This window comes from Oppia nitens, unplaced genomic scaffold (assembly GCF_028296485.1).
Source record: "Oppia nitens isolate AA-2021 unplaced genomic scaffold, nextdenovo-longstitch-racon4-pilon3 scaffold1_pilon_pilon_pilon, whole genome shotgun sequence".
Classification (NCBI taxonomy): Eukaryota; Metazoa; Arthropoda; class Arachnida; order Sarcoptiformes; family Oppiidae; genus Oppia; species Oppia nitens.
The window spans coordinates 6929273-7217630 of record NW_026533199.1 but is presented as its reverse complement, the minus strand read 5'-3'; the positions used below and the strand labels follow the sequence as shown (position 1 = coordinate 7217630).

At 24.5% G+C, this 288358-nt stretch overlaps 35 protein-coding genes and 1 non-coding gene across 39 annotated transcripts; 20 read left to right on the top strand and 16 right to left on the bottom strand.

Moving 5' to 3' along the window:
- The first annotated feature begins 46688 nt into the window (after nucleotides 1-46688).
- LOC128952657 (nephrin-like) lies at nucleotides 46689-136160 on the top strand. 2 transcript variants are annotated; one of them, XM_054298085.1, is made up of 17 exons: nucleotides 46689-46838; nucleotides 120887-121033; nucleotides 124370-124400; nucleotides 124929-125019; nucleotides 126123-126183; nucleotides 127746-128105; nucleotides 128169-129050; nucleotides 129120-129422; nucleotides 129490-129795; nucleotides 129859-130209; nucleotides 131094-131771; nucleotides 131834-131955; nucleotides 132083-132134; nucleotides 133601-133779; nucleotides 134514-134628; nucleotides 134918-135168; nucleotides 135882-136160. In XM_054298085.1, exons 1-17 carry the CDS (start codon nucleotides 46760-46762, stop codon nucleotides 136074-136076), a joined length of 4203 nt encoding a protein of 1400 aa, XP_054154060.1. In that variant the 5' UTR covers nucleotides 46689-46759; the 3' UTR covers nucleotides 136077-136160. The 2 variants fall into 2 exon arrangements, with proteins under 2 accessions (XP_054154060.1, XP_054154061.1); XM_054298086.1 differs by lacking the exon at nucleotides 46689-46838 and adding an exon at nucleotides 120752-120792.
- A 4924-nt stretch (nucleotides 136161-141084) lies between these two features.
- Nucleotides 141085-152065, bottom strand: LOC128951835 (neurensin-1-like). Its single transcript, XM_054297117.1, has 5 exons — nucleotides 152025-152065; nucleotides 143370-143459; nucleotides 143100-143302; nucleotides 142382-142446; nucleotides 141085-141509 (listed from the first exon to the last, which is right to left on the bottom strand). Exons 2-5 carry the CDS (start codon nucleotides 143385-143387, stop codon nucleotides 141085-141087), a joined length of 711 nt encoding a protein of 236 aa, XP_054153092.1. The 5' UTR covers nucleotides 143388-143459; nucleotides 152025-152065.
- A 2572-nt stretch (nucleotides 152066-154637) lies between these two features.
- Nucleotides 154638-155798, top strand: LOC128951830 (DDRGK domain-containing protein 1-like). Its single transcript, XM_054297111.1, has 2 exons — nucleotides 154638-155217; nucleotides 155309-155798. The coding sequence occupies exons 1-2, from the start codon at nucleotides 154768-154770 to the stop codon at nucleotides 155744-155746; spliced, it is 888 nt and encodes a 295-aa protein (XP_054153086.1). The 5' UTR covers nucleotides 154638-154767; the 3' UTR covers nucleotides 155747-155798.
- Nucleotides 155799-156512: 714 nt separating this feature from the next.
- On the top strand, nucleotides 156513-157989 carry LOC128966462 (APOBEC1 complementation factor-like). Its single transcript, XM_054313312.1, has 3 exons — nucleotides 156513-157307; nucleotides 157364-157535; nucleotides 157610-157989. The coding sequence occupies exons 1-3, from the start codon at nucleotides 156636-156638 to the stop codon at nucleotides 157987-157989; spliced, it is 1224 nt and encodes a 407-aa protein (XP_054169287.1). The 5' UTR covers nucleotides 156513-156635.
- Nucleotides 157990-158208: 219 nt separating this feature from the next.
- LOC128951839 (methionine-R-sulfoxide reductase B1-A-like) lies at nucleotides 158209-159209 on the bottom strand. The gene is made up of 4 exons (XM_054297120.1): nucleotides 158980-159209; nucleotides 158740-158900; nucleotides 158562-158676; nucleotides 158209-158490 (listed from the first exon to the last, which is right to left on the bottom strand). Exons 1-4 carry the CDS (start codon nucleotides 159032-159034, stop codon nucleotides 158375-158377), a joined length of 447 nt encoding a protein of 148 aa, XP_054153095.1. The 5' UTR covers nucleotides 159035-159209; the 3' UTR covers nucleotides 158209-158374.
- Nucleotides 159210-159345: 136 nt separating this feature from the next.
- LOC128966461 (coiled-coil domain-containing protein 174-like) lies at nucleotides 159346-161750 on the top strand. The gene is made up of 2 exons (XM_054313311.1): nucleotides 159346-160739; nucleotides 161677-161750. The coding sequence occupies exons 1-2, from the start codon at nucleotides 159455-159457 to the stop codon at nucleotides 161748-161750; spliced, it is 1359 nt and encodes a 452-aa protein (XP_054169286.1). The 5' UTR covers nucleotides 159346-159454.
- Nucleotides 161751-164636: 2886 nt separating this feature from the next.
- LOC128966460 (uncharacterized) lies at nucleotides 164637-174561 on the top strand. Its single transcript, XM_054313310.1, has 10 exons — nucleotides 164637-164737; nucleotides 164866-165245; nucleotides 166052-167656; nucleotides 168559-170817; nucleotides 170934-172561; nucleotides 172616-172666; nucleotides 173008-173220; nucleotides 173364-173495; nucleotides 173557-173893; nucleotides 174431-174561. Exons 1-10 carry the CDS (start codon nucleotides 164685-164687, stop codon nucleotides 174559-174561), a joined length of 6789 nt encoding a protein of 2262 aa, XP_054169285.1. The 5' UTR covers nucleotides 164637-164684.
- A 1386-nt stretch (nucleotides 174562-175947) lies between these two features.
- On the top strand, nucleotides 175948-176173 carry LOC128953062 (small nucleolar RNA U3). The gene has a single exon (XR_008484455.1). It is a non-coding gene; the product is annotated as a small nucleolar RNA U3 (small nucleolar RNA).
- Nucleotides 176174-176306: 133 nt separating this feature from the next.
- LOC128951837 (alpha-tubulin N-acetyltransferase-like) lies at nucleotides 176307-177358 on the top strand. Its single transcript, XM_054297118.1, has 4 exons — nucleotides 176307-176604; nucleotides 176669-176717; nucleotides 176788-176998; nucleotides 177065-177358. Exons 1-4 carry the CDS (start codon nucleotides 176492-176494, stop codon nucleotides 177262-177264), a joined length of 573 nt encoding a protein of 190 aa, XP_054153093.1. The 5' UTR covers nucleotides 176307-176491; the 3' UTR covers nucleotides 177265-177358.
- Nucleotides 177359-177698: 340 nt separating this feature from the next.
- Nucleotides 177699-179711, bottom strand: LOC128966458 (F-box only protein 47-like). The gene is made up of 5 exons (XM_054313309.1): nucleotides 179084-179711; nucleotides 178800-179021; nucleotides 178329-178736; nucleotides 178132-178257; nucleotides 177699-178072 (listed from the first exon to the last, which is right to left on the bottom strand). The coding sequence occupies exons 1-5, from the start codon at nucleotides 179565-179567 to the stop codon at nucleotides 177699-177701; spliced, it is 1614 nt and encodes a 537-aa protein (XP_054169284.1). The 5' UTR covers nucleotides 179568-179711.
- A 4-nt stretch (nucleotides 179712-179715) lies between these two features.
- Nucleotides 179716-181020, top strand: LOC128966457 (elongator complex protein 4-like). Its single transcript, XM_054313308.1, has 3 exons — nucleotides 179716-180056; nucleotides 180118-180245; nucleotides 180310-181020. The coding sequence occupies exons 1-3, from the start codon at nucleotides 179900-179902 to the stop codon at nucleotides 181018-181020; spliced, it is 996 nt and encodes a 331-aa protein (XP_054169283.1). The 5' UTR covers nucleotides 179716-179899.
- Nucleotides 181021-181416: 396 nt separating this feature from the next.
- LOC128951829 (nuclear transcription factor Y subunit alpha-like) lies at nucleotides 181417-183211 on the top strand. Of its 2 annotated transcripts, none has more exons than XM_054297108.1 (2): nucleotides 181417-181774; nucleotides 182199-183211. In XM_054297108.1, exon 2 carries the CDS (start codon nucleotides 182202-182204, stop codon nucleotides 183120-183122), a length of 921 nt encoding a protein of 306 aa, XP_054153083.1. In that variant the 5' UTR covers nucleotides 181417-181774; nucleotides 182199-182201; the 3' UTR covers nucleotides 183123-183211. The 2 variants fall into 2 exon arrangements, with proteins under 2 accessions (XP_054153083.1, XP_054153084.1); XM_054297109.1 differs by lacking the exon at nucleotides 181417-181774 and adding an exon at nucleotides 181798-182055.
- Nucleotides 183212-183661: 450 nt separating this feature from the next.
- Nucleotides 183662-184524, top strand: LOC128951834 (enolase-phosphatase E1-like). The gene has a single exon (XM_054297116.1). It carries the CDS (start codon nucleotides 183789-183791, stop codon nucleotides 184515-184517), a length of 729 nt encoding a protein of 242 aa, XP_054153091.1. The 5' UTR covers nucleotides 183662-183788; the 3' UTR covers nucleotides 184518-184524.
- Nucleotides 184525-185973: 1449 nt separating this feature from the next.
- Nucleotides 185974-190535, bottom strand: LOC128951825 (SH2B adapter protein 3-like). Its single transcript, XM_054297104.1, has 6 exons — nucleotides 189492-190535; nucleotides 187424-187848; nucleotides 187233-187351; nucleotides 186952-187160; nucleotides 186585-186840; nucleotides 185974-186521 (listed from the first exon to the last, which is right to left on the bottom strand). Exons 1-6 carry the CDS (start codon nucleotides 190285-190287, stop codon nucleotides 186251-186253), a joined length of 2076 nt encoding a protein of 691 aa, XP_054153079.1. The 5' UTR covers nucleotides 190288-190535; the 3' UTR covers nucleotides 185974-186250.
- Nucleotides 190536-195519: 4984 nt separating this feature from the next.
- On the bottom strand, nucleotides 195520-196801 carry LOC128951828 (bromodomain-containing protein DDB_G0280777-like). The gene is made up of 2 exons (XM_054297107.1): nucleotides 196103-196801; nucleotides 195520-196030 (listed from the first exon to the last, which is right to left on the bottom strand). Exons 1-2 carry the CDS (start codon nucleotides 196608-196610, stop codon nucleotides 195603-195605), a joined length of 936 nt encoding a protein of 311 aa, XP_054153082.1. The 5' UTR covers nucleotides 196611-196801; the 3' UTR covers nucleotides 195520-195602.
- Nucleotides 196802-202580: 5779 nt separating this feature from the next.
- On the top strand, nucleotides 202581-203171 carry LOC128966456 (uncharacterized). Its single transcript, XM_054313307.1, has one exon. It carries the CDS (start codon nucleotides 202581-202583, stop codon nucleotides 203169-203171), a length of 591 nt encoding a protein of 196 aa, XP_054169282.1.
- Nucleotides 203172-204325: 1154 nt separating this feature from the next.
- On the top strand, nucleotides 204326-205621 carry LOC128966455 (proclotting enzyme-like). The gene has a single exon (XM_054313306.1). It carries the CDS (start codon nucleotides 204326-204328, stop codon nucleotides 205619-205621), a length of 1296 nt encoding a protein of 431 aa, XP_054169281.1.
- Nucleotides 205622-205929: 308 nt separating this feature from the next.
- Nucleotides 205930-208055, bottom strand: LOC128966454 (ubiquitin carboxyl-terminal hydrolase BAP1-like). The gene is made up of 3 exons (XM_054313305.1): nucleotides 207475-208055; nucleotides 205990-207397; nucleotides 205930-205937 (listed from the first exon to the last, which is right to left on the bottom strand). The coding sequence occupies exons 1-3, from the start codon at nucleotides 207868-207870 to the stop codon at nucleotides 205930-205932; spliced, it is 1812 nt and encodes a 603-aa protein (XP_054169280.1). The 5' UTR covers nucleotides 207871-208055.
- Nucleotides 208056-209653: 1598 nt separating this feature from the next.
- LOC128966453 (paired box protein Pax-2-like) lies at nucleotides 209654-212300 on the bottom strand. Its single transcript, XM_054313304.1, has 5 exons — nucleotides 212288-212300; nucleotides 211062-211241; nucleotides 210961-210990; nucleotides 210112-210477; nucleotides 209654-210009 (listed from the first exon to the last, which is right to left on the bottom strand). Exons 1-5 carry the CDS (start codon nucleotides 212298-212300, stop codon nucleotides 209654-209656), a joined length of 945 nt encoding a protein of 314 aa, XP_054169279.1.
- Nucleotides 212301-216677: 4377 nt separating this feature from the next.
- Nucleotides 216678-217654, bottom strand: LOC128966452 (NAD-dependent protein deacylase Sirt4-like). The gene is made up of 2 exons (XM_054313302.1): nucleotides 217369-217654; nucleotides 216678-217303 (listed from the first exon to the last, which is right to left on the bottom strand). Exons 1-2 carry the CDS (start codon nucleotides 217652-217654, stop codon nucleotides 216678-216680), a joined length of 912 nt encoding a protein of 303 aa, XP_054169277.1.
- Nucleotides 217655-217841: 187 nt separating this feature from the next.
- On the top strand, nucleotides 217842-219022 carry LOC128951832 (corrinoid adenosyltransferase MMAB-like). The gene is made up of 2 exons (XM_054297113.1): nucleotides 217842-218616; nucleotides 218700-219022. Exons 1-2 carry the CDS (start codon nucleotides 218053-218055, stop codon nucleotides 218931-218933), a joined length of 798 nt encoding a protein of 265 aa, XP_054153088.1. The 5' UTR covers nucleotides 217842-218052; the 3' UTR covers nucleotides 218934-219022.
- Nucleotides 218992-220622, bottom strand: LOC128966451 (A disintegrin and metalloproteinase with thrombospondin motifs adt-2-like). The gene is made up of 4 exons (XM_054313301.1): nucleotides 220617-220622; nucleotides 219581-220281; nucleotides 219123-219529; nucleotides 218992-219002 (listed from the first exon to the last, which is right to left on the bottom strand). Exons 1-4 carry the CDS (start codon nucleotides 220620-220622, stop codon nucleotides 218992-218994), a joined length of 1125 nt encoding a protein of 374 aa, XP_054169276.1.
- Nucleotides 220623-221369: 747 nt separating this feature from the next.
- Nucleotides 221370-230306, top strand: LOC128966450 (tRNA N(3)-methylcytidine methyltransferase METTL6-like). Its single transcript, XM_054313300.1, has 3 exons — nucleotides 221370-222082; nucleotides 229939-230080; nucleotides 230161-230306. Exons 1-3 carry the CDS (start codon nucleotides 221516-221518, stop codon nucleotides 230304-230306), a joined length of 855 nt encoding a protein of 284 aa, XP_054169275.1. The 5' UTR covers nucleotides 221370-221515.
- Nucleotides 230307-233461: 3155 nt separating this feature from the next.
- On the top strand, nucleotides 233462-238380 carry LOC128966448 (galactose-3-O-sulfotransferase 4-like). Its single transcript, XM_054313299.1, has 5 exons — nucleotides 233462-233569; nucleotides 236230-236504; nucleotides 237137-237947; nucleotides 238014-238295; nucleotides 238369-238380. The coding sequence occupies exons 2-5, from the start codon at nucleotides 236380-236382 to the stop codon at nucleotides 238378-238380; spliced, it is 1230 nt and encodes a 409-aa protein (XP_054169274.1). The 5' UTR covers nucleotides 233462-233569; nucleotides 236230-236379.
- Nucleotides 238381-240874: 2494 nt separating this feature from the next.
- LOC128951831 (tetraspanin-9-like) lies at nucleotides 240875-242117 on the bottom strand. The gene is made up of 2 exons (XM_054297112.1): nucleotides 241812-242117; nucleotides 240875-241756 (listed from the first exon to the last, which is right to left on the bottom strand). The coding sequence occupies exons 1-2, from the start codon at nucleotides 241884-241886 to the stop codon at nucleotides 240986-240988; spliced, it is 846 nt and encodes a 281-aa protein (XP_054153087.1). The 5' UTR covers nucleotides 241887-242117; the 3' UTR covers nucleotides 240875-240985.
- A 2048-nt stretch (nucleotides 242118-244165) lies between these two features.
- LOC128951838 (uncharacterized) lies at nucleotides 244166-245024 on the bottom strand. Its single transcript, XM_054297119.1, has 4 exons — nucleotides 244795-245024; nucleotides 244656-244730; nucleotides 244485-244602; nucleotides 244166-244420 (listed from the first exon to the last, which is right to left on the bottom strand). The coding sequence occupies exons 1-4, from the start codon at nucleotides 244891-244893 to the stop codon at nucleotides 244254-244256; spliced, it is 459 nt and encodes a 152-aa protein (XP_054153094.1). The 5' UTR covers nucleotides 244894-245024; the 3' UTR covers nucleotides 244166-244253.
- LOC128966447 (protein Vhl-like) lies at nucleotides 245005-245787 on the bottom strand. The gene is made up of 2 exons (XM_054313298.1): nucleotides 245345-245787; nucleotides 245005-245020 (listed from the first exon to the last, which is right to left on the bottom strand). The coding sequence occupies exons 1-2, from the start codon at nucleotides 245785-245787 to the stop codon at nucleotides 245005-245007; spliced, it is 459 nt and encodes a 152-aa protein (XP_054169273.1).
- A 706-nt stretch (nucleotides 245788-246493) lies between these two features.
- Nucleotides 246494-250316, top strand: LOC128951826 (DNA-binding protein D-ETS-4-like). Its single transcript, XM_054297106.1, has 5 exons — nucleotides 246494-246878; nucleotides 247117-247228; nucleotides 247733-247930; nucleotides 248283-248597; nucleotides 249325-250316. Exons 1-5 carry the CDS (start codon nucleotides 246633-246635, stop codon nucleotides 249699-249701), a joined length of 1248 nt encoding a protein of 415 aa, XP_054153081.1. The 5' UTR covers nucleotides 246494-246632; the 3' UTR covers nucleotides 249702-250316.
- Nucleotides 250317-255146: 4830 nt separating this feature from the next.
- LOC128951833 (dehydrogenase/reductase SDR family member 11-like) lies at nucleotides 255147-257046 on the top strand. 2 transcript variants are annotated; one of them, XM_054297114.1, is made up of 4 exons: nucleotides 255147-255219; nucleotides 255933-256109; nucleotides 256234-256387; nucleotides 256452-257046. In XM_054297114.1, the coding sequence occupies exons 2-4, from the start codon at nucleotides 255984-255986 to the stop codon at nucleotides 256934-256936; spliced, it is 765 nt and encodes a 254-aa protein (XP_054153089.1). In that variant the 5' UTR covers nucleotides 255147-255219; nucleotides 255933-255983; the 3' UTR covers nucleotides 256937-257046. The 2 variants fall into 2 exon arrangements, with proteins under 2 accessions (XP_054153089.1, XP_054153090.1); XM_054297115.1 differs by lacking the exon at nucleotides 255147-255219 and adding an exon at nucleotides 255797-255849.
- Nucleotides 257047-257164: 118 nt separating this feature from the next.
- On the bottom strand, nucleotides 257165-259407 carry LOC128966446 (probable serine/threonine-protein kinase cdc7). The gene is made up of 2 exons (XM_054313297.1): nucleotides 258011-259407; nucleotides 257165-257911 (listed from the first exon to the last, which is right to left on the bottom strand). The coding sequence occupies exons 1-2, from the start codon at nucleotides 258965-258967 to the stop codon at nucleotides 257165-257167; spliced, it is 1704 nt and encodes a 567-aa protein (XP_054169272.1). The 5' UTR covers nucleotides 258968-259407.
- A 4381-nt stretch (nucleotides 259408-263788) lies between these two features.
- LOC128966445 (F-box/LRR-repeat protein 7-like) lies at nucleotides 263789-265279 on the top strand. The gene has a single exon (XM_054313296.1). It carries the CDS (start codon nucleotides 263804-263806, stop codon nucleotides 265277-265279), a length of 1476 nt encoding a protein of 491 aa, XP_054169271.1. The 5' UTR covers nucleotides 263789-263803.
- A 757-nt stretch (nucleotides 265280-266036) lies between these two features.
- Nucleotides 266037-266944, top strand: LOC128952588 (histone H3.3C-like). The gene has a single exon (XM_054298005.1). The coding sequence runs from the start codon at nucleotides 266250-266252 to the stop codon at nucleotides 266850-266852; it is 603 nt and encodes a 200-aa protein (XP_054153980.1). The 5' UTR covers nucleotides 266037-266249; the 3' UTR covers nucleotides 266853-266944.
- A 1100-nt stretch (nucleotides 266945-268044) lies between these two features.
- Nucleotides 268045-275581, bottom strand: LOC128952767 (tyrosine-protein kinase Src42A-like). Its single transcript, XM_054298207.1, has 4 exons — nucleotides 274783-275581; nucleotides 269540-269994; nucleotides 268916-269473; nucleotides 268045-268698 (listed from the first exon to the last, which is right to left on the bottom strand). Exons 1-4 carry the CDS (start codon nucleotides 275274-275276, stop codon nucleotides 268550-268552), a joined length of 1656 nt encoding a protein of 551 aa, XP_054154182.1. The 5' UTR covers nucleotides 275277-275581; the 3' UTR covers nucleotides 268045-268549.
- Nucleotides 275582-275899: 318 nt separating this feature from the next.
- LOC128951958 (THO complex subunit 1-like) lies at nucleotides 275900-278012 on the top strand. Its single transcript, XM_054297268.1, has 3 exons — nucleotides 275900-276088; nucleotides 276162-276311; nucleotides 276373-278012. Exons 1-3 carry the CDS (start codon nucleotides 276044-276046, stop codon nucleotides 277909-277911), a joined length of 1734 nt encoding a protein of 577 aa, XP_054153243.1. The 5' UTR covers nucleotides 275900-276043; the 3' UTR covers nucleotides 277912-278012.
- Nucleotides 278013-278038: 26 nt separating this feature from the next.
- Nucleotides 278039-279068, bottom strand: LOC128951966 (1-Cys peroxiredoxin-like). The gene is made up of 3 exons (XM_054297278.1): nucleotides 278950-279068; nucleotides 278487-278862; nucleotides 278039-278382 (listed from the first exon to the last, which is right to left on the bottom strand). Exons 2-3 carry the CDS (start codon nucleotides 278820-278822, stop codon nucleotides 278101-278103), a joined length of 618 nt encoding a protein of 205 aa, XP_054153253.1. The 5' UTR covers nucleotides 278823-278862; nucleotides 278950-279068; the 3' UTR covers nucleotides 278039-278100.
- Nucleotides 279069-279795: 727 nt separating this feature from the next.
- Nucleotides 279796-283436, bottom strand: LOC128951963 (lysosomal-associated transmembrane protein 4A-like). Its single transcript, XM_054297274.1, has 3 exons — nucleotides 283099-283436; nucleotides 282522-283034; nucleotides 279796-280271 (listed from the first exon to the last, which is right to left on the bottom strand). Exons 1-3 carry the CDS (start codon nucleotides 283189-283191, stop codon nucleotides 280014-280016), a joined length of 864 nt encoding a protein of 287 aa, XP_054153249.1. The 5' UTR covers nucleotides 283192-283436; the 3' UTR covers nucleotides 279796-280013.
- Nucleotides 283437-288358: the final 4922 nt, after the last annotated feature.

The following is a 288358-nucleotide window of genomic DNA, read 5'->3' as shown; positions in this document are numbered from 1 at the left end:
AATTTTTATAAAATAATTTATTTAACTATAATTATGCTATAATATTTCATTAAATTTTTATTTAAACAATTTCAATGTAAAAGCATTAAAGTTAAAACATTTAGTTAATTTTATATTTTAAATAATATAGCAGTGTTTAAATGAATCGATTGAAATTTAAAAATAAATAATAGTTATAATTTACGGTAAACAATATATTATGCTAATGAAGTTTAATTTGATCAATTACTAAAATATATTACAATTGAAAATATTGTAATATAATTTAGTTGTAGTTTATTACTATTATATTATTTAAAGTAATCACTTATTCTCTAAACTAAATTATATTAAAAGCATTTTTTAATCACAAATAAACCAATCCTTACAAAAAAATTGTTTAAATTGTTGTAAATACTTTTGCAATATAATATTTAATTTTGAATATATTACTTTATTTGACAAATTAGATATAATTATTACTTAAATGTTTGTAATAAAATATTAACATAAACAGTATTATAATACAGTACATTATACTAAATATACCTAACTTTTATATTATATGGATATACTGTAGTCACGTGTATGAAATTAGATTCATTGATTACGTTTTATGATTTATTTAATAATTATTAAAGCCATCAAATTTGATTGATTTGATAAAATATCTCATTTCTCTCTCATTATGTATGATATAAATAAATATAGGAAGTCATAATTTATGTGTTTTATTCATTAGTTATTAATTATATTTAAATATCATATGGATTAGCATAAAAACCACTTTAAGACATCAAAATTTATTAGAAGCTGAAAGTTATTGATAAAGAGCACCGGTAGACAAGCCTATGGATGAAGTGAATGTATTGGTATATCGTAAAAAAATGCGGTATATATTTATCTACAATATATATATATATATATATAACATCGATATTAGCAATAAATTTGATTTCACCAAAATGTCTGCACAAGGCTTAGGGATAAGACATGAAAAATAACCCAAAACTTGAATTATTTACTAAATTAACATTAGTTTAATATATTCAGTAAACTGCATTTGGGTGTTATAATAATATATTAAATGGCATATATAAATTATATAAATATATATGAGATTTTTTTTAATAAAATAAATATATAGTCAATATAATAATTTGTAATCAATATTATGCATAACTATTCTAATTAATTCAATTAGAAAACAAAATATTATATAAATATTTGTCACTATAAACCTAATTTATCTAAATATATATTTCTTAAAAATCTAATATTTAGATATTATTTTTAACGAGAAATATTTATTTCTATAAAAATAAAAACTTAAAGTCCTTTTATAGTTTTAGAGTTCACTTAAGACATAACAAAAAATAGACATTACATTGATCTCTCTCTCTCTCTCTCTCTAACTTTCGCTTAAATTTTTAGCTAATACTGTATACATCGAAAACAAATCCCAACTCTCAAGAGATCTCATAAAAGAAAAAATAGGAATTAATAAAATACTATAATATATATATAGTATTTACAACTCAAAGTCATACAAATAGTTTTTGTTTTGTTGTTAAGTATAATCTGAAAAATAGGAAATAAAATTAAAAAGTATTTTTTATGTCTAGAGAATAGAGATTAACAAAAACATCTAATAATAGACCGATTCTTAATATTTAATAATATATATATTGTCTGTATATATACTGTACAGTATATCAATAAACTTGTAGTACGTTATATACAATCTTTTATAATTGACATACTGTAGAAAATAACATTAAATTATTGCAATTGTTATAAAAAATATATATCAGTAATAATCTTCAATAATTTTATTATTTATATTTTTATTTTTAATAGTAATACTAATAGTTATAGTAGTACTAAAATTTTGTGACAAATGTGATTTTTCGTGACTATTAAACAATTGTTTGGCCAATTTATCTAATTATAACATGCATTGAGATACACATTGACACCGGTATAGCCCGAAGTTTATCACTTTTTTACAAATATATAACTCAGTCTTCTAACAAATCAATACAAGTATAGACAAAAAAAATAGACAAAAATAGCTGTAAGTAATAAAGTATTGAGCATTTTGTTTATAAATTGTTAGTTTAAACACTGAAAATAAGTGGGGCTTTAGAGTCAAACATTTCTAACTAACGAACTCAGAGACATCCCAGTGGTTAGCAAAGGGATTGTCAGTCATCAACAAATTTATATAGTATTTGCCACATAATAATAAAAAACTATGTCTTAAAATATTTTTTATTATATATTTTTATAGTCTAATAATAAATTAAAATTATCATAAAGTTTGCGAATTGTATAATTAAAACAAATTAATTATTAATATTTATATTTTAATTTAAACAACTAATATTAATTAGACTTTTGTTTTAGCAATTATTATGCTCTAATAATAATTAATTAACTTTTGATATTTCAAAAATAAAGATTATTTAATTTAATTATAATAATTATAAATAATTTTTAGTGTATTTAAATGAGAAATAGTGATAGAAAATATAAAAATAACACCTAAATAACTAATTTTTGTTATTTGTATTCAACGATATACAGTAAATATAAGATATCTGTATGTATGGTAAAGCACATGGAGTCCACTCCCAGTCTCTCTCTATGAATGCCTAACACTTGTATTGTAATTCATAGTCTCTTCAGATTCACATCACATCTGATCTCATCTTTGACTACAATATCAGTACTCGTGTCTCGTTTACACTTAACTACACCATAAACTTTCTCCCTTTTCCTTCTCCCGGTGCTCTATAGTATAATAGAGACTATACAATCAATGCAATATTATTGTGTGCCACTACTACTCGCATTGTATACTTAATATATTAGTAATTATCGGAAGCATAGCAACAATAAAAATAAAAATTGTCTGAAAAAAGGTTTATTTAGTTCATTATATAAAATATACTTTCAGTATATTAATGACTAGTAAACAGTACTACAGTTAAACAACTCATAGAGAATTTTATAATAATGTTTTATAAATTTCTATTAGTAAACATTTTTTGACAATTTTTTAACTTTTAAATTATAGTTATCATATGATATCTTTTAATTTACTTTTATAAATAATAATTTGTTTAAATAAATCAACTTTCTACATTTAATTGTAAATAATTTAGTTTATAATAACAATGTATCAATAATTTTATATAATTTTGCATAAAATAATAATTATCAACCAATTTAACAATTAATGTTGGTGTAATTACCATATTGATATATATAAATATAAAATAATATTTAATATAATGCAACATTATTGTGATATTAATAAATAATATAATTAGTACATTAAAATTATATTTTTGTTCATTTAAAACATATAAAATTAGTGGYTCTTATTCAATGATCGTTTAGTTCATTAGATTTTATTTGCGGTTTCATTAAACACAATCTCTCTCTYTCTCTCTCTCTCTCTCTCTCTCTCTCTCTCTCTCTCTCTCTCTCTCTCTCTCTCTCTCTGAATCATTGTCTTGAAAAAGCAAACAAATTGTTGTGTAAACGATTTAGTGCTAACTAAACGTTAAAAATAAAGTTTTTATTTTGACTAATGTATTGTTTGTTTTTATTTATTGTCAAAAGAAGTGCAAACGTAGTTACAGTATACAGTATTTACTATAATTTATATAATATTGATATTACTAAATATAGTATTTATTTTTCTGAATTAGACAATATATTTTCTGTAATGTCAAAACATATTTCTAATACTAAAGTTGTTATCTAAAATCAATATCTTATGTTAATAGTAACTTATTAACATTAAAAATACTTTTATTTGTTTTAGTAAAAAATACTAATAACAATAATAATATGTATAATTAGCAATAATATCTGCTTTTAACAGTAATTCTCTATACAATTGAATATTTAGTATACTCTATGAAAATCAAACAAACAATGTTATAATATTTACATAAAAAATATATTATACTAAAGACATATAATATATGAGTTTTCTAATAATATTATTTTGCAAAAAAATAAAAAATATTTTTTTTATAATTTATTGTAATATTAACTATAAATGTAGATTTATATGACAATTTTAATGTTTTATTTTTACCGAAACAGTCGATATACTAATAAATCTTATTCAGCGTCACTATCGTTATAATATACCTGTGCTATGGATATGGTCTGTATTATTGTGTATCACTAGAAGGGACTGATTGACTGACTACAGCACATACACATTATTCCGGTTCTACACCTTATAGTTGTATTCATTATATAACTTGAAATATATGTTCATATATATACTATTATATATATATATATATATATATTGTATGTATACTATGTATATATCATATAATGGACGAGTATATCAGTTTATACACACACATACACACATAATGTTAGACAATCTATCATTTAACGCATGGAAGCGCACCGGCATATCAAATAAAATTAGTATTCCGGGCATTGAGTAAAACATTAGTGGTGAGCACTGGGAGGACTTGACTTTACACACAGTTTACACATACAGTATACATACATATCTGACTGTTTCTGTATATATAATATATTATTAAAATACAATATATTTGATAGCTTTGCATGCGATTAGAATTATTAATATTCTCTATATTTATTATATTAATATTAATATTAAAACTAATAATAATAATAATTTTTAATGATCGCTATAGTTAAGTGAGAGTTGAGTATATTTTGTCAAAATGAGAGCCCTTTTTATGATTAATTATTATTTTGTTAACTACAATATTATAAATATTGAATTGCAATTTATAAGCATAAAGTTCAATAATTTATATATGATAAAAATAAAACATTTTTATATATAATCATGTTAATTGTTATTAAATAATAAAATAATTTTAATAATCATATAATACAGTATAACAATTGAAAATTTTACATTAAGTTAAATATTATTTTATAAATTTTAATTTACTTTTGTATAATAATTATCATAATTTGCATCAAAATTATAAGTATATCTTGAATATTGTTATTATTAATAATATTAATATTTAAATAACTAAATTTTAGTTTATTAGACTACATTTGTCTTTATATAAATCTCAAATATTATATTGACTATAATGAATGCATAAACACAATATATTATAAAATATATATAATATATAAAGTCAGCGGAGAATTATTACAGAATATTCTTTATTTACCGGCAATTCTTTTGTTAAAACATATGAATCATTGATCTCCTATGGGATATAAAACACTAAAAATGTTATCATTATAATATACAATATACATAAATATTATTTTTCATTGCCTGTATAAAATATATACATTTTTCAGTTATAATAGCCATTGCATAATAAAATGTTGCTTTTATGACAACTATAATACAGCATTTGTTTTGATACTCATATTGATATTCCAATAGCTCTCGACATGTATTTCTTTTAATATTTATAAGTAAAATATATGTTAAATATAATATATATAAAGTATTGTATATTCAATAGAAAACTTAATAGCATTTATAGAATATGCTATTTGAGAGATGTCCACTATATATAAAAACATTATTTCAGAGATGACCAAGGTTGTCTTACATTATATATCAAAATAAACTAAAATGTACTGTATTGATCAAATCATATTATACTCTTATTTTTATCAAATATAAAGTATTTTGCACTATACTATATTAAATTGAAAACATGGTTATCAAGGTATACATATAATATCAATATCATTATACAATATTGTATATCATAGTACAGTATTGTATATACTGTACATATGTATATGTTATAGAATGTGACCATCTCTTCCATCTCTCTCTCTCTCTCTCTCTCTCTCTCTCTCTCTCTCTCTCTCTCTCTCTCTCTCTCTCTCTCTCTCTCTCTCTCTCTACACACACACACTACACACACACACACACACACACTACATAAACACACAACACACACACATACATACAACACACACACACACACACACACACACACACACACACACACACACACACACACACAMACTACATACACAAATAGTGTTTCACCGGAATAGTTACCGAAATGTATGTATTAAATATTATATATATATAATACCAAAAAGTGATAGGCGTTACCCTAAGTCAAGCAAAACATAACGTTATATTCAATCATTTATTATATATTTGTACGACAAATGATAGTTTAATGTGAAAACTAAAAGCATAGGACTTTATGTGTGGTGTGTTATTATTAAATATTATTATTACTATTATTGTGATACAGTATGTAATGTATAATATAATTCTGTTATTAAAAATGACTGAACACAATACGCTTTTAATACTCTAAAAGTGGGCAATAAAAGTGATTTAAACGTTTATATAATATTATAATTATAAAAGTTATTGTTTTCTCAATTTTTATCGTAAATTATATACAGTATAGTGTTAAATGTCTCTTAACAAAAATGCAAAACAATTATTGATATTTTATTTATATAATCCTATTTAAATATATTAAAATTATCAAATAATAAATAAATATTAAATAGTTGCTACTTATAAAAATAAAAATTATAAAATTTATTAAAGCAATAGAAAATATTCTAATGTTAACTAAAGATTAACAACAATATTGATTTATTTTAGTCTGTGTTAGAGTTTTTATTTTTTACTTTATTATGAACTCAAAAATATTAAATAATTGACTAAAATTTTTTATATATTTCAATTGCATTAAGTTATTTTTACTTATTACTTTAATTATATTTAATAAAGTATTTTAAAATTTATAACTCATTTAAATATTTGTTTCCTATTTCTGGTATCAAAATATATGATTGATTTCAGTGGTTATATTCAATTGGATTTTAAGCAAAACAAACAAATTTAACAAAATCGTGATTTACAGTAACTTAATGGCAAATAATGTATGACACAAAAGATTTTACTGATTTATTGTAAATGAATTTTCTAAAGTGTATTCAGTTATGATTTTTTTTAGAGAGAGAGAGAGAGAGAGAGATTTATTAACTTTTGATTACTTTGTATACACCATTAATCTTATAGTCAAATAAAAATATTACAATTATATAACGTTTATATATCTATAGTAAATGTAAAGAATAAAGTTAATTTTCATAACAGAGACTATAATTTATTATAAACTTTAACAAGATTTTCAACTTATAAATTATTGTTTAATAGTAAATGCATAAATGTTTTTTTTCATTCAAAATATTTCAAATATTTTACAATATATTATAAAATATAAACTGTATTTTGAAGTGACATCAATTCAAATTAAATTTATAAACTTTTTTAATGTCTAATATAACTCAGCATAATATTGATCTATAATAGAGAGACATTTATAATTAAGCTAAACATTGAATGATCAATAAAAATCATTTGAAATTAAATATATATTTATAGTAAACCATTCTTTCAGTTTGAAAGATAAATATTTGCTCTTTAAATGAGTGACAAAATTCATGTAGTTTTTTGCTGTCTATTATATAATACTACTTTATATAAAATATATTTTTATACAATAGATATAACAGTCATTTGGTAAACTGTCGTCTCGTTTAACACATCTTTCAAATACAAACATTACTTTTATACAAAAAATCGTGTATTTTCTGTCAACAAATTTAATAAATAAACAAATAGTTAAAACATTTGTAAAAACAAATAAAATAAAATATTATTTATTTTTTTAATACATTTTAAGTGACTTTATAACGAATAAATATATTATTTAAAATTATTATAATAATATATGAATTAATATTTTAATACAGAAGCTATAATAAGAAGTTGTGATAATACATATAATAATTAATAATACCTAAGGGATACCCCTAATGGGTTATATAAGTTGATTACATACTATATTTGATTTATAATAGTAAATAAAATACAGTCCCTCTTAATATTGATGATATTAACAATAGCTTATTTAATGTTATGTGTTTCGAGTCATTTACTTTTTAAATGTATGTTTTTTAGTGATATATCATTATTTAACTTTCAGTAATATATAGTATAACTTATTTTTATATCTCATATGTGGCCACCTATTATGTGTTCATAAATATTTCATAATTATAAAATTTTAAAGTATTTTTATATACTCAAATATTACTAAAGTAGCTATTTTGGTAAAAAATAATTATATTAAAGTAAAAATATTTTTCGGTTTTAAATTTTATTAGTAGTATACAAAAAATTGCCTAAAATACTATTATTAAATTTTAGGACTGGGATTGCGATAACTGGATAGTTATGTAGATAGGGATCAACAACAAGAGGTACCGACACATATCTGTCAAACCAAACACATATACGTCAGACTATTCCCCTAATCAGTCATTTTATATACAATAACTCATAACAAGTGCAACAAATGAAATATTTCAATAATTTAAATAACTTTTATAAAAAAATATTTTGATAATAGATTAGTGTTTAATAAATATTACACAATGAATGTCATGTCATCAAAATAAATCTATGGATTGGACTCAATCGTCAATAAAATATTAGAAATGCTTGAAATTTGATGATAAACTTAAATTTATAAGATTATAAAACAGATTTTAAACACAAAGTTTTTAATATTTATTTATTTAGTAATATTCAGAATAACATAAAATATTATTATTATATTTTTGCTGATTTTTTTAGTTAAGTTAAAATTGAAATAATCTTTTATTGATTTATTAAGTTATTAAGTTGTCATATATTAAATACAATTTATATTTATTTATAAAACAAATATCAAAATTGAATATTAATATAAATTAGTTATAACTTAATAATCTTTTTCACAATACATAACATTTAATAGTCTAAGTGCTGCCATCTATATTGGGTCTAATAATCAATATATATATATTTGTTAAGCTGTATAATGAAATAAAACAATTATTTTTTAAAAATATTAATTAATAATCTACTATATACATACACACACAAAAAATTGTTGTATATTATGGTTAAAATCAAATGATAAAAATTAACAAATCTATTCATATTTATGTTAAAGTTATTGTTAACATACAATTTAATTAAATTTTCTGTCAAATATATCGTACATTATATTTGTGTTAAACTTTGTATTGTCAAATACAGTATTTTGTAATTTAATTTATCTAAACCTAAATATGTGAAAAAAATATATTCAAAAAATATTTGTTATGCCTATTATTGGTTTACAATATGCCAATACATTAGGGTGTGAAACATAGTAGTATTAGACATAGATATCGATTGCATGACATCTCTCCCTATTCAGTGGCAAATAATATGAAATATATTTCATTTTTCTATGAAATATTATTTTGAAACACATATACATATTTTCCCACTTATAAGTCAAATGTCTACTCATATAATCATTTATCAAATATATTTGTAATGAATAGACATAACTAAAAATAATGCTATTTCTTATAAAAAAATGTTTAGTATGAAAATTACGATAAAATAATGATTAAAAATCAAATGTATAATTAATTATATTTTATTTGAGATAAGTTTAAAATCATAACCTTTAATTTAAAAAAACATTTTGTTTAAAATTAACAACAAATTATATAAAATATTTATCATTTTTAGATTCATTGAATTCAATTACAAACAAACTATCTATTTGTATCACATTAAATAAATATTATCATTTCAAATAAAACAATGTTTAATTTTTCATATAATTTTATATTTAATGATTAGTTTATTATAAAAAATAATATATTCTACTTTTTTGAACAAAATGAAAACAAAATAGTTTTTTGAAAAACTATTTGATAATTGTAATTATTGTTGTGTTTAGATATCGATTACAATTTTTTTTTAAAATTTTTGTTGTCTGAAACAAGTTTTTGGGCGAAATATATTGCATATAAATAACTGACAGAAATATTGTTTTTAATAAATATAAAATCCACAAAAAGTCATTTTTTCAAAAGCCATTAATGTTTATATAGTATATATATATATTAAGTATTATAAACAAAATATACAATACATTAAGAAATATAAATTATATTTTTTATTTTTATAATTTCAATTTTTTTAGTTTTATTACTTTAAAGTTTCACACACTAGGGGTTCGCCCATTCAATAGGTCAAAGCAAAAGGCGCTGGGATTTCAATTCCTATGCTTTTAAATGCATTTATCAGATGAGTTAAATAAAAAGGGGATCTGACTATAGTCACAGTCAAATGTTTTAAGCCATATGTCGGTGCTCTGACTGAGCCCGTGACTGACTGAGTGACTGGTGTTAGCCATAGGGGTGTATCGGCTCTCATATAGTTGTATAATATGAATACGTTAATCATAACAATAATAAACTATATTCTCTTTTATAAATAAATATAAAATAATGCTATGTTTTGTTAGAATTGAATTAAAGAGAATTTAATTTTCTTTATATTCAAACTTATATTTTATATTATATTCTAGTTTTTGATTATATTGTAGTCGTCTTTAAAGTGAATTTTATAGACAAGACTTATAATCAATTCATGGCTTTTCTCTATCAATAGTTTTATTTCTTTTAGATATGTCTTCTTCAACAACAAAAAATTGACAGCAAATGGTAGGCACTGATAGATAGTTTTGTTGTTTTACATTGAATACGCTATTAAACAATATATATCTATACTTATGGTATATAACATACATTTCTATACAGTATATAAGCTATAGATATATAAATGTTGTGTAGATTATTGGGTGAGCAGGTGTTCAGTTGGCTTGTGCTCACTGTCTGCTATTATAATGCAAACCTCAATCATCCCAATCCCAGTGTACATACCAGTGCTCTCTGACTGACAGAATATAGACTTTTACAAGACATAAGTATATGATAACTATTTTTTTAATCAATATTTTTATGTTGCCGTTGCCTAACTCACTCTTACTTTCCCTAAATAACTACTTAACTCAAACAAAATTGTTTTTAAACAAAACAAAACATTTTTTTTCTTAGAAAAAATTTGTTAAAAATATTTGTAACAATAAAATTGCTTATTATAAAAATTTTTAGTATATTTATGCGTAACATTTCTATATTTACAAAATACATTTAACTCAAGTAAATATATTACAAATAAGAAATAATTTTTTATAGACAATAATAAAAAAACCAGTAAAATAAAATTAACATAGTAATAAATTTTTTGAATTGAATCAATAAATAATAATGATAATAACAAATTTAGTGTTATCATTTGTAATTCAAATTTATAATTTTTATTAATAATGTCAAAATATTTTAAATACTTGGCTTACATGATAATTATTTTAAGTTTCATAAAATAATTTTTAACGCTATATTGTGTTTATATTTTGACTCTAATAAAACAACGTTTTTTTCTGGATATTTTTAGTACAGATATACTAAGGTATGTTTAGTTTTAAGTTACCCGAAAAAAAATATTTTTATGTACAAAAAAGTTTTTACGACTAAAAAACATTTACACTGAAATGTATTGTGTATTTGTTTTAACAATATTTAACTTTAATAAATAATGTACACTTAAACATGTAAAGTGTATGACAAACATTAATACAATGTGTTAACAAACATAGTCTCTATAGTTATGTTGTGTCTAATGTTTATCTATTTATATGTACATTTAAATTACCACTTTTTTCTTCAATATAAACATATTTACTTATCACTTATCTCTAATTTGGTAATTGATTTAATATTTAATATATCTTATAAAATAATTTTTATAAAAAATATATATTCTGAATGTTAAATATAAAGCGTGAAATAAGATTTTAAATCAGACATATGTTAAAAATTCATACAAACAATTCACAGAAATATTTAGTTTTTTAGTTTGCATAATATTTCAAAAAAACTGCCGATATTTACAATGTTTGGGAACATATAGACCGGAACTGGTAGTAGTGTTTAGTACTGTAGGTGCGATACTATTACAAAACCAATACCATTACCTGAAACTACTAAATACGTGTGTAGAGTATATATATGCTGTCAAATATTGTTATTTATGAGAAACGATTGGATTGAATGAAAAATATATTTGAATAAACTTTTGCTTTACTTTGAGTCCAACAATTGACTACCAAAAGACTACACGACCTTAAAGACTGTTTGGCCTCCTATTTAAGCCTACTATCCATAACAGTCAATACTTGCATATCAAGCCTTAACCGAAAAAAAGGACTCAACGAAAGGCCAACAATGACTACAATTGAAAGCAGAAATAGGAGACGACGTGTTATGAACAGTGATTATACTGTAAATGCAGTGAATAGACATCAAAGAATTGTTTGAGAAATTGTTGGCAATGGATAGCAATGGATAGCAATGGATAGCAATGGATATGCAAAATATAAGTGAACTTAAAAAGACCAGAGTTTCGCTCTCATTCATTCATTTGTGGCACTGATTTTGCTCTCTTTTACTGTAAATAAAAGATAATGCAGTTGTGAGAGAATAAGAGAGAGAGAGAGAGAGAACGGGAGCTATGAATGATAAAGAAAGAAGTTTTACTTTAGGACGAATTGAGACACACTTATTGTGTGATAATTTGCATTGAATTTCAGTGAGCGATGAAAAACTACTTTTTTGATACCAAAAATTCAAACAGAGTTACCATTTGGGAGACATTAAGTGAGAACTGAGAAAAATTGAGAAATGAGAGACCAAAAGAAAAAGGAGAAAAAAGTAAAAGAGAAGAGAAGTCGACACCGAGTTTTCAAATGGACTTCTCTTTTCATCATTCACTTCATTCATCTCTATCTCCCATTCCCTCCAACACTACGGTGTTATGCATTAATGCACCGCTTCTTTAGTTCTGCCAGTTCATAGACAGACAGATAGATAGACAAAGAGAGAGAGAGAGAGAGAGAGAGAGAGAGAGATGCCATAACCCATTAACCCGATGCAAACATATACACATATGTATGTTCATTAATGGTCAGGGATGATGATTATACTAAACTATATATCCTTTTTTGTTTATAGAAAATCGGCTCATTTAACACAATCAATCTATTGATCATCTCATTAATGTCATTTTAATTATATCCACAAAAAAATCATTATAATATTGTTTGTTAGTTTTTTTAAACAAAAATCTTAGTCTGTCTTTAATTACATACCGTATGTAATATTATTTAACTTAAGTGACGATGCAATTGGCAAAACATATTTTAAAAGTATTTTTAAGCGTCAAACATAAGCTTATTATGAAATGTGAGAATAGATTTAACAATAATAGTTAAACATTATATCGGGCTTTTAATTCAATTCTTTTAAGTGCTATTAAAGATAAAAAAAATGTTTTATAAAAAATATATAATATTTTTAAAAATTGGTTTCACTTAGCGATAATGAAATTGAAGTATGTATTGACGAGAAAAATTGAAAAATTGAGCTAATATAGCAATGATATGATACTTGACTATATTGGTAACCTTGGGTATTGGTACCCGTGCTTTATATTTGCCTAAACATTACACTAAAATGTTGCCTCTTTTAATGGCCCATCTATTTCAATACCACCTGCCAGTGCCTGTTTTCTTAGGACCAGTATTTATGAGTCCATCAGTTCATATATTCACATATATTCAAATTCATGCTTTACTCCTACTTTAACTCAATCACATAAAATTGAAAAAATCCAAAAAGTTATAACAAAATATATTTGTAACAATTTAGGAAAATTAGACATAAGTTATATTAATAGATTAAAATATTTGAATTTAATTACATTAGAAAAAAGAAGAAAATTAAAAGCGTTGAAACTTATTTTCAAAATAAAAACATGTAATAATACTGTACCTAATAATTGGTTTTATTTGTTTGAATTTTATAAAACATCTAGAAATGGTTTATTTATTAAAAAAACATTTAAAAGGATTGATTTATTTGATAAAAATTATATTAATTATTGTATAAACCTATTTAATTCATTACCATTGTATATAAGAAATGAAGAAAAATACAATATTAAATATATTAATGACTTTTTGTAATATTGTATACAACTTGTTACATCATTGCTAAATAAAATTATTATTATTATTATTATTATTATCATTGGCAAACTTCAATGGTGTGTGAATAGCGTGTATTTTATGACATATCCCACTCTTGTATGGCTTTTCTCTAACATACTATATCTACATTTTTCTGAGAGATAATCACGCCTTGAGTTGCTGTACCTAAACCTCCCGGTGCCCCGATATGAATGGCATACATAGTGTATATTTTAAAACCAGTGGTTTATCGATTTAATATTATTCCCTACAAAGCAATAGTCTCTTACAATATAATATTATTTCTTGCGTTCAAAAATCTGTTGAGATTTTCTTCTCTTTTATTTCCTTTTAAAATAAGTTTTATAACATTTTTTTTGTCAACGGATTAAAAATTATGTTTTTTGTGGGTTTTTGTTAGACATGTCTTCAAATGTGATTGTGTGGTCAAGAAGTGCTTATATCACTCTATTTAAGAAACCTTACGATTGAGTAGAAAAGAGAGAGAGAGAGAGAGAGAGAGAGAGAGAGAGAGAGAGAGAGAGAGAGAGAGAGAGAGAGAGAGAGAGACTTTAGACTTTTTTGTCTAAAGTTGGAAATAAATTAAATACCAATAGTTTTTTCCTCAAAAAATTTTAAACATGTTGTAGACTTTGTAGTCTTTAAACTTTGTTGCAATACATCAGAAATATTTTTAATAGTGAAAGCTGAGAGCACACACACACACAAACATACTCACGTATAGTTCATATAGACGATAGACATGTGTTTATGTGTCGGTGCAGACATCGGGGAGAATAAAACCAACTGCTCTTTTCATGCGTTGGCTCAACAATATGTGGGCAACAAATATATAGTTTATAAAAAAGAGAGCATAAACTGTAAGAAGTGGTCTGAAATTGGATCCAAACTTTTTGCTATATATTAACAGTAATATTGCTGTCCATGTGCTGTAAAACCTGTACTCTCTATAATACTAGTGAACACACAGTTTACAAAATATTTTGCCAAAAGAGTGCACTAAAGGCTCTGTTAGTAAGTACTCCATATGCCCTCACAGACTCTTGAGTTAGGGAATGGGTCTTCAAAATTGATGATATAGCTAATGTCAGTCCATCGACTCTACTTTCAAAATTAACTTTTATATTTTCTGTATTTACATTTTTTTCTTATCATTAGATATACTCACAAAAAAGTCATAAAATATTGCCTTTTTTAATGTTCATAACGTTTGCTGTTTTTTTTCGAGAAGCGTATCACTAGTTATACCAGTCTAGTCCCAGAGTAGAGCTCAAGGCAACAATTATTGACTGTCCACTCATGGCTTAAAAGGCAGAGTCAGATCTCATCATTGATTACAACATTTGAAAAGCGATTCTCATCTTAAATAACTTTTCGTCACTAACTGTGAATAATTTGAATATATGTTTAAAATCATTGCCAGTAATCGTAGTAATAGTAGTATTAGTAGTCCAATGGTCTCAACAAATGAGACCGACTTTTAACGACAACAAGACTTTGCTTTAAAAGTTTTTTTTTTAACTTTCTTTAAACATTTCTTTAAAAATATGTTTAACCGCTTTTTATAGATCAATATATACACTCTTTTGTATTTAAAAGTAGTTTATTTCGATAAAAATAATGAGTTTTTTCAAAAAATTGTAATTTAGATCTAAAATATGATTATTTAGATCTCTCTTTCTCTCTCTCTCTCTCTCTCTCTCTCTCTCTCTCTCTCTCTCTCAAAGGAATTTTCATTTCGGAAAATTCTTTGCATTGATTAATATATTTAATATATTTCTTTGGAAAAAAGATAAGGTATGAAAATTTTGGACTTTTGGAAAAATAAAGGTATTTATTTATAACACAGCATATAATAATTGTTAATTAATATTGATAACGATAAGTGTTTTGATGAAAATTATGTTTAATTTTTTTAGATATAGTATAGATATACTTAGTTTACTTAGAAATCATTAATTAGTAATTTTCAAAACAATTACTAAAATGTATTATATTAGTCAAAGAATTAATGGAAAAAAACTAATATTTTCCAAATTAAACAAATTTTGAAATAACAAAATATAAAAGTAAATAATATTATTTAAAGTTTAACAAAACAAATAGTAATGTTGTATTGTTAGTCTTTTTTGTTGTTGAATTCAAACTAAGTCACCAAAATTTTCATCTTACATAAAAATAAGTGCACTTACAGTACATTTTACATGCACTTCAAAACATTGAAAAAATACTAATATAATCATAAAAATAATTGGCAAATATTGAGAGTAAGTGAATGAAATAGTGAGTGAATCGAGAGCTTATCCATACAATGAAGTCGGTATCTAATCCCGAAAACCCATTTATTACAAGAGAGAGAGAGAGAGAGAGAGAGAGAGAGAGAGGCACTGGCTTTTCAAATGATTGTCATAGAAATTGTTCTCAACGTTGGGATTATAGCCCTCGACTTAAATCCCGATCTCCCTTAAGATTTACTCCTAACAGAAGCTCTATATTTATATACTATATGTATATGATTATGATGTGTATATCAGTTGTTGTTATCTCAAGCAAACCACTGGCTTATCTGTTGAATAATCTATTGACAAACCATTTAAATGTATGCCTCAATACCTGATCAATGCATTTAACAATCGGTGGAATACCTGTGCTCTGAGGCTTTGACTCTTCATCGGGTCTGTTATGAAGGCATTTCTCAATCAATTGACGAGAACTTAATATTTGGTTAGTATTTTTAAATGAATAGTTTAGATCTTGTTTTCAATAACATAACAATAGTTAGTATGTATTGTTAGGCAATGTATATAATGTAAAGAAATAATAGTTAAAATAAAAATAAATTTGATTTTCAAGTACTGATGCCCTCTAACTCATAGTTACACTGTTTATACATCATGTTGTCTGATGTCACGTCAAAATCAATTTGATAGCAATGTATTTAAAAAATATTTGGCTTTCAAAATACACTTTCATCTAACGTATCCTAAATTGTTAATTAAAATTGTTTATAACATTATATAGAAATACCAATTTTAATATACATAATGTAAAAATTTCTTAGAAGAAATTTTTCTTTATTTTATTATTATAATATTTATAATGTTATAAAAAGGCTAAAATATTAATAAATAATTTAGATATAATTAAATTACTTAATCTTTATATAATTTTAATATTAATGTAGGATTGGCATTTAAAAATAACATTTATTTAATTAATTTTTGTTAAATTAATTAAATTTCGTAGAAAAAATTGTTATTAAGTTAGAAATATAACTTTTTGTCTCTTTATAACAATTTTTATTGAGTTTATTAACTCATTGTTTTGAATCACTTCGAAGAAATATAGTTATTAAAATATATTACTAAAATAAAATATAAATTTTAAATTAAAATCCAGCATAACTACAGTAGACACTAAAAATAGGTTTTATTATAAACCATTAAATTATATTTATTATTATTCAAATATTTAATATAAAATACACATTTTAGTTTGAATTGTTCATATGTATCAATAAATATAATAATAAATTACATATTTAACAACAAATGCTGTATATATTATTATACAATTTAATACACAAAAAACTAAAACAAATGCAAATCATTTATATTAAATGTTTGGTATGTTTTGTCTTTTATTGTATATTAATAGCAATGATTGCACGCCAACAATAAATTTGAAATAAATTGAATGGGAATATCAATCAAATTCTCTACTATTTTATGTTATTTTAATTTTTAAATATATATTGAATTTTTGATGACAATTATTATAAAAACGATTATAGACAATATAAATATAATTGAATTAGTTATAATAGAAATCTATTTTGAGTATTTTTCTTGTTATAATAATTATATATTTTCAAAGCATTCAATTTAATCATTTTATCTATATATTATATAATATATATAAGTAATTATTAAAATTTATATAGACTTATTAATAACTAATATTGCTATAAATTAAAAAAGATATTTACATTAGACAACTGTGCCCTTATGTATAATCATTGACTGTTTCTCAAAAACAACTAAAGTATAATAATATTATATTCAAGAGATCATAACAACTATCGGCACAGAGTTATAAAATACAATGTCTATTGGGTTTAAACGGATTTCCATAATAAACACTAATTGTATAATTGAATTAATTTCTAATAAATTTTCAATTCATTTGTCGGTTATATATACAGTTTCATACAATGAAATACATTATTTGTTTTGATATTCCCATCGAAACGATAGCCGAAAACAGGGCTTTCAGATTATGACACATTTGTTGTGTATGTAAAGCAATAATGATTATGAATATAAGCTTAAGGATAGCACTTACGATACACGTATATCCCGATCACATACAGCTAATAATCTGTATATTTTATCGGAAAAAAAGGAAAATTTTATTTCAAATGATTTGCAATATTTTCACTTTTTTCTGATTTAGCATCCGTTTCACTGACAATATCTTCCAATGAATGAATAAATTTATACATTTATTATATAAAATACTTATATGAAAATAATCCCTCAGTATAACTACTACTACTACTACTACTACTACTACTACTACTACCACTACTGATATGTTATGTTATACCCGATTGGAAGTCCTCCCCATTATTTACTGTCAATACTTTTGTGTCAAAAATAAGGTACCAATTTTCCTCCCTATTTGATAATCCTAACAACTGGTCCCTAATTTAATGCACAGATATATTACAATACTAACGGCACCACCAGTTGTTATGCCTGACTAGTGGTGTAAGTATGTGTGTGGTGTGGGGTATGATATGTCTGTGCGCTATCAATGCTATCAAATGAATTAATTTTCAAACAAAAATCATTTGCAATGTATTTGTTGACCAAATCTAGTCGTTAATCATCTTTATATTTCTGTCTGTAACTTACACTACAAAAATCCACTGACATATAGAAAATATGGTGATATAAACCAATACCAAACCCACCAGTGCTCTGACAACTGGTTCAAATTAAAACGATAGTTCAAATGTGCGACAACTGTACTTATTTGACTAAAATGTATATAAAATGTATTACTCAAAGACCTTATGGACAGGAAATTAAAATCTGGTCATCACTCATATCATATACATAAATATATACATTATACCAGTATATCCCACAATATATTTTTTGGACTAAATTAGTTTAATCCCTAATTTAAATGTTAATCCACACACCATTTGCTAAATTCTCATATTATTTAAATTATATATATATATTGTATTATCAAATGATCAATTATGATATTATTTCAAAGTATTACAACATTATATTTAATATTAAAAACTAATAACATTGTTAACAAATTCAATATTTGTTTAAAATATTAAATATTAATATGAAAAATATCCAATCAATTGTGTTAAACTAATAAAACCAAAAATAAAGTGTAATTTATTTTTAATGTAAAGTAAATAAAAAGTTAATTAACGAAACAAATTTCCATGAATTTTATCTATTTAAAAATAAAATGCTACTCATTATATCAACTCCCAAATTTTTAATTACAAAAATAGCCATAAATTATATTTATATCTAAACTCTTAATGAAACACTGACACCGACTACTGCCTGTCCCCACCCACTCACACATACCTGTGCACTATAGGACACTATCAAAGACAATGGAATGTAATGAAAACTTATTATTCATAAAACAGCAAAAAACCATTTATATGATTAACTACTATACTATTGAAAATACTATATAATTATTATTATATAATGTAAATCATAAAGCGGTCGGTCATCGATAGTTTGTCAGCTATTTGTATATTTAGCATAACGTCACTCATAAAAAATAGCAATCATATTATTAATGCATATCCAGTCATATATTATATGTGAGAGACATCTAATTACTTACTAATATTGCAATCCATTAATAAAACATTAAGACATGTTATTTTTGGTCATAATATTCATTAAAATAATGAATATTTTTTTTGGCTATTAAATTGTATTTTCTCCCATTTAATGCAATCATCTTGTTTTTGGTTTGTTTGACTCATAGTTTTTTTCATAGCACCGGCAGCTTTTGATATGTGAACCACGTGTATGTAAAATGTATCATCAAATTATAATAAAAAAAATGTTTTAGCTATAATGTTGATAGACTAGGTTATACATTAACGTTTATAAAATGAAATTCATAAAATATTTATTAAATAAATTTTTAGTTGATGTGTTTTTTTGTGGTAATAATAAATACAATATTTTTTGTTATATATGCATATTTACAATACATTGTTTTTGATATGAAATTTATTAAATAATATTATTTTAGTAAAGATTAATTGTGTCAAGCTTAAATAAATTATTTCATACAATTGCGTGACAATTATCATGATTATTTTTATTTTAATTATTGTATTTATAATAAAATTAATATTATAATAAAAAATTATCATAATATTGATTATGTTAATCTATAAATTTATGCTGGTATTATATAAAATAAATACTGTATATATCATACATTATCTAAAACTATGGTATATAATTTATTAAAACACTATACATAACAATAATTTAATGAAATTCATTACTAGATTGACAGATATAATATACTGTATTTTATTTTATCAATATATTTTACTATATATGTGAAAAATTAATTATTTGCTATTTCATAAATGTTAATTTTGTCTTTTATTTTTCAAAAACAATTTTTAATTGTTTTAATTATCATTGCTTTGCAGAGTTATTATATATATACATAATTTTCAATAGTATATAATAAATAAAGAATGTTTTGAATTTATATTTTCGTAAAAATACCAATAATTATATCAAATATAACGTAAATCATAATTGAATTTATAAATAAAAATATGAGACTTACAATCATTGTTTATATTGTTTATAAATAGAGAATGTGTAGTACATTATGTATAATATACTTTATATCATTTAATATGTAAATTTTGTTTATATTGTTTGTCATAAAAATGTTCAAATGATAAATGTTATAAAAATTTAGACAATCCATTGGGACTATCTATCCATAGTTGTCTTATATAATTTAATCCAATAGTTTGACTGCAATTTTTTTTAAAAACATTAGTTAGCGGTGTTCAGTTGTAAATGAGAGCACCGGTATTGTCTAATATTGGGTAAGTGTAGCATTTAGGGGTGCATACAATTAATATATATATATACTATGTTTGACTATTGTTATGCCATATGAAGGACTGAGTGAAACACAAACCGTAAATATTAGTACAGAATTCCCATTTGTATTGCGGACTCCACTCGCGATTCCGTAACAAATGTTTGCTTAAGTTTTAAAAGTAAAGTAAACGAGAACTGGTAGCCCATTGAGTGGTTGGGTCGGTATAACAATGTATGCAATTGGGGAATCACTTGCGCTTTATTATCAAATATATGACTCAATAACATGTAAATGAAAATTGTTTGAAGTGTGGTGAATGTCTTAACAAATATGTTTTAAAAATATAGTTAAGTATAGCATAATATAAAAATTATTTATATTATATTTTAATAATTACTTAAAAATATAAAATATATATAATTTACAGCACTCATCGCAATATGAATATGAAATATGTTTGATATAATAAAGTGTTTAATTTACATTAACTACTTTATCATTGCATTTTTGCATTAAATACAGTATTAGGTTTTATAATCCTTTTATATTTTTAGGTAAACTCATTTAATAATATATATATATATCTCAGTATTATCTTTAGTGTAAACTAAAACTTTTTTTTTTTGAATAATAAAATCTTGTTTAAGACATAATAAATTTTTACAAAAAAAAATCTCTCTGTTTTTCTTAATCCGATCCCAGGGAACGACAGGTGAAAACCATAACTAAAGACCACTGTATTTATCACACGAAAAGTAAATGAGTTCACAATTCATATAAATGTTTTGATGTGTAAAATGATATATAAATATTATAATAAAAGTCATGAGAAAAACAAATAAATTTATTTTCACGAAAAACGCGATAAAAATCTTAATAAAAATGTTTTTTAACTCACAAAAGTTTTTTATAAACTATAACTATAAATTTTGTGTTATTTATATGATATCATAACATGAGTTGAACATAAAGTTTTTATTAGATTATAAGAGTTAAACTTTTTTATTTATTTATCACTTTTATATAAGAATATAATGTTTCAAATGAATCACTGATTAATGTTTAGTAATTTATCAGAAAAAATTATTTTTTAATTATTTTTATGGGATTTATATATTTATATTTTTAAACAAATTATTGATAACATAAATAAACCACACACATAGTGTTTATTTATTTATTTTAAAAAGAGTTATATTTGAATTATTATTTTTTAATTTTTAGAAATAATTTGTTGAGTATAAAATAAATTAAATTTTTAAACTAATTAAAAAGATAAATTATTTTATGAAAATCTACTGTATTTTTGAAATAATTTTCTTTTTATAAATTAATTAATAAAAATTACTTTATTGTATACTTAATGCAATTAATAGGTTATAATACTGTAAAAAGTATAAAATTATTGTAATACTAATCTATCAAAAGTTCATAAAAATTAAAAACAAACTTTAATGTGTAAAATATATTTATTCAATATTATTGTTATTTGATATGTATTTAATGTTTTACAAAATACCATATTATATTACACTATAAAATATATAGTTATAAATAAATGTTTATTAATTGTATATTTATGCAGCAATTGTTCTCCCATTTGACACTTAACTATCAATATATGCCATTCCATACCATCCCATGCCATACACCTGTCCACATATTTATCATGTAATTTGCGCCAAACACTACCCAGCGATTTGATCGGTAAAACTAAAAAAAGTTCATTACCTTAACGTATCTCATTTAGTCAATCCTAATGTCGTCCCTAAATGTTATTAAATTTATGGCTTTATGTATATTATATAGCATTTGTCATAAAAGTCACATAAAAACAATTTAAGCAAAAATATTATATTTAGTATACAGTTATAGCCATTAGATAACATTAACGAAACAAAAGTTTGAATTAATTTTTTTATTATTACCGATTAACGAGTCATTCGACTATTAAATACAATAAGTGACAGGACATCAAAAATACAGATTATATATATATATATATGTTTTATTTAATAATATTTTACATACATTTATATTAAATTTGTTTAAATTGATTAATGGTAATATTTTAATATTTTTACTGCTTAAGTTTATAATTTTAAAATGACTAATCTTTTTTAAAAAGTTAATAAACACTAATATCTATAAATACACTATTAAGTAAATTTAATATTTGCATAAATATATTAATAATTTAATACAGTATTTGTGTGATGCGATTTAAATATTAATTATTATATGCTTTGCACACAAAAACTATTATTTATTTTTTTGGTTAAAACTCTCGACTATTATTTAGTTTCATTTGATATTCACATAAAACACGAGTTCACTAATTAATACTAACCATAGAAATAATTATTACTTTTCATTTGTAATTTATTTGTGTCTCATATTATTATTATTATWATAATGGACAACAAAACTCATAAAATATTCTAAACATTATAAATATAGTGCAAATGACAATAACAAAAAAATCATTATTTATTATTGTCATAAACTAGAAAATATGATTAGTTTTTTTTAATTAATGTTATCTTTTTGACAATAACTAATAGTATTTGGTGTCAAATGGGATTACCAAGTAAATATTAATACATGTCAGATAAAATTTTTATTTTACTAGATATGCATTGTATCTAATGATAATTTAGATAATAGTTATTGTAAATTAATTTATTTTTGTTTCATAAATATTTACATAAATATTATATAACAGAATATTATAGGCTTCTATAATATTCTGTTATATAATATTTATGTAAATATTTATGAAACAAAAATAAATTAATTTACAATTCTTCTAAAAAACAAATAAATCATTGTTTAATAGACAAATATATATATATATTTTTTTAAATAAACGTTTCTATAAAATCGATTGTATTACAAAAATATATGTTATTTATAAAATAAGATGATTTTTACACTACTTGTAGATAATTTCAAAAAACAAACCGAAAACGAAATAAAAGATCTCAAATCAAACTAAAACCAAAACTAAAAATACAAGTTTTACTTCAAACCCATACTAGTAATCATCGAAATACCAGTGCTTTTCTATGTGGACACTAATAACTGTAACTCAAGTAAATGAATGATAATCACTATAATATCTACATTTAAACGTAACAAAAAACATGAGTATAGCATATATTTTATGTTAGTTTTAAACATGCGATATAACAAAATACATGTTTTGTGGTATTTTTTTAAATCCCATTAACGGTTAAAAATCGTTTTGTTTGGCAAATCTTCAAAATATTATGATTTGTATTTTGTCTTAAAAAATAAATTTATCAAAATTATAATATTTAGAGTGAGTCTGAAATCATTTTTTTTTTTAATTTCATAAATCCATTTATAAAGATAATTAACAATTTTCTCCATAAAAAATATAACAATAATTAATGAGTTTTCTATAAATTAAGACAAAAATATATCTTATTGAAGGCAAAGTAAAATAAAATCGTGACTCAAATCAAATTGTTTTTAATTAAGTTTTTTTGTTAAAAATAAATTCAGAAGAGAGAGGACGTCAAGTGAACGCATAATTCATATCTCCAGTCATTTATGTAATGCTTATAATCATAACAACAATAATAATTAAGTGTAAGAAAGTGTAACTAATTTTGTAAAACACATTCAATAATAGTTTTACAACTTTGTTTTTGCGGCACAAAAAAAAACTATATTACGGTATACTTTTGTCGTATACCTAATACAACACAATAAAAATAAGTAGTTAACAATTTAAATAATTATATGTTATTAAAACAACATTTATTACCATGCTCATCTAACGAGACAATTTAACGATTCAGAGAGAAAGTAAATTAACATAAAAATCTTACATTTTTTCAAACTATACTAAAGTAGATAAATATTAGTTATCATATATTATCTAATATATTGATAAAATATTATGCAAAGAATAGATTTTTTTTTGAAAGTAAATATTATTTTTATTTTATTTGTTTTAGTGGTTGAAGTGTGTGTTATAATGAGTTTTTAAAAACCAGTCATCTGATAAATAATGTATTATATAATAAAATGTTATTTTTATGTTTGATTCAAATTTTCCAAAACAATACCTAATTATTATAATGTGTATAAACTATAAGAATATATTTATACTAAATCCGGGTTACGACTAAAAAACTATCGGTGCTAACGGACTGGCTATCAGTTCATACAATCATTGACTCATTTCACTACTGGACTACATCTATAATAATCTCTGTCTCATTCACTTCAAAATAAACTGAATATTATATATGAAAATAATAAGTAATTTTTTTGAGCGATAACTTCAAGCTATCAACTACTGGTTCGGTAGTAACTGATAGCCAAAAATTGTATAGTTTTTCGCTATTATTCAAAAAACTTATTTTTTATGTTGAACTCAAAGCCCAGGGCTATAATCGAGAGTAAGTGAGTAGCGAATAGTCCTGTAAATTAGATATCTATCAGTTCCATAGCCCGAGCTCCTGGACCCGCACAGACACGCCTATGTCTATGTTCAGGCAATAATAGCACACATTAAGCAACTGTATTACGAAAGCTAAACAAAAATAATTTTGTTTTCATCTAAAACTTATCATTTAAAAATTGGAGCCAAACTTTTATGGATTCATGTATTACCATATTTATTATAGATATTAATATGTTAAATATATTATTATGTTTATAATATATATTTATTTAAATTTATTATATATATGTAAAATTTAAATTTTGTATAAAGTAATGCTTTAGTTTCTGCGTCAAACAAAAAATAAAATACATTTTAAAATTACATATAAAAATTTTGACTAATTTATTTATATCAACAAAATAATAATTATAATTTTCAAACTTTTTTCTCAAATAAAATTTTTAGTATACTTGTTGTATGTAATTGTTATAATATCATTATTATAATAACTAAAAAATTTTAACAACAAAAAGAAAATAAAGTAAAATATCGTAAATCATAAATTAGTTTGTCATATAAATTATTAAAAATCATAAACAAAATTAAATAAACAAAATTTAACTCATACTTGTATATAAATTGAATATAAATATCATAATAATCAAGTTAACACCAAATATATTATAAWTTATTATTTTCAAAAATAGCATTAAATAAAGATTTAATATTTATTAAATATATGAAACGATTCGCTATTTTTAGTGACTTAACGCTGTGTTAATAGGATTTAACAGCAAATAAAAACTAGTTTACAAAGTCTTTAGTAAAGCATAGACTGCCCTCTAAAGGATTTTCAATGCGATTTTTAAGCAAAACTAAAAAAATATGCAAAAAATAAATGCTTTTCAACACTATTAGTTACGGACAGTAGTAATAGTAATCTTGAAGGGCATACCAATAGGCAAAATGCATATATATTTTAGTAGGTATTGTGTTAAAGAACCAAATTTTTTCTGACCTAAAGTAATAGGACTCATACGACTCATACGACTCATGCCTACTATTGAAAACATCTGCTTCTGTAGTACTGAATGGTAGGCAAAATGTGCCAAAAAACATGATCAACACTATTGCCAATACCTTTCCCTTGACTCTCCCTTACTCTCTATGGTATCATAGACTCCTACCTGTGCTATACAAAGCAAAAAAGCATTTATATTTGAAAAACAAGTGAATTGAAAGGCAAACTTTAATACATTTTCTCGTCTCTCACTTTTTTCATCATAATATAAATGCCAAATTGGATATGCATTACTAACTAACTGTGCGCTCGACATGAGGGTCCGGAATATATTTTATGTATATGTTCTCAACTATTGAATCAAAGGGTCTGTTATTCCGCGTACTATTATTACACAAAATCTGCATAAAAAAGACTTTATAATCAATTTTCTTTACATACATAATGTATTTTAAATGCATATCTATGTGTTATATTAAGAAACTTTAGAAAAATTGTCCGGAGGTTTGCTGTAAAATATTTTTATACAAATAATGCGATTTTTATTATCCATTTAATAAAAATACGATAATCAAGCATAAAGTGACTTAAATTATATAATATATGGATATTTGAATTGAGATTTTAAAAAAACTTTTTACTGGTGTTGGGTTTACAGTAGATTACAAGTTGAAAATTTGTTATCATCTTTATAATACATTTAGCATATCTATAACCCACCTTAAGATAGATAATTAAATCATATACTTTACTTGAAAAAATATTTCAAATTTATTTAAATGAACACTAATATAGAAATTGAATAGTTTGTGCTTAAAAAACAACTAATCTCAGACAACATGCCTATACTTAAGGCACTCAATGCTTTATCGTTGAAGATCTCAAATGTCGGCACCTAATGCCTAACTGTCCATTATTATTATTACCATACAAAATACAGAGCCCATCCTTGTGTACAACTATTTTGCATATACATAGGCACTCGCTCCTCGATATTCAGGTAACACATTGACAGCTATTTATTACATATTCACACAAACACTGTATATCTGCATATATTATATATATATATATTGTTTGTCTCATACCTTTCAATAAGATTGAAGTTCCTATACTATCGAGAGGTCATCTCTTTCAGTCTAAACAACTACTGTTCCCTTTGGCGTCGGCATAAAAGGGGCTATAGTTTTATTGTGACTGTTATAACAAAAATATATGGCTTTTATACAGTATATTGTGCTATGTTTTTGCTTTTTATTATATGATTTTATTTATTGTATGACATGAATAGTGCTGTCGATGATTATTATTATTATTTTATTTGGTGTTGAAATTCTCTGATAACTGCGATGACGGGTTGTTTGGGCTCACACATGTAGTTTATTAGCACTGGTATATAACAAGCAATTGAACATTAAATACTTTCATTACTACTACAATAAAATAACAAGAAAACACAAATTTTAACAGCATTTGAAATAAATTATATATAATATAAATGTTAGTATCAGGAATTTTTACAAAAAGGTACTTGTTAAATTTTGTTTTTCTTAACAATAAATAAAAAATATTAAAAAATCATTACCAATTTTTTTCATTTGAATAAAATTACTTATTTTAATGGAAAATATATCAGAAAATAAATTATATGTATATTTTTCAGTCAATCAATAAGATATTGAAGCATACAATGGCTAAACCAAAGACAGGGAGTGGGAGGACAGGCATACTATTGTATAAAATAAAGAGAAAATGTTTTGTTTATATCAACACTAATTTCCTTATTATTAAGAATTATTATAAAATCAAAATATATACTAAAATTTTATTGCTATTTGAAAATTGACTCAAATATTTAATATGAAAATAAATAAGAAAATAATAGAGAAAATGTAATTTTTGTCGTCTTTTAATGATTGACTTATCCAGTAATCTAAAAAATAATGACTTTTCATTTCATGTAAATAATGGCATTTTATAAAATTCAGTTTTATTGCATTTTAATATTAAATTATAAATTTGTTAAATTACTAAATATTATTTTATCATAAAATTAGAATATCATAAGACTTTCAAATATAAAATAATAATTTTGCAATTATAGTAAAATATTTAGGTTATATTATTGGATATTATTCAATTTACATATTATAATTAATATTAATAACAGTTTTTATAATTTAGTAATTTATAGCCAACAATTTAGCTATAATTTTTTGGTATTTTTGTTTATTACTTAAAACTATCACATTAGATAAGAGCGCATAATATTTATAAGTGATTTTCAATTATAGTATTTATGAGTTCACTTGAAAAGGCGTCAAAAATTGTTATGTTATATATATATAAAGAAATATGTATTAAAAAACAAAATCTAATTTTCTTTTCATTGAAAAACTATTTATGATTACATACACAATGTATGAGCCACTGACGGCACCGTCATATATATCGGCAGTGACTGAACACAAGATACATGAGCGCCATTTGATTGTTTCATCTTTTGTATTAAACAACAAAAACTAGGTTTAAAAATGTTATGACAATACAAGATAATGGATGACAACGACTCACTCCTAACTGACTATCGGTTTTTTGAGGAACTATACTTTAATTATGCAAACAATGAAGTTATTATTATTTAGATAAATCTTTAAGCTTTAATTATTTCTAATAAAAGTTTATTTAACGAAAGTATTACAACAACAACAATAATAAAAGATTTGAACCGTAAAATCGGATTTAATTATAAATAAATAATTGCAAACAATTTTTAAAAATAGTTATGCATTTCAATTGATTACAAACAATATCATTAACACAATCAACAATTGTATGCTTAAGCCTTCATGAATTAAGACTTTTTTAATCATCCCTGTGCTCAACACATAATCTAAATGAACATTAATAATGTATATTACATTGTATGTGATTTTTGTTGTTACATTAATAAAAAGTTATATATATATATATATATATATATAAATTAGATATTATAAAATGTCCTCCCATTTGAATTTCCAATAATTTTGATCAATCTATCTATTGCTAAATCTCTATCAATTAAGTCTCTGTCGACTACACATTCAAACTATTAAATAGCTTTCAAAAGCCAAACTTCATGTCTCATATCATTTTTAATTCATTTTGTGTTCAATGAAAGATGAAAATACTTTTAGTTTTTTGTTTTGTAATGTTTGAGTGATATGTGTTTTGTCTATTTTTACTTGTCTTATAATGCCTTTTCAAATACTTTATATATAAAACATGTTTTCTTGTTTTATAGTATTGTATTGTATGTGAAAAATGCGGTACTCTTTATAAAAAATAAAAATTGGTATCTAATAAACACTTAACACTAGAATACCAATTATTAAATGAATAATAAAAATGATATAAATATACAATAATATAAATGAACTTTATTATTTATTTATTTAATTTGTGATGTAATGTAAATCTACATACAGTCAATTTTATTTTATAATATTTTTAATTATTTTTATTTTTCTGGAATTTAATTTATCACATTTAATAATTAAGATTATATATGCAATTTGTAATCTTGCATGCATTAAATTTTTTAAAAATATATAATAAATATTAAAATTCATATTTAAACTTTTATTATAACTACTTAGATACTGTATTTGAAATGCATATAAGTATAAACATCTAGTTTTTTAAAATCAGTTTTAAAATATGTATATTTTTTGTTATACCTTTATATTTATCAAAAATATGGTCAATGTTAAGGTTACGTCAATCAAAATGAAACAAAAATATAGTTTATATTCACCGATAAACTTATTTATTATACATTCAATATATTTCTCAGATATAAAACATTAATTATTTATAGTTTATTATTTTATATATATTATATATATATAATATCTATTAAATATACAAAAAATATTATAGCTTTTCTTTTTTTTAAAATCATAAAAATCTTATGAATTTGAAATGTTATTAACATAATATAAAATTTTATTGTTTTGTTAAAATTTATTCAATAATGTTTTATTATTTTTATAATTATATTCATAAAAATAAAATATTTTGCAAAAAATACAAATATTTTTAAACTGAACGTCAAAATAGTTTGAAAATGTTTTAATATTAAAAAACATTTTTTTTAACAAATTATATTGATTATTATAAATGGTTTTTTGGTATATTTTTTTAAACATAAAATCAAAATTATTTAATTTTTCAAAACTATTTTTGCTTGTAATTGTCTATTATAGGTCTCTAATAAATAATAAATTTAGTCTACGTTTTGACATTATAGACCATTTAACTGTGCAAACCTTACGCTGCAATAATATATTGTGAAAAGCAATTTATAGTTAATGTAATATTTGAAAGTCACTGTCATGTAGTAGTGGTGGTGGTAGTAGTGGCCAGGGATGTAATAGTCGACAGTAACACCAAAAATTGATTATTTTTAGCCCCAGTTTTAAAGATATTGTGAACACACTATAGACATAAATATTTAATGGAATAGTCTTTTTAGGAGTTGATTATTATTATGAGGGCTCATATGTGTGTATGTCTTATATATATACCGGTGCTCTTTAATAGAGGCAAATACATAGCCTCAAGCAATACATTGCATGCTGTTAGCCGGTGTCCAGACATGCAATAAATGGCAGTTAAAAAAATATTGACTAAAATTGTTTCGTTTCCTCTCTACTGAAAAACTAATGGTCTGAATAAACAGTGTATGTTTTTATAGAGGAAATTAATATATGTCTTATAATTATATATCTAATTTAATTATACTCTTACAAAATTATGTGTCTCCATATTTTTATTTAATAATATTTTCTAAAATACTACTATTTGATCTATTAATTAGATTTTATCAATTAAAATAAATTGCTAAATAAAAATTATCGCAAATGAAAATATAAATATAAATAGGAAATAAATAAAAATATTTATATTACAAGTATTTTCAAAGAAATATATATATATAATTTTAACTCATGAAAATACATTTGCAAAAAAAAGACAAATCAATATTATAATAAAACAATATAAGAGGAACTAACTGTATGTATGAAAAAATATATGACTGAATAGCTTTTCATGTCTACTATATTATGTATAGTGAATGTCATTAATTTAACTTATATTTCAAAAGTAGTATATCTTGAGAAACCCATAATTCTTATAATAGATAGCGCTATAAGAACTGTGAAATAAGATTTTTTGACGTAAACGAGAAAATTATTTTTAAAAATTATTATTATTATTATCAAACTATAAGTACTACTATATAATATGTTTTTTGTGGTTTGTTTTGGCTAATAATGGTTATACATATTTATATATCAGATACACAAAACATTAATAGAAATTATTTGTTATGGTATAAAAGTTTTTTCATTTTATTGCATTTTTCCATACATGGCATACAATATATAGTAATATACAGCTAATCTCATAAATAGAAACTTTCAGATTATTGTATATAAAATAGTTTTTCTGTCAAATTTAGGTGTATCTCCTGTTCCCCACAAAACATACATACATACCAAAGCTTTTTGTCTGTTCACTAATTTTCACTCTCAAAAAACTCTAGTTATGTAAGTGTTTCCGAAATCATTCATATATATCAAAATAGAGTAGCTTTTGTTGTGCTGAATGTGTGGGTAGGGATGCTTATGATGGCACTGGTGGTAGTAGTAGTAGTGGTGATAGTAGTGGGGTATTGACTATATAGAATATACCGTATAGTACATGGATTATTCAAGTGTATGGGGGAATGGATAGCCATTAGAGGTAATATTTGGCAAATAACACTAATATATGAGTAGTTTTATTTTTATGGATGTGTGTGTGTGTTCACAATATTGAGATCTACAGTCTATACATATATCTCAATATTATGTATTTATATAATATGTATGTTTGAAATGGCTTTATGTTAAAATAAAATTTGAAAAATTGTTTGTTATTATGTGTTAACACAAATATTATCTCAGATAATGTGTTCCAACTCTGTGAACATGATTTCTAAATTTATATAATACATTGTTTTGACATATTTTGTATACATAAAGCATTAATTTTCAACATAACATATATTATCAAAAAGATATCATCTATAAAATAATAAATTTTATATTAGTTGTAAATCAAATAAATATTTGACACTAAAAAATAATTAATAGTATTTTAACTGAGTAGTAATGGTCACATTTAGTTTTTAAATATTAGTTATTAATAAGAAATTTTTAATAATAATAATACATTTAACAATTTAAACTTCACAAAAAACAAATCAATTATTAATATTGTAATAATTATTTTTCATGAATTCGTGATACACTTTATAAATTGTTTTTATAAATGTCTATCTAATGAATTAAAACATTTTTTATTTAAATAACATATTTACACGATTAGCACATAAAGTACAATATGTTACAAATAAGACAATAACTTGTATGCACTATATTTTAATATTTCTGTATCTGCTGTCATATATTTTAGGGCAATCCCTGAACACTGACACTGAACTACTTTCTCATTGCAATCAATAGCTAAATGCAATTGTAATCTATTTAATGGTTACTAAAAGCCTATGGTTTTTGTTTTGTGAAATATCAGTGAAAATAGCTGAAGAAAAAATCAATTCAATTCAATTCAATGTATTGTATTGTATTGTCGGACATAACATACAAAAATAGCGTTCCGAGAGATGGGATCCCAGAAATTCAATTACATATGTGTTAACATATAATATTGTATAGGAAAGCGCCGTTAGATATGCATCAATAGGCCAGACATCAATGACAATAACAGACATATTTTTGGATTAAACTTTTATTACATAATTTTTTTTGTGTACAAAATTTCAACTTTGTGTGTGTCGTAACTTATTTGACTTTAACAATGATGTGTATTGCAAATACATAGTAGTAGTGTTAGGATGAGTGAGGGATTGGTTAATAAAAGGAAGGACAGGGAGTTATAATAAAAATACATATATTATATGATTCATACAACAACATCATCATCATCAACAACAACACAACAATTACACAAATTTAGAAATAGAGAGATAACATGTTAATTATTTTTATGGCCATTCCATCAATTGATAGACCATTAGAGCTGTTAGGGGTCTGGTATGCGTGTCGTCTCTCTAAACAACATTTCATTTAACCGGATGTTTCATAGTTTTTTGTGATTATTTTGGTAGTCAATTGACTTTTTTAATGATACAAATAATGGTAGTTTTATAAGCATCATATAACTTAAAACTAATAATGAATCCATTAATTCAAATCAAATTTATATTTAAAATATGAAAATAATTAGCAATTTTTATACTTAAATACTAATAAAAACAAATAAAATAATAAGAATTAGCGACAAAAGGCAACTGTTTATAATTTTAATGATGACTTCAATATGTGTGCACTCAAGTAGTGCACTAATAGTGACCAACCCTTGCAAACCCATTGAAGTGGCTCTTTGTCTCACTTAATATACATTTCCAGACCACTTGTCTCTTATATATCACATGAAAGATGTCCGTCAAGATAGCAGTGGTATGTTTTGTGAGCAGATGTCTTACAAAGTGTGCACTTTTGCTAATTAAGTACAAACTTGTATTACTTTTTTGAGCTTATTATCATTTTTAAGATAAAATTTTATTATTTATAAATTGTAATGATTTAAATATTTGTTTCTCACAAATATTTTGTTTARTACTTTATATGTCAAAATTTTTAAAATATTTTTGTTTATATAATCAAAATTCAGTTAAATTGAATTCAATAATCAATAAACTCACGAATCGGATGTCTAGGAATTTGTTGTAAAATATTTGATTTAAATCTATTATTTCTAACAATTCATTGAATTTTATAGTCAACGGACAGCAATCATAGAGAAAACGAGTTTTTTTTGTTTAGACAACAAATTTATATTTGTTTTTAAACAAATAACATAAGATCACTAAAACTAAAAGTTTGTTATACTAAACAATTTCTCATAAACTAAATTTGTAACATGATACATTTTAATTTTACAAACATGCAAAATAGCCCATTGCACTTTAATTTATAAATTTATTAGTAAATAATCATAAACAACAAGGTCATACTGTCTATCATATATATATATATATATATATTTAAGTAATACTTGTATATAATTTAGTAACAAAATACTCGATACTCTAGATATACATATTCACTAACAAATGGAGTAAAAACTTAAGAAACACTGCAAACTATGGTTCAGATGAGTTGAATATATCAATAGTGAGTGAAGTTTGTTATATAAACACGTGGTATCCATATGTCGGGTCACGACTTGTTGTGGACTGAGAGGTGGTTTGAGTCACGAAATCATTTGCTGTTTGACTCATCTCTGCCTATAATTAGTGTTTATACACATAACTAGCATTTTTCCATTGCCTCTCTCTCTCTCTCTCTCTCTCTCTCTCTTTCTCATTGGTTTATATGAAATATGTGTATTGCAGTTGTAATATTGTAGTACTACAATATATACAGTATATTTTAATATATGCTGTACATTAGTGGCAAAAATAAATGGGAAACAAGATTGTCACACAAGTGATGGGTAAATACATGTATATAAACTTAAAATGAATTCATGTAATATCTTTACAAATACAACATACAATGTATCATAATATATAATTTACAATAGTTATTACTAAATACAAACAAACTCTGAAAAACTAGAAATACATAAATTTATATCATATAAACTATATATAATATTATATAAATACTGTACACATTATTATAATCTGTTTTTTGTATTTGTTTTATTTGATTTATCAATATTTCAGTTGTGAAAATCGTGTTTTAGTGTTTACTGTGTTAACCATTAGTTCAATAAAATAAATACAATGTATCAAATAATAATATAATTTAGTAAATAATTTATAGTATTAATATAATTTTATAAAAGAAAAATGTACTGTAATTGCAAAATAATAATTGTTTACCAAAAACAATAAATAATTTCTTATTATTTATTTTTTAACAAAAGACAACAAACTATATATAACTATCATAGCTTTGAATTCACACCTATATGTTAAAAATATTTGCTTAAAATATTAAAAATAAGATAACACACAAAAAATTTCATATGACTTGCATACTACTGATAAACTAATGCACAAACTAAATGCAAATATCATATGACTAATAGTAATAGTAATAGTAATAGTAATAGTAATAGTAATAGTAATAGTAATAGTAATAGTAATAGTAATAGTAATAGTAATAGTAATAGTAATAGTAATAGTAATAGTAATAGTAATAGTAATAGTAATAGTAATAGTAATAGTAATAGTAATAGTAATAATAGTTATAATAATAATAATAGTTATAATAATAATAATAGTTATAATAATAATAGTTATAATAATAATAGTTATAATAATAATAATTATAATAATAATAATTGTAATAATAATAATAGTTATAATAATGTGAGAGCCTAACTGTAATACCTACAGTAATATTGTTCATTGATATATCATTTTTTGATTTTTATTTATAAAACTACTACATTGAAATCCTATTGAAATAATTTTATTTTTTGTGTGTAGTTTATTATAAAAAAAAATTATATATAAATTTCAAAAATTCAAAGCTCAGATAACTATAATAAAGATGTTTTAAGCGTATAAACTGAAAGAATGACTTCAAAAACAAAGCATTCATTAGTGAATTGTAAGGGATTGTCAATAATCTAATCGTAAAAATGCTTTTATTTGTCTCCTTTTTCCATCACTATTACTACTACTACTACTACTACTACTCATACTTCTATCACTACTAAACCCGACTCCCAATCCCTATTCCCTCAAACAACATATCCAACAGTATTAGCCATAAGACTGACAGTCAGTTTACTTCTCTATAACTAATATTGTGATTCATTATATAGTTTTGAAGTGAAGTTACACTATAATATTCTGGAGCTTTACTCTCTCTCTCTCTCTCTCTCTCTCTCTCTCTCTCTCTCTCTCTCTCTCAACTTAATACATGCCTCCCGTGCCCTGTCGTCCCCTTCCAATCAGTGCAATACCATTGATGATGTGTACTCAATGTTTAAGACAAATACGGAGCTACTATTTATTAGACAAATAAATAATTTTTATGGTAAATAATAATTGCAAGAAATAATAATAATAATAATAATTCAATGTACAATATTTGTCTTTTCATATCTAACTTTTTTTGAGGCCACACATAAACTTTACAATTAATATATATAATAAATTTTACGTCATTAAGATAGACATTTTGATAACTTTAAATTTATTAAAATGTACAAATTAAGATATAACATATAAATTGTGATAATTTGAGCGATTGTGTGAATAGACAGTGAAACAATTTACATATGTATTTTAAATCATTATAATTTGTCATATTAATAATATAGTTAATATATAATTTATCAAAAAAAAATCTATTTTTAATTTTGAAATTATTAAAAATAAGTCAAATTTGTTTATAAATTATAATTATAAGATAATAAGATTAAAACTATTTGTTAAATTATATAATTAAATAATGACAAATGAATATGTATAAATTATACAGTATAATCTATCATTTTTATTGTATTATACAATATCAATGTAATTTTTTTATAATCAGATAAATTATTTATAATATACAACAAATAACATTGAATTAATTAATGTTTTTATTTTAATATATATATATATATTTAAAAAACCATCATTAGTTGTTTATTTATCTTTATTATTATTCTCTTAGTTAAATAGACATACATATTATAGACTTATTTTATGGGTACCCGTTTATCACTAAAACTAATGGCAAAAATTTTTGAGGATTATTGCTATTAATATAATAACTCTTGTGTTTAAAACTTATTACTTTAGATTTGAGGCATAGATTACAAGGCATTTTCCTTCTCATTCATTCACTGATTGATAACTATTTGGATTAATGAGTTGTTTCCCATTACTAATGCCGACTCAATTTTATATGAGACACACATTTATATATAGACAGCCAGTCCTAAGCCTCCCGTTTCGCTGATCATACTATTCCTCAAAATAGAAATTCAATAAATAAAAGCCTTTTACCCTAATTTTTCATTAGTAGAATATTATAGATTATTTATCCCACGTTTAATATAATAATTTAACATGCATTATAAAACTATAATAAAAAATAGACATAACACAAACCATAACATTATATTCTTTAATTTTTATTATATTTTTAGTGTCTTATATATCAATACTAAACTACAGTAGTATTTGACACATTATATATTGATTTTTTTATAAAATGTGTTATGAAAACAATGATACGTTTGAGACCATTGGAAACATTAGGTTCAGACATAGAGAACAGACATTATTAGCATCAATAGTATTGGCACTTATATTATGGTTTAGTTTAAGAATAATTTGGTGTCTGTTATGTTATGTACTGAGAATTGTTTGATTTACGGTAGCACTGAGTTAGCCGTCAGACCCTATCATTTGTGTGCAATAATATATCAGTCGATAGAGTAGATGGAGTGTAGCTGAGGGTTAGCGATGAAGATGAGGGATGAGACACATAGTTAGACATTGGATGTATTGGTTGTGAGTTTTAGTGATAAATACTATTTTTCTCGTCACTCATCGTCTGAAAAATAGTTTGCAATGAACTGTGAAATCAAAACGGCGTTTATTTGTCTGTTTGTCTATCTATATGTGTCCACTAACTGCTTGATTGTTGAATAAGAGACAAACTTCCAGCCCTTTCAAGCATTTAATACGGACTACAATATAATTAGGTGTAGCCAAGGGTCATATTATAGACAATATTGACAGTACGTTAAATGATGATATTTTTATTAAAAGTTGTAATTAAAAAATGCTAATTAATAATTTTTTAAACATAATTAATTTTTAATAATAATGAAAATTTTGAATGAACCAAAAAAGTTTTATACTTTTCATATATATATATAATTAATTAATTTGATGCAATGTTTATTAATAAGCAACTTGGTAATTGTCAATTTATGTGCATCTGATGATAGCATCAAATCAATAGATTAGTATACAATATATTCTAGAAGTCTATATTTGTTGGTCAGTCGACTGGCGAGTGGAACGGGAGGTCGTATTTATGAGCAAATTGTTTAGTTCGTGACTAATCAGCATTTAATGATCGCATTGAGAGCTTTACTTGTTTTTCATCCGTTTGTAAGGTTGAGAGCACCGAAAGGGACATCAAATGGTTGAATCAAATAATAGACAAACTATTTGTTGGCATTAAGTTTGTAAGCGAAACAAACAACTTTAGTGATCATATCATAACAATGATATTATGTATTACTCTTAAATTACTTTAAAATTGTTATTAAATGTAATAAAAAAGACAAAAACCTTAAGAAAATTAATTTTGACAAAATTATTCTCAAAGCTAACCAAAACATAATTATCATATAATAAATTGAAGTTATATAATGAATATAAATCAAACGAGAGATATATTATTAGCACAATTATTGTTATACACACGATTTGTCTTAAAAAATATAAATAATTTTATAGTCCTATTAATGTCATTGAGAATAAGTCATTAATGTCATGAACTTAAATTATTAATAATAATATCATATTACTATTTGTTTAATGAGAAATAAACAAATTAAATAAATTTTAGTTTTCAAAATCTAATTATTATAAATTGAATTTCAATGTCATTGCAATTAAGTTGTAATTAATTTTGATTATAAAGAGTGGGTTTAAGGAGTTGTCTCCATTTTTCCATAATATATATATAGTTTTTATGTAATAGCATTTTAATTGTAAAATTAAATATAAAAATTTATTAAATGACATTTATTAAAAAATATTATATAAAAATTGTACTGGTATTTGCAACATTAGATTGAATGAAAAAAGTATAATATATTATAATTATTTAATGTACTATACAATTATACAATACAGTATAAAATAGTATTGTAAAAACTTTATAAATTTTTACATTAATGATAACAAAATCAAATAGAGTACTAAAACGATTAAATAAATATGTGATTGAAATTGTAATTTTGTTGTGTAATTTCCCCCACAAAATGTGTGTAAGGGTTTTACATTATCTATTAAAATATATAATAATTTCATAAAAAATAACTTTTATCAATTCTGTGACTATCTATGACTGTCTCAATGGACTAAGTGTCTGATATACGTCTAAACATGTGATCAGTATGTTTCTCTAAGAGACAGTTCCCCCGCACCGACCGTTTTTTAATGTATGTGTCGTGTGTTGTCTCTGGAGATAACAATTCCGGAGGTTTTTCTGTTATTTTTATATATGATTTGATTCACAGCTTTTCTCTAAATACATAGCATTTGCGGAGTTTTTGTGTTTTTCATAGATTTTTGCATCAAAATTGAAATCATCTGTCAATTGATTTGACAGATATTTAATTATACAGAAAAACTAACGAAATAAGGTTTTTATGACTCAAACAACATTAAAATAATTGATTTTTAGTATATTTTTAAAATACCTATAGATTTGATATTATTTCAATTATTTGTGTTAAACTAAATTGAAATTTAATAAAACTGTAAGGTTATTAAATTAATTTGTTTTTAAACTTAATATTAGTGTACTTTATTGATTACACCTATTATTTGGCAAAATATCCTTGTGCAATATTTTTGATATTAAATATTCGTATTTAAAAAATATAATATCAAAAATTTTCAGAAGGTTTTTAAAAATAATTTAATAAAGTTTTATATAAAGCATAATATTTTAGTTTATGCTTTTGTGTATTTGACCCATTAAAGTAACTTAAATTAAATTTTGAAAATAAACTGTTTTTTTAATGTTTAATATAAGATAAATAATTATAATATCTATCTTTTGAATGAAAATAAAATTCAAAATATTTATTGAATCGTAAATATGATGATATGAAGCAATTTATATATAATATACATTATTGATGAAAAATATTATTGAAATAGTATTTTCAAATTATGTCTTAATATTAGAAAAATCAGTGGTAAATGTGGATACAAGTCGATGACAACTCACTTATCGGATATGCTATACATTTGGATAGTGTTTTACAATAAAAAATCAAGAAATTCCTTATTATATGTAATCACTTTGTAGTATAGATTGAAGTATGTGTTGTTATAGGTATTTGATCACTATTTCAAAGATGAGTGAATAAGAGTGAGATAGTGTGTGAGTGGGAGAGAGATTAGAAAGAGAGAGAGAGAGAGAGAGAGAGTTTAGATATGTCTGTGCTATACTGTAAAGTAGTTTTGCCTTTCGGGGAGAGAGATATTCAGAAAGAGTGGAATAATTGAAGGCATGGGAGGACTGATGTGTGCACATCATTGCTATAATGATTGCATTTGAGGGGTGACTGTGCATGAGATTCACTGACATTGAGAGAGAGAAAGAAAGAGAGAGAGAGAGAGAGAGAGAGAGCACAGGCAGATGAAATGGAAAGTAATTTTTTGCTTTACTTTTATACCCAATGTCTGTCTATAGTGTAGTATATGTGTAAATGGTATGCAACGCAACATTTTCTCATTTCAATTCAATCTATAATATACATGAATGGAAACTGTATGGTAACTGTATGGCACCGATAGTACTAAAGGGACAGTAGTGTACACAAGCAATGCGATGAAAATTATATTTTACTCCCCGTATAGACTACACTAACAATGTGTGGTGTGATTCCTAAATAAATATATCGTGAGTCAGATATATACTATATATATATTAGACACAGGGATTGCCACAAAAAATTTAGCCGACAATAGTACACAAACACGTAATACCACTAAATTCAAGCACTGTTAGATTTTTTAAATATTGGTTCAACCATTACTTATTTATTTATTGATTGTTATCCCAGAATATTCGCTACTTTGTCACAAAATGTATGCCAATATATTTCAAATAAAATTCAATTTTCAATATAATAATTCGTTTCCCTTTAAAAAAAAATTATCTCATGTAATATTTATGACAGATATTTGTTTTTAATGGATTGAAGGCATTACATGTATTATTACTATTACTATTATTATAAGTTAAGATATGTCAAGTGTAGCGTTATATATTTTACAAGATATTGCTATTTGTTCAGCTAATGTAACTTTATATAATTTATTTTTTATATATAAAAAATTAAGTTTTGACAAATAAATTACTATTGCCAATAACATTTTTTTTAAAAAAAAGTGTCAATAAATACAAACAAATATTAAATACCATATAAATAGAGAGATAGTTGTCTTGTTTTGACATTTGTTGTGAATTATTGATATATTCTTTATAAAATAATAAGTCGATCATTAAGTATAAATCAAATAAGTACACAAACAAAAAACAATTTAAAACATATGTATTTTTCATATAACAAATATTTTCAATGATATTTATCATTTTTATATATTTAAACAATTTGTATAATAAAAATGATATATAATAGAAATTATAATAACATAATATAAAATATTAAGTTAATATTTATATTTATTGCAAAATCTAAGATTAATATTAAATGCTGACATAAAATGTATGACATTTACTATAAATAAATGGCAGTCAAAGGTCACTATGAAGTAGATAACAGTTCCCCCATTTGGACGACCGTTTGGGTCATTCATTATGTTTCCCACTGAGAGAGGAATAGACAATAATTTTTCTTACAGTTTATTGCATATATGTGTTGGTGTTATAAGCAGTGATTTTTGTCACATATTTTCTTGATATTAATATAAATATAAATTTATAGACAGTATATAGTACTGTATATACAGTACTATTAATATATAATGTACTATATCTTTAGATTCACATTTCATATTTATAACAACTAATATAAATTGATACCATATATTATAGTGAAATGACAGCATTTATTAACAAGTAATTTATAATAAGGTGATTACAATTAGTAAAAATTTTCTATTTATAGAAAATAATATAGAATTTTAATGTATATTAATGACTACTATATGATAGATATTGACAAATGTGGCCCAATGTTGATGGCATTAATTTCAAGGTTACTAAAAAACAAATGTTTAGTTATCTTTTAGTTATTAGTGAACTACAGTACATATAAATTATGCAAACTTTATCTTAATTTATAAGTTACAATAAAAGCATTAGTTATGCAAAATTAATGATAAATTTATTTAAAATACTGTATTATAAATTTAAATAAATATATAGTGTTTATAAAAATACTAAACTGGTATCAAATAAACAGTTTGTGCGCTTATAGTATACTTACGCCTACTATTGGAAAAAATTGTATTTAACAGCAATTGTAGTAAAAATTTTATTCTCAAAATTAAATCGTTATAATTATATATTTATAAATTTTTTAATTAAGAAAAATTTATAAAAAAATTATTATTGCATTTTAAAGTTAGTTTAAGTTTATTTAATAGAAATGATTGCATTGAAATATGTTTGTCATTGTATTTATATAATTGAACTAACATTTACTGTACATTGCATAACAAATATTAATAACATTATATATCCATTAAATATTAATTACAAATTGTAATATAATTTTTAAAAATCGATAGAAATCTATATTGTAAATAAAGGTATAATAGTATTATATATTACATAATTACAAACATTATGTTGTAATTTCAATTTGTAAAGAAGTCATTGAAAAATCAATAGAAAATAAGTTTAAGAATTAAATAAAAAACAATTTTTTCTCATTTATTTATAATAACAAATAGCAAAATTACAATTTAAAAAATCAATGCTATTTATTTAGTACATGTAAAGTATAAATGCTTTATACTTAAGTTATTTTAAATTTCGATATATTTCATATAAACAAATATATATATATTTATAATATTTATTAAAATTAGTGTACATTTTTATGAATTCACACATTCACACAGACACACATAAATAGTTTTGCAAAAAAAAAAATTTAAAAAACACTGAAAGAAAAAAATTTAAAGTAATTTTGTTTTATTTATAAACACATTAAAACAATTTTGTCCGTAAAAAACAGATAACTAGCCATTAGTCCGAAAATAGTTTGCGATCGCACAGTGAGATCATATGTGTAAAGACTGAAAGAGAAAGGTATTAGAAACAGGTATTCCACTAATAGAACTACCAGTGCTTCCTGTCTTTGTATACATTAAGTGTGAGAACCAGAAATTTTCTTTATTATTATTATTATTGTATTACAATAAAAATAATTTTATGTATAATTTGCTTAACATTTATATACAGATTGTTATATCGCATCTATAAATGCTTTCAATATAATAAACTGTAAAATCATTTTATAAAAAGTGTGGTTTATATATAATGATAACAAAACAGTAGTTATAAAATACTGCATAATCTATGTTCAGGTATTATCTGTTATATTGCAATCTCTATAAACCTGTGCCTAACACTCATTATGCTTCACACATACGAAAGGCACAAAAATGTTTTATATAAAAATTATATAAAAATTGTTTTTTTAATTGAAAGCTATATTTGTTTTAGGAGTACATCTGCCTTAATTAGTTGCTTAACTTTTTGAAAAACTCATTTTTAAAATGAAATAAAATTTATGATCAAAATCTCTCTCTCTCTCTCTCTCTCTCTCTCTCTCTCTCTCTCTCTCTCTCTGCCTATATATATATATCTTCTTTTTCTTTCCCTCTGATCTTTCTTTAAGCAATTTTCCCATCATTTTGTTGTCTTCACTCTTAACCTCTGACCAACAAATAGTCTCCAAAAAACAGGTTTTCCGCTATTACTAGATATATAGCGTGAGACCTGTATTTTTATTATAAATATATAGCTCACTCACTACTCAATCATCTATACCTGAGATAAACATTTGCAATCATTATATAATGGTTTACATTAATATTTTCAAATGATTGAAAAAAAATTAAAATTTAAAAATCATATAAAATTTAAATTATATCAAATTCTCATACTATAATAGTTAAGTTAAAACATAAATTAATAAACAAACAAAAAAATAGATAATCCAGACTCTAATTAGTAAAACGGGTAATCTTTAAATCAATTAATTTTTAAGATAAATTTCTAATAAGTTTAATGAGTTCTTAAAAATTATTATATACAGTATAAGATATATACTATAATAATACTGTAAATTTAATTTGTAAAAAAATAATATAACTGATAAAAATTTATTATAACATTTGACTCATATTTGAAAATTTATAAGTTTGTCTTAGAAAAAAAATTTGAACAAATTTATTGTTTCACTTAATTATATTATGAGAGATGTGCTGATAGATAGGCACCCGCTTTACACTCTGCAAGCACTGGCATAACCAAAGAGCAGGTGAGCGTATGCTTTAAAAACAAGACACAAATATCTTACAGCTTCTCGTATTTTTTTGGGGAACAGCCCTTTCATATATACTTTTCATGCCTAGTCTTCCATTATCTGTCGGCGCTCACGTTCAGGTGCTCTCTATTAGGATAGACATACAATATTTATAAGAAACAGATTGTTTATTACCAACGGCTCACTAGCACAGGGATGTGCAATGGGTGTCAATATAACTTGTGTTTGGTTAGCATTAAGTTTACACATTGATATTAACGCTCTATTTTGCTAATCAATATCATCCAGAGCTCACTTATTACAAAGTTTCATAGTTTCATATCGTATTATTTGACAAAAGTTATTATAACAATAACAATAGAAATTATCATTTTTAATAAATAGGACTAATAATTTTATTTAAACAACCTTGCTCATTGTTATATTTATCAATATGATAAATATTCATATGATAAGCACTATGTGTGTTAACGGCACGCGTCGTCCAAATAGTTATAATATCTAAAGTTTTATTTTGATGGCAATTATTATTATTAGACAGATATATAGCAATGTTTGGTTGGATCGAGCAATCAGTGCTGACAATCAGCGGTCAATTGCAATGCATGTCATATCACCTGCTTTTTGGATGGGCTCCGGGAGGAAAATAAATACAAACAGGCATTTAAGCTATAATCATAATTATATACATTTGACTAAATGAATTTATTGATTTTATGCGACTTTACAATAAAATATTTTTTAGAAAGTTATCATTTTCTATATTTATTCTTAAGCTCTTTCATAAAAAATACTTTAAATAATTAATGTTTAATCAAATAACAGTTTAATCAATAAAAACCAATCTTAAGGATAATTAAATTTGAAATTAAATTGATTGAAGATATTATTAATGCTATTTATTTGTATATACGAAAAATCATTATGTTTTTTAAATATGTGTATATATAAAAATTATTTATTTGATGTAATATTGGAAACTTTTAATATTAAAATTTTATGTAAACACAAATTATTTTAATATATTAGTATATTTATGCTATATTTGTAAATTAAAAACAAATTTATCTTGTTAATTTGTAAGATTTTTTTTATAGGTAACAATAGTACCAAAAACTGCCACCAAATGGCACTGTGGGTTCAGTCTATATGAAGTTATAGGTGAGTGCAATGAAAGCGCAGGCGTTATGACTGTAGTGACTGAACGGCAAATTGTGTTCAAACTACTGATCCCTCAGACTCTGTGAGTGCACTGAGAGAAGCACTGAATGTCGACACTTGTCTTAAAGATATACTACAGTATGTGTTGTTAACGTTTGGAGAATTAGTGATTTTGAGAGGAATTGGATGTTGTTATGAATGGCACGACGTCTATCTACATAAGCTTACACTTTATTTTTCGCGTGCATTTTTCTATACAAAAAATTGCCCAAAAATTTTGATTGATTTTAATAGTTTTAATACATAATCGCCGAAAAATTGTGGACTAATAAAACAATACATTTTTGTGACTTTTTATGTGTTATATAACACACAAAATGAAAACTGTGTTTAAAATGTATGGATTATTATTGACTCAAATTGTATGATATTCAGAAACTTTGAAACAAAAAACTTTTTTTTGATTTCAAGTTTTAATTTGTGTTTTTATTATAATAATTTATGATTTAATTTGATGTATTAAAAACTTTGGACAACTTTGTCAGTAAATAATAATAACTGCTAAGCAAAATGCAAATAACAAATACAATGAAATGGAGATTAACGACATTCAAGCAAATTGTCATCATTTGCTTACATCTCATATTAGGTAAGTTTTCACTACTATTATTATAGGATAAACATTGCTTTACATTATTAAAATATAGATATATCCCTTTCCCACTGATTAATTGCCGGCAATATGATGTTTAATGCATATTACGGTGTGTTGTATGTATGCTATAAAAATTCAGACACTATTAAATGATTGCCTAAAATATTTTATATTTTAAAATTCAATAAACATTTTTTTGCTATCAATTCATATAATTTATTACTTTATTTTCAAAACACACACATCTTTATATTGAGTCTCTCTCTCTCTCTCTCTCTCTCTCTCTCTCTCTCTCTCTCTCTCTCTCTCTCTCTTATATATATAGGATTTATAAGAAAAATATAATATAAAAATATAAAATAATAAAAACTATAAATCATGTTTTGCATAGAAAACAAAATATAAATCATTATTATTATTATTAATATTATATAAGCAAACATAGTGATGGCCAACACTGGTTATGATGTGTCATATAATGAGGTTTACAGTCGATGTGGACTTTTGTTATCCCAAATACTAATCACTTCATACAACTGTACAAAAACCCACTAAATTTTTTACAGTAATTTCTCTCTTTCTTTCTATTTCTCTCTTTCTCTTCGATGGTATTCCTCTTTAGTGACCCAAAGCTAACCGTTTTTTCAGTCATTGAATCGTCTTATGACATGTTTGTATGTATGAAGAGTATAAGTCATAGTCCCAGTCCTCCCATAGCTACCAATGCAATGTCTATAGTTGTTATATGTCTATCTCACGCGTATACCATTACCACCAGTGCTGCGAATGACTGGTGAAGAATAAGAATGGAGACTATCATTGAGGAAGAGATGATGAGAGCATTGGGAAGGGAGGAGAGGTACTGGTATTCACTATCTAACACATACTACTACTTGTGCTGTATTTGTGAGTCTATGTCTATATAGTATATAAGAAACTGACTCTCCCTTCAGTGACATATATGAAGAAAATGAGAAGTGATGTCAGACACCAACTGATCTGAGAGAAAGAGAAATATAATTGTCAAGTGTTTGACACAATATATTAGACACTATATTATATCATAGTTTTCAACAAAAAATATATATTTCAAAATAGCATTTTTCAAACTCAATATTTTGTTGTCTTAAATATAATGCATTTTATTGTATAGATTGGTATTATATGTTATGATATGGTTTGGTATAAGTTTGATAGAAATGGTTTGCAGTGTGTGGTGTCATTAGAGGGCGACCACATATATAACGGTAATAACACACCACATATGCATTGACACCAATGTTATCGATATGAATGACACGAAATATGGATTATTGTTTAACAAAAAAACCATTTGATTTCTATCAAAATATTTTTCATTATATAAATCACACAACTTTTGAATAAATAAAATTTTTAGACTAAAGTCTAATCTCGCACTCAAACCTCTCCCTCACTCTCTCCTAAATTGGCTATACTTTACACGAGAGGCATGGAGTGGGCATTTAAGCACTCAATTTGATCGTACAGTGCGTTCAATGTGTTTGTATGATTGTGTGCGTGAGATATAAGCACTGAACGCATCGCACCGGGCGTTCAAACGGGTGATGAATATGTGGCTTACAATATGTTCGCCACATTTTTTGTGATAATCTGATCTGACTTTACTTACAATATATATAGTGATATAACTTTCTCTCTTTTTTTAAACCTCCCTCTCATCTCTTTAATATGCATTCATACCAGTGCTCTACAGCTGAGAGAGAGAGAGGGAGAGAGAGAGAGAGAGAGAGAGAGAGCACTCCTGGTGTGGCAAATGAACAGAGAAAAGTTGCGACAAAATTATTTAATATAAACTCATTTCAATGAATACAATATGGTTTTGATTTTAGTCATTTCAATGCATACGTACTGCCGTTTGCATGCATGCCTTAATTAATGGCATTCAAAGCATCATAGCATCCCATCATTGAATCTCCCCCTACACCCCCTATACCCCAGATAATCAGTTACGGGTGCTCTAACTTAGGTTGACTTTACTGTGAGACGGTATTTAATTTCTAAAATGCTATTTGTTTTTTCTATGTTAGCAAAAAATAGCTCGAGTTTTAAATTACATAATAAACAACAGATCTTTTTTATCAAACAATTGTTTATATAAATATTCAGGACTTAAAACTTTAAGTAATTATTTCACAAGTTCTCACTTTTGGACAATTATGTCAACACTTATCAATGTATTTCAAATATAAAGTTAAATGCAAATTATATAATGATTTTTGTTAATCTATTGTATAAATTTCACGAAAAAATTCGATTTAATGAAAAAATCGATTTATGGTTACCTTTAATTTGGGTCATTCATGGGTTAACTGTTAGTTGAAAATAATAAAAAATAATAAATTGTTATAAATACAGTACCAATCATACAGTATTATTATACAGTATATAAGTTGCATATTATCATTGGTTGATATGTAATATATATTTATTTTAGATTATAATGATAAAAGTTTGAGAACTATTACTTTAAGGAAATTGGATACTCTTTTCATTTAGTATTTTATATCAATTTCTTGTATTACAAACTATTGAACTACACTTTTATAACAGCAAAATAACTTATTGCAAATATAATATATATTTATTTTATTTATATTAAACCACTTTGAGCATGATCATTTTTCACACCAACAAACCAATAATTGCATCTTTCACTCTCAGATGCTTTACTTTCTCAAATATCTCTTTTTATATCACACATACACATACACATACACATACACATACACATACACATACACATACACATACACATACACATACACATACACATACACATACACATACACATACACATACACATACACATACACATACACATACACTAAATATGTAATTTCAATCTAAATATTTTATGCAATTTTTATTATGCATATAAATGATATTTTGATATCACTTCAAATATTGGTTGATTTTTTGAAAGATATTATTTCTTACAATTATAATTATCACCAGACAGTATCATTTTATGCTTAATAATTTAAATGAAAAATAAAATTTGTATTATTTTAAGTTATTGAGATTAAATTAAAATTTTGTATTTATAAATATGTACTGTATATATTGTAAAGTATACTATATTTTTATATGTAAGATTTATTATTTTAAAAATTGTTTGATACGTTTGATATTTTGAGGTAATCTAGCAATTATTATAAAAACTTCGATATCACTTCAATATGCAGTTTTAAAGATTGATTTTTTGTTGATAAAAATATATACAAAAAACTAGCGTAAAGTCAAACGACAATAATAGAAGTGAACGGAAAAAATGATAAGAAAATTGTCGTCACTTTTATTTCATAAATAATATTACATAAAAAATAATATACAGAGAAAAAAAATCAGTAAATATATTATATATGAGTAATAAATCAATTTTGATGGCAAACTTGGAGTCACCATAAAAAGGATTGTATATTAAAGACTAAAAAATAGACTTACAGTTAGGAAACATTTATAAGACATACACACCAAACAAAAAACCATTTAATAAGATTCCCATAGAGTTTAAAATTTTCACACAATTCTAAACTTTTTTAAATAGATTTCAAACATTATTTTAATTGGCAAAAATGCATTTGATTTTTACAGTTAATATTAAATAATTTTTTGTTGTATATATGAAATACAAAATTCGGAAATCAAAACTGTAGTTATTTTTGATGAGTATTTCTGTTGTTATTTTTATCAATTGATTTGATTGTCTACTCAATTGAATTTTTTTTGGAGACATAAAAATAAAAAATGATAATTGTTGTGCTATTTTTGGTCACAAATATCTCACAATATTATTGTTATGAATGTGAAAGAGTAGTTTGTATTTGTTATTTTTATATTACTATTTTATCTAATTTAAAATTATATTTTTAGTCAATTTTGTTGTCTATTTAAAAGGAAGTATTGCTTAAATACGGATTTTATTCATCCAAAAAATTTGATTAATTTAAAAAAACTTTTTGTGTCTCTCAGCTAATTATTTAATGACTTAATGAGAGACATTCTCTCTCTCTCTCTCTCTCTCTCTCTCTCTCTCCGATTTGTAGGTCTTTCAAAAAAACTTTAAATATTTGTCTTATCTTCAAAAAGTAGATTAAAATCTTTTAGGAAAAAATGTTTTCTCATTTTAATTGACTTAAAAAACGCTAATTTCTTGGAAATAATTTATATCCAAAAATAATTTGAAAATAATTTAAGATTTAAAGCAAATGCCTGAATAAAAATATTATAAACAATAATAAAATATTTGATAATCAACTTTACATGACTTACATAGTTATACAATCAATTACAGTATATACCGATATATTTTATTAATTATTATTATTTCTATTATTTCTATTTAAATTTTAACAATAATATAATATTTTAATACTTATACACATATACATCAATACATCATTAATCGTATATTTGATACTACAGTATAAATACTACATTTTATATGTGTGTTAGTGTTAATACATTTGTGAATAAGTATTAAGAATGAAAATATTGTATTAATAAACTAATATTTATTAAAATAAAAATAATGTTTTGAGCTGTCAGTCACAAAAAATAACATTTGCTATTATAATAATAGTAATGGCAATAATAATGGTATTATATCGTTAATCTGAAACAAAAATTAATGTTTTTTGTTTATATAGATTTTGATATATACGGTATATAAACACTATTTATCACTATTTTATGTCATGAGTATATATAATTCAATAATAATATTTATGAATTAATATAAGTATGTGTTTGTGATTTGATATTTTAGAAAATAATTTGTTATATTTTTTGAAAAAAAATATTTATTAGTAAATAAAAAAGATAAAATAGTAGTATATTTGTATGTATCCCCGGATACGTCTTATCATTTATATTTAAATTATAAAAGCATTTTTGAAGACAAGTTTTGATTTACTTTAATTAGTTATTTGATATTTATTTACAACTTAGTGAACATATAATTATATCATTTATACTAATAAGATATTTTTATAAAAATTAATAAAATTTTAATTTGCTACTACTCTACATCTTATTTATTTTATATTATTATATAAATATTTAAAACGAGCAATTTCTTAAATTTTAGTGTATTTAATGATAAATTTTAATTTGAAATTTATATTTATAATAACTTATTAATATTCATATAAACGATTTTTTTGGTTCAATGAATACATATATTAATATTTTTATGGCATAAACTCATTGGAATATTCTGATGTATTTTTTATGGCAATCATATTAAGCTTAATATCAATATCAGATGTGTGTTTGTGTTTGTATTATATATTAATTGCTATATAATGTTACATTCAATAACTGTATCTTAAAAAACTCATCCTTACTATAAATACATTAAAAGTATCAAATGTTTTGTTTTTAATTTAATTTTTATGTAAATCTTAATTGACAGCAAAAAAAATATTAAAACAGTTTTGTCTGAAAGACCCCATTATCAGTCAATCAGGAAGAGACAGCACTGGGAGGTTTAGATGGGTTTATGTGTAATGTATATAAGTGTGAGTGAGTGTCAGTGTTTTATAATGTAAGATAGATAGAGAGAGAGAGAGAGAGAGAGAGAGAGAGAGAGAGAGAGCTGAGAGGCGTATATGAATCCAAATTGTGAATAATAATTATAATAACCAACACTTTATATAATAAAATTGTATATAAAATTCATAATTTTTATTATGGATTTATTTTTAAATTTAAAGGCAACAAACACTTCAATTTTATGCTATTCATCATCGATTAAAATGATAAAATATATTTTTAAAGGATAACTTCAATAATAATAAGATAAATGATATATTAGTTTTAATTTGTACAGCAAAATTGTATTTAAAAGATGACTAAAATATATAATAATATAAAAATCGTAATACAACAAAATAAGTTTCACTACAAGTTTATTATAATTATCTTTTAAATTACATCATTATTTTGTTATTTAGCAAAAATATAAAAACAAACTATAATAATAAACAAAACAACAAAAACAGATATTTTTTTTTAGTTTAACGTTAACTGAAAAGGCATTAGGATTTGTGATGAATACTAAACATAAATGAATGAATAAAAACAAATCACATTATATTATTCAAGTAGTAGTCATCTCTTATTTATTTTATCTCATTTACTAAACTAATAACTCTTATATTTATGGTAAGGCATCTCATATGAGTGCTATCCCTTCTGACCTCACATATATTGTATGTATTATAATCTCATTCCCAGATGAGTGACTCTCATAGATATACCTGTGCTCCTCAGTAATCATTTATATATTCATACAATATATGAAAACATTTAATTTTAATTAAAGGGAAATGGGAGGTATTGTATGTATGTATAGAAAACTAGTAATTTATTAACAATGCAAATTGTACGTGCTCACTTATTATTATATTATCATTATTTTTGTTTAGATTTATTTTAAAATATAAACATATTTAATTAACAATTTGTTGCACATATCATTTAAATTTTACATCAATTTTATCCATTTGATTATTAATACTAGTATTTTGTTATTATTATTATTATTTATTACTCTATGAGACTCGCCATCACTGGTACTGTACTCTTACAAACACTACGAAGTGATGTCTGGCAGAGAGAGAGAGAGAGAGAGAGAGAGAGAGAGAGAGAGAGAGAAAATATATTGAGATTTTATTATTTAATGAACTCAAATAACACACAAATCTTATGCCTCATTCAGCTATCAAATCAATGCATTTTACGGTAACGTTAGGGAAAGTAAAGCACAAAAAGCAAAGTAAAGTTTTTTTTGGGAATCAATTTTGTTAAGAGCCGTATATAAACATATACTCTCTATTTTGGTGTACATTTCAAAGGTTATACATCCCTATCCTCTCATTCACTTTCTAAGAGCCCACGTATTGATTGATATGTTTTTGTGTGTGTTATATGTGTATGTATGCACTAAACGTACACTTAAACCATAATCACATCCGTATCTAACGTTTGGACCCGTTTTTTATCCCTTAAAAATAAATAACTTCGCTTTCATCTTATAATTTACGTGGAGTAGGGGTCACATTAAATATACCACTTTATGTAATATCTATATTGCACTTGAATTTAATGCAATATACTTGCAATTGCTGATTATACTTTTTAGGAAAATGTTTATTTAGTTTTGACAAAATGCATGTATTTTAGTACAAATATAAAATATTGATATCTATTGACCAATTGATTCGAATATATAAATGTACTTACATTACAATAATTAAAATGGTATATATAAATACATATTTGAATTGATTTTTTTACATAATATATCTTTAAATGACTAGAATAAACATTTTTAACATTTATATAAATATTAATATACACTACAATATACTATAGTGTATGTTATATGCTGTAACTAATGTATACTTTTACTGTAAGTACAGTACATTTATTAATGTGTTGACTGAAAGATAAAAAAAAATAAAACATATATTTCTTAACATCACTATTTGGTTATGTTTTTATTGTATATTTTCCTGTGTATTTAACCCAAAGTAAATAACTATATATTTTTAATATACTGTATATTATACTGTATTTATATTTATTTATATATCTGATTTTTTAATATAATTCATAAAGTAACTTTTGCATTGTTTATATTACTGTTTATGATTTTTTAAAAAATTATATTATATCCCATTATAAAGATACACTGAAATAGCACAATACAGTTATATTTTGCATACTTAATAATTATAGTTATTTATTTTTAAAATACTGCTTTATAATATTATAATATTATAAATATACTACTTTTATTTGATCAATCACATTGTACAAAAAAAATCTTGAAAATTATATTTGAATATTAAATTTAATGTTATTTAAATAATAAGTAATAAAATGAAAAATTAAGTCTACAGTTTCCTGATTTTAATGTATCTAATAGTATAATTAGTTAATTTACATGTAAAATATATATTGAACGGGAAATATATTTATATTATAAAATATTATTAGTGTTTTAACTTTCATCAGTGCACTCAATCATATATTAACGTATGACCAATCATATAATTATTGCCATTAATTAGTTGAATATAATTAATAACTCATTTGATAGTTGAATAAATTATTTATTAAAATAATAGTTGTAAGTTATAACTGTTTAAATACACTATATATTAATGGCTTTAAACTGTAAGGCATTTTTGAGAACAGTTTAGAAATATTGAAACACATTTTGCATATAAATGATACAGTAGTCTCTCTCTCTTTCTCTCTCTCTTTCTCTCTCTCTTTCTCTCTCTCTCTCTCTCTCTCCTTTTTCATCCCCTAATACTAACAAATATGCAGTATATCATCAAATATGTATAACAAATGTTGTTACAGTGTTAAACTACTGTATTTAGGATATTATTAAAGGATGCCTTTAAATATAATACATATTGTTTTTAATGAGTGTTTGCTTTAATTAACGCCAAGTCGTGGCGATTGGCATAACATATGACTACTACTTACAACAACTACTACTACTACTACTGCAACTCGTTTTGTTTACCAAAAACTACTAATAGTTTTCGGATATTTTATTGTTTTAAATATAATTGTATTAAAACATTAAATTTAATGATAACTTCCGTATATAAAGACTGAAATGTTTTCGTTACTCAATTTGCTTCAAATGAAGAGAGAAATATTTGCGATAAAAAACACCACAATTTAGACTCCAATTTGTAATCTCTATTTCATTATAAATCTTTAGTCGTATTATGAAATCACTATATTATACCCTATAGTAATACATATATAAACTGCAAAACTGAAAGAAATGAAATAAATAATTATTTGCAAAAAATAAATTAACTTAATAAGAGTTAGATTCAAAAATTGTTTATATTTTTCATCCTTATTAAGGCATAATAAACTTTTATATCAAACATATACCTGTCCTTAGCTGTGATAACGGATCACTTACTGGACTGTCGTTTACAACACATTTTGAATTTCAAAATTTATTTCATTTAATATAATTAAAGTTAAATTTCAAAATAAACATTAAAGTTAGACTATATTTTTGGCAATAAAAATAGATAAGAAAAATAGCTTTAGTATTATTATTATCATTATTATGTTTTGAATTACCGGAAAAAATTGTTTATATATATATATATTATATATTTTATATATTAGTAAATTTTTTAGTTAACTTAAATCATTTTAATTAAAGTTTTATTTATAAAAAATTGTTATTACGATTATTATTTTTTTATAAATTAAGTTTAATTAAGAGGAAAAATGACTTTATTTGTCATTTATTTTTTGATGAGCTAGAAGTTGAAACTATTATATTATATTTTAAAAATTAATTTAATTATCTTTTAATTATAATTTATTATTGTTTTATTAAAATTGTAAATTTTTATAATCTTTGAAAAAAATATTATTACTGTGTTTTGTCTGTTGATTTTAAGTTTAAGTATTTTTTTAAAAATTCAAATCATAGCAAAATATTTTTTATTTATTCAATCAAATCTTTGAACACTATTTTGTTTATGATTTATGCAATATATTACGATATAATTGTGTTAAATGTGAAAATCAAAATAAAGATGAAATAAATCATGAAAAAATAATTTTTAGTTTTACAATGATTTTTGTTAGTTATATAAGCATTGGATATATTCATAAAAGTATTTATTTTATGTTATATAATGACAAAAAAAGATATATGATATGATATATACAGTTTTCATATGACTCATGCAATATTTTTTGATGAAAAATGATCATTATTTTCAATAAATGTAATTTTAACTATTTAAATAATAAAAATAAGATATAATTTTTATATAAAAACTGCAAAAATCCTTTTAAGTATTTTTATTATTTTATTATTCAATTTTAAATGTTTTCATTGCGATTAATTGCAAAATAAATATAATTTAAATAGTATATTTTGAAACATTTATTTTCATGAAAATATATTTTTATTTAGACTAGACATACCCAAGTAGATTGTGATTCATGAAACTACATTTTTTAGTTTTTACTAATAATTTGTTTATTAAAATAAATGATAATAAACATGATTTTTATTATAAATATCTATGAATAAATGTATAAATATGGGGTAACCCCACATCCAATTATAGTGGACTGAATAATTATAAGGAAGTTATGAATAATAAATGAATTTATTTAGTTTAAAAAAAAACATTTGCAACATTGAATTGTAAAATACAGTAATAATAATTTTTAATATTATTTGTGAATTATTGTTTAATATTTAAAATTTATTTATTTATTTTTATTAAGCTATTAATGTTTTCCTTTTGGTGTTTGTAATAATAAACTATTTTTTTGTAATGAATTACTACTATTTTAGATCGCCTACTGTTTTAACTATTAGTTAATTTATTGTTTATTTGTACCTGAAAACATATATCAATATACCTGTCCCACACACGTCCGGTACCCATAATGTATTGAATTTGACACAATTTATGACATAAATCTTAAATATAAATACAAGTCCTTTAACAACAACAACAGAGATCCAAACTTATATATCAACGATATATCAATGAAATATAGATTTAGATGTTTAACAATGACAGCATTGGGCACTGGGATTGGGAAACATTACTTAATATTTATGAGGGCGTTCCTAATCAAATAAAAAAACTTAAATTTACTGTAAAAAATCATTCTTTAAAATTACATAAAACTTACTTAAAACTTGATACATAAAAATATATTACATATTAATTGATTAAATCTTGATTTTAGTTTTGACTAAAAACTTGATATTATGATAACAAATTTTTTGAGTAATTTTTACAAGAAAAAACTCTCATTTAATTCATAAATTTAAGCTTTTAATTAGAGTATTATAGTAAATAACATTATCTTTGATTTTTTCTAAATATAAAGAAATACTACAAATAAGTTAAGATTAATGGACGTAAATTTTGTTTAAAATATTTAATATTTTTCCTGTTTTTTGTATACATTTAACATATAGTATTTATTATAGTATTTATTTATAAGCATCAAGCTATATGATACCCCGATACTTTATTTATAGTATATCTGTTAGTATTTATGAATTTTTACAATATTTTACTTGTATATCAATGTCATTGTCAATGCAATGATTTGGTCATAAATTTATTCTGCAATTTATTTATTTACAGATTATATGTATATATTTATTTCATAGTATAAATCAAGTTTATTATATAAACAGGTTTGACTTATATTATACAAATTGATAGACAGTCCGTATAAACAAATGTTTGATTAACTATTGAACACATTTGAATAACATTTATTATACTAGTATTGCATCTCATTTGACAAATGATTTGATTTTTATATATGTGTATAAATTTCAATTACAGTTTTTTTTATTTAAAAATAAAAAGTTACATTTGCTTTTTTAAACAACATATAATACATACATACTTGTAATGCAATTGTAAACTAATGATAATTTAAAATAATTAAAACTTAGCAAGATCAAACAATTGAAAAATGTTTAGACATATCATATTAAGCGAACATCAATTAGATATTATGCTCTAATAAATTTTATAAGCAATTAAATGGTTTTTGTATTATAACTTATAATTTATAAGTCATATACTACTCTAAAACGCTTAGTCAGAGAGACATATCAGTGGCTACTAAGTGACACTAAACACATAGACCACTAAGTCATCAATAGATAATTTTTATTAAATATCTAACATTAACTTCAAAAATATTATTGTGTATTATTATTATGAAATTTCTATTTTTGTTTTCAGACCAATATTATTATTATTAATTAATCCAATTTTTGTTGGGTTTGCTTTTATATGGAAAATATGATAAAACTAGTTTTTATGAAAAATGTGAGATTTATTTTTCTGACATTTAAAGTTGGGTTTAAAATTATTTTATTGAAGTTTTTTAATATATTGGACTTACTGTGTTGTATTATACACTACAGTATTTATACATATATGAGAGTATAAGTGATATAATAAATGTTTGATCGATATATGGATAGAAATTTTTTCTTTTTAACAAACGTTTTCAGTCAAATATATATATAATTGATATATAATATTGATATATATGAAATAATATTTAATATTTGTAATAAGTGAGCAGAGAGAGAGAGAGAGAGAGAGAGAGAGAGAGGAGAGAGAGTTTAATATATGTAACACTATATGAAAAATATTTTTACTCTTCATATACTTTGAGTAAAAGAGAGTATATTCTGTACTTTATATATATTTAAGAAAATATGTGAGAATTTTATGATTGAAAACTTGAAAAATATTAGAAAAGTCTTCAAAACAGAGAATATTCTGTTGAAGCGAATATAATGCATACGAAAAATGTAAAAATAATACATTATATGAAAAGCGTAAACAAAATTTACTTTATTTTTGTGTCACTTTATGTGACTTTAATATAACATACATTGACTTTGTATTGTTTATTTTATAATCAATACATTTTTATGTGTTTTACTATTATATATACAGTAATATATATATGTAAAAACATATTCAAAGTCATGCATATATCTAACATTGTTTTTTTTCAATCATCCCTTTATCTATAACCTCCAGTCGTTTATGTTGTTATTATGACGTCCAACAACATACCATCGATGCTTTCGTACAACTAATTACTTTATTGTTTATAATATTGCTTATAAATAATTTATTCAAAAAACAACAATCATTTAGTTATAGTGTATCTCTCTCTCTCTCTCTGATGCTATTTATATGTTATGAGTGCGTCAAAGATGAGACCAATGGATGAGATGAAGGACTGCTGTTTGATGTTTGCATAAACAGCTGTTCGCAAACTTTATCAGTCTTTACGTTTATAACGACCGCCCGTTTCGACCAATTTGTTGCATTGCCTGTCATTATAACTTTCTAACAGACATAAGCCGATTGATAGCAAACATATTGTAATGTTTTTTCATGCCTTAAACACTAAACTAGACTAGACTACTGGTGCAACAAAATGTTTTATTTAAATATTTTATTTAAATTTAAACAATATTACAATGTGTTTGTGTCTGTCTATGTGTGGACTTAAAGCAAATTTAATGTCATTACCAATAAAACAGTGTCTATACGGCTCTTATCTTGAAAATTGTCATAAAAGGTGACAATGTATTTATTCAATGGGTCATACATTTTAATTTAATTCAATATATTATATATATATATATATATGCCACTCTAGTTATCACATTTTAATTTAATTTATTAATAATTTAAAAGTTGAAATATATAAATCTTATTCAATAATATTATAGAAAAACAATAAACAAACAAAGAAAAAATATTGAAAAATCAATTTATATTTAAACCCGATTTTGTGAAAGTAATGTTTCACTCACAACTTTGGCTCTACTTTTTCAGTACTCAGTTATAGATATATTAAAAAATAAAACTTTTTTTTTTGTTCAAAAAATATATATTTATTTTGCACAATAGTCAGCAAAACAAAAAATCTGATAAAAAATGCAACACTTTTTTGCTTTTTTACTTTTTTTAGGTTTCATACATTGTTTTTAATATATATTTTATGTATATAAGTATTATATTTATATTTATATAAAAGATAATATGGAGACTTAAAGTTTAGACACCACACACACATATATACATACATACAGGGAATGGATTTTTGTTTTTATAGACAGAAAAATATAAACATTTTTCACAATAAAAGCATACATACAATGCAATGAAATTTTTAGTGTCTTGATATGCCTATATGCATTGTTATGAACACATGTTGGTAGATAAATGGACTGATTTTTAATAATATTAATGTAAAAAATTTCATGTTTTATAATATTTTAAAAATATTTTTTAATGTTTTATATTTATTTTTTAGGTAAGTCTTGCTATTGAATGCAATGTARATGCATTTGAATTGTCATTTCATGGGAATTAAAGTACATATGTATATATAATGTATGTTAACAAATGTATTTTGATAACAAAATCAATGCAATCGATACACTACTTGTTATTGGAATAATAGTAAGTTATTGATAATGTCTTTTCAACTTTACATTTGAATTGAACTAAAAAATAGTCGTTGAAAATGTTGAAACATTTAAACAAATACAAAAAATTATTTTAATTTTCAAAAACACTTTTCTTAAATATAAAGCATTTGTATAAAAATACTTTACATTTGCTTTATATGAAAAAAAATTATGAGAAAATGTACATAAAATTCAATAATCAATTTGAACATAAAAACTGATAGATAAGAGGCTGAATGAGTGGGTGAGTGATGTTAAGAGACGACACATTTATATTTATATTTTATTTTTAACAATAAGAAAACATATTCTAATCTGTCGTTTACACCATTGGCTGTGTGTGTGATCGATCTGTACTACTGTTCCCTACATTGTCATCCCTGTTCCCTATATATCAGTCATTCAATGGGACAACAAATAAATGATTGCATCAATACATACATTAAAAATATTTTTATTCTTTAAAATTTGACTGTTTTTCCCATACAATTCAATACAATACGGAATAAACTAATGTTATATATATTGTAAATAGTTTTGTCTTTTCAATTCTTAAAGCATATAACAAAACAAACAAAATTATAGCAAATTTTTTGTTGTGATGTCTGCTCTCGTTTTGCTTAAGAATGAAGACGTTTAACGGTTAGACATTAAATATCAAAATATACTATAAGTTTAGGCAAAATAATACTTCAATTCTATTTAATAGCAATTTTTATATTTTTCCACTTATGACTTTAGTATTGCTAAGAAAATACATTAAATATGTTTAAGTAAAAGTAGAGAGAGAGAGAGAGAGAGAGAGAGAGAGAGAGAGAGAGAGAGAGAGAGAGAGAGAGAGTAAAAACTGAATAAACATTTATGTTATATAATGAAATATAAATATTATGAAAGCCTTTTAAAAGCAAATATACTTTTTTGTTTAATACATCAATAGTGAGTACAAATTTATAGTCAAAACAGCTTTCAATTTTAAAGAATATTCTGTGGTTTAAAATATTGTAAATATTAATATCTAAGGTTTTATATGTATTGTTAGTACATTGAGTGCAATATTTTGTCTCTTATTTGACTATACTATGGAATCACATAAATTGCAGAATATTGTACTTAATGTCTGTCACTGTTTTAGTGCTGATATACACTATATTTGAGTTTTTATGAATAGTATTGTCAGCCATAGTATAACACATATGAATAATACGATATACAGTATTCTCTTAAGAGATTAGTTTATATTTTGCGAGCATTTAAACAATAATAGTAATAATAATAATAATAATAATAGAGATGAATATAGAGTAAAGTTTTTTGATTAAATTACAGTTAAGAAAATCTTTGTGTAATTCAAATAATTTTTCAGTAAGAAAGTAAAATAAATAAAAATAATAAATGTGAAAATAATTTTGTATTTTTTCTATTACATTTATTTGATATTCATTTATTCAAATTTGTTATATAAATATTTGGATTACTTTTTAACGTGAATTTATTGAAATAATAACTTTGTAAATAGTAGATATTTTTTTTTGCTTTTATGCTATTATATCTTCAATTTATTTATTATAATTATATTTTCATAGTTGTGAATACTGTATATATCTTTACTAAATATGTATTGAGTGTTTTTTATATTATAGAAATACTATTTTTATTATTTATATCTAAATATAACTATTATTATAAGCATTGTATAATTATACAAAATAATTTGCAATAAATATAATTTGAAAATATAGGTATTATATTTTAATCTAAAACATAATGTTATTAGATATTTGTGTAGACAATTTCCAAGAAATTAATTTTTGATGTCATAATGTTATATAAAAGAAAATAAAATATATTTATAATATTTTAAAATTATAAATACAGTACATGTATCTATAAAATTATTTTTCAAACAATTTAAAACAAAACTTTTTTATTTTATTAATTATATGTTTTTGTTTTTATAATAAATAGTTGAAATGGGAGTAAATATTGATTATTTGTTCGTTTGTTTTGTTATTATTTTTGTAAAAAATACTTTTAATATTTGTATTCTTGATGTTTGTTATAAATATATGACAATACCTTTGGTTATATATAGCCTACAGTTTTCAATGGATTCGAATAGTGAACTAATATGTGTGTTGTGTTTGTTGCACGTGATTGAGTGCCCAATAGATCTCAACAGAGCAAAGGGTTATAACTCTTAAATAAAATATATATTTTATATATCATATATTTTTTGATACATTTTGTTTAGTTTTGTCTTAGAAATGAATGCATTTCAATCTCTTTTCTTAGAGAAATATATTTTTTTCAAAACAGTTATAATAAATAATCACAAGAACTTAATACAAAAAGAAAATTTAAAATATCAAAAGTTCACAGAATTCAAAGTGTTTTAAGCATCATTGATATATATATATACAAAATATTCCGGGTCTGAATATAACAATAGTAAAAAACATGAAAATATATTATCCTTTAGTATTTTTTTATGTGTTATATAACACCAGAGTATCACAAGTGGATCACTACTACTATTATTATTACTATTACTACTGTATAGTATTCATTGATTTTCATTGTAAAAGAAATACTTGATTTAAAGCTTCTTTAAAACGATTATTTTGTCGATTCTTTCGGTTTTTCTATTTATTGTAAAATTTTAAGACCAACTGATCTCTACTTTTTTTTGTGATCGACAAATACTTGTATAAATGTTCATTGAAAGCAATGGTAACCTTAACACAAAAGTGGTATAAACTTACATTTTTGTGTAAATTGCAAACTATCAGCCGATACACTATTGTCTTAAATGATAAATATCTGTACAGAAGTTACTTATAACTGTATATGTGTTATGAATAACGAACTCTAACCCCTGGATAACTGACCCAATAGTTGTCGTTAACGTTAATAGCGTGTGATTTTTTGTTGAGACCGGAAAAACCATTTATACTTTCAAATATTATTATAAAAATATAGATTTTATATAAAAAATAGATTCAACTGAACATCAAAAGGTATACTTATCCTTAAAATTTCCATTTACTTTAAGCCCATTTCTAGACTCTTCACTCACTGATCTGTTTGTGTTTACCCACCACTACTACTGTCAATACAGTGCCAGTGCTTTCAAAATAGTGTAATTCCCGGATATGAGACAAACTATCATTTGGTAAAATGATGTAAAAATATATAAAATGTTTTTTACAGTATTTTATGTTTTTTGTCTTTTTTAGTAAATGTTATATTTTTCTACAATTGTCTGCAATCAATAAATATCACACAAATTCTTTTAACTTACTATGTCTTATCTTAGTGTGTGTGTGTGTGTGTGTGTGTGTGTGTGTGTGTGAGTGAGTGACTGTGCGAGTGAGTGTGTGTGTGTGTGTGTGTGTGAGAGTGAGTGACTGTGCGAGTGAGTGTGTGTGTGTGTGTGTGTGTGTGTGTGTGTGAGTGAGTGAGTGACTGTGCGAGTGAGTGTGTGTGTGTGTGTGTGTGTGTGTGTGTGTGACTGATGACCAAATGGTCACTACTATATTATGATTTATTTGGAGAACCACTGGGAAACTTAGTTTAGATTTTTAATACTGTATCAAATAAATACTACAATAGACTAATAATATTATTTATAACAAAAAAAAAGAAATTTAGCAAAACATATTTATATTTCTATAATATATAAGAATAAAAATTAAAATAACAAATTTTATAATTTTTATTTTGTTAATATATTATACCAGTACTTCTTTAGTATACACCATTTTTTAATAAAATTAAAAATTTATTTAATTTAGCATATTTTAAGATAATTTGATATTTTTATTGTTAATATTATACTTTATAATAATATTGTTTGTATGATAATTAATTGCACAATAATAATTTAATGAATCAAAATTTTGTTACTCAAATATTTATATTTAACATTATGATATAAATTACTTAAATTATGTTTTTCAATGCAATTTTCGCTCTCATTTTCTATAGCTTTGGGATAAATCCAATAAAATTATTAAAGTCTTTCACTAGATTTACGACAGAAAATGCATAATAAATGAATGAAAGTAAAGACATGAGAGTTATTTGCAAGAAATTCCCGACAGAATTTCGGGACAATATTTTATATACAAATTGTTATTTATAAGTCTTATTAAGCCTTTGTATACATTAAACTCACTGTTATTTACACATTAAATGCAATAAAATTTATGTTTAATAGCCATATAATGCATTAGGATTTGTTTGAATATTTTTATATTAAAAAAATACATAAGTTTTTAATTATTTTATATAATTATGTTAAATTATAAAACATAAAATGTTCTGAAAAATTGCTATAAAATAAAAACAAAAATAAATTGATTTTATCGATATATATATATAGTGTATATTGTATGTGATCTATGATATTAAGTACAGCGTGTTGAGCATATACTTCTAAATTATAATGATATGAAATCAAATAAATTACTGTATATCACATTATATCTAAAAATAACAATCTTAAGAATAGTATGTATATAAAAATAAATTTCACACATTTTTTGCACTATATATTGGACACGCCATTGCCATCAGACACTATTGATGCCCATTATAGTTGATATAGTTTAGTATATATTATTGACTATCAAGAAATGTATATTAAATCTCCAGATAGTATATATATATATATATATACATTTCCTCCAGAGTTTAATGCAATCCTTTTTTTGGTCAAAAAAAATATTTTAGTCAATTTTCACACAACTATTTGAGTGTCGATTAGTAGTTAAAGAATATTTCCTGTTATTTCTCCTCTATTTTTAACAATAATACTGTAAAATACTGCAAAAGAATTTATAGTTTATTATTGGAGCTATAAAATAGAGAAATAAAAATCACATCAAACAATATAAAGTATATAGAAATTATTATTATTATTAGTATAATATTTTTATTTGACACACAATAGACTACAGTATCAACTTTATTCACTTTGATAATGGCTTATAATTTATACATTATTTTGATATATAGAGATATTTTTCTAAAATATAATTTGTGTCAGATGTGTATATTATGTTATATAATGAATGTATAAATTATTAATAACTTGAAATTTTTGTTGTCATACTACACGTGAATTATATATAAATATATATATATCTAAGATTTGTATAAATAAAATAATTTTTTTATTTCTTAAATAGATTATTCTGTTTTCATGTTTTTTAAGTTAAAAATATATTATTCAACATCGAATTTATTTATTTTAGTTTTTATAAATACAATACAAATTATTAATAAAAATAGATATTAATATACCATTATTTATAGAATATTTTAAATAACATTATTTTACAGAATTTTATTTGAACTTTTTTGGATATTTTAGATAACTGCTTGTTATTGATTAGCAATTCATATAAACATATAGCCAAGTGTTACGACATTATTTTGTATAAGTACTGTAAAATGTTTTTGTATGTATTTATATATATAATATGTACAGTATGTATGTATGTATGTGAGTGTGTGTGTGTATATATATGTTTGAAAATGCTGTTTTATGTATGTATTTATAATACATATTGAAAATCGGTGCACAGAGAGTAAAGCCAGTGAGCTATTGTCGAAATGTCTATTTAGTACATTTTAAGCTCATATGAAAATTTATTTCTAGCCATTTGTAAATCCAAATCTATGTCCACAATATTTTGCAATCTTATGTATTGAATAATGAAAAGAGATTTATTTATTTTGTCTGTTTTTCTGCAAATATTATTTGAATTTATTTTTATTTTATTTCGGATTTTCTCTACTTTTAATACTATATTCTCTGGTTTATCGGTTATTTTGAAAACAGATTTGATGTATTAAATTGAATTTTTATTTTCTTATTAAATTCTTATGTATTTTTGATTATTCTTGAGTTAAGTCATATCCTGTTTGTTGATTCATAATACAGATTATATGAGTTTTATTTTGATGATTGAGAAATAAACAGAGAGTGTAAACGAAAATTTAAATTTAAAAATTATTATTTACCAAATTTAATTTTTTTATGATATATCAGAAAGTTATTAATTTTTGTTTTTACAAGTTTAGTACTGCAACTAATCGTTTTGCCAATAATATCAGTAATTATTTATTTTATATATAATAAAAGTATTATTTGTATATTTATTATGTTCATAGAAATTATTAGTTATATTAGATTACAAATATTTGTGCCAATTTTGTGTAATAGAAAATGGACACAAATATTAGCCCATAATTTATAAATATGGTATGTTTGACAAATAAAAGCAAACATTTTTTGCTATTGCATTAAAACCTTTTAGATTTTTGTGATCAAATTGCTGATAAAAATATGTATCATATTTTGTACACATTTTAACTATTTATAAGATTAATTTTATTTTGTGTTTTACTATTTTGTTTATGAGATTTTAGTTTTACAAACACTGAACATTATTATATTTATAACGTCTAGTATTTCTTAAAATTTAGGCAAATATATTGCAAAAAAGAGAAAAAACAAAATAGAAATTTTTCAATTTTGTTTTTTTGCAAATATAAACTTTACATATAAATCTGTTTTTAAATAATTCATTTAATATGAAAAAAAGAAAATACTTACTCATAATTGAAAATAAAAAATTTAGACAATATCTATAAGAAAGCAATAATATTGCATTGTATTTAAATTGAAAAGTTTTAAAGCGATTATCTGTGTATTGAATAATATTAATATTGTTTAAAAATATACAATTTATTGATAAAATTATATTTGGATGTAATGTAATAAATAGTTTATTTATTCACATGAATATCAGCTATCATTGTATTAATTTATTACATATATATTTATTAAGAATTTATGATTAATGTTAAGATTATATAGAATTACATCCATTACAGGATATATTAATTTATTAATCAAATATATGTTTTGTCTATATATTTATATTTATATATTTATTTTATTTAGTTATTAGTATTGCTTAATTCGTGTAATACTAACGACAAAAATGTCTATCGATTGAGTGCCACAACACACGAGTCAAACACACAGTTAATATAAAAATCTAATTATTTTATGTCATCAATGCTATACATCACTTAATATTATGGATAGCATTCACTCTTACAATACTATTAAACACTGGATGAGTAATGAATGCATTTCGACGACTGTTTCTCCAAAAACATATATATCTTTATAGATATACTTTATATTGATATCTCTCTTACAATTTTATGGCCGATAATTGAGATTCAAATACAGACACACAATTCAAGTGCTTTTTGCCGATTCATAGAGACATAGATATCGGAAGAGAAAAAAGGGTGAAATTGAAACACAATTTTCAATATAACTAACTTTCAGTATTACTTGAGACACAGATTTTCATTTATTTTTGTACTGAATTTAATCATCAATTTTTCATTACGTTTTCACTTACATTACACTACTTTTTAAAGTGCTTTTCCAGCGATCGTTGAGAGTGTCTCTCATCCAAACTTTCCTATTGTATTCATAATAGATACCATTGACTGTGTTGAGAGAAAGTTGTCAATAAAATCATTTTTATTTTTGTGTATATATTTTCTCTGTGATAATAATTGGATTTATCGATTATATTATACAATATATATATGCAGGTTGTACTTAATAATGCATTGTTAAGCATCTACCATTAATTAATTTATAATTAATTTTAATTTAACCTGGGCACATGTACAATATTGGCACTGGTTAATTTTTAATGATAGGCTACTACTATTGTATTTATATATGCTTGAAAACTTCAGTATATACGCTTAACGCGTTTTTTGCAATCATATAAATTATATGATATTAGATATAATTCAGTAAATGATACTCTGGGACATTAGTCATCATTGATTTGTTTATACTGTATCACAACTCATTAAAAGTGTGATACAAGTATTCAAATATTTATGACAATAAACAATAATAATAATCATTATTATATTAATGATGTAATTTGTGTCAACCAATGAAAAGCTTTTGTAATCGTTAACTGAATTTTTGTTATTAAAAATCTATATTTGAATTGTTAATAATGGAGAACACAATTCATAAATGCTAACGACTCAATTTTTTTTAAATATTAAGTATTTTAAAAATTTTAAATACAGGTTTATTATTATATTAATTTAGATTTGTGTTAAATATTTTTGAAAAATTTAAGAAGCAATATATAAATCTTTTTGTTGACATTTGAAATAATATGAAAGATTGTGAGGAAAACAGAATATTCTTTGCAATGTTTTCTAATAAAAAATTGCAAAGAAATTTGCAAAATAAGTGAATAATCATAAAAATAGCTGAATTTAAGAGCTTTTGTATTCTAAGCCATAAATCTATTTATTTTAGTTGTGTGAAAATAATATCAAAATTAAAAAAATGAAATGAAAAGTTTTACTTTTAAACATCATATTCAATGATAAATAGCTTTTTTGTTTAATAAAAACTTCTGTATGAATATATATATACATTCTGTATAGTGTTTTAAATAAAGAGCTTATAATTACATTTATAGGGAATATAATACTAATAATACTCTTTTCTTTTTTACTTCTTATACTTATATACAGTATATATATATATATTACAAGTACTCTATAGAAGTGTTTGTTTTATGGCTTAAAATATGCGAACAGAATATTCTTGATGTTATATCAAATATGTATAATATATATATGTTTAATAAATATAGTTGAGAGGCTTAAATGTAGATACACATACATATATGTATTTATATTGTAATAGAGAATATATGTCAAAGCAGATATGATATAAAATGTAAACATCATTAAATTTATTTACTATTTATGTTAAAACCTATGTTTTTATTTTATACAATCAAAAATATAAAGAAAATTTTTATACCTAATATCGTTTTTATCAAATCGTTTAAATAAATAAATTTAGTGTTCAAAGATATAAATACACTGTTTTTATAGTAGTCATAAAAGGACCTAACAATTATTATATATAACGTTAAGTTAGTATCAATAAAAATAATATATATAATAAAATAACTTTTTTAAAACTTAGATATTGCCACAAAAGATATCTTTGTTTTAAAATAAAACATTGATTTTGTACTTTAATGTATTAAAAGTACTTTAATAATGAACTATAAATACAAAATATAATAATTTTGTAAAAACACTATATGTTATCTTTTTTTTGTATTATATTATTTGCTATTGTGTATTTCCAAACATTGTATTTTATTCATTGAATTCATTGAATTTATTGTTATATTTTTAATTACAATATATCTATCAAATAGCTATTAAGTAACAAATAAACGAGAAATGCATTGAATTGAGAAAATCTGGTATTAATTGTTGTTGTTGTTTGTAATTACTTATTTCATGTGCCCCTACAGTGTTTTTTTAACTATTTTTCTCTTAATATTGCAAACCCTCTCCAACTTTTACGTGATATTGAATACTATTGAATGAGTTTTTATTTATGATTGTTATAAATAATTTTTGGTCTTCTTTAGCACCATTCAATTGATCACTACAATAGCACTGAGAGAAAAACCGACTCAACAGTCAATTGAAAGCATTTTCAATGAGAGAGAGAGAGAGAGAGAGAGAGAGAGAGAGAGAGAGAGAGTTCATTTGGTTTAAGCAAAACAATAATACAATTTATATAAAAGATTTATATATAATAAAAAAAACACAACCTGTTTGTTGTCTGTCGTGAGTCCCGTAATAGTATTGGTAATACTCTATTGCTTAGGTGTTTGAAACATAAAGCAAATCTCAACACACATACAGACAGACACACACATACTATACACGAGCCATCAATAATGATTGTATTGATAATAATATGGTCGTCACCAGGGCTTCTCATATTTGTTTTTGTGTTATTATTTCATGTTTTTAGTTTAGATTATAATTAATTTTTATTATTATTAATAATGTTTTATTGACACATTTATTTGCCATTATAGTTATTGTCAAAAATTGATTTTCTTATACATATTTGAATTTAATTGATTTTTTAAAATTTATAATAAAATATATTAAATAATTTTTAACTTTTATTATATCTAAACATTTTTTTCATATTATTGTTGACCCTCTTTGCTATTGATGTCCACAACATTTTTGTGTTTGTTTGTTATTTTACGTGTGTTTATGTATTTGATATATAAATAGAAATGAATTGATTATTACTCCTTTTATTGTAATATAAATTTATCATCAAATCCTTCTTTACAACAACAAAGAAATTTATCTCTCTCTCTCTCTCTCTCTCTCTCTCTCTCTCTCTCTCTCTCTCTCTCTCTCTCTCTCTCTCTCTCTCTTACTACACACATACACATAGAATGTATAGATTATATAAAAATATATAATAAAAGATAGCTTAAGTTCTGTGCCAATAGTCATAATAAATAGTATTGACAGTGAATATTAAAGGAATACTGTATATTGTAACTTATTATACTGTATGTTAAAATACTATATAACTATAGACTCATCCATATTATTATCCAATGTTATTGAATGTATAGTTAAAAGCATTTTTTTGGTTATATGTAATGTATTGTATTGTTTGGTCAGTAAAGTGCAGTCAGTACACTGTAAGGGTTTTCAATGATTGAGTAGAAAAATTAATAATAATATGCAAAACTTGTACATCTCTGTGGGTATATTATATAAAACCACATAATAATTATTCACTGAGCACTGGTATGTGATGGAGAAGACACTGGCAGTTCATGACATGTGTAGTCATTTGTATAATTTCTTTTAATGATGTCGTAAATACCGTATCATTCAAGTACTGACATCGCATACTAACAAACATTTATGGTTGTTATGAAATCATTTATTAATAATCTATAATTCATTTATTATATTGTGTTTTGCATTTATTTTGTTTTTTTTTTGTTATAAAACAGAAGTGGTTTTGAAAGGCAATTAATATTTAGTTGTTATATAGATTTTCTGGTATTTTTGTTTGTTTGTTTGCTATATTAATTTAACTTATAAAATATTATATCTGATATATATTAATGAGGATAGATTTTCCTATTGATTTGATATACTGAATATAAAAAATATCCACTAACACACCCTCTCTATCAATTAATAACATAAATATAATGTATATACACATTGGTGTTAAATGAGATTTGATTGAAAACATGTGAATTTATAGTATAGTCATTCAATAACATAGTATATCATTTTATTGCAAGTTTATTGACATTACTATAATGCAACTATAAATAGCTAGAAATGTTACTTGATAAATTATATAAAAGATAGCATATTTGTTTGATAAATAAGTAATGCTTCAAATAGTGCACATAATAATAATCCATATACAGTATACTATATATATATATATAATATTATTATTACATCATTTTAGTGCATATACTAATCTCTTCTCATATATTGTTAATATAATTATACGATCGCTTAAATTGTGCACAAAATAGTCAATTTCTGTGCATCTATTTTCAATACAGTATATGCGATAAATGTCTAACAATATTAAGTCATATTTTTGCATTTTTTTGTTTCACTTTCTTTTTCATATAATCTCATTGTTTCTGCTTTTTCAACAGTAAATGAATGAATATATGAATGATTCAAAAGATTTATATTTATGACTTTATTCATATAAATACAGAATATATCATAATATAGTATATATATATGGTATATATTGTACAAAACATTTATCACTTGATATTATTGTCATTATTTTTTATATTACCAAAAAGACAACATTTTAATATCATATATAAATTATTATTAAAAGCATTATGCACATTTTAGTTATTTTTGCATAACTTTGAATAAATTTTTTATATAATAAAATTTGTATATTAAAAAAACTAAACTCATTGAATACATTATTACTATGATTTTTTCATAAAAACCAATTGTATTTAACTTATTATTAATCACATAGTCGTTGAACTCATTAAGTAATAAAAATAAATTCTTAGTTTTGGTTTCAAAAATAAAATCTACAGAATATTCTGTGAGTTTATGTGATGTGTAATAAAAAATGTGATTAATTTTAATTTTGCTTTTTTATGCTATTTTCTGGCTGCTGTTTAAACAAAAAAAAATTACTGAATAATAATCATTTATATTTAAAACATAAAAACATTATTTTATTATTAATAATAATTTCCTGAAATTTGCATTACTATTGAACTCATTGTGTGTATAAAAACAAACGTTTATTTAACTATTTTCTTAAAAAGGAAATAAGATTTTGTATTTTTCTGAATATAAATTATTTTTGTTATTTTATTAAATGTTTGCAACATATGTCTTATTCAATATTTTCTTTAAAAAATAATAATTTTTGCTCCATATTTTTGAATTACAAATAATTACAATAAATATTTGTATATTTTATAGTCTTTAATTTATAACTTAATAGTAGTATTAAAAATAATAATTTATATTTTAAATATCATGTGGTGATCATTACTGTATATCGTTTAAACTAGACATTGTATTTTTAAAATAAAAAATAATATTTATATATATATGTAATCTTATATAGGCTATGTATTTTATTTAAAGCTAAAAAATTATTTTATTTAAATTATACTTTTAAATCAAAAATCAAATAAATTATGTTTGAATTAAAATTAAATTTTTACTATTTTTTGTTATTGTTCAATGACAAATATATCGTTTTATTAAATAAATATTTTTTTTGTTAAAGTTTAATATACATTAGTTTATAACATTAATAATAATGATATTAATATGATGAGCACTTACCCAATGTGGGCGCATACATACTGTACATACAAACACATACATACCGTTAAAAAAATGCCAGACACCCGACGCCCGCATTATAATTTTTTGTGTCTAATACTAGTAAAAACAGTGTATGGGTTGTGTAAATATGATTTATCAAATGGTAGTTTACTATTTAAATTACTGTTTTATTAGACTTTTTTGACTATATATTTTTTTTAAATAAAATGTACTACTATTTTATTACCAACAAATAAGTTATGCAAAATTTGTCGATAGCGTAAAGTTTGTGGAGTTTTTATTATAAAGTAATTAAATGAATAATTTATTTATATATTAAGTTTGTTGTTATAGTGTTTTAAAAATACGGGTCTTTTCCATAACATTTAATGCCTAACTATAGTAATCGTTAAAAATAAAATACTATTTCATAAAACAAGGAGTGACTTGATTTTTGGACAAAATTAATGATTTTAATAAATATTAATTTACTGCTATTTAAACAATTATTATTTATCAAATAATTTGTTTTATTATTTAAATATCCAAAAAGCTAAACCTACTAATTTTGTAATTGTATATTATTTACATGTTATGTTCAATTGCACAATTTACATGCGATTAAACAAAATTTTACAAAAATTATGATAAATTAGCTCTTATTAATATTTAATTTGCTTGATTTATTAAATATAATTTTAAAATAAATTTTTAGGTAATTAATATTAAACTTAGTGCTAAACATTAATATATTGCGCGAATTTGGTTAAAACAATATACTTTTGAAACAAAAGAGTTGTTTTGAAAAATAATTATTTTACTAAATAACAAAATAAAAAGTTTCAAATGATAAACAATAATAATAATATTTAATGTATTGTTTAATTTATTTTACTATGAAATTCACAAGAAATTACAAAAAGTTAATGAACGATATAAAATTAATTTTTTCATTATTATACTATAAATATAATTATATGAATTTTGATATTATAATAGAGTTAAATAGCGTTTACAAAGAAAAATGGAGAAAAAAAATTAAAATAATTTCTTCTGATTTTTTATTGTTTTAATACTCATTTGCAGTGTATTTTGCAAAATTATATTTTCATTATGGATGGCACCGAAACAATTACCGGAGTGCTTACACATACACATACACATACACATACACATACACATACACATACACATACACATACACATACACATACACATACACATACACATACACATACACATACACATACACATACACATACACATACACATACACATACACATACACATACACATACACATACACATACACATACACATACACATACACATACACATACACATACACATACACATACACATACACATACACATACACATACACATACACATACACATACACATACACATACACATACACATACACATACACATACACATACACATACACATACACATACACAAAGCTGTCGGCTATTATTTAAATTACTTGTTATTCTAGTCATACTCTGAGCCCTATTTCCCCTCTCATTCGTTGTCTGTAATAATACTGTAATATAGGAATTAAATACCAAAAAAAAACTAAATTTTTATAAATACGTGCAAATTGTATTACAACCTACAGTATTGTATGAAATAATGTTTTGTATACTACTGTATGTACAGTACTTTATATATACTGTATATATAGTATGTATAGAAAAAAGGGTTTATATTTATATAAAACAAACTGAATTACTTGTCCATTGAAGAGTCAATTCTCATTTGTAATGAGCATTAAATCCCATATCCCTTATCTTTTCAACATTTATACATTTATTACTGTAAAAACTGTATTTATATTGTATATAAATTTTGTGTAATAAATACAGTATTTGAAAAATATTTTTATCGCTACTTTTATGCGATATTTTGTAAAATATGATAATTGTATGTCAGCTAAACTCAAATATTATATGCAATTAATTTATGAAGAAATGCTATTCTCATTAGCTTTTTATAAATAATATAAATATGAATATACGGTATAAATATAATTGATTTAAATAATAAACTACTATTTTGGTTGTGTTTCATAATATTGTTGTGTCTCCAGTCCTAACAACCTTTTGTCTGAAGCCATCACTCAAAAAGACAAGTGACAGCCAAACCTACCGATTCCTCAGAGCACCAGTCAGTCCATTCACATCCCAGTGATCTCATCAACTGATGATGAGTTGACTCACATATAATCATTAAAAACAAAGACTTGAGAGATGAGTGCGAAAAAATTGTTTTTGTGAACAATCATTAGGAAACAGAGACACAGGACAGGGAGGGATGGGAGGCATTGTTGGCATTGGGATACATAAAAAATATTTATGTATATTACATCCAGTACTTACCACATAACTAATTAAACAATGAATTACAGCTATTTTTAACTTTATAATTTTAACTATAATGTATGCAATTTTAACTTTACTTTTAAAGTATGTTAAAATTAAAATTTTGTTTGAAATCAATTATGTTTGCCATATATGATACTAATTACAAGTTGTGGTCATAACTTATAGTAATCTAATTAAGAACACAACTTATGTTTATTAATATTTATTATTTTTATTATTTAAAAAAATAAATTGATAACCTTGTATAAATGTTATATTATAATATTGCCAAAAAATTATTAACAATTAATTTACAGAGCTATAATCAACAAAAAAACTTAATTTAATTAAAATTTTTGCAGACATTGTCTAAAAATTTATTTTGTAATTTATATTAACTTTAATGGTTTCGCATATCGTTGCATAAATATTAAAAACTGTATACTGTATTAATGTAAGATATTTACTGAGTTTTCAGCAAATTAAATACAGTGGGGAACTGTAGGTTTACCCGCACCCTAACCAACATATCCACACCTTCTTCCTGTTGCAATCATAAAATACACCGATTTTTGTTAATCAGTTTCAATATAACTTAGCATTCAATTCAAACACTTTAAGCATTATTTCAGTTTAATTATTACATAATATGCTGTAAAAAAATGTTAAATGCATTTCTTATGCATTCCTTAACAAATTATCTAATTTGTAATACGATTTTAATTTTAGAATTATATTAAGAAATTAATATATTATAGTTTCTAAATTATAAATACAATATTTTATATTTTATTGAAGTAATTTATTTTAGATAACATTATATCAATTTTAAAATACAAAAATATATAGCTGATTTTTTTAAAAATTATAACTTATTCATAATAGACTATTATCAGTTAAAATCTAACAATTTATAGCTTATAAAATTTAGGCTAATACGTATAATAGATTTTATTTTTACAACATTTAAGCAATAACTAATAATAATGAAAATACTGTAAGTAGTAGTTTGTAAATATTTTTATTGTAAAGTTTTGTGTAAAATATATTTTAAATGATGAGTTGTACAGACAATTCACGATTTTTTTTACAAAAAAAATGATTAGTTTTTTTTTGTTTAAAATTTTAATGCAATTTAATTTGTTATATAACCTAAAAATGGGTCATTTTATTACTATAATGATTGTTAAGAACATTTTGATTTAATTCATCATCAAACTAAATGTTTTTAAAAATATTATATATTTATAAAGTTTTAGTCAATACCATTAGATTATAATTTTAATACACAATATATGATAATTCTATGATTGAAAAGCAATGAATAATCGATTATAATCTTTTGGATATATCAACAAAAATTTACATAATTATCGTGAATTTCTTAATAGTTTTTGGCTGACTATAAGTAATGGAAGATATTTATGATAAATGTTAGTCAAATAATTTTTAAATATATATATATATATATATGAAAAATTTAATATCTTTACTTTTAATAATTAACATTTGACAAATTTTATTGATATTTTATATGCTATGTTTAATATATATATATATAATAAATAAGGTGAACCAGTTTAATTTTGAATTATAAATTTAACAAAAATGTCGAAACAGTTATGTTTTTGTTGGCAATCCTTTAACTTCAAAATATTGAATTAATATATTGTATATTTATTCACAAAACTTGCCTCTTTTTAAAAAACCTGTAAATAAATAAATAATTAATTTTTATTTTAAAAAAATATATTATACATATTATTTCCGCTTAAGTAACCAAAAGAGTTTATCATATGATTGAGAGAGACTACTATGGGATGGGATGTGATGGGAACGGGTAACACATCTCATGAATATAAGTGATAACTATTATATGTAAGGCTTGTGCTGTTTAGTGGAGATCTCATACATAAACAAACCATTTTATTTAATAATAATAAATATTAAATTCAAATAAATCAAAATTTATTTTATTCCAGTCGCACAAAATATTTTGTTTTTATTTGAATTTGCATTCAATACTATGATTAGTTGTGATATTTTATTACAAAACATTGCTACTAATATTTTACATTTAAAGCTTAAATTGATAATAATTACAATAATTATATTAGAATTTAGAAAAAAATGAATCTGAATTACAATTTATTATTAAACATCATTTTTATGAAAACAATATAAATTATATACTTTATATAGACATAAATCTATATAGAGTTTTAACTTTAAATATATCTAATAATTATTATTTTTATATCCACCGTATAAGTAGTTAAAAAAAATTATGTGTTGTTTTTGTTTGCAATAAATAATGTATATTTAAAAAAAATTCAATTTTTATCATTTGGTCTTTTATTGGCAATAATTTCTTGATGTAGTAAATCAAATGTCTTAAAAAATGTTTTATTTTTACTCTAAAATATAATTTGTATAAACAGGAAGTGATACATAACTGGATAAAAATGATAGTATTTATATATATAAGTGTATATATATATACATCATATATTAAATAAGGGGTTGATATTTGTTGGTATAGACAGCAGAAGCTCTAGAAGTTGCACGAGTTTTATCGTATTTTGTTAGACACATAGCTTTATAATATAGTAATATACTGTATATATATATATATATATATATATATATATATATATATATATATATATATATGTATATATATGTATATACTGTTTAACGAATACATATGTATTACATAACTATTAAGGAGGTAAGCAATACATTCAGTGCTAACCGTTGTGGTGACGGTCATTAGGATATAGATTTTCAATTTAGGCATACATTAGTGTTTTATTTGATATATACGAAAACTAGTTGAGATGAAAATTTTTGTATAAATTTTGTAAAATTTTGATAATATATGCAAAATGTTGTTTAGTATTTTTTCTATCTTAATATATATATTGTTTGGTTACTTAAGTAATAAAGGATTTTTATTTTTCTATGACTTTTCAGAACAATTTATATAATAAAAACAATTTGTAAGCGAAACATATATATATATGTATATACATGTAGTGAACAAATTAAACTTTCAAAATAGTCCCCTAAAGAGTGTGTCTGTGTATTAAAAGGACTGATATGTATTTATGTAGTCATATATATACTAAATAGTTGAGTCAATTTCTTTAATGATCAATCCGTAGAGCCTTTGACTCTTAATTTTACTTTATTTTACTCTTTATATAACTATCACACACACAGATACACTCACACACCGTTATATACATACATTTAAAAGCACTATAAAAATATTGGATTTCAACGATAGATAGATAGACAGATGAGAGAGAAAGAGTGCAAATATGTTAGTGAATTGCTATACGAGAAGTAGATTTTTATTTAATTTTATTTCAAAATAAAGAGATTTTTTCAATTATTCATTAGTCAAGAGATTGAGAGCAAATGTAGTTCAATATTACTGTTTTCCTCAATAGGGATGTCTCTGATATTGCTTTTACTCTTCAAACTATTAAATACTTATTTCTTATTAATTTAATGATAGCAATACTAATGGAATATATTATTTTATGGATACATATATAATATAAAGTTTGTAATTTATAAGCTTTTTTACGTTTACTTTAAATATTAAATTTGTTTTTATTATTTTTTATATATTTTTCTATGTATTAAGATAAACACACAATCCCATGACTTTATTTAATTGATTTAAATAGTTTTTAAATAAATTTTATGAAAATTATTGCAAAATATGCTTTTTATATGTAAAACTTATTAAAAAGTTTTCATCATTTCAGTAAAATACTATTCAAACTATATATATATTATTTATATTTATAATATTAACTTATAAACTACTGCATTAAGACTATTTTTATTCATTTTTAAACATAATATTTATATAAGTTTTGCCTTAAAAAGTAAGTTTTATGTCTCAACATAATGTCTCTAAAGGCAAGCCCTGAACCAATTTGCGTGTGCTTTACATTTATTTTATACATTATAACGACATAACTTTACATAAATTATTATTAAAAATGGGTCAATTTCACTCACTCACTAACTTAATTAGTAACGATATAAGCAAGGTATATGCAAGACATACTATATTTGATAATATGCTAATTATTTTTTAATGAAACTAATAAATTATTTAAAATTTTATATATTATCCATAAAATATTATAATTCATAAGATAGCAGCAATATTATACAGTATATATCACTATTTATATTTTGTTTTGTATTGCCAAATTTTAATATTTGCAAATAAAACTAAAATTTTAACTTTTATGTGAATCACTGAAAGGCAAATATTTTATTTTTTAAAGAAATTTTTTAAAATAAAATTATTTTCTCACAAAATATTTTTGTTGGTTATTGAGTAACATATTTATGATATCAAGTAATATAATGAATGGAATCAATAACTCGGTTATCGAACCAATAAATAGAGCTTTTATTTTGTGGGGGTTTTTATGTATAAAGTTTTATCAGAGGAGGGGGTCTATCATAAGGGGGTCTATCATAAGGGAGTCAATCAACTGCTATTGAAAGGGAAATATATTTCTTATTATTTAATAAATGAATCATTAAAAATGTAATTAAGATATCATCAAAAAAATATTKATTTATTTAATTTCTATTAACTTATAATTATCAGAATTATTTGATATTAATGTTTATAAATATTATGAAAAAATTGTATATTTAAAGAAAGGATTTAAAAAATAATTAATTTAGATTGTTATTAATATTTTATTAAATATTTTACATATATATTATGTGAATTTATTTGAAAATATATATTTTATTTAATTAATCTCAAGAGTTTTTGTGAGACATTTAAAAAGGTCATACAAATAGTCAAACGGTTTAAATTGTGTGAACAGAAAAAAAATCTGATTTATGATATATTTCACATCATTTCACATAAAAATTTATATCAATATTAGTTGGTATTGTAATATATCTTTTTATAAAGTTTAAAGAGTGTCCGCCAAAAAAACCGCAATCATATTTTTAAAACATAAAACATATAACTATACTATTATTGACGGCTTATTATAACGCATACAATGTGTTAATGTTTTATTTTTATAAGAGAAAAGAATTTTTTGGCGAAATTCAAAACATTTATTATTATTTTATTTTTTACGAAGAATTTCATTTTGTTCTCAAAAACAAAGATTTTGTGATAATATTTAGTTTTTTGCTACCTTTTTAACAGTCTTTTAGCTACTATTATGAAATGTTTGGCGACTTCAGAATTGCAATACATAAACACATTTAAAAGGCTATCGCAATCTCTCTCTCTCTCTCTCTCTCTCTCTCTCTCTCTCTCTCTCTCTCTCTCTCTCTCTCTCTCTCTCTCTCTATGTATATATATATTCACTAAACTAAACGTTAGCTAAGAAATTAATACATTTATTTTTGACTTTCTAATTCATTCTCATCCTTGGCTACCGTTCCCTTTGGAAAATAAGATTGCCTATCACTTACTTTAGTAGTTCAAGTGATCCCATAATTACATATATGGGTCGAAGTCCTTTTTTACTTTCTAAACTACAGGTGCTCTCTTCTACATCTAAATAGAGCTGATGTATTCAATATATAAAACCAGTAGTCATTATATGTTGAATTCACAAAACGTTTTTGCCTATCGTTTTAAACATAATGTGTTTTGAAGTTTTCGATCTGAAAACGTAATGCAATGAGAAAAATAATTTTTTAAATTTTGTTTTTATTTTTTGTTATTTAAAATTAAATATAATGTATAATTAATTTAAAAATTATATATAGATGTTATGATCAGGTTTTGCTATTTATGATAGCTATAATAACTATAAAAATATAATATTTTGCATTAAATTTAGATTAATAATTTTTATTTATTTATTTATGTATTATGTTTTTCATGTACAGTATACTCAGTATAATATCACATTTTAATGAGTTTATTTTAATGTATTTACATTATTTTTAAATAGCAAATATTTATTTTTAGTTATAATTAATAATATAGTCGTTGATTATTTGTTCTATTGTTAAATTTATTTTAGACGACTTGAATATTAACTGACATTTTGTATGAAAAAATAGTGAGAGAAAGAGAGAGAGAGAGAGAGAGGACAGTGATGAGCCATTTGGTATGTTTAGTGAGTTGGTTAGGGGGCACATACATGAACATAGAGATAGTCTAACATATAATGTATTAAATGGTTAGCTCGGAGGCACTCTATGGCCTTCGACCTGAAAAACATGAAACTCATTTGACTTTTTAGTTATATTTTATTTTTTTTGCTCTCTCTCTCTCTCTCTCTCTCTCTCTCTGCATCTAATGCTTTTTTTAGTTAATATCTGAGTGCTTTGACTTTAAAAGTTTTGGTCTTCAAATGAATAGTCAGAGAGAGAGAGAGAGAGAGAGAGAGAGAGAGAGATACTGTGATTATTAGTTAAGTTGGGTTTTGATGAGAATGAGAGAGTAATATTATTTCCACACTTTTTTTCTCAATCTTTTCAAAAACATTATAACCGCTATATTTTTTGATCATTATTCTGATATTCACAATAAATTACTACTCATTAAACTATATATTGTATTAAATACAGTAAAACTGCTGCTTTAGGAACCAATATTAAGATTAAATTTAATATTTATTATTTAAACAATTTTTATGTTGATCTACATTATAATTATGATTCATTTAGTTATATATAGAAAATTTTAATCTTACTCAACAAAAATATCAATTATTATATGCATTATAAAATATTTGTTGCATAATAAATATTTTACGTTTTTTTATTACTTTTTAAAAATTATCTATTTAACACATTATTTTGTTTAATATCGATTAATAATTTTATTTTTATTTTATTTTTTTAATACGAATAATTTAAGTCAATATTGTATATATGATAATGTAAAAGTATATTTATTTGTCGATTTAACATTATGGAAATCACATTATTATAGATTAGAAATATATTTTATTAGAAATATATTAATAATAACTAGATATACAGTATAATACATACTAAAGATTATTTTATGTATTTAAATACTGTACGAAATTATTTGGTTGTCACTCAACAAACAAGTTTTATATATTTGTTACTTTTAAATATTATTTTATAAAACTACAATAATATAACTCTTATTTAAAAATTGTTAAATTAATAATAAAATATTGCACCAAATTTATTGTTGCAATTTTACTAATATTTGTTTAATATGTAGTTCAATGATTAAGTTTTATAACTTATAAAAATTAATAATAAAAATATAGCCTTGTATTTTGATATAATTATTTTTACATGAATAGATTTTTGCATTTGTAATAAATTAATAAAGTATTTTTAATTAATGTAAGCATTGATTTGTTATCAATTAATAAGGCATTGAAATGGCAATAATTTTAAACAACTTAACTATAATTTAGAGCAATAAATTTATTAATTATTATAATTTTGTTTTTTATCTTTTTTAGGTAAGTGTCGATATTATTGAAGTTCAATGCATTTTGGATTTTATGGGCCCTTAAAACAAGTCTTTATTGCAAATAATTAATATTTAAAAAAGCATTGAATTACATGTCTCATACATAACATATGGTAAAAACAGTAAGACTTAATATATTATGAGATAAATGTTTTATTAATAAACTATTGATAACAAAATACATTCCTATGAGAGAAAGACAACTGTGACTGAAAAATAACGTATCCCTTGGACTCTACTCTCACTGAGAGAGAGAGAGGCCTCCCTGGGCTCCATCATTGAGAGATATTTTTGACAGACATTTATTCAAATTATTATGTTTTTGTAAGAAAGGCATAAAAATATATTTTTATATATGTTTTCCTAAATGATTACGAATCATCTCCTAATATAACGAGATTTTTTTTGAGTAATTTAAAATTTATATGAGTGAGCTTCTCATGAGTCTTAACTAACAGTGCCCGGTCTCCACGTCCCCTGTGTTACTATTGCTCACCAATTTTACTCACATACTGATTAACGCTAAACTATGTTTTAAAAAGTAATAAAAATAAGAGAAAATAAATAAATATATATATATTTATTCACTTCATTTTAGTTAAACTGATATAAAAATTGTTTTGAGAAATAAAGTGTGAGAAAAAGTTTTTTAAATTAAAATATTTATTTAATTTAATACATATTAAATTTGCAATTTAATAATGAATTTGATGTAATTTAAATTATTTTTGGTAATTTAAAATTATGAATATTTTTATAATATAAGTTTATTTCAAATATTAAAATATACAGTATATTTTATTTATATCAATTAATTTAATATTCAATAACTTGAATATATTTTTTATTAATATACTGTGTATATACTGTAGTACTATCAAAACAGTGAGATATTGAAGTAATATTGCATTTAATAATATTTTTTAAAACAAAAATTTAATAATCAATAATTTCTAAAAATAAATTTACAGATTAAATACAATATAAGATAAATGTTATAAAAATATAAATTTTAATGATTTTAATTAAACGGAAATTTTTAATCAAATAAGGGGATGAATATAATGAACACTTTATTGTGAAATTAAATTATTAAAAACATTTTATATGGATTTAATTAGTGTTGGTTTGTTGAACATAAATATTACTAAATTATAAAATTAAAATTTTTGACAAAAATGTTATCTTAAAATAAAATAATATCATATTATTAAGAATTATTATTAAATAACAATTATAATATTATAAGAGTTTTACTTTATAAGCATATCGTTAATTAAATTATTTTATTTTATTTTAAAACAACTCAATTAAAATTAAATCAAAAATATTTTTTTTGTAAATAAGTTAAAAAGTTACAAAGACAACAATAATAATAATATATTCAGTTAATAACCTGAAAATTAAATTTAAAATAATTATATAATTATTTTTGTTTGTAAATAATAATACTTTACTAAATATTGTTGAAAGATAATGTTGTTTTTAAAATAAAAATTGCTTTAATTACAGGAAAATGAGATAAATCTTTAAATACAAAATAGTTTTAAGGTATAGTATAAATCCAAACATTATCTCACTTTTCATTAAGTCATAGATAGCTCTCAATTAAGTACTATTTATGTGGGCTTCAGATTTGGATAAATACTATTATTATTATTATTATTATATTAATATATATTCGTTTACTTAAATTTTGTTTTTATAAAACTTAAATTTTATCTAAATTTTATTTATATTACTATTGAACACATACTGAGTGAAACAACTATGAAATATCACTGCTTTAAACCTTTTTTAGATTATGAATCAGTTTTTTTCTCATTTTTTTAAAAGACCTGAATTTTAATTCATTCAATTATGTGCTGATATTTTATAAGAAAGACAATTAATCAGACAATAATTAAAGCGTAGGTTTGAAATATATTTTAGTTAAAATTATTTTAAATATAACTATAATTTTGTTTTTTCAAAAAACTAAAAACCCAAACATTTGCCTCAATTGATTATAACTTTAATTTAATTATTTACTACATAATTATTACTATGATTACATGTGTTTTTTGTATTAAAACAAAATTATTTTTGTTTATTTTTTTGTTTATTTGATTTGTGGCTAACATTTGTGACTTTTTATTTTGTTATATAATATAACTAACTTTAATAACTTTATTATATTTTCTATTCATTGATTTTATGAAGTTTTATATATATTATGAGTTTGTTTTTATTAGATTATATTTTTGGTCCTATTTTTGTGTAATAAAGTAGTATACAAACACAACTAACGCATAAATTTGAAAATAATATTAAATGCAAAATACTGTACAAAAAATGATTACTTTTTGTTAACATTTAGTGTTTGTATAAAATTATAAATATGAAACCATTTATTATTTATAAAATTATTACTCAACGCAAACAGACACACAAATTAAAATTAATATTTATTGTAAATGTGAAAATACTGTATATATAAATTATATAAATGTAATTATTTATTTATTACATAAAAATATTTATGTTTTAAAGTTAAACTTTGAGATTAATAGTTTGTATGTTTATATTATACATGTATTATCAATTTTGTTATCTTTCTTATGTAATAAAATCTCAGTTCAATATATTTCATTAATTTTTTACGTAGAAACTAATTATTACTTTTATTATTGAATTTTCAAAAACAATTTTAACAAATCTAAAATAGAATAAATAAAAAATAAGATTTTTATTTATTTTTAAATACTATTATTATTATTTAATAAAATTAGGACACATATCATATTATTTAGTTCAGTGAGTTAGTTACATGATCGAGATTATATACTATATATATATATATACTGTCTATAGACAGTAGATAATAAAAATTAAAATTGATCATGTTAGTCGTGAGGTCATTTTGTTATAAATGTTATATAATTTTACAATATTTTAAAATATATTGCATATCCATCTAAGATAGCAAATCAAATTTAAATTGTTGCAAATATAATATATATTTTATGTATATATTGTATATTGAAAACACACACACACACACATCAAAATTGTATAAATTCAAATGCATGTAAAATTTAGTTCAAAATAAATATATGATACATGATATCAAAACATATAGCGATTATCGCAATATTATTAAAACATTATCACAATATTCTGATAATTATATGAAACTCAAAATACACGAGAAATGAATTATGAGTTTTAGAGTCAAAGCAATGAATTATATTGTATGAGCTCTTACTCGTTAAAAGTAGTCGTATCTATCATTTCTTTATATTAGATAATCAAAAATTATTATATACTATAATGAAATATTGTTGCCCATTGACCTAACTTATCTAAATTTTAACCCCCATAAACCAATTGGCGGTCAATTTTAAATCATGAGTAGTGCCAGTAATGTCCTACTGATCCATACTTTATATGGGACTATAATATGTTTTATATAAGAAATATCTAAAATATTAATAAAATTACTTTATTGCAGTAAAAGGAGGTATTTTTCTGAATTTTTTATTAGTAAATGTTGTGATGGATAGCGTTTTATGGTTAATAATGTTATGTTAATTTAATTAATGTATAAAATTTTTATATTAAAGATTTAACTTCTATAATGCACAAACATTGTAAATATTATGGCAATAATAATAATAATAATAATAATAATCAGCAAAATTGTAACATTAGCAGCACTGGTATTCACGTTTTGTATATGTAGTATAAAGCACATGATAATCATAATCAACATCACATACAGAGCTGACTATTACTGTATTACAATCGGCACTTTACGGTCGTGAGCACCGGGCTATTGGGGCCACCGATTGAATTGAGAGAATATAATGTATTAAATAAAAAAATATATTTTATTTTTGTAAAAACTACTAAAAATATACACTAATCTAAGTTTTTATATTATAATAATTGTCTATAAAAATACCGTCCAATGTTATCATAATACTGTATAATAGAATAATATATATTGAAGCATAAAAAACTTAACCAAATATTTATTATTATTATTTTTATAACAAAATAAATTTAAACAATTGTAACATTAGAAAAAATTAACAAACAAAAATAACACATTTAATTTGATTATTGAATTAGTATACAAATCGACTTTAATTTTATTTATTTATAAAGGGTTTTATTTTATATTAATTAACTTTTATAGTCAAATATATAGCTAATAATATACAGTATTTACAGAAAAACAGTATTTTTTAAAAATCTTTTTTAGTGAACACAACTTAATTCATGTCTTATGAGTTACACATCGTGTGTGTAACCAATCATTTGTATAATTTATTTTAATGGCATTTCTCATCTCATAAACTAAATAAATAAAATAAAAGAGCACTGATATATACAATTCATGATATACTAGGTATATATATATATACAGTATATATAAACTATAATATATATACATAATTATCAATACTATTGTTTTGTTCATTTGATGGTATTCTAGATAAGGAATGAGACAAATGTTTTTTGTTTTACTTTAAAACTAAAGATGAATATAAAGTCTTTAATACTCTTTAGACTATATTTATTATATAATATATATATATATATTATACTATATATTCTGCTACTATACTAATGAATGGTAAAATTTAATAGAGTTTTTATGGAAATTTTTTGTCATATATTTGGTTTAATAATAGATATATTTGATTTTTATGTTGTCTTTACTGATTATAATATGCTTTTAATTATTAAAATATAGTATCTATAGTTACTATAAATTTTTAATAAAATATACATAATTAGATTGATGCGATACTAGAAATTATAATTCACTTTATAACTACTATTACATATTTTATGTAATCTTTTTAATTATTATTTTTTAATTATTTAAATTAAATTTTTAAAATTATTTGATATTAGGATATTTGTTAGACATTTATTTAAAAAGTTTTTAATATAATTACACAATCATATTATTATTTGTGTTAAAAATAAAATCATTACATATTTGGTAAAAAATGCCAAAAGGATCGGAAAACTAAGAGATAAACATTTTGTTGCAAAAAAAGCGTTTATATCGCTATCTATTAGTAGTTTTAAATTTTTTTTTAATATATACAAAATACGCTTAAAGGTATTGATTGTAAAATTTTTGAAGATTTTTGCGTATAGTTTTGTGGCCTTTGAGTAGTTTGATGGGGCATTTGATAGCACTGGTAGTTGTTATATACGGTATTATATGTGTATGAATGCACTCATGTCGTGATAACATTTATATGGATCCTATTTATATACTATCTCTCTCTCTCTCTCTCTCTCTCTCTCTCTCTCTCACTCACTCACTCACTTACTCATACATTCATTCACTTACTCACTCACTCACTCATAGGATACATATCAGATATTTTGATAATTTTTAGTTTTAATACATATTTTTGTGAGAGACCAGTGGTTAAGATCTGGTTACTACCTAACCCACACATGTTTTACACGATTATAAATATATTGTTATATAAATATTATATATACCTGTATATAATGTATTGAATATATGGATGCATTGATTATTTTCTTTTATATTTATTCAGAAGTTTAATGTTTATATATTTACTTTATTCGTAATATATATATATATATAATGCTGTGTATAATGGATTGTTAATAAATTATTGTGATTATTAAAATTTATAAATTATAAATACAGTATATTTACTTAGAAAAAACATTGAATAAATAAGATTATTCAATAAATTTATAATAACAATATAACTTTTGTTAAGCAAAACTATATTAAATAGTTGATACAGTCAGACAATATAGTAAAACTCATAAATAGTAAGTTTAAACTTATATTAAATGAATATCTGTCTTACTATGTGTTTATATTGCCATATAATTAATGTCTAAAATAGTTGTATTACTACTGAATTTGGAAAATATATTGTTTTTGTCGAAAATTTAAGTGAATTTTCGCCTCTTATTAGACGTTAATTTGCTTTCATTTAGTGAATCACATGCAGAGACCGGACCTTAGTTTCTATGCCATAGAGCCCTCATATCATATATAGTATACATAATATTACATACCATACCTGTATATCAGTTCCCCTATCCATTAAAATATAAAGAGAATTGAAATATACTGTACAATAACTTTGGTATTTATTAATTATATGTGGCTTTTACTACCAAATGAATAATTCAATTATTTTACCTCTCATTTAAACAACACATTTTTAATGATTTTATGGTTAGTAAGATATATACAGGACTTATACATTTTTAGGAGATTTAATGCGAGTCCATCATAAATAGAGAGAGAGAGAGAGAGAGAGAGAGAGAGAGAGAGAGAGAGAGAGAGAGAGAGAACAGTAGGTATGATATGATGGCTAACGTTAAGGTCGTGTTAAGCATGACTTTCTCGGAATCGGTATTTATTTTTTCACTGTTTATTTTTAGCTAAACTCAATATATAAGTATACATATATAATATATGTTTTTCAATGTCTGTCACGCAAAGATAGTGAAAGTTTGTGTGAAAATCATATGAACTTATAATATGCGATCACTTAATGAGCGCATAGTTTCATAAAATTATTGTTAACTTCTGTTTTTTACTTTTAATGGCAACTTTGATACACTATTAAAGTCTCGTATAATAACTTTATATAATTTATATTTACTGTATATATATTATATATGTTATTCCCTCCGGAATTGACTGATATTTATACTATAAGTACATCACATAAAGCATGAATTGATGGTCAGATTTCCAAAGAAGTATCAAAACTATAATTACAAACAACCCATATATCTCAATATCTTATATCCTAAATATAAAAGTACACTAAAATTACTTTATTATATAATTATCTTTTACGAAATATAGTTTTTGTTTCTCAAATTAGTGAACAAAACGATAATAATTATTGTTATATTAGCTAATGAAACGTTAAAAGTTTTATATATAATAGTTTAATATACTATAAATTCAATTTATATTTGAAATTAATTTTTTTCTCAAATTTCATTACCGATTACTGCTACATGTCATGCAATACAGAGGCTTTAATTAGATTTTAAGTTAAAACAATAATCTGTATTATCTAACAACAAAAAACAACTAATGTATAAAACATAAGAGAAATTAAATGTTAAAATCAAACAAAATGTTAGTTTTCATGATCGGTATTATGTTTAATATAAATAAATAATGATAAGTTATATATCTAATTTTAGTAACTTATTTTTATGTATAGCTAATATTGTTTCAATTATTATTAATGTATTTATTATTTTCAATAAAATAAAATATTATAATACATACTTACTGTATAAATAATAATATAAGTCAAGTTAACAAAAGTCTTATTGAAAATTTTCAAGTAGTTTTTAAAAAAATTTTAGTTTTAATTTATTTAAATAAGATAAAAAAATATCAAATTTTATTAGATTATTTATAACAAAAATTACAACAACAAAATTAATTTTAAAAAACTATCTTTAAATATAATTAAAGGTAGCAAAAATTAAAAAAGTATTATAAAAATAATATTTTAAAAACAACAACTAATTTAAAAGTCGTTATTTTATCTTTGAAAATAAAATTTAAGGATTTATATATTTATTATTATTTTGTATATATTTAATATTTAAAATGTTATGTATCTTACAGTCTCAATGTTAAAACAAACAAACAGTGGCCGCTATTTTGTTGTAATAAGTTTTTTGAAAACAGAAAAAAATTATTTGAATTTATCTCTTAAAGAAATGAATTGAAATAAAATGTTTTACTATTTTTGTTATTTTTTGTAATACTCTCTCTCTCTCTCTCTCTCTCTCTCTCTCTCTCTCTCTCTCTCTCTCTCTCTCTCTCTCTCAATCTCTTACTCACTCACTTTTCAACTATATTTGTCTATATTTTTTGTTTGCTTTCTATTTAATCAAAATTAATTTCTTTCTTATTTTCTCTTAAAACTTAAATCACTGTTTCCACTCACTTATAGAGGAAATACTATAGTTTTTTGTTGTGTTATGTGTGAGATCTTAAAACAAATGTATACATTATATAATACAAGAGATTAATAGAATTCAGAAACAATAGAATTAAGAATATTCTGTAATTTGATGTTTTTTGTTAACAATTTTATGATTTCTATATTATATAATTTAAGTTAACTATACAAATAATTATGGTTTATGGATAATATTTTATATAGTTTTTATTGTTTCAGATTTATTTCTAAGTTTATCTGTTTTGATATTTTTTTTAAAAACATGATTATGAAAAATATAAAAATTTAGAAAATATTCTTTTAATTTAATTATTGAATATAAGATAAACTTTTTTAAAGACTAAATATACGAAAAACAAATAACACAATCAATACCGAGTGAATAATTTTGTCATATTTTATGCTTTAAATAGTTTTTTAATGAAATTCCCAATTGAGGTGAAAATAATTTAATTTTCATTTAGATGTCGATTTATTTTGTTTAAACAATATTATTATTTTTTAATGTTTAACATATGGTTAGGATAAATACTGTACTTGAGTAATTTACCAAAAAAACTACAGTTGAATTTTAATACTAATATTTTTTGTTGTGTAAAATATTCAGAAAACATCAATTATTTTTTTACATATGCATAATATGGGTGAATATATTGTCTAACATTAAGATATGAAAACTATTATAGAATTTATAGTAAAGTACATGATTTATGAAATTTCTCTTTTTTTCAATTATATATTAAAATATTATTGTGTATATAATAATGTTTGAACAAAAAGAGAAAATAAGTTTTAAATTAATGGTATTCAGAATTATTTGAAGAGAGAAAATATTTTTTGGAAAAATAATACATTTATATATATTTTATAAAATTATTATTTTGCAAAAATTCCTGAAAATTGAATTATTTACATTATAATATCCACATAATATTCACTTATAATTTCACACATTTTTAACAATTGAAAGCCACAACATATTTTAAACATTTTATACAAATAAATACAGTATTAATACATTATTATATTTATAATTTAATTGTAAAGTATTGATATTTCATTGAAGAAATTTAGAGAAAATTCTAATTTATAACTCATATTCATATATTTAATTGAAATTTTATAATTAATACCATAAATGAATGAACTCATTGAGTTATATTAAATGTATGATTCAATTAATATATAATCTATTCTGAATTGTTTATAGAATATTCTCTATTATTAAAAATAAAGAATAAATTCGAGATTAAATAGAAGAGAAAATTAATTAAAAAATATAATTTACGCAACAAATGCTGTTAACAAAAAATGTATATATATTTAACAGATAATTATTAAATAATATTATCTCAATATTTATGGAAAAATTCTATTTTTCTTAAGCCGTAATTATATTTTTTGCTTTTGGTTTTAATTTTTGTATCTAAATTAAAATTACTGTATATTTTGTACATATATTATTTGTTACATTATCTAAAAGTTATTTTTTGCTTAACATTTTTTTAATAATATATGATAGCTTAACATTTTGTGTATCTGTTAGTTATTATAAGTAAAATATTTTTTTGATATAGAGTTTTAATGAAAAATATCAGAATTAAACACAAAATACTGAGATTACTTAATACTTTATATTAAGTACTATTTAATACAGTATATTAATATATATTTATAGTATATTAAGTTTATATAATAAACATATATAATAATTTAATATATTAATAGTATATAATATTATTGAGAAAGTAGGGAATGAAAGATTTGATACATTTGAATATCAAAACAATTACTTTTGAGCTCTCAATATAATCAGGATATTCAGTATTCACTTGACGTGTTGAATGGGGAACAGTATGTCAGGGTATTCAATAAAACACATAATGTTTTTGATTAGATTTATATATACTCTCTCTATATTTGTCTATAAAATATATTTATCAAAATTATTACCGCCACTACAGAATAATAACAAATATATATTATTACAGTCATTCATAACATTTCATATAATTTATATTCATGAGTAGTATAAGGTGTCGAATATATAGAGTACTGGTTATGCCTACTCTTGTGAGCATACATTTGCCTATATATATATATATATATATATATATATATATATATGTATATGCGATATATACAGTATATAATATATATTATATCATATTTATATTATGATAACTTGTTTATATGAATTATATATAATATTTAATAACTTTATATATAATTTTATATATATACACAGTATTAAACACATTATATTCAATATATTAAAATATAAACTTATTTTGTTTGTTGTGTTATATACTACCAGTGTGTTTGTAACTTCTGTCCCAACAATTAGTTTTGAATTGAATTTTTGATTATTATTATAAAAGTATTATGAATGCAAACATTTGCTGCCTTTCCTTTACATTCAATACAACAGTCCACCCCTTTTTAAGATTATACTTCACCGGCTGTTCTCATTCATCACTGAACTCTACATTACTATTACAGTATATACTGTACTAATATAAATGAAAATATATTAATACTGATGTATAAAGTTATAGATAGCACTTTTATGTGTGTATATATTATATACATACACCTAATATGTACTGTATATACAATATATAGAGTTATATAAAACTATGTGTTGTGTTGTTTGTGCAAAAGTGTTTGCAAAAGTACTGAAGCAGAGGTTAATCTGAAATAAACACTTTATGTTGACTTATGGACAGACAGGCAAGGGTTGGACACTTATATCATAGTATTATAGTATTATATCATTTATTATACTGTATACACACTTCTCATTTTAATTCATTTATCAATGGTGTAAATCCAATTAATTTTTCTTGAATACGTTGGCGTTAATCAATAAATGTGCAAAAAATAAGTTAATATATTTATTAATAAATAGAAATATCAATAGTTATACTTACTGGTCTAATAATTATATTAATTTTAAAATTTAATTTTGAGTAAAATATTTTTAAATATTTATTTGATAAAACAATAATAATATACATTATATTATATCAAGTCTATAGAGTGTCACATAAATTGTTTTATATTATGCGTTAGTTGTGTCATATACTGTCCATATGTCACATCCAAATGCATACAAATTGAGTGATTGAGTGATCGAAACCCTTAAATCTATTGCTAAAGACTTTGCAAATAAGATCCAAAAATTTTAGATCTAATGTGTCTTTCGTTTAAAAAAATGTCAAAATAATATAAAAAGGTTTTACTGTATATGTCTTTTTTATTTTTATTTTACAAAAATTATTTTGGAAAAAATGTTTGAATATTTTTATTTTAGTTTATTTTAATAGTTTTGCTTAACTGCTTTTTAAAAACTATTTTAGTCAACATTTATTTATAAATAGATAATTTTAAATTAATATTTTGAAAATAGCTACAAATTTTATAATTATTAGTATATTATTTATATTAATATTAGAATTATTTTTAATTAAATTTATATAAATTTGCAATTTGTTGAAAAAATAATCTTAATTTACATAATATGTGAAAATATTTTGCAAACATTATTGCTTTTTTATTAGATATCCACATAATTAAGTATTAAAATTTTAATGGGTTGTCAACCCTTTTCTGGTTGAAATGCATCTAAAAATTTATGAATCAATTATAACTTTTTATATAAATAAGTAGACACTAGTATCAGATATAAAATAATATGAGATATACTGTACAACAACTTATAAGGCATTATAATTAATATGCCTCTGAATGCCCTTTACTTAAGCATAAATTACTGATTCATTCACAATAATAACACTTGTGTACAATTGGGGAACAAAATAAAATAATATATAATAAAACACTTTCTCTTTAAAGAAAAGTTTTATCTTAAGCTATGACAATAAAAAAAATTTGAGTACAAATCTTAGTTGTAGTGTTAATACTATCTCTCTCTCTCTCTCTCTCTCTCTCTCTCTCTCTCTCTTTCTTTCTTTCATAAACCAAAGATGAACTCAAATAGTTAGTCGTATATAACTAATGCTAACATTAATACACTTAAATTCAAAATGACATCACATTAATAATATGTATTATAATAATAATAAAATTATATGTAAGACAAAAAACTTGATTTTTACTTTCATTAGTCCGCTTACTAAACAGTAGTCTCAAACTGTGATTGTAGGCATTGGTTGAGGAGGGATGTCAGTGTACGGGACAGGGAGATAGATAGACAGCTAGTAATCATGTAAGCAATGATTACAGTATTTATATATACAATAATAAAACAGAGGAAAAGTTTTGAGAAAATTATTATTTTATGACTTCTTTCGTATTATTTTTCACTTTCTTTTTCTTCATCTTTTTTACTCTTCATTAGACGACAAATAAGAATATAAATTATATTTAATTTAACTTTCATTTTAAAAGACATATTTATATTATATATTTACAACAATGCATATAATATATACATATATGTTATATACATAAAAAAATGCAGTTTATTATACACAACTCATTATTTTTATATGTCTTAACTTTCCCTTTACTGACACAAACTATATTTTATTTTTATATATATAATTACATTAGAATTGTTTTTATCTGAGAAGCATTTGCACACAAATATTTTTTTCATTTCTAATTATATTAATTAGGAAAAAAGGTTACTTAGTATAAATTATATTTATTTAAATTATAATTTAAAAATTAAACAATTATATTTTGAAATAAAAGATAAACTATTGTTTTGAAGTATTAGAATAATATTAGTTACTCTAACATAAAATATTAGTTTTAAATTATTTCAATAATAATATGTCTTTTAGTTTACTAAAAATATTTTTAACGCATTTATTTTAAATGTGAAGACATTAATGTTATATTTTACTTAATAATTAATTTTAAATTATCATATTTGAGCTAGTTTATTTTTGATATTTTAGGGATGGTCATATTCATAAAATAAATATATTGCAATTTTATTTACATAACTCGAGGCATATTATGTAAATTTACACCATTATTAGCAATATAACAGTAACAGTAAAACACTGAATATATTTTTGTATTGTATAATAGTGTTGAATCATTTGTCTTTTAGATGGTTTGACAGTTTTGTAGAGTTGTTTTCATTATTATTATTACTATTATTATTATTATCTATCCCTCGGGTGGCAAATAACGATTGGTTTGGTTGGGCATAGTATGCAAACTTTATTATTATTATTATTATTTGGTAAATTGAAAAAACCTCATAAATTATAAATGCTTATAAATTACTAAAATAGATAACAAATATAACAAATTTTGTCATAAAATTTACTATAAGATATATTAAAGGGTTTGTTTTGTTTATAATTTTGATTTATTTATTTATAAATTAATATAATATTCTATGATATAAAGCTTGTTGTGAACACTTGGCGATCCCATTATGTATTTGACATACAATCTCATTCTCCTATGAAAATTATTAATGAATAAAAATTTTATTTAAAACATAATTTTAATGTCATTTACTCATATTTTGAGCACAAAAATGTATTTTTAATGCAATATTATGTGTTCTCTCTATTGTATTTGGCGTCAGTCATAAAAAACAATGATTTTTTTGCATAAAATTTTTCTACAGATTTAATCTATACATCAGTCTCTCTCACTGTTAACTTAGTTTTTAATACATTATATGTGCTTTTTGTACAAAAACACTGTAATTTAATTAAATTTTATTCTTTTAAGTATCTGAAAGTTAGAGAGAAAAAAAATTTTAGCAAATATTTTCATTAGAGAATAGGGTTTTATGTCAAATAAATTTTTTTTTTTTTTAGTTTTTTCACTAAACATTTTTTAATACATTTTGTAAACTTCAACATTTAAAAGCTTATATTTTTTAGTTTTTAGAAATATTTATTTATCTGTACTGTACGTGAGTTTGATATTTGTCTTGTTTAGACTATGCTGTATAGTATATATATAAATTATATATATAATATTATATACTATATGTCATATATGTTACAATGATGTGTGTATCTAATATAAGGCAAAATTACTTAAAGAAATTAAATGTTAAAATACGATTATCTTTTACATTTATACTTTTGTTTCTTTATAAAATATCTATTTAATCATTTTTTATTTGTTTATATTAATATTAATGGTTTTATAGTTTATTATATATACGATTAGAAAACATACAATTTATTAGTATTATACAATGAAATTACAATATAAATGTTTATATAAAATTTAAATTTTGTAATAGTATTAGAAATCTAAACTTTATTAATAAATAAATATTTGTAAAATATTAATGAAAAAGTATTGTATATTACTATTGATATACAAATATAAATGAATGAATGGGCAAAATATTCTATAGTTATGTAATAAAAGAATATATTTGTAATAATTTTAATCACATATTTTTGTGTTAATAATTTTCTATACAATTTAATACATAAATCAATAGTTCTGGACATCTCTTGAGACATAAACAATGGATAAGATATATATGTTTGTATGAGATTGAGAAGCAAATGGTATATGAGTTGAATAGAGAGACAACTGTGCAAATCGATGACACTGTCGCTGTGGATATTAACTGACATTTCCATAATAATCATCAAAATAATAAGCCACACACATATAAATACTGTATAAACTGTCCAAAAATATCTCAATATATATCAAGATAGATTTTTATTTATATAAAATTTGACACAATTTATACGTAAATATCTATATATAAAGCGATTGATTGTAGATATATATCTAAGAGACATTTTTGGAGACGTATTAATGCTATTAACGAAAAAACTTTTACGGTTCAGTAATTATTAATATAATATAATTTTGAGAATAAATTCAAAAAAAAATATTTTAATGATTTCTATTTTTATTAATATTTAGTTTTTAAAATATCTATTGCAGTCTTTTCTAATTATTTATCTTTCCTCTATATCACTCAACTAAAATATACACAAATATATTTATCAACTATGATATCCCAAATATATTTCAATCGAAAAAATAACATAAATTGATTGATAAGACAGTATATAATATATATTATGAATTTTAATTTACCACAAGAGATAGTATTGCTTTTATGTATGACATTTGCTTTACTTTCTAATCAATTTGTGGGGTCAATACACCTATGAATGTGTTACCCGACATTGCTATCACCGCTTAATTATTATATACTGTATATCATATAATATGAGTGCTTCTGTTGCCTGTCTTCCCTATATTAGCCTCCCCTTCATAACCAGTGCCCCATAACTTTCAACACTTATATCAACAAAATATGTATATATTTCTTAAAAGCTATCAATTTATTTCAAAAAAAAAATATTTGCGTTTATTTTGATAGTTAATTTATTTTATATATTTTGTATTGCAATTGGAAACTGCAAAATAATTTATATATATATTTATATAATGAATGTTGCATTGAATTAAATGTTTTTCCTTTATATCTGTTGTGATAATAATATTAAAATTTTCTTAACACTCATTTTAATTAAATATATTTATTTATTTTTTTAATTATAATAAATATTTCAATTACAAAAATATTAAATTTTGTTAGTATAGTAGAAACTAGTGAAAGCATAAATAATTAATTTTTTCAAATAATAGTAGTTTTGTATATAAATATAATTTTTAAATCTAACGAAAGTGTGCCAAATATTGAGTTATTAGAAAATTTACTTTTGTGTGTCGGTATGTGTGAGCTATTGACACAAACACAAAAAACATAAATTTTTTCATCAATGATTTAATCAGAAAATCGAAATCTTGTGTTTAAGGGTTTGTTGTGTTTTGTGAGGATCTGGAGGTCTATCCGACTGACTCATTGAGTGAGTGAGTGTGTGTGTGTGAGTGAGTGAGTGAGTGAGTGAGAGAGAGAGAGAGAGAGAGAGAGAGAGAGAGCTTTATATTGAATATAATACTTTTGCTTTGGTCTTTCCTAAATAACAGCTGTGATGATTGTGTGTCTATAAGATTTTTGTTTGTTTGAAACACCGACACATTCACACACACACATACATACATACAATCAAATATATACTTAATAAACTGATAGCACATTATGTTTTAACCCTTTACATAGTTTTATTTAACAATTTATTTCGTATACTCTTTATTTAAAGTTATTTTGCGAAATTTTTTTTTATTTTAAAAGTAAATTTATTTCATAATATCATAATTGCTTTTCTTACGCTTAATTATTTTGCAATAATATACAGTATAATTGAAGTCATTTGAAAACAAAGACATCTGATAAACATTTCAGTAAATATTTGTGCGAACAGTCATTATAATGAGTTTTTAACCCATCCTAAGGGTAACCAATATACAGTATAAATATATATATATATATTGTCAAAAGCACCGTTAGATTGATTATCGATATTTGCCTAAAAACGGTTGAAATCTATAGCGAAAACAAATGTTTGGCGTCTTTTTTGTCGCAAAATTAATCGATTGATTGATTTCTTTGACGTATTTTTCAATACCAAATCATTTTGAAACAAAGTCTTTGGCAAACTTTGAAATAAATGTTTATTTATTTAAAATTAACTTTAATTCAAATGAATTGCATTTTTATGTTTAATACAGTCGAAGTATAGTTTAGTGTTTAGCAATAGTTTTAATTTTATAAAGTAATTTTTTATAATTTATTACAAAATTTATTATTATTTTACAGATTTAGATAAATATATAATTCTAAATAAGTTTAATTTTATGACAAAATTATATTTTAAAACAAATTTGGAGACATGTATCAAATGTTTATTTATTTTATTTTAAGATCCAAAATGCTTTATAATAATAATTAAATAATAATTTTTTCAAACTAATTATTTTTTATCTTTATTTTTAGGTAAGAGTTATGTTTATTGGATATTTTCAAAGAAAACAATGCATTGGAAATATATTATCAAAATTTGGTCAAATAATATTTGATAACACAATGATGTATTGTCCATTAATTTTTTTGTTAATATTTGTTTATTTGAAAACATTTTTAGCAAACTTTAATATTAAGTTTACGCTTGAAATTATTATTATTATTTCAGTTATAATGATAATTTTCGCACTTTACAGACAAATAAACAAAATAAATGAGATTTTTTTAAGCATAAAAATATTTTAAACAATCAATTAAACTATTCTCTTGCTTTGCATAATATTAAAAATAATAATAATATATACTATATATACTATATAATGACAAAACGGAAACATTGTGTATATATTTTTATGAAAAATATAATTAATGAATGTATGAAAGGAATCGCAAAAATAGAGTTTATGTTTGAATGGGAATTGCATTGCATTGGGAATGGAAAGCAATGCAAAGCTATGGCAGTCTATGGGATGCCATTTGGTTGCCATTCACTCAGGCATTGGTCGCATCACAGCTTATGTAGCTTTCATAGCGTATATCACATCACATACGTGTTTATTCATGCAAATCATAAGAGTGAGAGTGAATGAGAGAGAGAGAGAGAGAGAGAGAGAATTGTGAATATTACTTTTAGTGTCATAAGAAATAATATATTTTTATTTATAAACTCTCTCTCTCTCTCTCACTTTTTCTCATTTTCTATCTATTCCTCACATAATATTACTACTTGGTGAGAGAGAGAGAGAGAGAGAGATCCCACTGAATGCACGAAATGATTACATAACAGCGGAAACAGCAATCGTTTTAAGCATCACTACAGGCTATTGCCGTCAGCCTCCCTGAGCTAAAAGCTAACTGATTTTTATTTTGACTTTAATTAATACACAATGTGTTTGACTTCAATAATACAGTGGATAATTTGCATACAATTATTATGTCTATCAAATGCGCCACAAATTATATTTATAGGTAACTAATTGAATGGCTCGACAGTATTTGTTTGTTTTTTAGTTAATTTTAAAATACAATTTTTTAAGGGAAAAGTTAACTAAAATAATTTAATATAAAAGCACTTATCCATTGTGTTTACAAAATAACAAATAACTTTAAATTAAATTATTTCTGGTGTGATATTTATTGTACATCACATTAAACTTAAATCATAAAGTTATAAGTTTTTTGTCAAATTTGTAAAAAAAATTAACATAAATTATGATTAGTTTTACTTACTTGTTAGTAAAATTATTATGTATTTTATCTACATATTGTATATTATTTATTAATATTCATTAATTATAAGCAAAAATGCATAATGCAAATGCAAAACAGTATATATTTTTCAACTACTCTTTTGATATTTATTTATATTATTTTTTATAATAGAAGATTGTATTGTAATTACATAAAAATATAATATAATACAATGAAAATCATGTTATTTAGCTGAGTTTAAAATTAGACATTCAGTGAGTTTACCTGTATTTAGGAAGACTAAGTGTATATATAATCATCAAATGTTATAAATACATATAATTGAAGAGCACAGGGATGTAAAGCCTTAATGATGCCATCCTATGACTACCATTTAGTTGGCTAACGGCAATAATAACCGGTTATCTAATCGTATATTATTGTTATTATGTGTTTTTTACTTAAAAAGGTGCTTTAAAATTATGATATTAATCTTTTATAAAACATAGATTTGTATTAAATATAATATAAAATGTGTTGTTTTTATTGTTTTATTATTTGCAAGTTTTTTAGATATACTATAAGAAATAGTGTATTTTATTAAATTATAAATTGTTTTTATATATTTTTTATTTGATTAGTCTATATATATATGAGAGCTTAGTTGACATGAGTCTGAATTTAATTAAAGCGGAGATAAAACATAGATTTTTTTGTCATTTCTAATCATTTTTATTTGAATTTATTTTTTATTATTATTTTATATTTATCTCACTTTTTTATTAATTATATAAAAAATGTTAATTAACTTTAATTTTTATTTATATCAACATTTATTATATGTGATATTCAAAAAATACACGAAGGAATCGTTGCTTAAGCTATTGCTTGAGGATAGAGATGAAAACAAGTAATAGTTTGGTAGCACTAGTAGTTTGTTTAATATATGTAGCACTCAGTGAGCTCCGGGCACTCACTGACTGACTCAACTATCTGCATGTTTTCATTGGTGTGTGTGAACTGTATTTTCATCTCTTTATTTTTTGCTTGTTTTTCTACCATCACCTCAATTAACTGATACACACATAATATAGTGGAGAAGCGGTTTATACGCCATCACAAAGTTTTTTTACTTATTTTTTCGACTATTTTTTCTCTAATATTGAGTCCCATAGCATAGCAGTGTTGTCATTGATTTTTGCTATATTTTGTTATTGATTACTACTGTATAGTATTTTACCATTTAATTACTAATGTTTGCTTTTAAAAACTTTCTGTTTAAATACAATTAAATATATTTAATCTTTAATTTTTGTTTTGGTGTTACCATTAAAAAATTAAAACAATGAATAGTATTTTATTTTTAAAATATAATATTATGTTAAAAAAAATTGAAGTAATAATTATATAAATATATTAAAAACAGAAATATTGTTTTATAAAGTATTGCTAATAAATTATGTTAAAATAATAATATGATGATAGTTTACTGTTTCAATTTTTAAAAAAAAATATTTTTTATTGTTTTATAAATAAAGAGTTTGGTTACATTTTATCTACATTATATTTATCTTATTATGAAATTATTTGTTTATAGTTGTTTTTTGTGATTTTGTTTTCATGAAAAATCATTAATTATTATAAAAATCGATAATTTATATTTTAATTTTTTGATTTTCCTTACAACGTTAGTATTTGTTATTAATGTATATTTTTCTGAGAGAAAGAGAGCAAAGAAAGTTAAACATAAATTTCTAATTAATTAATCAAAAACAACAGTGTTTTTGATTTATTTTCATATTATATAACATTACTGTATATATAATATATATATAATATTATGCCATAAACATACTTAATATAAATATAAATTTATACATTATATATACACAGTATATATTACATATAAGCAAAATGCATATTCAATAAATGTTTTTTGACATCAAAATTAATGAAAAATCAATTTTTGTAATTATTTAAGATTTTAATTTAAACTTTAATTTTATTAAACTTTCTTTTTTTGATATAAAAAATGAGTTTTATTTTACATCAAAGTTGTGTAAACTCTTGAATTATTTTTTAATTTTTTATTTAATTTACATTCTAAATGCTATTTAATTATATTATTTAATTGAAATAATAATATATCATTTTATATATTTGAAAAATTTGATTGAAATTAGTTTTTTAAAATATAAATCATTTTTAATTAATTTATACTTTTTAATTATTGATTATCTATTATTTTTGATAACTATTATACAATCAATATGCAATTAATACATTTATTGTGGTTTTACTTTCTATGTTTCATTAAATACTAATTAATTTTTATAGTATATTCAAATCATACTACTCATTGCATATTCACTTTCTCATTAAATTGATTAATCAATATTTGAATTGAGTGATCAATAATTAATGAGAAATTTATTAATTGCAACAAAAAAATTGGTGATATAATTTAAAATCAAAATAAAAAATATCAATGAATATTACGGGTTTGTATTGAATGCCTGGAGATAGGGATAGAGATAAAATTCAGAGACAGAACCGGGAGATATAGTATGTGAAAGAAAATTAGTCTCAAAATTAAAATTCAAATTATTTTCCCTTTTTATAGAGTTCATTAGTCCTGACACTAGAAATATATATTAAATTATATAAGACATTAAAATACAAAATAATCATCGCTTGTATGGCAGCATCTATTTTATATGACTTGTTTGCATTCACATAGTCGTGGGAACCAACTGTCCAGTCCTTTACCAGTGTCTCAAACATTTTGCTGCCTTTCCCTCACAACACAGTTCTCTCCAAAGCTTCAAATGTATAGCAAAGATATCATTTCAATGAAAAAGCACTTTAGCTCTATATATACTGTATTATATATATATATATATATGTATCTCTGTTTTAAATCAAGCAATCATTTACTATATTTAATGTTATTTATCATATAAAGGGCTCAATTGGTGGCTCTGAGAACTCATATAATACAACCTTTTTACAGATCATTAGTGGTGTAGTCTATGAAACTACCAGTTTTTGTTGCAAACACATACACAGCACATAAGGTATTAAAAGACACTGTTTTTTAAATACATATCTCGAGCATCCATTTGGACAGTGCTTATGTGGCAATAATTGTAGTAATAATAGTAGAAGTGATGGGAATACATAAATTTTGAAGGTTTCAGACCCCATGTCTTGATGTTTCTTTTATTTATCATTAATATAACTATTATGTCGTAACAACATGAAGGCACCGATAGATAAAAATAGACTAATTACTATTAAACAATAGATTCAATTTTAGGATCAATTTTAAATTATTATTTTTTGAATAAAATTTAATACTTAATTTTTTTAGTTGTATTTTTATAGTTTTTAATGAAAATTTTGAATTTAATAAAACACTATTAACTACTAGTAATACTGTGATACCAGTCTCTCCCAGTCCTGGGGCACATATTACTAATAAACAGTAGTTTGTTACACAATGACCATCAGTGTAAAACTGATTAACATTAACATCTCATATAAAAAAACTTTTTCATCATATTTTAATGATACGATTAACTTTAACTACAATTTTTTATATAAATAAATACATTAAATGACTCTTTACTTTTGTTTCAGTATTATAGTAGTATTTTTAATGATTGCATAAAATTAACAACAAAAACAAATATAAATGATAATAAGTAAATATTATTTTATAGATAGCTATATAATACAGAATTAAATTTATGAGAAAATGGGATAAATTTATAGCATTATTGACAGCTATAAAAAATATTTATGACATTTTATTATAGTAAATGATTTGTGATTAAATTATTTTTATAATTATATTATTAATATTGTTGCAATTATAATCAATCGATTATTTTAATGAAAATAATGAATATTACTATATAAACAATATAATATTAATTGTATTTTATTATATATATATATTGATTGATTTTTATGTATTTCAAAAGTTACAAATGTAATAATAATATTTGTATTTAATGTAGTGATGTAATGTACAGTATAATAGCGTAAATATTGTTTCTCAGGTGATATTATATTTTAAGTTTGAGCGCTTAGGATTTGGGTCATTAAAATTGTATTATATGACATACAATTACTAGTATATATCTAGTGTCATATATATAACATTTTATACATCATATCTTAATGTAGTTTGAAAAAGACAAATATTTTTGAATGGTATTTATTTTTATTTTTTTATTGAATCGTTTTTTTGAGCAAAATAAGAGAAAAACTTTTTTCTCATCTTTTTATTTTTTAGATGTTTTTACAAAAGAATGAGTAAATGATAACTAAAAATAAGATATTATGTAATGTTACGTAACATTTATATGTTATATACAATATAAATATAAGTAAAAAGTGGTTTTATTTTGAAAAAATAGTGTCTACTCTTTTATATATATTGTAGTTTACAAGTGCTTCGACACTAACACACAATTTTAACACACATTTCAATGCCTAACCATTTAGTAGTACAGTATATAAATCGTATGGAAAATGTTTTTTATTTAGTTTTATATGGTTGTCGTTCACTGTTTTAACTTACAATTCATGAGTGGTTTTTATTGGCTTTTGAAATGGGTATCAAAAAAGGATATAAAACAATATATTATTGTTAATATTATATTTTTCTTTTACTAAGACTTTGGTCACCAAATAAGTAATAATAGTAATACTATTACTGAAACTCTAGAAAAAAAACTTAGGTTTAATAGACTTTCTAAATAACAGTAAATGAGATAAATAAGACAACAAAAACATATCAAAATCATTGGATTTAAAGTTTTATTTCTTTTACTGAAAAGACACTATAATTATATGTATTACAAACTGCTTGTAATAATTGTTACTATTTTTGATGCCTTAGTTTTATGCGGTTTTAGCTGTTATTTTTGTCAATCAATGTATTATAATGAATGAAAATCATTGTATTTGTTAACAAAACCTTTTCATTATATTAATGTTTAATATTTATAAATATCAGTTTACCACTCAAGTATAATAGTCATTATATTATCATTATTATTGGTGTTATTATTAGTTTAATTTTTTAAATCTATTGTTAAAATTCAATAAAACCATTCATTGATTTAAAATAGTTTTAAATGAAATCAAAGCAATGAAACCGATAATTAAAACATACAAACAAATAAACTTTATTTGAATTTATATTTCAATTTTTTATTGCTATTATTATAAAAAACAGTGATATTATTAGAATTTAAAATTCTATATTATATTCATTAGCAATGATTGAAGAACTTACTCTAATTATCATTAAAATATAATAACAAAACAAACAAAAAAATTGTTTTATATATTTTTTATCCTTAAGGAATTGATTTAATTATTTCCTCAAATGACTAAAAAACAATTACTTTTTTCATTTATATTTTACTTATGTTTTTAATTATTCATTTATATACTTTTAAAAAATTTTCATTAAATAAAGTCATTAATAAAATGGCAGAATTTTATCTTAAATTTATAATTATTTTTGATTGTGATAATTATGCAAATAATAATTATAATTTTTATTTAATATAAATAGTGTATTTATCTAAAATATATTTATAGCTAAAAGCAATATTTTTAAAATATATAATATATACTATATACTAGTACATAACCTGGGATAAATACAATATCATTTATTATTTGTTCTATATGTTATTATTTTTATTACTATTAATATAGTGCATTACATTAAATTAAGTTTCAATAATATTAAATAAAGCTTACTTTATAAAATGTAAATAATATAATAATTTATTTTATTATTTAAGTCAACTTTTATAACATAAATCTAATTCTCAGTACATTTTTCACATCAATTATTTTCTATGAATATTATAGTATTCATTGATGTAAAAACCAGTGCTAATCACAGAAAATAAAATAATTTAATAACAATACTATAATAATATCATTTTTTTAAATTGTATATTTTATTAATATTATTTATATTTGACATAAATATTTTATTATGTTTTTGGTTTACAAAAATTAGCTAAATAAACATAACATTTAATATTGTCTAGAAAATATGATATTATTATAAATATATGTATTATTTATTTATTATTTTGATGAGAATTTATTTGATTTAAACCTCATTTTCAATGAGTGACATTTATTTAACATTTTCAGTACTATATAATTCAATTGTTATTTTTAACTTATTTACATTTAATTTAACCACAAATCTTATGGGAGAATAATATATAACATATAAACAAAACAATACTTTATATTATAATTAGCTCAGGACTGAAAACTATTGATTGTAATACATATACCAAACGGATATTTACATACATATGAAATATATCTTTTAATGCAATTAATCTTATTTTTATTATATATATTATATATATATATATATATTATACAGTATATAATAATTATAATTATAATAATTGCTTATAATAATAATAATGAACGAATGAATGAATGAATGAATCGGAAAAATAAATCTCATATTATATTTTGATAGCATATTCTATACATTATATAATGAGTTAATAAAAATAGTGTTCATTAAATTAATTTATTGCTTATAACGTCCAAAACAATTATATAATTTTCTTGTAGTGAAAATTCTCACACAATTTATACGATTCATTGACACGACATTTTAAAACTGAGAGCACAGGGAGGACAGTCAGCTTTAATACTGTATTATACTGTGTGTGTGTTAAACCTTTTGCATTGTGGCACTTGTCATCTATAAGATGTATTTGTTAATTATAGCGTATAATCAAAATTGCTTTAATTGTTTTACATATATTCACATATTGAACAAAGTCATGCAAATTGACTAAACACTGTAGAAATTATATGTGGTTTATATGACTTAAAATATATTATGTAAGTTATATAATGATAATAAACTTGTATTAACTTTATATAATATTTAATCATGTTAATTTAATTGTTTGCATCGAAATAACAATTTAAGTTTATCACACAAATGCAGTTATCATTTTATTTTTATTTTGAAATATTCAAATAATAAATGTCAAAAGTGACTATTTATAAGCCAAGTTGACTGACACCCTCCCCCTTGGTGGTGGTGGTCACTCACTTTTGGTGCTAATCTATAAGTCGACAATATATTCAGTGAAAAAAACAAAATCTGAATAAATAGTTTCGATATAAATCAGACACTATTAGGTTCAATGTTACGATATATGAGTGCATATAAACACTGGGATTGTATGATAGGATTGGGATTTGCGATATGAAAACAACTACTGAATAAATATATTTATATAATAAATAAGCCCTACTTTTATTGATAGTGTCATAGAGTATACTCTTATCTTTAGATATTAAGTGTATACAGTATGTGTTTAGTGTCTGTCCAATATATTTATGTAATCATTTAATTTATATTTGTATAATAAATATAAATTATATACTATAGATATGAAATAGTAAGGCACAGGTAGTTATCTATTGTAAAGGACACGACATAAGACAATTGGGAAACCAGTTTATTATTAATTGTATTTGTTAGCTGTTTGTCAGACAATTTATTTAATTGAATCACACAAACGCTAAGAAAACACTTATCATTTTTATATAAAAGAAATGTAATAATTAAAAATAATTATAATTTTGTCTAATTTCAGTCCTATTGTTATTTTTAAAGAAGAGAAACAATCATTTGATTGTTATTCAGTTAACATAATTATAATGAGTTAGTCGTCGAAAGAGTAGTTTTTAATTTATTATTATATTACAAAATACTTTTGTAAAGACAATATAAATTAAAGATTTTAAATTTTAATTATATATATATATCATTTATTAATGCAGTTTAATTTTCCATTAAATCACTCGAAAGTAATTAAAAAAATTTTGTACAAAATTATAGTGATTTTTAAAGTTTTATACAATAAAATGTAATTTAGTTCATACAATAGCATTATTAAATAAGTTTTGTATATTATATCAAATTTTATTATACTAGAGATAATCAATTTTTATATGGCTGTTTATTTACTCATTACTTATTATTATAATAATAGTATAATATATTTTATATTAATTATGTACAACAATAATGTACAGCTAATATCAATACAATAGTTTACACATAATATAATAATAATCGTTTGCAAAAGAGTTTATATTTAAAGTTAAAACTTTATATATTATTATATAGTTTAATATTTTTACTTAAATTATTTATAAAAATGTATATCTGTTTTTATTTTTAAAATTATACTTAACATTAAATAATTCTTTTAAGTTAACTATCATTCAATGATTTTTATACTATAATGTCAATTCAATATATCCATATAATAATAACATTTAATATTACAGACATAAATAAAACTTTTTATATATAATAATAACATAATAAAACTAATAAATGAGTTAATAAAATAAAATTTTTGGAGACATTTTTTAAAGACTTATTTGATCGGTTATTATATTACAGTAATTATTATTAGTTACGAAATCTATATAATAATGATAATGTAATTTATTTTTTTGATATGATTTTTATGGGCAATAACTCTATTGTATAAGTTTGGCAATAAATAGCAGCCGAGAAATTTTTATTTTATCCATACATACAATAGACAGTATATATAATACAGTAATACTTCTTGTGTTATATAACATTGAAAGCATAGTTACATATTTTATATATTGTTTATATATAAATCTATATATTTAACGAATAATTTCTGTCATAACCTGAAAATAAAAAAGAGTTTTCATACTTATATTACATACTATATATATATATATATATATATGTGATATTACAGTATATATAAGATACACATATAAATTTATTAAAAAAAATTGTTGTGACAGTCAATTGGCCTCAATTTCTTTTATGTTTGTACAACACAAGTAATGCTACGATATTACATGTTTGTTGACGATTTATAATGATCTATATAGATATTGAGAGAGAGAGAGAGAGAGAGAGAGAGAGAGAGAGAGAGAGAGAGAGAGTATAGTAATTTGTGAATACTATTCACTTCAATTGTTAAATATTTTTTGTCTCCATTTGAGTTTTACTGTATTTATAATATTTTTATATAGTATTTGTAGCTAAGTATTCAATATTATTAAAGAAATTTTTGTTCATTCATTCATTGAATTATTCAGTAATATTCAGGAATTATAAGAATATTCTGCTATTATTTATAATACTAACATAAGTCTCAATAATTTTTCTTATTTATGCGACTTAATTTGAAAAATCAAAATATATATTTAATATAAATATATATTATTATTATTTGTGAGTTATGTTAAAAACATAAATAAATACTAATAAATCGATTCAGTGAACAGCAAATTGATGTAAATTTTTTTTAACTCAAATAAATATAAAATAGTGTTTACTATATTTATAAAATAATAGATTTATTATATGATAAAATAGAGTTTCTTAAAATTATTAGTTATATACTGGTTTTAAATCAAATCAAATATATCATTTTATATTAAATATATTATATAAATATATTTTTATATAAAAATACAAAAACATAAAAGTTTTCAAATGAAAATTTTTATAAATTTTTACTAAAATAGTATAGTTTAGTATAAAAATATTTATATCGATTAATATAATAAATATAGAGTATGACATACAAGAATTGTTGGCAATTCATACAAACATAATATCACTTTTTTGTGATCTATCATATTTATGTGTATGTGATATATATTATATACTATATATATATATATATATAAGAAATATATATCATTTGATATTATAGCGACCAGTCATGTGTGATATATCATTGAGATCCAAATGCCCACAACAATGGCTCATCTTAAGAGAGTATCTCATATTTTGTTTTAGTTCACATCACTGGTCATCAAAAACATATAACAAGACATGTGATAACAACACACACACACACACCATAAACGCCTACCCCTTTATTTGTAATCAAAACATATCTTAAGATATACTCTATATTTTATATGACATCTACAGAGTATTTTGTTATTTTAATAAATATTTATATTCAGGTCTTATACACACAAAATTTAATATTTATAATAATAATATAATTTTTTAGCGATAAACAATTGATGAATAAATATACCGTTTTGTGTTAATATAATCACATCCATTATATTATCTATCATTTATATATATTTACTTAATAATAAAAAGCTAATGCAATAGTGAGAGAGCAATGGATAGGTTTTAAGTGAGATATTGACCAAAACAACGACTATTTCTTATCAATATTTGTGCTTTTCTTTTGCTACAAAATTCTGGTCTTTAGCACAAATTTAAGCCACGATTGCAACCATTGGGATATACTGTACAGTATATGTACTCACAAACACATACATACTATCACACACAACAAACTATTATATATATATAGTATTATATATCACAATATACTGGGAACTTAAGACTGTGTTGTCCAAAGTCATTGACGGGAAATAATTGTATGCGAAAGGCATTGGGATTCGTATGAGTGAATCGACAGGAATTAGCAGAAAGTAATAGGAATTGAGTGTAAAAATCACAACAACTATAGCGAAAAGCAGTACTGAATGAGACATTACTTACCATAGCTATAGCTATAGATATCTATAGACATAGTATATAACAATAATACTGAAACAGTTTGCTTATATAACATAGGAATCAGCGCCAGATTATCTACAAATTATTATTATTATTATTATTATTATTATTATTATTATTATTATTATTATTATATTGTATATATCTATTATATAAAAATTCAATTGATTTGTCAACTCTTCCATAAAAATACAATTCTCTTTCCAATTGATGTCCAATCGCTTCACTACTGAATCCAATTTATTCCCAGAGCTCAACAATAAACGGTCAAAACTGGTCGACTCTCTTATCAGTTGCACTCCATTCAAGCAATTATTGTTTGTTTAGTCAAAATTCATGGGTTATCACAACCTGACTTATATCACTATTTACAACAACAACAACAAAAAAAGACTGATTATTACTTTAATGATATTTAACTTATCTGCAACTCTTTACTGGTCCTTAACATTAACTACTGTGTCATCATATCAATCATTTTGTCAAATTGATCCAGGTCACTGGTATAACTAGTTTATAAACAATTCACTTATCATGCAGTAATCTATGGTTTTCATGAATATTTGTAACTTATCCAAAATTATTCAAATAATGTATAATTTATAATTTAACTAAAGTGTGTAAATAATTGTTTACTCAAATATTTCCCATTTTTCTAAATATTAATATTTATAAGTCATTTGTTGTATAATTGAACCAAAAGTTAATTTTTATTTTACTGATTACGCGTTATTTTAAAATGACATAATTGTAATGTTAGATGATATTTATATTGTATTCACATTATAATGAAAAATATTAGAAACTCTATAATCGTAGAAAAATATTGAGAAATAATACGTAATCTAATAAAATTCAATTCAATTCAAATATGTGAAATTTAGGTTTAAATTATAATCTAATATTAGTACACATATTATGTTTTCAATATAGATTAGTTATCTATCAATAATTTTTAGAATATATTTAGCGATTATAGTAAATTGAATTTTGCATTAAAACAATCATTTTTCTTTTACAAATACATATAACTTATATATATTTATAAGTATATATTAAATTCATTTTCCAAATGTTTGTTTTCTCACTTACTATCGCTTAGTATTCAATGAACAAAATTTTTATATTGAATTTTTATAATATATTTCTATATATTCCTAATTTTCTTTTGAATTATTCATTGGGTATATTTTTGGAGATAAATTTCTAGACAATCTTATATTATTGTTTTTTTGTGAACCATTTTTTGTTTGTTTATTTGTTTGTTAGTCTTTACTCTTTAACTTTAGTTTTCAATAATTTTTATTATTATAAATTTATTATTTTAAATATTATTATTTTTGAACAATTTTTTCTTAAGTTGAACCAATATCTAAATTATTTTATACAAATGTTGTAATAATCAATGTATTTATAAATAATACTTTTAATCTAATTGATGAAAAACCTTTTCGTGATTTTCAGCCTCAGATAAACTATTATCTTGAAATGATCGCAAATATATAGGGATTCATAGACACACATTTGACACATTTTACGATATGATTATAGCGTGCAATTAAAATATTAGATTGCAATATCAACTTTAAACAAACACTAAATAATAATTATTTTTATCAGTATTATAATTCACTATAAATTACTAAAGAAGTATTTAAATAGTATTTATAACTTTAAATATGATAATACAATAAATTTTTATTTTGAATGCATTGTTGGCATTCATTCAACGACAAATGACTCTCCTTTTTGTTTTAGCGATAAAACAAAACTTTAATTCAATTATATCATATGTTGCCACACAATAGTTGTACGGAAAAAATATTTATAAATATTTTTAAGAGAATATAAACAATATTAAAGCCAAACATTTATGACACCAACAATATTGTCAATAAATGTCGCAAACATTTGCATCGTTTATGACATTTAGTATGCATATGTCAGTGCTATCAATGTATGATTTAATGGTAAACTTTGTATATATATAACTGTCCCGTAATTTAGTCAAACAGATTATCCCATTTAAACATGACATTAGCCCTAAAATGAACTAAAAATACAACCCTGCTAATTTTATTACTGCCAATCATCTAATTGGCAATCGTTAATGATTTCATGTCTAATAAAACCAATTGTCATTTTAATGTTATATTTAATGATTTTCTATTTACTTGGTTTTTATTTAATGGTGTTAAACCATTGATTAAAAAACTTTAAAAAACAATACATTTTTATTATAAAATTAATTAACCGACAAATTTAAAGATGTTATTTTGGTTAAAGTGGTGACCATTGAAATCCTTATAATTAGTTTTATTGAAACTCCCGATGAGCTCAATGAGCCAATAAAGCACAGGTGGGATATGTCAGTGCTATTGTCTCAGCGAATATATATACAGTATATATAAAACTATATAAACAAAGTATAATCTTATAGTCAGATGAGAGACAAACACAAAATCCATTCTTATTCTTGTCTTTTGTCGTCTTTCTCTCTCTTCTGATGTCTTCTTCTATACTATAAATGTGTTCATTATTTGGATTCAAGTCATTGTTTTAATGCTTATACGACTCAATCTTTGAGAACAGAGATTAAGCTATTTTACCAATACTTCTCTCTCTCTCTCTCTCTCTCTCTCTCTCTCTCTCTCTCTCTCTCTCTCTCTTTCTCTTCTCTTCTTTTCTCTTTCTTTCTTCAGTCTCTTATCTTAAACAAAACGTTTTTATTTTTTTTCTCCCAATTTTGCTAACAATAATAATGTATTAAAAATGTTGTACTTATACATTATATTTAGCAATGTTCTGAATATGAGTGTATCTCACTTTTTACTAAAAGAAATTATAATATTAGATACATTAATATAAGATGAATATTAAATCAATTCATATTATACATTAAGATATTTACTATGCAGTTATATTATTTAATAAAAAAAATTATGAAAAAATTATAATTGTGACAAAAATTTAATCAACTCATAAAGCGTTTGATAAAATATTTATGATTTCCGGAATGAAAACACCATTTATTTAAAGTATTAGATTTATACTTTATATATAAATATTATATATAGTAAATACATAAAAATTATTAATATTTTTACTTTATATAAATTATAGTAACTACAGTATATATATATAAATATCTTATTAAAGTACAGTATTTAATTTTATGCAACGATTTATCCTAAATAAACTACTTATTTGAAGTAACAAAACATTTGACTTTTAAATATAACATTTTATGTTTGAAAAGCCGAAAATAACAAGAAAACACAAAATAACATAAAAATAACATAAGTTTTATATTATGAAAGGGTTTTTTTTTGAGAGATCAAGAGTGTTGTTATGTTGTGTTGTCAGGCGTTTTGCTGGTAATAAACATTGCAAACGATACGCTCCATAGGTTATCCCTTATATATATGATATAAATATGTGATATTTATTATTTGTTTTAGTTTGCCATTACATATATGCCTATTTGAGTCTATATATGTATCACTCTAGAGATATTCAAATTCACAGAAAGTACTGCAAACGGATTTATTTTAGATAAATATATTCAAAGACAACAACAATACAAATCTTGTTCTTAATTATGTTTGAAGACATTCATGTCATCAGAGAGAAAGAGAAAGAAAGAGAGAAAGAGTTGTATTCATAATATCTATATATTTTAGTATTTTTTATATTATAATTTATAGGTAATATTTACATAATGATCATTGATATATAGTATATTTTAATTTTCATCGTTGAATTACTATTATTATTATTTACAGCAAACTAGTATTACTATATTTATATGATTTGTGATTTTGTCAATAAAGTCAAAGTCATCTAAATATGGGCTCAATTTTTATTTTTTAAGTTAATGATCTCAAGAATTGTTTATTTTTGTGGATAAAAATGTTTTTTCACGAAAAATGTATCCATATTTTTAATACACTTTATGTGCACAAAAATTTTTACTATTTATTTATTTATATAAACATATATTTTTATGTAGTTAGTCGAAGTCGATATAAAGAAAAAGTTTTTCAGATATTTTAATGGTTTTAAAAATAAATATAAAAATTTAAGAGTATGTTAAATAAAATGTTTATATATATTATATGCAAATTTTAGATAAAATATTATTTGTATATATTTTTGGTCAAATTATTACGAGTTTTTATGAGATTAATAATTTATTTAAATTTTTAATGAAATTAAATTTTATATTATATAAAAATGATATAACAATAAAAGCTAATAACCATATTAAAAATGCCTTAACTTTCTTATATTAATAATTAATATTAATTTTTTTAAATATTAAGATTTAAAACTTGCAAATCAATTAATAGTAATTTTATTAATTTATTTTATTTTTAAATGTGAACGAAATTCAAAATAATAAACTATATATACGAAAATGTGTTTTTAATTTTTAAATATCAATTTTTTAAATGTATATTTTGTTCACGACTTTTGTGTTTTAAAAATAATTTGAATTAAAACACCAAAACACGATATACTATTCATACAAATATTTGACATTTAAATAAAATCGTGATATTTACTAATATAGTTTATTTTATAAATAAATTAGTTTATATACTCTATTTAAACACTTTTAATATATTTTATAACACTTTTTGCATATATTGATAATTAAATGATTAAAATAAGTTAATATTATATTGTTTAATAGATTATCATCATAAAATTATAAATTGTTTGAAAACAACATTACAATATTAACATTATATACATAAAACGATTAGTTTTAAAATGTTATTAAACTACTTTATTATTATTACTGTGAGTTTATTTTATTTTAATATATTTAATATAATTTTTTATTATTCAATACATTTGAAATGTTTAATTCATGCTAATGACTACTACTGTTTATTTAAGGAGTGTTTTGTAACTATAAGTGAGGGCTGCTGTATAGATGCCAAAAATGAGAACATCAAACACATACCGGTGCTCATGTACTATATGTGACTGACAAGATGAGAGAGAGAGAGAGAGAGAGAGAGAGAGAGAGAGAGAGAGAGAGAGAGACTATGTGTATAGTAGTGTTTAAAGTGATAAATTTTTTGATGTAAACAAAATAAATAGTGAATGAGTGGCTGAGCATACAGTTCACTAAACTATACACTAGTTTTACACAAATTTGTTAAAGTTTTTTATTTGATTTATTTTAAACATTATTTAGGATATTTCTTATCCCTAATTAATGTGTTTGACTTTTTTTTAAATTTAAAAGGAAATGCTTATTGTATAACACATTACATACACAAACTGATGACTATATTAGTCGGTGACATAAATTATAATTAAACAAAACATTTTTATTATATTGTGATAATTTGTAAATTACAATAAACTTTTATGTTTTTAATTTTTCTCTCATAAGGTATTAGAAAATAATGATAAAGTATGACCACTAAGGGTACAGCCCTTTCCGGATAGCCTTCAAATTTTAATGTCTATCAATGCTTTCTTATGTTCAAACTCTATATACAAAGAAATTGAAGAAAAATATTATTATTATTATAGTACAGTATTATTGTTATTACAAATAAAAGACAACTTCATGTTATAATAGAAAATAATACACTTTTTATACTTTTGTATTTAACATTTTCTTTAGAAAATAGTAATGTATGACACATATCACCGGTATATTGTTTGTCTACATTTTAAGTCTACTATTTATATTAAATATAGTGAAAAGCTTTTATTTAAAAAAGTGTCTCAAAATTGTCTTACATTTATTAGTCTATTATTATATACATATAAAAATTCATATATTATTTATACTGTATATAATGTTATACAGTAATACATAATAAAACAATTGAATCAAACTCTTCTGTCTAACCTTTGGTCTGTATTTTTATAATTGGTTGCACATCACAGCACAACACATCACATAACACCAGTGCATACATACCGTCACCAATAAAGGAAGGAATGGGGGCACTGATGCCAAACATATTTTTTCACTATTATTATGACAAATATTATTAAAAAGACCTCTATATATATATATATATATTTCTTATAACTAAAATCTATACAATAGCTAAATCTTTTTTAATCTAATGCGATAATATTTTATGGCTAATATTTGTAGTTTTGTAGTATTTTTTATATATTTGTATAAATTGGTTGTAGTACAGAGTGTAGTGTATTATTATTATTTTGTTTTAAATAATATTTTAATTAATCGCTTGATTTGTTTGACTCAACGCTTTCACACAATATACAGTATAATCTCAAAATAATTCATTGAAAATATTTTGCATAATAACTAAAAGCAATTCAATAGTGAAAATGTGAAATACTTTAAAAAAAGCTTATCAAACGACAGCTCGTCTGTAAAAAAATTATTTTATTTGTATGATATCTTTCAAATATTTAAAAGAAATCCCGACCCGACCTCCACTCCCAACTTATTATGTAATTTTTAACAGCATTTTTCATTGTTATATATACTATAATATTAAATAAATTACAATTTTCACTTCTAATAACAATTGTGAATATAAAAGTTTTAAAGATAATGTTTGATTTACAAAACTCCTTTACAATTACTTAATTTTTTACGCCAAAAAACATATTAAAACAAAATTTAATTTATAAATAAGAGACAAATTATTTCAGGTAGAGATGGTGTCGACACATATTATTTATACGTTTACCATAGGATTCATTTGAAACAACCAAACAATTCTGCTTTCATTTAAATATAAGAAAAAATATTTTAGTATTGAAATCATTTTTTTTAATTTGCTTAAAGTATATATAACTAAAAGAAATGCATTATACTATATATACTGTATATTTAGATATATTGATTCAATGATGTTATATAATTTTTTGGTGATCTGTTCCATAAAAACCATTGTTTTCAACGGAAACACAACTAAACAACAAATAAAATGAAGGGAAATAAGAGAAAGTTTTTTCTCATCTAAAAAAAATTTAAACGAAAAAATATTTATTTTTTTCATTTGTGACATCCATATCAACAATAAGTCAATGAAAAAAAACTAAAATAAAATGATAGCTTTTAGACAGAGACGGGATGTTTAGGTTAAACAGTTGTATTGAAATTGATAGCACTGTATGTTTTGTCGATTTCTATGTTATTATTATTTTTTTGTGTCTAACGTTTTTGCATATCCTGTCGTGTGTCTCGTCATAGAAATACATTGAAATATATACATTAAATGATAGATTTAAATTTAACTTTTCATTAATTTTTTGAGTGTTATATATATATATCAAATGTTATTAAAAATTAAGGAAATATATTTTGATAGATCCATCAAATGATAACTTTATTTATGTTACAAAATAAATTGGTTGTTATTTAGTTCAATGAAACAATTAATTTTTTATTGTTTATGAAAGAGAATAATTTAAATTTTAATTAATTTTACTTTCAAACATTTTTTTCTGAAATGATATTCTATTTAACATCTAAAATATTTACGTTAAAAAATAATTAATTTAAAAGATAATTATTTTATAAATTAAAAAATATACAAAAAATAAATTAATGCTTATTATATTTACCGGTATTGTTATGCATTATCGACCACTTGTTAATTGTTTTAAAAGATTGTTTTTATTAATTATCTATAATTAATTTTTATAAACTATTTAACAAAATAAAACAATTAACAATTTTGTTTAGCTCTTACAATAATTGATTATTGTTCTGATAATTTTGTATTTTGTTTGTTATTATATGATTATAAATATCATTACTTGAAGTAATTCAACAACAAAATTCCGATCAAAATTAATGATTTATAAAACAAAATTTATTTGTCGATGTTTTTATATTTATTTATTTCATTTCATTTCGTGTTTTCCCCCGTTGTGTCCCATATTTTATTTGGGATCAAATTCCTAATGGAATTACAGTTATCCGGAACAGTAATTTGTGGACCAATAATGATAGTATACATTGATATTATAAGATATATCAAAAATATAAATATATATATTATTTATATATATATATATATATATATATATATATATATATAGATGTATTGAAATAAATAAAATGAAGTTTTATTAACATTTTTGTTGCTTTTGTATATCTATGTTATTAATGTAAGCGTAGATTAAAAATAAGAAAAATTAATTACAACTTTATTATCACTTAAAATGTTAGCTTTATATGTAAGATACAATTATTGTAAATATTTTTTTATATATTATGTTTCATTTCATTAATCAAATATTTTTGTGGTAAACCAATTGCATGTTTTCTAAATAATAATTATTAAAGTTTTATATTGACACTAAATTTAATTAAATATATTGTACAGGTATATTATATAACATATAATAAGTATATATTTTAATATATAATACGCATATTTTATTTGTCTTTATGTTTAAATTTGAAATATACAATATTTGTATGATATTTTTCAATGCATTGAATTTACTAATTAAATAAAAAATAAATTTTTAAAATTATTTTATTAATTAATATATTATTTAATTTAACAGTCAATTGTCAGCTGCAGTCACAGCAATATTTCCGGACTCGACCGCAACCGACAGCCGAGGTTATAGAGGGCGGGACCCTTACATTACAGTGCGGTATTGGAAACCAAAGAGGATCAGTCCAGTGGGCCAAAGATGGCTTTGTATTAGGTTTGATCCCATTTATAAATATTGTCATTTAATGTATTACATTATCATATCTAATTAATTAATCGCTTAATTGAATGTATAATTGAATTAATTATACATTCAAGTATTTTTCTAGTTTTAAATGATGAGTATTTTATTTCAATGTATAAAATAATTTTTATTTATTATTTTCATCTTGAGATTAGACCATTTATTATATATATATGCAAATATCAGTATCTCATCACTGGTTTTCTCAAGTGAATTGTTTTTTTTTTGTAAACAAAGTTTATGTTTATATTTTTAATATAAAGCATATTTTTGCATACAGTTTATCATAAATTAATTATTACTTTTAAATGCTAATCAATGCAGAGATTCATATGTTTTGTGAATTTAATTTAGTGCTTAGTTTTTAATTAATAATAATAATAGTGTTGTGTTTATAATAATCATTTATAGATATAATTATGTTTGTTAATAATTTGTAATGAGGTTTTATATTAATTAATTTATATAAATTAGTTTTTAGATATGTTTTCTCAGAGATGACTTATAATGGCATCTATTTATCAAAAATAGTTTTCTCATCAGAGACTTAGAAAAATTACTATTCATTTATTTCACTAATAATGAATGGATTCAAATATTTTATAGACTACTACAGTATGCTAACCCTATTTGCATCCCTTTCCTTCTAAACATTTACAAATAAATACTATTAGTTTGTCTTATGTGTGGCACTAAAACAAATAAATTAATGATTATTTTTGTGCCAAAATGCTTAAAATAATTAGTTTTTTTCCTTTTAAAAAATTTTTTGTCTATTAATTTATTAGTTACGAAAGAAACGCTGTTATAGTTGTACTGAAGTATACAAAAAAATTGTAAATTATTTCACTTTTATATTTCATTGCCGTATGTTATATATATATGGCACTGATTTTGTTAGTATGTGTTGTTTTCAAAAAACGAAATATATTTGCATAAAATTGTAATTTTGGCTAAAAAACAGCTAAATTGTACTGAAAAATGTGTGTTAAAATAAAAAAAGGGATTAAACAGTGAGTTGTTATTATATGTTTGCAATTTATTTGTTTTGGTGAACTAATAGACAACAAGAAAAACTCATTTAAATTATTCGATAATTATTCCTATTTTTATATACATTATCTTAAATTATGTTAATTTCTTTAGTGTCTTACATCAAACATCTATTCATTTTTCTTATGTTATATATTGCATGTATTTTAATGACATACCCGACAAAACATTCAGTTTATACATTTTTTCCATGAATTTATATAATTAATATTTTTTCTCCCGAAAAGTTTAAAAATAATTTTTTTGGTGAAATACATAAAGATGTATTCATTGACTGCAATTGGAGTGCAAAACATATTTATGAGAGAAAATAAATGATTTTTATCTTATGTTTATATAGAGAATAAAAATGAAAAAAAAGTATTAGTAAATTAAATTTATTTTTCGCTGATTTTCACTTCATTTTTCATATAAAATTTGATTATTTATTTCTATAAAAAATAAATTCTTGAACTATATTTTTAATACACAGCCAACAAACATACTATACTTTAAAACTAGAATCACTCTTGTATTATACAGTACTTGTATATAATATTTTTTATACGTAATGTATATTTATTTGTCTCCTACCGGTGCTATCCTAAAACTCTCTCTCTCTCTCTCTCTCTCTCTCTCTCTCTCTCTCTCTCTCTAAATATTTAAAACAAAAAAAATAATTTTATTTTTATCGATTGCAAAGTGCAGTTAATTTTGAATTTCTATTTACTTATATGTATTTTGAATGCCTTAAGCCATTGAACAATATTTTAGTAAATGCATCGATATATTTGGTTTTAGCTTATATTTAGCTTATATTAATTAAAAAAGTGTGATTTTTGTTTATATTATAAAAGTATATGTATATATATTTTTTAATTTATAAAAATTTGTTTATCAATTAGTTATTTAATTGCTATGCATTTAAATTTGTAAATTAATGCATTTGTATCAAATAATATGGAAATAAATGTAATTTAAATTATTTTGAATGTTAATTGACTTTAGTATTGATATGAATAATTTAAAAATTGATTAATTTATTAATCATTGATTAATTGATATTTAAAAATGACTTAGACTTTAATTTAAGAAACATATTGTATTGTTATAGTTTATATTTATATATATAGTTTATATATACAGTATATATATATGATTATACTGTACCGTAGAGTAGCAATAGTATTAAGTCTGCATCAAAGTATTGGTTTGATTATCATAATAGCGTTGAGATAATTGTTGTCGCAATCAAAGTAAATGTTGTGTAAAGAGAGCGCCGGAAATGGCAACTGATATACAAAAATGACAACACATTTGTTGTTTATATAAATTTAGTGCAGACTATAGTTAGTGAACAATATAATAATAATAACAATAATAACAATAACAACACATAAGAATGTGTTTGTATATAAAATGATAGATTTGTGACACAAATACATTGAATAAGAATAATGACTTCAATCGGTTGAACAAATATAACGGGATATTCACTGTCCATCTATTTCTTTGGATACCATTTCTACTGATTTCTAGAGTCAATGTCTCATTATTTCCGGCATTCATTTCTTGCCGACCAAACAAATGGCTTTCAGTTATGCAAACACTTTATTTTTATGTCATCTTTATCTCTCTTTCTATATATATATATATATATAATACAATCTATAGTTATATTTATTTCAATCTTTAAAGAATATTCTGTTGTATACTAATGTTTTTAAGTAAATGTTAGATCTATGATGTTTTTAAAAAATTTTAACTTAATTTTGGCGTCTTTTAGATGAGCATTAAAAACCATATAATTACTTTGAATGCATGGATGCATTTGATATAATTTTTGATAAATGAATTAAAAATAGTTTAAACACTGAAAACAACTAATAAAACATTACTATTCTTTCATGTAATTACAGTATAACACTATTAATGAAATATAATGTATACAACTATATGTGTTATATAACTGTAAGTGAATGTGAGCCGAGAATTGTTGCAAAATAGCTTTGATAACATTTTTGCCGACATATTATGTCTTATAAAAGACATTATTTTTTCAATAATTAATCATTTTTACAACTTTTATGTACACATATCATATGAATCTATAGTAATATTAAATTGTTTTTTAATGAAAAATATTTATTTTGTTATTTGGAGAATTTCCATCTCTGAAAAAACATTTCTATATATAATAAAAATTTAAATCATTAAATTAATATCATAATCATTATTAATATTAATTATATTTTACTATTATTTTATTAATAGGTTTCGATAGAAGTATTCCGGGATATGAAAGGTATGCTACTATTTGTTGGTTTTTATTATTATTATTAAAAAACATGCAAAACATATTTACAAAAAAAACAACAAATTAATTAATGTAATTAATTATTTGGCTAAAAAGCTATTTTTATTGTCTAATATGAGCTGAAAACACGAGTAATAAACAGTTTGTTGTTTGTGATAGAAATTTCACTTTATTTTTTGTTTAAAAGATTTTAATAATTAATGAGATATTGTATTTCAGTGAAGACTCAGAGGATAATAATAATAATAATGAAAAATAGATGATTGAAGATGTATTAGACAATGAAGTTTTACTAAACGAAATAAATAAAAAGTTAATCTCTATATCACAGCAAATAATATTTAATTCATAATATATATCAATCATTTTTATATCATATGTTTATAATATTTTATAGCTCTTATATTTATAACATTTTTTATAGAATGAATACAAAATTACATATTTTATTATATTTTTGATGTTTTCAAGTTTTTTTACAAACAAATATAAAAATGCATTTTTTTCACTACACAGGTATTCGATGACAGGCGACGCTAATATAGGAGTACATAATTTACGTATTGTTAGAGCAAAAAATGAGGATCAGGGAGAGTACCAGTGCCAGGTATGTCATATTTTATATTATTTAATCAACTTTTTTTGTGTTTACTTAATTAACTTTTTAACAAAAAATTTTTTCATATCTGATTAACAATACATTTATTATAATTGTCTTGTTTTAAAATATTTTATAAAATTTTTAAAAATAAAATGTTAAATGTTTATTTTTTTATTATCTTACGATTACTAATTATTTAAGTGAAATTTATAATTTTTATTAAAAATGTCTAACCGTTAATGGACTCATTAAAAGTAATATAATTGATTAGTTTGCACCACAAAACTTCACTTATAACTAATATATAGATAAAGTGCTTTAATAAGCAAATTATCTCAGTTTTAGTCATTGAATGGCTCTTTTGTATTGAACCTTCAGAAGAATGTCAACTATTTGTTTGTGTATTAATGATGTTATGAAGAGAGCCATCATTGCTAACAATGATTAATGAACTGTTATTATAGTAGTGTCGCACTCATACCTCATTCAATAGTGTCGGTGCTCTTCTTCACACTTTTTTTTGCAGACAACACAACACAACATACAAGACATAAGAAAAACTCAATTTCCGACTCAATTCCCGAAACTCTAATATTATATAATAAGAGTACAATTGATAAGAATATTTCCCGACAATAACAACAACTCTTTTTTCTTTTTATATACAAACAGATAATTCATTTTTTATATTTATTTATTTATAATTTTATTTTTTTTAATTCATTAACATAGACATCGTTTTAATTTATATTTTCTAAAAATATAGTAATCAATAAATTTATATGAAATTAAAATTTAAAATATTAATTGAAGCACTTGGTTATACACCCTATAACACATATACGTTAATTATATAATAAATATTAATTATTTGCTCCGATGATCACAGACTTAATTATAAGTATATTTAATATTATTTGATATGAGATTTGTTTTACTTGAACTTCACTTACATTAGATAACTAATCTGATAAAATAATTACAAAGATATTTATAGGGGACACACAAAAAGTTTTAATCTCTTTTGTTTGACTTTTCTATATATATATATAATTATCTCATATAATAATTATTTATTTTTACATTTTGTTGTTTGAATGACAACACAGGTCGGGCCCGGACCGGGTGGTAATCAACCGATAAGAGCCACAACTAAACTGACAGTTTTGAGTAAGTCTTTAAATTTTATTTAAATCTATTTTGTTTTTTATCACATATTTATAGTTTATTTTTATAATTGTATAAAAAACTATATTTTTACTAAAAAAAATGTTTAATATAAATTTGAATGTTTTTATATAAAAACAATTTATTATATTTTTAAATACAATCAAATATAATCTTATTATATATTATTATTTTACATAATATATTTGACTTTTGATCTCATTTTTTAAAATATAAAATATTACGATATAAAACTTTTAAAAGGATTAAAATAGTTCAACTTTTTTCTGTCTCACCATGAGTTAAATGATTATTTCATTTTTTTATATTTATATTATCTATATATATATATAAGTAAACAAAAACACACATATCATTAGTTTCACTGTTAAATGTAGTGAAATAATTAAGTAAAATATTTTCCTTTTATTCACTGATAAAATTGAATGTTTTTCATGTTTTTCATGTTAATAAACATTAAGAGTATTGAAAGAGGTTTTCATATCTAAATACTCTGTTAACATAAAAGTTGCAGAGAGTATACAAATGAAATGTTTTTGTTTGTCATTTTAAAAAACTTTAAAGACAAATATTTATTATCATCTGATCTAATGGTCAGAAATAATAATAATATATCAGCACAAAAAAAACACACATATATATATATATATATATACTTAATAGATAGTCACATACACTTGATATACAATATATTCTATAAAGACTGTATAATACAGTATATAATTCGTACATAACTTGAATATATATTTATACACTATACTAACATAAGTATATACACTGTATATATACATAGTATATATACTGTATATCTCGTCTATGTTTTATTGTTATGAATTGAGCTGAAAGAGTGTTTTTTGTGTTTCATATAAAATAAAAAGAATATATATTTTTTGTCTATATTTTTATTAAATTTTTTTTATATCTTTTTACATTATTATTATCCATTAAAGTGAACTCACTATATATATATACTGAAAAGTGGCTCAAAGAAATAGTTTTTAGTAAATTTTACACAATTGTATAAATACAGTATTAGATAATATCGCAGTGCAAACAACTATGATATAATTTCATAATGCATTCAATGATTGTTATTTTATGAATAGATTTTTTGAGATCATATAAACTTATTTTTGATGAATAAGTTATTTAAATAAATTAATGTAAAATATCTCTTTCGAATTGGCTTTAAATGAATGACCAGTTATTCAATTTACTCATTAATAATATACAAACAAGTCTTTAAGTATTGTAATTTTAAATTATCAAATTTAGTGTATTTAAGATTAAATTTATTTTATAAGAGACCATAATCTATGTTATTGATTATCAAAGTCGTTAATTTCCTATACATTTTATACAGCATTTTTTTTAATTTAATTCAATTTAAAAAATAAATGGCACTTTAAAATAATGATTTATAATGATTAGAAATTTAGAAACCAAGTCATTTAGATAATAGATAAATTGTGGTACTTTTTTATACATACTTAGATTACTGTAATTTGAATTAAATGCTAACATTTATTTAACCACCCGTCCAGTCCCGCCCAGTTCTATTGAGATAACTGGCCACACAAACCAAACACAAGTGGAGGTCAAAGAGGGTCAGTCCATGGATTTAGAGTGTGTTGTTACTGGAGGCAAACCGTCCGCACAAATCAAATGGTTTCGTAAGAATATTGAATTGAGAACAGACAACGTGACTGTCCGGACAGCGTCGGTTGATAATGAATTGATGGTCTCTGGCCATCAACCAACCGAAGTGTCTGTTTCTGTATCGACAATAACAGTGAGACCACACGCTGAAGATAATGGTGTGATGTATACGTGCGAAGCTATTCACACGGCCTTATTAGCGCCTATGAGACATTCGCTCACATTATCTGTATTATATCCGCCCGGTATGTATTGCATTAATACATTTTAAGTTTTCATATTTATTTAATCCAATTGTCACAAATCAGGTTCACCAGAGATAACTGGTTACATAGAGGGTGAGACCGTTAGAATGGGTGATACATTGACTTTGGTGTGCAAATCAATTGGAGGCAATCCATTGGCACAATTGGTTTGGTATAAGAATGATGAAGAAGTAGACTTCTCGTTCACGACGACAGCTAATAGACAATCAGCTAATTCTCATACATTTGTTGTCGACGCGTCTGACAATAATGCTGTCTACCGGTGTGTCGCCTCATCGTCCATCACACAGACACCAATGGTGGCAGAAGTCAAACTTCAGGTCCACTTTGCACCAGCAAAGGTATACATCAATGGCACCAAAGAGGCTAAATCTGGCGATACTGTAACGATGACCTGTCATACGGAGCGAAGTAACCCTCCATCAGAACTTAGTTGGGTTGTCGATGGAAGACCTGTGACGGCCACTAACAGTATTGTTGCCGATCCGTTAGGAGGTTGGGTTAGTTCAGCCAATGTTACGGTAGTGGTCACTCCACAGGACAGAAATATGAAAATGTTGTCCTGTTATGCTATAAATCAAGCACTGGGAGAAACAATTGTTGAAACAGCGGTACTAAGTATTTTATATCCTCCCGATCCGCCCAACATATTTGGTTACACTGAAGGGACATCAATACGTGCCGGTTCTCTGCAACGGTTGACTTGTGTGTGCAATGGAGGCAATCCTTTGTGTAATCTCAAGTGGTTTAAGGGAGAGACAGAAATAATATCGGGAACTACCGTTAGTACTAATGGTAATGTTGTCTCCAATGAAATTGCTATAATTACAAAAGATAGCGATAATGGAGCTCAATATCGGTGTGAAGCCAGCAATTCAGCTACAATTGAACCGTTGATAGCAATAATACAGCTAACTGTTCACTGTATGTCATTTCCAATAAAATTTATTTGTAAAAGATATTAATTTTTTGTTTATTAATACTTATGTTTAGTCCCACCTTCCGGTGTGTTCATTAAAATGAGTCCAAAACAACCCAAAGCTGGAACTCATGTAGAGTTGGTTTGCGAAACGGGTAGTTCTAATCCAGAATCAGTGGTCACGTGGTGGAGGGATGGCTTCCTTTTGAATGGACATCAGGACGGTATCATAGATGGACTGTATGGAGGAAAGACCACCAGAAATATATTACGACTCAATGTCAGCAGTGATGACGACGGAACTGTACTCACATGTCAGGCAACAAACCGTGTGCTCCAGCAGTCAGTCCACGACGCGACCACTCTTAGCATTCAATGTAAGGATTAGTCGGTTCAGAAATAATTGTTAACAAATAAGTAATAAATTTATTTTGTGTTTTTAAGATTCACCTGAATTTCTCAACTCTCCTTTAACTCAATTTGATATAATTGAAGGCCAGCCGTCTGTTATTAATTTGACGGCAAAAGGCAATCCCTCACAAATTGAGTACAAATGGTCGCGTCAGACGGAGACCATTACTGCGGCCACTGAAACAACTACCGGTTCGCCTATCGATTCTCCGCGTATACAGAGTAGTGGACCCATACTTAACATCAGTGAAGCCAAAAGAGGCGATTCAGGTGTTTATAAACTGTACGCTCAAAATGAGTTGGGATTGAGTGAGACGGCCATCAAAATCAATGTTCAATGTATGTTCAATATGTCCGATGTATATATGATATATAGTTTAATAATTTAATATCTTTTTATAGACTCAGCACAGATACTTAAAGTAAGCGAAATGGTTATGATTGACGAGTGGGCCAATGCATACTTGGAGTGCAACGTTGACGCCAATCCCAGCACCGATACAACTATCACTTGGCGCCGACGGTTCCGCAATGAATCTGATGCTATCGTCACTCAAGAAATTGATTCCTCCAGAATGAGAGAAACAATCGAAACCATTGACACCGTTGGCATCAGTGGTTCGGGCTATACTTTAAAGGGATCACTAGCCATATATAATACAAGTTTAGAGGATTCGGGGCAACAATTTGAATGTGTGGCCAACAATGGTATCGGAGATAGCGATACAGCCATCGCTACATTACTTGTTTTACGTAAGTCTCAGTGCTTTAATTGGAATATAAATATATTTTTAGTTTTATTTGATTATAATATATACTTTTGTTTACAATTTAATGTGCAGTTTATTGTTTTTGCATTACATTAGTACTGAAACTATTATTGGAAACATATAGTAGTTTTGTATTGTTTTCACACAAGTTTCGTGAGAACTATTCATAAAAACAAATTATACTTATTTTATGGAAACATTTTAATGTCCAGAATATTCTGTTTTTTATTATTTTTCCAACAGTGATAAAATAAGTGATAAAATGTTTATGTTTTATGTGTATGTGTGTGTATGTGTGTGTATGTGTGTGTATGTGTGTGTATGTGTGTGTATGTGTGTGTATGTGTGTGTATGTGTGTGTATGTGTGTGTATGTGTGTGTATGTGTGTGTATGTGTGTGTATGTGTGTGTATGTGTGTATGTGTGTGTATGTGTGTATGTGTGTGTATGTGTGTATGTATGTATGTATGTGTGTGTGTGTGTGTGTGTGTGTGTGTGTAAAAATTTACGAATATTTTCACTCGAAATGTATATAAATGTCTTATAAATGTCCTTTAAGATTAGAAGAGGGAAAGATTTTTTATATTATTTATACAACAATAGTAATAATAATAATTATTTATTACAATTGCTATTTATATATATATATATATATATATTGATATATATATATTGATATATATATTATTTTTAGTCATAACACATTTAGGCGATATAATACTTGATATTTGCTAAGTCTCGCAATTGATTAAAACAATGGGTATTCATATTAATATTGAACGGCAATTGGAAATAATTTTTATTTTTATGTCTTTATTTGTATTATTTGGAAAAAATTTAATAATTAAAATAAATTTCTTTTTACAGATAAGCCAATTATAGACAGATCACCCATTATATCCAAGTCGGCCACTGATGACGGATCAAGCGGTAGATTATACTGTAGAGCACAGGCAGCGCCTAATGTGACTTTTACATGGACTCGGGAGGGACAGATACTGAGCACTGATAGCAAAGCTATAGGTGTTATTAAAAGTGAATCCACAAGTGATAAACAAAGGAAAGGCTCGGAACTGAAAGAAAAAGAAGTTAAATATATTATAGAACCGACACAACAGTTAGATTTAGTGAACTACCAGAGCGTACTAATTATTTTGGACGTACAGAGTCAGGATTACGGGGCCTATCAGTGCATAGCACGCAATGATCTGGGCTTTGATGCCATAACCATTCAATTGAACCGAACTTCAAAACCCGATCCACCACTTGCTCTTCGAATTCTTAACATAACCGAGTCATCCGTACAGCTCCGGTGGATACCTGGTTTTGACGGCGGTATTGGCCAAGATTTTAGGCTCAGATACCGACCGACTTCGAGTTCCGATCCGTCCTTTACATACAAAGATGTCTATCCGGCCAACTCTACACAAATAATATTGACTGGTCTTAATGAGGACACGGAATACATGTTCGGTGTTCAGGCCATCAACACTATGGGTCACTCAGACTTTACCATAGATATTGTCAAAGCCAAGACTCTTAAAGGTTAATACAATTATTTTGAAAAATTATTAATATAATAATATTACTAAATTTTTCATCTAAAGAAACTCCAGTCACTGAAACTGAGAAAATCATATCAAAAATTATGAACGAAAGGGCGGGTGATTTGCCTAAACTTATACTAATTGTATCAGTTGTGGGCAGTTCTCTACTATTATTTAATATCGTAAGTTTTCAAAAATATTTTTCATTATAAAATTTGAATAATTATTACTTTGACATTAAATTTGTCTAAACATACATTTTTAGCATATTTTTCACTTAAAATTAATTATCAAAATACTTATTTACAGGTTTTAGTTGTTTGCTTTGTACGTAAACGCAGGAGAAAGCGTTACGAAGAGGGTATGTATTGACTATTAATTTATATATTTTTTTGTTATTAATACTTAAGAATATTTCTATATATTAATGACTTAAACGATGTAAAGTTATAAATAATAATAGACATAAATTTTAACACTTTTGCAAATAAAGTTCAAACAATTTTTCAAAATTGAAAAGATTACAAATGAATATTCAGTTCAAAGTTTAGTTAAATAAGTTTTCTTAAAATAATTAATTTTATATAAACTTTTTAACAAAATTTTATATAATCTAAGATTTATTATTAATGATTGGACCCTAACTTTAATAAACAAAATAATTTTATTATATAATCACTTTCACAAGTTATACCCTCTCATCGGTTAATAGAAAAATTTGTAGAAAATTTTTAACAAAACTACAATTACTTATCATATTATTAATGCTAAGACTCACACCCTTTGAATTATACAATCATTTCAATCCACCGCTCACTTAGTCATTCATTCAGACTTTTTTTTCTCTCATAAACACATTATTTATAATACAATTTAAATAAATCTTAGGTTTAGATAGTTATTAAGCATTTTTACAGTTGACGAGTAAATAATATTTTTGGAAAACGATCACAATTTTGAAAATATTTTCTAATAAAGGTTTCTCTCTTTTTTTCAATTTTGAATTATGTATTATTCACATCCCTTGTTATTGTAATTTTTTTTTGAATATATCACATAATATCCAATACCCCTAACTTTTTAGTATAATCTCTAACTTTTTTTGTGTTATAATTTTTTGTATGTCTTATGCATTTCCAAAACCAATACATAGTTTTGGAGCGTTTATGCAAATTATGCCGAAGTAAGTAATAGTTACTGTTTATTCAAAATAATGATTTTGTAGTATTTGTTAAATGCATTGTTATTTTTTATACCATAAATAACATTTATATTAATGTTATATATATATTAATTATTTGTGTGCAAATAAATTGAGAATTTATTTTAAGACTTTAAAACATAAGTTTTCTGAATAAATAGTCTATTTATTGATGTATAAAAAATATGTTTAAAGAAATTAATGTTCTTTTAGTTTTGCAAATGATTTTTATTTGAAAATCGGAGTAATTTTCAACAAACTATTGTTGAAACATAAATAATTTCGTTTAATTTGCTGTAAAAGAATTTCAATGAGTTTTACACTTGTAATACATTTTATTTTTATATTTTGTTTTTATTGTTTTATTTTTTTTGGCTTTTGTTTGTGTATATTAGTGGCAAATGCAGTCAATTTGGTTTTCGATACATTAATTATTTATATATTTTTTGTGTTTACAATTTTATTATACTTTTATAAATATTTATTCTATTTTCACATAAAATTTATTTTTTAATATATAATCTTTTTTTATAATTTTAAATGAGTATCTTTTATTGAATAATTAAATTTGTTTTTGTTTTTATCTAAATTAACCTTTTATTTTATATTAAAAATCAATAATACAGAGAGCGATGGCACCGAAAGTAAGACAACAGGCAGTTCCAAGACAACTATGGAGATGTATCAGAGCTCTAACAGCACTGCCTATCATAAAGAAAACAATGAGACCTCACTTAGTGAAGAGGATGACGAAAATAAAAGCCAAAATCACGACAATTATTCCGGACATACGGACTATGAAATGGTTAGTCATAACTGACTTTTATTAATACAATATAATTTAATATTTATGCAAAAATCATAATAAATAGTTTAGTTATTTTATATAAAGTAATAATATTCAGAAAAAATTATTATTATACAAATATCGATAGTAATTTGTAATACTAAAGGAATTTTTAATTTTTAATATTTCTTTTAATTATTCTATAATTTAATCTATAACTTATATTTTTACCATTTAAATGATATATTTTTGGTTTAATTACATTTAAAATAATTGCATAACAAAATAATTTGTATTTATATATTATATACTGAATTTATCAAACATTTAATGTATAGATAGAATAATAACATTATATTTATAATATAAATACATTGCTATTACTCATGTGTTGATATTATATAACATTATATAAAAGTTTTATTATATATAAAAGAGAAAATAACAAATAAATTGAATCGAGACTATCGTTAGCTAACTTCTCTTTTTGCTAACTATGTCCACATACTGTATAAACTATATACAATATAAGTATATATATATATATATATATATATATATATAGCAATAGCAATAGCAATACATTAGATATATTCTTGAATAGAAATACAGAGAATCAGAGAAAACATCAAATAGTAATGCAATCAATCAGAGGAACAATAACTAGAAGTTTATATTATACTAACATAACTTATATAACTGTTTTGTTGCCAATGCTTATCATATAATATTGTGAAATACACTTCTTATAGGAGATCAGTCCGTCAGGAGTGGTGACGACTCACTCGCACGGAATCAGCACTTATTTGATTGACGACGCGATAGCCCCCTCTCAACACTACCCGAACACTCGGTTCACAAGTCTCGGTGAGTATCGACACTCTATCCCTATTGTAACGACATATCAAATAGTAATATATTTTTAATGTTTAATACAATTAAGGCTTAAGAACTGCTATTTTGATGCTTTTATTTCTTACTTTTCTTACATTTGATTTTTATATACATTTTTAGTCTCTATTTGAGTTTGTTTTTGTTTTGACAGTTTGATTACCATTATATTTATTAGCTGACATAACTGTCCACATGTGTTGGCGTTAAAGTTATAATATTTAAAGATATAATAAATAATTTGATTTACTTTCTTGCCTTACAGTGAGTCCTGTAGGTCCAGACCTAACTACGAGCACATATTTTATAGACCATCCAAACGATGAGTACGCTTCTGCCTTAAGGAAGAATGCATACAATCAACAGCTGGCGGTCAATAGCACCGGCAGTCTATCGCCGTCACCTCTGCCACCACTACAGCCGTTGTCTATTAGTCTGTCCAACAGTCAGTCACCAATCAATTCTGTCAATTATATGGGCACTCGTATTGGCGACCATTTATCACAATCTCATTCAGTATGTATTACATAACACATTGCACTTCACTCTTGAATCTAATTTTTAATTCAACTAATAGTTACACTAATGATATAAAACACTAATTAATTATTTATAAGTTATTATTTGTCATAACTTTCGAGAATACATTAACTCTAAAAATAAATTAAATACATTTCTAATTAATGATTCATTTGTAAGTTGTTTTTACTAAAAAATTGTAATATTTAAACATAATTTTAACTAATTATCACTAAAACATTATCTAATTACAATAATTAGTTTTTTCTATTGAGACAACTATTTGATGAAATTTAAGATCATTTATTATTAATGATATTTCATTTAAAATATTTAAATCACTTCATTTTATATTCATATATACATACAAATATTAAATGCGGTCATAATATTAATTTTTATACTCAAACTTATTTGATTATCTAAACAGATAACATAAATCACAATATCTAATGAAATATTTATTGTTTATTATATGAAATATGCAAACAAATGGATCATTAATTAAATATTTTTTTTGTTTCTTTACTTTTTACTATTTATATATTTTTATATTGAATATATAATAAAATCGCATGAAAACCAAAACTTCAACTGAATATTTCATATCGACTTTACAACCCATTCCTCTTTCAAATGCATCGTTATTTCAGTTTTCATTTCATATATAGATTATATATAAATATATAATAATATTCATCAATTTATAGCCAAATTCACATTATCAGCCATCACTATCATTATCGCCACATCATCAACAATCACAACAACTAATGCATCAAACGGTGCCACCACTGCCACCGCTCAGGAGTATCGGTGCCGTTGCGCCTAATATGACATCATTTATGCCGACTATCAATGAAGAGCCGCGCCTTTCATACGCACCGATGGGTCACTTAGTATAGCATTGAAAATATATTTGTTTTTGAAAGAAAATAATTTTTAAAGTTTTGTGTAAAATATGACTAAAAAAAGTAAATGCGAGAAAATGCTCTAATATTTTAGATAATAAATAAATTATTGAATATTTAATTTATAAACCAAATATTAAACTGATTTTTAACACAAAAATCTCTTTTTGTTATTCTTTATAGAGATTTATGTGTTGATTACAATCAGTAAAACAAATAAATTAAAGATTTATAGCTCTAATCTATTGATGTGTTCTCTATGTCTAATGTAATATAAATTTTTTTGCTCTCAATTTTTTTGATCATCTTTTTTAAAATAAGATGTTTTTGAATTATTAATTTTTAATCCTTATTATTATTGTTATTGATTTTTAAATAAATGAAACAATTGTGAAATATTATTATTTGTTTATTTATTATAATTAATATTTAATCTAAAAGCACATAAAAGTATACAAAAGCAAAACTAATTATTATATAGATTTATAAAAAGAATAATTAAATAATACAAATAAAACATAACATAATTTATATATACTTCTGTATAATATATATATACAATATATATACAAAAATATTTAAATAAATTTTTGTAATAAGTAAATAAAATTTTCCAAACAAATAATTTATAATAATTATTATAATGTATAAACTTTTATATTAATAACATTTTTATAATAATTAAATAATTAAAAAAGGCATTTCATTATAGATGAGTATTATTATTAAACACGAATATTGTGACAATTGTGTAAATTTATTTTAAAGTGCCTTATAATTAAAAAAATTAAAGATTATTTGTAATATTTGATAGATTTTTATATAAATAATTACAAAAATGTCATCAAATATATTGTTTAAATTTTGCTTTTGTTTCTTTGTATTATACTTTGCATAAAGATTAACATTTTTACATAAAATGTAATATTAATAGTCTTTTTATTATCAATAATATATTTAATATTATAGTACCTTTGAAATTGTGATTAAATTAATATTAAACAAAATGAATTGTATATAATAATAAATTCAAATAAACTTTATTTATCAACCAAATTATTAAAAAATATATTATTATTTATTTTATTGAATTGCTTTATATGTATCTTTGAAAAAGCATTTTAAATGATTTCTATTAAATAATAAAAAACTTTAGTTAAATAATTAGATATTAATTTTGTTAGTATTGTCTGGAAAGGAGATTCAATAATGTTTATTTGCTTTTTAAAAATATTTATAAAGGGATTAATTTATTTAGTTAATTAATATATATTTGTAATTTAGTTTTAATTAACATATTAATAATTGATAGCATTTATCATTTAAATAGACTATCAAATCGTTTGTTATACAAGTCATACTACAGTATTAATATAATATTTAGCTTAATATTACTAATTTATGACTTTTCAAACCAACATATAATGACTTTCCCGACCTATGAATACTATAAAGTCGACCAAAAGGTGTCTCTCTGTATGTGTTGTGAAGACAGTCAGTGATAGTTGAATGAGTTGTCAAGTATTTGGTCTTAAAATAATCATAATTTCTGGTCCAGAAGTGATGACTAACCAGAGTGTCGGTCATTCAGATGACGTGATATAAACAATACGAATCGATGGACAACATCACTAACACTTGGATCAGATAGTAGTTGAATAATCATTGAAACATCTAATCCATACTCTATATATACTGTATATATAAAAACTATTGAATAAAATTTATATAAAATTTTACAAGTTTTGTTGTTTAAAATTTACACAAAAAAAATGTTTTTCATAAATTTATATAAAACTTTAAGTGTTGAAAGTTTATAAATTTCAGAAAATATTTTACAAATGTATTATTTATATAAAATTTTTATTTCAATAAAACTTTGTCTTAATTATTCACTTCTTGACCGATGATAACCAATACATTGTGAACCAGTTGTCTCAACAGTGGATCCATTTGTGTGTCATAATTGCTATTAATTTATATTCAGTCATCACTCGACCACTCTTTACAATTAACACAACTTTTATTAATTCAAATGTATTACATAAGCGATGAACACTTCATTTGATTTTTAATCAATAGATGGCTAACAATGTCTTACAGTTTATACAATGAATCGCAAGAATATTCTTTTAGTTTTGTAATCATTTTTTATAATATAATATTTGTTTTGTTAATATTTTGATAATAAATTTTATATTTCTAGTTATATATTATATAATTTAGTATTTTATTAGTATTTTATTCACACAACTATTTGCTAATGATTAATAATTAAATAAACAATTCATTAAAAAAGTTTAACTAAAACATGATATTTATTTACATTTTTGTTTTAAACTAATGAATATGATTTGAGTGAATAATCAGTTTTTGTTATGTATTTAAATTTTATTTTATGTTTACATTTTACAAAGTTTTTGCTTAAAAAATTAAATTATTCAAAAATAATAAATTTTATTTATAAATTAGTATTTCAACTATCTTTAAATAATATGTGGAGTAAAACATTTGTATTAATGTAAAAGTTTTGATTTTATAATTATATATAATTTTGTTGAAATAAGTTTTTCCAATTAATTTCTCAGTGATTGAGTCATAAATATGTCAATTGTTATACATATCGTTGTTAAGTGTGTTGAATGTGGTGTCAGAGCTTACAAATTGACAGTTGTCTCCAATCTTACACTTATCTGATTCAATGATTGTATGATAAAACTTAGCAACTCTTACAAAACATATAATATATAAATATTAGCACAAAATCATTTACAAACAAACAAAAAATTAATACATTTTATTATACGATTGCTTTTATACTATTTAATATATGATGAAACAATCGTATAATAAAATGTATTAATTTGTTGTTTGTTTGTAAATGATTTTGTGCTTATATTAATAATAATAATGTATATTATATAATGTGTGGCAACAAACAGATAATTTTTATATATAAAGGACTTGTCTCAAAAAGAAATTATTAGGAAACGGATTATAAAATCAAATAACAAATTTTGAACAAAAATATTACATATATAATAGTAAAATATCTAAAAATTTTACAATATAAAATTATATAAGAATCAAAATATGATTAAAATTAAATTTTTAAAAGTAATTTTATTTTTATGTAATTGCAAATTTAAAGCAACAATACTTAATAATGTACTTTAAATAGTACAATCAACTATATTGATAAAAGTTTTAAAAATAATTATTAAATTAAGCTTGTTCAATTTCACAATCGATTTTTAAAAATTGTAACTGTATTGTAATCTTAATTCATTGTGAATATTAATGTCTTTTATAAGATAATTAAATAAAAATAACATTTTATCTTATTTTAATTATAAATAACAATTTATACTATTTTACTCTCGGGTATCCACAAATTATTTTACATAAATAAATTTAATGTATTATTAAGTAATATTATCATAAATATTATTCTAGATAATTTGGGGTAATACTATTAAAAATGCAATTTAATTACATTTTAATTATAAAATGCTTTCTGAATCAAGTATATTAAATTTTACATATCATGTTTATAAAATATTTTATAATAATGTGATAATTTAACTTTATAAAACTTTCTGTACTAATTAAAAATTAAAAATATTTTTTTTGAAAATTACTAAATTTCTATTTTTCATATAAACCGAAAAAAATATATTTATTTATCAATTATTTTTTACTTGTCTTTGTATCCATTATTATCTATATATAATTATTAAATTAATACTTTCTTTTTTTACATTTTTAAAAAAATAATCTACTTTTATAAGTTATTTTGACCTTATGTTATAAGCTGTAACTGTTTTATAACTTTGGTTTTCGTAATCCAAATAAAATTATTTTTTTATCATTAAATTGTTTTTATACTTTTTTTATGTTATCTGAAAGTTTCAATAATATCTATAAAGATTTGATCCGTTTTTGGGACAAAACCTTTTGCTAATATGATGTCAATATTATAAACAAATAAACAAATATTATATAACAAACATTACTTTAATTAATGATATATTTGTCATTAAATGATTATTTGAAAATTTAACATTTCCGACAATTATTCATATATGATATTAATCACAATATTATGTATTGTATAATATGCTAAATGTTTTGAATTTAATATGTATCTGTAATATCACTTATTAATTTATATTTTTTTAGTTTACATAACTTAATAATTATTTAATAGTTTTATATAATATTATGTAATATATAATTAAATTAGTCAATTAATGTTTACAAATTTACTTTTCATAAAATAATATTTACTTAATTTACAAACATTTAATAATCTGTTTTTATGATAATAAAAATTTATTTGAAACACACACACACATCACAAACTTGTTTTTACTAAGTTAACTATATTATCAATTTTTAACATTTATACAAAATATTTTATCACATTTTTTGTTAAGAAAAGTTAACCAAAACTTATTTATTTTTTATATAAATAATACGATATATATGTTTTTATATAAACACATTTTCTATGTTAAACAATTTAAACAAAGTTATATAAAAACATGTTATAACTTAGTTTGTTTGATTTTAAACAATTAGTAAAATCTACAGTATGTGCAAAATTTTGTTTTTTAAATGAGATTAAAATTAATATAAATGTATATATGAAACAAATGAATGATAAATCAATCAATTAATAGTTTTAAATAATAATGATTATAATATTAATATTTAAATTTGATAAAAGTTATAATAAATTTTATGATGAAAATAATTATTTTTTTAATTAAAATTTTTATGTGTAAACTATACATTATATCAAATTAACTTTTGTTTAATTGATTGATGTTTAATATAAATTATTAATAATAGTAATGTATGACTAAAATAATACTGTATATACAATATGTTAGACTAATTTTATCAAACACATAATTTGTATGTATTATACTGTATATTATAATGAATACTACTGTACTATAATATTATTATTATTATTAATATTTGTCATATCGTCCTAATCCATGTCTACCTGTTTAAGGCCAGAGTTGGTTATAATAATATTATCTTCACGTCTGGGCTGAACACTCTTGAGTTGTTCAGTTGCCGGTATCTTATCTTTGTTTTCGTCGACAATTTCATCACCAAATTCATCGATGTCTGCAATCCGTAGTTTAAATGGTGTTGAGTCGTCGTCATCGGAGTCGTCGAGACAGGAAAGGCCTACTAGTCCTGGCAGTAATAGCGATGAGGATAAGAGGACACCGCCGACGCAAAACACAGATAAGCCAATGATCTTACATAAGTCGAGGTTCTGGTTGAACATATAGGCCGCCCGATCGATAATTCGCATCTCCTCCTGATAGCGGATGTCTATATTCATACGAGGCATCAAATAGCCGGCCATTAGGACTAATGCACCAAAAACTAAAAGTATAAATCCTAAATACAAACAAACAATTTAACAATTAGTCTATTAATAGCTTCTTTTGTTGACAATATAATAGGTATAGAATTTTGGTTAAATTTTTATTGAATTCTAGCTTTTCATTCAATTTTCTTTCAAAGGCTATTATATTATACTGTATTGTATATCATAGAAAAATAATTTTAGTAAAATTAAATTTTATATATTGTTTGCTATTAAATATTTTAAGTCAATTTGATTTTAATTAATTATAAATTTTGTTTTGCATCTTTTTTGTAGAAAGTTATAAAATAAACAATAACTAGTTGTATAATTTATTTTAAAATATATTTAACTTAGTTTTTTATTTGATTGTATTTAATTTTATAATTTAAGTAATACTAATATTAATTATAAAGAATTTTACATTTACATTGTAAAATTTTTTTATACAATTTATGATAATATTTTAATTATATACAATACAATTGTTAAATTATTACAAGTTTAATATAATAAATATTATGTTAAAATATCATAATATGTATTGCAGTACTAATTAGTTAAAATTATTAATAGAACTATTTTCATATTAATATTCAGAGAAATATTAAGCAAAAAAATTATGTATTCATAACAATAACTGTTAAAATTTAGTTGAATAATAAATTATTGTTAATATTATTAACTAATTGTAATTCTGTATATCAAATATTTAGGTTATTATATTATTAAAATATTGTATAAATTATATTTTTTAGTATATCTTTTTCATTATTATAAAACACATACAATATTTAGATTTATATATTTACTGAAAATTGACGTATTTTTCTAAAAATAATGTTATCTATAATAACATATAAATTAGTTATTATTAAATAAAATAAAAATTGTTTTGCAATACCTATCCAAAAGATGGATCGCCATAAGCACAGAGCCCGACGTTTTTCTTTAGGTTCAATCAAATACCTATATATATATATATATATTAGATTTAAAAAAAATTAGTTTTATGTGAAATAAATTATTATAAATTAATTTTAATAACTTAATTTATATTTTACAGTATATTGTGTTTTTTTAAAATTAATTTAATTCAATTTTGACTTTTAAATTATGCGATAAATTACAACTAGATATTCATATCAATTTTAAATAATATTAAGTGCTTATAAATATAAGTGATTTTAAATATTAATTTATAAATCTTACATCAAAAATTTTAAAAACACTTTATATAAAATCTAGATTAATTTTACTTTGTATTAATTTAATTTGTATATATATATATATAGGTAACTTTATACTGTATTATACAGTACTAAAATGCTATAAAATAACATTTTGCATCACATAAAAAATATTGTAATAATATGTAAATTTAGTAACAGTTCTTAATTATTAAATTTCTAAAATTAAATAATATTGTTTAAAAGTTGTACACAATATACTAAAATATATTAATTTCTTAATTTACAATTTGCAAATTACAAATCAGTTTTTAAAATTATTATTGAATAAAATTTAATAATTAAATTAATTGAAATAAAACAATTTAAATTAAAAACTTTAAAAAAAATCTAATAATAATTTAATAATTTCAATAAAAATAATATATTTACTTATATTCTTCATATTCCTCATAGAGTTGTGGGTTTTTGACGGCCATCTGTTCGTAGAAGTGATGCAAATACGACTTCACACCAAAAAATGCCGGACAAGACTCGGGTCTAATCGGAGACTCAGAGTTTGACAGTTCATCGCATTCGTGAACACTGTCCAAGTGTTTGGCTTTTTTGTCATCACTTGTATTTAAACAGGTTTTCTGTGTTTAATCAAAGCAGACAAACAAAATAAATTTATTTTTAATAAAATAATTTAACATTCAATACCTCATCGATTTCAACCATTTTCCAACTTTTTATTATTATATAAATTGTAATTATCTTCAATTTGTATTAATTATAATGAATTAAGTTATTCTATAAAATTAAAATGCAATAATTTAATTAAATAATTAATTTTAATTTAAATAAAATTATTGAATAATTTAATTAGCTTATTGATTATTCAAAATTTAAATATAAATGCAATATATTATTGATATATACTTATATAAATTAATAAAAATAATATTTTTTAGCTATTGTAAATATTTTATAATGATCATATATAATAATTATCCGATAATCGGAATTTTATTATTTGTAAAATAAATATTTATTATTGTTTTTTAATATAACAAAATTAGTTACGTCTGATATGTTTAACATGTTATTTGATAAATTAAAGCAAAATAAAACTGACATAATGTTTGTCAACTAACATATTATTTTTGTTATTAATAGATAAATTGATTTTTTCAAACTCATCTTAGATTAATATTACTCTCTATTCATTCAATACTATAAAACAATATTCATGTTTTTATATTAAGAGTAAAAATAGTTAAAACTATCAATTTAATATTACATAATTAAATTTTATTGATCCATATTTAATTATTTTTATATATAATAACTATTTAAAAATAATTCAAGAAAAATAAACATATTTAAATATTACAGTTTTATTAAATTTATTTTTATATAAATAAAAAGCAATTTATATCATATTCTGCATTGATTTATACTTCAAAACTTTTATAATTTAACTAATAATATATTGTATTTATATATCATATAAAAATACTTATTTTGACATTAGTAATTTAGATACAATACTAATATTTATGAAAAAATATTGCATAAAATGTTTTTATTATTTTAATAAAAACATATTTAATCACAAGTTCTGTATATGATATAACTTATGATAACTATATATTATTATAAACACTATTAAAAAATTCAATATATTTTGAAAAATGATTCGTAAAATAAATGCTTAAAAAATAACATTTTATTTATTTCAATGATTTATTTAGGCGTAAATAATATAAATTTTTATAAAAAAATATATTTTCCATTTTCAAAATCATTTTTTTGTTATTAATAAACTAACATTACTATTATTATTATAAATAAATATTGAAAATAATCTCTAAAAAACACTTACAAAATATTATTCTTATAAACGGATAAAACTTACATTTAGACATTTGATTCAATTCATACTATAATAATATTTATAAAATTAATATATATTTATTTTTGAAATACAATAAAACATTGAATAAATGAATAAATTATTTTTTATAAATAATATTTTATTTATTGTAAAGATTTATACATATAAATTATTTTAGATATCTATAATATTAATATAACACATAAATAATTTTAATAATAAATACTGTGTATCACATATTGATATATACTATACTCATGTCTATCACATATTTATTATTGTAAAGTTTAAAAGTCAGATACGATTTAAACAAAATACATTCTGAATATAGTGTAAACTGTTATTATGAATATATATTTATAGTATATTTAATTTTATTAGTTTCTAACTCTATTTACACATCTCTTAAATGACTCTTTTATAAGTGATTTATTAAAATATCAGTTTTGGACCTCAAGTTTCTTATTAAATATCAAATTTAGGGCAAATTCTTTGCTAAAACTCTTTAATATAATGGACAGCAAACAAAAGCAAATAACAAAAATCATTATATAATACAGTATTACTTCATATACTTATATAATTGAATTTATAGTATTTGCAGTGATATCTTCTATAGATTTATATATGTTACCAGAATATACACTCAGTAAATATAAAGTTTATATAAAGTACAGTATATACTGTATATAGTATTCAAGTATAGTTGTGTGAGAAGTATTAAATAATAAATGATTGTTAAAATATTTTACAATAAACTATTCTTAGTTTTTATTTAAATAATTATTGTATAATAATAATTTGAAAACATTACAAAATTTATTTAATTAAATAAGAAATAAAAATTCACTCTATATTTTATTTTTTAATTCAAATGACATCTCTTTCAACTAATCAATAAAAATACTAATATTATTTTATATGAATTATACTGTAGTTTAATGTCAAAAATAGCTGCTTTTGTTTATTTCATTACTGATGAGCTATAAGACAATTATTAGTATCATTACTTTGTTAACAGTCTGAGTATTTGTGTATATTTGCCTTAATTGACAAAATAATATGATATATGGTATATGAATGTATTGATGCACTCATATTCAATACTTTATTACAATTATATTACTTATACTGTACTATACTTTTGTTTATGTTTATAATAAATATTTCTTAATATAGATTTAGTTACACTTATTGATATTAATATAATCAATGCATTAAATTGTTTAATCTATATGATAAATTGTCATTATTAATAATGATATGTTGACGTTTTTGTATATATATATAGTATTAAATTAAATTAGTTTAATTTTCTAATTATAATTTCTTGTATGCACTTTTATAATTAATGCCAATTTTGGCAAAATAAATATTTTTATAACAGTTTTTTTGTATATACTTATTTTTCTTTGCTTATATGTATAATTTGATTATCGTTTAAATCAATATACGGTATTCATATTTTATGAAATTGCAATCTATTATATAATATTAAAATTATTATTTAGATTTTATTCTAATTATTAAAGAGTTTCAGTTTATTTTTAAAGCATATAAATTGGATATATTTGCTAACATTATACTGTATTTATATATACCTTTTATATTAATGTAATAAAAATAAATACTTTATTTTTGTTATTTATATTATATTAAAATTATATATATATATAGTAGTGATGCAAAATTCAGCTTAATTTTTTTAAGTTGAATATTCAATTGAAAATTCAGATAATTCATTGAATTTATAAAACAGTAATAATACTAAATAATTTAATTTAATTTTAATTAATTTAATAAAATACTTTTAAACAATTTTTAATTATAAATAAAAACTAAACATTATTATAAACATTATAACAAGTATGTGAAATAAAGATTATTATTATTATTATTATTATTATTATTATAATTTAACATACTAAATAAAAATAAAGTTATATTTTTATAACTTATTGAACATTTTCTACTATTGATATTAATGAATTTGATATTTAAATCAGTTAATTAAACAGTATTTAAAATATTGTTTCGATTAAAAAAATTAGTTACATTCATATACTGTATTACATTCTGCATAAAATATTTTTTTTTTATTAAACTAAACATTAAAATGATTAAAATAATAATTATATGTATTATTTAAATTAAACTTTGAGTTTATATTTATTTTAACAATTTTATCAAATAATCTCAGTTTTTATTTTTTTCAGTTTTTTGAAAATGTTTTTATTGATAATCGAAGTTTATTTGAAGATATTTTATTTTATTTAAAAAACATTTTCAAAAAAACTGGTAATTAATACGTTTTTATCTAATTTCTAAGTTTGATACCAGAGTGCGACACAAAAGACTCAATTAATTTATTATAAACTCTTTAATATTGATTTGAATTTTCAAAATTTTAAATCACTTACATCTCTAATGTATAGAATAATTCTTTAATCTAATAAAATAAATAAAATAAATAAAACACACTATAATTGGATAGGATTTTGTATACATTAGTAGAAGTTATGTAAGAAAATTCATAATAATTATTAACGTTAAAGTATTTATAATTTACATACCATACCGTAAACTCTGATTTTATTAAATAACTAATTATATTATCTATAAGAAAATTGTTTAGAAAGTTCTTAGTTTGTAAAGTTTAGTAAAATTATTTTATAGGAAATTTATAATCAATACACAAATAAATTAAATATAAAACTATTAAATATTTAGTAATATTTACCTATTAATAAATTGTATGTAATCATACAAAGAATTGTTTTAAAATAAAAATATAATTTCATAATTATATGTTTTATCATTATTTGAATCTCTCTCTCTCTCTCTCTCTCTCTCTCTCTCTCTATTGAAATAAACATTTTCTTTTAATAAAAACAATATGTAATATACAGTACAGTAGTGACCAAAATGGATGCAATGGTAGTTGATTTAGACCTATTTAATTGTGTCAGACCTACCGCTGCTATAAACATCACTTGTTTTTAATTCAAAACTACAGTATTATTAACACTTATAACTGTATATTGAATTGAAAGTAACTTTCATTATCATAACCTCCACAACCCGTATAATTTATTTTTATTTATTTTCAATATTTAAGTTCAAGGTATCATATGTTTGGATAACTGAATGCGAATCAAATAATATTTACAAAGAAATTTGTTTTAAAATTTTGATTATTAATAAATTACTGATTAGTTTCATATTCAAACACTATTTACTATAAATTACTTTATTTTTTATTTTATGTCTATGTATTACTTGAGACTATGATTATATGTTTTTTCGCGAAAACATATTAAGATCTATTAAGACATCCAAAATGATTACAACCTACACATTGTTAGACATACAGTTGGATAATCAAACAGAAATATGTTTTTCCAATGTATTTGTTTCAAAAACATAATGCCATTTCATTTTAAGCCTTAAAAGCAAAGCAAACACGAATATAATATAATATATATATATATCACATGATATAACGTTATATAATAAATTTAGTAAATATTTAAGTCTAGATATTTAAGATTTAAAGTTTTGAGTAGACATATATCTTTATTATTAATATATGAATACAATATTTTATATTTGTAAATATTAAATTATCTAACAAACAATTGTCTAACAATGTTAAGCATACAAAGCAAATGTCTACAATTGAATCAATAAAAATTCGGTTAAAAAATATAGAGTATCAAAATGTTGAGCAATAATATCACATAAAATACATACAAATAAAATGTTTTTGAAGTGTCTCATAAAATAACCATTTTGTGTGTTATGACTAATTTATTGGGTAATCAATTGAAATTAAATGAATTTATAGGCCCATCAATCGCTTGTTTTGCCAATGACTTCGTTAAAGTATTTTATTCATTAAATTTAACATTTAATACATTCAACACACGTTTTTCTACTTTTATTATTAAATTTTTAAACATTTTTAGTTTAGCAATAATATTATAGAATTATTTAGTAAATGATTATACTTATTTTGAATTTTAAATGTCAAACAGCTTTGTAAGTATTAAATTTTTAGAAATAAATATTTTTGGATTATAATTTCTAATTAAAATTCTGTTAAAGAATTAATTAAAAGTCAAAATAAATATTTATGTTAATTTATATATGTATATTAATATATGTATTTTTCAATATATACAGTAAATATTACATATATTACAGTATTCTATATTATATAATATATTTAAATATTATTAATATTAAAATGTTATTAAAATTGATTATACTTATATTTTTGCTATATTTCAAAACTTATATTACTATTTAATAGCATACAATTATTATAAGTTAAAATACTATAGTTAATATAAACTTCATAATTAACTTTATAGTAATTCAATAATGTATGCTTGATAATTTAATAAAATTTAAATAATAGTGACGGATTTTTATAAATATACATAAATTATATATTATATTTCTTATACATTTAATTATGAAGAGTTGAATTCATTATTTTGTTAATAAAAATTAGTTTAAGTATTTAAATAAAAATTTAAAAAATAATCATATTATCACAATTTTAATTATATAATTAATTTTAAATTAAAATATTACATATTTCTTTATATTTTACTGTAATAAATATCAACAAATAAAATATTTAACATAATATTGGATATATTAAACCTGTATTAAAATTATTTATTTAGCAATGTTTATAAAATTTTCTATCAATGCAAAAATATTTTTATAAATTTTATTGTATTTCATTAACATAATTTATATATTCAAAATTTAGATTTTTATAAACCAAATAATTCTTTTAAAAATCTAAAAATGTATAAATATTTTTAAAAATTTTATAATAATTTAAACTAAAAACATTTAAAATATTATGAGGTATAATGATTTTAATAAATATTAACATAGAAAATTTTTAAAATAATTTAATAACACGTTATAATCCATAGACATATTAAAATTTCACTAACAATTAAATTTTGTATATTAAACTCATAATCATTTGTACACATAATAAGTAAAATTTTTATCTATTATTTTTGTTAATTATCTTTATATTATTACTTAAATATTAATATATACATTATTTATTAATATTTTTTTTTAATTTTGTTAAATATTGAAAATTTTTGTCTTGATGTATATTATATTTGTTGCAATTTGAATTTAATCAAATCATGTTATTCAGGTTTTAAATTTTATACTACATATCAATGTATATATCAATGATTATATAAATTATATGCACTGTATATCATAAATAAAGGTTAGCAAAGCTGTGGCCAATAATCTCTATATTATAATATTTTTTATTGAGAATAATTCTAACAATTGACAGTTTATGTATTTTTAATTTATTTAATATTTACAGTTATTATTTTAGTTTCAATAAAATTTTACATAAAAACTAATCTTTTCTAATGTTTATGAAAATCAAATTTATTTGAATTCAACATTAAAAATACATTATCGACTTACAGTTAATCTATAACAATCAAAATAAGCTTACTTTATATACTTTTTACTATATAATGCATTTATTCTATATATATATATATATATTTATTTATTTATTTGTCACATTAACGTTCACTTTGTTAAAAATTTATTTGAAATATAATCTCAATTTTTAAATGTCACATATTTTTTGCTAAAATAAATTTCAATACAAAGTATTGCTTTAACACAGACGATGATTCTTAGCCACAAATTTTTAGATAATTTTAAATCTTATTTCTAGAAAAATTATTTTATAAAAAACGATAATCATTTAGAAATTTTATTTTATAGTACAATAAAAAATCATTTAAATGCCCAAAATAATGTTGTATTTTACAATATATCTATTTTTAATTATTAGAATCTTTAAAATCTAATTATATATCAATTGTTTTACTGTTTGACTAAAACAATAAATAATTATTAATATAAATACTTATACAATACATTATAATATTTATTACTATAAAAGATAAATTTATTCAGTTTTACAAAAATATTTTAAAATTATAATAATTTAGTATATATTTTCTCAAATTACTTATATAGTATATTCTATAACTTATAAAACTTAACATTATTACTTATACCGTTTTTATCAAATGCTTTAGGTATTGGCAAAAGTATTAAGTATTTTATTAAATTTTCTGTCATATTATTCATCAACTATTCATTCTCTTATGTAATGAATTTCATAAAATTAACAATAAGTGTTTTAAAGTTATTAAAATTTAAAGAGATCTTGACGTTGAATTTTTTGTATACAAAATATGCAAAATTTTTTGATATTATTTATTTTCTTAAAATTACAAATAAAAAACAAAGATTTGTTTTTTAAGCTTATCAATAATAACAGAATATAATAAAGTTTTTTATATACAACTATCAGTTTAAATTTAAATTAATTAAGTAAAGCTTTATAGTTAACCAAATGTCAATTTATAACCATTTTGTAAAAATGTTTCATTCAGACAACTATTGGGAATAGATTTAATTATGTCAAAAGTATAACAAAGAGTAAGAGTAAGCAATTTAGCGCACATAACAGTTATAAAACTATTTTGAATAATTAGTAGTATAAAAACATTTTTTAAATTTCTATCTAATATTCTTTGGTTTTTCAATTGATGTAATTTTTAAAAACCGACTAAATTTTAATGTCAGAAAATTGTACCAAAATAGAGTAATTGTTGAAAGAAACATATATTCATTGTATGACATATGTTCAGTCTTTAAAAATAAAATATCACACATTTGGAGGAAAGTTGGGTAAGTGTCTGATAACTTTGAAATACTTTATAACAATTTGATGAAATTCATAATATAAGCGAATGAATAGTTGATGAACAATATGACAGAAAATTTAGTTACAATACATCATACTTTTGCCAATACCTAAACATTTGATAAAACCTCTATATATATATATATATATATATATATAGTTATTTGAATATTTTTGATTGTTTTTTGTAATTTTAATTATAATTTTAGAAAGTTTTTAAATAATAAATTCTATGACTATTTTAGTTAATTATTATCATTTTGAATCGATTCCATAATAGTAGTTATAATAATATATTATAACTATTAATATTAGATTTATATGTTTATATATATATATATACGTTAAGGTACAATGAAAAAGTGATTTTAATAGATAGCATAAAAATAATTTTATTATAAATGTTAATTTTAGTAAAATATTTACTTTATAGATAATAACTTACTGAATATATATACTAATTATCATTATTTATAAATACAATCTTTTAAAAAACAAATATAGAGAAAACAAATAAATATAGGATTTTATAGATACATTTTTTTAGATACATTATATAAATTTTATAATTTATTAAAATTGTCTTTTTTGTCATTTATAATTATTAATTATATAATTTATTGAATATATTGAGTAAAATAATAAAATATAATATTACTATTTTAAAAATTGTAAAATACCATACCTTATGGTTAATGTTGTTTATATTTACAAGATATTCATATAAATTATATGATAATTATAAATATAATATTATTAATTAACAATCTATTTATGTAACACTAATAGTTATAATCGTTAGAATGTCTTCAACGATAAATATGTGACATAAAAATCATTACATTATAACCTTTAAAAATAAAACAACGATTTCGTTGTGAATTTGAGTACGGAATCAATCATAAGGGTTAGGGTTTTACAACACAAACACATATACAATACACACAAACACATTCATACAACAGTTGAGTCCATACTATGCGTAGACGTATAGAATCGCACAGAATATTCTGTTTGTTATTCACTGCACATTATTATCGATCCGTTTATCACAACTATTATCACAATTATTTTGGTGCCAATACAACAACAATATAGATAAGTAAGATATTGAATATAATATTTTATATCTAAAAAATATTTTTAAAAACAATGATTACTAAATTAATAAGTATTTATTTATTCTGCTAAACACCTATTAAAATCTAAAAATAAGCATTTTTTAGTTTAAACATAAATTTAGAAATATAATAAATAAAACAAATACAGCATTTACAATTATTAATGTGATGTTGTGTTTATTTAGGATAAAGTTGAATAAAAATTTAATTATTGTTATTTAACGTAATAACTATTATTTTTATTAAAATCTTGAGCTTAGCTAACCAAACATTTAGCTAAAAATAGACCTTTAATTTAATTAATATTATTTCTAAATTCCTATTTTAGAACTTAATTTATTAATGATTTTAGTTACTATTATTAATTTAGTAATTAAGTTGTCTATTAAAATAACAAGTCTTACAAATATGAAATATATTATAGTATATCGGGAAGAGATTGTTACCACAGATCATACACACTATAACTATATCTAACTGTTTTCTTATCCATTAGTACTCAGACACACACACAGTCTTATAATAATTTTAATGTAATATTTGATAATAATTATAATATATTTTTAATTGATTTGATTGTGTTATTATTGTTGTCACACATACTGATCTAACACTGATCACGAATTTTACATTTTTCTTAACATATGTCTTATAATTAAATAAAAGTCTGATTTTTTTTATGTTTTGATAATTTTTAAGAATATCTATACTTAAAAAAAACTTATTATAATTAGTTTATATAACTATCATTTATTATTATAGTATTAAAAAAGTATATTTAAAAAATACATTTTATGTATTCAAAAAATATTTGATATTTTATTTGATATTTTATTTTATAAACATATGATTAGATTAAATGGAAATAATACTTTATGTATTAATATTTGCTATAAGTTAAGCAAAATAAAATTATTTAAATACAAAAGTTATTAAATTTAGTTTTTGATTAATACATAATATTGTATTTAAAACGAAAATTTGTGATATAAAATTTTGTTAAAATGTCTAATCATCAAAATTGTATATTTAAAATAATAAATTATTAGCAACTTATAAACTATGTTAAGCATTAAATTGTCATTCATGTCACTAACTTTTAAAATTATTTTATATTAAATTTAATGCTCTTATTATATATACTATAATTTTTCATAAGTTCTCATTAATAATATTATATAAATTTGAATAACATTTTATACAAATTTATGTTTATATAATAGAATTCTTTATGTAGATTAACACCTTTAACACAAATAGAAAATTTAAGTTATATTATATATATATATATATATATATATATATATATATAGTAAAGAAATTACTTTTTTATATAATAATATTTACGGTTTTTTAATAACAAAATGATGGCAGTGTTTGATACTCCAAAAATGGCAATTCATATGACGCCCACACGTCTAGTATTTGAGCTCTTGGATGGCAACGGCCCACACATTTGAACACATAGTTTAATACTGATATAGTATTTATATTATACCGTATATACAGTATTAATAGTTTATTGATAGACAATATTGTGTGAACTTTAAAGTATGATATAATAATCTACTGAAAAGCAATACATAAAGTATAGTATATTTCTAATGTTTTCTTCAAAATTATTGATTTATACTTATTTTAAAGAATATTGTTTTTTGATAAATAAAAATTTAACCCATTTATATATATACCTTAATATCATAATATTCTACATGATTACTAAAATAAATAATACAATTATATTTACATTTAAAGTTTAATCAAATAAAGAAAATATTTACTGTAGATTTCATTTTATAAATTATAATTTATAAATTTAGGAAATTATATAATTACATTATATAAAATTATTTAATTAATTTTTGATTTTTAATAAAAGAATATTTAATCTTAAAATTCAGTTTATTTGTTAAATAGAAATAATTATCATTAATTAAAATAAATTGATTCAAGAATATTCTTATCAATTAAAGATTAATAACTTGTTTTTGTTAATTGATTATATGTTTCAATACAAATGTAATTTTAATTTTAAAACATATTTTTAAAATAAAATAATTAATTACAATTATAATACAATTTAGACTTAATATAAATAATTAATTATAAATTCAATGATTGAATGATTGAAATGTCAGATAAATGACAGACTTTGACGTAATTGATGTCTAATAATAATAACTAAAGTATTGGGAAAACACACGAAAGCACTGAACGTAAACACAAAACACGAAAGCATTTAATTAATGAATGAATGACTGATTTCTAACACATTTTCATCAAATTGTGACACATTTGTGGTCATCGATGTCTGATATAGTCATCTACTTGTCTTTGGCTGTGTCTCTACTCGTAGTCGTGCTGTTAGTGTTAACTCTTTTAAGGGCCAGACGAGGAACCGATGCAAACGAGGCCAACGATGACGAGGCTATTGCTGAACGACGTCGAAGACTATTAAGACCAACAAATGATGGACAAAATGACGGACCAGTCAGGAGAAGACAACGACAGAATAGAGTTCCACTCAGAACAGACACTAATGATGAAGAACTTGAAGACGAAGACTTCGACAGTGAACTTCCTGTCGATAAAAAGATAGGAAAGAAAAAGAGGTTGAAAATGGAAGCAAAGGAAGAAAAGAGACATCAAAGAGAAAGAGATTTACAGGAAAGAGAAGAGAGAAAAGAAAGACAGAAACAGATGGACGAAATGAGACTTAAAGAAGAACAAAAAGTTAAAGAAGAAGAAGCAAAACTGGTAACTATTGATTGATAATAATTGTTGATATTTTAACTTATTTTGTAATTATTTTTAATCCTATTATTTGTTTATTTATTTTGAATAACAGTTAGAAGCGGAGCGTTCGGCTAAAGAAGAAAAAGAAAAACAAGAATTAGAAGAATATCTTAAACTTAAAGAAAGTTTTGCCGTTGAAGAAGAGGGCTTTGATGAGGACGTAGATGAAAGTGAATCGCAAAATAAATTGCAGACATTTATTGAATACATTAAAAATCAGAAAGTGGTTCTCATGGAAGAACTGGCCGGACATTTCCATATGAAGATACAAGACGTCATACAGAGAGTACAGGATCTGTTGGCACAGGAGCTTATAGTTGGTGTCATTGACGACAGGGGAAAGTTTATATACATAACCAAAGAGGAGTTGCAATCAGTGGCTAAGTTTGTGCGACAAAGAGGTCGCGTATCGATTGCAGAACTCGTCGAAAGCAGCAATTCTTTGATTAATTTACAGCCAAATCAAGAGACAAGTGTTGCCTTTTCTTGACTGTCATTACTGCCCTTAAACTCCATATCTAACCAATTGTTTGTATTTATGACTTGGATTTTGTGTTTTTGTACATATATTTAATATGTGTATATTTAATAACATATATATATTTTTATATATAATATTTGAAAGTTTTTTAAAAAGCATTTTATAATATATAATAATTGTTTATATATATGATTATATAAATTTAACTCATTATTACGGTTGTAGCAAAGCATTGATTTTATTGCTAACCACACAAAGAGTTAAAGTTATTAAACATTTTAATTGATGATTAAAAAAAATAAATTGCAATAAATAAGTGAATATAATATTATATTCTCATGTTTAAAGTTTTATTATTTTCCAGATTTATCTAAATTTCCAAGAAATTAATGAAAATTAATTTTTCTTAATTCCTAACACTTAGTGTTGCAATGATTGATATATACTTTTAAAAACTTTTGTTTGATGTTATAGTCAATAGATTGAGATATTAGCAGTTTGTTAATGAAATTGATTAATCTATGGATAATAGTTGAAAAGATTTTGATCAAATAATAGGCTTATAAACTCCTTAATTATAATTAAGATTTAAACATATAAGTGAATATATGAGAATTATTAGTGAATAAATTACAACTTTATGTTAAAATATTAGATTGTAATCAATGACTTAGTTTCTTCAATTTTGCTTAATATAAGCAATTAATATATTAGTTTTTTGTTCATATTTGATTCTAATAATTGATTTATTAGTCAATTAGATTTCTATAAAATAGCTAATTTTGTATAAATTTATTTCATTTTGTTTATAACACTCGAAACGATCACATCGTTGTAAATTAAATATTAATATATCTAAAAGTTTTATATTATAATTATTAATATAATTAACTTAAAAATGGAAGAAATGTGTCCAATGGATGAAGAGAAGAATGAATCAATTGCTAAGATGTTGTCTTTAAGACCAGATTATAAATTAGAGCAAATTGAAGGCCAAAGACTATACCGACTAAAGGACTTGACGTCATTACCGGAACCAGAAAGAGGTTCGGAATTATTTATCGGAAATCTTCCGCGAAATGCTTATGAAGATGAATTGGTTCCAACATTCGACAAATTTGGGACAATTTACTGTATGAGACTAATGATGGACTACAGCGGAACCACTCGTGGATTTGCTTTTGTTAAATACACGAACTCTAAAATAGCGAAATCAGTGGCCAAACAATTGGACAACGGATATCTGTTAAGACCAAATCATTTGATTGCTGTTACGCTGTCGTGGGATAAAACACGACTTTTTATCGGCGGTATCCCGAAAAATAAGAAGCAAAAGGATGTTCTTAAAGAAATGAGACGAATCACCGATAATGTCAAAGATGTGATCCTATATATGTCCAGTTATAGTGATCGAAATCGTGGCTTTTGTTTTGTTGAATACGAGACCCATTACGACGCGGCAATGGCTAGACGTCGTTTGGGTTCAGGCTTTCGACTATGGAATCGATGGGATGTTCGCGTCGATTGGGCTGATCCTGAACCACAAGTCGACGAGGAAATTATGAATGAAGTATTTGTAACAAATGATATTTTAAAATATATTTAGACTAACTTAACAATATTTAGGTGAAAATACTTCACGTGAGAAATGTTAATCAAAACATTTCAGAAAACGATTTGAAAAACATCTTCACTTTCGATGGTCTTCATGTGGAAAGAGTTAAGAAAATAAGGGACTTTGCGTTCATTCACTACGAAACCAGAGCTGAGACCGAGGCTGCGCTTAAGATTTTAAATGGTTTGAATGTTAACAAATAATATATATATATATAATAAATATAAATATTATATAATTATCTATTTAATTGATAGAAACAACTTTCTTGGAAGAGACCAATTCAAATCTGAAAACAATTCAAGTGAATTTGGCCCGACCTATACATACAAGAGGTTCATCCAGAAGAAGAACCACTTCGAGTATTTCCGACCACTCCAGTGAAGACTATATGAAAATGCCTGTTATATCGGGACAAAGTCGTCTGGAAGAGCAGTTAAAGTATTACCAACAATATTGTACTCAATACGGTTCAGCTCCGATGCAAACGATTAGCCCTTATAAGTATGACAACGATAATATCAAATATAAAAATGATTTAAATAATAATTTATGTCTCTTTTGGATGCCTTTTGTCTGGTTTAACAATAATCCAAACAAATCTATCGCTAATAATGCATATAATAATTGCATGTAATTTATTATTATTGACTACATATCCTATGATATGTTAAATGAGTTTTGATTAAAAATAAAATATTTTTCTTATTTGTTTAGTTTGTCATTTAACTACAGTCAATATCAACATAATCTTCACAATTAAAAAAATTATCGATTTATATAATTGTTGTAATGAATATATCGTTATAATTTTGTGACATTAGTTATTTAACAATAGTGTGAATAATTCGTATATAAAGATATTTTATATTTAAAGATTATTAAACTTAACAATCTATGGATATATTTAATTAACATATTTGGTAAACAATGAAATCACTATTCATCAGTCTTTTGTCACTCAAAGAGTTTTGAACAAAAGACATCATAGTTAGTGATAATAAAACATTTTTTTTGCAACGCTATTGAAGATCACATGTTTTATCCTTATTATTGCTATTTACCGATTGATTTGAGTTATCGGTATTATTATTAGTGTCCAAGTCTTTGAGTCTCTGCAACATTTCGACAGATAATTCTTGAATTAAACAATTAATAAAATTAATGTCAGATTCATATTAATATTGCAATTGGTTTCATATGACATACTCTCTCTGGGAATGAAAGTCAGAGACTCCGAGAATATTCAGAACCGCGACTTTTCATTTGGTCCATCTTTGAGAAACTCGTGTCCCAAACCGTTACCACATTTACCGCAAACAACCTGAAGATATGCGGGTATTATATGTATAATAAGTAAATATCATATCTTTATATCGATGGATACCTTCAAAGCATTTCGTCCAACATATCCGTCACCTAATTCTGGTTTGGATTTAACACTGTCTGGTCTAATGGTCTCCGAGAATGCCGGCCACGGACTGTGGTGTTCAAACTTAGTGACTGACGAGAACAGCTCGTGTGAACACTGGGAACACACATACATGCCTTAAGATAAATGATACCTTCATTACCATCAAATGCACACCACATCCATATCATTGCAACCAATCAACCCATCACTTACCCGATCGCCATAAGTCACGATATATTTCAGTACTTTTCCAACTGCAGAATGACATCAATGACAGCTCTTATGACTGATCACTAAATTGGTCCACAAAACAGACTTTCAATTTGTCGATTAAAATGCGTTGTTTTGGCGACAAAAATGTCGATTCATTGCATTCATTGATCACTTCCTTCACAAAAGTCCTTCAAATAAATAATTCAAATAAAAACACGATTTGAATGTCATTTAAATCACATTATTATAAACAAAAAGTGTTACACTTTTTATACTACTATTAGTCCCCTTTAGTAATCAAATCCAATACATCTATATTTAATAACAATGTATGGGTTTATCACAAACAACGTATCAATTAGTTGTCATAACGTAAACAAACAGTTAAATCAAAACAATTAATATTTTATTTATATTTATTGACAGACAAGTGATCTTTGATTTGTTTGTCACTGATATCAAAGTATTGGACGATATGAACGAAAGCAAACCGATTGTGGCCAACATGTCGTCCATTGTCGACCTGAAGGCAGAGCTGTACCGAAAGCATGAATCACTTCAGATGAAGAAGTTGGCGGAAAATCAAAGACAAATTATTGAAGAAAATGATAACAACTTATATTCAATCAATCATTTGAATCATAAGAAGTATAAATTAGGCAAAAGAGTGCGCGAAAAGACTGAACAAGAGTTGCGACAAAAAGCTAACAAATTGATTACCATTGATATTAAACGAAGACAATTGAATGAAGAATATAATAAAGAAGAAGAAGAAGAATTGGCACTCAAAAAGTCAAAACAAATGCTTGAAATGAAGAGTCAATTATACGAAAAATTATCAAAGAATCCAAATCTTATAAATAAAGACAACAATGACTTTGAAGATGAAACAGACGATAGAATTCTCGTTGATTTTTATCGAAAGGCTTCAGATTGTAATCAAATGACACGAAATGAAACATTAAATAAAAGAGAAACAAAAGAAGAAGAAGAATGGACTGAATTTACGGATTCTTTAGGTCGAACTCGAAGGTGTCTTAAGAAAGATTTACCACATTTTCTAGATATCGATAAAAAATCATTTCAAAAAAGTGAGTCAAACTCGTCGATCAAGTCTGACATCTCATCAATAGTTAATTTATCGGCAAATAATGAATTACTGAGTAGTGATTTGCGGCGAGAATTAGAGCGCCGACAGTGGGAAACAAATGCCAAGAATGAACTTAATAGTCAAGAATCGAACGATGAAGAAGAAGATGATCAACAAAGAAGTAGTTTACATACACATTACCAGAACGTTAAGTTCAATGAAATCAGAGACCATGGAGTGGCTTATTATGCATTTTCTGAAGACCAACAGACACGACAACAACAAATGGATCTTTTGAACCAAATGAGAGAACAAACAGTGAATCAGAAGTTAGCGAAACAAAACTTAAAACACAAACGCAAACAATTAATGAGAGACAGACTCGCAAAAGTTGCTCAAAGAAAAGGTATTTCTGTCGATTTGAAAGAAAGTTCCAGTGATTCTGATGAAGATATCAGTAATGATGTTATGTCTGTTATTCCTGAGCCGAGACCTGTACCGACAGCTGTCCGGGAATGGGATGTCGGCAAAAGAGACTTACATCAAGTATTAACTGAATTGACAGCTAAACCCAAACAAAACTCATATAATAATTATATTGAAGATAAAAGACAAGAGCGAAACCAAGAGTTTGCTCCACCGATTAACTATGACTCGAGAAAACAATTTAGTAATAATAATACAAAAAATCATTTTAACAAACAAATGCCAAAATATAATGATTTCAATTCACAAAATGTCAAAAATTTGAATATTAGTCATAATAATAATATTAATAATAAAAATAAAGATTTTGAATCAAATAGTGATTCAAATTTATCGACAAATTCAGTGGATGTTAATCAAGTAATAAGCAATGCCCTCTCATTTTTTAGAAATAATGCTAAATAATATGGTATTTATTATTATAATTTTGTAAAATTATTTAAACTTGATTTTTTATTGATTAATGATTTATAACTTGTAAAATAAATATTTAATATTAAATAAAAACTATAAATAACATGAAATTAACCTAACACATAATTATCAATATTTGATATAAATTTTATTATTTTTTAGAAGATTTCATTTGCCGGTACTCTTTAAAAAAAACTTATCGGTATATTATATTTTTTAATTTTTTCGTTAATTAAAAGGTTCTTAAACTTTAAGCCTTTAAGTTTAATAATGTTTATGTTTGGATAATCTTTATTTTATGCAATAATTTTTGTTGCTTGAAGTCTATCTAACACTGAGTGGGAATAAACTACTATTTAGTGAAAAAGTAATTGTTTTGAAAAAACAGATTAACAAAACCAAAGATAATATTAGATATGATTACTATTATCCCACGGGTTTTGATAATACTCTTGACATGAGTTTTATGTTGAATCAGTAATTATATGATTGAAAACAAAATACAGAAGCTTTTATATAAACTATATATTAAATATTGTATTGTTTTTAGAAGTTTTTAGTAAAGATTTTTCAGTAATATATAACTTTGTCTACAGTTTTATAATTACAATATAATCTTTGATTAAATTCTCATTTCAATCGCATTATTACAGGTTTTTGTCAAAGATTTTTTGTTTAATATTTTAACAAAACTTTTGATATTATAGCGATTGAGTCTCAGACCCAACACGAAGATGAAGACAAACGCAAAATTGACTACAGATTGAGTGGTTATGACTGAAAAACTAAAAGTGCTGCCAAATACATGAGCGCTCATCAAAAGATAGTTAGAAAAAGATAGAAAAAGAGTCTAATAATGAAAATCTTTTAAGAAATTCTAGTTATGAAGTCTTATATAAAATGTTGAACAACACTAACACCACTAACAACAGTAATAAAAGAAAATCCTTGAAAAAAGTTGTTCTCGACTCACATCCAACCTATCGGTGCTCTCATGATTTGGGCAATAGTGCTAAGCTTAAGACATAAGAGTAAGTAATATGTCTTATACTTTATACAGTATTGTTAGTCTAATACATTTCCTCATTGCCTTAAGCATTAAAGGGCAATACATAAGGAGGGGAACACATGCAACAGTTCTCTGACAACCAGTGCCACTACCAGTGCCACAGAGAATCTGGTGCTCACTAACCACTAGTATATACTATATATTGAAAGACTGCTTTAATGATAAGGCCTTCGTTTAGTGCACTGACCCAACCATACAGACTCTATTCGTCGGTATTTTATGCCCACTACAAGACTACAAGTGCCACAACAGAGAACATAGGGAGAGAAACTCTCTGTACATACATATAGAGGCTATGAGTGCCACGGATCGTCCCTTACGGGACATTCAGTTCTGGAGTGACTGAGAGATAGAGTGAGCCATAAACTGAAATACTATGAGTGAGAAACTGATTTGAGAGCCCATTCCTATGGTTGCTATGAGTACTACCAGTGCTCTGTGAGAACTATGAGGGTCTTAAAAATTATAAGACTTCAATGAGGGCTATGAAACCTTCAGACATAAGCATTAGTTTTTGTGTTATTGTGGTGTTTGTTGTGTCAGCTCTGATAAAAAAGACAACCTCTCAACACAACTGTTTCATTGATTTAGAAAAACACCAATTTTTGTGTCCACTATTGTTTCGACTTTACACTTGTTTAGCACTTTATTTAACGAATATATTTCATCCCATTTATAGTGCAATTAACTCATTACATAAAAATCACATCAAATAGTATTATTACATTAGACGTGTGTATGAATTGAATAATTGTCTAATATTTTGGTTCTCATTATGGAAAGGCCTACAAAAATATTTGACTGAATGAAGTTTGACGCTTAGGGAGAGTGAAATAGTTTTGCAGCAAATATTTTTGTTATTTTTTTTTGTTTTAATAAGTTTTATGAATGCATAGACAATACCTATAAAATATACATAATAAGTTATATACTGTTTTTGAGGAACACCTACGAGACAAATCCGGTATTATTGGCAAACATTACTCTTTGTTTGCCATCAAAACTATTCATCTGAAACTTGATAATAATAAAACTATTATTAATAACTTAATATTTTGTGATAATTATAGCAATCAATAAAACATTTGAATAACTTTCCTGATAAAAAATACATTGAAATATTGTATATAAAAACAGTTGTCAATTGTAAGTATGATATAATATTATTTTTTTTAAATATTTTTTATTCAATATATAATTATTTAATATTTTATAAATATGTGTTCAATAAAAGTATTAAATGACAATATTGTCTGTGTTTTGCAATACAGTTAAACCAAATGTCAAAACCTTATGTTTTTACGGCTGTTATGTATTATTCAAAGGCTTTTACAAACAGTTAAATCTTTTTGTCATTTAATACACTTAATACTAGATTTTCAATATTTCATTTGAAACTCTCATCATTTATAATCTTGTATTGCATTTCGTTAGTATTTCTTACATTTTATTTCACTTCATTTCATCTCTAATAACTCAACGCTAGTTATATAACTTATATTACATAATAATCGATAAAACAAATAACACACACATATTGACATATTATACACAGTATTTATATTAAAATCATAAATGATCTCAACTTAATTATATTACACTAAATATTAATTAATATATATATTTGTCTGTAAAACATGTAAGAATTATCATATTTTTACAAATGACAGTAAATGTGTTTTATTTTTGATAAAATTGTTGTCACAATACTATCATATATATGATGACAATTGAGAGGCTGTGTTGGCTACAGATGTTGAACTGGAAAATGAGTTTAAAAATAGATGAGATCTCAAACCGACTTTATTTACGATGTGATTGTGTTGACTGAGTGTCACATTAGGTTCACATGTCATTCATTGACTTTTTCTATTCATATGTATAAACAGTATCTTATATTCAATATTTCTAATGTATATTCACATCACTATTTGTTAGCTCATAACTCGTGAAAATCTATTCAATTCTATTATTTTCAATGAATGCCTATAATATATGTATAAATTTATATATACTGTATATACAGTATATATCATAAAATATATTCTATTAGTTGTACACTAAAACACTTTTTTCACTCTTTATTATACTGTATATGTGTCTCTTTATTGAATCAAAATACTGGAAAAAAGATACGTTTGTCAGTCTCTTAGTTCATCTCTCTCTCTCTCTCTCTCTCTCTCTCTCTCTCTCTCTCTCTCTCTCTCTCTCTCTCTCTCTCTCTCTCTCTCTCTGTTTTCGGATGAGAAGCGTATAAATTCTTTGCCAAAGAGATGCTGTAAGAGATGTGTATTGAGTGAGAAGCAAATGAAAAGACAGGAAGAGAGCGGAGAAATCGATAATAAGGGTGCAAACAGTGCAGAGCATGCGGACAGCACAGGGAGATCATTGAATTTTTGGTCGTTAGCCACCACTATATTATATTATTTAGGAATTAGTTGACATTTAGGGCTCAATCACTGTGTCTAACAGTATATACTGTATATATATATATATATATATCAGTATTTTTTGGCCTCTTTTTAATGTAATGTAGAGGAATGCAATTAAATGCTTTTTTCAACAAATACTTTACTCAATAATATTAGTGATCGATAATTGTGATTAAAACAGCTAATGTAGCATATATTGGATAATAATCCAAATATGGAGCACTGGGGTATATGGGATTGGACTAAATTTATTTGTTGCAATCATAGGTATATTATTTGACATTTGATTTACTCAAATATATGACTTTGCAATCCTAATGATATTGTCGTTGATATTGTTTGCCATATTGTGATCAATAAATGACTTCCTTATTAACTTTAATATCAAATTATAGGCCAATAGAAGTTGGCGATCATTTGCTCAGTTATCCTCAGCCCAAGAATGGCATAACCGACTTACAAGAATTGGTTGTTAATAACAGATCTGCACCGGCAGTGTATCGGTCGGAGTACGACAACCAATACTATTATGCAGACAATCCCGTCGGTTATTTTCCCGTCAATTTAGACAACGAAAGTCACCGAATTATGGACGGGATTAGACTTCAATTGCATAAACGTAAAGGCAATTCGTGGCGCTCTCCTCCTGTCCGCAGATCAACCGAATCTCAGGTCACACTTCGCGGTTGGCTCTATCGGCTCGAAGGGGCGGCACTTAAACAATGGAAGAGGAGATGGTGTGTCCTCGCAGACTATTGTCTATTTTATTATAAAGGTATGTATCCTTTATTTCATATAATACTCTATATATAGTGTTTGATTTTTTCATCCGGTTTTAAATTTCATTAAATCAGACGTACTCTCAATTTACAGATATTTAATGCTTTTGTTTGAATAATATTTTTAAAATTGCATTAAAAGAGATTATATTTACTATATATATATATATATATATGCAGAATGTTATATAAGGAGTGAATAATACAAGATTTTTATTAAAATTTTAGTCACTAACTATAAAACTATGAATTAGTTAATAATTCATATTTTATTGTTTTTAATAATAAAATATTTATCTGTTTTTTACATCTTTTAATATTCAATCCTTGATGTATGAAATGTTAATAAACAGAATATTTATTTATTTTTATACATTATTTATAATTTTGTGACATTTACTACATTTTATGCGAACATTTGTTAATACAATTAATTTAATATTAAATAATAAATCAAACAATCTTTACATTGTTTTTCATTTTATTATTTGTATTCCCATTCACTGCTCTTTTTAGAGTTTTATTATAATTAACATTTTGTTTCATTTATTTCTCTTGAGATTATCTCTCTCTCTCTCTCTCTCTCTCTCTCTCTCTCTCTCTCTCTCTCTCTCTCTCTCTCTCTCTCTTTATCTCTCTTTCTCTCTTAGCTATTATTTGTTTCCATTTATTACTTTGAATTGTGTTATCACGAAATTGTTTGACAATATATTATTATAAGTTAATGACAAATGACAGCATATGTTTATAGATCAGTATTTATTAAAAAACATTTTAAAAATTATTTATACTTAAATAATAGATATGGAAGAGGAAAGACTATTGGGATCACTATTACTTCCGAGTTATAAGATAACTCCGTGTCTTAATGAGGATGGAATCGCTCGCAAGTATGCGTTCAAAGCAGAGCACAATAATATGAAGACATACTATTTTGCCGCCGACTCTAAGGAAAGTCAGAGCCAATGGATGAACTCATTGTCTTTGGCATCTATTATGCAGTTGTCTACCGCTTTCTCTACCGTTCGCAATGATGGAGACGGACAGGAAGTTGTGGATGAAAATAATGAAGACGAAGAGGAGTCTGGCTTTGTTTCATATCAGTCGCGACGATCAAACTCCGGTGCAGTCAATAATAATCAATCGTATGAAGAAAATATAGCTTCAGATGACAAATATCCCGGTTCTTACAATTCGGTAGGTCTTCCAGTAGTTTATCAACAACATAGACAACCAATTCAACGATCACATTACGTGAACGCACCTCCAAAGCCAAAGCGCCAGTATTATGACAACTCAGACCTGTATGTCATTCCTCCGACAGCACAATATAATAGTCACAGTCATCAGACACCAGATCTGATAGCACATGACTCCTATAACAGCAATTATTTGCCAAATAATTATTTCACACAATCCTATCCACCATATGATGAACAAACGTCACCTCCATATCATTTGCCGCCTCCCAGTCAAACCCCCCGGTTTTCTCATCTCCCTCCGAGACCTCATTCGGCAGACTTTCTGGAGCGCGATCAGGAAGATGAAGAAGAAGATGATGAGTGCCAAAAGATTATGCCAAACGATGGTTTTACTACTGGTTCTCAACCATCTGATAACTATTACAATGCATCGCAAACACAGGAACCGCCAAATATTATGCCCGTCCGACCAAAATCCAGTCTCGATCGGTACGATCCTTATTCCCGATTCTATTTAGAACAACAAACAAATTATGTAACGCCACCTAATTATCCATCGGTACCGAACACTACAAATCACGGTCACAAAGAGCCCCGTCCCTGGTCTGACTACTTGGTTAACGCCAATATTGTCACATCTCCTCAAAGCGATAATCACATCGCAAACCAAACCTTCTCACATCACTTATCGTCTTCACATTTACCTCATTATCATTCATCAAATGCCAATTCCTATGGTTTAGATCCGGAAACCCCTCGAAACTATCAACGAGAAGAAAGTCTTCAGCGTTTACTTGAATGGAAGCAACGAATGCTTCAATCACCGCTAACCAAAAGAAATTGGTCTCAACCTCAACAACAACAACAGCAACAGCAACAGCAACAACAACAGCAGTCACAACAACAACAGTCTCAACAACCACCGGTACCACCGATTCCACAATCAATGCAACAACAAAGTACAAAACCAGTGGAACTGCCCTCCAGACCTCCTCTACCTGAAGAATATCGCTCAAAGTTCACAATGAAGGATGTATTCAAAGTTTCGCAGCAAAAAGACAGAGATTACATACCATCACAACAGTACCAACAAAGAGAAAGATCAAAGAGTATTGGAGATGGAAGTGAATTCGTGACACAAACTGATGATAACATACAATCACCACAAAAGAACACATCAGTCAACTATTCCTCAGATGACGAGGGTATGTAACCATCGATTATTTATTTTACTATTTCTTTATTATTCATTCATAACAAATAATTGCATCTATTCTTGCAAATCGACTACAAATACTAATAAAAAATTAATTTCTTTATTATTATTACTTGAATTACTAACAAAAGATTTTATTTTTAGTCTTATTTTGTGATAAAAACTAATATATTATACTATAATAAAGGCATTATTGCCGTATTGTACGCTATAAACATATGATAGACATTATAGTTAATTGTTTGAAAATTATATTATTATTTTCAATACTTATTATAACCAATTGTTTGCTTATATGTCAAAGTACTCTATCAACTAATGTTTGATGAAAAAAAGTTTTCCATAATTTACTAGAAATAATGGAAAACTTATTTTTTTTATAAAAAAAATATAATTTTTTACTATATTGTGTTACTAACGGTTGACTTAACTTAAACTCAATCTTTGAGCTCAAATATCAGACAAACAGACTAACACTCAATACATATGATATAAATATATTTAAAAAACATTTTTAATTCAAAAAATACTACTTATTTTTCTTATGCCTGTTCACTGAATTTGTTTAAAACCGGTTTTATATGTTTTGTTGTTATAACCAAATGAAACAATTATTAGATGTCTTTAAAAATCAATTTCTTGAAGAACAGACTGACTGACTCTCTTGTGACTAACAAAACACAACTAATAATAATGTATTGAATGTTTGAATGTTTTTTGAAAAAACTTGAAAACTTTTTTTTGCTGTTTCTTTCTTAATAATGATTCAATAAAAACTAAAAACTTAAATCATAAGCAATAATAATAATATAAAAAAGATTTGTTATATAACAAAAATAATGGCATTAAAAAACCTTTTAAATATTAAAACATTTGTTTCTGAACTTTAAGCTGAACTAAGCCTTCAAATGCTAAATAATAAACGATTGAATGACAATAAAATGATTTCTCGGACGACACCTGATTATATAAATATCAATACGTTTGGCAAAGATAGTGATAAAGAGTCTGATCTGGATATAAGTAAAGAGGATTATTATAGGGCTTCCACTATATTTTATCAGAGATCACTTGAGTCGGGGCGACAAAGTATACTCATGAGTCCCATTAGTTTTAATGAGTCGGTCAGCAGCAAGAATGACAGTATTTCACATTTATTTAATAAACACGATTGGGATGAAGTGGGTCTACCCGTTCCCGATGAGGCATCACTGGCCAGAACTGCATCCAGAAGGAGCTTAAAAAGAGTTAACAATACAATCGATTTAATGGACAAAAATGAATTCCATAGTAAAGAATCAGAACATGAATTTAATTATGAAAAACGTGAAGATGGAGATGGAGTCGAGGAATACTCTGTGAAAGGATTGCTTAAGAAGTTTAACGAAATAGAAACCAAAAACTTGAAGCCAATTGATAATCAAAATGATAACAAACTATTTAATGAAGACCTCACCATTAAATCTAATAATGTATTCAATTGTGATACAAACGGCAAAACACCAGTGAATTGCAATAATATTTACAATAATAATCATAATTTGTTTGCAAAAAGTTATGTCAGCGACAGTGAAATGTTGGACAATAACTCGTCGATCGATGAAGAAGAGAATAATACGTCAAAGTCTGCACCACTGATGCTCTCTCCGCTGACCAAAGTGTTGGCTGATCTCAGAAAGACTGCTGACGTTCGTAAAGAAAAGTTATATTCGTTATCACGAAATCTCTCGACTGTTACTAAACAGACAAAAGTGGATCAAGTGATCGAAACGAAAGATGCGCTTCACTTACTCGACAAACATATTGATAACGCGAGTTCTCACGAAGTAAAGCATCACAACTGTGACCAACTGTCACAACAGCAATCAGATTATCTTAATATGAATACAATTGCCAAAAAAGATGAAGATGTTTACATTCAAATGAACGGTAATGAAGAGGTCGACAAAGAAAGTGACGCCGCAGATGATGCCGACGATGAGGCCAGTCGTGACTTTGATACTGTTGGCCATCAGCCAGAAGTTATCGCAGAAAATGGTATTAAACTGAAGGCCGGTTGCAAAGTAAGAACATATAAGAAACCTCGACCGGAACCGGTGCCTAATCTGGCTGAACATCTGAGTTCACGAATGCCATTAAACCCGAACCCGGCTTATGAAGCACTCGGAGATATTTGCGTTACAAATACTAGCAATAAAGAGAAGAAGAGTTCTTCGCCTAAAGAAATAAATAACAATAATTGTACGGAAAAGCAAAGGTCTGCAAACGCACCCTATTATATGTCTGATCTGTTATCAGAGGAACAACAGATCGCATTGCAAGAGAAGTTGGCCGCCCGTCAAACGGGTTCTCCGCCACCACTTCTTTCGCGATGTAATGCTCTAAATAATACCCGATATTTGGGGACCACATCTCTTCAAAAAGGTGATGTCGGCAAACGGGTTAATAATATTAACACTAATAATAATCATAATAAAAATGAACCGACGGTTGTGTTAAATAATAGCATTACAAACAACACACTAAACAATGCCATTCAAAGTACTGTAATTCAAGCGACAGATAGTATAGAGAATTCATTGAAATCACTATTACTGCCAAATGTGTCCAAATTTATTGACGCCGAGCGTAACAAATATGAAGCGGGAAATACACTTCAAAAAGTGCCACAAAATGATAAATCGTTTATTGCCAACACTGGCAGCAAACGGTGCTTCACTCCTGACTTAAGCCATTCCTCTCAAGTAAAGACTGATCTCTCATATGATGAACAAATGAATGGTTTTGTAGATAATTCATATTTTTTGAAACGTCGCTCAAAATCATTGGACGGTCTTATAGACACTGCCGACAATAACAGACATATCTATGAAAATCTAGAACAACAACAACAACAAACATCACCAGAAATTGTGCTCAAAGAAAACGATTCTGTGTTCATCAATAGTGATAATAACTTATCTGATGACTCTATGACTATTGAAGTTATGAGACGAGTCAGTCAAAGACATTTTTCTGACAATTATAGTTTAAGGTCTTCATCACTGAGTCAACAATCCGTGCCATTAGAGTTTGACGGTTTAAATAAAGGTTTTGATGTCTTCAGTGACAGTGAATCTGATTTGAGTTCATTGATTGAGTTGTCCACAGGTGAGAGTCAACCTGTTTGACACAAAACTTATTTGTCATTAAAAACAAAAAATATATATAATATTTAAAATATAAATGTATTTAATAGAAATTAAAGAGAATTTATGTATTTCTAGACTCCATTTCGGGTCCAATAATGGCTGAAAAAGTCCGAAAGCGTCGGTCGTCTCACAAAAGGCGCTCAAAAGACGACTTAAACGCATCCGACTCAGAGATCCAGAAACCAAATACAAGTAAACCTATGCACGTAAAGCCTAAGTCATTGCGAGATCACAAGTCCTCGCGATTGTGTGTCTCAACGGGTGATCTATTGGGCAAATCTCATGAAGAATTGGTTTTATTGCTAATACAATTGAGAAGAACTCAATCACAGTTTGCCAAAAATTGTGATCAATTGAGACTTCAGATGGAAAGCGAAGAGAAGATGATTGAGATTGAACCGCACAGAAGGGATGAACATAAACTCAAATTTAGAGAAATAAGGGAACAACTGGTCGAGTATGAGAAGCAGTATGACATGCAATCTCAACTCATCCAAACTGTCGATAATATGATTAAAATGCATAATCCTATAAATGGTGACGATTTTAGTGATAAAAGAGCAAAAGCCGTCTCAACATCTGTCTTGGATCAGGTGTCACTCGAAGAAGAAACAACACATTTATCTGTTCTTCAACAGGACAAAGAAATTCTTGAACGCACTCTTGAAGGCGTCAAAAATAAAGTCGCAAAAATAGGTACCGAATCATCTGTTCCAGTCATCAATCTTGAAAAGCTTAAGAAACAGCAGCGTATGATTGAAGGAGAGTTAAGTCGAGTGAGAGGTCTTTTAACTCATTCAGCCAAACGTCTTGAGGAGAAAGCGGCCGAAAACGCACAGATAGAGCACGACGTGTTGATCGCCAAAAATAAACTCAAACAAGTCTTGGCCAATGAAGAGGCCATTGAATCAAACAGAGCTCAAAATCTTGAGGCAGAGTTAGCTCAGATTAACCAAGTGATCGATGATCTGCATAACAGACGCGTTGAACTGAATGCTGCAATTGAGTCAATCAAAGTGACCGAAAAGAAAAGAGAGATCGTTCGGGCCAGTCCTACCGGGTTGGCCGGTGCCGTACCACTGCCCGGAAAAAAGAAAATCACCACTACTTATATGGAAACAGATCTCGATTCAGGTACTACTCGAGATTTGGCTCATACACAAAGAAATGGTGGTCTCGATGGTGAAGACATTCCTCTTTATGAAAATCTTGAAAATAACAATAATCTGATTGCAAACAACAATAATGTCATCGACAACATGACTGCTGAACAACTTCTTAGTAAACTACAAGCAAATGAAGACTTATTGTCTGGAAATGTTGAGGATATCGTTGACGAACAGATGCGACAATTTTATGGTATTTTACCACAAAAACCAAATGAAATCAAAACAGTTAGGATTGTTAAGAGAGAAGCAGAAAGAAGAAGAATTAATTTCGCTAATTCTTCGTCAAAAAGTTCTGACGCTTTCTGGAGTAGTAGTCAATTGAGTGACAGTGAGTTTATGGCCTCCGGATCTATTGGTGGTATTGGATCCATTCCACCGCCATATTATTATGAAGATCATGATTTTGGCGACGGCGACGATATTTTCAATAATTTTGGCCAAAAGGATGAGTGCAATGATGACAATAATTGTTTGATTGATAGTCTTAATTCAGAATTTCAAAGAACTCATTTGTATAATAATTCAAATAATATTATTAATAATAACAATAATAATAATATTAGTAATAATAATAATAATAATAATAATAATAGCAAATCTGTATCAAATGATAACCAATTATTACATCAACAACAAGAGGTGAACATATTTTTTTATTTTGATTGAATAGTTAGAATCAATTGTTTTATAAGTTTTAATGTTTAGATAATGTAAAGAATAATAGCATTTATAGTAATACCTATAGGTATAGAATCTTTTGATAGATTTTAGAATTATTTAGAATCTATAGTTAGATATTTAGTGTAATTTAATTCTGTGACAAATAATTAATATCAGAAAATATTATTTATTAATTTTTTTATATAAATTATGATTTTCAATAATTTTTATTATATTTTTTATATAATTTAATGAATTGCTTATAATGAATGCCATGAAATGCATGAAATCTATCGTTTATCAAACATTTTATTTGACAGCTCTTCTGTAGGCCTGAGCGCACCCGAAGTGCCTCTCTATCACTTCCATCTACTTCTTGCAACTCTACATCTGCTCTCAATTCTGCTTCCTTTCCATTCCGTTTGACACACATTCGGCGACTTGAGTCCAAATATGGCCGACTCGGGCCCACCCGCAGACATCATACCATATCTAGCAGTCAGCCTCACTTAAATCATAGCAGTTATCATTCGGTACATAAATATTTCAATTATTTTTTTGATAACAATCCAAACCTATTTTAACCTATTAGTCCCCTTAACTCAACCATAAATTTCAATTTTAACCAACTATTTCATCAATTGAAATGTTGTAATAATCTTATTTATGACTTCAGATTTCAAAGACATGGCGTTCAAGAGATGATACAGACATTGATCTGCAGAGTCGTAATGTTAACACACCCGACATCGTCAAGAGTACCATCAAAAAGAATGATGACTTCGACGACAAGTTCATTGAACGTGAAGTGAGTTTTGGATCATATCTTAATCTTTAGGATTTTATTTATTAAAATGTTTGTCAATCAGATAATGCTTCCAAAGAAGATCGATATCCCTGAGCGCTACGTACGCGATGACGAGCCCGAAGAGATATCGGCCTCAGAAAAACTGAAAAGAAGTCTTAAAGCAGAGATGATTCGCAAAATGCTAAGCGAAAGCACCACTTATGAAGATGTCAGACGAGATACCAATCAACACATGATATCATCTTCCTCTTCATCATCAGCTTTAGGCTCTGAAGAAAATATTTTAAATGATGAATCAAAAGTCAAGTTAAATGAAGAGAAGAAACGTAGGGCTCAATTGTTAGCGTTGAACCACGAATTGGCCAAAGAAGTGATGGAAAGGAGTAGAATAGTTGCAGGTATTCAATACAAACACATCTATATATACAATATAACAACACATATCATATCATCCATTGATTTATTAGTTTTTATTTTGTCATTTCAATGTTTATTTTATTTTTTCAATATTTTATTTTTAATATTATAGCTAATAGTGATGGCATCAGCTCTTAACCGAGTGTTGGCATAATTTTTATTTGATTTGCAATTTATGTTATTTTTATTTATTTATTTATTTAGGTTTGTATTTATTTTGATATTAACTTCTAATTATTTGATGCAAACTCTGTTATACTTCTTATATATTTTTAATACCAATTTTATTTTTCTGTTACTTTAATAAATTTTTAATGATAAAACTTTATATTACTTATAAGTTAGTTACATATAATTACTATTCATATTAAAGTTATATTTTACTTAATATTTTAACAGTTATATAAGTTGCTTATATTCTACAAAATTAATCAAAAGATTTAAACATTAAAAAAATTATTTGCTAAACTTGAATACATTATAAATCTAAACTTAATATATTTATTTTTTGTTGACAGCTTTGGCCACATTGACCACAGTTGATGATAATAACACCTTTAGATCATTTGAAGAAATGAAAAATTTAAGTGAAAAAGATTTAATTGAAATGATTGAACGCGAATGGCCTCAAACTAATAAAACAAATTAATTGGTGTCAAACTTGTTGTCTCATAATCACAATTATTAAAAATTTTTGATTAAAAATCTTTAATATTGTTCTGATAATTGATTTTAACAAATAGTATTTTTCAAAAATCAAAAATGTTTGAAATGATTGATATATTATAAAATGATTTAAATTAATTGTTCACAATTATTACAAATATTCAGCAAAACGTATTACTAGATAATGACAAAAATTATGCTCAAATAATTATTATTGATAATTTACATATATATATATATATATATATTTAAATAATGTTAATATAAAAATTGAAACTATATTTCATTTCAATATTATATTTGAAACTAATATAATGCAAAAATCTGGTTGCGGTTATTGGATGGTCCAAATCAATAATAAAATTATTATATTACAAATATTATATATATATATATAATTATATTAAAATGTTTTACATTTCCATATTATTGAGAAATTTTGTATCAATTTATATAAAATATTTATTATATTTATTTAATTTTATTATGGTTTATCATTATTTAATTATATCATTAATATAAAATTTTATATATTATTTATTATGTTTTCGATGAACTTTATTTTATTCATTAATGATTTTAATGATAAATAAATTATTTTTACGAAATCTGTTTTTAGTGCTTAGAGGTCATACACTATTAAAATGTTTTTTGTTATTTATTATATATTAAGCTATAAATTATACAACTTTTTTAATTAATAACTTGTTTTTAATCACTTATGAATATTAAGCACTTGTATTATATTGTATGTAAAAATTTTTAAAAAGTTATACAATTACTAATAATTATTAATAAAATACATTAATAAATATGCAATTTTGATGACAAATTATTTTTGAATTTATTTATTTTATTTAGAAAAAATATAATTTATAGCTTTATTGATTGAATAAACATTTTTGTGGATATTTACAATCAATTATCATTTCAAATCATCTATCTATCAATTATAAATATTTAAGTAAAGCTATAAAATTACAAAATGTTTAAAAAAAACCAGTTTTAAAGGAAGCGCTCAGTGAGACAGCTATGCGCACCTGTAGTCATGTTTGTCTATCATTAGGATGTGCTGTAAATGCATTGCTGGCATTACTTATACATTTTGCTGAACTTGTAATAAAAGTATAAAACCATTAAATTACAAATTATTAACTTTTAAAACTAATTTACTAAATAATTGACAAAATTTTAATAGAATAATCATAAAAATTATTATATATTAAAATATATATAAATGATTTAAATTTAGAAAAATATAAGTTATTGTGTTTGTAGTTATAATATAATAAAAATCAATAACTTATAGACTGTAATAGTATTTAGATTGTAATGAATGGGTAGAGTGTATGTGAGCACTGGTAGCTTTAAGATCATACTTCAAAGAATCATTTCTATAGTATGTATCCCTAGCTTCACATCCAATATGTGAAGTCAGCCTTAGCCACGATGACGAGTGATTGGAGCCCTTCCTGAGCGCGATGCCGGTGCTCGAGACCTATACACCCTTATCGGTGAGGACTCGACACCATTGATGAACGTTTCCGTAACACCATTAGTGTGTTTCGGGAGGGAAGGGATCCGTTCCGAGTGGTCACACATTTTTTAATACAATCAAAAAATAGAAATCATTATTAAAACAAAATTCAAAACTTCTGTTACATTTAAAAAACTTTTTGTCTCACTATTAATAAATGCATACAATTAGTAATGCTATGAATTATATACTGTTTAATACTAGTAATGTTGCAGTTATTATGTAATAGTAGTCAACATAGAGTCTACACAATAGTCAATGTATTGTTTATATGTTATGTTTGTATTATGACTGCACTCATGGGTTGATGTGTTTTATACGACAAATGTCTATACATCGGGTGTTGTTTACAAGACATTTGAGGATCAATTAAGTGATGAACAACGACCTCATTGTTGTGGCCGTAAATCACAACATCCAAAGAGGACTTCATTATGAAGTAGTATTCAAAGGAAATAACATAAACAGCAATTTTGACGATACATCTGTGTATGAAATATTTGATTTATAATTTTTATGACAATTTCAATGATGACTGATATCACCCAATTAGGTCACATCTTAGTGAATGGATTGATACGTTGGGCGAAGAATCAGCTAAAGTATGTGACACAAGAATTTGTCGATAGCTTTGAAAACAGCTGTTATTATAACATTTGTTACTATTTTTAGGCACAAAATCTTAAACAATCGATTACTTCATATAAGAAACTGATTGACGAACGAAATGACGATAAAATATATATAATTGTTAAGACAGACGACTATAATGACCACAATTGGATTGCAGTCGGGTTTGTCCGGTTGGGAACAAAAGATCTTTGGTTTGCCGACAGAGATAACACTAATTTAAGACAGTTTTGCAATTGTTTTTGTATTTTAGGTATTTATTGATTAAATCATTTATTTTATCTATTAATGTCTTACATATGTTTTGACATTGATTTAGATTTTTATGTTCGTAATCAACGACAAGGTTTGGGATATTTTTTGATCTCATTAGTCATGAAGTCGGTGTCGACACCGGCGGCACAGTTCGCATACGACAGACCAACCAAAGCAATGCTAACATTTCTTGACAAACATTTTGGTCTGAGTCGACCACTTCCACAACACAATCACTTTATTATATTTGAAAACTTCTTTTAATTATTAATCATTATTTTGTTTAATTGCTATAAAATTTATTTCACATTTACCGGTACCTCGAATTCAAATTTTTATAAGTCATTAATTTGATTAGCAATACAATACTTATTTTTATATAATCATAACAATAATTTGTGATATTATTTATTTTAATTAATTTATTATAGTAATATATATTTATATATAATTATGTTTATTAATTTGGTTTAAATTATGAAATTTATTGTACATTTTATTTTTTAACATTAAAATAAAGAATTCAAAAACACAAAAAAGTGAATGTCTTAAACATTTACAATAAACTATATTATAAAACAACTTAACTATTATTATATTTGTTTAAAAGCAAACCAAATGCTAATTTACGAAAAATAAGATTACTGTAAAATGAATCAATGAATTTTTAAACTTAAATTATATGTTAATATAAAAAGTTATTCCTCTTTATTAAGCGACTCTCGAATGCCATTATTGATGGATAGGATGGATGTGCTTATTGGTGATGTTTGACTCTCATTTGAGTCAAGACCTAATGAGACCTGCAATGAATTCTTTAAGAGATCTGATTGAGCGGCAATTATCTCATGTAATTCAGTGACATCTCTTTCGTCCTCCAACTCGATGGCTCCATCAATATCAGCGACCGCTTCATTGAAAGCAATTGGCAGTTCATTAATTAGATTAAACTTGTGTTGGCCTATAGCTAGTCTTTCAATCAATTTGAAGACCAAATTCGTAGTATTGGTAATCTTGTAATGAATGTGTGTTAAATAAACCAAATTTTCTGCCACTTCTGTATAGCTATCAGCTATCATTCACAGTAAACAAAGTTAAAATAACATGAATATCAAAACTCAAGACAATTACCGGACATCTTTGACATTAAGTAGTAATATATGAGATCATCGCCAGCAAAGAACAGCAGTGTCGCTATATTCTCGTGTAACCAGTTTTGAGGTTTTTTCACAATTATATCAATCAGTTTTATCATATCTCAAATGAAACATAAAATTAATTATAAATTTAAAAAATAATTATTAATAACTAAATGATATGACACTCACTGTTCTTGTGTTCGTCTGTTTGTGATTGTCTGAAGAGTACAAACAGAATATTACCTAAATTTCTGATACCTTTTTTCATGATAAAGAAAGTGTCGGTCAGATCCCACCAACCAATATATGGGATAGTATTTTGTTGCGGACCGACATCAATGATTGGACCGTATATTATAAGCAATAATCGGGCCCTCATTTCCAGTGAATATGGTTTCAAAATAAGGTTCAACCAAAACAATGTCTCAGAAATATTGTTACTGTTGTTTGCTATCCAATAACTCAACTTTTTGTTACGTAGTATTGGTATGAGACAGACGTGTCTGTAATAACAGCGAACGTAATACTCTACGGGCTGTCGGGCGCCGATCGGACTCTTTGCCAAACTTTCAATACGTTGATCCATATGAGTGACCGCTATATATATATGTAAACAATAATTATTGTTTATTTTAATAATTGTATTGAAAGTACCCAAACCTTGAAGTATTTTATAGACAAACTTGACTTCCGAGTCGTCCCAACCGGCAATCATTTTGTGTAATGTTTGTCCCAAACATTTAAATACATATTTCATTTTATAATTGTCGGCCGCATTGATACTTAAATTAGGAATACCATTGAGTTTGTCCATCACTTTGATTAACAGTTCCATTCGATCTGTTGTCGGTAACAAACAGGTCACTCGTTTTAATAATAAACCTAAAAAACAATTAACACATTAATGACAATCACATGAATCAGTTAAATAAGTCAATAAATGCCTAATTTCTTGAATGACTCCAATGGTTGACAGTTATGTTGCGGATCAGTGTTTAATGATATCACTTCGGTATTCAATGAACCAATCAATGTCTGAAATCCAGAGTTGGATACAATAAAGTGATTGAGAATGAAATCGCGAAACCATTTATTGGTGATCGCCATCAATGACAAGTCATCGAAGTTCAAGTTAGAGAGTATTACAGCTATGGCTTCATTGGGTAAACAGTGAAAGTCACCGGAATATGTCTTGTTGTGAGTAATACACGTATCCTTGCAATCAATGTTAGCACAAATACGACATAAACTGATCACTGGTTGTGAACAACACATCGATGACATCCATGTCTTCAGACACTCAGATGTGTTGGTACTTATTGGACACGAATTGCTTATAAATTTTTTAACGCCATTCACATGACTACTGTTGTGATGTTTGGATAATACTCTCGAGGAATAAATAGTTTCTTTTGGTAAAGAGTTCATAGTTTGAGTGATGTTGGGATCAGTTGACCAAAGATGACAACCAAGTGATCAACAGTTAGACAAACAAACAGACATTCAATCAATGATTATGTGATTCGAAATTCCAATTCAAGTCTGGCGTCACATAAATACTTGCTTTTGATTGGCTATAACTTTGCGTACAGTTGTGTGCAATACATGTGACTATAGTTTAGTAACTATTTGTTAGAAACGCAATACTATTAAACATAACAAACAAACAAACAATTGATTGATTGATTGAATTCAAAAGTTTTTCAATTATTTTAGTGATTATTATTGTCTGTCATTTGAATATCATTGTTGACAACCAAATGGCCGTAAGATTTGACCGCAATATGACTGCAGTCGAGTCCATTGTCGGCACTCATATGTCATCAAAAGGCATGCAATTGATGACATCGACGGGCATACCATCACTGGATCATCTGTTTGGTGGCGGACTTGCCATCAATTCAATCACATTATTAGGTATTAGTTAAGATGGATATCATTTGTCTTTATATCAATTGAACACTTGATATGATCACAGAAGACGACCAAATGAGTCAATTCGGACCACTATTTGCCAAATGCTTTGTCGCGCAATCCGTTGATTGTAATCACAAGACAATCATTTGCTCGCAAACCATAACATCAATTAAATCAAGATTTTTAAGAGTAATTATCATTTGATAAATAATTTATTATTAAATGTTTTCTTAATTTTTATTGAATTTTATAGGAATTACCAATCAATTCATCTGAACCACAAAAGCTGATTACATCGGATAATGACCTTAAGATTGCGTGGAGATATAAATCACAATCACTTGCAACTAATACTTCCATAAGAGATGTACAGAACTTTGATTTCAGTTCACATATTAGTGATGACAGACTTTCTTCAGCTGACATTACATTTTGTTCGCACGACTCACTACTTGATGTGATCCGTGCATTAAATGGTCAAAAAGATAGCAAAACTGTGACCAGAATTTTAATCGATGGTTTAGCCTCACCATTGAGTCCATTAGATGTCGAAAATTTACCAAAATTTATATATCAATTAAAGTGTTTAGTGAGACAATTAGCAAATATTGTTTGTTTGATTACTTTTAATCCACATTTAGTTGTTGTGTCTAATCATTCATACATTAGAAATCGTGTCCATAATTTAACCGATTGTGTCATTCAATTGGTTGCTTTCGATGAGTGGACACAAACACCATATACTGAATTTGATGGACTATTTAATATCATTAAACTTTCAAAACTTAATTCATTTAACTATTATATGACTCCCGAAACACTAGATTTGGGTTTTCAACTCAAGAATCACAAGAGATATCTAGTTGTAGATAAACTATCACTTCCTCCAGACCTGAGTGAAACTGCCAGTCGGACAACTGGTTGTTCTACCGGTGCCACTAGTAATTCAAAACTCGATTTTTAATATATTATTTCATTTATTAATTGAGTTTATTTTTGTTTTTACAATTTATAATCATGTATTTTGTGTAAAAATAAATCTTAAATTTTTATGAATAATAAAGAATAGTTTGATAATTATATTTTATATTAAATTTACAGTAATATCAAGTGTTAATCAATTTTATAAACGGCGCCAACCATTGAACACCCGTTAGATGTCTATAGTGTCATACAATAGCTTTGTATTTTCAATTACAAGTGGCACCAGTTATTAATAATAGCATAATTAATGAAATAATTTTAATTTAAATGAATTAACCATAAATATAGACTATTTTGAGTATTAATATAGTATTTAATTATATTAAGTCATTATTTAATGTAATTATTGGTTACATTTGAGTGTGTAATGCAATGGTTTATCATTTGCTGAGTTGTATTGTATTGAATGTATGAGATGTGTATTGAATGATAGTTTATATACATTTAGTTATAATATTAGAGTAGTGTTAGTGTTTTGAAGCCATTTTAGTGTTGTTTTTGGGACACATTGTTGTTGTGTTTGGTGTCCTAACTGGTCATCTCTGGCCAAATAATTGTCGCATTTCTACTAATTTAGTGTCCAATTGGTGTCATATCATAGACTTGTGTCACATATTTGTATTGATGTGAACATCACTTTGATTTGCTTTTCATTAGACTATTCAGTGCTTAAGTATTGACTGATTGGCGAATAGCAGACAATCACAGGCATTGCCATCCAATCCATACAAAGTGTAAGTCCTAACACATAACACATACACACATATCATACCTACCATAGCATAGCACAGGCATATCACTGCTAACCCATCACCCAATTATAATAGCCTTACTATTATTATTGACTAACTTTTTTGTCTAACTATTGACCGCTAATTATGTAATACTTGTATTAATATTTGGGTCATATTTAATGTCTACATAACATACCTGTCCATTATAATGACATTTACGATACGATACTATAATTAATGTGATAATCAAAAGCATTGGTTTCACTAATTGATGACTTTTTGTAATATTAATTAATTATTATAATATCATTACATAACACATGATTAGGCATTAGATTACGTTATTTTCATATAATATACACATAACCGAAGTGACAAACTTTGACACAAATGATTAAATTGATTTATATTAACCATATGATAGCTTATGGATCAATTTAACACAACGACATCATCAGCTGATGTCAGTGGCCAATCGGGAGCCATTCAAGTGACCTCAGCCGGCCAGACATCTGTAACAGCGGCGCAACAAGTGATTCAGGTATCACCACAACAATTGATGACAATGGCTATACCTCAGGGACAGACCATTCAACTACAGGGACAACAGATCCAGTTTGTTAATGGACAACCATTTCTTATACAACAACCACAAAACGGACAATTGTTGCAAACATCTGACGGACAAACCATTGCTTTGTGTCAATTGCCGACAACTATCGACGGAACCAATTTTGTTCAGACACCTCAAGGAGTCATTCAATTGCCGGCCAATTCAATCATTAACAATGCGACTCAAGCCGTACAACAACCCACTACTGTTACCACACAGCAAAGCCAAGTAACTGCTGGTCAGACTAGTGGTAATACGGCTATTACATTACCAAATGCGGCTGCTTTGGGGGCCGGAAACATAGTTATGGTAGTTCCAGGAGCCGCTGGATTACCACCATCAATGCAAAGAATTCCGATTTCTGGCGCAACCACTGAGTTCCTCGAAGAGGAACCACTCTATGTAAATGCAAAACAATATCACAGAATACTTAAGCGAAGACAGGCCAGGGCTAAGCTTGAAGCTGATGGACGCATACCGAAAGAGAGGAGGAAATATCTGCATGAATCGCGACACAAACACGCCATGAATCGGGTTCGAGGAGAGGGAGGACGCTTCCACTCCGGCTCATCCAGACGTCATAAAGGACATCATCACCTCTTGATGTCAGGCGATGACACTATCAATACCAGTAACAATACATCAATGAATGACTCGCAGACCAGTACGACTGACCACGAAAACAGCCACAACTCGTTGTCATCGCATCACAACTTACTTGAAGTTAGCTATTAGTTACAACTTCTCCTTCAAAGACCCCAAATATATGACACAAACATTCACTTAAACACTCATCACATCCACTCATTAATTGATTGATTCTCTGAACAAAAAAATATAATTAAATATAATATTTTAAAAGAAAATTATATATAAATATACATATATTATAAAAACTTATTTACTTATTCTACAAAAAAATTATATAATTTTAAGTCAATTTTATGAATTTTTTAACCATTTAATTAATTTGAAATTTTTTTTAAATAGTTTACAGAAAAGTCTTCAAAATTATTTATAGTATATTTTTTTGACTGAAAAGTTTGATAATTATGTCTAAAGCAAATGTTTTTTTATCGATTATTTGTAACCAAATTTTTAGTTATTAATATGATTTACAAGTATTTTCAATAAAATTGATTTAATTTTAGTCAATGACTTATTTGATTTAATGCTAACAACAATGTATTTTCTTTAATTTTATTCTAATGTCTCGTGAAATTTAAACAAATTGGCTATTGTTTGATATATTTTTCTCTTTAGTTTTATTAACTAAATTTAGATTTATTATTTGCAAACAATTTAATTACCGGTAATCGTTAATTGGTATGAAATAAGTAAAAGTAAAGTATATTTGTTAGGTTAATAATATACCAATTGCTGTGATATATCAGCAAAGAGATGACTACAATATCTAAGCCGAAAGCTATAGTGATGGACATCGAGGGCACGACAACCGACATTCACTTTGTGTCGCAAAAATTGTTTCCAACTCTTCGCAAAAATATGAAGCAATTTCTGAGCGATACTTTTGACACAAAAGAGACCAAAGAGTTGATTCAAATGCTTCGTGAAGAAAAACGAAAGGCAATACCTGCTGTCGACAACAGTGGCGACAAACAAAAAGTTGTCAATTCCGCCGAATCCAACATCTTATGGCAAATGAATAATAAATTGAAGACAACATCTCTTAAGACGGCAGAGCTTTTATGTTGGGTTTGGGTCTATAAGTCGGCTGTTATTAAAGCTCACGTCTATAAAGATGTTTCCAATGCTTTTTATGAATGGAAATCCAAGAATGGTATCAAACTGTATGTCTATTCTTCTGGAATTATTAGCGCCCAAAAGTTGTTGTTCGCCAACACAGAAATGGGAAATCTTCATCACCTCATCGATGACTACTTCGATAGTACTATTGGTGACAAAAAAGATAGCAAGAGTTATAAAAACATTGCCTCCAAGATTGGTGTCGATGTCGGTAAAATAATTTATATTACCGACAGTTCATCCGAGGCTACCGGTGCCCAAACTGCCGGAATGAAAGTTATGCTCATTAGACGTGGAAAGTCTGTATCAAACAGCACCGGTATTCCCACTATTAAATCATTTGCTGACATTAAGTTTAATTGATTCAATCGTTATTCAATTGTTTCCAAAATTTTACTTCTATTTACAAATTAAACATTTATTACATTAAATAATACTGTATTTATTTATTTTTCTTAATCTACAGTATATTCCCAATGATTTAACCTAAAACCTGTGTTATTTTTTTTAGTTAAAGAGTATATCTGACCTCAATATTTTAAGAAAAAAATAAAATTTTATTAATTATCTATTCATATGCTTAACTTGTAAGTATATATATATATATATATATTTAAATTACAATTTATCATTAAAGATATTAAAACTGTTAACTGATTAAAACTTTATTACGGTACCAGTTTATAACTGTAGAGTGTATTTTAATTTATATTTATTAAAATTTGATTTTTTAGTTATAAATTAATAATAAATAGAGTACAGTATAACTACAAGTAATGAATATTATATTGACTTTAATAATAATAATTTAATCTTTTAATTAATCGGTTTTTGTTGTTCTCATTTTGTTCTCACTATTGAATACATATTATTATATTATACATAATCTTCCAAATGTACTGCTATTAAACCAAAATGTTTTGTTATTAATTATATTATGATTATAATTATAATTAGGTATTATTATACCTGTATATTGGAAAAATTATAGTGAATCTTTTTGATAGATAATTAATATTTTTGAATAAATAACTCATACATTTATATAACTGTAATAAATATACTGTAAATAAAATCTATAAAATTATTAATAGTTTTTAGTTAATAAATATTATATTGTGTTTGGTTTAATCCAAAAACTGAGTTGACAGCCACAGGTATTATCATATTTGCTATAATTTAATGTTTTATTATCATATTTCATAAATTAATAAAGTTTTATATTAAATTCATTATTTTTTTATGTTTTATATAAAATTTCCAGACTTTGATTACAAAAGTGATTGTAATTCTATGTAATTTATAAAAACAGATTTTATAATTTATTTTAAAAAAATTAATACATATGTAAGTAGACTATAGATAAGTAACATATTTTTTCATAACATTACATAAAAGTACTGTAGTATTAATGTATCACTTCAATAATGTTTTTATAAAAATATTAAGTTTTTTTTAATAAATTAATATAAATCATTATCATATGCAATATGGGATGTACATGTATTTTACTTAAAATAATAGTAAAACTAATATAAAAAATAAAATAAACAAATTATAACTAAAATAAATAAAATCTTATAAAAATAACTGAATATGTTATTATTATGGTAATTGTTTTTAAATAAGATAATATAAAAATTAATTTACATACATTATATAATTTAGATGAAATAATTAAAATACAATAAATCGAGTCAAACACAACTTTTTAATTCAATTTTGTAGATAATAATACATTAAATATATTTTACAATTTTTTTGGTACATTATATTATAGATAAAACATTAAAATATAGTGGTAGTTAAAAAAGAAAAAAATATTTCTCACAAATAAATCAAATAATAATTTCAAAAATGACTAGTTTTGTCAATTTATATAATAAAATGGGCAGAAATGTTGATATAAGATTTTTATACAATAATTATTATTGTATTATTTTAAAAATAACTAAAATTAATTTTCATAATAAAACGATTAAAATGGAAGTAAAAAAATCACATCATTTGATTTAATAAAAAATAGGAAAAATTCAAATTAAAGTTTGTTGACATTTATAATTGTTAATCAATAGCTTAGATGAAGATATTAACATTCAAACAAAATGATAGGTGTTTTCAACAGCTCTATTATTGGTGCCAACAGTTGCTAATTGTTGGGATTGTAATTGAAGCAAATTATCCAGTGATGAACTTCTCAATCTTACAGAACCTCCATAAGTGGCTATCTCTTGGAGCTCAGGAATACTGGGAACTCTCTCTCGAATATGTGATAATTGTTGAGATGATTGTTGCTGTCCATTAGTAATTGAATCACTTGTATTATGAGAATTGGTTAGGGCTGGAGAACCACTATTTGTTGGTAAACTATATCATCGAATTAAATCAGAATAATTAATAAAATAATTAATTAATTAATTAATGACATACTGTTCATTGTAGACCACATAATCAGTGAGAGTGACATCAGATGTACCGCCAGATTCTAATGGTATGGGATGTATGCGGAAGTGCTCTAACATATCAAATATAGTTTGAAACCATAAATGTTGGACTCGACACTGGCCTTCATTGATAATAGCCATCCTAAGGTGTTTGGCTCTTCCCTGAAAGTTGAAGGTCAATACGTATTCACCTTTTCGGGTCTCACTTTGGCGAACAAGAAAGACTCCGTGACCTATTTGACCTATAATTAACATTTATATATTACTATTCCCTGTAGTATTAATCTATCAAATAATACACAATATTTTGTATATACAGTATATATATATATATATTGTTTACTACTATATACCTTCTCTAAGAACCAACTGTGCCGCATCAGATCTGCTAAGCATCCCATGAAACCACGGATATTCACGCATTGAACCACAAATATCGGAATTAGTTCCACCTCCCGGTCCATTGGTTGGATCAGCCACTGCACTTAAATGGTTGGATGACCTATTATTTTCCGTTTCTTGTAGTCGAGGAATATTATCATAAGGAAAACCAGTAGTAATCCTTAATAAGAATATAAATATTAAATTTTAGTATACATTATCCAAGAAATAATAATATGTGAAAAAATTATACTCATTATCATCAGTGGTTCCATCGCTGTTGAATCTCATGCAATATTTGATGGATGAAAGCCATTGTCTCATATCTTCAGTGTCTTGCGCTTCAATGATATATTCCATCATATTTTCAGCCTTTTTATAATTAAATACAATTTGATGAATAAAATAATCAAATATAATGTTAGTAGTGATGACTAGTCTTACTTTGAGTACAAACGTGTGTTCCTGGTCTGGCATTTCCAGTGCTGTCGTCTCTCTCGCTTCAGTTATTAGAAAACAAAAGACACCAGATTTGGGTTTTAACGGTTTATTTGGTGCATAAAACTCTAACATATAACCACCGGTTGTCTTAACCAAAACCATGCGATTTTTCTCCCACTTTTGTTTGCCATCAATATTTGAGTTATCAACTGTCATATAGTTAACCACACCTTCTTTAATAATGGATTCATTGGCAGCAGTCTTGGTCTGTGTCTTTGATAAAAGCCATTTGTGATCCATCTTTGAGTCCCGATTTCTATCTCTTTTATTAGTCTCTTGTGGCGAGTTTTGTGAGGTATGGTTGGTATGTGTCTGTGTATTAGACAGTTCCACTTCATCGGAATGTTGCTTATGAAACAATCCTTTGCCTACAAAAAAAGGATGTGTCAGTCATTATACTCTATATTGCCTTTTATATCAATTTATTTCATATATAAATAAGAGATTCATTAAAAAACAAATTTGGTTATATTTGTATTAATAAACACTATTAACAATATTTTATTGTTTAATTTGAAAACAACATTATTTTAGATGATTGTTAGCATCAAATATCTAAAGTTTCCAATGTTTTTATAAAAGTTTTTTCTTAATGCTTGAATTTAATGTCAAAAAAATTATTTTGTTATCTGATTATAATTTTTTAAAAACTTTATCGATTTTGAGTGAATCAACGCCTGAAACTAAATAAACATTTATATATTGATATACTTTAAAATATTAATACTATAATATTCAATAAGTTTGAATATATTTTAATGGGATTAATAATAAACAAATAAATATTATTTGTGCGGTAAATATAGTTTACATATTAAGGTCAAGTTCTCTAAGTGTGACAAAAAAATTTCATAAAAATGTTTCAATGTTTTCAAAAAATAAATAAATAAAAATTCAAACGTTTGCAAATTTAACTAAACATTTGATGACAAAACTATAATTTTAAGAAATCTAATTTTAGTAAAGTAATAAATACAACAAAAAAGATTTATGTCACTAAAAAAATAAATTTTAAATATATGCGTAATATAATAATTTTTTAATAAATTAAAAACTACAGTTTATTAAAACTATATGAATATTAATAAAATATAAATTGTAAACAACTTATTTTTTTTGGTAAAGATTAATGTTAAATAATTACAAAAATAGAAATAATTTACTCGATGTTTATTATTATATCGATTATATTATGGAAAACACATTTAATAGTAAACAAACAAAAAAATCATAAGACTTGAAATTAATTATATAAAGTAATGCTTAACAAACAATCAAATAAGTAAATAAAGTTAATATAACATTACTTAAATAAATAAAAAATAATTAATCGGCATTTTCTGTGTCTTTATTTGTCGGCTTATTTTTGTGAAACATATTTTTTGTAAATAATATTTATGACAATCATTTACAGCAGTTTTAAAATATATTGATTTGACTATTGTATGTTTGAGATCACATTTTGACGCAAATTAATGACAATTAGATTTTAATTGTGATTATCAACAATATTTATTGCATTACAAAAAAAACATTGTATATTATATTTATCATAGTTATACTGTATATTTGAATACTATTATATCGCTATTGTAATAATATAAATTATTGAAATTAACTAAATAATATGTATTTTAAATCCAATATAACTTATACTACAATAAGCATAAAATGTATTTATTATATATTTAAATAAATTCAAAATTCAAGTAAAAATAAATGTTTAAGTGCTTTTAAAAGATAAATATGTTATTAAAAACTTATCTCCAAAATAATGGGAATAAAATTGCAACAAACTATTATTATTATCTATATATTATCACAAAAATAGTTTACGAGAAATACTACAAAATAATTTTATTAAAAATGATATTAAAGTAAAAACAAACATTAAAAGCGACAAAAATTTGTCGATAACTGCATTGAGATTCACGTGAAATATACAGTAATATTAAATATCAAAAGAGAGTTACATATGATATCAAGTAATTAATTAACAAATGATTGAAACCTTTTCGCAATCCTTTGAAACTCAATCGTCTGAAGAATTTTCTGTAATGTGTTTTCGGTGACTCTGTTTCGGTCTCATTGTCAGACAAATCACTGTAATCGTCGGGTGTGGCACTCGATGACTGTCCTACGGGTGATAGTCCTGAGTTAGGAAGTGTCGACTTTGGTCTAACATTAACTGAGCCGTTGGTTGTCGGCGTTGAAGTTGTTGTTGATATTATTGTTGTAATTCTTGTAGCTTTGGATGCGTTGACCAATAATTGTGTGCAATTGTTGTTGTTATGAGTTGTGACAGTATTATCATTAATAGGTATAGAAGTGTTGGAAGTGTTGTGAGCGGAAGGCACTGAATTCCCATCCGTTTGACTCTCATTTGTTGTCAACGCATCCGAAGTGTTGTTGTTATCAACACTATTGTCGTTGCCATCGGTCGGTGCAGTCGTGGCTAAGTTGAGGTCAAACTCTTTTTTCGTTTCATTCAATGAATTAGTTTTGTTTAGACTTGAATCCGAAGACTTATGTTGTTGTGATTGTTGTTGATTACTATCACATAAGTTGTCATTGATATTGAGTTCCTGATGCAGGTATTGAGCAAACTCTTGTGTGAAGACATTGATTATGAACTCAATTGATGGCCCATTAAGACTGAGTCCAGAGTTTTGTTCACACAATTCATGCAATTTATTTGCAAACTCTTTGGCGTAGGATTTGCCGTAAATGAGGCCAAAGTCACGACATATATCCCGATAGTCGTCTACTGATACACAGCTCGATGAAGACATCGATGACATTATCATCAAATCAATTGATATCCTGTTTGTGAAACCAAATCAATTGATAACAATAACTCATTATATGTCACATTCATTGTCACAAAACACTTGAAACTAATAGTCATATCATTAAAATAAATTAAATTATAGACTAATTAATTAAAACTATTAATTAATAATTAAATAAATAAATAATTTGATGCAATGTTTGTATGAATTTATAACAACAAACTATTGATTGAATGTATTATCTCTAATATATTTGTTTGTTTCAAATTATAATAATAGTAATGCATTTCGCAGTCAATTATATACATGTATTCAATAATATGATAATCACTTATAATAATAATAATAATAATAATAATATCTATTAATATTAATACTAATGTATTGTTTACGGCATTTACTGACACACTGTTTGTTATTATAGTCTATGACTTCAATTGAAATTCATTCACTTTTATCGATGCATTCATTCATTTACGCATTGCTTTCGTTAATAACAATGTTATTTACAGTCTATTTATTGGTGACTCAAAAGCACATCAAAAATGTGTACATACTTTCAATGATTAGGGACTGTCTCCTCAATGCACACACACTAACACATTCATTGGTAAATATTCTTTAAAATTGTTTGTTTAGATAAACATTTAATAAGAATATATAAATATATATATATATATATATATATATATATATTATGAGATAATATATATATAACTTTTAGACAATAAAATTTTGGTTTAAAAATACAAAAGTCTTAAAAAACACTTTTCTATATCATATAAGAAGTATTTGATTTCAGATGACTTGTACTGTAATTTCATGGCTTTGCAGACATAGCTTTGAATAAATACCAGACAAGAGTTATCTTAAAAAATAGTTGGCATCAGAAATGGTGTTACAGGAAAATAGTTATTGTTTTTTTGTTTCTAACATAAACAAAATAATTTAATTACTATAATTATTATGATATAACTGATATAAACTTAACATTATATTTCAATACTAAGCACTTAAACAGTACTTAAAATTAATATTATAGAGTTTGCAATGAAATTCATATAACATAGACCTACACTGTATTCACAATAATAATAGGTGTTTACGTCAATTTTAAAAGTTGTAATCAATTTTTTATTATCTTTATAACTATTACCCAAACAATATTTAATACTAATAGAGTAAATGCTTTATTTCACCGGTTTTTTCATTAACTCAAAACAACAAACAAATAAATGTTTTGTTATACAATAATATACGGCATTTAAATACAAGAGTCTCTGGAATTTTGCCGAAAATAAACATTTTTTTGTAAAACGTTTTTAAAATTATAATAATATTAAGTTTTGTTAAATTATAATTATATTGTAACTTAATTAAAATTTTTAATGTAATAAATAATTGAATCGGATTATTGATTTATTAAAAAAATATACACTATTATAATTTAAATATTTAATGATTTTGTGCAAATACTATAGTATTATATCACAAACTAAATTTTGGTTTTATTTACTTAGATTTTCAACTAACAAGTAAAAATAAAAATAGTAAAATATGTTTTTATGTACAGTAAAAATATCACTGTTTTATATTTTAAAACTATTATTAATATATTTTAATTATGCTGCTGATTCACTATTAAATATAATTTAATTATTTACTGATATTTATTAAAAATTTTATTTAATTAATAATATACAGTATTATCTAACTTTCTAAAGACTAAAAATATTTGTGGTAAAAGAATTTATGATTATTTAGAAATTATTATTTTTATGTTTTATTAAAATAATACAAATATGTATAGTCTATAAACAATTTTTATAATTTTTATATATTATATTAATTTTTTAATTTACTTTTAAGAAAAATGTAAAAGTTAAAATGAATTGATAATAGCAACTCTACTAATTTAGAAATTAATGTCAGAATATTTAATTAATAATAATTTTAATGCAAATTATTTATATTATCAAAATATGTTGTTTACTGTACAATATTATATGATATATATAGCGTACTGTTTAATTCTGTAATTTACAATTACTTACAAATAAATTAATATATTCTAAGTATTAATGAATAATTTATTTTTTAATTTAAGCTATTAATATTTCATTAACTTTTCCTCTCATCAAATATACCGGTATTATTTTATTCAATTTTTTTATTTTCAACTTTATTTACTCAAATTAGGGAAATAAACTTATAAGTTTTACTTTAATATTTTATAACTTCTCTAAAGTTACATAACATAAAAGTGTATTAAGTTTATGTAAGATGTTTTAATATGATTTGAGATTTCTATTGAATATACAAGATATCAAAAATAATATACACTTATATTTTGCACTTTAAAAAAAATTACTTTAGTTTTTTATATTTAAATACTGCTATTAAGATTAAATTAAATAACTGAGAATTTTATTACAAATGTTTGATGTGAATGTTTTATAACATTACGACTTATATATAGAGGACAATCAACTCATTATTAGTTCCAGTTTTTCTTGTTTTCATTGATTTTTTTTCATTTTGATTTCAACATTTGCTATACTCTCTTATATTCTCTCTCTCTCTCTCTCTCTCTCTCTCTCTCTCTCTCTCTCTCTCTCTCTCTCTCTCTCTCTCTCTCTCTCTCTCTCTCTCTCTCTTAGAAATTTATCTTAATTTATCTATATTTCTATCTGCCTATCTATCCATCTTTTAATCTATGGTTACATAACGTCAATAATCTTTATCAAAAATTTTGTGTTCACTTCTCATTTCATATTAAAAATTAAAGGAATGTAATACCGATTGAGTAAAAGTGCATTTACTCTAAAAGTTAAACTATTTTATAGAGTCATTGCAATCATTTGAGATAATATAAAGTCCACGACATAATTTTAGAATAATATTAAATTTAATTTAAATCAATCAATAATATAAATAAAATAAAATCAGTTTAATAATATCAATTCAAAAAATAGATGCACAAATAAATATATTTAAAAATCTACATTAAAAAATAAAATTAACTAAATTTTAATCATAATAAATAAATTTAATAAATAATATATGACAAATATTTAGAATAGTTAAATAAATTTAACTAAAATTAATTAATAATTAGTTGCACCACCGTGTTTAAGGATTATTTCCGTCATCCGGTTAGGCATGGAGTCAATTAGATTTTTCAGAAGTTCTCTCTCTCTGGCTCTCTCTTATCTCTTCTCTCAATTTAGGTCTGGGCTTCGTGACGGCCAAAGGAGAACCTCTACCTCATTGGCCGCAAACCAGTCCATTGTGGCTTTTGACCGATGGGGAGCTCTTCTCTAAAAACTCGCCAACCATGTCCTGGTATCGGTCAGAGTTTAGGCGGCCTTCAATTGGCACAATTTCGGATTTCCCTAAGTATCCAAAGGCCGCCCAAACCATTACCGAACCTCCGCCAAAGTTTCGCTTGGACATAACACGTCTTTCCTGGCGAAGATCGTGCCAATAGTATGCCAGGCCGTCGGGTCCGTCCAAATTAAACTTTTTTTCGTCTGAAAAGACAACTCTTCTCCATTCAGTTAACCAACGGACGTGCTCGAGGCCGAACCTCAGCCGAGCATCTTTATGGCACTGCTTTAGCCAAGGCTTTTTGGCCATTTTTAGCCACCGCAAGTGTTCATCACTTGCCAAAGTTCGTTGAACTGTTCTTAAGGAACAGTTTACCGATACTTTGGCCGTAATCATTCTTGCGGTGAGCGGTCGGCGGCCGGCCATTGCAACCATTCTCCGACGTTTATAGTCGGAGATTGCCTTTGGACGTCCACTACGCGGCGATCTTCCGTAGTTTTCTGGATCGGCCAAATACCGGCTGACAGTTGGCTGCGATCGGCCGATTTCGGCCGCTATCCTGGTGGCCGTCCAGTCGGGATGTGTCCGCCGCAAGACATCAATTTGGCCTCTTTCTATGTCCGTTAATTGCTTATTTCGGCCCATTTTTCTGTAAAAAATGTTAAATAATAAAATTAAATAATAAATTAAACTAAATTAAATTAAATTTACTTACTTTTAATTGATTTAGTGACAAAATATGGCGTCGATAACACTATATTCAATATTTTTGTCACACGTGTTTTTATAGAGATTATAAGTTTTATCTCATAATCTCTAAAACTGGTTATTTTTATATTTTATATTTAATTATTTTATATTATTTATATTTACCTTTAATTTCAATTGAATATTTATAAATTTAAAATATAATTTAGTTTATTTTAATTAAATTTAGTATTATTCTAAAATTATGTCGTGAACTTTATATGTTTTGATTTTATTTTAATACTAAACCTATGTTTAATAGTTTAATTAAATTATCTTATCAAATGTTTTATATTTGAATAACATATTATTTTTTAGATCAATAATTTATTTTTTATTATTTAAGTTAACTTAATAAATTAATTAAACAATATAACTTATTTTTACTTTCTAATGCTCTTTATTAAAAATTTAGTATCATAAAAAAATTGTTTGTTTTTATTTACGAAATATTAATAATTATTACCAATATATAAAGATGGGTGCAAAAAAAATGGGAATTTACTAATTGTGTATAAAATTAAGATTTATTGATTTAATAAATTAAACTTTATTGCTCATCAAATTATAAATATATATAATATCAAAATAATTATAATTAATAATTAATTTTAACCCGATTACCCGCAATACACTTTTCTATTCGGGAAGTCATACTCCCGATTAGACACTCATATGTTTTGTGTATGTTTTCATTAGAAATACCCGAATAGAAAATGGTTTTGCGGCCAATCGGGTTACAATTAATTATTAATTGTAGTTATTTTATAATTATATATAAATAATTAATTTAATCTGCAATAAATGTTTAATTTATTAAATCAATAACTATTAAATTTAAACACAATTAGTTTATTCCCATATTTTTTGCACCTATCTTTATTATATTAATAACAAAAAATATTGTCTAACATTAATTTACATACATTACATATAATATGATACATATTGAATGATTTTTCAATCTGCACATTAGATTAAACATATTATATATTAAATAAAATATTTAAAAGCTTAGTAAATTAATATTATTATTATTTGATAATAAATTGTATTTGAAACATAATTGTCTAAAATGTTTCAAGATTATTGAATTAAAATTATTTAAAAAATGTTTTAATGATTTTATTAAAATATTGATCTTAACATCTTTAGTTGGTTTACAAAATAGTTGTAAATTAGTGATAAATTAATGTATAATTGAATTATTGGGAAACTATAGACAATTTGAAAAATGTTAATAAAAGGTGACTCTATTGTGTGGGTCCTGTGAATTGTGGTGTCTCTGCTTCCATGACTTCAATACCACAGACATCACTGATGAAGTAGTCCATACATGCCTGATATAACTGGATTTGTGCGATAACTGTGTTCTTAGACGTCGGAAATTTTTCTTCGGCCTCTTCTTTGCATTGTTTATGATATCCTATCACTTGATTCTCAATTTGTTTCGTTAACTTCTTATTTTTGATTTCATTTTCAGCTTTGCCGAAGTCATAGCCGCCATTGCTTAAGAACCAACCTTCACTTTGTAGAGCACAGGCAGCTATCTGTTCTCTATGCAACTCAACTGTCTCTCGAGTGATGTTTGGCGGCAATGGAGTTGTTTCCAGACATTTGGTAATAACCTGTGCTTTGCTTTGTTTTTCTTTTTCTGATGGCTCTAATTGTAGACATTTGCCTATTTAAACAAATTTTATAAATAAATAATTATTTTATTTTTTAAAATTAAAAACTAAAAACTGAGTGATACCCCAATTGATTTGTGGTCCCTGTGCTGGTGCTGCTTGTGATTGGGACGGTGTTTGAGTCGGTGTTGGCGATGCGGCCACAGGTTGTCCTGAAAATTGTTGTTGATGTGGTTGTACTAAAAATTGGTTTGGATTAAAAAACTGCTGTTGTTGTGGTGCACCCGATCCTTGCGGTCCGAAAAACTGTTGGCCAGTTGATGGATCAAAAAATGGTTGTTGAGGTGCACCAGCTTGTTGTGGTAGGAACTGAATCTGTGGCTGTGATTGTTGTCGTTGCTGTTGAGCTGTTAGTAAAGCTAATTGTTGTAGAAGTTGTTGTTGTTGTTCAAGTGATAACAACTGGGGTTGTTGTGGCTGTGATTGTGGTTTAGATGTCTGTGATGAAGATGGTTGAGCTGTTTGTGGATTTTGGTTTGAAGCCGATCTTAAAAGAGTAACCATTTGTTGGCAATCAATACATTGTAAAAGAAAAGTTATAACAAAAGAGATGACAAAAAGTTTGGGAAACATTTCTAATGAAAAACTTTTTCAATTCTTTAGTTAAGTCAATGCCAACCAACCGATTGATGTGAAAGATAACTAACAAATGAGTGAAAACAGTAGTGAAGTGTTTGGTCTTTATGTGATCCCAGACTATTGGATGTGAGAAACTCCTTCTAACGCAAGATTATTACTGGCGCTCACTAATCACTAATACTAAAAGTTGTCTCTCAATACTGTAATAGTTGTTTTGCTGGTGTTTCCACTATATCTACTGTTCCTGCCTGTGCTCAGCCAACCAAAGGGACATTTTTTACTATTCGTTAATCACTTGCCTATTCACTTGTCCTGCAATTTAATACCACTCACTTGTATTGGCTATAAGGGTCGACCCATTAGTTCAGTGACCCATTATTTCAATTAATAGGTCAGGGCTAGACCAGTACTGTCCATAGACTAAGACACCACCGTTCCCTCACCCGAATGTCCCGTTTGCTACATATGTTCCGATTACTATTGTTAGCAAACATATTATACTATTAAAATTATCAATTAATTATAACTTAAACAAATTAAAGCACTTAATTAGTTTTAAATATAAAATTATATATTTTTAATTTTGTAATTTTAATTTATTATACACAAATCTCATAATAAATATGTTAATTATATAAACCAAATTAATACAGAAAATTTCAGTTTTGTGCCAAAATATAATTGTAATAAATTTCAATATTTAATACATTATATAACATATTTACTTTTATAACTCTTTACTATTAACATAGTGAATTTTATATATTTATTTTTTTATTTTTGTAGATAGTTTTTAAAATCAAATAAATTTTTTATTAAAAGTAATTATATGTCATTTTTTAAATATTAAGTTATAATTTATGTTAAATTTAGTAATTTGTACTCTTTAATAATTAGTGTCTCATTCATATAAGCAATAGTTTATTAAATCTAAATTTATTTATTTACTGAATAGGTTTCACTAAAACTTGTTTTACTGATTTTATTGCTGATGACATTAAATTTTAATTTCAGACTAAATAGAAATATATTTTTAGCAATTTTATTTTAATTTGGTGTTATCAGTGAACTTGTTAAGCAAATATAAAAAAGTAAAGTTATACAATATACTGTATACATAGTGTATATATAGTCTTGAATATAATTTTGAATTTAAAAAAGTATTTAAATAAACTTATATAAATACAACTATATCTAACATAATTTTGTTATTTTTGGCACTTTCTATAATTATGTCAGTATTTAATTGTATTTTAAAATAGTTTTTATATAACGGAAATAATTTTTATAACAATTTTTGTAATATATAATATTCTGTTTAAAATAACTTATTCTGATATATTCAATATAAAAAATTACTTTTTATAATTTATATATAATAAGCTTATTGTTATATTATTATAATAATATCGTAAAATTGCAATATACATGATTTTAATTAAATATATATACTAGTATACAGATTGTACTTTTTTAATACCATAATGTAAATATTATAAAAAGTTAATTATAAATGAAAATATTGATAATTTGCTTAAACATGGCTTGTTTAGTGACTAAATATAAGTTATTTTAATTTTAAATATAATAAAAATAAATAAATAAAATAAAATATAAGAAAATAATTTTATTGTAATTGTTGATTATTTTTATTTTAAAATAATAATTTGTCTGTGGCTTCAAAACAGTTTTTTTAAAACTGAAAATTTCAAAAAAGTTTTTTAATACAATAAAATTATTGTAATTAATTGTAAATGTAATAAATTATTTTTCATAAAAGCTTTAAATGTAACGAAACTTTAATACACAATAATAAAATATAATAATACGGAAATACAGTATATTTTAGCTAAATATTCAAATATAATATATTAGATATTTATATAATGATTTAAATTTTATTTTTGCCAAATTTGTAAATTATTAAACTATTTACAACTTCCTACATGTTTATACTTTATTATTATTAGAAACACAATTTAATATATATTTTTAAATTATGTAATACATAACTTACTATATTAACATTTATATTTTTTATATAATTAATATTTATAATTTTATTTGTTTGCATATGATTGCTAATATTATAGTAACAATTTAAAGATGGGTGCAAAAAAAATGGGAATTTACTAATTGTGTATAAAATTAAGATTTATTGATTTAATAAATTAAACTTTATTGCTCATCAAATTATAAATATATATAATATCAAAATAATTATAATTAATAATTAATTTTAACCCGATTACCCGCAATACACTTTTCTATTCGGGAAGTCATACTCCCGATTAGACACTCATATGTTTTGTGTATGTTTTCATTAGAAATACCCGAATAGAAAATGGTTTTGCGGCCAATCGGGTTACAATTAATTATTAATTGTAGTTATTTTATAATTATATATAAATAATTAATTTAATCTGCAATAAATGTTTAATTTATTAAATCAATAACTATTAAATTTAAACACAATTAGTTTATTCCCATATTTTTTGCACCTATCTTTATTTATGTATTATAATATTTATTTCATAAAAGTCTCTTTGTGAAATATTCAGGTAATAATCTAAAATTTTTAACAATTTCAAATTATTAATATAATCTATTAACATATAATAATTTGAATTAAAAAGGCAAGTAAATTTATTTTATAAATAATAATTATTATATTGTTATTAATTATAGTTAAATTAATTTTTATATTTAACCAATTTAATCTATAATATCTTCAATTATTTCATATTAAAGCAAATATTTAAATAGAAATTTGCTAATTAATTATAAATTTAATTCAACATAATATTTAAAAAATAATTTTATACACTAATTTTATAACTTGTAATTAGAGTATTATATAATTATATAAAAAATAATAAATTGTTAAAATACAAAATAGTCATACTAAGTTTTAAATTGTTTACACTATAATTAAGGTTTACTTAATGTTAACAATTAGTTAATAACAAATTTATTTTAAATAATAGTAAAATGTTTATCTGTTGTTAATCTAATTAATTTTATATATACTGTATATATATATAGCAGTTGTAATATTTTTGGATTAAAATAACTATTTACATATATAATTAAGTTTTTATTAATTTAAAATATTTTTAATTATGTTGCTATTATTATACTTTTCATTCTTGTTATTTAACTAAAAATATTTATGTAATAAATCATAAAAATATATTTTCAAAATTTTAATTTAATGAAATTCTCCTTCAATAGTTAAAAATAAAATTCAAATTAATCAATTACAATACTTGTTTATCAATAAAAAAGTAAAGATTTTCAATAAAATTATAGATTTATAAATTAATAATTTTATTGTTTTAAAAATTGAATTAATTCAAAGAAGAAATAAGATAATAAATATTAACTTAAATAAATAAATTTATTTTTTAATGAATTTATAATTTCAAGGAATTTATCTATTATTATATTTGAGACATAGATTTAGTATTTGTAGTATATTTTATAAAACATCCAATACTGTAGTTTTAGTATTTATACTAATAAATAAAAAATTCAAAACACGATTTGGATTTCAATATTCACTAAGATTTATATAATTTGATGGCAAAAAATGAATTATTAATATAAATATTATGTGAAATAATCTAATATTGAGCTCAATATACAGTATAATGAATTTTTTTTAATAAATATAATAATAGCAATAATAATAATACTATTACTCAAGTTGTTTATAAAGCAGTAAACCTTGAATTATATGTCAGCCAACACATCCCATATCCTAACAATTTAATGACAACTACCGAACCTCTAATGTCACCGGTTTTTACAGTGATTGTCAATAATACTTATTGGTTGCACTTGAAGTTGTCAATTAAATCAACACTACTTGAAAACTAATGAACAAATTATTATAATAAGTATACATTTATGGCATTCATAAACTTTTTTTTAATTTATTAACCTTCGCTTTGTTTTTTTCTGAGTATAATAATAAAATTATATCTTTAACTAAATATTAGTAAATTTAAATAAATCATTTGAAATCCAATAATTTTGAAGATTTGCTATAAATTGAAAAAAATATTATTTGCTAGTTTCAAATTGAAAATTAAATTTTTTATAACATAAAAACATAAAATATTATTATATTGTTGTACACAAAAATCAACAATTATTTTAGCTATAATTTTATGATCATTTTGTTTATTGTATCTTATTTTTAGTACATTCTTATTGTCTTATATTTACATTTGTTATTCTCATAACGGCTGGACAAGTGATCATTGGTTCCCAACCAAACACATCCACAACATTTGTGACAACAGGATCACCATCTGATCCCTGTCCTCGAGTCATAACAATATCAATAAAAATAATCTTAATAATAATGCTTTGTATTCAAATACAGACAATACATTAAATGCAAAATATTTTTAAATAATCAATTGTTTAAATCTTTTAAGCATAAAATAAGCAATAAATGATTGAAATCTTAGATAAGTGGGAAAAGTGAATAACGAAAGAAAGAAAGAAAGAAAGAAAGAAAGAGAGAGAGAGAGAGAGAGAGAGAGAGAGAGAGAGAGAGAGAGAGAGAGAGAGAGAGAGAGAGAGAGAGTATTATACTAAATAGATTTTTGTGTTTTCTTTCAACAATTTATAGACAAAAAACATAAAAGACATAAACCTTGAAATTTTAGATAAAGAAATGAGTTTAAAATTAGAAAATGATAGGCGTTTTACTCTATAATTATTAGTTTTTATTTTTAACAATTGTTATTATGATTGCTATTAAAACTTATTATTGATGATTAATATACAGTAAAAGAATCCATTTATTCGTTACCATAAATAGATGTCATATAAAGTATATAAATTTTATAGCTAACCATTTTAGACATTGATTTTATAACAACACACTATTAATATTTTTCTTATATATTATATAACTAATTTAACAATTGATAAAAAATATTTATATGAAAAATACAATATAATATTATCATAAAATACCATTTTTAATACTTATATAATTATAAGTTATATTAGTATAGAGAATTAATTATGTTGGATTAATAAAAAAAATTAATCTACATTAAATATACTTAGTGTTGACAAAAAAGAGAAATTTCTGGAAAGTTTCTAAAAGAAATATCTGTCTATGGGATCTCCATGATAATTTTGTTATCTCAATATTAGTTATCAAAAATCAAAAATACATTGTGATTACAAGTAATAATTAAATATTAGTAAGAAATTAGTCTTTTTAATTATATTAACTTTAAATATAATTAAATAATTAATAAAGTTTTACAAAATTATAATTATTTTATATATAGTGATCACATATTGTAATAATAAAATAAAATTTCTATAGAAATTTATACATTAGAAATTTACTAGAAATTTTCTAAAGGCAATTTTTTAGAAATTCCTATTTACCAATCTCTAAATATACTATGTATATAAAATTTAGTGTATATTATAATTTTAAATAACTTATACAACATTCTATATTATATTTATCGTTGATATTAAATATTATATAAATTGTTATAATATTTATTATACTTGTATTATTAACTGCAAAACAAAATATTTATTTTTGTTATTAGTCTAAAATCTTTGATATTTTATAAATCTATTATATAAATAAACAATAAAATTAATAATTGGTATAACTTTTGTTCCAACAAATAACATAATAACTAATTGTTATTTACTTTACTTTATCTACTTTTCGATAAAGATTTATTGAACTAAAGTATAAATACAAAATTATATACAAAGTTATATTTTGTAAATTATATAAAAAATAAAATAATTTGTCATAAATATTAGGATTTATTGTTATTTTATTTAATTAACACAATATTTTTATACTGTAATATAAAAATTATGAATTTTATTATTAAAATATTTATTATATTAACAATTACTACATATGTTTGGACACAAATACCTGGAAAAATACCTTTTGTTATGTATAGACGTGAAAAACCAAACAATGATCCATCAAATGAGTTGTTAGATGTGTGGAACTGTAGGTTTGATCGCGACTTTTGCAATATGAAGAACGATCATAATTTGGCAGCTTTTAGACGACATTCAGATGAAACTAATCCTATATTTGGCGAATCATCTATGGTTTACATTAATGTGTCGATTGCGGGCTATTTTCCGGCCGCACGACTTGAAACCGACTATTTTAGCTCATATTCAGAGACATCGGCGTGTTTTAGTATAACATATCTTATGTATGGAACCGGTGCTAAAAAAATACATATTATTCAACAAGACGTGGAAAATAAGTGCATTTGGGTCGACAATAACCAAGTGGTGGATACTAATGGCAAATGGAAAGAAGCAAAGATGACAATTGACTTAAGTGATGGAAACCCGCGTTTTTTCATTGAAGGACATATTGATGTTCGTCCACCAAATTATGGCACAATTGCCATCAGTCGACTCACATTTTCTTATGGTAATTGTCTTTATGACGATACAAATCATTGTCATATAAATCATGTATATCACGAACCACCCCTTCAACCCATTCCCAGTGCTGTCTAATATTTAATTCATAATTATTTTTATTAATTATTAGTATTGATTAGTTTAAATTATTTACATATTTAGAAATTTTATCATTTTCTTTGTTTGTATAATTCAAGTATTATTAACATATTGTACTTTATTTTAAAAAATATTTATTGTGTCTTTACTTATTAAATTAGATAATATCTGTGAATTTATAATAATTAATATATAATAATTAAAATAAAATAATATTATGAAATGGACAAATTGAGTTAATAATTATTGAGTTTTAATAGAATAATAGTTTTAAAAAAATTATAATGTATTATCATATCATATCATTATATAATATATAGTATTACACAATTCAATATACAGTACTTTCCTTAAATACAACAATTAAAAAATATATTATGTTTGTTATCTATTATTTTGTGAATTTAGGTATATAATTTTATTAATAATTTATCTCTATTATGATTACTAGTGTCTATAAAACAATAAAATAAATAATTTATATAATATTATATATAAAATATTATATTTAATTTATATATAATATTATATATCTATTGTAAACATAACAAGTTTGATGACATATGAACTTTAATCTAAATCAAGATTTTTTTATAATATTATAAAATTATAATTATATGTGCGTTAATATCATTGAATAATAATTTAATTTAAAAAGTAATTTTGAAGTTATATGAAAATTATTAATTAAAAATTCCGTTTAATATATGACACAAAGATTTCACAATCTATTGAAAATTTATGAGATACTGTTGATTACATTGCATTAAAAAATTATTAATTATTAAACAATAGAAAGAAAACGGGATTTACACTTCAATACATTTAAACTTATTATATTGATTTGAACTCATAGATTACATTTTATATTAATTATAATTTATTATCACTTAATTATCATTTAATATATAAGATTAAATAATATATAATTTTAAAGTTATTTTAACTATTGTATTAATGGTATTATTAAAAATGATGAAATCTAAAAATATTTAATTTAATTTTTAAAAGATATAATAATTGCAATTAAATGTCAATTTTTGATTAAGAAATTTTTGCATTTAAAATATGTTATATAAATAAATTGGTCATAACTTAGATTAAACAGTTGTATTGAAACAGTCATCAAAAGCGATGAAAAAAAGTTAACAATGTCTTTATACACAATTATTTTATGGTGTATTTTACTAACACTAATCAATTGTCGTTATTATCATCGTTTAAGACATTTAAGACTTGAGGACAGCTTTTGTACAGCTTATCAGGAGTTAAAGGATGATAAGTGTTCGGCCCGACTGTCCTCATGTTCGCCATTAAAAGCTCATGAATTGAATCAAATGCGACAAATTTTGTGTGGATTTAGATTTGATCCGTCCGTTCAAACGGAACCTCCGGCGCCAACAAACAATAATCCTCATTATTATCCAAAACATTTTGCAGATGTTTTTGAAGCAGACATTCATTACTATCGATTTATAGCATCGATATATTCATCAAATCGTGAGTTTCAATGTGCAGGTGCTTTGGTATCACCGAGAACTGTAGTGACCGCCGCTCAATGTGTGTCACCTGCGGTCAGAAAACGAAAGAAACGGCAAGAAGAAGAAGAACAAACACCTGTCGAACAAATACCAGAAGGAGATGCCGGCCGACTGATTGTCCGATTTGGGGAACAACACCTCAATATAAACCCAACCTTTAAGAATGTCTATGAATACGATGTGGAATCCATTGAAATTAGTCAACATTACGATCCCATTAGTCATTCAAATGATATAGCAATCATACGACTGGTCAATCCGGTGCCTATATGTAAGTTCCCGCCCATACATATCCCACGAAAATTTGAGTATTGGTTGGACTATCAGCACATCGCTGGCTGTTCGGCCACTTATTTAGGTTGGGGTTTAAAAAACCAAAAACCTTACTTCAGAGCTCTTACTGGAGAAGTTCTTTCACATCATTTTTGTCAAAAACTTTTTAATTGGGATTACCATCAACTGAATCGGTCTCATCTATGCGTTGATTCGCCATCAGGTGTATGTGTTAGTGATACGGGAGGACCACTTATAACGTATGCAAACGATCGATGGGTTCTCATAGGGCTCTTGACGTTTGGTAAACACTGTCGAACTCCAGGATTACCATTGATTTTCTCGAGAATTACAGAATCGATGGATGAAATCTATAAATATATTGATCAAGACTTCAACTCAAGAAATGCTACTCTTTTACATGAGGAATGTCATCATCAAAACCACTTTCATGCACCTATATATCCAGATAAACATACTCAACATATTAAACCTATTAAACCACTTATTGTCGACCATTCACTTGACCACAAACTACATCCGCCTCGTGGAGCTGTCCTTCCCATTGAACACATTGATTATGATTACATCAATCAAGATATACAACACGTTAAAGAAGTTCACTATAAATAACAATTTATTTAAGTAATTGTTTTCAACTAGATTTTAATGTTTTTATTTTATAAATTATATTCATTTATAAGTCAAAAAATATATTTAAACATATATAAAAAGCTATAAGCGTTCAATTTTTTACATAATTTAAATTATTATTATTTTTGTAATTAATACAAACATGCAATGATAGAGCAAATGATAAATATATTTGTAAATAATTATATATTTAATGCAATTTATAACCACATGATATCATTTTTGTTATATTTTTTTCAATTTTCGCGTCGGTTTTCTTGTAAAACGTCTCTTTCGTTTCTTTTGTTTCAAATTACTAATATTATTATTATTAGTAGAATTAATATTAACCGTATTATTATTATTATTATTATTATTATTACTAATATTATTACTATTATTATTACTCATCGATGATTTAATTGAAGTAATTAGAGTCTGTGGTACAACTTGTGTTGAATTAAGACGTTTTTGTTCATTAGGTGTACAGTTGGAAATGGATGTATTGACTCCTAAATCTCGTTCAATCAGATCAGCCAATTGACCTCTTTCTGCGAGCATTGTTAGAAATGTTGTAATAAATGTGTCGTAATTATGAGTCCGTCGCGAGTCGTCGATACGATATTTGCGACGCTTTTCTAACTCTTCCTTTAGATTAGTTTCTGTAGACTGTATGTCGACCTCAAGATTTTTGAGAAGTGCTACCAAATCTACAGCTGTAAATGCCTTCGATGGTGTTGTAAGACTTAGATTTGGTGAAACTAATGACGATGAGGATGAATGATTTGTAATGCATGTGACTGAAGGTGATGGAAGTGATGGTAATGGTTGTGAATTATGATTCGATGGTGACTTTATTGGGTGTTCATTAAATACTGGCGACTGATCAGACTTTGATTTGCGATTATTAAATAGTTTGCAAACAAACATTTGGTTAATTCTTTCATCCAAATTATCACAACTCGTATTATTAGGCGAATTAAATGCAGAACCAATTTCTGAAGAAGTGTCGGTACTCGACGATGAACTAGGAGTCGGAGATATTGATGTTTGAATAGATAAAGGAAGACGTAAATCATTTCTGACATTCTCTTCATTGATAGATATCGTTAACGGTTCTCGTATTTCATTTGAATTATTATCCATATTATCGATGGTATCATTAATCTGGTAATTGATATTTTGATTATTATGATTACCATTAGTTTTATTATTATCTTCTAAAAATTCATTTTGTGGCTTAATATCAATCTCTGGATATTTAGAGTAATTATGATAATCAAGAGGTGTGGGTAATCGTGTGGGTCGTGTTATTTCTTGAAGCGCTTCTAAAACAATGTGTCGATTAGTTTTCAAAATATTTAATTTAGTTAAATAATTGACGCGTTTGTCGGGAACGACAGCCATTAGATTATAGCGAATGTCATTGCCTTCAGAGGGTTGTGTCTCTCTTTCAAGTCTTTGTCTGATAACTCGCCGAAATTTTTCAGTCCAATACTCGTCTTCAATGGATCCGTGATCTATAGGCCAACGCTTTAGACCATCCAATTCAATGAGTCGACCATTAATCGGTACGTAAGAAGCAAAATGAAAAGCATCAATACTTTGTGACCGTTGAGTGGCCGTTAGGTTTGTCTGTCTCGATGAAGAACCGAACCGATTCTCACTCGATATATCGTGACAATGGGCCGCATGAGAGTTATGAGCTCTGGCCAGTTCGGGACAGTTACCGATTGCATAACCTTTATTTTCGGGACTCATAAACTGAGTGTCTTTCTGTTTTGATATAAAACAAACTGAGTATAACTACAAACTAAACTATAGTTATAATTATTATATCACACAAGTATTACCTGAAATCTATGCAAAACTGATCCCAACTGAATGTGTGGACAATTGAGAAGTACTGACAACAAGGCATGAGTGGCACAAGAGTTGGGAACCATTTGTTGTGCAAAAAACATTTGATTTACCAGTTCTTCATTTTCGATGACGTCGGGTGTCTGTGAACCGACTGCAGACCCGTTTTGTTCGGCTCTCATCCGCCATCTTCCACGTCGTTGTTCTTCAACCCATTTGAATAGAAATATGAATCCAAATACCGTTCCCTCAATAGGTTTGGCCAAATCGTAGATCTCCTCCACTTGAATGCCTTTGCATCCAAAATCTTCAAGAAGTAATGTAAACAATCCGGGATCCGACTCCAACTCTAACCATCCCTCAGACAATCTGTACAACTCGTGTGGCATTTCAGTGGTCACCACTTCTTGACTCTTGAGTCAAACAAATTCATTGATTCAGTGATTCATTCAAAACATAATCGCTTTTGTTATTAATTGTTAACTCATTTATGTTGTGATCTTCAAGTCATAGACTATTGACTGTATTGTTGTTATGGTTTTATACATACAATGTCTGCATTGAGCGCACCGTTTGAATCACTAATAGGTTTGACTATACATTACATTAATATTATTTATAATTAAAAATTTGATTAAAAGTTAATTAATTAAAACTATTTTTGTTATACTTTGGTAAATAACATATATATTTATTTATGACTCAAATTTCAATTTACAATAATGTTATAATAATTATGTTACTATTAATTAAATACATTTAAATAGATAAATCAAATTTAACTATATATTATAAATTATTAATTTTATAGTTTATAAACTAAATGATATACAATATATTATACATAATATTACTCAACATTTAATAGTATCATATTATTTCATATACTTTAATATAAAAGTTGAACATTTATGGCAAATCTTAACTAACATAAACAATAAATTTAAATAATAAAAGTATTAATATAATGAATTAAAATTGTAATTTAATTTAGGTGTTAAAAACTATTACTAAAATTAAGTGTTTCTAAATGTATTAATTAATTATATGTTTTATTAATTATAAGCATATGATTTAAATCAATTACTGTATATATGAACCATTAAATCACTTATAATAATTGATATATTTTTGTAAAATACAATTTTAGATTTTATTATTTTCAAATTCATGCAAATTATATGTCTGTATAACCACTTGTATGGAGAGAATCTTAAACAGCGGCGGCGATGATAATATCGGTAATGCTATTAATTACAATTATCTGGTCAACAATACGTTGAATTAAAAAGTGACCAAGGGCAATGTTGTAGATAATTTTAAACTGAATAAATTTGTAATTGGTCATTTTTTAAATTAATTGTATGATTTGCCATATAATTGCAGTCGACTATCATTTATAAATTTTTTAAACAGTCGACTGTAAATTATCTGGCATTTAATACAATTAATTTAAAAATGACCAATTACAATTTTATTTAGTTTAAATTTATCTACAACATTGCCCTTGGTCACTTTTTAATTCAACGTATTGTTGACCTGATAATTGTAATTAATAGCATCGCCGCTGTTTAAGACTCTCTGATTTGTATGTATTCAAACCTAATGCAAAACAATAGTTTCAAACTACTATATAGAGTACAGTACAGCAAAAAGATAAAGCAATGCAAAAATACAATACAATCAGTGATATTGAATGAACAGTGAGTTTGTAAGTATTGTAGAATATTATTGTATATACACTGTATGTATGACAATATATAGGTTAGAAATGATAGCCAATATTTTGTTATTAATTTGTTAAATAACTTGATTACGAGTGTACTGTATATCATATATAGATATAAATTTTAATTATATAACTATTACAATATGTCACAATTAGACTACATTAGTTACAATTGACATCTGTATTATTAATATACAGTATATGACAATATACTATATAGCAATCAAGAGTGTGTATTCAAACTTTTTAAAATGTAATTTCTATTGTATAATAAAATTTAAGATATAAATTAAAACTTAAAAAATAAGTTACAAATGACAAACAATAATTTCAATTAAAATACATATACAGTACTAATATATATATATATATATACTGTACAGTATATCGTGAAATAAATGCCATCAATAAGAGATAAACTATGAATACTGTTAGGCTATAAACTATTGAAAATTATTGTTTGAATTGTTAATTTCATCATTTGCTAATTGATGGGTCAATTGTGTTGAATTATGATAGTTATGTTGTGATCCTGTCATTTGATGTTCACTTTGGTTCAAATGGGTCTCAAATAATATGTTATTTCTATGAATATTATTGATTGACTCATTGATATTATGTTTATGGTTAACAGCCATCAAAGCCTGACAATAATAAGAGTAATAGAGCTGTTGTTGGACAGTCATGTGCTGACCAATTGGTGCGGACGAGCCATTAGATGGATAGCTGTTATTTGGATGACTCTCACTGTTAATCTCTGTTTCATTGTTAGTGTCGATGTCGTCCTTCTTTAAAATTTCTTCAATCGAGTAGTTTTTAAATTTCTTTTGTTTTCTTTTTGCTTTTGTATAGTATAACAAAAAAATGATATTTTAATTTAATATTACATTAAAATAATTACCAAAAATGGGTTGTTGTGTATTTTGTGGGCTTTTATTTAATGGCGTAATTGTCTCATTGCTTTCAGTTATGGTTTGTCTGACATTTGGTGTCCAATCCATGATACCGTTCGTACCGTTTCTTAAAATACGATTAATTGATGAAATGGAAGGAATGATATTCATTGTGGGATCAGAATCGGGTGTCGATGAGGGGCCACAAGTGGTGCCATTTTGTGCCTGACTTTGGGTGTAAGACATAAGTTCCCTACGTAACAGATCCCTGATCTCCCAGGCAAATATAGCCGGGTTCTCATGTTTTAACCGTAATATCCTTTTAACAATGTTTGGTGTCGTCACGTGCTTTGATTTGGATCCACCTATAGATCCTTTCAATATATTGTATATATTATTTTTTAATTATTTGAAATCTTAATCATTACTATACTTAAGTTACTTGTTTTTTTGTTTGGTTATTTGAATTTTATTTTATTTATATATTAAAGTATTAGATATAATATTGCAAAATATCACTGTTTTTTTGTCGCAAAATTTCTCATAATAAACATTTTTTTGTATGTTTTTTTTTGATAGAATATAATAATATAAAAATATTTTCTGTTAATGAAAACAGTTGTATTATTAGCTCAAAGATATTAACATATTGATAGCTAATAAAATATGTAATTTTATTTATTATAAAAGACAATATATATTACTAAATATTTGACATTTTTAATAAAAATTTTATAGACTAGACAATTAAATAATAATTATCTAATAAAATAATTTTCTACAATAAAATTTTATAATCATTTTTAAAATATATCTATATAAAAATTTCACATTTAAATATATAGCATAACACTTACGCAAATGGTTAGTTCCCGGCTTTATTGAACCTATAATTTAATAGATATAAATGTGTAAATTTTATGTTTGAAAATTATAAAATATCTAATTAACTACAAACCCGTCTCATAAAATCTGGTTAATATTTTAGAAACACAACCGTGCGATACAAGCAATTGACGCGATATATCGCAAGGCCTGACACCCATCAGAGCCAACTCTATTATCCGATGCCTTACATGTAATGGCAATGGTCTACCATTGACAAACAGTCCTCCCAATTGGTTTATACCTGCCTGACCTGCAAATAATGGACAATAATATAAATTAAATACAAATTACATTATCAACCATTAGTTATATTATAGTATCTATAGCAATACATTTATTATAATAAAATATGATAATGTAATTGACTGTATAACTATAATCTTACAATATATATATAATATACTGTAAAAGCTAATATTGCTTTATTATATACCGGTATATAACACTGTATATTATACATATTAGTACATATATGTGAAATGACACTTCACTACAATACAGCAAATAGTATCTATAGTTTATTTTTATAAATTAAGCATGTTAAAACATTTATATTATTTATATTAACATCATAAAAACTAACATGCAAAATTATTTATAACAATCAAAATTTAAAAAATTAAATTTTTATAAATGTTATTTTCCTTCAAATTTTTTATTAAATTTATACTTTAAAAGATATATAAAGTCAAATGATATACATATTGTTATTGTATAATATAGTACTGTATTTATATATATAGTATAAGTGATTATATTAGGACAAATCCATTAGTTTATTAGTTGAATTAGTTTGTAGTCATAAACAAACAAATTTAGTGCACAGTTTAACTTTATGTTTGACAAGTCATAACCATTGTCACAACTGTTAGGTTACAGATATATGGTTGCAAACAAAGACCAAAAATGATAATAAAGTTATGGTTAGTTATGGTCCCACATATGATCATAACATAAACTTTCATGACATACATATCATAATATAAAATTCATTTTTATTTTTTTCTATCATAATTTATAAAAAGCTAATATTATTTATTTAAATTTAAATGGAGTATATGATTTAATTTTTTACAAGTATATTAAATCAATATAAAAAGACAAAATTATTAATTGAAATTGAATTTAACATAATATAATTTACTTAAATATTACTCATTTTTATGACACAGCATTTATCAATCTTTTGTTATACAATATAAATAATTTTTAATTTAATTTTTAAATTTTAATGTACAGTAATTATACACTTAATGATATAAAAGTGATAAAATAATAATACTAATGAATACATACCTGTGTGTGGCATTTGTGTGATACCAACTTTATTTACACTATATATGATTTACTTAAAATTTGCACAAATTTAGCGGATAGAGTAACACTTGTGAAGTATTTTTATAGGTCTATGGTTGAGAAGCATTGAGTCAATGATCACATAGTGAACAGCTCTGAGACATCAATTGATGGGAGGAGAGAGACAACGATCGCAGCAATTCATGTCTGCTTAGAGGCGGAGATGAGGCGCACAGTTGTTCCCATTGTGAGCGTGTAGTGCATGCATACCATGGATGGCATGGATAGTATGTATGGCGTGCCAGCAAATGATCACTTTATTAGCGCTTAGATCCAGTCATCTCTATAAAGCCATTACCGATCAACTCATCAATTAATGCAATGAAGAGCACCTGCACTAATATCCAGTGCCATAATAGCATATATTAAATCACATTTATATTAACTTCAAAATTCATATATATATATATATATATTGTATATTACAGCATATATTGTATCAGCAATTAAATTATATTTTAATTTTAAATTAAAATATAATTTCATTAAAACAAATCTATTAATTTTTAACTTTTAGAAAAATACATATATATTTCATGAAACAATGTTATAGTTTTAATACATTATAAAAATATAGGTATAATAAATATGTTTAGCCATCAAGTGATGATAAACATCTGCATTGCTTTATAGTCTTAATTTATATTAAATCTCTTCCGGACATTATTTGGGATTTACTTTCTTCGCCAATAAATAGATCACACATTTTTTGGCAGAAAATGATGCAAATATTGCACGCAATACATGTTTACTAATATAGTACAGTATAATACTAATAGCAACACATATCATACAAAATGTGACACATGTATAGCACCGGCAGGTGAGAAAAGTTGTATTTTTATTGGCATATATTGTCTTGCATTTACATAACATGACAACAATATTAGTTTTTTATGATTAAAACATCAAATCAAATCAATGCAAATATGAAACACACCCTAAAGTTAAGCCTTTTTTTTTTGATCTAAACTTTGAATAACATTTTATATAATTATTTATTTATAAGTTTTCTTTAGCATTATAAATATACATATATGGTGTATATTATATACTGCATATAAAGCATTACATTTTAAAGTTTAAGTCTCTAGTTATTATTTGTTGTAAATTAGTTATATATTTTTTCCAAAGCGATGTAATGTGTATTACAGTACTAGTACTTTAATCAATTACATTATAAAACTATTATTTTTTAGTAATTATAAAATATACAGTATATGGAAATATAGTTTATATACAAATATTTTTACAACAATTTAAATACAATTTATTAAATAAAATAAAAATTTTAGTTAATAAACTATATTATTTGTTTATCATTGAATTTAAATTTGAATTAAAGCATTACATGGAAAATACACATAAGAGTGCGTTAAATATTTTGCATAAAACCTCTAATTTTGATTTATAGGGTGTTATGACTACAAGAGCATAGTTTTTGTACAAAAAGTTATTTTTTAAAAAGCAAAACGTTAGCACAGTTTGTGGTATAACGGAGTCAAAAGTGATATCCTTTTGAATAGTTGATCGGCTTATGTGGTGCTGATTGGGGACACAATCGGTGGCTAACAAAGCGTGTAAAGCAATCACGCAGTGCTTTATTGCCGCTCCTCTAACTCCACACATACGGCTATAACATATCAACTCATTTGTGGTCTCTATTTATTATTAACAACTGCTTGTGTTTCATAAAAAAACTTTATAAAACACGAATTCATTATTATATTATATTATAAAATTTTAATTTCAAAATAATTTAATTCAAACAAAAATTTCAAATAAAAGTTTGATTTTTAGTTTCTTGTTTTGTTAATCTGTAGAGATTAATAATAAGTAAAATAGGATATGAAAAAACACTTCAAATGCAACATTAAAAATCTTACTTATTTATAGTTTATATATCATAATATAGTCTATTTATGTTCATATATTAAATTTATTTTATAAAATAAATATTTTTATAATATTTAAATAACATTTTGTTCGATAAAATAGATGATTTAAATTATTTATATTAATAATTTTGACAACAAGTAGACACAGATTTAACCGAAATAGTAATCTTTTGATAATAAGTGATTTTTTCTGAATTATTTGACATTCAATGTTATATTACAATTGAGTCCAAAAGTGGTGCTAATATAGTATACAATAGGAGAAAGTTAGTCAAACGTTTCAATTGACGACTCAATTCTCTATGGTATGGTATATGGTATATGACCTCCAGTTTACAGTATATCACGATTGGACACATTTGTACAGCAATTGTCAGCTCCGGCACAACAACTCAATCTCATATCATAGCTGTTCACACATCAAACCAAATAGTCAGACAATATTCCCAAATGAATGAACCACTGGTTTAATTGAATTCATTGAATTAATAATCAATATATAACTTTCACATTTAAACTATTGTATTAATTTAATATTTAATTAAACTTTAGTTAATTTGCTTTAATTATTTTATTTTTTAATATTTGTCATTTACATGAAAATAAATATAATTATTTGATAAAAATTTGTACAGAAGTTGAAAATAATAATAAACATTAGTTTTGTCTGCAAATAGTTTTCTCTTATCAGTTGATATAGTGTTTGAAATTAAGTTTTATATGAATACAAGTGATGCCTAAAGAGCTATACTATTATTGAAAGAGCGAGTGACAGGTCGTGAACTGATTTGTCAATTTATTTGTGGTATTCAACAGCACTGTTAGCACAGAGTGTCTGCACTCAACTGATAGTTCCGATTCGGTAACGGAGCGCAAAACGAGTTAGTATTGCTAACTGAGCTCTCTATTTATGTATGGTATACATACAGTAGTAAATGGCAACAAATATACAGTACAATCAAATGCTATCTTTTTTGACACAATTCATCCACTTATGGATTACTATATTTGATGGCAACTCTTCTCTCAATTCACTTAACAACTTGACTGTTAAAAACTGTATGACATTTATTGTATATTAAAGATACCGATAACCAAAGCCGGCATAACTCTAACAAATTAACGACAAATTTTTGCTTAAATCTTCAAAAGTTTTTCAATTGATTTTTAATAATGCTTTCTTACTTTTGACATTTCATACTGTAATACAATATTAATTCAAGTTAATAGTATAAGTTAATAATAATAATAATAATGAGTATTATAAAGTTAATATCTATGTAATTGAATAAATATAATAAAATAATCAGTTTTTAAATCTATGAAAAAATTAATTAACAAATAAAATACAAAATAGATTAAAATTGAAAATAATTAAAAATTAAATGCTTGTAAATAAATTCAATAATATAATACTTTAGTAATATTAGTTAAAATAATTTATGAAATATTGCTGATATTGAAGTCATCCAAATAAATTAGATGGTGAAGGAGGTGTCCATCTGATCCAACCAAACCATTTTTTAGTAAATTGACCCACCTCCTTTTCACGGATCATCACTTTTCTTGCGTCGGCATATAAATCGCTTGTAAACCGCATTAAATCTTTATAAAAATCTGTCCATTTGTAGTCTAATAATCAAAAATATTGCTTTTAATAAATTAAATATAACGACAAAATACAAAATTTTTGACTTAAATATTTACCATCTTTTTCTTCGGCATTAATTGTTTTGATTGCTATTATTAATAAAGAAAACAATATAACTATTTCTTTGATTAATATTTTCATTGTTAATCACAAGTTATGACTAAATTATAACTGTTATGACAAAAATCACAAGAAGTTGTTTTATAACTAAATTTTGGTTTAACACAATGTCAGCTATTTTGACACCTATTTATAGCCTAACTTTTAATCTAATTTCAAGTAACATTGATCTATAAATTATTAATTTTGATTATTTTTGAATTTGTTAACAAAAAATTTGAATAATTTTATAATAAAAATAGTGCTATTTTGACAAATTTTAGCTCAAATATTAATAATTTCAACAATATTTTTGTTAAAACAAGTTTATTTGATAGGTTTATATATTATACATTTGTATCTAAATTAAATTTTAAAAAATAAATTTATGTTAGTTTTAAAAAAAATAAATATTATTTTCTATTATGTATACGCCATTGATACATATTAAATAAAGTCAATAGATAAAATATTAATACCCCAATATCATAACAGTATATATACAGTATATATATATATATAAATAAATCTATATGTTTTCAATAGATACGTTATCTATAATTTATATCACTATTACAATAATGTATTTTTATCTTTAATATAAACCGAAGTCATTTATAAACAAAACATTTATGAATTTAATTACATTATAAATATTTTTTATTTAATTAACTCAATATATTTAAACAACAATATGATGTAACGTATCTCCAGCTCTGGTATACAATCGGACTATTTTGTCGAAATGGTCGGCACGAGTCGTACCGATGTTTAGTATAGCAATTGGTTTATTCAGTTCTTTAGCCATCAACGCAAACCTATAGCCAGAGTATACTTGAAGTGATGACCCAATGATAACAAGTGCATCACTTTCTTTCAATTTATTGTTAACATCATTAACAACATCTTTAGACACATTATCGCCAAAGAATATAATATCAGGTTTGAGTAGTCCATCACATCGAGGACACGAAGGATAACGAAATTGTTGCATAAATTTAGAGTCTATATCAATGTCACCATCGGGTCTAAGAGTATTGCTTTGATTAAGTATATCATTAGTGATAATGTCTTCATTTAATTGTTTTAATATTTGCTGAAATAGATATCTTGAGACACGATATCTGCAATAAAGACATTTCACAACAAAAGCATTTCCATGTATTTCAATCACATTTTCAGAGCCGGCCTTATAATGAAGTCGATCGACATTTTGTGTCACAACTGTGTGTACTCTTCGCCGACGTTCCCATTCGGCCAAACATTTGTGACCGACGTTTGGCTCAAAACTACTAAAACGAGTCCAACCTTAAGATATTATATTTTTATTTTCGTCGATATCATCGATCAAATGTCTAAATAAGGATAAATACCGCAATAATTTCGGGCCCAATATCTTCTTCTAATGTCATCACTTCTCAAGAAGTCTTGATATTGAATAGGTTTATGTCCTTTTCGGTCGTAAAGACCAACACCTTCTGACCGATAGTCGGGAATACCGCTTTCGGTAGAAATACCGGCTCCGGTCAACACCAGAACCCGATCGGTAGAGTCCATAAACTGTTGAAGAAGTTTTATCTCTATATTAGTGACCTTTCGGTGTTTTGGCACAAATTCGGTCACAAATGGACTGAAATGTCGGTTAATATGATATAACATATTGTCTTTTGTCTTCACTTTAATTAATTTAATATTAATTTTTATTTAACCAAACATTTCAAACAATAATTGTTAAGCAAATCATATGTTTTTTATTTATATTTACACAAAAAAATGTTACGTTATATATGAGTGGCCCTCAGTTGCGACACAAACAGTGATTTCATTGTCACTAAGTTTTGGGGGATTTTATCGGTAGTTATGTTGCAATTGATTGACATTTTTGGTGGATTTGTCATCAAATTAAACACAATTTTTGATTAAATTAATGAAAAATTATTTTATATTTATTTCATAATTAACTCTAAATTTGCGAAAAAAAGTTTGAAATAAAGTTTTAAAAATAAATTGACGACAAATATGTTGACTTAAGTTTTGAGTCTAAAAATAGCTAACAAATGGATTTCATAACAATTTTATTGATCACAATGTCTGCTATAATTTCATTACACTTTTACCGCAAATTTCTGCCACAAAATACACCGATTAACCACTTCTTGAGGTTACTGACTGTCAATAAGAAACCTGTGTTCGGTAGACAACTCTTAAGACAATTGTCGACCAATGATGACAGCAATGACAGTGAAGACAGGGAACGGCGATCAAGTGTTGGTCGTATGTATACCCGAACCGGAGATAACGGGAGTTCAGGACTGTTTGGAAGTGGTGACCGGCGACCGAAAAATGACAACATATTTGAAGCCTTGGGTGTCGTCGACGAGTTGTCGTCGAGTGTAGGCTTTGCTCGAGAGTTCGTTAAGAATGAACTCATCGATGAAGAACTGGAACGCATTCAATGCATTCTTCAGGAGTTGCAGTCAAATATGGCGACACCAAAGACTACATCCAATCCATCACTTATCGAGAAGACTAAATGGAACCGCAATTATCTCATCGATTTGGAGCTTTCCATTGATTCTCACACACAATCTCTACCACAGCTCAAGAACTTTATTCTTCCAGTAATTTAATTTTTATTTATTATTAATAACTATTTTTAAAATTTAGGATAATTATGGTATTTGTTTTGATGTTTGTTATAAAGTCTGGAGGAAAAGCCAGTTCAGCACTTCATATGTCTCGAGCTATCTGTCGACGGGCTGAGCGAAAACTAGTGCCACTTCTAGATGAAGGCCTGGAACTGCCAATTCTGCAATACCTCAATAGATTAAGTTCTTACTTATTCACAATTGCAAGAGTTTGTGCACTAAATGATGGCAAACCCGAAACCATTTACACGAGACAAAAGTCTTCCGACGACTCATTTGACGAATCGTAGACACGATTTATTGATTGTCAATAGCTTTGACCAAACTTTTGTAATTACTATTGTTTTCTCAGAGATTAACTATTTTTTATAGCATTTATAATAATCAAAACTAATTGTCGATATTTTAAAAAGCAATAATTTTTTAATTAATAATGATTTATATAATAACATTTTGATCGTTAATTATTTTAAATTCACAATTGCCGTCTACACACCAACTATTATCACCACAATTGGTTCCCTCCAGTGCTGGTCCAGATGAATAAGATCCGGTTCTTTTAGGAGTTGAACAGTGTATGGTTTCATTGCATATTCTAGCGTCGGTTTTTGGAAATTGATAGGCTTTGTTATCTCTAAGAAACAGTTGGCATTGTTTGTCTGCGTCCCATACAGTTCCCGGTCTTAAGTCATATTTATTATAATTGTAAACTTCACTAACATTTTCTGGTTTATCGTCTAAACATTCAGTAGATGTCTGTTGAAAGTTTACAGCCGAACACTTGGACCAATTGGTTTCTCCTCGAGTACCACGACTGCTGGACATTATGAAACCATTTGGTGGACACTCAATATTGAATGGCCAGCCATCGTGTAATATTCCTAAACTGAATAATTTTGTAATTTTAATTATTATCAAACACTTTATTAATCAATACTTGTGTGCCATTTCATGAGCCGCAGCCCAGGTTGACATGAGACCAGAAGAGGGCCAAATCGGGGCTGAAATGTCAAGCGATGGACTAAATTCACTGATTACACAATTTCTGTCGAGAGTACATATGCCAGACACTGATGCCAATCCAAGAGAGTTATAATCTTTAATTTCATGGTCTCTAATCACATATAAATCATATCCTGTTAATAGTAAAGCCATATCCCAGTGCTTGGGATCGGAATCTGATTCAGTATTTAACAGTTCCTGATATTTGCAGAACTTTTTTAACAGTTTATCTCTATTTCCATCGGTTTCAGAAAAAATGTTTTCTTTTTGTATTTCAATTTTGACTAAATTTATGACAAATTTTGGTGCAAATGACTTATGAGAATAAATGGCTTGTATTTGACTTATATATGAAAGTATTAATTCATGAAATTTGTCTTCACTTTTAATTAAATCATGAGATAATAAATTTTCATACGCTTTGTTGTCAACAAAAACAGATAACTCTAAGTACTTGATCTGTCTTTTCCATCCATTGCTGACAAACAAAGAACTGTTTTCTTCTGATCGGTATTTGTTCAGTATTTGTCTGCTAAATATTTGACTTGAATTATGCGGATCTACTTCTAACAGATAATCCGTATTATGTCCACCGATAGACTTTAGAGACCCGATAAGTGTCTTATTAAAGGTTTTCTATTATTAAATTAAAATTATTAATTCTTAAACATTTTAAGTATTTAAAAATAGGTTTTAAATTAATATGGGTTTCAATATTATGTAAAAAATAGTTATTTATTTACTTACAATTGCATAACCAATAAAATATGCATTAAATACGATAAACAAAATATATAAAAACCGCATAATTCAATAAATTTGTTTATAAGTTAAGTATGAAAATGATTTTAATAATGCAATTGCATTATTCAATACAACATTTATTGTCATTGATATCAATGCAATTACTTGTTAAATATTTATTTTATTAATAATTAAAATATAATTTTAATGATTTTAGTATTTTAAACCCGCATTTAATACATTCACATATTGTTCTATATATTCAATCAATTGTATAACTATAAATTAAACAAAATTTTTTAAAAATCCTGTAATTATTTATATTTTATAAATAGTTTTATCTTTAAAAACATTTACTTCATTTGCATACTTTAATTAAAATAATAAACATTTTAATTATTTACAATATTTATAAATATTCAAAATATTTTTAGTGTTTTAAATTACAATCATAAGGGAGTTTAACAAACAGATGCAATATATAGAGACTCTGTGTTATTAAGTTATTATTTACTTAAATATAAACAATTTATTAACACAATGAAGCATTTAAATAAAAATTTTATAATTTATAAGATAATAATTCATAAAATCAAAATACTTAATTAAATTGCTAAATAAAATTTGAAATTGTAATTTATTTAATTTTTATAGACAAAATTTATTCAAAAAATGTAGTGGTGTTGAAATAATAATATATACTTTAATAAATAAATTATAATTATTATTATTATTATTATAATTTCAATGTGTTAAAATTTTAAAACTTGATAAATAATTTTATACATAATATTTTGATTAAATTAAAAATTTATTTATTCATTAAATTATTATCAAATTAATAATAATAATAAATTAATTAGTGTTTAAAATGTTTTAAAACTTTTATAGTGCTTTAAAATTAAATATTTATATTACGTTAATATTGTTGAATATATTAAATGATTTCGTAATACTTGATATGTTTTTACATTAAATGTATTGAATGAATGACAACACATGTTATGATATGACATGTGTTGAGGACTTTGTTTATATGATTTTAAATTGAAATGTGATTACAATTTGAAACCAATTTATCGGTCATTTGACACCATTTGACCACATATTGTGTCCGACAGTTACTATGCAAGAAGTCAACAAAGACAGTGACGACATGACAACAGACCATAACATTTGTGGTCACAAATACCGACAATTAACCGATGAAGAGATGGCTAAACTGACAAATGATTTGGCGATCAATGAGTTCAGACAAAACAAGTTAGAAAAGGAGTCGAAGAAGAATTGGGATCTCTTTTACAAAAGAAATACAAATAAGTTCTTCAAAGATAGACATTGGACTCAACGCGAGTTCAGTGAACTCATCGGTGACCACATGAGTGAAGATAGAGACGTCTTTATGCTTGAAGTGGGCTGTGGTGTCGGTAACACTATTTGGCCACTCATTGAGGACAAGACTCGTTTAAATTTATATGTCTGTGATTTCTCTCCGGTGGCCATCGATTTACTACAGAAGAGTCCATTGTTTGACAGTAATAAATGCAAACCTTTTGTGGCCGATATTACCGATGAATCGGGATTTAGACATCATTTGCCACCGAATGTGAGCTTTGATTTGGTTTCATTGATATTTGTGTTGTCGTCAATCAATCCGACAAAAATGAGAACCGCTTTGAGAAACATTTATCAGGTATTCAATGATTTTATATTAATTTATTCTCAAATATTGATATTTATTTATTTATTTTAATTTACATCAAAGTTAAAGTTAAAATAATGTTTTGATTTAAAACAGAGGATTGTTTAATATGAACCTCAAAACTGACAGATAAAAGACTAAACATTTTTATGTTTACTTTTATTTTATTGCATTAAAAACTTTAATTTTTAAGTTTGAATTTAATTAATAGTTGAGAAAATATTGAATTTAAAAAATATATGTCAAATATTAGAGTTTAATGTCTAAACATTTTTTTTTGAATATTAAATTCATAAACAGAATTAAAAATGAATTAATTAAATATATTGATAGTTTGTTTTAACAAAAACAATGTCAGAATATTTATTAGTCTAATTTCTATCTAAAAATTGATAGTTTATTGCAACTGACAATAATTGTTTGATTTATCACTGAATATAATTTACAAAATTAATTTTATTATTTATATTTATCACTGAATCTAATGATTATAGTGTGATAATGTAGATAAATACTTATTGAATAATTTATAATACAGCATTTTTCAATGAATTATATTATAATATATTTAATTGTTAATTCAACATTTATTTATTTTTTTTTTGTTTATCATTGATTATTTCAAAAATTTAGTAAATACAGTAAAGTACTACATAATACTTTATAACAAAATATAATTTATTAAGTGTTGAATCATAGTTTTTTAAATATACAATAATATTATGTATTTTTATTTTATCAATATTAACTTAAATCTTTGTTTACATGTTATTTTATCTGATCAATAGTTATTACATTATTAATTAATATATTGATTTAATGTTATGGTCGGATTAGTGTTAATGTTATAAAAACCGTATATTTGTAAACTAATGTTTAAAATTTTAAATACAATATATGATATTAAGTTATTCTTTGTATAACTTATTTGAATTGTATAATGATTTATAGGATCCAAAGATTATATTTGGTTTGCAAAACAAATTCCTAATTACATAGAAAAGGATTATATATATATATATATTTTTTTTTGTACATTTTTGCGTGTCTTTCACATGATTTGTTTTTATTGATTTATTTCAATTATGTCTACATAAACTTATACAATATAAATTTCTATTATTTGTTATTAACTTTATTATTGATTTTGATTAATTATTATATTTATAATTTTAACTGTAAATTTATAATTAGGTTTTGTTTATTTAATTTATTTTAAAAAATTAATTATTTGGAGAAATATTTTAGAACATGAGATACGGTATATGATATGATATGATGTTTATATGATATAACAGAAAAAATAATAAAAATTTAGAAAACTTTTGAATTATTTATAACAAACACAGAATGTGTTGATTTCATAACAAATGTGTACAACATTTAGAAATAATATACTATTTATATGCCAGTCATGTTTAGTCTAATTATAAGTATCGGTTGTATTTGTAATTCAATACAATATTGTAGATTCAGATAATATTGCCATTTCTAGTATTATAGTATATAATATTTTTTATTTATTAATTTTATAAATAATTTTTTTGAGTGTCGGTCAAAAATTAATGTTTTTAACACATAAAATAAGCATAATTTATATCACGAGAAAATATATATTATTTGAATTATATATCCATTAAATATTTTTAAATTATCAAATTTAATGCATATTTATGATGAACTTATGATTTCAAATACCGGTAATGCAAAATATTTATTAATTTTCATTTTTTAATAATTAAATCTACTAAATAGCTTATTATTATACGGTATGAAATAATAGCATATGTAATTAATATAATGATAATAATAATAATGTAAAATTATTCTATATAATGCAATTAAAAAAACAATATTATTGTTAGGTATTGTAATAAATATTAATATATTTATTTATATAATTATTAATTAAAATATAATAAAATTTATTTCCGATAGGAATTTTGTTTTGATTGTAAGTATTTAAATTAATTTCATGAATAAATAAATACTTTGCGTTATACATCTGTATTAATAATAAAATTTATTTTAATATCTGATATAATAATTATAAGTTATATAATTAATATATATATTGATACGGGTTTTGAAGTGGGGTCTGTCTACGTTGACGTCCAACGTAGAAGTTGTCTTAAAGGATGACACGTAGATGTCCTATGATGACGTTGACTTATGGCGTTGACGTGTACGTCTGACGTGAACGTGTGACTTGATCGTGTGAAGCATCACATGGTTTCCCGAAGTGTAGATAATTTGGTGAATGGCCGGTGGATCCGTGCGGCGTATTGTTGTAATTGTGTAGTACTTTTGGTAGTAGAGCTGACCATGTGTTTCGTGGATTATCCTGTTTTGCTAAGCGGAGCTTACGATTAAATCATTAGCCTTTTCGCATAGCCCGTTGGCTTGGGGATGGTACGTCGACGTTAAAACGTGACGTACTCCGCTTGTTGTCATGAAATTGCCAAACGTTTTGGATGTAAAGTTGGATCCTCTGTCAGTTATAAGTTGTTTAGGAATCGCAATATCTTTGAAAAGGTTCTTAAGAAGTCGGATAACTGTCTTCGTCTTGTTGTCAGATGTGGGGTATGCCCAGACATACCGTGAGTGATGATCAACAATTAACTGAATGTATTTTAACGTCGACGTTGACGTCGACCCCATAACGATGGTATCCATAGCCCAAATTTGATTTGGCTGATCGGGTGTCTGAATTGGTTGTAGTTTTCCTAATGGTGGTTGATTACTTGGTTTTACTATTTGACAGTTTCTACATGAGCGGACGTATGAGGAAATCATATCAGTTGCTGATGGCCACCAGTAGTGTCCACCAATAAGTTGAGTGGTTGCAGCGATTCTGGGGTGCCCATGGTCGTCGTGGTAATGACGAAGGACTTGCATTTGTAAAGATGGTGGTACGTAATATCGTTTTAATCCGCGGTGGCGATGAACCACAAGGCCTTCATTATCCTTATAAAATTTTGATGGGACGTTGACGTCGACTGATACGTCGGACGTTGACGTGTTACGTTGAGCTTTCTTGAGTACGTCAACGTTGATGAGCAATGAAACGGGATTTCTGGATAAGGCGTCGGCCGCTTGATTGCGTTTTCCCGATCTGTGGTGAATAGTGTAGTTATAGACTGATAATCTAATGGACCATCTGAAGAGTCGATTGTTGGAAGTATTTTTGATGTTAAGCAGCCACTGCAAAGCCGAATGGTCCGAAAATACGTCGACGTGCTTCCCGTGCACGTAGACGTGCCATCTCTCCATGGATTCAATCACTGCGAGACATTCCATCTCTGATGTTGTATACTTTGATTCGTGAATGTTGAGCCGTCGGGAGTAATATGATACGACCCTCTTATGTCCGTTTTCGTCGGGTTGCATTAGTATGGCTCCGATCCCGATCTTACAGGCGTCGGTATAGATAACTACAGGCCGATCATCGCGGTAGATTGCCATAACAGGCGGAGTTAATGCTGTCTTCAGTTGATTAAAGGCGTTATTTTGTTCAGTAGTCCATACAAATGGTTGTTCCTTCCAAAGTAGTCGAGTTAGCGGTTCAGCTATTATCGTGTAGCGATTGATAAAGCGGTGATAAAAGTTACACATCCCTAGGAATTGTTGGATGTCGTGGACTGATTTTGGTTGAGGATATGCGCTGACAGCTTTTGTCTTCGATGGTGAAGGCATAACGTTACCGTCCTTTATCACATGTCCTAAGTACTCGATTTCATTGACTGAAAACACTTTTCACGTCTTTCAAGTCTTACGTTAGAGTTGTTTAGAGTTTGTACTACGTCTAATAGTTTGTCGTGAGCTTCTTTAGTTGACGCGTGAATGATAATGTCGTCCAAATATGGTATGACTCCTGAGTTAAGTAGATCACCAACGACTTGACGTATTATTCGTTGAAAAGTTGGCGGTGCATTTTTGAGGCCAAATGGTAAGACAAGCCATTCGTATTGGCCGTCGGGTGTAACGAATGCGGATTTTTCAATTGATTCCGGGGCCATGGGTACGTGCCAGTAACCCCATGCCATATCTAAGGTTGTGAAGTACGTTGACGTACTAAGTTGATCGATCACGTCAACAATTCTGGGTAACGGTTCACGTTCATCAACCGTTACGGCGTTGAGTCGTCTGTAGTCGATACAGAGACGTTTGGTCCCGTCCTTTTTTGATGCAAGGGTCACGGGAGATGCGTATGGGGACGTAGAGCGTCGAATAAGGCGTTTGTCGAGGAGAATCTGAATTTGCCTCCGTATTTCTGTTAGGTCTGCGAGTGAGTGGCGGTAAGAGCGTTGATGAATTGGGGCCTGATTCGGCAACAGGCGAATTGTGTGGGCCACGTTGGGGATCCGTCCAACTTCGTTGGGGTCCGATGAGAAAAGTGAGGGGTACTTATTAAGAGTGCGTTGTACCGAAGACGTTAAAGTATTATGAGTGTGGGTAGGCTTTGCTACGAGGCATACGTGCCGTTTATACGTGAAGGGATTCTCTTGAGATACAATTCGACTTTTAAAATCCAAATGAAGTGAGAAATCCGAAGAAGTGGGAATACCGATGATAATTGAATTGGGTGCGTCGCTTAGCACGTGAACGGGGACTCTAAGAGCCGTATTATTAATAGTTAAAGTGACGATTAGGCGGCCGTCAGATTTCGTTTTTCCATTGACTTGGATAACGTTAATAGCGGTTTGCGGGTCAGGACGTAGACGTAAGACGTTGATAAATTCTCTGCTGACAACATTAATTGTTGACCCAGAGTCAATTATTGCACGAATTGGATAATTGTTGACCCGCACCGCGATTTCAATTAAAGACGACCGCCCTGAAAGTTTCCCTGATTGATGGGGTCTTCACCTTCAAGACGATATGCGTAAGTTTGAGCCGTTTGATTGAGAGGACGTGAGAAGTTAACGTTAGCGTAAGACGTTGGCTCATTTCGTTGAAAGTCGGTGTTTTCAACGTTAACGTAATACGTTGGATCAGTATGTCGGACGCCAATGTCTTCAACGTTAACGTAATCCGTTAACGTGTTATGTGTGTCTCTCACGTTAACGTAATTAACAGGTGTGCTATTCGGTCTATTATATTGTCTTTGGATTTGTGGTCTAAAAGTTCTAACCTGTGTTGCGCTTTGATCGTTGAGCTGTTGGCGGTTCGGAAATGACTGTCTGATGTTTTGAGTCATCATAGGACTGCGTTGTCTGCACTCTCTATGCCAGTGCCAAGAAGTGATCCCAACGTCTGCACAATAACGACAAGGGTTTGGAGGCCGACTTTGACTTGGTTGTGAATTGGTCTCAGTTATCATTGCATACGTCGGTTTACGCAGTAAAACGTTAACGTTCTTTGTATACGTATTAGCAGTCTTTTGTGGAAGTGACGACTCAAGTCTCTGTGCGAGCGTCAACCAATCGATATGATTATTTGGCAACGCGCATAATAAATATCCTTTATAATTATCCGGCATTCCAGCCGTTAGTTGGCCAACGATATTGTTGTCATTAAGGTCCGCTTGTCGTAACAATCTCATTTTTGCGTCGAAATAGTTCTGTACCGATTCCGTTGACATCAGACGTCTTTCTTGTGCGATGACCAATGCGTCTCGACGAGGAGCACCAAAACGCTTAATAAAGTGTTCCTTCACTTGGTTCCATGTTATGTCAGCTATGTTGGCTATTTCTGTCGCATACCAGTTTAGCGCGTCATCTGTAAGGTATGCCATTAATGTAAACACTCGATCGCTGTCAGATTGGTTCCGAGTCAGGACCTCAAATAAATTTAACCATAGGTCTGCTCTTATTACCGTTTTGTGACCGCTGTATTTTTCCAGCGATGGCCGGTGATTATACGTTGACGTCATGGCGTCTGTTGATGTAGACGTTTGAGTGGCGTTAGTGTTTGGCATTTCCGGGGTTGGTGTTACGATTTTGAGGTAACCGCTTCTAAGCCGAATGATTGATGGTTATTGCGGAGGATATCCTGCCGATTCTGCGCCAATTGATACGGGTTTTGAAGTGGGGTCTGTCTACGTTGACGTCCAACGTAGAAGTTGTCTTAAAGGATGACACGTAGATGTCCTATGATGACGTTGACTTATGGCGTTGACGTGTACGTCTGACGTGAACGTGTGACTTGATCGTGTGAAGTGTACGTGTGACGTGTGATGTGAACGCGAACGTGAACGCGTGACGTAAACGTGGTGTTGACCAAGCGGTGGTACGAGCGTTGAACGGCAGCGAAACGCGAGTCGGTATTGATGTCAATGTAATGCCAATGAATGATAACAAATGGGCGGACTGGCAATGGTGGGTCTCCGATGATATGGTTGTTAAATGTGTCCCAAATATAATGTAAAATAGTGATCACGAAAGGGTATTGTAAACACAGTTTAAAATGTATAACTTATACTTCTTTATTAAATTGAACTAAATTAAGATAAATTGTAAAAACACGTGTGTATAATAAAATATAATAAAATAGGAAACGGAAGTGGAGTTAACGTAAGACGTTGACGTTATACGGAGTATAATTGAAGTGCACTCGTGGAGAGGCGAAAGTGTAAGAGAGCGAGAATAGAGTAGTGTTAGCTCTTATATAGCAATGACTTGAGGTATAGGTATCGGTGCGCATGTGTTGGACTTTTGGGAACAAGTAGGTTGAGATGTGCTGCCCTCTGGTGACCGGTAATTGGGTAAAACCTCTATCAATATAAATGTCAAATTAAACTGAAGAGTTATTGTTTGTTTGTTTTTTGGATAAAAATTTAGATATTTATTAAACTATWTATACATTTATTACATTATCTTTACATTATAATATTTATCTTGAATAATGTATAACTTCATAAAAATAAAAGTACAATATCTATATCTCGGAAAGTTTAGTTAATTTTTTAATGAATTGTTTTACTTTTATATCAATTGGTATTATATTCCTATTTTATTTAGATACTGGTCATAATTTTAGTGTAGGTAACCGTGTTTTTGTATCATTAGATTAAAGTTGTTTTGTTTGATGACATAATTTCATCAAATTTGTTGTATATCGAAATCAGTTGGCTTTTGAATAATTGCATTCATATGATTGATTAATACATGTATTGCCCATTAAATATTATATTTTAGCATTTTATAAGAAAATCATACATGTTTTTATTGTAATTTTTAAGTTTAATTACATAAACACAATATTTTATTTTATTTGTTATAAAATCTAACTTATTATGAAACATATAATTTGTGATTCAAATATTTTTATGCAATTTATTGTTTAATACTATACAAACAGCAGTATTACAGTACAAATTCATTGATTTGTACAGTATTTTGCAATGCAATAGAAAACAATTGCAAATGTAGTTCAATTACATGTATTATACAATATATTAATGTTTTATTAACACTCGGGCCCTCTGAACGCTATATATTATATGTAAATTATATAATAATTTTAGTTGATTTTATTGAAATTACTTTTTTATTTTGTTAATAATTTATTTCATTTGTACTTCTATTATGGCCTCAATTCACGTTGTTTTGACTAATTTGTTTTTATTTCAATGTTAATATTAATGTATATTAATGGAAATATGATTAAATTTATCAAAAATATTGAAATTCAATTTATATAGATTTTGTTATTTTTTTTAATATTAAGTAAATATAATTTATACATTAAATAAGTATCTAATCATATAAATAATATTATATTATAAACAATATAAAAATAAAAATTACATTTATGATAGAGTAGAGTTAATGCAGTTTTATACAAATTATTTATGATTTATAATAAAAATAAAAATATGATAAATAATTGATTATAAAAATTAGGTGATGCGTCCAAATGGTGTGTTACTGTTCCGCGATTATGGTCTCTACGATCACGCAATGCTTCGGTTTGGAAGTGGACACAAACTGTCGGACAACTTCTATGTGCGACAGGACGGCACCCGAGCCTACTATTTCTCTATCGGTTTGAAAATAGTCTTTCTTTCAAACATATAATTATTTTATGTATTTACTACTATTGTATATATTTTACCATAAATACAGAATATATGGAAACATTGGTCAAGTCGTGTGGTTTTGAAGTAATACAAAATGATTACATTAAACGGGAAACAATCAATCGTAAGCTTAACACTTGTGTCGACCGTATTTTTATTCAGGGAAAGTATGCCAAACCAGACAATAGTTGACCTTTTCATTTATTTTTAGGGTTTAATTAATTATTTTTATTCATTTGTTTCATTTATTATTAATATTTAATTATGACTAAATTATGTAAATTATATTTATAAATTCAATAAATAATATGATACTATTAAAAATATTTGTTCACATAAATGATTTAACTTGTTTTGATAACTTTATGAATATCGATATTTATAAATAATATGAGGTATTATTGAATATTCAAATGTATTTATATATTTTGATTTATTGTGTCATTAATGAAGTCATTTATTTAATAAAGTAGAGCACGTGTTAAGCCAAGCGTTTGAAAAATGTTTGTATTAACCATTCAAATGAACATAAAGTGGACAACAATTTAGACAATTGATTATTTTTTATTTGCTTTTATTTATTTATTTATTTATTTATTTATTTATGATCTGTATACTTTACTATTTGATTAAATGTTGCACCAAATCTAACAATTCATTTTTTGAATTATAAATATATACAATTTAGAGAAATAACATTTATTTATTTATTAATATATTCATTGGTTAAACTAAATGCTTAACTATTCAAATACAGTATTTTCATTAGTACTGTACAATAGAAACTGGGTTTTTATATTTATTTTATTGATATCATTAATTTATTTAATATACACACAACTATTGAGTTAATTCTTGATGAATATATTACGTGCAACTCTTTAATAAATAGTTATGTATATACAGTATATTGTAGAATATATTAATATATTTTTATTGAACTAACATAAGCTGCAATTATATTAAAAATTTTATTATTATTATTATTGAAAAATGTTTTAAACCACAGGACTAATGATTTGCTAAGTGTTTTCAACATATATTTGTGTGAATACATTATAGTAGACAACAAATAGCATAACTTTCAATTCATAATAAAAAAGTTTCATTTTTTTTGTCATAACTATAATGATAATAAAACTTTAATAAACGTATTTACAATAACATTAGTAGACACTCAGCAAACTGTCGTTTCTATAAATTGTTATATAAATTGAATATTAGTTTAATATTAGTTCAATGTACTAATTTTAGTTCATTTCATATATATTATACATCATTTTTTATTAAACACTTGGAGACCAAAATTTAAGTGCATTTTAACAAAAAAATGTATTATTTTTTGTGACAATTTCTTTGACTTTTAAGGAAAGTGTTTTTAATGACATTATTCTTTAATGTCAATGATTTTATTTGTTATATCAATAAATGTTATCAAAAATATTTTATTGAATTTGACCACAAAATTTGCAATTTTTAAATCATTATTAATAATATTATTGTAAAATAATTTCACATATTTTTTATTATTTTGAAATTGAATAAAAAAGTAAGTAATATTTAAAATATCATTAGTATTTTATATATTTTAATAATAATATATCTATTCATTGAAATATTATAATTGGTTTTTATCTTTTTTATGACAAATCAAAACCTTATATTATATGTTATATTCATTGCAATATTTATTATTATAATGTCCTTTATTTTGTAGAAAATTACTAATTAAAGATGTATTGAATGGTAATGTAATAATTTTCAATACATTGACTCAATTTCTCTAATGATATCTTATTTATAATTTTTCTTTCCTTATAAGGAAAGATATTAATAAATGACCGATTTTTTTATTATTTTATTAAATATTTATATTCAATCTAATACTATATATTTTGAAAAGACTATTAAAGATTGTTTTTATAATATTAAAATAAAAGTTATATCCAATAAAACATTGTTAAATCATATAAAGTATATATTAATGTCATTAATAGTTTTTTATATTTATCATATATACTGTAAATATAAATTCATTGTTTATAATATAACAGTATCATTAATTATTAGTAATATACTGTATAACTTACTATAAACTTATATTTTTAATCTTTCAAAAATATTTATAGTAAAATTAAAAATAGTAAGCGATGAATATTAATTTTTTATATATATTTATAGATTTGATTTATAAATAATTTATTTTATATAATATTGCAATATTTATTATTATTATTTATTAATATACAATAATCACAACAATATACTTTATACAAAAATATTAATAATATTAATATTTTTTGCTGACTTTAAATATAAAGCTTTTATATTATACAGTATAGACAATGGCTTATAATACTTGATAATTTGCAAGTTGTAACTTAATTATAAGCTTCAAAATGTGTTTTATTGCTTTTACTAATAATATTCAGATGAATAAAATCGATTGATAGCCCACTTTCACATTAAATTCAACTGTTATTTTAAGTCCATATAAGTTTAGACTCTATGATATAACAGTTGTGCAAAATATTATACAGTATAGTATGTAATAAAGCCGTATTGTCATTGTAGTGTACTATTCAATATATACACCATTATTTGGCATTTGTATGAAATGTAATTTTGGTAACAATGAACTGAATTTGAAAATAAATCTATTTTTTCTACACTAATGTCTTGATATGGTTGCTGTCTATACCATATCTATAGTATATATTTTGATAAAAAATTGTATCAAATCTGGAGCTCATCTTTGAATTCATTTGTGTTCAGCAAATGATTGTTACAAACTAAGAGAAATCACTATTGAATGCAAACATTAACTCAATTCAAATACAAAAAAGTCTGAGAGACTCACTGTTTAGTTGAATAAGTGTTTAAGATTTCAATTCCTAATATATTTTCCCTGTAATCACATTTCACTCAATGTTTTTGTGGCTTTAATCGAGACTAAAATAAATTGTACAACAATTTTATATAATATATACAACACATGAAAACCATTAGGATTTTAGGTTTAGATTTCCGTCAGATATCATTGAAAAATCCTTTCAATTCCTTCATCTCTCTCTCTCTCTCTCTCTCTCTCCCCACTGCCTCTATCGCACACTTTTCTCCTTAATCACCAATTGTTTCATTACTTTTACATATTTTCCCATTTCTTACAATATAATGTTTTATATTATATTTTACATTAAATTAAAGTCTAGGTTTTTTAGAAGTTGTTTGTTGTAATTGAGTCTAATTTCTATACATAACACATCCAATCAATGATCTGTTCAAATATTCAGTATTAATACAATTTAGTGTATATAGTTGTGTATCAATTGTATAAATATTGTTTCATCTGATTATTTAAGCCGTTGTGTTATGTCTATCAAACAAACATCACAAATATAGTCAACATTACAGAGGACTGGCATTACTGGCAAACCGTTGCACCGACTCATGAGGTATGTGTTCGTCAACCAAAACACCGATTCATTCATTGACTTTAAATTTGTGTCATATCTCTAGTATTGACTAAAATCGCCACTAGTTATGACTTGACTTCAGTATAACTAATACTGTATATAAATATATATATAAAGTTTGATTTCACTAACAATTCTCACCAATTTTTATATTTATATTTTCAATTAACCAATAATTTGATAAAAGTAAAAGTTATTTATTAAAGTAAGTAAATATTGATTATATATTATTTGTTATATAATTATTGTTATATATTTATATTTGAAATTTTGTCAATTTATCGTATTTTTAATAAGTAATTTACAATATAATATTTTAAATTATCAATAGTTATTATGATTATGTCAATCTATGTTAATATTAAATTTATAATAGTAAATGTTCATATATCATCAAATTTAATCACAATTAACATTTAAAACAATTATTACAACTCAATGGCATATGTTTTACAATAATATGATAAACGAAAATAATGGATAGTATATTATACAAAATAAATAAATATTTTATTTATTATATTTTTATATAATATTCTATAAATTTCAAGTCATTTTAAGTTAGAAAGATATGTCATTTCCGTTGATAACATTAACAAATGGTATTTTTATAATTAGATTGTTTGGTCAAACTTGAAGATTAGACTTTAAAACCATATGAATATAATATTACTACAGTATTAATCAATAGAAATGATTTATCAATTTTTGAAAAATAAACTATAGTTTTTCTAATTCATTTATTTAATTTAAGAAACAATAGAATATTTGTTTATATTTTTATGTAAAACTTTTGTTGAAGTTTTATGTAGATTACTATTTAGGCGCATCAATAAATTGTTATTTAATTTGAATATAAATTTATATTACAATTTTTGTTTAATCGTTGCAGTAGTAAAGCAAAAACATCAATACATATATGATTTATACTGTTATATACTGTCAGTTAAAAAGGTCAGAGTTAAAGGTTAGCAGATATTTGATTGACAATAAATGCTTAGAAAGTAAGATAATTGCTAAAAACAGGCAATAATATTGAATTACAATCTATTTGTTAATTAAATTATTGTTTAGTTTTAGTGATTGTAAATGTTTCTAATTTTATTTTTTTCAAATAAAATACAGTACTTAATACTAATAATATGATTTAATTTATTTATTATTTCAGTAACTGGCAATAATTATACAGTAATATACAATAACATTATTTTATATTAATTAATGTCATTAGTGATAATCCTTACATTTAAATTCAGACGAAATTCAAGACAATCCCGATTTTGTCAAACAATGTCAACAATTTGTTTAAAATAATCTATAGATTTATAGTAATTGACATTTTTTTATTTATTTTGTAACTGATATAGAATTTTCAACGATTATAAATAAATAAAAGGATAATATAATTATTAACAAAAGATTTAAAAGGTTTATTCAAAAAATTATTATAATATAATAATGTATACTTTTTAATAATAAATATAATATAATATAAATTTTAATAATGATGATGAAAATGACATTAATATTTACAACAAATTGTATACATTATTACAAATATTTATTTAGTTATTAGTAAATTTAAAATATGTTTTTATTACTTGAAAATAAATTAATTTTAATAATTAATTTTATTAAATATATATTTTATTATAATATATATTTAAATAATGTGCAGTGTTCAAATAATTAAAAATAAATTAAAAACAAATATCTTATGTATAAGATAAATTTTTAAAGTTAAAACAAAAATAATGCAATTCTAAATATAGTTAATTAATTTTCAGTGTTTATGATATTTTATAACTTCAATTATTTTGTCGATAATTAATATAAATATTATTATTATTTAATTATTATTAATATATTAATATATTAAAATATTTCAAATAATTTAAGAAGATAATGCTATAAGATAATATAATGTATAAAATTATTGTAAAATATTTAAGTAAATTCAAAGTTAATAAACAATCATTTCCTTTATTAATTGTAATGTTATATTTGTTAACACAAATATATTTAAATTATTTTGTATTAATGAATAATTTTTTAGACTTATTAATATCTCAATGTATAAAATGTCAATTTATTATCATAGTTTTGATATACAGAAATATAATTTTTAAATTAATGAAAATTCAATACAATTATGAACAAATAGTTTTGACAAAAAAGATAAATTTCTAAAATAACAAAGAAATTGTTGTCTATTGGATCCATTTTTATAGAAATTTTCTCAGACAAATTTATTATAAATTTCTATTTGCCATCTCTAACTACAAAGCCTTGAATTTTGTGTAATTTTCTTTGCGTGTATTTATTATTATTTGACAATAATTTAATTCAAATTAAGTGTAATAATTCTTTAGTCATATGAAACTACAATTGGTTTATGTATTTATATTATATTTATATACATAACTACTGTACATGTAGTATACAGTATAATTCAATATATAAATGTATAAACATATAAATGATTTTTCCGACTTTTATGCATTAAATTACTTTATTTAGACTATAAATATGTTTCATAAGTATAATACTGTTCACAAGTTCACAATCATTGATTAGTAATTTAGAAATTCATTAGAAATATTTAAAAATTTTATTGTTTGTTTGTTTTATTTTTACAGATCATGAAAATTTTGATAGAAATGTAAAGAAAATCTTCATATTAGACATTATTATAATGATTTGCTTTCTTCGTTAACGACAATATATGGAAAAAACTTTATAACAAAAAATATTGAGACAATTCGTCATATGATTTGTTGGCCATTGATATGAACAGATGGACGTCAAGACTAGTATTGAGATTCTGGCCAACAATGAACCCAAAGCTGTCATATTTGGTGACATCTCTTGTGTCGGTCTTTCTTATTGTCGTTTATTTACAACAGACAAACATGTGAGACATATTTCATTATAACATATTATTTATGACAAACATTTATTTTTTCAAAAATTATTAATCATTAATTGATAATTTGTAAGAAAATTTTACTTTAATGAATAATAAGAATTATTTTTTAGTAAAACTTGACAAAATAGATATAATATTTAACAAAAATAATTTAAAATGTTATAAATATTTGCTAATGTTTGGCAAAATAGCAAAATGTATACAATAGTAAAAATAAATTATTTTATACTAAATAATATTACTCTTAAAGTAAATATATTATTATATTAATGGTGTTTTTATTTTTATGTACAGTAAATTTCATTATTTTGTTGATTGTTTTCAGTTTCAAAATTAATATATTTTTAGATTAATAAAAACATCTATCAATAGACAACAACGATATTTTAAATCATAAGTTATGATTCATAACCTGAATTTTTATTAAAGTTACATAACTTATCATATATTAATAACTCAAATAGTTTTAATTGAGTCTATTTTTCAAACATTATAACTTAAAATGCATATATTTAATTAAAATCACTTGAGTGTTGTTGTAATAATATTGAACATTTTAAAATACTTGTTTTAAAAATATATTCAATAAATAAATTTAATATTTTTATATTTAATAGTCAAGAATATTCTCGTTATAATTGGTTTCAGTCAGGAAATAGAGAGTTATTAAGTCTACAAAATAAAATCAATAATATTGTTAATTATAAACAATTGTCAAGTAATGGTACAGACTTGACAACAAAAATCAATACACTTGAGGCCCAAATAGACAGCACTGATAGGTTTACGGCGAGTACACCGGTGGAGGAACAGTCATGTGATCCAAAATATAATATAGTATTTATAAAGACCCATAAGTGTGCCTCCTCTACGATTCAAAATATATTTATGAGAAACGGATTTATTAACAATAAAGTATTTGTATTGCCAGCAAAAGCCAACTATTTGGGACATCCCCTACCATTCAGTCGTAGTTTAGTTCCCGATCCCAAACATTTCAACCATCCGTACAACATATTGACCCATCATTCTCGTCTCAATTATGAGGAGATGCGCTCATTGATGCCAAACGGGACACTCTTTATTACAATAGTCAGAGACCCGGTAGACCTGTTTGAGTCTATGTTTCATTACTATCGGTTGGATAAGTATTGGAATATTTCATTTGATATATTTAACAACCACTCCATCAAAATACCCAACAAATTGCATACAAATAGATATCTCGGAAAAATAGGCATAAATCAGATGATGTTTGACTTAGGAATGAATGTCATAGACTTTACAAAGCCTTTCACTATCAAGAAATACATCGACAAATTGGACACAATCTTTGATCTCGTAATGGTTTCTGAACGTATGGATCAGTCTCTTGTTTTGCTTAAAAATCTATTGTGTTGGTCTACAGATGATATCATTGCTTTTAAGGTATTTATCCTATATTTATGCTATAATTATACCGTTTAAATAAATAAATAAATATATCAATTATAGTTAAATGCTCGACAAAAAACAGCAAAAAGTGGTTTAACAGAAATGTCTAAATATCGGTTAAGAGACATGAATTGGGCCGATCATCAACTTTACAAACATTTTAGCCAAAAGTTTTCACTTATGGTTAAAGCTTTTGGCAGTCAAAGAATGAAACAAGAAGTTAATGAACTTCATTACAGGACTAAACAATGGTTTAACTATTGTGTTGGAAATGATAGCATTCATCGAAATAATAATAATAATAGTAATAATAATAATGAGACTAATAATAATAATAATAGTGGTTATAATAAATCAATAATAATACATTTAACAAATAAACAATTAGATAACACAACTTGTTGTCTATTAACAGCTCAAGAGTTAGATTTTACTAAATTTTTACGAATAACACAACTCAAGACATATCCCGGATCAGTGTTTAAAGAGACGGAAAACAATTATAACAAACTATTAGACAAAAGAAAAGAATATTTTAAAAATAAATTATTAGTTTTGTCGTCGATATCGAAAAATAATGAAAATCTATGTAAACATTGTTCTACCGAATCATTAGTGCCACACACGACAACTCATAAAACTATTAATACTATCTATCCTTTAAATCCATTAAAGATTGCCTTAAAAAAAATTTCAAACATCTAAAGGCCTTACGATTGTACAGTAAAATTTAGATATAATTTTAATAATCAATCAATTATTTGCTATATATTTCAATTTAATTGTGTCAAATGATAACAGAATTTATATTTTATTTTCTTAAATTTTTATGATATATTAATATTTGAACAAATTGTAATTAAATTTTTGTACATAATATATAGTATTAACCATCAGGTTTTAAGTATTGTAAGTTTAAATATTATTATATTTTTTGGGGAAATCATTTTTAACTAATCAATTATTTATTATTTTTAAATAATATTGATTGTAACTTTATATTAGTGATAAATTTAGTATTTTATTATTAATTACCGTAATGGAGAATATTTAAGCAGAAAATTAATAAAATAAATAAAATCGGTATAAATAATGTATTGTAATTATATCATATGATAATTGTAATATTCAAGATTATTTGTCTTCTAGTCTCTTATATTTATTTTTTTAAATCATGTCAAATTATTTAATGATTAATTTTTAATATAATTTCCACCTTGTTTAATTAAGGATGCAATATGACGTATTTTAAAATACACTTGTTTTATCTTGCTACTTTTCCAGCTGACATTTAAATATTAACATGATATAGTATTATATATATTAAATATATAACATAGAATTATTGACATAATTGTTTAATGATTAATTTTGAATATAATTTCCACCTTGTACAATTAATTATTATATATAACGTATTTAATGTAAAGTTATAAATACCACTGGACAAAGTAGCAAGCTAAAATAAGTGTATTTTTAAATGCGTCATATCGAATAATTAATTGTACAAGGTGAAAATACAAGTATAATTATAAATAAAGTATAATATAATTTTAATAAATAAAATATTTAAATATTATATATGATTAAAATGCTATAATTTTTATAGTTATATAATATATATAAAATATAAATTTATTTATTGATTAAAACATTTATAAAATAAATAAATAAATTCAAATTATAAACAGTAGTTATTAAATATTGCAACTAATAATAGAAAGGATAGGCAATGAAACTGCAATTTGTTATATAATTAGAAACAATGAGATAATTTAAAAAAAACTAAAATATGATTTATGCAGACAATCATTGAAATTAAAAAGTGTTTGTTTGTGAAACTATTTGGTGGGCAGAGTTGGGCACATAGGGAGCGGTCGGGGGTGCGGTTGCTCTCCATTTCCTTTATTGCATAAATATTTGACTCAACTCCGGTTCACATCATTTTAGTTTCTACTGTACAGTAGATATACAGTAGACATACAGTAGATAATACAATACCTTTCCTTTCATTTATAATTAACATCTCTTTATATATTATATATAAATTATATTGTTATAACTTATAAGCATTGATTTACATTAAAAAGCTTTGATATCAATAAAAAAATAAATAAGTAAATCACTCTAATAACACTATTTAATTAATTATTTTTGTTTATAATAGGATTTTAAAAATAAATCCTGTTTAGAATATAAATTTAAAACAAATGTTTTAGCATTTTATTATTAATACCATTTTATACTTAATATGACATAACAAATGTTTAAATATATCTGTAAATCATGTCTTTAAATGTTATACAGTGTATGCCTATTATAACAATACGGTACTTATTGAACTAAAATATATTGTATTCATGCCTTTATATCAATTACATGATTTAAAAGCTTGTATGGCATTAATAACATGATTTGTTTGCAACAAATTGATTAAATGCTTTATTATATAGTGTTTAATATCATAGAAATACTATTAATATACAGTATATACTGTATGTTATATCATGACAATCAGCAACAAATATATCAATTAATAAAATTTAATAATAATATTTATATTTTAATCATTTTAATAATTTACATTTACAAAAGTTACATTTTGCAATAGAAATATACTGTAGTATATTATATAACTGTACATTATTTGAATAAACAAAACAATATATCAAAATAATTTTCTTTAAAATAATAATGTTATCAAAAAATATTATAAATAATTAATATAATCATTATATATCATTATAAAATAAAGCCATCCACCGGTGATAAGTACCAAAACAGCTAACAAATTGTTAATCTAATAAATTATTTCATTTGATATTACAAAGAGGCACTTATATTTGAAACTAAAAATATTATAAAATATAATAGTTTTACAATTATTTGTACTAAAAATTAATTTTTTAAGAGATTCAAATAAAAATAAATATAAATATGTAATATAAAAAACTATCTCAAAAAACCATTTTAACAAAATTAAGTATATTTTTAAAGTAATTGATTGATAAAAAACGGTAATGAATTGGAATTCAAAGAGTGGGCACACGATTATAGGTGGGTCTACTGTTGTGATTAAACACCGATCGGTTGCGCTTCTTGTAGTCCATCGTACAGACTATGAGAAGAGCGGCGACGATCGCAAAGAATTGTATGAAAGCGACACCAATTGATGTCAGTCCGACCACATGTAAGTTATTTAAGACAAAATGTCTTATTTTGTAATAACAACCGTGACGTCTGTATCGAGTAATATCAGTCTCCGGGTGTTTACCGCACTGATCCTCATTGTCATTGTCTTCAAGTTCATACCAAATGCTTTCATTGGAGGGAAGTGTTGGAATGCAACAGGTATTTGGTACCCATTCTTTGTCCGGCCACGCGTTTATTGAGTACCAATCCGTGTAATTATTAACACCACAACAGTTAAAGTTGACTTGTATTTGATCCCAAGTCTCCAGAATACCTTTGGTGTCGTTCAACACATATTTGTTGCGAATGCCATCTAATAGTTCTTCTCTCAGTGTGTTTGTTAGCTGTCGTCTGAATGCAAAACTCAATGTCCCGACACTGATCTCCAGAATCATAAGTACAACAATTGAGACCAAATAAGTTGTCAAAAGACACTTGTTTTGAAACCATGAACCACAACAACCACAAAAAGCCACAAAAAACGTTAGACAACCCACGATTATGGCCAAGTTGTCCGCCGATAGGATGTGATATGATGGCAATATACGGGCGTATGTTTCATATGAGATGGACAGCCATACGCCCACACCTAATACACAACTGCCTAAAATCTGGTCATAAAAACTTTATTAATAACAAATAAGTTACAAATCACACAACACTTACCCAAAACAATAAGTTTATAAAACACAAGAAGTGTCGGATACAGGTATAGCCAGTGGCCATCACTGACACACTCATTTGGGATCAGTTGTTGACAATTAATAATTAGTGGTCAACAACAACAACAACAATAATAATAATAATAATAGCTTTAAAGTTAACAACAAAACAATAAATTCAATGACAATAATAAAGTTTGGGTTAACTCGACATATCTGTGGCTAAACTTGTGGTCAATAATAATATAACTCAATAACTAATAGTTGTTTTGAATGTCAAACACAACAAGTGATTCAAGTGTTTGCAAAACTCAATACAAAACAGTTGAAAGCATAAGACGTGTTAATATTAAAGTTATAATAATATTTAATATTAAATACTCTATAATACTATATAATACTTGTATACAAAACACTTAATCCATACAACAGTGTTGTCAAAGCATTCAATGAATATTTGTTTTATAAGTGATTTAATTTCATTTGTTGTGTTGTTTTGTCAGTCATTGCACTCCAAACTTGTGCTGACATTGCATTGTATAACACTATATACTGTATAATTGTATACAACTTTTTTCAACTCAAAATTGTTTTTCGCTTTAAAGTTCACATAAACTTTTGCATAGACTTTATGTATTATGTCTTATCTCCTAATAGTCTCCTTCTCTCTCATTTTTAGTTGGCCTACCGTTCCTTAGCTTAGGTAACAACAATAGGTCTCCCTTTTTATTCAACTGAGTGAACATTTGTTGGAAATAATATAACATAAGTTAGTACTTATGGTAAACACTAAACACACCAAAAAAATACTAATCATATGAAAAAGTTTTGAATCTCAAAAAAATGTCAACGGATTAGACATACATATGTTTACAGTATTAAGCATTTTATAATTACATTTAATTGAATTTATTTAAATTATATAACATCTCATAATTTTGTTTTAAACACTATTTTTTAGATATAATGAATATAATTGCCTTAACTCAAAAAAGATCATACTAAAAAATTAATTTAATTATTCACTTAATTAGATAATAATACTGTATAATAAATAAAGCATAATACAGGTATAAGTTTTATATAACATTAGTAATTTATAATACAGTAGTAATATACTTATAAAGTTAGAATAATACATATTGTTTAGCTTAGTGGCACATTTTACAGTGTAATTACAGTGTTATTATTAAAAATATATAATAGTTTATAAATGCAAACAAGAAATTTAAATATCGATTAATAAAAACATGATAAATGATTGTCAAACAAATAGTGAGTCTGTATAACAATTTGATTTATAGTTGTATAATATTACCCTAAACTTCACTTATTATAAGATTATTAAATAAATTTATTTATAAATTTAATTCTCGCGCTTCACTATTACGTATGAATTTAAATATTTTAATCATTAATAAAAGATTAACTAATAATTTAAGACTTTATATATTATTAACTGCTATCTAATAAAAATAACAAATTCAATATTTATTAGTAATTAACTGTGGATTAAGATTATTATTATAAACTTGTCAACAATAGAGATGTCCGATAATATAGATCTCTGGAATCAACAGAGAGATCAAAGAGAAAAAATGAGAAAAGAAATGCAACAAAAGGTTAAGACAATGATTGAGGAGATCTCGAAAAAGGAAGTCGACATCGATGTCAACTCACAGAATAAGATCGAAACGGAAATACAGTCGTCTGTAACTGATTTCTCTAATAAATTCAAACAAGAGATCGATTTGTTTAAAGACAAACACATAGATATTGAAAATAAAATTAGATATCAAGAAAAACAAGAAAAAACAAAACTCACCGATGAATTCATGAAAAAAATTGAAAAATTGTCAATAGATGAGACAAATGTCGTCAAAGATATCAATGAACGAAACAAATTTAGAGCTAAACAAGAGCTCAATAGTCTTAAAGTCAAATACCGTAAAGACTTTGACTTAATTATCGATACTTTAATTAAACAAATCGTTGATTTAGAAGAAAAACTAAAGGCAAGAGAAAGAGATCTAATGGATGAAAGATCTAAAGTTCAGTCAGAATCACCACAAGTTATCAGACAAACTCAAGATTGGACTCCAGAAACAAAGATAAAACTTGTGGAACCAAATTCAACCAAAGAAAATATCAAACAAACCGCTAAAACTAAAAAGGACGACAAAAAAACCAAAAAAGATGATAAAACTGATATCAAGAAACCCTGGCATGACTTGAATAAACTCAACAAATGATTTCAAAATGATTTAAACTAATAATAAATATACTAATCTTTATATATATATATTTAAAATCAATTAGTAATTACCGTATATTTTATTTATTTATTAAATAATAATTATTATAAGAAACAAATTTCTTATTAAAATAAATTATAAATTGTTTATTAATTGAAACCTATTTTACAAATGAAGAAAAAATAACTGATTTAATAATTCATTTCATTGATTGTTTCGTTGGCATAGTTTGTGGTCATCGAGAAGTTATCAATCGGACGAATAACTGAATTGTCATCATTTGTTTCAACCATACAATTGATGTGTTCATCACAAGTCCGGATGTATTGAGTGATAAACTCGTTATAAGTATTTCGATCTTTAAGATGAAACAAAAAAGCCAATGAGTTATCAATAATTAATAAAATAAATTAATTAAATACCAAATTTTGCTGTCATTTCTGGTGTGAATTGCATGTAGTCGTGACACTGGAACTGATTGCGACTCAAAACAATACCATACGCTTCAGTCAAACAATTGAGATTCAATGGCGACGACAACTATATCAACAAATTGTGTCATTTTATTATTTGTGATAATAAAAATCACTTACAGGTTGTGTCATAAGTATCTGAATGAAGGCATCATCTGTTGTCTTGATTGTGGCTCTTTTGCCATCATTTTCAACCTATTCAACCAAATAAGACATTTGTAGTTAAAGATATCATAATTATGATCATCGGATCACATACTTTGATGACATCCCCCACAATAGTAGCCGATTTTTGGATGTAATTCTGCATTAAAGATCCAGTTATACGAGTCTTACACGAAGTCTCATAATTGTCCATAATTATTGGGATCTGTTTGAGTGATACTTTTGAAGATACAAATTACAAAATAAAGACAAACAATTCAAACGTTTTGTTTGCAATAAATGCGCCAAACATTCAATACAAACATTAATTACGACAAACTCTATAACAATGTATTAAATTAAATGTAAAGTATTTAATAGTTTAATAATACTGTAAAACTGTAAATATAATATAATTTAAAATATTAATATTAATATCAGTTATTTCTATTTTATTATATATTTTATTGTATATCATAATAATATCTTTTTATTTTAAAAACATTTTAATAATATTTTTAATGTATAAATCAATAAACAATTATTTAAAAAACTCTTATGTTATAAAACAAGATATCGTAAGTGTATAAAGTAAAGTAAATTGAATTTAATTATAAATCTTATAAAATATATTATAATAATTGCTATAATCTTTAATCAATGACTTTGGGATCTCTAATGAGTTAACATCTTCTTTGGAACCAATCTTTTGACGCATAGATTGAAAGCACAACTCTCTTAATGTATAGAAAGGCTGTGAAATATAGAGGACAGCGACCCGATGTCGAGGCATATCATTTGCCACATATATGAGATTACTCTTTGAGTCTTCAGTTTTGTTTTCATTGCTATTAAGTGGTAAATATTTTATATCAAAGCAAAGACGATGTTTGGTTAGACTGTCTCTGAAAATCCATGGATGTGTCAAATAAGTATTAATACGAAACTGTTGTTTGCTATTCAATGTAATATATTTCTTCTCAACGCCCGAGTAGTCAATCCAAAGGACGTCCACATTATTGAGACTGAAGTTCACGAAAATCAATAAATACTTATTTGAAGAGTCCGTTGACTGTATTTCACATTTGTGTCCAACATTTGAATTCATTATTAATCAAATGATTATCACAAATGTCTTATAAATGATGACATACCAGTGCCTATCAATCAAATAATATCAATACATTGTTTAGTTGTCTTTTATCAAATCAATGTATACCTTAAGATTGCAGTTAATCTGATATTTATCAAACATAATGCAAAAGTCAATACAAATGGATCAGATTATGTGATAATACTATTAGTAATATATCACTGATTAACTAATGGCTGATATTTGTTATGTATTATTATTGTTGACTCAAAGTATGCATAATATGTATTACAATGTATTACATAATAACAAATAGTGTATAAAATAGTCAACTATTTGCTAATGTATTGACATTTAAAAGTCACGTAAATTTGTGTTATATTAATAAATGACTGAATCATTGATAAAGAGTCCATAAAATTGGTTATAATTATAATTATGATTGAGTTGTGAGCACAGGTAGTACTGTATTAATACAATATCACTGATTATTGTCAAGTACTGTATACATATAAGTATTGTTAATTGATTTATTGAGGCACAGGTAGCCGTAGTGTATTGGTTGACGTTATAGCTGTATTGATGGGCGGGTATTAGTAATATTAAAGCACTGGTAGTGTATATGTAATAATATATTGTATATTATTATTGTTGTCCAATGAGATTGTCGTATGAATTGATCTCCATTTGCATCACTTGTTGCTGAGTAACCACTTGTATGTCCTATAAAACTATAAGACTGACTGTTTGTTTGGCGATTGTTTTAGTCGGTGTCTTGTCTTTGGTCACAACATTACTATTGATTATTAACTATATATTTGTATATTTGTGTTGATATTTAATAAATTAATAGACACGTCATGACAATGAGTGGCCAGTTATCACATGTTAACAATTATATGATGAATACAATGGACACAACTTCTTGGATGTGTCACATCAAGCGTGAGTTCGGCCAATTGGACTATTTTATGGCCAACAATGGCCGCAATAACTACTGTCAATCAGCACCCGTACCAATATATCCAACGATTCGCATCAAACAAGAACCCGACACCGGCTACGGGTCTCTGACCAACTCATCACTACATGATTGGGGACTTAATGTAAGTTATAATTAATTTTTACCATTTTTTCATTGATAACCTATAGTATAGTATATTATTAAATAGCGATATAATATGTATTATCAAACTGATTGACAGGCCTTGAAATAACTATTATATAATTTTTGTCATTATTTGGATTAAACTAAGATTGTGTCAAAACATTGTCTAATTATATTATAAATAAACGATAAAAATAAAAAATATATTAAAGTAATGTATGAATTGATCCAAACAGGAGACCAACCGATCGACGGCTGGTTTTTCATTAACTCATATCCAGAACCTGGCCCTCAAAGAGTGTGCAAAAGAGATTGACATCGCTTGTGATGCCCTCAACATATCTGCCGGTAATTATCTTATTTATCACTTATTTTTTACACAATTAAAAAAATATGAAAGTGTTGTCGTTTAAGCCATTGATGACCTAAATGGTGATAATATATTTAAGTGACATATGTATTGATTACTTGTGTTTAAAAATGAGACGTTTTTGAGGATTTGGGTCACAAAACAGTCTTTTGTTTATTTGATTTATTAATTCATAGCATTTCTTGTTTGTCTCTCACGACCCAAATCTAAGTGTCTTTTAACAACTTATGGGTCATTACCTGTATTTTGGTGATAATGACCACAAATGAACCATACATTGCACTCTTTGGTGACATTCATCACCACTTTATTAATAATGAAAACTTATTGTCTTTTTGTTTGATCTTTAATTGTTTAAAAGTTTTTAGTTAACAATAAATTTTTTGATATTTTAGTTTAATCTATAGATATGTGTTGATATATTATTTGTAATAAGTGGTCTAATTGTATTAATTGTATTACTATATTATCACTATTATTAGATCCATTTAATTGGAACGTTACAGATGTCAGAAGTTGGTTAGAATGGACTCAAAGACAATTCAATTTATTGGACTTTCCTCTCGAGTATTTCCAGATGGATGGTATGAATCTTTGTAAATTGTCTGAACAAGACTTTAAAGACAGGGCCCCCCTCTGTGGCGAAACACTGTATGCACAGCTCGAGATCTGGAAGACTGGTATGTGTCTCATGTTTTACATATTTTATTGAGTGGACATAATTTGTTACATAACTTGTTGTTTAAATCTTATATAACTCTTGTGGCAATAAATGTCGACAAATGGAGTCTTATTGAGTGTGCTTTGCATTGATTGCCGTCTCTTTCCTCTCAATGTCTTTCATATAGCCTCTCATTCTTCTGTTTTTCTATTTATCTCTATATATATCTTATATATATTACATTATAAAGTATATAACTTAACTATAAGTATAGTTTAGTGTACTGTATATTATATATATACTATACATATACAGTATAATATAGTGTACATAATTGGGTGCTTTTGCTTATTGATGCCATTTATGTTTAGCCGTCGACTTTCGCCCCGAGGAAAGCATTCTTGAGTTCAGTTCGATATTAAGCAACTGGTCGTCATCGCCGCCGCCCTACTGTACATCACCGCCATCTACAATAAGTGCTGTGCCCTCTCCAGGACAGGAGAGTATAGGTACAGATGCTCATACAGTATGTGTGTCTCCCGTATCGCCACCGATGTGCTCATCTCCAGTCTCTCTGATAACCGGTAATACAACTACTGGAGTGGGCTCTCCACTGTTTGGCAGCTCCATAGAGAGCTCATCTATTGTTACCTCAGATTATGGTAGCGAAGGAACTCAAAGCGATGGTATGTAGTATTCACTTAACAGACACTAATGTAATATCGCAACAGGTTTTCAAATAAATGTTTTGCCAAAAGCTCTGCCAGTGCTCTAAATGTTAAACCATTGCCATTAAATGCCTCACCCATTGCCTGCATAAGGGCTTCAATTGACTGCAACTCCACATTAGCAACAGTAGCATTGCTTCGGGCCATGTCTTGAAAATATCTTGCAATTGCACATACATTTCAATATATAGCTTATACTACACTATAATATACAGACAACCAACTCTCAGTTCTTAGATATGTCTGTTTTTTGGAGTTTTTTTTGTTTTCTCTATTCTCTGTTTTTGACCCCTTTTCCAAACCTCTAATATATGAGCGCTCGGCAACAAAATTATTGTTTTCTTCAAAATAGCAGTTATTTTTGATAATAATAATGCATTCATTGCTTTCAAAAGCAGTGATTATCTAATTTACTGCTAAAGTATGGTTTAGTTTAATCACAATATTATTTATCCAACTCTTTAAATGATAAGTTTTTTTAGTTAATTCTCTGATAAAATGACTACTTGTTTGAAGTAATTTTTCAACTAATTTATTGCTAGTTTGCTATTGCACTCCAATTGTGTCATACATTAATGGCATTAATAATGAAAAAAGTTAAAAGCATTTTATCATAAATTATAACTTGATTTTGAAACTAATTATAGCACCAAATATTGATAGCAATTGTATATATAATTAACAGATGATATAAGCGATGACGGTTGCGACCTATCATTGAGTGGACACCTCGAACAGTCACCACCTACCAGTTCGACGACAACAGTGGGTCGAAGTGGTTCGGGTTCACACATCCATTTGTGGCAATTTCTTAAGGAATTGCTATCACAACCTCAAATGTATGGCAGTTGTATCCGATGGATGGACAGACCTAAAGGTGTCTTTAAGATTGAAGACAGTGTTCGCGTCGCTAAGCTATGGGGAAAACGTAAGAACAGGCCGGCTATGAATTATGACAAACTGAGTCGTTCTATACGTCAATACTATAAGAAAGGAATTATGAAAAAGACAGAAAGGTCTCAGCGTCTGGTCTATCAGTTTTGTCATCCATATTGTCTATAATTTATATGACATACATATATATATATATATATACGACACACCCCTCAGACATTAGACCCGAATTTGATGCCAACAATAGTTAGTGACTCTTAGTTAGTGTCGAATTCGAAGGCATTCTTCGTGAGTTATAATAAACATGTGTTTATGTAATCGCATTCACGAGGAATGGCCTATTATGACGGAGAAGGTATTATTCCCGTCCTCATTGTCTCTCATATCACTCATTATCTTCACATTAATAGACGCATAAACCTCTCGTCTTTGCGCACATTCCTCACGATTGTTGACAACTAACTCGATATATATGTTATATATTTATAGTTTGATTGTCATTTAAATTTATCAATTGATCGGTAGTTGTGTTGAGGATAACTATCCTCCATATAGCGGTTATTTTGATGAAGTTGATCCCATATATCTATGATATATCCAATTGTATGTTCTGTGAACATCATTTCATAACTTATATATTGTTTTTTGAATGTATTTCATAAAAACCTTTTCAGTTGTACTCATGTGAGGCACTGGAAATCGATTACATTGTATAACAGTATATTATTTTTAATATATATTTATATTATTATTAAGTGTTTTTAATAATAATAATTGTTTAGTATTTACCGTAATGTTATATTTAATATCTATTTTGTAATAATGCTATTAAAAATATTTGCTCCATTTAATGCTTGACTTATGATCTAAAAAATGTATTGTTTAACGTTTTCATAACTTTTGATTATTTTTATTTCTATAATATTGTTATTCACTAACTTATTCATCATTTCTTCTCCAATAATCACATTCTTATCACTAAAATATTGAATTTCTTTGGGATTATATCATTCACTTAAAGTATATTTAATTAATGATAATTTTGTTAATGGTTTAAATTATGTTACTATAGAAATGTTTTATTATAATATTCAATATAATATATGTTAAAAAGTCTGTATTAATATTAACAATAATTTATTTATATCTAATTATTATAAAATGAATAAATCTATTATTATTATTATTATTGAATGTAAATTTTTTATTATGAAATCTGTATTTTCCAAAAAATGGTTTTTTAGTACTTTAAGTATTTATATGCTTATTATTGTACTTTATTTGATTTCAATATTTATAAATAAAAAATAAGTAAAACATTAAAAATATTGTTACATTTATTATTAAATTTTAAGCAATTTGTCATTTTGTTTATACGTTTGAACCGATTGCATGTTTTGGTCTAATTATGTAAAGTAATGAAACAAAGCAGAGGTAGTTGTGGTCAAATACATACAAAATTGTGATACAATCAGAGTATATGTGTGTATTAGTGTGTACTGTATGTGCAGCTGCCTGTGCTCTGTGCTGTCACTTCCATAGCCATTGCCTGCCATTGACAATAAACTTCCCCTCAATTTTATAGTTTATTACAAGATATTAAATGCCATTATTATATTTATAGAGAAATATTGTCACAAAAATACAATTATTGTAGCGATTAATGCATTAAGTATTATAATATACAAAACATATAGGAAACAGACGCCCGGTTTAGGGACGGCTTTAATAATTAGTGATACACTTGTGTTAGCATTCATTCAAATGATTCCCTATTTTTACACAGAAATTGTTTTTTACTTTCAAATTGTAAAATAATTTGTTTTCGTTTTAGTTTTTCTCCTCTTTTGTATTGAAAATATGAAAAAAAGAAATTATTGTATTTGAAAAGGAATTTAATATTTTTAGTTTATTTTATGACAATATATTTTCATGTGTTATGTGAAACTAGTTTTTCATTTGAAAGCATTTATTAAATTACTGTATATACAAAATTTATAATAGTTATACTCATAATATAGAGTCTATATAATCATAAAATAGTGCATCAAATACAACAAAGATTTTTTTGTTAGAATTGTATCTCAACGACAAATTATATAATTGTTTGTTTAAATGACAAATACAAACAAACATATTTTCAATGAATTACAATAAATTTAAAAACTGTTATATTTAGCTCTAAACTAGACTAACCAAAGGTTTAGCAATTTTTTGTTTATATAGGAATTTGATTAGTGTTTGGCACATATGATTTGAGTTACATTACTAATGTATATATTAGTAATATATTTATTTCATAAAATTGAAAGTTAAAATATTTAATTATATTTTATGAATATATTTTAACATAAAACTAGATTTATAAAAAAAATATATTTAATACTAATAATAATTACATTTGTGAATAAATACAGAAAATGATTATGTTTTTGGAAAGCATAGCTTAAATACAGGAATTTTATTTAAAAAACTCGATCACTCTATTCTATTCTACTCTAAACATAAACTGTATTGCAATGCAAAGTATAAATGATTTTCACTCTATATATTATATCTTAAAAATCAAATAAAGTTTTTATGTGATTAAGAGAAAAATATAATTTTGTCAATTAAGACGATTTTTATGATGTTATAACGTTTTGGTTGCCATAAATTATGATTGAGTTTTATAGTAGAAAAAGATATAATATTTTATGTAAAAAAAGATAAAGAAAGGAAAATAAAATAACAAATTAAAAGAATAACTAAATTATAGTTTTTATAATTATATTTTAAAGAGAAAACAAGTTTTGAAGCAATCGTTTGTTCATTTGATACGAGTGACCATCAAATCAAATATTTTTCTTCACTCTAGAAATTCCCGACAAAAATCTATTCTTAAATAATGATTACATAATAGACTTAATAACACATTCGGTAACAAAAAAGAAATATGTCTTATATTATATATAAATTGCTTTCAAATATACATTTAGTGAGTGAGTGAATGAATGAATGAGTGAGTGTGTGAGTGAGTGAGTGAGTGAGTGAGTGAGTGAGTGAGTGAGTGAGTGAGTGAGTGTGTGTGTGTGTGTGTGTGTGTGTGTGTGTGTGTGTGTGTGTGTGTGTGTGTGAGTGAGTGAGTGAGTGTATGTGTGAGTGAGTGTGTGTGAGAGTGAGTGAGTGAGAGTGAGAAAACTTCTATAGAATAGTCAAGTTATGACAATTTGTGACTTATATTATTATATAATGTTTTATTAAACATAATTTAGTGTAAAGTATATCTTTTAAAAATATATAACTTATATATAACTTATCAAATAATAAAAAATAATATATAATTTAATGTCAGTGTTTGAAATACAAAAAACTATTATTATATTATAAGTTATTACTGAATAAAGTTATGTGAAGAGAAATTCAACAAATAATCAATTTTGAAATATTAATGATTTATCAATAATTCTATTTAATAATAGTTTTACTGTTATTTTGAAGGCTATATGTTATTTGAAATGCTTATATGATTATATGTAGTGATGTACTAATTGAATTGACCGGAAATTGCGTGAAATTGTCGCAATTGCAAAAATCGCAATTGTAACATAGAACAATTTATATAATTTTTTTTAAATTAACAAAATTTAAATGGTAAAGCAATATGAATAAAAACATAAATTAATTATATATAAATTTTAATTATTTTATCATAAAATGTTGCCATCTAAAAACCATGTAAAAATAATAATAAATTAGTAAATTATCTTAATCTACAGTAAATCAAATTTTTAACGTTGTCAAAGTTAATTTTTATACATTCCCTCATGCGCGCAATTTCCCGCAATTGCGGGAATCGAAAATTGAATTGCGAAAAATTACCAACACTAATTATATGAAATCAAAGACAATATGTTTGTTGTCACAAATAATATTAATGAGAAAATCATACATTATTTTTATTATTATTATATAATTTATTATACGACACATAATGTAATATTTTTTCTTTGATTTCATATAAAAATTGAAATCAATGTCAGATAAATATAAATTTACAAAAACAGTAGAATACGGTAAAATTGTTGAATTTTTTTTAATTAATTTCTTTTAATAACAATTAATATATATATATACAGATCTGTTGTCATATATATATTGGTTTTCATTATAATATATAGAAGTCCTAAAATGATTGTAAGATTAAAAAACACAATTATTACATAATTATATCTAATTAAACGCATTTGATATATAAATTTATATTTTACATTAATTCAATAAATAACCCTTAAATATATTTATATATTATTAGGTTTTACTATTAATAAAATATCTGTATTTATCAGAATTTTATTTGCCTGATTAGTTGAAATAAGTTTTATCAAAATATAATACTTAATATTGATATATATATATGATTTATATTTGAGTACAAATAAAAAATTTGCAATTAATTATGTTTGAATTTTTTAATATAAAAAATAATTTGAATATTTTATATATTATTATTATATTATACTATAGTAAGTATAGAGTGTGTAATCATAATTATAAAAATTTCTGTTTAAATGATTTCTTTTAGTTTGTTACAAATTTTTAAAAAATATATATAACTTCTATTTGGATATCATATGATATACTACTATATATATATAATTACTAATTATCTTATTTTCTCATTTTATTTATGTTTTGCTCTGTTTAGTATTCATTACTAATATTCATAATAAATAATAGAAATTTTTATAAATAAAATACATTTAATCTTTTATTTTATATATTCATAGAAATTCAGATTTAGACATATTGTATGTTAAATATATATATTATTTCATAAAATAAATATATTGTATTAATGTAATAAAATAAAGGATTCAACAACAAATGTTTTTATTTTATAACAATACCTATATTTGAATTATTGTTTAAATAATAGAAATGTTTAATAAATAAAAATAATAAAATAATATATGATGTTTACAGTATTTTATTAAAAGATCCTAGATACAAAATTATTTTATAAAAATTTTAATTAGTTATTATTAATAAAATTTAATATTAATTTTAGAAATTTTACGACATGTATAATTTAGAAATTTTTACAATTTTATTTTTTTTCAAATATAGATTAATGACTTTTAAATGTTAATTTAAAATGAATATAAAACATTGTTTGAATTTATTTTTAGTATTTTAATTATTATATTATAAATATATTATTTTTGAACCTTTATCACTAAAAACATGTTTAATATAATCATTAAATATGAAAGTATTTTATGATATAATGTAATTGCAGTACATTTACTGTTTAGTTGATTAGATTAAATAATAACTATTTTATATATAAAATACAATAACATTTCAATTCTCAGAATTGAATGATAATTATTACAAAATATTATGTTATCTTTCAATTATTTATCTGTAATGTTATGTTCACTAATAAATATAGATATTTTTCAAAATGTTTTTCAAAATAGACAAATTAATAAATATTATTTTATAATATATTCATAATAATCTTCAGATTATCGCATTTTCAAAACAAATTAAACATAAAATCTAATACAAAGTCAAACATTTTTTATTGAGAGTCGGTTTGCTTGATATTAGTAATACATTACTATTTGGGTTCAGTTGACTACAGAAACTCAATATTGTTTTGTATGATAATATGTGGTTTCATTTGAACAGAGAACAGGTGGGTATGAGAGCTGGTTTATGATATGCCTGTCCAATACAAACACACCTTTTCATGTATTTTATAAATATATTGTAAATATAGACACTTTGATTAATTACATAAATGAACTTTGATTTTTAATTTCTTAACAAATAACTTGTCCACTCATTTAGCAATCAATTGATTTTCAATTAGTTAACTAATAATTAATGCATAAAATCAATCTAAATCTTTGAATTAAAAATAAAAATTAATATAAAAAAGACGTGCATTTTAAAAATTAATTAATGTTAATGAATATAAAATTTTTAATACAAACTACTATTAAATCAATAAATAAATTATCAGTAATACAAAAAATAAGATTATTTAGACACCATTTGATGTTACTTTATTGATCTTATTTTTACAAATTCAAACAATTATTATAATTGGATTAATTTTATATTAATTATGAGATTAATTAAACGACAATTTTATTAATATATAGTATTTGTCTAAACTTTAAGCCTTATACTGATTTAAAAGTTTTTTTTAACATTTGTAACCCATTTGATGAAAAGCATTAGATATTGGAAATAATTTGTTAATTTAGAAAAAGTTAATTAAAACAAATAAATTAAATAAGTGTTGAATTGATAAACATTTGTATTTATAATTTTAATACTGAATATTAATTTATTAATTATCTATCAATAGATAAATTAAAATAAATATTGAATTAATTTTAGGTGACAACCATTTTATACAATATTTGGTAAATTGAAACTTGAATTCATTGAATGGATCGTTGGATCGGAAGAGTGGCTTTAGTTACCGGGTCTTCAGTGGGTATCGGAAAGGCTATCAGTAAAGCTCTGGTTGAATGTGGTCTTAAAGTTGTCGGTTGTGCCCGAAATATAGATCAGGTCTCAGAAATTATTACTTATTTTTAATTTGTAAACAAACAGTATTTTAAGTTAATTTATAAAATAAATATTTATTATTTTAAAATAACTAATAAAATATCAATTTTAATAATTGTCTTAAAAGCTGAAACAATTAGAATCAGATTTGAATGCAAATAAAACTAAAGGAAGTTTTAAAGCAATTAAATGTGATTTAAGACAGGAATCAGAAATTAAGTCAATGTTTGATGAAATCAGATCAACATTTGGCAGAATTGACATTTGCATCAACAACGCCGGTATTGACACTTGAATGACATTTATTTGAATATCACTAATAATTTATCGATACTATTGGGTCAGGTCTTGCAAAGGACGCGCCAATTATTGATGGAAATACAGAATTTTGGAGAGAAATGTTGGACGTGAATGTGACCGCACTGTCCATCTGCACCCGAGAAGCCATTAGTCTTATGCGTGATAACGACATAAACGATGGTCACATAATCCATTTAAGCAGTCTTTCTGGTCACCGATTGGTACCATCTTCTGCGACTCACTTTTATGGCGCCACTAAGTATGCCGTCAGAGCATTGGCTGAAGGACTGCGACAAGAACTCAGAGCAATCAAGAGTGGCATAAGAGTGACTCTTATCAGTCCAGGTGTGGTTGAGACTGAGTTTTCTGTAAGACTTCAAAATATTAAAGAGAAGAACATTGATCCATACGCTAACAATCCACACGTCAAGGCTGAAGACATCTCACAAATTGTAGTGAATGTCTTACAAATGCCGCCACACGTCGAGATCAATGATGTGCTAATTCGTCCAACTTTTCAATTACTATAAGTTAATTAATTAACAAATTATTATATATTAATTCAATTATTTTAATGCTATTAAAAATGTAGCAATAAATTTGTTATAATAAATCTCAAAATAATTTGACATTAAATCATGTTTTATAAAAACAATAATCGTTTCGAAATATCTTAAAATATTGCAAAAATAGAGTAACAAAAATATTTCGATAATAATAATACTAAATATAGAAATAGTCATAATTTAAAAATAATTTCATTTAAATCTTTTTTTCTTTTCTAACAAATATCTTTTTCTCTCTTCCTCTTCTTTGCGTTCTTCCTCCAAGTCTTCTATAAGTCCGAGTCGAGCACTTCTGGCGTCTTCTTTCATACACTGAACAAAACTGGACTCTTGAATGTCGTCGTCGTCGTCAACAATATTACGGTATTTGCGTTTGTCGTAACCAAAAATCTCTCGAATATGACTTGAATAGTCATTTTCTTCAGCTTCTTGTGGTCCATCGTCTATGAAGTCGTCCATATCATCGTCCTCTTCTTCTTCATCATATTCATCATCCATATATTCTCCCGGATCTTCATACATTCCTCTACGATATGTGCTACCAATTGGAGGCAATTTAGCCACTGGTCTGCGCGGTGGCGGTGGTGGCGGTGATGGCGGTGATGGAGGTCTGGCTCTTTCATTATAGGCTTTATAATTATTATTATTATTAATTGGCTTTTGTTGAACCCTTTGATTTGCCGCATATTTTTCTCTGTAATCATTGTCCCTTTGAGTTAATCTATTATTCATTTTATTAATTATCGCCGATTTATTAGAAGCAGATCCAGAACTTTGCCGTGAATTTTGTCGATTGAGTGGTATATTTCTACTTTGCTTTTCATTTGTGAATCTATCACCAGATCTTTGGTTAACATTAATGGATTTATTATTATTATTATTAATCACAGATTTATCACTTCTTTGAGGAGTTTGACACATCTTTCTATCGGTTCCTGACTTTATTTTGTCACTATTATTATAATAATTATTATTAACTTTATTATTAACATTACTTAACTTATTATTATTATTAATATTATTATATCTATTATTAAGGCTATTATTATTATTATTATTATTATTATTACTTTTTCCATTTCCAATCAATTTTCCATTATTTTTATTATTATTTAAATTTGATTCATAATTGTTAGCCATTTTAGTATAACTATAATTCTTTGTGTTGTCTTTCGGTTTATTAATGGATTTGTGTTTTCTTGTGGTCTCCGGATCAGGCAATCGGGCCAAACCTTTATTAGCTCTCTGTTTATAATACATTTCCTCTTTAAGTCTTTCTTTTTCCTTTTGAGTCATTGGTCTCATTTGTTTTTTCTCTTCAACCACAGTCTTAAAGTCCTCTTGAAGCGATGTCTTCTCTGTTTTGGCCTTTTTTGTGGCCAAACTCATAAGCTGTTCGTAATTCATCAATGGTTTGGCAGTGAAACTCTTGACCCCATTTTTATTAGTATCACTTCTGACTTTCTCATCATTTTTGCTTTTAGTACTCATTTGTGACATTTTGTTCATATTATTTAAATTATTATTATTATTATTATTGTTATAATGACTAATCCTGGTTTGGTTGAGATTTTTCTTCTGATTGAAGACAACTTTGTCTTCGGTATCATTCATACGTTTTCTATTATGAATCACGTCTTGAGAGCCTTTTTGTCTAAGTTTTTCTTCAACTCTTCTCTGTTCTTCAATCTGTGCGTCTGTTAATACAATCCTCGAAAAATCATTGTCTTTAGTCCTGGTCTTCATCATCATTGCCTTCTTCACTGACTTTGAATTTTGTGCCCTCAAAGACATCAGTTTTTCTTTTTCTCTTCGCTTTTCTCGAAGTTTCTCCATTTCTTCTCTCTCTTTGCGTGCTTTGAATGCTTCGATAGCCTTTATGTTAGGTCCGGACGACTGGCCACCCGAAGCCCTCTTTCTGACCAAAAACTCGTTGTCCGAGTCTTTCATCTCCTGTTTCTTATCGGCCAAAGAAAGCAATGATCTGTAATCCATTGATGGGTTCTTTAGTGGCAATAAATACAGATAATAACTGTATGACTATAGGTATATATGATATGATATAATCCAATGTTTGGTGTAAAACAAATCCAACGAAGAATTGGTGTTTTCGTCTTTCAGTTAACTCTGACTTAAAGTAATCTCAATTTTATCACCAAATGTTGAACTCAATTACAATCTTAAGATAATTTAAGACAATTAGTGTCAATAATTTGATGACACAATTTTGAATGCAAATTGTGATGAAAAATTAAATACAAATTTGTAAACAAAATAGGATTAAAACAAAAATCTAAAGAAGTGGAAGAAGTGGTCAATTGTTTGAATAAATGTTTCCAACAATTGGTGTCACATATGATGACCACAATTGAGTACAAATCATATGTTGTTTACAAACACTTAACCAATAATCACATCATTTCTATCAATGCATACATTTTGAGCGCTATTTTTGATTTCATTTGCTTTTGACTGTAATAATCGCTAACTTTTATTAATAATGTAATCAAATATTTTTTTAATTAATTATTTTATAGATTATGCAATAAATTGATTTTCTAAATAAATTGATTAATTAATAATGGGTAGAATATTATAAAAATAACATTATATAAAATAATAATATATGTAAATAAATAGTATTAAAAATTATTTATTAGTTAATCCAAATAAATAAATTAATTTTAAAAAATAAATTCTTAATAAAAACAAGTTAATAATAATAATATTAAAGTAGATAATATAAAAATTTGCTTATAATAATAAATTATTTATCAAAACTTTTAAATATTTCCTTGTTTTTATYTAGCTTATTTTTAAAATCCTAATTTAAATCTCATTAAATTAATAAATTAAACAAATATAGTTAATTTTCTAATATTAAATATTTAACTAACAGTATATTTGAAAAAACTTATCAAAAATTAACAGAAAGTACGGAAATAAGTTTTTCAAATAACTCTATAATTATTAACTCTTAAATTCTCGTTAATCTCTAAATCATATATATTTCAAATATTTGCGACAATTTTCTGATTAAAAGTTCACTAAACTCTAACATATATTCATTCATTTATGACATAGTAATCCGTTTGTCATCTAAACCTCGATTTCAATAATCGTCTAAAGATTAAAAAATAATAATAAAATCAGTAATGTTTAGTAATAATAAATTAGAAACTTATAAAAGATTATTGAAGTCAATGAGCAACTATGCAAATATCTAAAATGCAAATAATTTTTTTAATATCAAATAATTGAGCTAAATATTAGTTTAATATTAGTTTATTAGCACAATATTATAAATTAATCAGTCTTTTATCGATTATCTTTTACTTAATAAAGTTTCCTAAGTCTAAAATAACTAATTATAGCACAAAAAATATTAACATTGTATTTATTATTTGTATTTATTATAGCCTAAAGCAATTTTAATGTAAACCTATTTATAGTAAATTATAGAATCGGATTAATAAAATTGAAATAAAATAATTATTTAGTGATAAAAAACTATATAATTTTTTATCATATATTTTAAGGACAGATTTTTATGCTTATTATTATTTTGCGTAATTTAAATAAGATAATAATATTTACTGGTATTAAAAATTTTAAAATTAATTATGACTAAAAAAAAGAAAGATTCATTATATGCATTAAAATAGATATACTGTACTATAATTATAAATATAATTTTTCTGTTTATAACAAATGCTTAAAAACATTGCTAAAAACAGTATTATTTTTATTATACACATTAAGTGTGGTTTAAATTAAATTTGACTATTTTTGTAGTTAAAAATTATGAAACATCACAAATTATATCATATTTTATTTGATAAAAAAATAATATTATAAAACTAACAAATATAAGAAATTACAATTTATATATTAATATATACTGTAATAATAATATATAAGTTATAAGTTATAATGGTACATTTTAAACTAAGTTATTACCTTTTATTAACAGTTTTTTCAAAATAAAATCACTTTTAAAAATATAAACTAATCTATTATTAGTATATAATTATCAATTTGTTAGAAATACAATATTTAATTATAAACAAATCTTATTAAATTAAAAAATAAATATATATTTATAAATTAATTGCGTAATACTAATAATTATAAACTTTTGTTAATTAACTATTTATGATTTAATTTGTTGTTTTTTATTAACTATGATTTTGACTATCAAAGCATTTTATATCATTACGTTTGCAATACTTACTGATTACAAACTATCATAAAACCTAAATATAAAAAATAAAACAATTAGACAAACATAAAAATTTAACATATTTTTAACAAAATTGAAATTAATATTTATTTATTTTAATTAAGAATCACACTTTAAGTTTTACAAATTGAATAATTTCCACAAATTATTACATTTCAACAAAAATTAATTAATTACAGTAATATGAAATTGTATTAATTTAAAAAAATTAAGATTTAAAGCAATATTTTGTTAAAAAACAAATTATAAGTTTAAAAGAAAAGTAAATGAAAATTATTTCATAAAATAAATCAATTAATTCAATGTTTATGAAGAGGGAAATGAAGTGATAGAGCTTTCAGTGTCTTTAGAGCGATGCCATCCGATTGACAACTGATAACTGTTTGTGTTTGAAGACATCGATGGACTCGAAGACTTAGGTTTCGAGAGCGCCGCTGAGTCACCGCAAGAATCAGATGGAAAAGTCAAGTGATCGCTGCACAGACACAACGCCGGATCACTAGATGTGGTATCCCTTTGACTGTCACCACAAATGTTGTCCGAGGCGTTTGATCTTTGGCTTTCAGTTTTGCTTAAAAAACTCGAAACAGTAGTAGTTTGCGATGATTTTGGTTTATCCTTAAATGCTTTCATCTCTAGATGTGATGGCAGAGCATCACTGAAGAAACTATTGGTACTCTCAAAAGGGTCTTCAGTCAATGGGTCACTCAATGTACTCAAAGATGATAAACTGCTGATTGAATCGCTTGTCAACCCTTTGTTTGATTGCGACCTATCTTTTGCTGATGTAATTGTCTGAATTGAAGTCAACTCTTCATCAATCAAATTTGGTTCAACCATTTCTTGTGATCCACTAATTGTAAAATCGCTTATTGTCTCATCACTGGCTTTAGAAGTAACCAACTCTTCACCATTTTCTTCATTAGTCAGATCTAATACTACATCAGAAGGATTGATCAGTTTGTTAGTTGACTCCAAATTAGTGGCCATTTCTGTCATCTCTTGTTTATTATCATTGGATTCATTCTTATAATTATCAAATGACGACAATTGCTGTGTTTGTTGTTCATCGAGAGCGACAACCGGTGATGACAATGGACTTAATGCCAACTTTTTGTCTTTACTTAGACAACAACCCATAACTTGATGTTATTATAAACCAAATAACATTCAAAAACAACAGATTTATGAGTAATTAATAGACAATTAATGGATTAATTAGCAAACAATCAATGGATTCAACGGTTTTGAATGCAATTCACTAGAAATGCAATGAAAGTGACGAAACATTTTGAAAGCAAATTGTTTTACAGTTTTTCAGTCATTCATTGATTACACGAATATTCTGTTATTCGTAACAAAAATGTTTCGCGACTTACAGTATATCTCGCGAATCGTTTCTTCAAATAATTGTTTCATTGATTGAAATTTGTTTTCTATCGATAACTTCAATTAAAATATGATTTTATTTATCAGTTTTATTAACTGAAAAATTATTTTTATTGAATTTTATGTGTGTTTTAAGTAAATTGTGGTCAACACTGATCTCTCTCACAGTTTCTTAATTACTTTATTTTTTGTTTAATTGTTTCAAAATGATGAATGAGTTGATAGACGAGCCGACATTAAATTCAGTGGTCGCAGAAAATACCGAAGAACTGAGACCCGAAGTTCCGGAAGTAATAGATAATCGGTATGAGCTATGGAACAACCATTTGTGGTGGTGTCCATACTTTCAACATCATTATAATTGTTCGTATCTTAATATGCCAAACATGTCGTACAACTATTGGTCTCAACCGATGATAACCGCCACTCATGCAAATCAATCAGTTGTAACACATAATGGACAGTCAGTATGGACTCAACATTTAGCTGCAGATAATATCAATGTTAGTCACTTCACGACATCAAACAATGGCGACAATAATAGAAAAGAGTTTCAGATCGAGAAACTCTATTCTTGTCGATTGTGTGATGACATGAAACTAGTCCGACAAGACCTGGAGTTCCGCAAACACGTTGAAAGCCATTTGGGAACCACTCGGCCCTTCAGATGTGACATTTGCACCAAACTATTCAACTATCGGTCCAATTGTCGCAATCATGTGATGGCTCACTGTGTAGTTCGCAAACACTTTGTCCGCAACAACTCATCTCAAGAGTAGATCAAGTGTTTTGTTTTGTTTTCATTTTTGTTTTTAATTTTTATATTTATTTAAATTCTCAATTTATTTTTTATCGGAATTTTTTTTCATTTAATTTAATTTACTAAAATTTATCCATTTTATATGCAAAAATAATTGATTAAATTATTGTAAATGTAATTTTAATAAATAAATTTTGTTATATATTTTATGTCGAATATAAATATTATTTATTTCTAAAAATTAGTTTTTATTAATTAACTTATTCTAATCACATCCATGTCCTCAAAGATATACTAAAACAACGTTATACACGTTAATCATAAATTATAACAATTAATTATAGTAATAATATTGTTAATTACGCTAAATACATATTTTTGAATTGATAATTATTGGTTAATGATATTCAAAAAAAATAAATAAAAAACTTATTAAATAATGACTGTTAAGGATAAAACTCAAGAGTGCAGACATGTCTCGCAAAAGAATTGGCAAATAATTTCGACGGCAGTAAGTAATGGGTCTGACATTGAATCCGTGCTATTAATCGATGGCTTTAATACTAAGCCTCTGTACATTCCGTCTCATAATTTCCGATTGGATTATCCTTATAATGAGATCAATCTGTTGCCTCCATTCTTCTACGACGAGAAAGAATTTCTTCAATGGTTTGTCAAACAGATCCAACCGAAAACATTTTATCTACGAATCCATGTCTGCAATGCCGTCGAACTGCTCACTAAAGTAGTGTTAAAATTCAGAAGTCTTAGTCAAATCAGTTGTCATTGGTTTATATTAACCAAAGAGTTCATCGAAATATTGGTTAAGAACTGTCGAAATATAGAAGTCGTAAACTTTGAGAATTCAATTGGTATTAACTATAGTTCTTGTCTTTTATTGAGTCAAATGACAAAACTAAAGCATTTGAATCTTTCCGGATGTGATATCTATGAAAACAGTATCGAAATGATACTTAAAAATTGCAAACAATTAATATCATTGAATATTAGCAACAATTGTGAGTTAACCGGTAGATGTCTTGTTTGGATTAACAGATCCATTGAAAGACTTGATCTTAGAGATTGTTGGAGATTAGATCCGCACGAATTGATTGCAATGTCTCGCATGAGATTAGACTCTTTGGTTGAATTACTGGCCAATAGTGGTATAAATGACGAGTCGATGACTGAAATATGTGTCAACTGTCCTAATATAAGACATTTAAATATAAGTTTTGATTACATTGAATATGACGACGACTGCGGTCGTAGAGTATTATCTGACTTTGGATTCAAAGAAATTGCAAAACTAAAAGATCTACAAATCCTTATCTTAAGACACGTCGGAAAGTTGACTGACATATCATTGCATAATATTCTTATGGGTTGTAATAATCTGACAAATTTGATACTCAATCTCAGACACAGACATCGACTTACAGATAATGCTGTCACAGATATAGCAGAGTTGTGTCCAAATCTAATATACTTTGAGTCCGTTCACAACCACTTCATTAAAGAGAAATCATTACTTAGTTTATCACAAATGAAAAACTTAGCGAAACTTGTTTTACGCGGCAATGAATTAGTTGACAATCAGGTGACAAATGTGATCAATGATTGTAATAATTTGGTTGATATTAATCTCGATGGTTGTAATGTCACTCAATTGGTTCTCATGGCTTGTATTAACAGATCAAAACAATTGCAGACAAGTGACCAAACATTGAATATATCACTGATTCGGACCAAAATTGATAGGAAAGTCCTCAATGAATGCCAATTACCACACAATCTAAGAGTTAGAGTCAGCGGACCAAACAATTTGGAGCATTACTCACAATTTGATGGCAAATCTGTGACAACTCAAAGACTCAAACTAATTGTTCCCTACTTTTGGTTAGACTATACATAAATGCTTACAATTAAGTTACAAACTATCAGTTATTTCATTTATTTTTAGTTATTTTATTTTAGTTATTAAATTATTAATTATTATATTATTAAATTAAATTAATTATATAATAAAACAACTTATTTATTGATTTTTGATTTATTTGTGTCAATAATTTAATGACAACTTTGTTATTATAATTCAATTATTTTTATTATTTTTTTATAACAAAAATTTGACAAACAATAAGATCTTCTGAAGACTTATTTGACAAATCATCGATATATATATATTTGACAAACAATTTGTGACAAAATTCAAGTTTTCTCAGACATTGTCTGCGGTTTAAGACATTCAATGAACAGATCATTACTTGTGTGGTTCGGGTGTCGGACACACTGTTTGGACAATAGTTAAGTCATTGATGTCATTGATGTCATTGATGTCATTGAAACAACATTTTTCATTATTTCTTATATTTTATATAATTATTATATATTTTAATTAATTGATTAATTGTTTGATTAAAATTAATTTAATGTGAAAACCAATTATTATTACCTATTATTAGATAATCTTTTATAATAAGTGTTATTAAAGTCTCAAACTATTTGTACAATTAATTTATAGAAAATATAATAACGTTATTCATGAATGAGTGTAACAGACTTTGTGAATAAATTAGAAATATTAGACAAATTGAATGAATTGTATTAATAGTATAAATGTTGACATCTATTGAGTGAATCATTGATTGAGTCATCAATTAATACAATGATTGCATAAGTTTTTAAAAGTTTCAACTCTTGAGTCATCTATAAATAGATAGCTTTAAAGCGCTTATAAAACGTTCGAACATTTGATGCAAACATTGAATCAGTGTTTGTATTGTTCGACAAAAACATTGATTTTAAGTGATTGTTGTGTTTTGTGTCGTCAAAGAAGATAACTATCACTCAATTGATCCTAAAGTCACCACAACTGACACAAAATGGTTCGACAAAAACAAGCGGAACCCGAGTTTCGAATTAAGCCGAGATCACAAATGGCCAAAAAGAGTACGTCGGGAGTGCCGCGCGACCAACTGTATTGGCAATCAACTAGTGGTCAACACGTGTCCACTCACACACCGAATCAAGAAGTGGACAATGAGTCGACAGATTCATCGGCCACTCGAAGGTCATCACAGTTTGCAATCGAGGCGTCCGATCGATTGAATCGCATTTTACAAACAAAGACTGGAAAGACAGGAAAAGGACACAAAAGTACTGGCGGTGGACAACAAGTCAAGAGACGGCCGTACAGACACAGACCCGGAACTATTGCTCTCAGAGAAATCAGAAGATACCAGAAGACATGCGAACTGCTAATCCCAAGACTTCCATTTCAACGATTGATCCGTGAGATCGCCGGCCAAATCCGCGACAATCTATTGTTTCAAACGGCGGCGCTTTCGGCACTTCAAGAGGCAGCCGAAGCATATCTGGTCGGACTGTTTGAAGACACAAATCTGTGCGCAATTCACGCCCGAAGAGTGACAATAATGCCCAGAGATATACAACTTTCGCGAAGAATTAGAGGAGAGAGAAGTTAAGACTGGATTTGATTGTCTCTTATTTAAGCATTTGTTTAACTTTCTTATAAAGTTATTATTATTATTATTATTATTACTATTATTATTATTATTATCGGTAACTCATTTAATGTCATTATATTTGCATTTATTTATAATTTTAATGATTTGTTTTTGTTTGATATATTTTTTTATTTCAATTACCGGTAATACCAAATTTTATACATAATTTTTTTCCTAATTTTTGTTGTAATTATTATTTGTTGTCAAAATTACTATTAAATTGAATAAAAATTGTTTGGATTTCATAAATTGTTTTTTATTTTTTGTTCTCTATTGAAATCACAGAAATAATCAATGAAATAGTTATAATAATTTGTATAATTAGCTAAAAATTTTCATAAATGTAATTAAGTTTGACATCAATTTGTAGACATAGTCTTAATATTAGGCAGTGATTCAATCAATTCATTCAACAATATCTCTATTTCTCACCAATTTTTTGGTTTTTTTTCTCAATACAAATAAGTTTTCATTTAAAACACAATTCAATAATATCACTGAAATTGTTTCCTATAAAAAATTTCTATTAATTATTAAATATTTTGCTTAATGAATAGCTCAATAAAAAAACATTTTCACAATCAATCACTGAAAAAATCAACAATTAGTTACAATTCAGTGATTTTGATTCATTTTGCAAACCATTTTCGTTGATATATTACTTTCAATTAATAAATATTTTATTATTTCATTAAAAATATTTTATTTGAAATTTTTATTTATTTATATATATATATATATATATTGTATATCAAATAAATCAAATAAAATTTAAATGCTAAAAATATTTATAATAAATATGAATAATGAGTTTTTAAAACAGTTAAAAATCGTTTTAATCAAAAAACATTTTTGTATATATTTTTGGAAAATATGCTAAAAGTATATATTTTTGAATAAATGTTTATCACATAAGCCATGAAATAATTTTGAATATTATTTTATAATAGGAAATCAATTGCAAAAAGTTAATTTAATGTTCACTTTTTTTTAAAATAACTATCAGTAAAAAGTTGTTACTAATTGCACCACTGATACACACTTTTTAGATATCAAAAAGCGGCCAATTTATGTGACTTTAAAACTAAGTAATTTAAAGTCACAATTTAGTTGTGAAGTGCAAAATGAATCAATCAGTGATATAATTATATTTAGTGCTATTAAATATATTATATATAATATATTAATATATTGTACGAAACTTGTAAAACTTACGAAACAATTTGTGATTTTTAGCTAATATTTTTTTTGGTTAAAATTTATAAAACCATTATAATTTTATGGCACTTATACTTTTAAATACATTAATTACAAATAAAACTTAATTATCAATAATCATATTAAATATCATGTCGTGAGACAATAGATGAAGTAATAAAAAAGTTGCTTTCATTTGGTATTGTGTTCTGGATTTCTATCAATGAATTCAATGACAACTAAAATGTGTAAATAATACATGAGTTGGTGTTTATCTAATGGAATCATCAATTAATTATCAATAATTATAAAAATTATAACAAATAATAATCTTTAAAATAGTAGTTTTAGACACATTTTGGTGTCGTTTCAATTGAATGGACAATAAAATAGTGAGAAAGGAATTGGAGAGACAAATGGCGACAAATGGTTTGAATGATTAGTTGACAAATGAGAAACTAATAGGCGATCGACGCTTCCTTATATTCGCTTCCTTCGAGTGTAAAGAAGTCTTCAAGTTTCCACTGAAGCGTTTCAAATGTTGGCCTTTTGAACGGATCCTTATGCCAACTCTCTAACATTATTTCGTATAACGCTTGAGGACAGCCTATATAATAATAATATCATAAACATAGTCAGTATCCATCAAATCATTAAATGGCAATTATGTCTTCAGAAAACTTTACTAATTTATCAATAGTTGCCTTCAATTCATTTTTAGAGCAAAAAGCTTTCATAACAATTATTAGTCATCAATAGTAATAATGTCTGTATTATTGGTTATATTTATAGTATTGAAAACAATATATTAAATGAATACATACCGGGAGGACATGGCATTCGGTAGCCGTGTTCCACCTGATGGAGTACTTCTGCATTTGTCATTCCGGGATATGGAATGCGGCCATAAGTTACCAGTTCTGTCAGTAATATACCGAAACTCCAAACATCAGATTTGATACTAAATTTACTATAATTTGCGGCCTCGGGAGCCGTCCATTTAATTGGAAATCGGGCGCCAACTCTGGCCTCATATTCATCTTCTTTGATAAGTCGAGCCAAACCAAAGTCTGCAATCTTCACGATATTGTTTTCACCGACTAATATATTACGTGCCGCGAGATCTCTGTGTATATAATTTTGTGACTCTAAGTACGCCATACCGGCTGCTATTTGTGCGGACATATCGATGAGTTGCGGTAACTTTAAAACTCTACCCTTTCCTTGTAAATACTCTAAAAGACTGCCGTATTTCATAAGTTCAGTGATGATATAAATGGGTTCTTCAAGTGTACAAACGGCATATAATTGGACCAATTTTGGATGTCTTAACTTTTTCATTATCTGAGCCTCAGCTAAGAAATCCTTGGGATCCATAGTTCCTGTAAATTATTGTTCATAAGTTTAGCTTAACATTTGTAATCTCATAGAAATAAGTCAACACATACCAGGTTTTAATGTCTTGATTGCAACGGGAGTGGTATTATTCCACATGCCTTCCCACACTTCACCGAACTGTCCCTGACCTAACTTGCGAACAAATTTCAATGAAGATCTATCTATTTCCCACTGATCTCTAGTATTATGTGAGAGACCACTAGTGGTAGGCTTTTCCACCTGAACACAGGCTTTACGTAAATTAACACAAAGTCCGTCGGCATCTTTGCTATAGTGGTCGACCAGTTCTTGTAGTGTACGGAATGGTGTGCGTCTGGCAATGAAAAAGCCCCCGTCATCTAACTGTCGGATCCGATAATGTTTAACAGTATCTCCGTCTCTGACAGACAATGAGTAGTCATTACGTCTGGACTCACTGTCCCTAATAAGAAAAGCACCATGCTCATTCTCTGATAATAACAATTTTTTCTCGGCCTCAACTCTCTTTATTTTACCGAAATACCACCTATTGATCAATCAATCAAACAAACAATATTTTATATAATAATATTCATTATTATTTTGATAATTTCGTTAAAAAATAATTATAATCATTATTCATGCAAAACATAGCACAAAATATTTTTAATATCAAACACAATAAAATACAATGTATTTTAATGTAGGTAATTGTGGATCATTTTAATCAACTTTAAAACCAATTTTTTTGCTTAAATATTTGCAATATTTTTACAAATAAATTCATTGGAAATACAGTTTTGCGGAAATATGTTAATAATCATATCATTGCATATAATCTACAAAACAAAAATTATTACTACATATAAACCTACCAAAAAAATGAATGACTAAAATAAATTAATATAATGAGCGCACAAAAAAAATAAATTTTAATTAATTTAAAACACAGGCAAAACATAAAACAATGGAAATAAAAATGCAAAAAATAGTCGATACTAGTAATTAAAATGAAAAATGCAATTCAATAAAGTGATTGAAATAATTGGTAGTAGTATTAGAAATAAATTACAGATAATTTTCTGGTCGTAATGATGAGGCACTTGAAGATAATGCTTGCGATGAGTTTCGCTTCAATATACAGTCTAGAGATCGGATCCAACTATTGTTTGAATTATTGTTAGTCGTATTAGTATTACACAAGTGATGCTGTGTTTTGTGATTATTATGATTGTGATGACAATGACTATTATTACTACAAATATCATGCATTTTGTCTCATAAACATAACACTATTATTAATAAAATAATATTTAATATACTCTATTAAATTACTATGAAACTAATTACAAAACAATTTGAAATCAAAATTAATAATAAATTTATTTACAATAATTACAATAAATTAATTAATTAAATCAATTAATTTGAGACATTTGAAACTCATACTTAAATAGGCACTAAAATATATAATAACATGTCTACTGAAGACTGTTAACTTAACTGTTAGATTGAAAACTATTGAATAACAGGTAATACCTATTTCGACAACTATTAGGAACGGTATATCTCAAGAGGACATCACAAGTGGGGTAGAACTAAGACAACACTAATTGTGTTCAGTCGACCGTAAGATTACTTGTTTTAAGCGAAAAATTACAAATAATACCAAACTTTGTCACTCTTGTTGTATATGTAATGTCAATATGATATGTTATGACATAATCTGTAACTATAACTTATATTCTATGTGTAAGCCAACAAAACATTGAATTTATTTAAATAATTTTTCTAATTCAATGAAAAACTAATTAAATGTATTTTTAAAACATTTATATATTTTATAAATTATTTCAAATGTAAAGTAAAAAAATATGAGATTATATTCAGTTAGACTTTTAATTGTAAACAATAGAATTAAACATTGACCTAATGTAATAATATTAACTAATTTTAGTTTAATTATTATTATTGCTATATTTTATTGAACTACGTTTTTCAGTTTAAATGTTTAGTAAAAATGCTAATTAATTTTAGATAACCTATAATAAAATGAATTAATGATTTCGAAAATAGATAATATATTTACTGAATTGTTAAAATGTGTTAAATAGCCTAAAAACTTGAAAATTGATGACAAATTACATTTAATATTTAACTTAATTATTCACAATATATTAACACCGATAATGTGATTAATGTCCAGTATATAACATTTAACTAAATACATAAGTCCTCATTCAGCCGTCTCTGACTGGTCTCAAGAGATGGAAATTCATAAATATTAAGCAATGTTTTAAATTTAAAAAAAGTAAATTAATGTTAAATTTTAAATATATTATTATAATAACTTATTATAAAAATTGATACATATCATTTGATATTTATATAATGTTTTAGTATTAAATTGATAATCAGTAAAAAACGTTTGTCTAGTCATAAAAAATATGAATCATAAGATATTGTAAATTATAAAATTAAATGTAATTTATATAATGGTTTAGTAAATGTTATTTGTTATTCAATGTGTGTACATCACAACAGACTAATATTATATTAACAATATTTATAAAAGTTAATTATATATCAAATATTTTAAAAATATTTTTTAGTTATTTTTATTTTGTCTTAAACAATGATGTAAATTCATTATTGAATCTAAACATAATATATTTTGTGGGAAAATCACTATTAATATAGTAAAAAATAAATTGTAATATCATGAATCAGATAGTATAATAATATGTTATTACGTTAATATTTATTTATCACTAAATATCAAATAATGTATACCATTATTTAATATCTACCATTTTATTTAAATATAATTCTAAACCAGTTTTAAAATCTAAAAATATTTAAAATCAATTAACTTTTGGTGAAAACTATGTTCAGTTAACAATTAACTTTTCAAACACACTCATTGCATATTTTAACATCTAATTTAACTCTTTAATTAATTGTTTTTAAGATAAAATAAATGCTTTATTATAAAAATAGTTTATTAATGTAATAAAATTCGTTATACATATAATTTTATCTGAAATAAATTATTATTAATAAACTGAATTATACTTTAACTCATTTAATTGTTCGCTAAATTAAAAATTGATAAAATTATATAATTTTTGTAAAGTAATATTAATTGACACAATTTATAAAATACCATAAAAACTGACGTCTTTTAAGTTTAATTTAATATAAAACATCAAACATTGTATAGAAATATATTTAATAATACTGTAATATATGCAACAATTTGTATAAAATAATTAAAATTGATATCAAATATTGAGATGACATTTATTAATTTGAATTTAAATAAACTAATTTCTATAGAGTAAGCAGTTATATGATATATGATAAGTTGAAATAAAAACATTTGCATTAATATATAACACGAATATATGGCATAATAATTGGTTTGACAGCCATATCTACCATAAAATATTACAAGTGTTACATCAATTTTACTCAATTTTCTTTTGTCATAAAACAGTATTTCCTTTAAAAATCAATCAAAAACTTTAATAAGAAAATTAATAATCTTTGAAATTATTATAAATTATATTTCATTGAAAATTACTTTTCAAAAGAACGTAAAAATTATTATTCATATAATAAATAATTGAAAAACAATTTCATGTTATAATAATTATAATAATAATTGCATTTATATAATTCTTTCATATTTGTTGCAGGCTATTTCAATTAACATTTTTCAAAAAATAGCTTATTATAAATAAAACTAAATATTTTTTTAACAAAAAATAAAATAAAAATAAACATAAAAGATAATTAATATATTTAAATTTTACGATAACTTAAATTACAATACTTTAGGTAAATAAAAGACTATAATATGCTGATAATTAGTTCATATTTACAAAACAATTTAATTGAATGCTATTTTGCGATTAATTAAAATATATAACTAATTATACCGATTCACAGGTAAATTATCTCATTATCATAAAACACAATAAATTTTAAACTAAGAAATCTATTGTGACATTAAAAATATTGACAATAAATCACTTAATAAAAGCATTAATATTACTTATCAAAAGTAATTTAGTAATTATACTATTTTCAAAAAATAAGAGTCTATTATGAGTTCAGTTATATAATTAGTAAAATAATAAATTGGTTTAAGAGGTCGGCGTCGTGACGATTGCCACTCATTTCGTGAATATATTATAACTATATTTAAAACTAAACAATAATATTATAAAGTCATATACAGTAAAAATACAGCATATGTTTATGAAAATAGTAACCAACAAACAAAAAACTAGTAAATAATAATTAAAATGAAATCATTGCAAACAACAAGTTTTTGCACTGATTCTTGGCGTCCGTTATATACATTAAATAATTATTATTTCCAATAAAATAATAATATGTACTAACAGGTAGTTTTATATATTTTTATATTTAAGATCATTTGACAATATAATTATATCGTAAATAAAAAAACATTAATTATAAATAAATCAACAGCAATGCAATTAAGATAAAACAATACATAATAAACTAAAAAGAGAAACCAGAAAAGTAATATATATATATATAATATGTAATTTTAATGACAATTGAAATGTTACTTTAAATATCTTGTAATCATAGGGATGACATTAACTATATTAGGACACTATTTATATAATTTTACATAATTATTAAGGTTATCTCTAACTTTAATAGTATAGCTTAAACTACTGAATAAATTTTAGTCATATTAAAAGGTGTGTTAAGGTGTAATAGAAATTTAAATTAAAAACCTATTTTTGGTGTATTCAACACAATAACAAAAATAACTGCAAGCAATGTAAAATAAATGCAAACTAAAATAATAAAAATTAATAAACAAAAAATATTTGATAAAGTATTCAAAATAAAAGTTTTCTATTTTTCTGCAAATTTCGTATTAAATTTGTTAATTAAAATATATAACAACTGATTAAATAATAGAAAATTGTTTTTTAATTTTACATAAATTAAATATTTAGTTTAAGTCAATCATGTATTAAATAATTTAAAAAATTGTTTTTTCGAAAATATTATTCAAAAGTATTCAAACTCCTGGAGGCTATGAAAGACATTGAAAGCAATAATATCAGCTAAATGTATAAAACATTATATTTCATTGGATAACAAATTAATTAATTATAAAAAATTGTAAAAATAATTAATTTACAAAAATTGTCAATAAAAAAACAACAATAAAAAACAAACGATAAATATTTGTAAAAATGCTAAACAAATACATTTGATATTTAAAAAAACAAAATGCTTTGTTGTATAGTATATAATAGTATAGATATGGTATACATACGGTTCGGCCTCAATGGACTTGAGTTTGGCCACATAGTTGGATGGTATATATCCCTCTAATTTGGTTTGTTTAGATCTGGCAAACCACCAGTCTCCCTGAGTATCATTGATAATCTCCAAGTGCTCGCCTTTCTTGAAGCTCAAGTCTTCATCAGTTCGGGCGTCGTAGTCATACAGTGCCACAAACACCTTAGCGTTAAGACAACTGCCCAGCGATTGTTGGCCACCGTTGACACCCATCTGGTCGCCTCCCATTGGGTCACCAGTGGTAAGACTGGCTGGTGGCGGATGACTGCCACCATTTAGTCCATTCATTGGTCCAAAATTGTTAGGTCTTTGATCAGACATTGGCACCGGAGGGGCGGTTATCACTTCCAGTGGATGAGGCATTACTGGTCCACTGGTCCGCAACACATCCGAAGCAGATGTGAGTCCATTGACATGTTGGCCACTGCCGGGCCTTTTAGGTGTGCTGTTTGTACAACAGTTACCCATTTTATGTCAACACAACTGTCCAACTATTGCATCGATTTTAAGCACACATAAGAATACAATCACTTGTTTGTCACTTAAGATGTCATAATCATCATTATATCGTTCAAAATAATTAAACAAATAAATCAATAATTCATTGGATCAGTTCATCACCTGATCATACACTTAGACAGCGATTGTGAGTCAACTCAAGTGACGGCCATTTGATATGACATACAGTGTTGTCATTGCATTCACTGCTCATTCACTACTCATTGACTGCACTTCACTATGTATTTCAATGCACTCACTCTCTCTCTCTTTCATACATAACATACTATAAGCCAATGTCTGATACATTAATACATTAAAAATATTATTAATTCAATAATACTGTAAAATACAGTACAAAAACACATTCAGTTATTACGTCAAACATTGCCATATATTGATTAACATTTTATTTTTAATTAATTATAATAATTAACTAATTAATTGAATTGAATTATATTAATATAGTTAGCAATTATTTGTTAATTTAGTTTATAATCAATTGTCAAAATAATTAAATAATATTTAAGTTTTAACATTAAAATCAATGAATGACTAAAAATAACGTTCACTTAAATTAATATCATATAAAATATTTGTTTCAATTGTTTAATGCATTCAATCATATCATTTGATTTGATCCATAGTATTGATAATTTGATAAACAATTGATATAATTATTTGGACAATAGATTTGATTAATTAATCAATTGATTAAGTGATTGTCATCAATAACAATGTCGAAGAATAGTGATCTCATCGATATCTGTAACAATATAGTGGTTTGTATTGAAACACGTGTTGTAAATATCGATAAATTTTATTATTTTTATAATTATATTACCGTTTATTCAGAAATGGATCAACAAATCAATTAAATCTAAAGACATTGCAAAGTTGGTTGATATATGCGATGTCAATAAATATGATAATAAATACACTATTGATGACATCAGACAAGTTGTGGACACGGCTTTCAAACAAAAGTCACAACAATTAGTTAATGTATTGATAACTTAATTGTAATTATTGGACATTATTTTATATATTTTATTGAACTGTTTAGGAAAATGATCTGTTATTTGAAAATATTGAGGACCTCTTAAATATGTCAATATTGGCGGCAAGACATGAGATATGTCCGGGAAATCTTCCGGTTATGCTTTTGTCTGATATATTTGATTGTCGGACATTAGATGAATGTCAACAGCTATTTGTTTTGATTGAAAACAAAGTCGACATTTGGAAGGAAGAAGTCTTCTTTAAAAATGTCAAAAACCAATTATTGCGATCTTGTAATGATCTGTTGAGACGACTTTCCCGCTCTCAGGACACAGTATTTTGCGGTCGAATTCTTGTATTTTTAGCACATTTTTTCCCATTTTTTGAACGTTCGGGTCTTAATCTCATATCAGAGTTTAATCACGAAAATGCCACTACTTTTGCTGTTGAAGACAATATACTAAGCGAATCAATTGCAAGTGTCTCGCATTCACAGGACGAACACGAAAGCAAAGAATCTGAGAAAATACTCGTGGATTACAATTTTTACCGAAAGTTTTGGCAATTGCAAGACTCGTTTAGAAATCCAAACAGTTGTTACAATCGGACGCAATGGAAACAATTACAGACATATACTAATGATATACTTCAAGCCTTCAGTAGCTTTAAATTGGATCCAAACTCTTGCGCCAATTTTCAGGGTTTGGGTGATAATAATAGCGATAATTTATATTTTGCCAAATATTTGACAAATCAACGGTTACTTGAATTACAATTAAGTGATTCCAATTTCAGACGATATATTTTAGTTCAGTTTCTTATTTTATTTCAATACTTGACATCAAATGTTCGCTTTAAACAAGAGGTACATTCGTTGACTGAAGATCAGTCAATTTGGGTCACAGAAACTACTAATAAAATTAATGAACTCATAGAAGAAACACCACCTCATGGTCCAGAAGTACGAAAAAGCATCGAAAAGATATTAAAACGCGAAGAGTTTTGGAATAATTGGAAGAATGATGGCTGTCCTGAACTGAAACCTATCACTGAAAATGAAAGCGAAATGAAGAAAACTGAAACCAGTATTAAACAGACGTATACTCGTAAACGTAAATTAGGTGATGAATTGAAAGAAGCCGAGAGTCAGAACCGAATACTTATTGGTAATCAAGAGTTAAATACTATTTGGAATCTTTGTGCTGACAATTGGGAATCCTGTCGGTCAAAGAAAAGACTATTTATTCCATCAGTTGAGAAGTTCTTTGAAAACGCTGTCAAAGCAACTCATAAACAACGACAAGAGATATGTTCAGACAGTGATTTCACGTGGAGAGCACTGCGTCTTCTCAGCCAAAAGAGTCATCACTTTTTCTCTCCAAGCAATCAAGTGGTCAAAACAGTAAACAGTCATTTGGAAACAGTTGTCGAAAAATTATCCAAAGAGTTTCCCACAACTATTCATAATAACAATAACGACTTTGACATCGATGACGCCGAAGATATTAGTGATGATGAACTGCTTAAGAATGTTGATCCAAATACCACTCCCAACACACCTAATGATTACTCTAATGAAGCCGATAATACAGAAATGGTTTGATACTGTATAACATTATAAATATTATTTTATAAACGACATATTCATCAATCATTAAAATCATTTTTATTTAATTTATAAATTGATAATAAAATTTATTTTAAACATTTATTTTATTGCAAATATGGAGTACAAAATTTTTATCGTTTTATTATTATCTGTTTAAAAATAGATAACGATTGACGTAATATATTAATTGTTAACAAATTTCAAATAATCCTTTCCCGACGGCAAGTCAACCACGCGTTGTCCTTCAATGTTAGCGCCGGGTTTGACAATGAGATCGCCGCCAACTTTCCAGTCAACCGGAGTCACGACATCCGTTCGTTTTGCAGTCAATTGCAGTGAATCGATGAGACGTAAGATTTCATTCATATTACGTCCCGTCGACGCCGGGTAACTGATTATGGCTTTGACTCTTTTGTCGGGACTAATGACAAACACTGCCCGCACTGTAATCATCTTATCGGAACCCTTTAGGTACAAGACATGCATTTAATGACAATTTATATCATTTATTTATATACTTAGATAGTAATAGCTATTTATATCATATAGAAATTAAAATCATATCATACCTTATCTAACATCCCAATCATGTTGGCTATTGTGCCGCTCTGGTCACCAATTATTGGATACGGCACTTGACATTGACAATAATGACTGACGTCTTGAGCCCATTTGTTGTGGTCGTCCACTGAATCACAACTGATTAGTAAAACTTTGACATTTCGTTTGTCAAACTCGTTGTTTAGTTGCGAAAGTCGACCAATTTCTGTGGTGCAGACGGGAGTAAAGTCCGACGGATGAGACAATAATAGCGCCCATTTGTCAGCCAAATAGTCGTACAAATTGATAGTACCGGCGGTCGATTGGGCAGTAAAGTTGGGAAACGTTTCGCCCAAATTCAACATTGTTTGGTCTCTTCAATCACTAATTACTTGATATCAATGTCTTAAATGGACAACAAAACCGATTTAGTGTTCATCACATTATATGACAATACAAACCAATAAATGCCTTAATTATAATAATACTTACAATCAATTCAAGTATAATCACTGTATTATCGACTTTTAAGTTATACTCAATTTAATTGATTTGTTTATGTAATATAACTTCAAGTTTGCATTCAATGCTTTAACTATTAATATTAACTAAACTATAGGTCAATACATCTACTGTTTTGGTTAGCAATGCCTCTCATATCCTCTCTATCTATTGGTTTCGTCAAAAACACATTCAAGTTATACAACGATAATCATTGAAAATGATAGACATTTTAATATATAGTTTTGACAAATAATTTTAATTTTGTTCTCATCTCTAACCATGTTATCCATAATATCAACATTTTTAAATAATAATTACCGTATTGTAAATAATCTACACTTTTTATATAAAATATAAACATTTAGCATATTCAAATACCTTAATAATTACATTCATGATAAAATCATATAATATATACTATAATATCATATAATAAAAATAACATTTTATTGAGTAAATAGTATTTAATAATCAATTTTGTTGTGCATCAAAGTTTATTTTTTAGAAACAATTAAATATAAGTTTATGTCAATTGTTAAGTAGTCTATTTGTTATTAAAGTGAGGGTACAATAAATACTTTTTATATAATATAGTGACTAGAATTTGAGATTGTACTATTAATATGTAATTATATTATATTTAGTGATGAATATATTGTTATTTTAATAAATCAGTGTAAAATAATAATGAAATTATGATTTAGACATTTTTTTAGAAATAAAATATATCTATACAGTATATTAAGTAGATTATAATTTTAAATAAAAATATATTTAAATTAAAAGTAATATAGTGAATTTGTCTAAATTTTTTTTTGATAGTTAGAAATGATGCAAAATTATTCATATAATATTACACATTATTTAGAAAAATTCACTTAATATTACGGATATATAAATTTATTTAGATTTTGTCAATAATACATAATAGGAAATGATGTTTCAGATTCATATACTTTTAAAACGAATGGTTACCATAAATAACAATTTTAAACTAACGATTAAATTGACAGAAAAGCTATTAGATGACTAACATAGAGATCATTATCTTATTAGACATCATTAGGTTTTGGTAGAGCATTGTTAGGTGTTTGAGTTGTCGATTGGTCCGATTGGTGTGCAGTTGCAGTGCTTTGTGATTCAGGAGTTGGTGATGATGTCTGTTGTGAGATACCAGAGTCGGGAACAAACTTGAATTCACTTGATTTGGTAGCCGTTTCATAGTCAGGAGGCGCACAGCTTTTAGTTGCCTCGTCATAATCAGGCGGTGCCATATGTGGTGGCGGAACCATTATAGACGGAATTGCCATCTAATCAATTAGTATGTAAACAATCATTTTAATATATTAAACATAAAAGAAATTAATATATAACATATCTAAAGGTTAATGAAATTAAATAAAAATATTGTAATAACACTAACACTCAAATTATTGACATAAGTTATTATATGCAATATATTTCTAAGAGATATATAAACCAAATACAATTGAATTGTTGTATAAATAATATAAGCTCTCAAAATAAATTATATAAATATTTTGTTAATGAAATTAATACATAAAAAATATTTGCTTTTAATTATTATATTCATTGCTTATTTATTATTGCATCAATTGGTTGAATAAAAACTCAAGTCTATGAAAATAATTTTGTATATAAAACAACAATATAATGATTAATTCAATGTCTTTTATGAAATAAAATAAATGATTAAATCGATAGACAAGCAAATTGGTGTCTATTTGATAGATAAACACAGAGATAAAGATAACAAAATAATTGGATTGAGAGAAGTTAGTTGAGACAGAGGTAGTAGTAGTAGTAGTACTCAAACAATCGTAGGTTTATTGCATGGAATAAACATATTAAAGATAGTGTCGTTAAAATAGACGGACCGTAAAGTCAAAGATATGAAAGAAAGATTCAAAGCAAACAAATCACAAAAAATATATTATAGTATAAGATATCTGTAACTGTATTTCATTTGATATAATATACGGTATGTCAACACATAATAACACATCAATAATATACATAAGAGATGAAAGAGAAATAGAGAGATAAATCCGTTTCATTATTAGTAATGTGATCAACAACTTGCCATTATATACTATATATATATATTATTCATTATCATTATCTTCATCTAAATAATCAACAAATGTTTATATTATATAAAGTGTATAACAGCTAAGTATATAATCTTTGAAGCAAATCATACTAATCACTAATAAATGACATTACATTTATTATTTAATTTTAGATAAACAAGAAAATATAATTTTGTTAATTATATTTATTCACAATTGTGGTTATCATTTGGTCAAAACATTATCACATTGCGATCAACTTGTTGTCCGATTGCCCACTGTGTTAGATCATAAGGTAAACACAATATACACTAATTTACAAAACTAACCCTGCATCTTTACTGTTAATATCTCTACAACTATATAATGAAATTTAATCAAATTCGTCTAAAAATAAATAAAACTCACCAGAAATATCTCATAAAATTATCAGAAAATAAAGTATTTTTAATAATCATAAAATAATACGAAAATAATTAAAAAATAAGGCGACAAACTTGTGTTAACACTCAACTGGATTCACTTAAATGTTATACAAATCAATGCTGAGATCAATTGTAAATTAAATCAATGGTGATTTTAATTATTATGTAATTTTATTATTAAAAATATTTATTAAAAAAATTATTGGAATTAATTGATTTTGTAAAGTAGTGTAACTAAACTAACGGTAATTCAATTGTAAAAATTATTTTTCAATAGACATTCAATCTATGATATATACAAGAATTTTGTCTCGTTTATCACAAATTATGTAATTATTTTGGCATAAATTTGGAAAAATATTTTTTTTTGCATTTTTGATTACATAATTTGATAGAGTATTTAAACTAATATTTATCAAAATAAATTATAGTTAAAAAATTGTAGTAAATTTAGTAATTATATTAGCTTAAGTAAAGTGTTATACATACTGTATTCAATAGATTTAATAAATATTGATTACAAGAGAGATATCAATTGACGTAATTAACACTTTTTATGGTTATAATTGACAGCTATTATAATCAGTCATCAAATTCAAAATCATCTCAAGCGATATAATTTTATTTTTTAAAATATATTTGTATAACAAAAAAAAACTTGAAATTTAAAACTAACATGTCTTTCATTTTACTGTATATTATTGATAATATTTTTGGTCAATTTAACATAACATTTAAATGCTATTTGTTGTAATACTTTTATACTGTATATTAAATTTTAGTCATTGATTATTGCAATTTCAATATCAAATAGCATTCATTGTTATAGTAAATGTCCTAAAAATGTGATAAAAATTTATTGAAATTAATGCAAAATAAGTTTGAAAATATCTAAAACTGAAACTAACATTTGAAATGAAAATAGACATTAAATGTAAGATTCATCTAAAATACTGTCATTAATCAATTTAAAGACAAATAAATGATAACAAATGTATTCAAATGCTTGTGTCATATATCAAATAGTATGAAATATACTCACATCTTGTGTAATATTATGGTTAAAGTGCGGCAAATGTAAGGGTAGAACCAATTCTTTCATACGAAGATAACGATAGCACTTCCAAACGACACATAAGAAGTAACTCTTGAAGAGTACAATGAGTGTCATCAACAGCAACGAACTCGTGTAGACATTGTTAGAGCTGGCATTTGGCCACAGATGACGCATATCAAGAAACGTGTTGCTTGTCCTGCGGTCGACCCAATTCTGGTAGTGGTTGCCATTCGGGTGGGCGTAAAGTGAAGTCAAGAATTGAGGTAAAGTAAACAAAAAGTCGATAAATTGAATGCCAAAGAAGGGCAGGATATATGTCGGTCTCGATTTGATCACTCCATACAATAGCATCGCTGATACCATCGATAACAACATATAGACCACAATCGCCAGTGAAGCCGAAGCTGAACGGTTCGAGTCCGACAACGACTGGATGTACGCCGAGTCAGAGTAAGACAGAAGAGCTATTGTTACGATACCACAGATAAGTGATCCGCCCTTTTGGACAACAAATACAATTAAGTTAATAATTATGACATCAATCATCACTACTAATACTAACCAGATTGACGAGTGCCACGAATATAGTAGCAGGTCTTACGTGAAGACATAAACAATAGGCATGTCTTTCAATTGAAGCCATACTGTCATCCATTATCACCAATTGATTACTATTTTTATCAAAACTCAGTCAAAACAATATATCAAAAATAATTCATTTCAATATTTAAATAATTCATAAATATATGTAACGAACTTAAAGGCAATTCAATTAATAATTGTTTCAATTAATAATAATTAATAATAATTATCGTAAAAATCATTTACATTTGAATGTCATTTCAAATATTGTTTTTATTTTTGTTTAACAGTTTTGACTAAACATTGAAAAATTCACACCAAATATGGCCTCAAATATACAATAATATACAATATATTCATTAATACTATATATTGTATTAAATATTAACCGACAATTTGGGTCAAACATAAATATCGTTGAATTTTATATAAGTTTCAATAAGTGTAATCAATTAGACTGTTATACCGTAAGTATGTATGAGTAAAGTATAAAATTAATATAAATTTTATTAAAATAAGCAATTAATAATTTGATCATGGTAAATTATATATTAAATTGAGTTAAACTATTGTACAGTAAACCATAGTATGAATATGATCGATACAAACATTATTATTAAATTGTTTGCATATATGTATGTATTGCAAGTAAGTATGCTTTAAGCAAATTAATGCTTCAATTATTGTCAATTAATACACAATAAATCATAACTTACTCTACAGTACAGTATATGATAAATGTGTGATCTTTCTGTAAAATTATTAATTAAATAATAAATATTACTTAAACTGTTAATAAATTAATATATATATATATATATATATATATATATATATATATATATTACAATAGCTAAATTAGATAGACAGTTACTAAATAATAACTAACAAATATTTTTTATAATAATTTATTATATTTTCAATAAACATAATACAGTATACAATATAATGTAGACTATGACAGAATGTTTTATATACAGTATAATGTACAATATATTTAGTAAAAATTTAATGTATATTTTAGAAAGTATTTGTATAGTATTATATTAAAAATAGTAATATTAATAATATTTGAAAATAATGCTAATCTCTTATAGAAATATTTATGAAATACAGTTTTGAAGTCAAATTAAAGTTATTTTCAAATATCAAATAACTAATTTATTTAAACTCCATTTATAACAATACTTTAGTAAAATACAGTATTGATAATACAAAATTTATTATAAATTAATTTAAAATCATTTTTGTAATTTTTTCAATTAAAGCTTTAATAATGTTTTCTTAATTTATAATTATTTTTATTAATTTAGTCAATTCAATTATATATATAATAATAAAAATATTATTACAAAGAATAAAATATTATTTTGTATAATAATTAGGGTTCAATCAAATTCTCTCTCATTTTATTATCCAAAAGTTCCTTTTGTTCTCTATTCCCTGGAAATTCCCAGAGAATTTATTTCCTTGTACTACCACCTACTGAACCCTAAACAACACATTTTACTTTATTATTATGTTTAAAAAACAGATATTGTATTAAACTGTATATTGAGTGGTATTGATAAATAGGATCAATAAGTTTTTAAATTGAAATTTATTCTTTAATATTTCAATAATTTATTTTGTGTAAAATATTTGAGTTTTGGTACTATTTATTGTAATAATATAAAATATATTTTCGTTTTCTAACGATGAAGGGAGGGAAAATAAAATATTCTCCATATTTGTCAGTAAAATAGGAGGGAATTTTCCTGGAAATTTTATTAGGGAACTTCCCTCTCTGGAAAAGTTGCTCGAACTTTAATAACAATAATAATATACATGTATTAATGTTATACAGTATTTTGTCTATTGAATTATCGATTATAATATGAAAAACAATAAAAATAATATTTCTAATTTTTACTTATTTATTATTTAAGTTATTATAAGTAATGCTATTATTAAAATAAAAGACTTTTAATGTGATATCATGTTTGCATAAATTTGTTAATTAATTAAAATATATGACAATATAAAGATTTTTATATAATATTAACATTTGTGTTCATCAACTGAGAAAACATAAGAAATACATTAAATAATAGATAAAATAAATGTTATTTTCACTGTTAATTAACGGCTAATATAAAGCATAGCTTTTTACATGAATACTACCTAAAGCTAATGTAATGAATGTGAGTCTAGTCTTTGTTAAACATTGAAAACAATTAATTTATTTGATATTATGTTTAGTATTGTATTCTTAAAGTAAAAAACAGCTTCACATGAGTTGACAAAACAGATGATTTTGAGCATTACTTGAGTCCAGTCTTAGACAATAAAACATTTACATCACTTTTTCTGACGTCTATCATATATAGTGTCACAAAAATTTGTTACGAGACTAACGATTATAAACTAATGCCAAAACAATACTATTTTTATTAACTAACAAAATATTTCAAGCATTTATTAATAAAATAAAAAAAAACATATAATCAATATTATGTTAAAATTAAATATTTATTTTTAATCAAAGAATCAATGTTGACTTAGATATTTATTTTAACATTATTAACAAAATTAACAAATGAAATAATTTTTATAATGACATAAATTTTATTATTGAATGATATTAAAGAAATACATCTATTTTATGTGTCAAGTAAATAGTAGTAGTAGTAGTAGTAATAATAATAATAATAATAATAATAATAATAAATAAATCAATATATGAAAGAAATGCTAAAATATTTATTGTATTGAATACAATACAACATATTATTATTATTGATAATAAATAATCGCAGAATATTATTGCGAAAACTCTTACAAAATATTAAACTAATTGTATTTCTAATTGTATTAAATGCAATATAAAAAAAATATATAAAATATTAATCTATAAATATTAAAAATGATGAATTTTTATCATTTTATATATAAATTATATAGAAATGCATTTTATAAAAATTTATTAAACTTAAATTAAAATAATTTGCTGTGTATTAATACTAATATTATATTAATAAATATAAAAAAATTATATAAATAAATTAAAATCAATGATTCTCTTAGTGTACATACTTATACAGTTTACATGCAGATTTTAAAGTTAAAATTGACAATTAAGTACAAATCATATGAATAAATAATTTCTAACAGTGCTTAAAATATTTATAAACTTAAAAAAATGTTATTAACATATTTTATTTTTAATTTAAATTGATAGAAACAAATACTAAAACTTAATATAATGTAATTATTATGAAGTGGTCTTTAATAATTTTTTTGTAAATGATCAAATGTATTAATTAAATCACACTAAAGTTATATTTTGTTTTAAAAATTTGATATTTATTTAAACAAAATATAATGTAATTTTAGATGACATGAGAAAAGTTGCATAACTTTATTAACCTAAGTCTTAAACACACCTAAATAAACGTCACTCTTAATAATATTATAGATAACTAATAATTAGTTAGAGAGAGAGAGAGAGAGAGAGAGAGAGAGAGAGAGAGAGAGAGAGAGAGAGAGAGTTAATGCAAACTAAAAGCATTTAGTAAAATAACAATTTAATATTGTATTGAAAGCATCAGATTTTTTATGTGACATTTTAGTGCCAAAACATGAGACCATAAGAGATGCAAACATCAAAATCTGAAGGGAAGTAACGGATAGACCAACACTGATAATCAAATGTGATTACATGTATTCATAGTCAACAAAATAACGCATACTTTGATTTGTGGTTAAACTATATAAACGTTAATCAATGAAAAGCACTAATATTCAAAGTAAATATATATTTAATAGTTTTTTGTTGTTGTTGTTGTTGTTGATTGAATTGGTAATAAGGTATATATATATATATATATATATATATATATATATATATATATATATATATATATATATATATATATATATATATATATATATATATATATTGCTTGACAAACACTTTACAACACAATACTAACCAGTGATTGCATTTTAAGACTTGATTGACGTCATTTTGATAGACAAAATTGAGTCCAAAGACTAACTTATGAAAAGTTTGATATGTTTTTAAAAACTTAACCAAACTATTGATATCATTGATTAGAAATGTGTCGTTCATTTATTATTGTGTTCAGACATTCATTGTCTAAATCTCAACTGACTATCGCTTTCATTGATCCCAATTCTTGAGCAGTCATTCTTCCATAAGAAAGGAAATCCTATATATTGACTATAAGTATATTACTATTGCAATAAAGGCATTGAATTATCATTTATTCAATACATTTACAATATATGCCATTTTATTTTACTAAATGATAATACAGTACATATCAAAACCTGTTGTATTGATTTACAGTATATACAATAATTATATAATATTCAATAGCTTTATTATCTATTACTATACAGTATAAATAATATTGCATTTATATTGTATCACTTGTATAAAAGTTGATTTAAATAAAATTTATTAATAATAAAAAGTTAATTTTTATATTTATTATATAATATTAATTTAAAAATAATTTTATGTCATTACAAATTATAAAATTTATTATTGTTATTATATATAATATTAGATAAACTATAATATATTTTTGATTACCTTTATTTAAAACTTATAGTATAAACACATGTCAATAAAATGTAATTTAATTTTTTAAAGCAAGTATTCTATTGTTTATAAATTTTATATAAAGTATGAAATTTTATTAATTTTGATCATTAACTTAGATACATGTTTTTAATGTTTAATTTATTATGCAAATCTTTTATTATATAATTTTTATTTAATATAAATTATGTGTATATTATACACTTAACATATGTTAGTTAGTTGTTAACATAAAAGGGTACATAAATAGCAATGTTTAGGTCGTTGTATTGCACATTGTGTTTGCCATTAGAGACACGATTGTTGTCGACTTTTGTAAAAAATGTCATAAAATATATACAGATTTATATATTATTGTGTTATAGTATGCGATATAAATTCTTGCGATTGAAGCCCAGTCAGTATGTTATAAGTGAAACACATTTACTATAATACATAGCATATCATTGAAAATAACAGTTATAACAAAATCAATGTTTGGTATTATCTTATGGATCCAAATGGTATAGTCTTTACAGTGTTTGTCAATAATGGTATTTGAAAGGGTGTACTCCTGTTCTTCATTGTGTCAATCATTATATAACTCCGCAATTGATCCCTTCATATGCGAGTGCGTCGGCAAAATAGG

Coding starts and splice junctions, on each gene's coding strand:
- LOC128966460 (XM_054313310.1), top strand. CDS start 164,685: ATGGAGCACTGGGGTATATGGGATTGGACTAAATTTATTTGTTGCAAT. Junction 173,496..173,556: donor ACAAGTTCATTGAACGTGAA/GTGAGTTTTGGA, acceptor TTTGTCAATCAG/ATAATGCTTCCAAAGAAGAT. Junction 173,894..174,430: donor AAGGAGTAGAATAGTTGCAG/GTATTCAATACA, acceptor TTTTGTTGACAG/CTTTGGCCACATTGACCACA.
- LOC128951835 (XM_054297117.1), bottom strand. Junction 142,447..143,099: donor GAGGAATATGAAGAATATAA/GTAAATATATTA, acceptor ATATATATATAG/GTATTTGATTGAACCTAAAG. Junction 141,510..142,381: donor GCGATCCATCTTTTGGATAG/GTATTGCAAAAC, acceptor GTTTGTATTTAG/GATTTATACTTTTAGTTTTT.
- LOC128966451 (XM_054313301.1), bottom strand. Junction 219,530..219,580: donor GCTCATGAAATGGCACACAA/GTATTGATTAAT, acceptor AAAATTATTCAG/TTTAGGAATATTACACGATG.
- LOC128952767 (XM_054298207.1), bottom strand. CDS start 275,276: ATGGGTAACTGTTGTACAAACAGCACACCTAAAAGGCCCGGCAGTGGC. Junction 269,474..269,539: donor AATCAAGACATTAAAACCTG/GTATGTGTTGAC, acceptor AATAATTTACAG/GAACTATGGATCCCAAGGAT. Junction 268,699..268,915: donor CCGAATGCCATGTCCTCCCG/GTATGTATTCAT, acceptor ATTATTATATAG/GCTGTCCTCAAGCGTTATAC.
- LOC128966457 (XM_054313308.1), top strand. CDS start 179,900: ATGGCCGTAAGATTTGACCGCAATATGACTGCAGTCGAGTCCATTGTC. Junction 180,057..180,117: donor CAATTCAATCACATTATTAG/GTATTAGTTAAG, acceptor ATATGATCACAG/AAGACGACCAAATGAGTCAA. Junction 180,246..180,309: donor TTAAATCAAGATTTTTAAGA/GTAATTATCATT, acceptor TGAATTTTATAG/GAATTACCAATCAATTCATC.
- LOC128966455 (XM_054313306.1), top strand. CDS start 204,326: ATGTCTTTATACACAATTATTTTATGGTGTATTTTACTAACACTAATC.
- LOC128966445 (XM_054313296.1), top strand. CDS start 263,804: ATGACTGTTAAGGATAAAACTCAAGAGTGCAGACATGTCTCGCAAAAG.
- LOC128966458 (XM_054313309.1), bottom strand. CDS start 179,567: ATGAACTCTTTACCAAAAGAAACTATTTATTCCTCGAGAGTATTATCC. Junction 178,258..178,328: donor AACAGACGAACACAAGAACA/GTGAGTGTCATA, acceptor GTTTCATTTGAG/ATATGATAAAACTGATTGAT. Junction 178,073..178,131: donor CTTAATGTCAAAGATGTCCG/GTAATTGTCTTG, acceptor TGTGAATGATAG/CTGATAGCTATACAGAAGTG.
- LOC128966462 (XM_054313312.1), top strand. CDS start 156,636: ATGGAAGAAATGTGTCCAATGGATGAAGAGAAGAATGAATCAATTGCT. Junction 157,308..157,363: donor ACGAGGAAATTATGAATGAA/GTATTTGTAACA, acceptor AACAATATTTAG/GTGAAAATACTTCACGTGAG. Junction 157,536..157,609: donor TGCGCTTAAGATTTTAAATG/GTTTGAATGTTA, acceptor TTTAATTGATAG/AAACAACTTTCTTGGAAGAG.
- LOC128951830 (XM_054297111.1), top strand. CDS start 154,768: ATGTCTGATATAGTCATCTACTTGTCTTTGGCTGTGTCTCTACTCGTA. Junction 155,218..155,308: donor AAGAAGAAGAAGCAAAACTG/GTAACTATTGAT, acceptor TTTGAATAACAG/TTAGAAGCGGAGCGTTCGGC.
- LOC128966447 (XM_054313298.1), bottom strand. CDS start 245,787: ATGAATTCAAATGTTGGACACAAATGTGAAATACAGTCAACGGACTCT.
- LOC128966461 (XM_054313311.1), top strand. CDS start 159,455: ATGAACGAAAGCAAACCGATTGTGGCCAACATGTCGTCCATTGTCGAC. Junction 160,740..161,676: donor TGACTCGAGAAAACAATTTA/GTAATAATAATA, acceptor TTGATATTATAG/CGATTGAGTCTCAGACCCAA.
- LOC128951825 (XM_054297104.1), bottom strand. CDS start 190,287: ATGATAATGTCATCGATGTCTTCATCGAGCTGTGTATCAGTAGACGAC. Junction 187,352..187,423: donor AACACACGTTTGTACTCAAA/GTAAGACTAGTC, acceptor AATTATAAAAAG/GCTGAAAATATGATGGAATA. Junction 187,161..187,232: donor GGAACCACTGATGATAATGA/GTATAATTTTTT, acceptor ATTCTTATTAAG/GATTACTACTGGTTTTCCTT.
- LOC128952588 (XM_054298005.1), top strand. CDS start 266,250: ATGGTTCGACAAAAACAAGCGGAACCCGAGTTTCGAATTAAGCCGAGA.
- LOC128966454 (XM_054313305.1), bottom strand. CDS start 207,870: ATGCCACACGAGTTGTACAGATTGTCTGAGGGATGGTTAGAGTTGGAG. Junction 207,398..207,474: donor CAGTTTTGCATAGATTTCAG/GTAATACTTGTG, acceptor ATATCAAAACAG/AAAGACACTCAGTTTATGAG.
- LOC128951831 (XM_054297112.1), bottom strand. CDS start 241,886: ATGAGTGTGTCAGTGATGGCCACTGGCTATACCTGTATCCGACACTTC. Junction 241,757..241,811: donor TTATAAACTTATTGTTTTGG/GTAAGTGTTGTG, acceptor TTTTATGACCAG/ATTTTAGGCAGTTGTGTATT.
- LOC128951829 (XM_054297108.1), top strand. CDS start 182,202: ATGGATCAATTTAACACAACGACATCATCAGCTGATGTCAGTGGCCAA.
- LOC128966453 (XM_054313304.1), bottom strand. Junction 210,991..211,061: donor AACCAGATTTTATGAGACGG/GTTTGTAGTTAA, acceptor ATTAAATTATAG/GTTCAATAAAGCCGGGAACT. Junction 210,478..210,960: donor GCCGGGAACTAACCATTTGC/GTAAGTGTTATG, acceptor ATATATTGAAAG/GATCTATAGGTGGATCCAAA.
- LOC128952657 (XM_054298085.1), top strand. CDS start 46,760: ATGCAAATAACAAATACAATGAAATGGAGATTAACGACATTCAAGCAA. Junction 131,772..131,833: donor CAAAGCCAAGACTCTTAAAG/GTTAATACAATT, acceptor TTTCATCTAAAG/AAACTCCAGTCACTGAAACT. Junction 132,135..133,600: donor GAGAAAGCGTTACGAAGAGG/GTATGTATTGAC, acceptor TCAATAATACAG/AGAGCGATGGCACCGAAAGT.
- LOC128966456 (XM_054313307.1), top strand. CDS start 202,581: ATGTATAGACGTGAAAAACCAAACAATGATCCATCAAATGAGTTGTTA.
- LOC128966452 (XM_054313302.1), bottom strand. CDS start 217,654: ATGTTATATCATATTAACCGACATTTCAGTCCATTTGTGACCGAATTT. Junction 217,304..217,368: donor TTGGGCCCGAAATTATTGCG/GTATTTATCCTT, acceptor TAATATCTTAAG/GTTGGACTCGTTTTAGTAGT.
- LOC128966450 (XM_054313300.1), top strand. CDS start 221,516: ATGCAAGAAGTCAACAAAGACAGTGACGACATGACAACAGACCATAAC. Junction 222,083..229,938: donor CTTTGAGAAACATTTATCAG/GTATTCAATGAT, acceptor TATAAAAATTAG/GTGATGCGTCCAAATGGTGT. Junction 230,081..230,160: donor AGCCTACTATTTCTCTATCG/GTTTGAAAATAG, acceptor CCATAAATACAG/AATATATGGAAACATTGGTC.
- LOC128951966 (XM_054297278.1), bottom strand. CDS start 278,822: ATGTTGAATTTGGGCGAAACGTTTCCCAACTTTACTGCCCAATCGACC. Junction 278,383..278,486: donor TGATTGGGATGTTAGATAAG/GTATGATATGAT, acceptor TTGTACCTAAAG/GGTTCCGATAAGATGATTAC.
- LOC128951826 (XM_054297106.1), top strand. CDS start 246,633: ATGACAATGAGTGGCCAGTTATCACATGTTAACAATTATATGATGAAT. Junction 246,879..247,116: donor TACATGATTGGGGACTTAAT/GTAAGTTATAAT, acceptor TGATCCAAACAG/GAGACCAACCGATCGACGGC. Junction 247,931..248,282: donor GCTCGAGATCTGGAAGACTG/GTATGTGTCTCA, acceptor ATTTATGTTTAG/CCGTCGACTTTCGCCCCGAG.
- LOC128951834 (XM_054297116.1), top strand. CDS start 183,789: ATGACTACAATATCTAAGCCGAAAGCTATAGTGATGGACATCGAGGGC.
- LOC128951833 (XM_054297114.1), top strand. CDS start 255,984: ATGGATCGTTGGATCGGAAGAGTGGCTTTAGTTACCGGGTCTTCAGTG. Junction 256,110..256,233: donor GTGCCCGAAATATAGATCAG/GTCTCAGAAATT, acceptor TTGTCTTAAAAG/CTGAAACAATTAGAATCAGA. Junction 256,388..256,451: donor CATTTGCATCAACAACGCCG/GTATTGACACTT, acceptor CTATTGGGTCAG/GTCTTGCAAAGGACGCGCCA.
- LOC128951958 (XM_054297268.1), top strand. CDS start 276,044: ATGTCGAAGAATAGTGATCTCATCGATATCTGTAACAATATAGTG. Junction 276,089..276,161: donor ATATCTGTAACAATATAGTG/GTTTGTATTGAA, acceptor CCGTTTATTCAG/AAATGGATCAACAAATCAAT. Junction 276,312..276,372: donor AGTCACAACAATTAGTTAAT/GTATTGATAACT, acceptor TGAACTGTTTAG/GAAAATGATCTGTTATTTGA.
- LOC128966446 (XM_054313297.1), bottom strand. CDS start 258,967: ATGGATTACAGATCATTGCTTTCTTTGGCCGATAAGAAACAGGAGATG. Junction 257,912..258,010: donor ATAATAATAATAATAATAGC/CTTAATAATAGA, acceptor GACAAAATAAAG/TCAGGAACCGATAGAAAGAT.
- LOC128951963 (XM_054297274.1), bottom strand. CDS start 283,191: ATGGATGACAGTATGGCTTCAATTGAAAGACATGCCTATTGTTTATGT. Junction 283,035..283,098: donor TCGTGGCACTCGTCAATCTG/GTTAGTATTAGT, acceptor GTTGTCCAAAAG/GGCGGATCACTTATCTGTGG. Junction 280,272..282,521: donor ACCATAATATTACACAAGAT/GTGAGTATATTT, acceptor CTAATTGATTAG/ATGGCAATTCCGTCTATAAT.
- LOC128966448 (XM_054313299.1), top strand. CDS start 236,380: ATGAACAGATGGACGTCAAGACTAGTATTGAGATTCTGGCCAACAATG. Junction 236,505..237,136: donor TATTTACAACAGACAAACAT/GTGAGACATATT, acceptor TATATTTAATAG/TCAAGAATATTCTCGTTATA. Junction 237,948..238,013: donor ATGATATCATTGCTTTTAAG/GTATTTATCCTA, acceptor TATCAATTATAG/TTAAATGCTCGACAAAAAAC.
- LOC128951832 (XM_054297113.1), top strand. CDS start 218,053: ATGGATTTCATAACAATTTTATTGATCACAATGTCTGCTATAATTTCA. Junction 218,617..218,699: donor TCAAGAACTTTATTCTTCCA/GTAATTTAATTT, acceptor TTTGTTATAAAG/TCTGGAGGAAAAGCCAGTTC.
- LOC128951828 (XM_054297107.1), bottom strand. CDS start 196,610: ATGTTTCCCAAACTTTTTGTCATCTCTTTTGTTATAACTTTTCTTTTA. Junction 196,031..196,102: donor GGGACCACAAATCAATTGGG/GTATCACTCAGT, acceptor TTGTTTAAATAG/GCAAATGTCTACAATTAGAG.
- LOC128951837 (XM_054297118.1), top strand. CDS start 176,492: ATGAACAACGACCTCATTGTTGTGGCCGTAAATCACAACATCCAAAGA. Junction 176,605..176,668: donor AATTTTGACGATACATCTGT/GTATGAAATATT, acceptor TCACCCAATTAG/GTCACATCTTAGTGAATGGA. Junction 176,718..176,787: donor TGGGCGAAGAATCAGCTAAA/GTATGTGACACA, acceptor TACTATTTTTAG/GCACAAAATCTTAAACAATC.
- LOC128951838 (XM_054297119.1), bottom strand. CDS start 244,893: ATGGACAATTATGAGACTTCGTGTAAGACTCGTATAACTGGATCTTTA. Junction 244,731..244,794: donor TTGTGGGGGATGTCATCAAA/GTATGTGATCCG, acceptor TTGGTTGAATAG/GTTGAAAATGATGGCAAAAG. Junction 244,421..244,484: donor AGAAATGACAGCAAAATTTG/GTATTTAATTAA, acceptor TTCATCTTAAAG/ATCGAAATACTTATAACGAG.